At 46.0% G+C, this 288358-nt stretch overlaps 3 protein-coding genes across 9 annotated transcripts in view; all 3 read right to left on the reverse strand.

The window, feature by feature from the left end:
- Positions 1–32605: 32605 nt before the first annotated feature.
- LOC147084956 (Fc receptor-like protein 2) lies at positions 32606–210097 on the reverse strand. Of its 7 annotated transcripts, XM_085979650.1 has the most exons (17): positions 209704–210092; positions 156073–156237; positions 145787–145915; positions 133017–133046; positions 127025–127054; positions 98792–99064; positions 94416–94703; positions 93519–93785; positions 91763–92056; positions 80029–80334; positions 76688–76993; positions 73047–73157; positions 70736–70763; positions 68266–68318; positions 46196–46261; positions 41418–41449; positions 32606–34365 (listed from the first exon to the last, which is right to left on the reverse strand). In XM_085979650.1, the coding sequence occupies exons 3-17, from the start codon at positions 145815–145817 to the stop codon at positions 34219–34221; spliced, it is 2262 nt and encodes a 753-aa protein (XP_085835776.1). In that variant the 5' UTR covers positions 145818–145915; positions 156073–156237; positions 209704–210092; the 3' UTR covers positions 32606–34218. The 7 variants fall into 7 exon arrangements, with proteins under 7 accessions (XP_085835776.1, XP_085835782.1, XP_085835779.1 ...); XM_085979656.1 differs by lacking the exon at positions 76688–76993 and having other exon boundaries at positions 209704–210093; XM_085979653.1 differs by lacking the exon at positions 127025–127054.
- A 50990-nt stretch (positions 210098–261087) lies between these two features.
- On the reverse strand, positions 261088–263553 carry LOC147084957 (uncharacterized; the record flags this gene model as incomplete). The annotated part of the gene is made up of 1 exon (XM_085979388.1): positions 261088–263553. A coding segment is annotated over one exon (621 nt), but the record flags the coding sequence as incomplete, so codon positions are not given.
- A 14193-nt stretch (positions 263554–277746) lies between these two features.
- Positions 277747–288358, reverse strand: part of LOC147084958 (uncharacterized) — a gene marked incomplete at its 5' end in the record, with an annotated part of 112215 nt that continues 101603 nt past the window's right edge. Inside the window, one exon of the mRNA XM_085979389.1 lies at positions 277747–277774. Within this exon, the coding sequence (XP_085835515.1) occupies positions 277747–277774 (28 nt within the window). The remainder of the gene's footprint in view (positions 277775–288358) is intronic.

Raw genomic sequence — 288358 nt, forward strand, 5'->3', positions numbered from 1 at the left:
CCCTCAGGAATGGACAATGCTGAACAAAAAGTTAATGCAGTAAAAGAGGACAAACGGATGATGCCACTGCAGGTAAATGGAGCATTAGTTACATTGAAACTAGACACTGGGGCAAAAGCAAACTTAATCAGTATGAGTGACATTAAAAATATGAAAGAAAAGCCCAAAATACAGAAAAAGTCAGTACTACTGAAGAAATATAATGGGCAGAAAATAGATAGCTTAGGTGTATGCAGACTTAAAGTGACAGTCAAAGACAAAGTGCATCATTTCATGTTTTCTGTTGTGACTGAAGGACTTGATTCACTACTAGGCGACAAAGCTCGTGAGGACTTAGAACTGGTCAAGATGGATGCCTGCATACAGAAGTCCACATGGCATGAATAAAGTGACGAGCTCAAGCTAGCTGTTCATAATGAAAACGACTAGTTATTAATGAACATAACAGGGATCAAGGGATATGGGGAGAAAGCAGGGACAGGGTACTTAATTTGGATGATCAGCCATGATCTCATTAAATGGCAGAACAGGTTCGAGGGGCCAAATGGCCTACTCCTGCTCCTATCATCTATGTTTCTATAGAGTTAAAGATAGAGGCCTCGAAATTCATCTCGTGCCTCGACCCTCCCTATCACTGTAATCTCCTCTGTCCTCACAATCCCCCGTGATATCTGCACACCTCTAATTCTGGCATCATTAGCATCACCGATTTTAAGCGCTGAACAATTGGTGGCCGTGCCTTCTGTTGCCTAGGCTCTAAACTCTGGAATTCCATCCCTTAGCCTCTCCGCCTCTCTTTCCTCCTTTAAGACGCTACTTAAAACCTACCTCATTGACCAAAAGTTTGGTCACCTTTCCTAATATCTCATGTGGCTCGGTGTCAAATTTTGTTTGATAATGCTCCTGTGAAGCATCTTGTGATGTTTTAACTCGTTAGATGCGCTATATAAATACAAGTTGTTGTTGTTGTAAGACGTGCGGCCGGTTCTCTATTGGCCGTTTTCCCCTCCGCTGTAAAAGTGGAATCCCCCTATTCTGATCTAGATGGAAGTGGGATTTCGATACTACAAATCAATGACAGCAACAACTTGAGTTATGTAGCACTTTGAGCATACTAAAACGTCCCAAGATGCCACGTGGGTTTAACTATTTTCGGCACCCACCCACTTAAACAGGCACGTAACGAGATAAGACATGTGAGAAAAAGCTCAGTCCAAGTTGAAGGTTTTAAGGAGCATATTAAAGGAGGTGAGAGACGTAGAGAGGCGGAGAGGTTTAGGTAGGGAATGTTGCAGCTTAGTGATTGGGCAGCGGAAGGGGTAATAGAAATCGGGGATTCGAGGCCAGAATTAGAGGAGCGCAGAATTTTCAGAGGGTTGTAGGGGCTGGAGGAGGCTACAGAAATAAAGAGGCAATGTAGCGATTTGAACAAGAGGATGTGAATTTTAAATTCAAGGTGCTTCCGGATCGAGAGCCAATGAAAGAGAGTGAGCACAGGATTGATGATTGAACTGGCATGCTGAGAGTTAGAATACGGGCGGCAGAGTTTTGGATGAGCTGACATTCAGAAATGGTGTGAGGTAGGTGGTTGCCCAGGAGAGCATTTGAATAGCCGAGTCTGGATGCAACAAAGGCATGGATGAGAGTTTCAGCAGCCTAGGCAGGGCTGGAGATGGGCAGTGTTAGAGTACTGGAGCACAGTGTGCAGCTTTGGTCTCCTTATTGAAGGAGGGATATACTTGCATTGCAGGCAGCTCAGAGAAGGTTCACGAGGTTGATTCCTGAGATGAAGGGGTTGTCTTATGAAGAAAGATTGAGCAGGCTGGGCCTATACGCATTGGAGTTTAGAAGAATGAGAGGCCATCTTATCGAAACATATAAGATTCTGAGGGAGCTTGACAGAGTAGATGCTGAGTGGATGTTTCCCCTCGTGGGGGAATCTACAACTAGCGGGCATAATTTCAGAATAAGTGCTCGCCCTTTTAAAATGGAGATGAGGAGGAATTTCTTCTCTGAGGGTCGTGAATCTTGGAATTCATTACTCCAGAGAGATGTGGAGTCATTGAATATATTCAAGGCTGAGATAGATAGATTTTTGGACGCTAGGGGAATCAGGGATATGGAGATTGGGCAGGAGAGTGGAGTTGAGGTCGATGATCAGCCATGATCTTATTGAATGGTGGAGCAGGCTGGAGGGCCAGTATGGCCCACTCCCGCTCCTATTTCTTATGTTCTTATGTGCTTGGAGGTCAAAGGAGGCAGTTTTAGTGAAGGAGAAAATATTGAGTTTGAAATTCATAAGTGTCGTTAAATGGAAAGAAAAATTAGCTTGAGGCTTTGGGTAGCAGTTTTCCAAAAATACTGGGTGCAGAGGAAATGGGGAAAGTGGGGGAAATATTGGTCCAGAAATTCGGGTCCCATAGCATGAGTACACACGGGGTACCCACGCGTAGGCCCAATGAATGTGCCGGATTCATGCATGCACTGCGCATGCGCCGGAAACCAGCACTTCCATTCCCCTGAAAGAAGGGGTTCACAGGTGGAACGCGTGCGCCGGAGAGGCAGCGCCTGCGCATCGAACTTACATTTTTTTTTACAGGTTTCTCCGGGAGGGTAAGTCTCCAGGAGTTACACTTGTAAAAAGCAGGTGCAGGGCCTGCTTTTAAAAAGGTAAGTGGTGAATTAATTAAAATTAAAACATTTTTACACAGGTTTATTATTTTTAAATACTTTAAAAAAAGGTAAGTTTATTTTTAGCCCCATTAGAAGATGTAATTAATTTTTTCAAAACTTAAAATTTTTGTTTAAAATAGTTAATTTATGTAATTTAAAGTTATTTTCAAAATGTGATTTAAAATAAAAAAATTATTTGAAGTTTTACTTAGGTTTGGGCCCGATCTCTATTCATAGATTTGACAGGCCTTCCTTTCAAATCTATGAATGGAGATTGCCTGCTCCGATTGGCTCCCAATGGCCCACGTGATCCCAGTGACGCTGCGAACTAGTTGCACACCGGCAGCTGGAGCAGGCCCAGGATTGGAATTCCACGCTGGCCCACAGCACAACGGCAGGCACGTTATGTAAGTTCTTGCGCCCGTGCGAAGCCTCCGACCCGAATTTCTGGGCCAATATTATCTGGTCAATAACTCATCTGCTGTTTATGGGAGCTTGCTGAGCGCAAATTCGCTGCCGCGTTTCCCACATTAGAACAGTTACTCCACTTCAAAAAAAAAAGTACTTAATTAGCTGTAAAGTGCTTTGAGATGTCCGGTGGCCGTGAAAGTCGCTATATAAATGCAACTATTTCTTTCTTTCTCTGCTTAGCCGATGCGCCCACACTTGCAGCACTGGTACGTTGTTAATTCCTTTCTACTGTAGGGTGTAAAAGGTGGATTTTACTAGTTTAATTGCAGAACCATGAGAGCCAGAACCATGAACACAATTTGGTTACTTTACCCATTTCCATTTTAAAAGGCCACTGAGTAGATTTTTGACTAATAATTTATGAGGGGGCTGAGGATTGTGTATACAGGTGTGTTTTTACAACGAATCTAAGAAAAAACCAAAGCATCCAAGTTTCAAATTAAGGACCACTCAATCAAATCGATAGTTCAGGCAGCTATTTTTGCAGGTAAAAGGTTGAAACTCACGTGGAAAGGTGGCCAGCAAAGGGGAAGCGACTGTGTCCACAGAGAGAGCAAAGATTCACTGGCAGCAAATAGGGTTCAAGTTTATCTGATTTACAAACATGTCAAGACAAACGTGTTGGGATTATTTTGAGTTAGCTCATTGTTACTACGTGAATGTTACTCATGTAATGTAATGAAAAATTGGCTTGTACACAATGGCCCTGAATTTCCGATCGGAGGCTTTCTGCGGGCGGATGCCGCTGAATGGGAAAAAAAAATCTACGAACTTACCAGTTGGATCTGTAGATACCGAAGCTTGTGATCCTGGATCTCTGCTCTTCAAAATGCATGTGCAGAGGTCCAGGTATACGAGGGCTGGATGCGATCCGCAAGCACCCCTGGGACCACGTGGGCCTGGTGAACCAATGGAAGAAGGAAATCCCTCTTCATACATGTGAGATTTCCCTACGCAAAGAACTGTCAAAAAGTATGAATGGGGATGACTGCAAAATGCACCAACATGTTGAAATAAATAAAGCAAAACCATTGCATATAAAAAATTAATAAAAATATCATTTAATTAAATATTTTAAACAAAAATTTAATGTTTGAAAATTAAATTTAAAGGCTTTAAAGGGACTAAAATTTACCTTACCTTATTGCACAGGTTTTTTAATGTTTACATAGAAACATAGAAGATAGGAGCAGGAGTAGGCCATTCGGCCCCTCGAGCCTGCTCCACCATTCAATGAGATCATGGTTGATCATCCAAACTCAGTACCCTGTCCCTGCTTTCTCCCCATATCCCTTGATCCCTTTAGGCTTAAGAAATATATCCAACTCCTTCTTGAATATATTTAATGAATTGGCCTCTACTGCCATCTTGTGGTAGAGAATTCCACATGTTCACCACTCTCTGGGTGAAGAAATTCCTCCTCATCTCTGTCCTAAATAGCTTACCCCTTATCCTTAGACTGTGACCCCTGGTTCTGGACTCCACGGCCATCGGGAACATCCTTCCAGCATCTAGTCTGTCCAGTCCTGTTAGAATTTTATAAGTTTCAATGAGATCCCCTCTCATTCTTCTAAACTCCAGCGAGTACAAGCCCAATCGACCCAATCTCTCCTCATACGTCTTTCCTGCCTTCCCAGGTATCAGTCTGATTGAAAAACAATATTTTTATGTTATATTAAACTCTTATGCAGGCCTTACAACTGTTTTTATCAGGCGGAAAAATTCTATGGCCTTTCAGCGGGTGGAAGTTCTGCAAAAAGCCCAACTCTCCACCCGCAGGGGCACTTCTCCTGGAAATGCGTGCGATCACTCAAGAAGACTCTTGACAGATCGCAAGTGCCGGGTTTTAGCGCATGCACTTTGCACGCTTAAAACTGGGACTTGCGCAGCCATTGTGGGTGCGTGTGCACCTCCAAGACACCCATCGGTGTTGCAAAATTAGGCCCAATGTCCTAGAATGTTTCAGTTCCCTGTGATTTTATATAATGGCCCAGAAATTCGGCTTGGAGGCTTCCCACATGTGCAAGACCCCGACCTGCACTTACCTAGCGTGCCAGCCGTTGAGCTGTGGGACGGTGTGGGATTCCGATCTTGGGCTCCTGCAACTGCCGGCGCGCAGTGCTTGCGTATCCCAGGGGCGCAGTTAGTTTAAAGCATCCCCGGGATCATGTGGGCCAATGGTAGCAGGGAATGCCCATTCATAGTAAAAATTCTGAGGAGGAGGAATTCCTGGAATGTTTTCGGGACGGTTATCTGGACCAATATGTCGAGGAGCCGACTCGAGATCAGGCCATTTTAGACTGGGTATTGTGCAATGAGAAGGGACTTATCAGCAATCTTCTTGTACGAGGCCCCTTGGGTCAGAGCGATCATAATATGATCGAGCTCTCAGTCGAGATGGAGAGTGAGGAAATTGAATCAGAGACTAAGGTCCAGAACTTAAATAAAGGGAATTACGAGGGTATGAGACGGGAATTGGGTAAGATTGATTGGGTGGTGTTTCTGGGGGGATTGACAGTGGATAGACAATGGCAAGCATTCAAAGATAGAATGGAAGAATTCCAGAACATGTTTATACCGGTTTGGCATAAAAATAAACCTAAAAAGGTGACTCAACCGTGGATAACGAGGGAAATTAGGGACAGCATAAAATCAAAAAAAAGGGCATATCAACTGGCAAAAAAAAGCACCAGACCGGAAGATTGGGGGCAGTACAGGATACAGCAAAAGAGGACAAAGGGATTAATCAGGAAGGGGAAAATAGAATACGAAAGTAAACTTGCAGCAAACATAAAGACAGACTGCAAAAGCTTTTATCGGTATATCAGGAGGAAAAGACTGGTAAAATCCCAAGTCGGTCCCTTGCAGTCCGATTCGGGAGAATATATAATGGAGAATAAGGAAATGGCAGACCAATTAAACTCATACTTTGGTTCTGTATTCACAAAGGAGGACACAAATAACCTCCCAGGAATATCGGCAAACATAGGGACTAATGAGAGGGAGGAGCTGACAGAAATTAGTATCTCTAGGGATATGGTGTTGGGTAAGTTGAGGGGACTGAAGGCCGACAAATCCCCGGGGCCTGATAAACTACATCCTAGGGTACTTAAGGAGGTGGCCCTGGAGATAGCAGATGCTCTAAGGATCATCTTCCGGAACTCCATTGACTCGGGAACAGTACCCGTGGATTGGAGGGTAGCTAATGTTACCCCAATATTTAAAAAGGGGGGTAGAGAGAAAGCAGGGAATTATAGACCAGTAAGCCTTACATCGGTTGTGGGCAAAATGCTAGAGTCCATTATTAAGGATAAAATAGCGGAGCACTTGACAAATGGGGAAAGGATCGGACAGAGTCAACATGGATTTACAAAGGGTAAATCGTGTTTGACTAATCTGCTGGAATTTTTTGAGGAAGTAACTGGTAAAATAGATGGGGGAGAGCCAGTGGATGTGGTGGACCTTGACTTCCAGAAAGCCTTCGATAAGGTTCCACACAAAAGATTATCATGCAAAATTAAGGCTCATGGGATTGGGGGCAAAGTATTAACGTGGATAGAGAACTGGCTGGCGGATAGAAAACAGAGAGTTGGAATAAACGGCTCGTTTTCGGAGTGGCAGGCAGTGACCAGCGGGGTGCCGCAAGGATCTGTCCTGGGACCCCAGCTGTTCACAATATATATAAATGATCTGGATCAGGGAATTGGATGCAATATTTCCAAATTCGCTGACGACACTAAACTAGGAGGAGGGGTGGGCTCTGATGAGGATGTCAGGAGGCTACAGTGCGATTTGGACAGGTTGGGGGAATGGGCGGATACGTGGCAGATGCACTATAATGTGGATAAATGCGAGGTTATCCACTTTGGGGGTAAAAACAGGAGGGTAGATTATTATCTAAATGGCAATAGATTGGGAGATGGGGAAGTGCAGAGGGACCTGGGTGTTCTTGTGCACCAGTCACTGAAGGAGAGCATGCAGGTGCAACAGGCGATTAAGAAGGCAAATGGTATGTTGGCCTTCATATCAAGGGGGTTCGAGTATAGGAATAGGGATACCTTACTACAGCTGTACAAGGTGCTGGTGAGACCGCATCTGGAGTATTGTGTACAGTTTTGGTCGCCCCATCTGCGGAAGGATGTTCTTGCCATGGAAAGAGTGCAACGGCGATTCACCAGGCTGATACCTGGATGGCGGGAATGACTTACGAAGAGAGATTAAATAGTTTGGGCTTGTACTCACTGGAGTTTAGAAGATTGAGAGGGGATCTCATCGAAACATATAAAATTATGGCAGGCCTGGACAGGCTGAATTCAGAGAGAATGTTTCCAATGGCCGGGGAGCACAGAACCAGGGGCCACAGTCTAAAAATAGCGGGCAAATCATTTAAAACAGAGATGAGGAAGAATTTCTTCACTCAAAGAGTGGTGAGCCTGTGGAATTCCCTGCCACAGAGGGCTGTGAAGGCTAATTCAATAAATATTTTCAAGAGAGAATTGGATATATTTCTGAAGGCTAAGGGGATTAAGGGTTACGGAGAAAAGGCGGGGACGGGGTACTGAACTGGTAAGATCAGCTATGATCTCAGACGAAGATCAGCCATGATCTCATTGAATGGCGGAGCAGGCTCGAAGGGCCGAATGGCCTACTCCTGTTCCTATCTCTATGTTTCTATGTTTCTAAGTGTTTCAACAGGAACTAGGAACCCTGAAAGGCGCCACCGCCTCAATAAAAGTGGAAGATGCGGCAATTACCAAGTTTTTTAAGGCAAGGCCGGTGCCATACGCAATTCGTCCAGCCGCTGATGCAGAGCTGGGGAATTTGGAAAAAGCAGGCGTGTTATCCAAGGTAGATTGGAGCGAGTGGGCAACACCCATCATCCCGGTCATGAAGAAAACGTTGAATAATGATAAATCTGAAGAACAGAGAAAAGTTTGCATCTGTGGTGAGTTCAAGGTGATTGTAAACCTGGTTCTTCACACGGTACAGTATCCTCTTCTGAGGATAGAAGATATTTTCGCCTCACTATCCGGAGGGAAACGTTTCACAAAAATTGACTTAGCACCGGCAAAGCTACAGATGGAGGTTGAGGAGGCCTCTAAAATGTATCTCACGATAAACACACACAAAGGCCTGTACCAGTACTTTTGGAGTGGCATCAGCTCCGGCTATCTGGCAAAGAGCTATGGAGCAAGTCCTGCAAGGGATTCCGGGGACTCAATGCTACCTAGACGACATCCTTGTAACAGGAGAAAATGACAACGAGCACCTTGCCAACTTGGAGCAGGTGCCCACGAGCAAATCGCCCCAAGTGCGAATTGTTCCAGAAACAAATATCATATTGTGGTAATGTCATTAACGAAGAAGGGTTGCATAAGTCACCTGAAAAAATTGAAGCGGTCGTAAAGGCCCCAGCGCCTGAAAATGTCTCACAATTAAGGTCGTTCCTGGGATTAGTAAATTACTGTCATAAATTTTTACCAAACTTGTCGACGGTTCTGCACCCTCTTAACGCACTGCTACAAATGGGAGTAGTTCGGAAATGGAGCGAAGACTGTAAACGTGCCTTCCATAAATGCAAAGGCTTGATCTCGTCCAGGGAAGTGTTGGCTCATTACAACCCATCACTGTCAATCAGACTGGTGTGCGATGCATCCCCTTACGGCGTGGGAGCGTTATCACATAGATTCCCTGATGGCTCAGAGCGGCCGATAGCTTTTGCGTCACGCTCATTGAACTCAGCTGAGCGTAACTATGCCCACATCGACAGGGAGGCACTCAGCCTGGTGTGGGGGGTGAAGAAATTCAACCATTACCTACACGGACAAAAACTTACCTTGTTGACTGACCATCAACCCCTCGTCTCCATATTCAACCCTAAAAAGGGCGTTCCCATTATGACAGCACAAAGGCTACAGAGGTGGTCCCTTTTCCTAGGGGCACACCACTATGACATAGAATACAAAGGAACAAAACAGCATGGGAATGCTGACGGGTTACCGCGCCTACTGTTGCCAACGGTGGAAGAGGCGCCTACAGTGGACCCAGTGGAGATGTTCCACTCGACCATAGTGGAATGTCTACCGGTGACAAATTCTACCATTGAAAAGGAAACGCGAAATGACCCATCTCTCTCGAGTCTGCGATTTAACGGTGAAGGGATGGCCAGCACATGGCGAACCACTGTTGCCAGCATTCTCGCAAAGAAGAGAACAGCTGTCAGTGTGCCGAGGAACCTTGATGTGTGGGTCCAAAGTGGTGATTCCACCCAAACTCAAGGATAGAGTGCTAAAGGAGCTTCACGAGGGGCATCTGGGTGGAGTGAAAATGAAGAACTTAGCCAGAGCGTTTGTGTGGTGGCCAGGTATCGATGGAGACATTGAAGAAATGACCAAGAGCTGTCTAGGATGCCAGAAGGTCCAAAACGCCCCACCACAAGCCGCTCTACATCCATGGGAGTGGCCCTCATCTCCATGGCAAAGGGTACATATCGACTTTGCTGTTCCATTTATGGACTCAATGTTCTTAATCGCGGTGGATGCACACTCCAAGTGGCCGGAGGTAATAAAGATGTCCTCCACCACCACGGAAAAAACCATCACCGTATTAAGAACCATATTCGCCAGGAATGGGCTGCCTGAACAGATCTGTTCTGATAATGGACCGCAATTTGTATCCAAAGAATTCAGGAAGTTCTTAAAAAAACAATGGAATTAAGCACTACACGTCCGCCCCATACCATCCCGCCACCAATGGATTGGCTGAAAGGTTTGTCCAGACCTTCAAGAAGGCCATAAAGGCCATGGGTAATGAAGACATAAATCTACAACATAAGGTAGATAACTTCTTGTTTGCGTACAGGAATGCAACACATGTGGTTACAAACCAAACCCCCGCCATGATGTTTTTCAATAGAAGCCTAAGATGCCGGCTGGATTTGATCAAGCCAAATGTCAGAAGGGACGTAGAGAACCGGCAATTTCAAAGCATGAATGAAAGGCCAACTAGAACCTTCCAGGTAGGTCAACCAGTTTTGGCCCGGGACTACTGTACCGAGAAATGGCAGCCTGGAACTATTTGCACACGACTAGGACCACTGATGTATACCGTGGACATTGGAGAAAGCATAATAAGGCGCCATGCTGACCAGATCACAGAGTCACCCGAAATAGGACAACCTACACCACAACTCGAAACGCCTAGTGATGAAGCAGAGATACCCATAGTATCTACCTCCGATCCGGTGATACTGGAACCAGATGAATCTGACACTGGCATTGAAGCCGAATCGACCTTGCCAAAAGAACCTACTACACCACCGAGGCGTTATCCGGACCGAGTCAGGAAGCCTCCAGAGAGACTGAATTTGTAATTGATTAACTTCAGCAAATGTGTATATTATTGTTCTTGTAAAAATGTTATTTAATGATTACTTAAAATGTTATGTACTATTTATCTAAAAGGGGAGGAATTGTAGTGTATGTACCTTTAAGAGGAACTATGTTTTTGAAGCCCCTGTATACTGTAGTACCAGTAGTGACCACTCGGGTATATAAGCCTGTATAGCGTCTTGTGTAGTTAGTTCACCTCCAGACTTTGTTCAGTAAACACTTGTTAAATCAACTTCTGCATTCCGTGTCTCCATTAACACACGGATCTAACACATTCTATTGCACCTATTTAGCCCATTGTGTTACTTGATCGATAAATGATCCCAAGGAAATAATTATCAGAATGAATATAAGGAGTAACAGGGAGATTTATAAGGAGAGTAAAATACATTTAATTTTTGGTTAATCGAGTGGTGGACAAGCACTAAAATCTTCTTTGCACTTAAGAGGGTCATTGTAAAGTAAATGCAAAATTTGCATAATTGAACTTTCTGCTTCCTATATGCAATGTATTCTCTGTACAGACCCTTTGTACTTATGTAAGCCTTACAGAGATTGGAAGGAGATACCAGTGCACAAGGGTACTGCTCTAATCTAAGAAAGATAGGACCCACATAAGAGATTGGGGGTAAGGTACTGACTTGGATAGAGAACTGGTTGGCAGACAGTAGGCAAAGAGTTGGAATAAACAGGTCTTTTTCCAAGTGGCAGGCAGTGACTAGTGGGGTACTGCAGGGATTGGTGCTAGAACGACAACTATTGACAATATATATGAATGATCTAGACGAGAGAACTCGATGTACTTTCTACAAGTTTGCAGACGACATTAAGTTGGGTGGGCGTGTGTGCTGTGAGGAGGATTCAGAGAAACTCCAGTATGATTTGGACAGGTTGAGTGATCGGGCAGATGCATGGCAAATACAGTATAATGTGGATAAATGTGAGGTTATCCACTTTGGTGGCAAAAACAGGAAGGCAGATTATTATCTGAATGGCAACAGATTGGGAAAAGGGGAAGTGCAACGAGAACTGGGTGTCCTTGTGCACTGGTCGCTGAAGGAAAGCATGCAGGTGCAGCAGGTGATTAAGAAGGCACATGGTATGTTGGCCTTCATAGCGAGAGGATTCGAGTACAGGAGCAAGGATGTCTTGCTGCAGTTGTACAGGGCCTTGGTGAGACCACACCTTGAGTATTGTGTGCAGTTTTGTTCTCCATATCTGAGGAAAGATGTTCCTGCCATGGAGGGAGTGCAGCGAAGATTCCCCAGCCTGATACCTGGGATGGCAGGAATGACATATGAGGAGAGATTGGGTCGATTCGGCTTGTATTTACTGGAGTTTAGAAGAATGAGAGGGGATCTCATTGAAACTTATAAAATTCTAACAGGACTAGATGCAGGAAGGATGTTCCTGATGGTCGGGGAGTCCAGAACCAAGTGTCACAGGCTAAAGATAAGGGGTAAACCATTTAGGACTGAGTTGAGGAGTAATTTCTTCACCCAGAGAGTGGTGAAGCTGTGCAATTCTCTTCCGCAGAAGGCAGTTGAGGCCAATTCATTAAATATATTCAAGAAGCAGTCAGATATATTTCTTAATGCTAAAGGGATTGTAATGATCAGTAACATGTCATTCTAGGATGGTACACTAGGTGGAGCTCTATGTATGTAAGAGTGGGACTACCCACGATTCACTAGTACCCACAAGGCAGTAGTCAAGATGAATGCTGTACAAGTCCAAATGACTGAATAAATGACTTGCTCCAAGCTAGCTGTTCATAATGATAATGTCAATTTATTTATGAACATAACATGGTACCAGGATGGGTAAGATCTGTTGAACATTGTGAAACGTGGCATGGGGACTTTGAAGCCACCGGAGGGTTTGAAACTCACGGGGAATGTCGACTGCAATTGGCGGACTTTCAAACAACGATTCGAACCCTACATTGTTGCCATCGGGTTCGGAACGAAGCCAGACACATGGAAAATAGCATTGCTGCTCACGGTTGCAGGCCCACAGGCGATAGAGGTATTTAATATATTTGTATTTAATCAAGAGGAGAACAGAGAAAAACTGGATGATGTGCTAAAAATATTTGATACACATTGTTCTCCCAATAAGAATGAGACCTATGAGAGATATGTGTTCCATTCACAGACACAGCAGCAAAATGAGACTTTTGATAGCTTTATGACCGATCTAAAACTGAAAGCACAGACATGTAATTTCTCTGAACTGAAATCATCCATGATTCGTGCCGAGATTGTGTTTGGTATTCATGATAAAAAGGTCAGGGAACGTCTGTTGAGAGAAACCGAACTAACATTGGAAAATGCTGTGAAAATATGCCAAGCCAGTGAGCTAGATCAAAAGCACGCAAAGACTTTGTGAAATTAATAATAATGCGATTGTAGTAAGTGATAATGCTGCTGTCGGTGCTGTGTCCTACAAAGGGAAGAAACGTGGGCTGAACAGAAATGAAAAGCAATCGGAGGAAGGATTGTTTAATTGTAAACGTTGTGGTTACAAACACCAGTCACGACAATGCCCAGCGTTTGGGAAAATGTGCACAAAATGTCATGGAAAGAATCACTTTGCCAAAAAATGCTTTTCAAAAGTAAAAACAAAGAAAGGGCAATAAGTCCAAGTCAATGTGATTGAGGAGACTGATTTAAGTGAGACATTTTCTGTAGGAATGGTGTCATGTGACAATATCAAAAAGGATACAGAAAATGTGCAGCCCTCAGGAATGGACAATGCTGAACAAAAAGTTAATGAAGTAAAAGAGGACAAATGGATGATGCCACTGCAGGTAAATGGAGCATTAGTTACATTGAAACTAAACACTGGGGCAAAAGCAAACTTAATCAGTATGAGTGACATTAAAAATATGAAAGAAAAGCCCAAAATACAGAAAAAGTCAGTACTACTGAAGAACTATTATGGACAGAAAATAGATAGCTTAGGTGTATGCAGACTTAAAGTGACAGTCAAAGACAAAGTGCATCATTTCATGTTTTCTGTTGTGACTGAAGGACTTGATTCACTACTAGGCGACAAAGCTCGTGAGGACTTAGAACTGGTCAAGATGGATGCCTGCATACAGAAGTCCACATGGCATGAATAAAGTGATGAGCTCAAGCTAGCTGTTCATAATGAAAACGACTAGTTATTAATGAACATAACAGGGATCAAGGGATATGGGGAGAAAGCAGGGACAGGGTACTTAATTTGGATGATCAGCCATGATCTCATTAAATGGCAGAACAGGTTCGAGGGGCCAAATGGCCTACTCCTGCTCCTATCATCTATGTTTCTATAGAGTTAAAGATAGAGGCCTCGAAATTCATCTCGTGCCTCGACCCTCCCTATCACTGTAATCTCCTCTGTCCTCACAATCCCCCGTGATATCTGCACACCTCTAATTCTGGCATCATTAGCATCACCGATTTTAAGCGCTGAACAATTGGTGGCCGTGCCTTCTGTTGCCTAGGCTCTAAACTCTGGAATTCCATCCCTTAGCCTCTCCGCCTCTCTTTCCTCCTTTAAGACGCTACTTAAAACCTACCTCATTGACCAAAAGTTTGGTCACCTTTCCTAATATCTCATGTGGCTCGGTGTCAAATTTTGTTTGATAATGCTCCTGTGAAGCATCTTGTGATGTTTTAACTCGTTAGATGCGCTATATAAATACAAGTTGTTGTTGTTGTAAGACGTGCGGCCGGTTCTCTATTGGCCGTTTTCCCCTCCGCTGTAAAAGTGGAATCCCCCTATTCTGATCTAGATGGAAGTGGGATTTCGATACTACAAATCAATGACAGCAACAACTTGAGTTATGTAGCACTTTGAGCATACTAAAACATCCCAAGATGCCACGTGGGTTTAACTATTTTCGGCACCCACCCGCTTAAACAGGCACGTAACGAGATAAGACATGTGAGAAAAAGCTCAGTCCAAGTTGAAGGTTTTAAGGAGCATATTAAAGGAGGTGAGAGACGTAGAGAGGCGGAGCGGTTTAGGTAGGGAATGTTGCAGCTTAGTGATTGGGCAGCGGAAGGGGTAATAGAAATCGGGGATTCGAGGCCAGAATTAGAGGAGTGCAGAATTTTCAGAGGGTTGTAGGGGCTGGAGGAGGCTACAGAAATAAAGAGGCAATGTAGCGATTTGAACAAGAGGATGTGAATTTTAAATTCAAGGTGCTTCCGGATCGAGAGCCAAGGAAAGAGAGTGAGCACAGGATTGATGATTGAACTGGCATGCTGAGAGTTAGAATACGGGCGGCAGAGTTTTGGATGAGCTGACATTCAGAAATGGTGTGAGGTAGGTGGTTGCCCAGGAGAGCATTTGAATAGCCGAGTCTGGATGCAACAAAGGCATGGATGAGAGTTTCAGCAGCCTAGGCAGGGCTGGAGATGGGCAGTTTTAGAGTACTGGAGCACAGTGTGCAATTTTGGTCTCCTTATTGAAGGAGGGATATACTTGCATTGCAGGCAGCTCAGAGAAGGTTCACGAGGTTGATTCCTGAGATGAAGGGGTTGTCTTATGAAGAAAGATTGAGCAGGCTGGGCCTATACGCATTGGAGTTTAGAAGAATGAGAGGCCATCTTATCGAAACATATAAGATTCTGAGGGAGCTTGACAGAGTAGATGCTGAGTGGATGTTTCCCCTCGTGGGGGAATCTACAATTAGCGGGCATAATTTCAGAATAAGTGCTCGCCCTTTTAAAATGGAGATGAGGAGGAATTTCTTCACTGAGGGTCGTGAATCTTGGAATTCATTACTCCAGAGAGATGTGGAGTCATTGAATATATTCAAGGCTGAGATAGATAGATTTTTGGACGCTAGGGGAATCAGGGATATGGAGATTGGGCAGGAGAGTGGAGTTGAGGTCGATGATCAGCCATGATCTTATTGAATGGTGGAGCAGGCTGGAGGGCCAGTATGGCCCACTCCTGCTCCTATTTCTTATGTTCTTATGTGCTTGGAGGTCAAAGGAGGCAGTTTTAGTGAAGGAGAAAATATTGAGTTTGAAATTCATAAGTGTCGTTAAATGGAAAGAAAAATTAGCTTGAGGCTTTGGGTAGCAGCTTTCCAAAAATACTGGGTGCAGAGGAAATGGGGAAAGTGGGGGAAATATTGGTCCAGAAATTCGGGTCCCATAGCATGAGTGCACACGGGGTACCCACGCGTAGGCCCAATGAATGTGCCGGATTCATGCATGCACTGCGCATGCGCCGGAAACCAGCACTTCCATTCCCCTGAAAGAAGGGGTTCACAGGTGGAACGCGTGTGCCGGAGAGGCAGCGCCTGCGCATCGAACTTACATTTTTTTTTACAGGTTTCTCCGGGAGGGTAAGTCTCCAGGAGTTACACTTTTAAAAAGCAGGTGCAGGGCCTGCTTTTAAAAAGGTAAGTGGTGAATTAATTAAAATTAAAACATTTTTACACAGGTTTATTATTTTTAAATACTTTAAAAAAGGTAAGTTTATTTTTAGCCCCATTAGAAGATGTAATTAATTTTTTCAAAACTTAAAATTTTTGTTTAAAATAGTTAATTTATGTAATTTAAAGTTATTTTCAAAATGTGATTTAAAATAAAAAAATTATTTGAAGTTTTACTTAGGTTTGGGCCCGATCTCTATTCATAGATTTGACAGGCCTTCCTTTCAAATCTATGAATGGAGATTGCCTGCTCCGATTGGCTCCCAATGGCCGACGTGATCCCAGTGACGCTGCGAACTAGTTGCACACCGGCAGCTGGAGCAGGCCCAGGATTGGAATTCCACGCTGGCCCACAGCACAACGGCAGGCACGTTATGTAAGTTCTTGCGCCCGTGCGAAGCCTCCGACCCGAATTTCTGGGCCAATATTATCTGGTCAATAACTCATCTGCTGTTTATGGGAGCTTGCTGAGCGCAAATTCGCTGCCGCGTTTCCCACATTAGAACAGTTACTCCACTTCAAAAAAAAACGTACTTAATTAGCTGTAAAGTGCTTTGAGATGTCCGGTGGCCGTGAAAGTCGCTATATAAATGCAACTATTTCTTTCTTTCTCTGCTTAGCCGATGCACCCACACTTGCAGCACTGGTACGTTGTTAATTCCTTTCTACTGTAGGGTGTAAAAGGTGGATTTTACTAGTTTAATTGCAGAACCATGAGAGCCAGAACCATGAACACAATTTGGTTACTTTACCCATTTCCATTTTAAAAGGCCACTGAGTAGATTTTTGACTAATAATTTATGAGGGGGCTGAGGATTGTGTATACAGGTGTGTTTTTACAACGAATCTAAGAAAAAACCAAAGCATCCAAGTTTCAAATTAAGGACCACTCAATCAAATCGATAGTTCAGGCAGCTATTTTTGCAGGTAAAAGGTTGAAACTCACGTGGAAAGGTGGCCAGCAAAGGGGAAGCGACTGTGTCCACAGAGAGAGCAAAGATTCACTGGCAGCAAATAGGGTTCAAGTTTATCTGATTTACAAACATGTCAAGACAAACGTGTTGGGATTATTTTGAGTTAGCTCATTGTTACTACGTGAATGTTACTCATGTAATGTAACGAAAAATTGGCTTGTACACAATGGCCCTGAATTTCCGATCGGAGGCTTTCTGCGGGCGGATGCCGCTGAATGGGGAAAAAAAAATCTACGAACTTACCAGTTGGATCTGTAGATACCGAAGCTTGTGATCCTGGATCTCTGCTCTTCAAAATGCATGTGCAGAGGTCCAGGTATACGAGGGCTGGATGCGGTCCGCAAGCACCCCTGGGACCACGTGGGCCTGGTGAACCAATGGAAGAAGGAAATCCCTCTTCATACATGTGAGATTTCCCTACGCAAAGAACTGTCAAAAAGTATGAATGGGGATGACTGCAAAATGCACCAACATGTTGAAATAAATAAAGCAAAACCATTGCATATAAAAAATTAATAAAAATATCATTTAATTAAATATTTTAAACAAAAATTTAATGTTTGAAAATTAAATTTAAAGGCTTTAAAGTGACTAAAAATTTACCTTACCTTATTGCACAGGTTTTTTAATGTTTACATAGAAACATAGAAGATAGGAGCAGGAGTAGGCCATTCGGCCCCTCGAGCCTGCTCCACCATTCAATGAGATCATGGTTGATCATCCAAACTCAGTACCCTGTCCCTGCTTTCTCCCCATATTACTTGATCCCTTTAGGCTTAAGAAATATATCCAACTCCTTCTTGAATATATTTAATGAATTGGCCTCTACTGCCATCTTGTGGTAGAGAATTCCACATGTTCACCACTCTCTGGGTGAAGAAATTCCTCCTCATCTCTGTCCTAAATAGCTTACCCCTTATCCTTAGACTGTGACCCCTGGTTCTGGACTCCCCGGCCATCGGGAACATCCTTCCTGCATCTAGTCTGTCCAGTCCTGTTAGAATTTTACAAGTTTCAATGAGATCCCCTCTCATTCTTCTAAACTCCAGCGAGTATAAGCCCAATCGACCCAATCTCTCCTCATACGTCTTTCCTGCCTTCCCAGGTATCAGTCTGATTGGAAAAACAATATTTTTATGTTATATTAAACTCTTATGCAGGCCTTACAACTGTTTTTATCAGGCGGAAAAATTCTATGGCCTTTCAGCGGGTGGAAGTTCTGCAAAAAGCCCAACTCTCCACCCGCAGGGGCACTTCTCCTGGAAATGCGTGCGATCACTCAAGATGACTCTTGCCAGATCGCAAGTGCCGGGTTTTAGCGCATGCACTTTGCACGCCTAAAACCGGCACTTGCGCAGCCAATGTGGGTGCGTGCGCACCTCCAAGGCACCCATCGGAGTTGCAAAATTAGGCCCAATGTCCTAGAATGTTTCAGTTCCCTGTGATTTTATATAATGGCCCAGAAATTCGGCTTGGAGGCTTCCCGCATTTGCAAGACCCTGACCTGCACTTACCTAGCGTGCCAGCCGTTGAGCTGTGGGACGGTGTGGGATTCCGATCTTGGGCTCCTGCAACTGCCGGCGCGCAGTGCTTGCGTATCCCAGGGGCGCAGTTAGTTTAAAGCATCCCCGGGATCATGTGGGCCAATGGTAGCAGGGAATGCCCATTCATAAATGTGACAGGAAGACCTGTCAAATCTATGAAGAGAGTTCAGCCCCAAAACATAACTAAAACTTCAAATAAATTTTTTTTTAAATCAAATTTTTAAAATAACGATAAATTACATAAATTTAAAATATTGTTTAATATAGTTATTTTTTGAAAAAATTAATTAATTTCTAACGGGGCTAAAAATAAACTTACCTTTCTTTAAAGCATTTAAAAATAATAAACCTGTGGAAAAAATGTTTTAATTTTAATTAATTTACCAATTACCTTGTTAAAAGCAGGCCTTGCGACTGCTTTTTGAAAGCGTACATAAGTTCGATGCGTACGCGCTGCCTCTCCGGCGCATGCATTCGACCTCTGAACCCCTTCCTTTAAGGGAGCGGAAGTGTCAGTTTCCCGCGCATGCGCAGTGCATGCACAACACCGGCACTTCTGTTGGGCCTACGGGTGAGTACTCAGCCGCGGGGACCCGAATTTCTTAAAAAAGGTGTGATTGAAGTGGTTGGGGTATGCATTAGTAGGTAATGCAAATCAGGGGTTAACCTGCAACAGCTTTTACACTCTGCCCAATATGCATTTACAAGTCACGGGAGGCGAATATTGGGTGGTGTGCAGAACGGGCTGCCGGTTTGTCGTCATCCATTTTGCTCGGCCGCGCATGTCAAATTGCAGCTCCTTTTTGAGATCAAGTCCAGTTACAACTGACATGCATTAGAAAAGTATAACTTTCATCAGCTGTCGTGTGTAAACCATGTCAGTTGTAACTACAACAAGGGCCTACAGTCACAGGGGAAGATTGCCGCCAGGACGTAAATCTGGCGTTGCAGACCCGACGGCCTGTGTAGAAAGTGAATGATATTCAATTCCATTGAAATCTGAGGAAATAGAATTCAGACTGTTTCTATAAACATGGGCCTTATTTTGCGAACCCTACAGGTGCGTACGTGGTGCGCGCACACCCGTAGGGGCCGTGCATGTTCCCGGTTTAGGCACGCGAAGCGCATGCGCTAAAACCCGGCACTTGCGATCTGTCAAGAATCTCGCTACCACAGGGTGTGGTTGACGCGAATATTTTAGGCGCAGGAAGCCTACAAGATATCATAGAAACATAGAGATAGGAACAGGAGTAGGCCATTCGGCCCTTCGAGCCTGCTCCGCCATTCAATGAGATCATGGCTGATCTTCGTCTGAGATCATAGCTGATCTTACCAGTTCAGTACCCCGTCCCCGCCTTTTCTCCGTAACCCTTAATCCCCTTAGCCTTCAGAAATATATCCAATTCTCTCTTGAAAATATTTATTGAATTAGCCTTCACAGCCCTCTGTGGCAGGGAATTCCACAGGCTCACCACTCTTTGAGTGAAGAAATTCTTCCTCATCTCTGTTTTAAATGATTTGCCCGCTATTTTTAGACTGTGGCCCCTGGTTCTGTGCTCCCCGGCCATTGGAAACATTCTCTCTGAATTCAGCCTGTCCAGGCCTGCCATAATTTTATATGTTTCGATGAGATCCCCTCTCAATCTTCTAAACTCCAGTGAGTACAAGCCCAAACTATTTAATCTCTCTTCGTAGGTCATTCCCGCCATTCCAGGTATCAGCCTGGTGAATCGCCGTTGCACTCTTTCCATGGCAAGAACATCCTTCCGCAGATGGGGCGACCAAAACTGTACACAATACTCCAGATGCGGTCTCACCAGCACCTTGTACAGCTGTAGTAAGGTATCCCTATTCCTATACTCGAACCCCCTTGATATGAAGGCCAACATACCATTTGCCTTCTTGATCGCCTGTTGCACCTGCATGCTCTCCTTCAGTGACTGGTGCACAAGAACACCCAGGTCCCTCTGCACTTCCCCATCTCCCAATCTATTGCCATTTAGATAATAATCTACCCTCCTGTTTTTACCCCCAAAGTGGATAACCTCGCATTTATCCACATTATAGTGCATCTGCCACGTATCTGCCCATTCCCCCAACCTGTCCAAATCGCACTGTAGCCTCCTGACATCCTCATCAGAGCCCACCCCTCCTCCTAGTTTAGTGTCGTCAGCGAATTTGGAAATATTGCATCCAATTCCCTGATCCAGATCATTTATATATATTGTGAACAGCTGGGGTCCCAGGACAGATCCTTGCGGCACCCCGCTGGTCACTGCCTGCCACTCCGAAAACGAGCCGTTTATTCCAACTCTCTGTTTTCTATCCGCCAGCCAGTTCTCTATCCACGTTAATACTTTGCCCCCAATCCCATGAGCCTTAATTTTGCATGATAATCTTTTGTGTGGAACCTTATCGAAGGCTTTCTGGAAGTCAAGGTACACCACATCCACTGGCTCTCCCCCATCTATTTTACCAGTTACTTCCTCAAAAAATTCCAGCAGATTAGTCAAACACGATTTACCCTTTGTAAATCCATGTTGACTCTGTCCGATCCTTTCCCCATTTGTCAAGTGCTCCGCTATTTTATCCTTAATAATGGACTCTAGCATTTTGCCCACAACCGATGTAAGGCTTACTGGTCTATAATTCCCTGCTTTCTCTCTACCCCCCTTTTTAAATATTGGGGTAACATTAGCTACCCTCCAATCCACGGGTACTGTTCCCGAGTCAATGGAGTTCCGGAAGATGATCCTTAGAGCATCTGCTATCTCCAGGGCCACCTCCTTAAGTACCCTAGGATGTAGTTTATCAGGCCCCGGGGATTTGTCGGCCTTCAGTCCCCTCAACTTACCCAACACCATATCCCTAGAGATACTAATTTCTGTCAGCTCCTCCCTCTCATTAGTCCCTATGTTTGCCGATATTCCTGGGAGGTTATTTGTGTCCTCCTTTGTGAATACAGAACCAAAGTATGAGTTTAATTGGTCTGCCATTTCCTTATTCTCCATTATATATTCTCCCGAATCGGACTGCAAGGGACCGACTTGGGATTTTACCAGTCTTTTCCTCTTGATATACCGATAAAAGCTTTTGCAGTCTGTCTTTATGTTTGCTGCAAGTTTACTTTCGTATTCTATTTCCCCTTCCTGATTAATCCCTTTGTCCTCTTTTGCTGTATCTTGTACTGCCCCCAATCTTCCGGTCTGGTGCTTTTTTTTGCCAGTTGATATGCCCTTTTTTTGATTTTATGCTGTCCCTAATTTCCCTCGTTATCCACGGTTGAGTCACCTTTTTAGGTTTATTTTTATGCCAAACCGGTATAAACATGTTCTGGAATTCTTCCATTCTATCTTTGAATGCTTGCCATTGTCTCTCCACTGTCAATCCCCCCAGAAACACCACCCAATCAATCTTACCCAATTCCCGTCTCATACCCTCGTAATTCCCTTTATTTAAGTTCTGGACCTTAGTCTCTGATTCAATTTCCTCACTCTCCATCTCGACTGAGAGCTCGATCATATTATGATCGCTCTGACCCAAGGGGCCTCGTACAAGAAGATTGCTGATAAGTCCCTTCTCATTGCACAATACCCAGTCTAAAATGGCCTGATCTCGAGTCGGCTCCTCGACATATTGGTCCAGATAACCGTCCCGAAAACATTCCAGGAATTCCTCCTCCTCAGAATTTTTACTAATTTTGGTAGTCCAATCAATATGTAAATTAAAGTCACCCATGATGACAGCTGTGCTCTTATCGCACGCTTCTCTAATTTCCCTTTTTATGCCTTCCCTCACCTCCATATTACTATTTGGAGGCCTATATATCACACCCACTAACGTTTTCCTCCCCTTGCTATTTCTCATTTCTACCCATACAGATTCCATTTCATCCGAGTTAATATCCTTCCTTTCCATTGCATTAATCCCCTCCTTTACCAGCAATGCTACCCCACCTCCCCTACCTTTTTGCCGATCCTTCCTAAATATTGTATATCCCTGGATGTTAAGTTCCCAGCCTTGCCCACCCTGCAGCCACGTTTCTGTAATCCCAATCAAATCATACTTGTTTACCTCTATTTCCACAACTAATTCATCCACCTTGTTCCTAATGCTTCTAGCATTAAGATACAAAGCCTTCAGGCTTGCTTTTTTCACACTCTCATTATGAATTAGTTTGGCCCTTTGTGTTTCTTTCCTTTGCTTATTGCTTCTCACCTTTCTACCTGTTATACTGGAAACTTTGGCCTCGATATCTGACTTGGATATTGGCCCAGAAATTCGGGTCCCCATGGGTGAGTACTCACCTGTAAGCCCAATGGAAGTGCCAGTTTCGTCCATGCACTGCGCATGCACGGGAAACTGGCACTTCCGTTCCCCTGAAAGAAGGGATTCAGAGTTTGAACCCGTACGCGGGAGAGGCAGCGCGTGCGCATCGAACTTATGGGTTTTTTGCAGGGAGCGTAAGTCTGCAGAAGTTAGACATGTAAAAAGCAGTCGCAAGGCCTGCTTTTAACAAGGTAAGTGGTGAATTAATTAAAATTAAAACATTTTTTCCACAGGTTTATTATTTTTAATTTCTTGAAAGCAAGGTAAGTATTATTAGCCCCGTTAGAAAATGAAATTATTTTTTTCAAAAGTTTAAATTATTGTTTAAAATAGTTATTTCATGTAATTTATAATTTATTAAAAATTTGATTTAAAAAATAAAATTATTTGAAGATTTAGTGATTTTTTGGGGCTTATAGTATTTATAAGTTTGACAGGCCTCCCTGTCAAACTTATGAATGAAGCATTCCCTGCTACCATTGGCTCTCCATGGCCCACGTGATCCCAGGGGATGCATCGAACTAACTGCGCCCCTGGGATATGCAAGCACTGCACGCCGGCAGTTGGAGGAGGCCCAGGATCGGAATCCCATGCGGTCCCACAGCTCAACGGCCGGCATGGGTGGGTTCGCACTGTGTCATAAGGCCTGCTTTTATCAGGATAAGAGTTGAAAAAAGTTGTTTTTTTTTTTTAATTTCCACTGATTTATCATTTAAAAATACTTTTAAAAAGGTAAGTTTATTTTTAGTCCCGTAAAAAACTTTAATAACTTCTTTGAAAAATTTAAAGTTTTGTTTAAAATACTTAATTGATTGTACTTTCTAGACATTTTCAAAATGTGATTCTTTTAAAAATGTATTTAACGTTTTACTATGTTTTGGGGGTGATCGCCATTCATACATTTGACAGGTATTCCTGTCAAATGTATGAAGGGAGATTCCCTTCTGTGATTGGCTCCCCATGGCCAGGTGATCCCAGGGATGCTGCAAACTACCTGCACCTCTGGGATACGTGGGCCCTGCACACCAGCAGTTTGGAGAGGCCCAGCGCCAGAATTGTGCGCGTCCCGGGAGTCCTCGGGTAAGGGCGCAGATTTTTCCAGATCGCAACTCTCCGTCCGTGGGAGGCCTGCGATCGGAATATCTGGGCCAATATATATCAAAAAGAGTGGTGGTCCTAACACCGACCCTTGGGGAACACCACGGTAGAGCCCCCTTCAGTCTGAAAACAACCGTTCACTATGCTCGCTGCTTTCTGTCCCTTAGCCAGTATTATAGCCAAGCTGCCACCATCCCTCTAATGCCGTGGGCTTTAATTTTGTTAACAAGTCTATTATGTAGTACTTTGTCAAACGTTTTTGAAAGTTTGTATAGATAATAAACCAAACTATCCCTCATCAAACCTCGCCATTACCTCTAAGGCGATCAACCGCAGTTTCTTTATCTCACTTTGTCTATCTTTATCTGTTCTCTGTCTATCTATTGCTATATCTCTTTGATTCTGCCTATCCCTGTGTCTAACTTCCTCTTTCGTTCTGACTATTTGACACTCTCTCTTTCTCTATCATTCACTCTCTTTGTCACTTTCTCTCTCTGTCTATTGCTCTGTCTCTCGCTCTGTTCCTATCTCTCTCTCAGACACTATATGTCCCTCGCTCTATGTGTATTTCTGCCTGTCTCTCTCAGTAGAATAACGCAGATGTTCAACAAGAAGCGTACCTGTGCCACCCAATATGATAAAGCAGTGCTAAAGTCTAAGATTAACATCCAGCTACATGGGGCAGGGGGATTCAGGAAAGAGTAAATTTAAAAGCAGTGAGAGAAATGTCAAGGCTCTCGAGCAGAGTAGAGTTTTGGGTAAAAATAGAGCAGAGTGCGTCAGGATGGGAGAGAGAGACTAACAAAGGTAATAAGGCATCAGTGACTAAGGTGACATCAGGGAAAATAGAAATGTGTCAAAGGAAGTGTGCTCCCTCCTAGTCCTGGGAGCCGGAGCCAAAATCCCATTCCCTCTGCGAAAACACGTGCCTCCGATCAGCTGATTTGTACTCCGCTTCCCTGAAAATTAGAATCATTCGGCGCAGATGGAGGCCATTCTTCACACAGTGCCGCTGTGCCATTTAGTCCCACTCCCCTGTCCTTTACACATTTTTTTTATTCATTCACAGCATGTGTGTGTTGCTCGCAAGGTGAGCATTTATTGCCCATCCTTAAGTGCCCTTGAGAAGTTGGTGGTGAGCCACCTTCTTGAACCGCTGCTGTCCGTGTGGTAAAGGTCCTCCCGCAGTGCTGAAGGTCCTCCCACAGTGCTGTTCGGGAGGGAGTTCCACATTGGTGTTAGATAGGAAGTTGTACAGTGTCAGCGGCTGAATGTGGGCAGGTATGTTTGTTGGGAGCTGGAATGGGAAATGGTCCCGTGTGACTGGGAACAGTTCGCTCTGTGTTTAACTGAACCGATTTGTTCTGGCGCTCAGTGGAAATGTTCAGTCTGATTGATCTAACTCGAATTCACATTGAAACAAAGAAAGCAAAAATTCCTTTTACATCCAAGACAAAGCAGCCCGCTTGATTGGCACCCCATCGACCGTAGTTGCAGTGTGTACCGTCTACAAGATGCACTGCAGCAACTCGCCAAGGCTTCTTCGACAGCACCTCCCAAACCCACGACCACTTCCACCTAGAAGGACAAGGGCAGCAGGCGCCTGGGAACACCACCCCCTCCAAGTCACACACCATCCTGACTTGGAAATATATCGGCCGTTCCTTCATCGTCACTGGGTCAAAATCCTGAAACTCCCTCCCTAACAGCACTGTGGGAGTACCTTCACCACACGGACTGCAGCGGTTCAAGAAGGCAGATCACCACCACCTTCTCAAGGGCAATTAGGAATGGGCATTAAACGCTGGCCTTGCCAGTGACGCCCACATCCCCTGAATGAATAAAAAACAATATTGGAACTGGTACACGTCAGCTTTGAGTGTGTACACCATTTAGATTCAAGCATCTGAAGTTATCACAACATTGTATTATTTATTTCAAACTGCAAACAAAAGTTGAATAAAGATAATCTTTCGTAAACATTTCAGTCGGGCCAGAAATACAACTGACATATGATGACTAAAGTCTTGTACCTTTGTATAACATCAAGAAATGTACTCAGAATAATTGTTCAATTGCAGTGCTTTAAATAATTCTATGACGGTAATCGATACAGTGGCTACTGCATAATGAAAAATAACAAGCATAACTCTGCATTTTATCCAATGTGCGTCAGAACTTTCTTACAGAACAGTGCATAGAATATTACAACGCAGAATGGGGCCACCTGGCCCATGGAGTCTGTGTCAGTGAAGGAGATAAGTCTACGTAACAGTTTCAAAGGGAATATGGTAAGCTACACATTCATTAATTACAGACACTCCTCCCACACCAGACTGCCAGTGATCAATAATAACTCTCCCCTGATTACAGCCACAAAAATAGACTTCCCCGAACGTGTGTGGTTCTAAAGTGATGCCTGTCTGCCAGGAATAAGACATCTGTCAAACACCAATAAAAGTACTGCTTTGCATAGAAGCAAAGCCCTGGGGCAGCATGGCCTAGAAATCTCCAGGGGTTTACGTTTATTGTATAAGTTTGTATTCGTTCATGGGATGTGGGCATCGCTGGCAAAGCCAGCACATATTACCCATCCCTAATTGCCCTTTGAGAAGGTGGTGGGGACCCGCCTTCTTGAACCGCTACAGTCCATGGTGAATGTACTCCAACAGTGTTGTTAGGGAGGGAGTTCCAGGATTTTGACCCAGCGACGATGAGGGAACGGTCAATCTGTAAGCCAGCAGCATACTACCCCCTCTAATTATCTGCAAGTGACGAGTTGTGGTTTATTTTTTAAATTTCATAATCAAAGTTGCACGCACTCTCACTTCCCCATAGCTTCGCCCGTATCAACTGGCAGAGGTTCAGAAGACATCGGGCCCTCAAAATGAAAATCTCCTGCCCACATAGTCTATGAATAAAGCAAGCTTTACAGCGCAATGTACACCGGTGCTCTCCCCTCCTGTTGTGTGCGTGCAAATCAGCACGGCAACTCTCAATGTAGTTAGCAACAGCCCCGTTCTTGGGTCCAAAAATAACCATTACTGCATCGCTTTCCGACAGTTTGTCAATGAGAAATGTCAGCAAACTACAGCCTGTAGATGGGATGGAGATCTTTAAGTACAGTGATCGGTTACCATATGTTGGATATTCGGTTCAACATTCTACTATCAATAAATAAATATTACATACACAATATGGGGGGGGGCACAGTGGCATAGTGGTTAGCACTGTTGCGTCACAGCGGCAGGGACCCGGGTTCAAATCTGGCCTCGGGCGACTGTCTGTGTGGAGTTTGCACATTCTCCCTGTGTCTGCGTGGGTTTTCTCCGGGTGCTCCGGTTTCCTCCCACAGTCCAAAGATGTGCGGGTTAGGTTGATTTGGCTATGATAAATTGACCCTTAGTGTTAGGGGGATTAAATACGTGGAGGTTACAGGGATCGGGTGGGATATGTGTCGGTGCAGGCCCGATGGGCCAAAATGGCCTCTATCTGCACTGTGGGGATTCTGTGATTCTGTGAATAGCAAAATACTGTACTGCAGATGCTGGGAATCTGAATCATACAATAATAGAAAGTTACAGCCACTGGAAGGAGGCCACTTTGGCCCATCGTGTCCGCGCCGGCCAACAAAGAACTATCCAGCCGAATCCCACTTCCCAGCTCTTGGTCCGTAGCCCTGCAGGTTAGCGCATCCCAAGAGCACATCCAAGTGCTTTTTAAATGTGGTTGGGGTTCCTGCTTCTAGCACCCGTTCAGGCAGTGAGTTCCAGAGCCCCACAGCCCTCTGGGTGAAGACATTTCCCCTCAAAACCCCTCTAAACCTTCCATCATCAATTACTTTAAATCTGTGCCCCCTGGGTTTTGACCCCTCTGCTATGGGAAATGGGCCCTTTCTTTCCACTTTATCTATGCCCCTCATAATCCTATGCACCTCAATAAGGTCTCCCCTCAGCCTCCTCTGTTCCAAGGGAAACAGACCCAGCCTATCCAGTCTTTCCTCATAGCTAAGATTCTCTACTCTCGGCAACATCCTTGTAAATCTCCTCTGTAGACTTTCTAGTGCAATCACATCTCACAGAAACCACACAGTGCAGATAGAGGCCATTTCGGCCCATCGAGCCTGCACCGACACATATCCCACCCGATCCCCGTAACCCCTACACCAACACATATCCCACCCTATCCCCGTAACCCCACGTATTTAATCCCCCTAACACTAAGGGTCAATTTATCATAGCCAATCAACCTAACCCGCACATCTTTGGACTGTGGGAGGAAACCGGAGCACCCGGAGTAAACCCACGCAAACACGGGGAGAATGTGCAAACTCCACACAGACAGTCGCCCGAGGCCGGATTCGAACCCGGGTCCCTGGCGCTGTGAGGCAACAGTGCTAACCACTATGCCACCGTGCTGCCCAGCTGTAATGTGGTGACCAGAACTAGCTGAGGCCTAACTAGAGATGTAATGGATTTTAATCAGGTGTAGAGGCAGGGAAAGGGGGAGGGGAGGAAAATTGAAGGCACAATCTGTGTTAAGCTAGGAGGCAGGAGAGATTAAATGTTGCAAATGGGACTGGCAGAATCATCAATAGCCACCTGAAAATTGGGGGCAGGGATTATAGTCTGAAATTGTTCAACTCAATCTTGAGTCCAGAAGGCTGTAAAGTGCCTAATTGAAAGATTACATCTCCAACCTTTTCCATAACTGATGAAGGGTCATCGACCTGAAACGTTAACTCTGTTTCTCTCTCCATGGATGCTGCCTGGCCTGCTGAGTGCTTCCAGCATTTTCTGTTGTTATTATACTAACTACTACCTCCTTGGTTTGGCCGTCAGGTGCATTAACTTTCCCAGAATCTTTAGTTAATCAATACAAGTATCCATTTGTCCTTGCATTGCGATTTTGTTCATTACAAATCTGCTCTCAATCCAGTGCCAATCGACAATCAGTGACACTCTCTCCAACAATCTATAGATTGACTTTCCCTGCAAAGCGTTGTTTCATAGGTTTGTCAAATCATTTTTTACCAAATTGATAAGAGCTTTGTCTCAAAGTATCAACAATCCCCAATGGCACTCAGCCCCACTTTAGCTTATGCATCTTAAAAAGTGACCTTCACCCCTTCTCCTGATCTTACGACAGGCACAGCCAATCTTCTTGCAGTCACAAGATGTCGCTCTAGGTCTGGCTAAAGTGCCAATATTGTCCCTCTCTGCTGTCTCTCAATAGTTATTTAGTTACTTCCTGCTATCATTCTGGCATCAACCCTGTACATTGCTAGTTCTCAAATTATCATGTATCCGAGTCTTTGCAAGCTGGTACTAATTTTCATCACCAAACTGCCTGTAAGTCATTCACTTTATCAGCTTTTGTTATGTTGATGTCATGTCCCTGAGCAGGCTGGCTGTGAATCAATAATTCCACTGCTGTCCTAAGCATCAACAGAATATCAGTGAACTAGCAACAATCTGAATAGTAATGATTACTAGGTTTACCCAGTTTCATGATTTGTATAAAAATTTAATTTTTACCATTTATTTTAAATCACTGAAAGTGTGCCCATGTCCCTTTGTCTCGCTTTAAATGCTATGGATTGTGCAGCGAATCATCAGTTCTCCCCTTCATCAAATTATGAAACACTGCCCTCCCCAATCTCTCTTCAAAGCACTAAAAATTCTGACATAAGAAACCTCACTAAGCACTTGGTTGAGTATAAAACAGGGCTTTAATCAACTGTTTCACAACCATGAGATTCTAGTTACATCACTAGTTCCTGGTTACAAAAACGTCCTGGGCAAGCTGGGCCCACGCCCGTTTATTAATACTCCTTGGACGGCGCCACCAGCTGGCGGCCCAGTGTTATGTCATGAGTCATTTCTTCATGAATGATAAGATTCACGACAAATTCCATGTGTCAAGCTCCAAGACTGCCTGCCTGCCTCAGTCTGTGGGGGAACTATTATGATGTGAATTATTAACACATCATCAATCTGTGAGTAGCTATTAAAGATGCTTCAATATCATTCTCTTCACTACTCGATAGCGCTGCATGTACTTATGCTGTCATCCGTCTGAAATTGTGCTTGGACCCAAATATCATTAAATCACCTGTCGCGCTCTTAACTTCCTGTAAGTCAGTTCCTGTGCCTGGACTGACGACGGCTGTATTCTCATGGACTGCAGCATCAAGCATGACAGATTCCCTTCCCATCACTTTAAGTGAGTCAAGTTGCTAAACAAGTACATCACACGTAGCGTTCTTGTTCAAAATCTCCAATGCGTCATCGCCACATTATGCTTTACTTCAAAACTTCGTGCTTCATCACCCATTCAACCATTGATACTTACCCATTCCCAGTCTGTCCAACAATAACCAACTCCGTTCATTCATGTTAATTCTTTCTAATAGGAAATCATTCATAAGACAATAAGAATTAGGTGCAGGAGTTGGCCATACGGCCCCTCGAGCCTTCTCCGCCATTCAATAAGACCATGGCTGATCATCGACCTCAACTCCACTTCCCTGACTGATCATATCCCTCGATTCCCCTAGAATCCAAAAGTCAGTCTATCTCAGCCTTGAATATACTCAACAACTCAGCATTCACAGCCCTCTGGGGCAGAGAATTCCAAAGATTCAAAACCTGCTGAGTGAAGACATTCCTCCACGTCTCAGTCTTAAAAGGCTGGCCACTTATCCTGAGACTGTGCCCCCTAGTTCTAGATACTCCAGCCAGGGGTAACAATCTCAGCATCTACCCTGTCAATCCCCCGCAGAATCTTATATGTTTCAATGAGATCACCTCTCATTCATCTAAACTACAGGGAGTATAAGCCCAGTCTACACAATCTCTCATCATAGGACAACCCTCTCATCCCAGGAATCAATCTAGCAAGCCTTCGTTGGACCGCCTCTAAGGCAAGTATGCCCTTTCTCAGATAAGGAGACCAAAACAGTGCACAGTACTCCAGGTGTGGTCTCACCAAAGACTGGTACAATTGTATTAAGACTTCCTCACTCTTGTACTCCAAACCGCTTGCAACAAAGGCCAACATGCCATTTGTCTTTCTAATTGCTTGCTTACCCGGCTGCTAACTTTCTGTGTTTGTTGTTTGAGGACACCCAAATCTCTCTGAACACCAACATTTGAAAGTTTCTCACCATTTAATTTCTTGTTTGTTTTTCTATTCTTCCCACCAAAGTGAATAACCTCACATTTCTTCACATTATATTTCATCTGCCACCTTATTGCCCAGTCTATTAACCTGTTTATATCCCTTTGCAGGCGTTTAGTGTCATCCTCACAGCTTACTTTCCCACCGCGACAAAGCGACATCTTCTCAGTTCCCTTCTAGGTAATAATATTCATGTTACAGATCAGAAAGAATATTCCCTCGCTTCGAAGTTGGTTGATCCTGTCAGTCAGCCAATCAGTGTTCTCCGACTTCCAAGCGGAATATTCAGACAACCCAACATTGAAAAGATGTGTACAGCAGTTATACAAGTAGACAAAATGTTGCAGCTCTCGAAAGACAGGGCCCACCTTAGAATAAGCACCTCAGCTCATTCGTGAAACTATCCAGGCCCCAGCCAAATTGGTCAGGAGCCGAAATTCTGCATTCAAATTATAACAAGCCAATTAGTAACAATATGGACATATATAGGCGAAATCAGTCAATTCTCTGTCGTTTCCACAGAAAACTGGCATGGATTTGTTGGGCCGAATGGCCTGTTTCTGTGCTGTGTATTCTATGTAATCAGCAGATAAGAACATAAGATATAGCAGCTGGAGTAGGCTATTTGGCATCTCGAGCCTGCTCCGCCATTCAATAAGATCATGGCGGATCTTCTACCTAATCTCCACGTTCTTGCACTATCACCATATCTCCTGATTCCCATAATATTCAAAAATCCATCAATCTCTGTCTTGAATATATTCTACGACTGAGCCTCCACAATCCTCTGGGGTAGAGAATTCCAAAGATTCACCACAATCTGAGTGAAGAAATCTCCCCTCTTCTCAGTCCTAAATAGCCAACCCCTTGTTCTGAGACTGTGACCCCTGGTTCTAGACTTCCCAGCGAGGGGAAACATCCTCCCTCCATCTACCCTGTCAAGCCCTGAAAAAAAAAATTGTATGTTTCAATGAGATCACCTCTCATTCTTCTAAACTCTAGAAGCTTAGTCTACTCAATCTCTCCTCATAGGACAATCCTCCCCATCCCAGGAATCAATCTGGTGAACCTTAGTTGCAATCCCTCTACGGCAAGTATATCCTTCCTTAGGTAAGGAGACCAAAACTGTACACAATACTCCAGGTGTGGTCTCACCAGGCCCTATATAATTGCAGTAAGACATCTTTGCTCTTCTACTAAAATCCACTTGCAATAAAGGCCAACACACCATTTGTTTTCCAAATTGCTTGCTCTACCTGCATGTTAACTTTCAATGATTTGTGTACAAGGACACCCAGGTCCCTCTGAACACCAACATTTCCCAATCTCTCACCTTTTTAAAAAATACCCTGCTTTCCTGTTTTTCCTACCAAAGTCGATAACTTCACATTTCTCCACATTATATTCCATTTGGCATGTTCTTGCCCACTCACTTATATTGTCTATAACCCCTTGAAAACTCTTTGCATCCTCCTTCTTATGTTCATTAATAAATAGACATTCTTATTATGAACACAGCTAGCTTTTGCTAGCTACTTTATTGAGCACATGTGGACTAGGTACAGTATCTGTAGAGGCATCCATCTTGACTGCTGCCTTGTGGGTAGCCTAGTGCCTCATGGGTAATGTAGTCTTAATATACATACAGCTGGGTAGTGTAGTCTTATATATATATATACAGCTCTACAGCTCCACCTAGTGTCCACTATAGAATGACATGTTATTGATCATTACACTCCTCACAACTTACATTCCAGCCCAGCTTTATTTTCTTTCTTAACCAATCCTCAATCCACGCTAGTATATTACCTCCAATCCCAAGAGCCCTAATTTTGTTTAAAACCTCTTGTATGGCACCTTATCGAATGCCTTCTGAAAAACCAATTACACCACATCCACTGGTTCCCCCTCATCAATTATTCTAGTTACAACCTCAAAAAACTCTAACAGATTCGTCAAGCACGATTTCCCTTTCATAAATCCGTGTTGACTCTGCCCAATCCTATTATTATTTTCTAAGTGTCCTGTTACCACATCCTTAATAATAGACTCTAGCATTTCCCCTACTACTGATGTCAGCCCATTTTCTCTCCCCTCCTTTTGTAAATAGTATGGTTAAATTTGCTACCTTCCAATCTGTGGGAACAGTTCTAGAATCTATGTAATTTTGGAAAATGACGACCACTGCATCCACTATCACTATAGCCAGCTTTTAAAAACCCTAGGTTGCAGGCCATCAGGCCCAGGGAATTTATCTGCTTTCAGTCCCATTAATTTCTCCAGTACTATTTTTGACTAATACTAATTTCTTTCAGTTCCTCATTCTCGCTAGACCCTTGGTTCTCCACTATTTCCATGAAGTTTTTTACATCTTCCTCCTTGAAGACAGACACAAAGTATTTGTTTAATTTCTCTGCCATTTCATTATTCCCCATTATAATTCCTTCTGTCTCAGCCTGTAAGGGACACACATTTACTTTCCTTTGCCTTTTTACATACCTATCGAAGCTTTTACAGTCTGTTTTTATGCCTCTCGCTAGTTTACTATCATATTCTATTTTTCCCTGCTTTATCAATTTCTTGGTCCTCCTTTGCTAAATTCTAAAATCCTCCCAATCCTCATGCTGACTACTCCTTGTGGCAACATTATAAGCCTCTTCCGTGGGTCCAATACTCTCTTTAACTTCTCTTGTTGGCAAGATGGCTCAAAACATCTGGGAGTTAAGCAGTTAATAATATGTCGTATACAATTGCAATGTCCAGGCAATAGAAAGTTATTTAGGCACAGGTGAAAATATTCAGATCATACTTCGGAAGCTGGTGTACCAAGGATTTCAATAGATCATTGGCCATCCAGCATCTGCATCCAGAAACAGTTGCTGAAATCAAGCGAGGTGGCTGTTTTACTCTCTGTGAAGATGAACCAAGAAGTGTATACAACATAGAGAAGGTACCGGGTTCGGTACACAGAGGGTCGTGAGAAGAAATACCCAAATTGTGGTTCAAATGTGAAGTTTTTGCACTTTTTTGTTTCGATTGAACATCGGGAAATGGAACACGCCCCTGGCAATAACCTTCATTACAGAGAGGCAGGAATAGCAATCTTTCTTCCACTATGCCCTCCGGATGTTTTCGTAGATTTCTGTACGCTCCGGATGCCTGTCTGCTTCTTCTCCGAGCCCCTGCTCTTGATTCCTTTCCATCTGTAGGTGGTCAAGCGTCGCATAAGTGACGTAGCAGTCAGGAGATTCAGGGTTTCTCTGAAAGGAAATCGAAATTCTCTCAATGCAAAGTTCTCCATTCCATGGCACTTTTTCAACCCATTCCTGCCATTCGTTTGATACATGATAACAAGGAAGATCGGGGGGCTCAATTTGAGGTCGGAGGCGTACCTCCAGAGCACACCTTCAACCAGATTTTATAAAATCCGCACCTACCTGCTGGCTCCCGGGCTTCGGAGACTTCGGGTCCTGGGCCTCCAGGCATACGTCTGTGCAAAGGCCCACAGATCCCAGGGATGCAGGTGATTCGGAAGTGCCCCTGGGATCCCGTGGGCCAGGGCCTCCAATCAGAAACGGGGATTCCTCATAGGGATTCCATTTGCGAACGGAATCACCATAAACAAGAAGCCAATCCCCAAATATTTCAATCATTTTCACAACTGCAATAAAAATAAATGTTCCCACTTCCAAATTTAATTCAATGAAGGATTCCCACCAAAAATTAAGTTTTTCAAAAAATAATTTTAACCATTTTAATCCAGGCCAAAACTTACATAAACTAATTTTAAATGTTTGTGTGTGATTTTTTGATTTTTAAATTTTTATTTAACAGGCCGTGCGCCTGCTCTTACCAGGCATAAGGGTCTCGTGGGCATTTGCTGAGCAGTAGTTGGACAAATAGACTCCCCAGACAGGGGAAACATCCTCCTTGCCTCTACCTTGTCAAGCCCTGTAAGAATTTTGTATGTTTCAATGAGATCACCTCTCCTTCTTCTGAACTCTAGAGAATATAGGCCTATTCTACTCAATCTCTCCTCATAGGACAATGCCCCCATCCCAGGAACCAGCCCGGTGAACCTTCGTTGCACTCCCTCTATGGCAAGTATATCCTTCCTTAGGTAAGGAGAATAAATCTGAACTAAATTCCATATACCAAAATGTACCCACTCTTTATGTCCTCGTATCGATCCCTCCCATAATACTGACGCTTGCTCCAAGTTACAAAGTGGCATTTACGTGTTTCGTGCAACACTACTTGCTCAGATGCTCTCTTCAAATTAAGAGCAGAGTTTCAGAAACAGCAGGAAAAAATGGGACTGAACTTGCAGTCAGAGACATAGAGGGCCATAGACGATAGGAGCAGGAATAGGCCATTCAGCCCCTCGAACCTGCTCCACCATTCAATGAGATCATGGCTGATCATCCAAATTTATTACCCTGTCTCTGCTTTCTCCCCATATCCCTTGATCCCTTTAGTCTTAAGAAATATATCCAACTCCTTCTTGAATATATTTAATGAATTGGCCTCTACTGCCTTCTGTGGTAGAGAATTCCACAGATTCACCACTCTCTGGGTGAAGAAATTCCTCCTCATCTCTGTCCTAATTTGCTTACACCTTATCTTTAGACTGTGACCCCTGGTTCTGGACTCCCCCTCCATCGGGAACATCCTTCCTGCATCTAGTCTGTCTAGTCCTGTTAGAATTTTATAAGTTTCAATGATATCCCCTCCCATTTTCTAAACTCCAGCGAGTATAGGGCAGCACGGTGGCATAGTGGTTAGCACTGTTGCCTCACAGCTCCAGGGACCCGGGTTCGAATCCGGCCTCGGGTGACTGTCTGTGTGGAGTTTGCACATTCTCCCCGTGTTTGCGTGGGTTTCCTCCGGGTGCTCCGGTTTCCTCCCACAGTCCAAAGATGTGCAGGTTAGGTTGATTGGCTATGATAAAATTGACCCTTAGTGTTAGGGGGATTAAATACGTGGGGTTACGGGGATAGGGTGGGATATGTGTTGGTGTAGGGGTTACGGGGATCGGGGGTGGGATATGTGTCGGTGCAGGCTCGATGGGCCGAAATGGCCTCTATCTGCACTGTGAGGTTTCTGTGATTCTGTGATTCTGTGATAAGCACAATCGACCCAGTCTCTCCTCATACATCATTCCTGCCACCCCGGGTATCAGTCTGGTGAATCTTCGCTGCACTCCCTCCATGGCAAGAACATCCTTCCTCAATTAAGGCGACCAAAACTGTACACAAAACTCAAGGTGTGGTCTCACCAAGGCCCTGCACAACTGCAGCAAGACATCCTTGTTCCTGTACTCGAACCCTCTCGCTACGAAGGCCAACATACCATTTGCCTTCTTAACCGCCTGCTGCACCTGCATGCTTACCTTCAGCGACTGGTGCACAAGGACACCCAGGTCTCGTTTCACGTCCCCTTCTCCCATTCTGTTGCCGTTCAGATAATAATCTGCCTTCCTGTTTTTGCCACCAAAGTAGATAACCTCACAGTTATCCACATTATACTGCATCTGCCATACATCTGCCCAATCACCCAACCTATCCAAATCATACTGGAGTTTCTCGGCATCCTCACAGCACACACGCCCACCCAGCTTTGTGTCATCTGCAAACTTGGAGATATTACATCTAGTTCCCTCGTCTAGATCATTAATATATATTGTGAATAACTGGGGTCCTAGGACTGATCCCTGCGGTACCCCACTAGTCACTGCCTGCCACTCGGAAAAAGATCTGTTTATTCCAACTCTTTGCTTCCTGTCGGCCAGCCAGTTCCCTATCCAAGTCAGTACCTTGCCCCCAATCCCATGTGCTTTAACTTTACACGCTAATATCTTATGCAGAACCTTATCGATAGTGTCCCTGGTATCACGTGGGCTGGCTCAACCAATCACAAAGGGAGCTTCCTATTACGCTCATGGTCAATCCATTTACGTTTGCAATCCCCATAAGCTTAATAGGAATCACCCAAAAAACGTTATTATAGCACTGGAATAAAGAAAATCATTACATGTTTAAAACTAATTAAAATACAAATTAATTAAACATTTAAAGCAGCAAACATTAGATTTTTTGAAAAATAAAACTAAACATTTTTCAAAGGGCCAAAAATATCAAACTTATTTTACAGGTTTTGAATGTTAATATGATTTTTTAAATGTATTTTAATATTTATTTGCACCCTTATTCTGGTAAAAGAAGGTGTTACGCCTGCATTTACCAGGCATAAGAGTTTCATGAGCTTTTGCTGGGCAGGCGTATGTGCATTTCCCGGGGATGCGGAGGATCTGTCAAGAAGTCTAAACACCGCCCCTTGACATTCAATGGCATTACCATCGCCGAATCCCCCACCATCAACATCCTGGCGGTCACCATTGACCAGAAACGTAACTGGACCAGCCACATAAATACTGTGGCAACAGGATCAGGTCAGAGGCTAGGTATTCAGTGGCGAGTGTCTCACCTCCTGACTCCCCAAAGCATTTCCACCATCTACAAGGCACAAGTCAGGAGTGTGATGGAATACTCTCCACTTGCCTGGATGAGTGCAGCTCCAACAACACTCAAGAAGCTCAACAACATCCAGGACAAAGCAGCCCAGTTGATTGGCACCCCATCCATCACCTTAAACATGCACTCCCTCCACCACCGGTGCACCATGGCTGCAGTGTGTACCATCTACAAGATGCACTGCAGCAACTCGCCTAGGCTTCTTCAGTAGCACCTCCCAAACCTGCGACCTCTTCCGCCTAGAAGGACAAGGGCAGCAGGCACATGGGAACACCACCACCTCTAGGTTCCCCTCCAAGTCACACACTATCCTGACTGGGAAGTATATCGGCCGTTCCTTCATGGTCACTGCATCAAATTCCTGGAACTCACTCCCTAACAGCACTGTGGGAGTACCTTCACCACACAGACTGGAGCAGTTCAAAGCGGCGGCTCACCACCACCTTCTCAAGGGCAACTAGGAATGGGCAATAAATGCTGGCTTTGCCAGCGACGCCCACATCCCATAAAAATGAATTTTTAAAAAGATTGGAAGTTCTGGGGTTTCCACGCAAGCACAGTCCATGTGTAAAAATGGTGCTTGCGGAGCACGTACGGGTGCATAAGCATTGCATACCCAGTCATCAGCCCGTGAAACATCCAAGCTTATCATTTTTACAAAAGCAAAATACAGCGGATGCTTGCAGGCTGAAATGAAACCCAAAAAAAAATCTGTAACAACTCAGCAGGCCAGACAGCATCTGGTGCGTGATAAGCAGAGTTGTGGGGGGTGGCTTTTGGTGGTGGGACTGTTGGCAAAATGGCAAAAACTGAGAGTGGTTTCGGAACCCGCCTCCAACCCACCTCTGCTGAGAAAATCGTGCCCAACATGTCAGCTCGACGACCTCGCATCAGAACTGGGAAATGTTAAAAATGCAACAGGTTGGACACAAGTCGAGTGACAGGGAAGAGGGGGGAGGGGAGGAAAGAACAAAAGGGAAGGTCTGTGATAGGGTGGAAGGCAGGAGAGATTAAATGACAAAAGGGGTGATGGTACAAGGCAAAAGGGAGATGGTAATGGGACAGGTTTAGGAACAAAAGGTGGGTCTAGAGGAGCTGAACAATACTTTCAAACTCAGCAGGCCAGGCAGCATCCGTGGAGAGAGAAACAGAGTTAAAGGCCCAGAAATTAGGGTCGGGGGCTTCCCGTGGGTGCAAACACCCGACCTGCACTTAACCTGTGCGCCGGCCGTTGAGCTGTGGGCCCGCGTGAGATTCTGATCCTGGGCCTGCACAAACTGCCGGCGCGCAGTGCTTGCATATCCCAGGGGCAGTTAGTTCAATACGTCCCCTGGGATCATGTGGGCCATGGAGAGCCAATGGTAGCAGGGAAACTCTATTCATAGATTTGAATGGAAGACCTGTCAAATCTATGAATAGAGATCGGCCCCAAAACCTAACTAAAGCTTCAAATAATTTTTTTCTCAATCACATTTTTAAAATAGCTATAAATTACATAAAATTACTATTTCAAACAATAATTTACATTTTTGAAAAGATTAATTACAGTTTTTAACGGGGCTAAAAATAAAGTTAACTTTCTTTAAAGTATTTAAAAATAATAAACCTGTGGAAAAAATGTTTGAATTTTACTTAATTCACCACTTACCTTGTTGAAAGCAGGCCCTGTGACTGCTTTTTAAAAGCGTAGCTCTTGGAGACTTACCCTCCCGGAGAAACCTGTTAACAAATGGATGTTCCAGGCGAACGCGCTGCCTCTCCGGCGCATGCGTTCGACCTGTGAAACCCTTCCATCAGGGGAACGGATGTTCCGCTTTCCCATGCATGCACAGTGCATGCACGAAAACGGCACTTTCGTTGGCCCTACACATGAGTACCCCATGCGTACTCACCCGTGGGGACCCGAATTTCTGGCCCAACGTTTCAGGCCGAAGACCTTTCGTCAGAACTGGGAAAAAAAGCAGGAAAAGGAACAGGTTTTAATGCAAGTTTGGGGGCTGGAAATTGGGGGAGGGGATGAAAGAACAAAAGGGAAGGTCTCTGATAGGATGGAAGGCAGGAGAAGTAAAGAGGCATTAAGAGATATTCAAGGCGAGCGGAGATGGGAATGGGACAGGTTAAGAAACAAAGGATGGCTCTAGATGGAGTGTGAATTGCGCTGGCAGAATGAAAGACAGCTGGCATGTGGGAGGGAAAAAGAAAACAAATCTGTTCCTTTTCCTGCTTTTTTCCAGTTCTGAGGAAAGGTCTTCAACCTGAAACATTAACTCTGTTTCTCTCTCCACGGATGCTGCCTGGCCTGCTGAGTTTTTCCAGCGTTTTCTGTTTGCTATTTCAGATTTCCAGCATCCGCAATATTTTGCAATTGTACGATCCTTTTGTTCTTTTAAAAAAAAATCCTCATTGAGAACTGTTCCGTATTTTCTGCTTCTTTGAATGCATTTTATGGTATCGGTATAGGTCCACATTTACAATTGCAAAGCTTTCCAGATTAGAAACATAGAAGATAGGAGCACGAGTAGACCATTCGGCCCCTCGAGCCTGCTCCGCCATTTAATGAGATCATGGCTGATCATCCAAATTCAGTACCCTGTCCCTGCTTCCTCCCCATATCCCTTGATCCCTTTAGCCTTAAGAAATGTATCTAACTCCTTCTTGAAAATATTTAATGAATTGGCCTCCACCGCCCTCTGTGGCAGAGAATTCCAAAGGTTCACCACTCTCTGGGTGAAGGAATTCCTCCACATCTCTGTCCTAAATGTCTTACCCCTTATCTTTAGACTGTGACCCCTGGTTCTGGACTCCCCCGCCATCAGGAACATCCTTCCTGCATCTAGTCTGTCTAGTGCTGTTCGAATTTTATAAGTTTCAATGAGATCCCCTCTCATTCTTCTAAACTCCAGCGAATATAAGCCCAATCGACACAATCTCTCCTCATACGTCATTCCTGACATCCCAGGTATCAGTCTGATGAATCTTCGCTGCACTCCCTCCATAACAAGAACATCCTTCCTCAGATAAGGCGACCAAAACTGCACACAATACACAAGGTGTGGTCTCACCAAGGCACTGTACAACTGCAGCAAGACATCCTTGCTCCTGTACTCGAATCCTCTCGCTATGAAGGCCAACATACCATTTGCCTTCTTAACCGCCTGCTGCACCTGCATGCTTACCTTGAGCGACTGGTGCACAAGGACACCCAGGTCTCGTTGCACTTCCCCTTCTCCCAATCTGTTGCCATTCAGATAATAATCTGCCTTCCTGTTTTTGCCACCAAAGTAGATAACCTCGCATTTATCCACGTTATACTGCATCTGCCATGCAGCTGCCCAATCACCCAACCTGTCCAAATCATACTGGAGTTTCTCTGCATCCTCCTCACAGCACACACACACACCCAGCTTTGTGTTGTCTGCAAACTTGGAGATATTACATCTGGTTCCCTTGTCATTTATGAATTATCCAAAGCGCATGAATGGTGGTTACATGAGTTCATGCTTCAGTTTCCTATTGAAGGAGTACATTCTGGCATGAGCTTGGCCATTTCCTTGGTCCCTGAATTTTAATGGGCTGATTTACACACAATTTATGTTCAGCATATTCTAATTCAAGGTAAATTTGAGCGTAAATTGAGATTGGTAGCATGACCGCATTTTGCGGTAAAACCTCCGGCTTCCACCCTGGAAGCAAATCCCTGGCGAATTTTAATTTGATCAATCCAGTGTAAATCCACCAACCTTTGAAGCCCCGATTATCAGTAAACAAAAGAGACTTACTGGGTTTCGCCTTGCGCCATTGCCATTGCGACCTGCAACCAACAAAAAAATACATTGCGAGTGTCCATGTGGATTATATTCTATGACCCGTCATCCCTTCCCATTATTTTCCATAGTGCCTCAGTTAAGTAAAACAATTTATCAGTAATTAGCAATTGTATATGCCGCTGGTCAAATAGATATCAAATTGAAAATAAGAGATTTAGCACAGGCAGCAGTAAGTCCATTTTTAACACTAAGGGTTGTGAGGCTGTTGAATGCACTACCCGAGTTAGTGATTGAGCAGAGGCGGTGTCAACATTTAAGATCAAGCTAGTTGAGGGAAAGCGAAATAAAGGGATATGGGAACAATATGGGCACATGGGTAACGACGACTGGTCCTGTGGCAGATAAACACCAAAACAATTTACTCAAAATTGCCCTTTTTCAACTTTTCTACTGGCCCTCTACCTTCTGAGAGCCAGTGGAGATTGATAACAAACGTGGCCATGCTCACATCGTTCACAGACAACAACAACTTGTATTTAAATAGCAACTTTAACATAGCAAAACGTTCCAAGGCGCTTCACAGAAGTATTATAAGACAAAAAATTTGACACCGAGCCACATAAGGAGAAATTAGGGCAGCTACCAAAAGCTTGGTAAAAGAAATAGGTTATAAGGAGTGTCTTATAGGAGGAGAGAGAGGTAGAGAGGCGGAGAGGTTTAGGGAGGGAATTCCAGAGCTTAGGACCTAGGCAGCAGAAGGCACGGCCACCAATGGTGGAGCGATTATAATCAGGGATGCTGAAGAGGGCAGAATTTAGAGGGGTGCAGATATCTCGGGGGGTTGTGCGGCTGGAGGAGATTACTGAGATAGGGAGGGGGCGAGGGCCATGGAGGGATTTGAAAACAAGGATGAGAATTTTGAAATCGAGGCGCTACTTAACCGGGAGCCGTAGTAGGTCAGCGAGCACAGGGGTGATGGGCGAACGGGACTTGGTGCGAGTTAGTACACGGGCAGCTGACTTTTGGATGACCTCAAGTTTACGTAGGGTAGAATGCGGGAGGTCAGCCAGGAATGGGTTAAAATAGTCATGTCTAGATGTAGCAAAGGCACGGATGGGGGTTTCAGCAGCAGATGAGCTGAGGCAAGTGCGGAGCCGGGCGATGTTACGGAGGTGGAAATAGGTGGTTTTAGTCATGCCATGGATATATGATCGGAAGCTCATTTCAGGGTCAAATATGGCACTACAATTGCGAAAAGTGTGGTCCAGCCTCAGACATACCACAACACAGTAAATCAAAAGCATAGCACCTGCTCCTGGTGTAAAAGGTAATAAGACAAAATCGTTCATTCCCAGCAATTTTATCATATTCACAAAGAATGGGTGGCATTAGAACCAATTTCTTGCTATATTGATACGACCGCGTGGGCAGGAGGCATTATCAATTGGTAATATTCTCTCCTTGTCAAAATCGAACGGCTTACTGATGGAAATTAAAGAATCAGAGCAACTTAGAGCACAAAAGGTGCCTGTGCCAGCTCTTTGAAAGTGTTATCCAATTAATCCCATTAACCCTCACCCTCCTCTTTCCCCATAGCCCAGCAAATATTCCTTTCCATCTATTTATCCAATTCCTTTCTAAATATTACGATTAAACCTGCTATCAGGCAGTGAATTCCAGATCGTAACAACTTGCTGCGTAAAACAAACTTCTCCTCATCTCCCCCTTTGGTTCCTTTGCCAATTATCTTAAACCCGTGTCCTCTGCTTATGGACTCTCCCGTTTTTCCGAATTTATTCTATAATACCCCTCCTAATTTCGAAACACTGCTATTAAACCTCCCCCTAACCTTCTCTGCTCTGAGGAGAACAATCCCAATTTATCAATTCCCGCCACGTAAGGGACACACGGTCACGACGGCAGAGCTAGCCCATTCATTAAATATATAGGTGTTGTTTAAATAAATAGCTGTCGATAAATGGAACCAAGTTTCCACTGCCGTGCCACTGGCAATCCGGGCATGGATTGCGCCCAAATTCCGCTGGTTTTCCAAAGGGTTTCCTCTCAAGTTTCATCTCAAACTCGTTTGCATATCGCCAAAAGTAAAATATGCCATGCACCAGTGCAATCGGGCAGCGTCTTAAAACGTAAGTTGAAATTATGGTTTAAAAATATTCCTTGTTGTAGTGGTAATTTGGTGCCGTTTGATTAATATAACTATAAATGGGTTTAACAAAAATAAGCATTTTTAAATCCGAGTGTCTAGTAAGCCGAATTTAAGTACCTGAAAATAATTTTTTAAAAGCTATACAGAAGAAACATTTGCTGGTGACATTGATGAACAGTAATCAGTTTCAGGTTGGGTGATTGGGCAGATGCATGGCAGATGCAGTTTAATGTGGATAAATGCGAGGTTATCCACTTTGGCGGCAAAAACAGGAAGGCCGATTATTATCTGAACGGCAATAGATTGGGAGAAGGGGAAGTGCAACGAGACCTGTGTGTCCTTGTGCACCAGTCGCTGAAGGTAAGCATGCAGGTGCAGCAGGCGGTTAAGAAGGCAAATGGTATGTTGGCCTTCATAGTGAGAGGATTCGAGTACAGGAGCAAGGATGTCTTGCTGCAGTTGTACAGGGCCTTGATGAGGCCACATCTTGAGTATTGTGTGCAGTTTTGGTCGCCTTATCTGAGGAAGGATGTTCTTGCAATGGAGGGAGTGCAGAGAAGATTCACCAGACTGATACCTGGGATGGCAGAAATGACGTATGAGGAGAGATTGGGTTGATTGGACTTATACTCGCTGGAGTTTAGAAGAATGAGAGGGGATCTCATTGAAACTTAAAAAATGTTAACAGGACTAGATGCAGGAAGGATGTTCCCGGTGGCCGGGGAGTCCAGAACCAGGGGTCACAGTCTAAGGATAAGGGGTAAGTCATTTAGGACAGAGATGAGGAGGAATTTATTCACCCAGAGAGTGGGGAACCTGTGGAATTCTCTACCACAGAAGGCAGTTGAGGCCAATTCATTTATTATATTCAAGAAGGAGTTGGATATATTTCTTAAGGCTAAAGGAATCAAGGGATATGGGGAGAAGGCAGGGACAGCGTACTGATTTTGGATGATCAACCATGATCTCATTAAATGGCGGAGCAGGCTCGAGGGGCTGAATGGCCTACTCCTGCTCCAATCTTCTATGTATCTATGTTTCTCAGTAAATTAAAGGAGTGATAGTCATAAGCTTTTAAAACATCCTTGGGCCAAAAAAGCAGTTTAATTTTAAGAGTCTCTGTGAAGGCCTGCAAATGGGCGCCATTAGCGGATACTCACAATGGTGAGTGATTCGATCAGGGGAGATGGCCCATTTGGTGGGCGGGGCCGGAATCCAGCGCGATGAATTTTAGACTGGCGCAAATGATCGCGGACGTCATTTGCACTTGAATTTATCTGCGCTGGTTTGTTCGATTTCGGCGATTAGGAAACTCCAGGCTGAATGTTTTGAAGAATATAAGAACATAAGAAATAGGAGCAGGAGTCGGCCATTTGGCCCTTCAAGCCTGCTCCACCACTCAATAAGATCATGGCTGATCTTCTACCTCATCTCCACTTTCCTGAACTATCCCCATATCCCTTGATTCCCTTAATATTCAAAAATCTATCGATCTCAGCCTTGAACATGCTCAACAACTGAGCCTCCACAGCCCTCTGGGGTAGAGAATTCCAAAGATTCACCACCCACTGAGTGAAGAAATGTCTCCTCATCTCTGCCCTAAATGGCCGATTCCTTATTCTAAGACTGTGATCCCTGGTTCTAGACTCCCCAGCCAGGGGAAACAACCTACCTTCATTTACCCTGTCACGCCCTGTAAGAATTTGCTATGTAATCAATGAGATCACCTCTCATTCTTCTAAACTTTAGAGAATATAGGCCTAGTCTACTCAATCTCTCCTCATAGGAAAATCCCCCCATCCCAGGGACCAGTCTGGTGAACCTTCGCTGCACTCCCTCTATGGCAATTATATCCTTCCTTAGGTAAGGAGACCAAAATTGTCCACAGTACTCCAGGTGTGGTCTCACCAGGACCCTATATAATTGTAGAAAGATGTCTTTACTCTTATACTCAAATCCACTTGTAATAAAGGCCAACAAACCATTTGCTTTCCTAATTGCTTGCTGTATCTGCATGTTAACTTTCAGTGATGTGTGTACAAGGACACCCAGGTTGCTCTGAGCACCAACATTTCCCAATCTCTCACCATTTATAAAACACTCTCCTCTTCTATTTTTCCAACCAAAGTGGATAACTTCACATTTCTCCACATTATGTCCAATTTGTCATGTTCTTGCCCATTTTCTTAGCCTGAAGCGTCCTTACTGGCTCCTCACAACACCCAGCTTTGTATCATCAGCAAACTTGGATATATTACATTTGGTTCCCTCTTCCAAATCATTGATGTAGATTGTGATTAGCGGAGGCCCAAGCACTGATCCTTAATAGTTACAGCCTGCCAACTCGAAAATGACCCGTTTATTCCTACTCTCTGTTTTCTGTAAATTTGTTAAAATTGATTCATATAGGATGCAATTATTCATGATGGGTGTTTGGCAACAGACTTATATAAAACACTGTCTCGTTTTACTTAACTGTAACCTCACACCTACTGAATGAAGCCTCCAATATAAGTTATTGTATTAATTAACTCACAGCTTACAGCCCCTTTCCCAGAAGAGAAATTCACATATATGTGTTTCCCAGTGACAGAAATAGGCAAAGTTTTTGCTCATTGATTACCATCTGCATTCCTCTTCATTTGGACCACAGCGTAAACTATGTCACCACCAGGAGAGGCTCTATTTCCTAAATAAAGAAAGAATAAATTGCAAATTATATATTACGAGCATTTCGTGAATTAAGGAATCAGCTACATTGTACAGATACCTAACCCAACTACTGGATTGTGAGATTCTATTCCCTGTGCAAATGCAGGTCTGACGACTGAGTCTAGTCTTGCAAAAATCTGATTATCTGCTTGTAATAGGAGGCAAGCCACTGACTAAAACTGAAAAGAACACACCGAGCTCATTTAATACTTGTTCATCATACTTTTCAAATACATACATACACACATAGAAATATACACTGATACACAGGTTGGTAAATGAAACAAAGAGATAATTGAGAGATAAATAGATAGATAGAGACAGATAGTCAGACCGACAGATATTAGATGGATCGACAGATATTAGACAGATTGACAGATATTAGACAGATTGACAGATATTAGACTGATAGAGAGGTAAACGGCGAGACAGAGAGAGAAAGAGATCAAGAGAGAGATCTTTAAGCGAGAGATTGATAGTGCGGGAGCAAGAGAGAAAGAGCGAGCAAGAGAGAAAGAGAGATCGATAGAGCAAGAGAGAACGAGAGCAAGAGAGAAAGAGAGCAAGAGAGAAAGAGAGCAGGAGAGAAAGAGAGCAGGAGAGAAAGAGAGCAGGAGAGAGAGAGAGAGATCGATAGAGAAAGAGAGCAGGGGAGCGAGAGAGAGAGAGCGCAAGAGAGAAAGAGAGAGCAAGAGAGATAGAGAGCAAGAGAGCAAGAGAGCAAGAGAGCAAGAGAGAAAGAGAGCAGGAGAGAAAGAGAGCAAGAGAGAAAGAGAGATCGATAGAGCAAGAGAGAAAGAGAGCAAGAGAGAAAGAGAGCAAGAGAGAAAGAGAGAAGAAAGAGAGAAAGAGAGAAAGAGAGAAAGAGAGCAGGAGAGAAAGAGAGCAGGAGAGAAAGAGAGCAGGAGAGAAAGAGAGATCGAGAGAGAGAGAGAGCAGGAGAGCAAGAGAGAGCGAGAGAGCAAGAGAGAAAGAGAGCAAGAGAGAAAGAGAGCAGGAGAGAAAGAGAGAAAGAGAGCAGGAGAGAAAGAGAGAAAGAGAGATCGATAGAGCAAGAGAGAAAGACAGCAAGAGAGCAAGAGAGAGCGAGAGAGAAAGAGAGCATGAGAGCAAGAGAGCAAGAGAGAAAGAGATCGATAGAGAAAGACAGCAAGAGAGCAAGAGAGAGTGAGAGAGAAAGAGAGCATGAGAGCAAGAGAGCAAGAGAGAAAGAGATCGATAGAGAAAGACAGCAAGAGAGCAAGAGAGAGCGAGAGAGAAAGAGAGCATGAGAGCAAGAGAGAAAGAGAGCAAGAGAGAAAGAGAGATCGATAGAGAAAGAGAGCAAGAGAGAGCGAGAGAGAAAGAGAGCTTGAGAGCAAGAGAGAAAGAGATCGATAGAGAAAGACAGCAAGAGAGCAAGAGAGAGAAAGAGAGCGAGAGAGAAAGAGAGCAAGAGAGAAAGAGATCGATAGAGAAAGAGAGCAAGAGAGAGCGAGAGAGAAAGAGAGAAAGAGAGATCGATAGAGAAAGAGAGAAAGAGAGCAGGAGAGAAAAAGAGATCGATAGAGCAAGAGGGCAAGAGAGAAAGAGAGCAGGAGAGAAAGAGAGCAGGAGAGAAAGAGAGCAGGAGAGCCGGAGAGAAAGAGAGATCGATAGAGCAAGAGGGCAAGAGAGAAAGAGAGCAGGAGAGAAAGAGAGCAGGAGAGAAAGAGAGCAGGAGAGAGAGAGAGAGATCGATAGAGAAAGAGAGAAAGAGAGCAAGAGAGAGTGAGAGAGAAAGAGAGAAAGAGAGCAAGAGAGCAAGAGAGAAAGAGAGAAAGAGAGCAAGAGAGATCGATAGAGAAAGAGAGAAAGAGAGAAAGGGAGAAAGAGAGCAGGAGAGAAAAAGAGATCGATAGAGCAAGAGAGAAAGAGAGAAAGAGAGCAGGAGAGAAAGAGAGATCGATAGAGCAAGAGAGAAAGAGAGAAAGAGAGCAGGAGAGAAAGAGAGATCGATAGAGCAAGAGAGAAAGAGAGAAAGAGAGCAGGAGAGAAAGAGAGATCGATAGAGAAAGAGGGAAAGAGAGAAAGAGAGAAGGAGAGAAAAAGAGATCGATAGAGCAAGAGAGAAAGAGAGCAAGAGAAAAAGAGAGAAAGAGAGCCGGAGAGAAAGAGAGATCGATAGAGCAAGAGGGCAAGAGAGAAAGAGAGCAGGAGAGAAAGAGAGCAGGAGAGAAAGAGAGCAGGAGAGAGAGAGAGAGATCGATAGAGAAAGAGAGAAAGAGAGCAAGAGAGAGTGAGAGAGAAAGAGAGAAAGAGAGCAAGAGAGCAAGAGAGAAAGAGAGAAAGAGAGAAAGAGAGCAAGAGAGATCGATAGAGAAAGAGAGAAAGAGAGAAAGGGAGAAAGAGAGCAGGAGAGAAAAAGAGATCGATAGAGCAAGAGAGAAAGAGAGAAAGAGAGCAGGAGAGAAAGAGAGATCGATAGAGCAAGAGAGAAAGAGAGAAAGAGAGCAGGAGAGAAAGAGAGATCGATAGAGAAAGAGGGAAAGAGAGAAAGAGAGAAGGAGAGAAAGAGAGCAGGAGAGAAAGAGAGATCGATAGAGAAAGAGGGAAAGAGAGAAAGAGAGAAGGAGAGAAAGAGAGAAGGAGAGAAAGAGAGAAAGAGAGCAGTGAGAGCAAGAGAGAAAGAGAGCAAGAGAGAAAGAGAGAAAGAGAAAGAGAGCAGGAGAGAAAGAGAGATCGATAGAGAAAGAGAGCAGGAGAAAGAGAGCAGGAGAAAGAGAGCAGGAGAAAGAGAGCAGGAGAAAGAGAGCAGGAGAAAGAGAGAGGTCGATAGAGCAAGAGAGAAAGAGAGCAAGAGAGAAAGAGAGAAAAGAGAAAGAGAGAAGGAGAGCAGGAGAGAAAGAGAGCAGGAGAGAAAGAGAGATCGATAGAGAAAGAGTAGAAAATAGTGTTTCCACACTCATCCCACAAAATAGGTCCATATTATTTCGTTTTATTGAACTATATAAATGCGTTCTTTCCACATAAGCTGCTGGAGTATCCAGGGCCTCCGCTCCTCAACTTTTGGGATGAAGAGTACAGACCCTGAATTCCTAAAAGCTATAAAAGACATTGATATAATTGTGTTAACAGAAACATGGTGCCAAAAGGACGTGCCGACCCACTGTCCTCCAATGTACCATGAAATCATTGTGCCCTCAGTAAAGAACACTAAAACACGCAAGGGCAGAACCTCCGGGGGAATATTGGTGTGGTATAAGGGAGAACTGGACAAACACATCTCACCGGTAAAACAGGGGAAATCACACGTATGGCTAAAACTAGATAAAAATATAGGAATAGCAAAAAAAGATGTTTATTTATGTGCGATCTACATACCTCCAATAGATTCGCCATATTTCGAAGAGGAGTTATTTGATACTCTCCACATGGAAATCAGCCATTTCCAGGCCCAAGGAAAGGTGATAATATGTGGGGACCTAAATGCAAGGACCGGTTGTGAACCTGACTTCATAGACCCACAGGGAAACAACCATGTGTTTGGCCAGACCCCTTTAGATGTCACACCAGCCATCGCAAATCGGAACAACCTTGATCGTGAAATAAATAAAAGCGGTAGGGAGGTAGTACAACTCTGCCGAGCCTTAGGCCTGTACATAGTTAATGGTAGGTTCAGAGGGGACTCCCTAGGGAGACTCACATACTCCTCAACTCTTGGGTCTAGTGTGGTGGACTATACAATCACTGACCTGGACCCCTGCGATATCAACGCATTCACTGTCAGGCAGCAATCCCCCCTCTCAGACCATAACCAAATAAATGTGTACCTTAAACTTTCTGCCCAAACTACAGACACAAAAAAGGAACCCAGTAAGCTACATAAAATAAACCAGACATACAGATGGGCCCCAGACAGTGGAGATAAATTCATCACAGCACTAAATTCACCTGATCTCACAAGTAAAATTTCAAAATTTAAAGAAAATCTATATGAGATCACCAGAGATGGTGTAAACACGGCCATAGAGGATATAAATATGATCTTCCATGAGGCAGCTGTAAAAGCCGACCTCGTGAAACAGAAGAGGAAGCGTCACAAAAGACAAAATAAAAATATGAAATGGTTTGACCACGAATGCAAAAATGCCAGAAAAGACCTGAGAAAAATATCAAACCAAAAGCATCGGCAACCAAACAATCCGGACCTACGTACTAGATACAATGAAACCCTCAAAAGATATAAACACACCATTAGGAACAAAACACAAAACTATACCCACAAAATACTCGAAGAAATTGAAAACTCCACCAATCCAAAACAATTCTGGGAAATGTGGAATAACCTGAGTACAACACAATTGCAAGCATTACCAATCCAAGATGGCAACATCTGGAGAACACATTTTGAAAACCTCTACAAAGACATCCCAATAAACGAAACAAACCCAAGTCAACATCAGGTCACAGAAAAACTCCACACATTAGAAGCAACAATTAAAGACAACCAAAACCCTCTAGACTCCCCAATCACATGGAAAGAACTGGCCACAAAAACAAAATCTCTCCACCTAAAGAAAGCCTGTGGCCCAGACAACATCAAAAATGAAATGCTCAAGTTCAGCAATATGGAGATGCAGGGTGCGATACTCAAACTATTCAACATCATATTACGCTCAGGCTGTTTTCCCGATATCTGGTGCCAAGGACTAATCTCCCCCATATATAAAAGTGGAAACAAATCAGACCCAAATAACTACCGCGGCATCTGTGTCAACAGTTGTCTAGGGAAGTTATTCTGCAGTATTCTAAATAGTAGATTACTTGATTTTCTTAACAAACATAATATCCTCAGAAAAAACCAAATAGGCTTTCTTCCAAAACACCGCACCGCCGACCATATCTATACCCTTCACACCCTCATTGAAAAACATATACACCAAACAAAAAATGGGAAAATATTCGCCTGTTTCATCGACTTCAAGAAAGCCTTTGACTCTATATGGCACGAAGGGCTCTATTATAAACTTCTTCAGTGTGGAATAGGGGGCAAAGTCTATGACCTTATTAAATCAATGTATCTGAAAAACAAATGCGGGGTCAAAATTGGAGACAAATGCACCAATTTCTTCACCCAGAGAAGAGGCGTCCGGCAGGGCTGCAATTTGAGCCCGACCCTGTTCAACATATACATAAATGAATTAGCAGACATGCTGGAGCAAAGCGAGTCACCAGGTCTCCGTCTCCTGGATGGAGAAGTGAAGTCCCTGTTCTATGCGGACGACCTGGTTCTGCTGTCTCCCACAGAACAGGGATTACAGCAACAACTAGACCTACTCGACAAATACTGCCAAAATTGGGCTCCAACAGTAAATCTAAAGAAAACCAACATCATGATTTTTCAAAAAAGACCCAGATGTCAGGAAAACAAATACCAGTTTACCCTCAGTGATACCACTATAGGACACACTATGAGCTACACCTACCTTGGTCTAACTATTACAGCATCAGGGAGCTTCAGCATAGCAGTGAATGCACTAAAAGAAAAAGCCCGAAGAGCCCTATATGCAATAAAAAGAAAATTCCCAATCAAAATCTGGCTCAAAATATTTGACAGCATAATCCTGCCCATTGCACTGTACGGTAGTGAAGTATGGGGCCTGCTAAATCACCAAAGCTACACTAAATGGGAAAAACACACAATAGAAGCCCTACATGCAGAATTCTGCCGAAGCATCCTTCGCACCCAAAGAAAAATGCCAACAAATGCATGCAGAGCCGAACTAGGCAGATACCCACTGATAATAAACATCCAAAAACGAGCACTAAACTTCCTAAATCACCTCAAATCTAGCTCCCCAGACACCCTTCATTTCAAAGCCTTTCAGACCCAAGAGCTAAACCCAGAAAAGAGTCCCCTGAGTCAGCTGCTACTGAAACTAAGTACTCAGCCGGACCCTGACCAGCCCCAGACTAACACAGCCGTCCAAACACCAATCCGAGTGAACCAAATCATTAAAAAATGCAAAGAAACCTACCTGGAACATTGGAACAAAATAACCGAAAGCCAAAGCAGATTAGAATGTTACCGGGCCCTAAAAAGAGAATATAAACTGGCAGACTACCTCACGACCATCAGAGACACAAAACAGAGACAGACCCTCACCAGGTACAGACTAAGCGACCACCAACTGGAAATTGAAAAAGGCAGATACAAGAAATCCTGGCAGCCTAGAGAGAATAGAATATGCGATCAATGTCTGGCTGGCGAGGTTGAAACAGAAATGCATTTCCTCCTAAAATGCGAAAAATTCAACACATCAAGAAACATATTATTCAACAAGCTAAGCCAAACAACCCCAGATTTCAAGGAATTGGATGATCTGTCAAAATTGAGATTAGTCCTAGGAGAAGGAGACAGACCATACCTTGGGGCCAAATATGTAACAACATGTCACAACCTGAGGACTGTTTAAAAGTAAGACTGTTTAAAATTAATATTGAACGTACCAAATGAAGTGGAAAGACTGTTTAAAATTAATATTGTTTAAAAGTAATATTGTATGTACCCAACAAATGTCAAATCGATTGACACCTACAGAATGTTGGAAAACTGTACCTTTTTGCTATGTAAGCTTTGGCAATATGGTTCTCTGTAAACTTTCATGCCAATAAAGCATTTGAATTGAATTGAATTGAATTGAGTGAGAGAGATAGAGAGAGAGAGTGAGACAGATACAGAGTAGAGTGAGTGAGAGAGATACAGAGATAGAGAGAGTGAGAGAGATAGAGATAGAGTGAGAGAGATATATAGAGATAGAGTGAGAGAGACTTAGAGATAGAGCGAGTGAGAGTGATATAGAGATAGAGTGAGAGAGATACAGAGAGATATCGAGAGAGTGAGAGAGATATAGAGATATCGAGAGAGTGAGAGAGATATAGAGATAGTGAGAGAGATACAGAGAGATATCGAGAGAGTGAGAGAGATATAGAGATATCGAGAGAGTGAGAGAGATATAGAGATAGTGAGAGAGATACAGAGAGAATGTGGGAGAGATAGAGTGAGAGTGAGAGAGAGAGATAGAGTGAGAGAGAGATACAAAGGTAGAATGAGAGTGAGAGAGATAGAGAGAGTGAGAGAGATACAGAGATAGAGAGAGTGAGAGAGATATAAAGATAGAGAGTGAGAGAGATACAGAGATACAGAGATAGAGTGATACAGAGATAGAGAGAGAGTGAGAGAGATACAGAAGAGAGTGTGAGAGAGAGATAGAGATAGAGAGTGACACCTACAGAATGTTGGAAAACTGTACCTTTTTGCTATGTAAGCTTTGGCAATATGGTTCTCTGTAAACTTTCATGCCAATAAAGCATTTTAATTGGAATTGGAATTGGAGTGAGAGAGATACAGAGATAGAGAGAGAGTGAGAGAGATAGAGTGAGAGAGATATATAGAGATAGAGTGAGAGAGACTTAGAGATAGAGAGAGTGAGAGTGATATAGAGATAGAGAGAGTGAGAGAGATACAGAGAGATAGAGAGTGAGAGAGATATAGAGATAGCGAGAGAGTGAGAGAGATACAGAATGTGGGAGAGATAGAGATAGAGTGAGATGGAGTGAGAGAGATAGAGATAGAGTGAGTGTGAGAGAGAGAGATAGAGTGAGAGAGAGATACAAAGATAGAATGAGAGTGAGAGAGATAGAGTGAGTGTGAGAGAGAGAGATAGAGAGAGTGAGAGAGATACAGAGATAGAGAGAGTGAGAGAGATATAGAGATAGAGAGTGAGAGAGATACAGAGCTAGAGAGCTAGATTAGTCCTAGGAGAAGGAGACAGACCATACCTTGGGGCCAAATATGTAACAACATGTCACAACCTGAGGACTGTTTAAAATTAAGACTTTTTAAAATTAATATTGAACGTACCAAATGAAGTAGAAAGACTGTTTAAAATTAATATTGTTTAAAAGTAATATTGTATGTACCCAACAAATGTCAAATCGATTGACACCTACAGAATGTTGGAAAACTGTACCTTTTTGCTATGTAAGCTTTGGCAATATGGTTCTCTGTAAACTTTCATGCCAATAAAGCATTTGAATTGAATTGAATTGAGAGCAGGAGAGAAAGAGAGATTGATAGAGCAAGAGAGAAAGGGAGCAAGAGAGAAAGAGAGAAAGAGAGCAAGAGAGAAAGAGAGCAGGAGAGAACGAGAGATCGATAGAGAAAGAGAGCAGGAGAGAAAGAGAGCGAGAGAGAAAGAGAGATCGATAGAGAAAGAGAGCAGGAGAGAAAGAGAGCGAGAGAGAAAGAGAGATCGATAGAGAAAGAGAGCAGGAGAGAAAGAGAGCGAGAGAGAAAGAGAGATCGATAGAGAAAGAGAGCAGGAGAGAAAGAGAGCAGGAGAGAAAGAGAGCAGGAGAGAAAGAGAGATCGATAGAGAAAGAGAGATCGATAGAGAAAGAGAGCAGGAGAGAAAGAGAGATCGACAGAGAAAGAGGGAAGGAGAGAATGAGAGAATGAGAGAAAGAGAGAAATAGAGAAAGAGAGTGAGAGAGAGTGAAAGAGGGAGAGAGAGCGAAAGTTAGAAAGAGAGAAAGAGGGGAAGGGAGCAAGAGAGAAAGAGGGAAGGTGAGCAAGAGAGAAAGAAGGAAGGAGAGAATGAGAGAAAGAGAGAAAGAGGGAAAAAGAGAGAAAGTGTGAATGAGAGAATAAAAGAAAGAGAGAATGAAAGAGAGAGAGGAAGGGAGCAAGATAGAAAGAGAGAAAGAGCAAGAGCGAGAGTGAGAGAGTGAGAGAGAAAGGGCGAAAGAGTGAGAGAGAGAGAAAGAGCAAAAGAGAGAGAGTGAGATAGTGAGAGAGAAAGAGAGAGCAAGAGAGAAAAAGAGAAAGAGCTAGGTAGAGAAAGAGAGAAAGAATGAACGTGAGAAAGAGAGACAGACAGACAAATAGACAGATAGTGAGATAGATAGATAGATAGAAAGACAGGGAGGGAGTGATAGACAGACAGACAGCGAGAGAGAGGAGAGAGTGAGAGTGAGAGTGAGAGAGAAAGAGACAGATAGAGAGAAAGAGAGAGTGAAAGAGAGAATGAAAGAAAGGGAGAATGAGAGAGTGAGAGAGAGTGAGAAAGAGAGAGAAAGAGAGAGAGAGAAAAAGAGAGAGAAAGAGAGAGAAAGAGGGAATCAAATAATGAGCGAAAGAGAGAAAGAAATAATGAAAGAATGAGAGAATGAGATAAAGAGAGAGAAGGAGAGAATGAGCGAGAGAGAAAGAGTGAAAGAGAGAATGAGCAAATGAGAGAGAGAGAGAGAGAGAGAGAGGGAGAGAGAGAATGAGAGAGAGAGAAAGAGAGCAAGAAAGAAGAGAGTGAGAGAAATAGCGAGTGAGGGAGAGATTGAGAGAGGGAATGAGAGAAAGAGACAGAGAGAGAATGAGTGAAACTGAGAAAGGAGGAGTGTGAGAGAGAAAGAGAGAGAGTGAGCGAGGGAGAAAAAGAGAGAGAATGAGTGAAAGAGAGAATGAGAGAAAGAAAGACAGAATGAGAGAATGAGAGAATGAGATAAAGAGAGAATGAGAGAAAGAGAAAATGAGAAAGAGTGTGAGAGAGAGAAAGTTAGAAAAAGAGAATGAGACAAAGAGAGAAAGACAGAGAGAGAGAAAGAGAGCAAGAGAGAATGAGAGAAAGAGAGAAAGAGTGTGTGAGAGAGCGTGAAAGAGATAAAGAGAGAAAAAGAGCGAGAGAATGAGTGCAAGAGAGAGAGAGAAAGACAGAGAGATAGAAAGAGAGCAAGAGCGAATGAGTGAAACAGAGGGAGGGAGGGAGAGACAGAGAGAATGAGAGAGTGAGAGAGATCCTGAGTGAAAGAGAGAAAGAGAGAGAGAGAAAGAGAGAAAGAGAAAATGAGAGAGAGAAAGAAAGAATGAGAGAAAGAGAGACAGAGAGAAAGAGAAAGAGCAAATGGGAAAATGAGAGAAAGAGAAAGAGAAAGAGCATGAGAGTGAGAGAGAGTGAGAGAGAGAGAGAGAATGAGAGAAAGAGAAAGGGCAAAAGAGAGAGAGTGAGAGAGTGAGAGAGAGAAAAAGAGAAAGAGAGAGAGAGTGTGAGAGAGAGAGAGAAAGAGAGAATGGGCATGAGAAAGAAGGAGAGAATAAAAGAATGAGAGAAAGAGAGCAGGAGAGAAAGGGAGCAAGAGCGAAAGAGAAAATGAGAGAAAGAAAGAAAGAGATAAAGAGCGAAGGAGAGAAAGAGCGAGTGAGAGAGAAAGAGAGAATGAGTGAAAAAGATGGAGAGAGAAAGAAAGAAAGAGAGAGTGAGAGAAAGAAAGAAAGAGTGAGGGTGAGAAAGTGAGAAAGAGAAAATGAGAGAAATAGAAAGTGAAGGAGAGATTGAGAGAGGGAACGAGAGAGAGAGAGAGAGAGAGAATGAGTGAAACTGAGAAAGAGAGTGAGTGAGAGAAAAAGAGAGAGAGAGAAAGAGAGAATGAGAGAATGAGAGAGAAAGAGAGTGCAAGAGAAAGCGAGAGAATGAGTGAAAGAGAGGAAGAGAGAGAGCGAGAAAGAGTGAATGAGAGTGAGAGACAGAGAGAGAGGGAGAGAGGGAGTGAGAAAGAGAGAATGAGAGAAAAAGAGAAAAAGAGAATGAGAGCAAGAGAGAAAGAGAGAGAGTGAGAGAAAGAAAGAAAGAGTGAATGAGAGAAATAGAGAGTGAGGGAGAGATTGAGAGAGAGAAAGAGAGAAAGTGAGAGAGAGAATGAGTGAAACTGAGAAAGAGAGAGTGTGAGAGAGAAAGAGATAGAGAAAGAGAGAGAGTGAGTTAGGGAGAACAAGAGAGAGAGAGAATGAGAGAAAGAAAGACAGAATGAGAGAATGAGATAAAGAGAGAATGAGAAAATGAGAGAAAGAGCATGAGAGAGAGAAAGTTAGAAAAAGAGAATGAGACAAAGAGAGAGAGACAGAGAGAGAGAAAGAGAGCAAGAGAGAATGAGAGAAACAGAGGAAGAGAGAGAGAAATAGAGTGAAAGAGAAAGATATAGAGAGAGTGAAAGAGAGAAAGAGAGAGAGAGAGAAAGAGAGAGAGAGAGAAAGAGAGAAAGGGAGAGCGAGAGAGTGAGTGAGAGAAAATTAGAGAATGAGGGAATGAGAAATAGAAAGAAAGTGAGAAAGAGAGAATGAGAGAAAGCGAGAAAGAGAGAGAGAGCGTGAAAGAGATAAAGAGAGAACGAGAGTGAGAGAATGAGAGAAAGAGAGAGAGAGAGAGAGAGAGAGAAAGAGATCAAGAGTGAATGAGTGAAATAGAGGGAGGGAGAGAGAGACAGAGAGAATGAGAGAGTGAGAGACAGAGTGAAAGAGAGAAAGAGAGAGAGAGAATTAAAGAAAGAGAGAGAGAGAGAAGTAATGAGAGAAAGAGCAAAAGAGTGAAGGAGAGAGAGTGAGAGTGAGAGAGAAAAAGAGAGAGAGTGTGAGAAAGAGAAAGAGAGAATGCGCATGAGAGAGAGAAAGAGAGAATAAAAGAATGAGAGAAAGACTGAGTGAGAGAGAAAGAGAGCAAGAGTAAAAGAGAGAATGAGTGAAAATGATGGAGAGAGAGAGAAAGAAAGAGATAGTGAGAGAAAGAAAGAAAGAAAGAGTGAGGGAGAGAAAGTGAGAAAGAGAAAATGAGAGAAATAGAAAGTGAAGGAGAGATTGAGAGTGGGAATGAGAGAAAGAGACAGAGAGAGAGAGAGAGAATGAGTGAAACTGAGAAAGAGAGTGAGTGATAGAAAAAGAGAGAAAGAGAGAACGAGAGAATGAGAGAGAAAGAGAGCGAGAGTGTAAGAAAAGAGAGAGAATGAGTGAAAGAGAGGAAGAGAGAGAGAGAGAGAGAGAGAGAGAGTGAGCGAGAAAAAGAGAGAGAGAATGAGTGAGAGAGAATGAGATAAAGAGAGAACGAGATAAAGAGAGAATGAGAAAATGAGAGAAAGAGCGTGAGAGAGAGAAATATAGAATGAGAGAATGAGACAAAGAGAGCGAGAAAAAGAGAGAAAAAGTAAGAGAGAGAGCGAGGAAGAGAAAGAGAGAAAGAGAGAGAAAGAGAGAAAGAGAGAAAGGGTGAAAGGGTGAAAGGGAGAAAGAACATGAGAAAGAGAGAAAGAGCAAAAGATAGAGTGAGAAAGTGAGTGAGAGTGAGAGAGCGAAAATGAGAGAATGAGGGAATGAAAAATAGAGAGAAAGTGAGAAACAGAGAATGAGAGAAAGAGTAAGAATGAGAGAGTGAGAGAGAGCAAGAAAGAGCGAGAAATAGAGAAAGAGAGATAGAGTGTGAGAGAGCATGAATGAGATAAAGAAAGAGAGCGAGAGAATGAGAGAAAGAGAGAGAGAGAGAGAGAGAGAAAGAGAGAGAGAGAGAAAGAGAGAAAGAAAGAATGGGAGAATGAGAGAGTGAGAGAGGGAAAGAGAGAAAGAGAGAAAGAGAGAAAGAGTGAAAGAGAGAATGAAAAAATGGAAGAATGAGAGAATGAGAGGGTGAGAGAGGGAAAGAGAGAAAGAGCAAAAGACAATATGAGAGAATGAGCGAGAGAGGATGAGAGAAAGAGATAGAGTGAGTGAGAGAGCGAAAGAGAAAATGAGAGAGAGCAAGACAGCAAGTGAGAAAGACAGAATTAGAGAAAGAGGGAAAGAGAGAGAGAGAGCGAAAGAGGGGGCGAGAGAAAGTTAGAAAGAGAGAAAGAGGGGAACAAAGAAAGAGAAAAAAGAGTGAAAAAAAAGAATGAGGGAATGAGAGAAAGAGCGAAAGACCAAAAGAGAGAGGGTGAGAGAGTGAAAGAGAGAGGGATTGAGGGAAAGAGAGCAAGTGAGAATGAGAGAAAGAGAGAGTGGGAAAGTGTGATAGCGAGACAAACAGAAAGAGAGAATGAGAGAAGGAGAGAGTGGGAAAGTGTGATAGCGAGACAAACAGAAAGAGAGAATGAGAGAAAGAGAGAGTGGGAAAGTGTGATAGCGAGACAAACAGAAAGAGAGAATGAGAGAAAGAGAGAGTGGGAAAGTGTGATAGCGAGACAAACAGAAAGAGAGAATGAGAGAAAGAGAGAGCCTTAGGCCTGTACATAGTTAACGGTAGGTTCAGAGGGGACTCCTTAGGGAGACTCACATATTCCTCAACTCTTGGGTCTAGTGTGGTGGATTATACAATCACTGACCTGGACCCCTGCGATATCAACGCATTCACTGTCAGGCAGCAATCCCCCCTCTCAGACCATAACCAAATAAATGTGTACCTTAAACTTTCTGCCCAAACTACAGACACAAAAAAGGAACCCAGTAAGCTACATAAAATAAACCAGACATACAGATGGGCCCCAGACAGTGGAGATAAATTCATCACAGCACTAAATTCACCTGATCTCACAAGTAAAATTTCAAAATTTAAAGAAAATCTATATGAGATCACCAGAGATGGGGTAAACATGGCCATAGAGGATATAAATATGATCTTTCATGAGGCAGCTGTAAAAGCCGACCTCGTGAAACAGAAGAGGAAGAGTCACAAAAGACAAAATAAAAATAAGAAATGGTTTGACCACGAATGCAAAAATGCCAGAAAAGACCTGAGAAAAATATCAAACCAAAAGCATCGCCAACCAAACAATCCGGACCTACGTACTAGATACAATGAAACCCTCAAAAGATATAAACACACCATTAGGAACAAAACACAAAACTATACCCACAAAATACTAGAAGAAATTGAAAACTCCACCAACCCAAAACAATTCTGGGAAATGTGGAATAACCTGAGTACAACACAATTGCAAGCATTACCAATCCAAGATGGCGACATCTGGAGAACACATTTTGAAAACCTCTACAAAGACATCCCAATAAACGAAACAAACCCAAGTCAACATCAGGTCACAGAAAACCTCCACACATTAGAAGCAACAATCAAAGACAACCAAAACCCTCTAGACTCCCCAATCACATGGAAAGAAATGGCCACAAAAACAAAATCTCTCCACCTAAAGAAAGCCTGTGGCCCAGACAACATCAAAAATGAAATGCTCAAGTTCAGCAATATGGAGATGCAGGGTGCGGTACTCAAATTATTCAACATCATATTACGTTCAGGCTGTTTTCCCGATATCTGGTGCCAAGGACTAATCTCCCCCATATATAAAAGCGGAAACAAATCAGACCCAAATAACTACCGCGGCATCTGTGTCAACAGTTGTCTAGGGAAGTTATTCTGCAGTATTCTAAATAGTAGATTACTTGATTTTCTTAACAAACATAATATCCTCAGAAAAAACCAAATAGGCTTTCTTCCAAAACACCGCACCGCCGACCATATCTATACCCTTCACACCCTCATTGAAAAACATATACACCAAACAAAAAATGGGAAAATATTCGCCTGTTTCATCGACTTCAAGAAAGCCTTTGACTCTATATGGCACGAAGGGCTCTATTATAAACTTCTTCAATGTGGAATAGGGGGCAAAGTCTATGACCTTATTAAATCAATGTATCTGAAAAACAAATGCGGGGTCAAAATTGGAGACAAACGCACCGATTTCTTCACCCAGAGAAGAGGCGTCCGGCAGGGCTGCAATTTGAGCCCGACCCTGTTCAACATATACATAAATGAATTAGCAGACATGCTGGAGCAAAGCGAGTCACCAGGTCTCCGTCTCCTAGATGGAGAAGTGAAATCCCTGTTCTATGCGGACGACCTGGTTCTGCTGTCTCCCACAGAACAGGGATTACAGCAACAACTAGACCTACTCGACAAATACTGCCAAAATTGGGCTCTAACAGTAAATCTAAAGAAAACCAACATCATGATTTTTCAAAAAAGGCCCAGATGTCAGGAAAACAAATACCAGTTTACCCTCAGTGATACCACTATAGGACACACTATGAGCTACACCTACCTTGGTCTAACTATTACAGCATCAGGGAGCTTCAGCATAGCAGTGAATGCACTAAAAGAAAAAGCCCGAAGAGCCCTATATGCAATAAAAAGAAAATTCTACAACATCCAAATCCCAATCAAAATCTGGCTCAAAATATTTGACAGCATAATCCTGCCCATTGCACTGTACGGTAGTGAAGTATGGGGCCCGCTAAATCACCAAAGCTACACTAAATGGGAAAAACATACAATAGAAGCCCTACATGCAGAATTCTGCCGAAGCATCCTTCGCACCCAAAGGAAAACGCCAACAAATGCATGCAGAGCCGAACTAGGCAGATACCCACTGATAATAAACATCCAAAAACGAGCACTAAACTTCCTAAATCACCTCAAATCTAGCTCCCCAGACACCCTTCATTTCAAAGCCTTTCAGACCCAAGAGCTAAACCCAGAAAAGAGTCCCCTGAGTCAGCTGCTACGGAAACTAAGTACTCAGCCGGACCCTGACCAGCCCCAGACCAACACAGCCGCCCAAACACCAATCCGAGTGAACCAAATCATTAAAAAATGCAAAGAAACCTACCTGGAACATTGGAACAAAATAACCGAAAGCCAAAGCAGATTAGAATGTTACCGGGCCCTAAAAAGAGAATATAAACTGGCAGACTACCTCACGACCATCAGAGACACAAAACAGAGACAGACCCTCACCAGGTACAGACTAAGCGACCACCAACTGGAAATTGAAAAAGGCAGATACAAGAAATCCTGGCAGCCTAGAGAGAATAGAATATGCGATCAATGTCTGGCTGGCGAGGTTGAAACAGAAATGCATTTCCTCCTAAAATGCGAAAAATTCAACACATCAAGAAACATATTATTCAACAAGCTAAGCCAAACAACCCCAGATTTCAAGGAATTGGATGATCTGTCAAAATTGAGATTAGTCCTAGGAGAAGGAGACAGACCATACCTTGGGGCCAAATATGTAACAACATGTCACAACCTGAGGACTGTTTAAAATTAATATTGAACGTACCAAATGAAGTACAAAGACTGTTTAAAATTAATATTGTTTAAAAGTAATATTGTATGGACCCAACAAATGTCAAATCGATTGACACCTACAGAATGTTGGAAAACTGTACCTTTTTGCTATGTAAGCTTTGGCAATATGGTTCTCTGTAAACTTTCATGCCAATAAAGCATTTTAATTGGAATTGGAATTGGAATTGGAGTGGGAAAGTGTGATAGCGAGACAAACAGAAAGAGAGAATGAGAGAAAGAGAGAGTGGGAAAGTGTGATAGCGAGACAAACAGAAAGAGAGAATGAGAGAAAGAGAGAGTGGGAAAGTGTGATAGCGAGACAAACAGAAAGAGAGAATGAGAGAAAGAGAGAGTGGGAAAGTGTGATAGCGAGACAAACAAAGAGAGAATGAGAGAAAGAGAGAGTGGGAAAGTGTGATAGTGAGACAAACAGAAAGAGAGAATGAGAGAAAGAGAGAGTGGGAAAGTGTGATAGCGAGACAAACAGAAAGAGAGAATGAGAGAAAGAGAGAGTGGGAAAGTGTGATAGCGAGACAAACAGAAAGAGAGAATGAGAGAAAGAGAGAGTGGGAAAGTGTGATAGCGAGACAAACAGAAAGAGAGAATGAGAGAAGGAGAGAGTGGGAAAGTGTGATAGCGAGACAAACAGAAAGAGAGAATGAGAGAAAGAGAGAGTGGGAAAGTGTGATAGCGAGACAAACAGAAAGAGAGAATGAGAGAAAGAGAGAGTGGGAAAGTGTGATAGCGAGACAAACAGAAAGAGAGAATGAGAGAAAGAGAGAGTGGGAAAGTGTGATAGCGAGACAAACAGAAAGAGAGAATGAGAGAAGGAGAGAGTGGGAAAGTGTGATAGCGAGACAAACAGAAAGAGAGAATGAGAGAAAGAGAGAGTGGAAAAGTGTGATAGCGAGACAAACAGAAAGAGAGAATGAGAGAAAGAGAGAGTGGGAAAGTGTGAGAGAGAAAAACAGAAAGAGAGAATGAGAGAATGAGAGAAATAGAGATTGAGAAAGGGAACGAGAGAAAGAGACAGAGAGAGGTAGAATGAGTGAAAGAGAGAAAGAGAGAGAGTAAGAGAGAAAGAGAGAGAGAAAGAGAGCATGAGAGAATGAGAGGAGGAGAGAGAGAGAGAAAGAAAGAATGAGTCAGAGAGAAAGAGAGAGCAAAAGTGAGTGAGAGAGCGAGAAAGAGAGAAATATAATGAGAGAAAGAGAGAGGGAGAGAGAGAAAGAGAGCAAGAGTGACAGACAGAGAGAAAAATAAAGAGAGAATGAGAGAAAGAGAGAAAGTGTGAGTGAGCAAGCAGGAGCTAAAGAGAGAAAGAGAGTGAGAGAATGAGAGAGCAAGAATGAAAAAGAGAATGAGTGACAGAGATGGAGAGAGAAAGAAAGAGAGAGTGAGAGACAGAGACAAATAGAGAGAGAAAGAGAGGATGAGAGAAAGAGAGAGAGAGAGAGAGAGAGGAAAGAGAGGAAGAGAAAGAGCGAAAGATAGAGTGAGAGAGAGAGAAAGATATATATATCGAGAGAGAGAAAGAGGGAATGAGAGAATGAGAGAGCGTAAGAGAGAAAGAGAGAGTGAGAGTAAGAGAGAAAGGGAGAAAGGGAGAAGCAGAGAAAGAGAGAGTGAGCGAGATAGAGAGAAAGAGAGTAAGGGAGGGAGAGCAAGGTATAATGAGAGAGAGAAAGAGAGCGGGAGAGAGTAACAGAGAGAATGAGTGAAAGAGAGAAAGAAAAAATAAGAAAATGTGAGAAAGAGCGTGAGAGAGAGAGAATGAGAGAATGAGATTAAGAGTGAAAGAGTGAAAGAGAGAGTGAGAGAGTGAGAGAGTGAGAGAGAGAGAGAGAGAGAGAGTGAGAGAGTGAGAGAAAAAAGCAAAAGAGAGAGAGAGTGTGAGAAAGAGAGAATGGGCTTGAGAGAAAGAGCGAATGAGAGAAAGAGAGCGAGAGAGAAAGTGAGCAAGAGCAAAAGAGAAAATGAGGGAAAGAGAGTGAGAGAGTGAGAGAAGGGCGAAAGAGAGAGGTTGAGTGTGAGAGAGAGAGTGACAGACAGAGAGAGAAATAAAGTGAGAGAGAGAGAAAGAGAGAATGAGAGAATGAAGGAAAGAGAGAAAGAGAGCAAGAGAGAGAGAAAGAGAGCAAGAGTGAAAGAGAGCAAGAGTGAAAGAGAGAATGAGAGAGTGAGAGAGAGAGAAAGTGAGAAAGAGAGAATAAGAGAAAGAAAGAAAGATAGTGAGAGAAAGAGAGAGTGAGAGAGAGATTGAGTGAGGTAATGAGCGAAAGAGAGAAAGAGAGAGAGTGAGAGAGAAAGAGAGAATGAGAGAGAGAGAGATAGAGAGAATGAGAGATAGATAGAAAGGAAGAGAGAATGCGAAAATGAGAGAGAGAGAATGAGAGAAAGAGAAAGAGCAAAAGATAGAAAGAGAGGGACTGAGAAAGAGAGAGATAGGAGAGAAAGAGAGAGAGAAAGAGGGAAAGTGAGAGAGAACGAGAGAATGAGAGAAGCAGAGAGCGAGAGAAGGAGAGAGCGAGAGAGCGAGAGCGCGAGAGCGCGAGAGCGCAAAAGAGAGATAGAGAGATAGAGAGCAAGGGAGCAAGGGAGCAAGGGAGAAAGAGAGAAAGAGAGAAAGAAAGAGAGAATGAGAGAAAGAGAGAGAGAATGAGAGAAGGAGCGTGAGAGAGCGAGATAGAGAAAGTGAGAGAGTGAGAAAGAGAGAAAGAGAAAGAGAGAGAGAGAAATAGTGAATGAGAGAATTAGAGGAGAGAAAGAGAGAGTGAGAGAGCGCGAGAGAGAGTGAGGGAGAATGAGAGAAAGAGAGAAAGACCATGAGAGAGAGAGAAAGAGAGAGAGAGAGAGAGAGAGAGAATGAGAGAAAGTGAGCAAGACAGAATGATAGAAAGAGAGAAAGAGAGAAAGAGAGAAAGAGGGAATGAGAGAAAGAGGGAATGAGAGAGGGAGAAAGAGAGAATGAGAAAATGAGAGAAAGAGAGAATGAGAAAATGGGAGAAAGAGAGAATGAGAAAATGGGAGGAGAGTGAGAAAGAAAGAAATAGAGAATGTGTGGAAGAGAAAGGACGAAAGAGAGAAAGAAAGAGAGAGAATGAGCGAGACAGAGAGAGAGAAACAGAGAATGAGAGAATGAGAGAGAGAAAGGGAGAATGAGAGAATGAGAGAGAGAGAAAGAGAGCAATAGAGAAAGAGAGAATGAGAGAAAGAGTGAAAGAGAATGAGAAAAAGAGAAATAGAGAATGTGTGGAAAAGAGAGCGTGAAAGAGAGAGTGAATGAGTGTGAGAGAGAGAGAAAGAGAGCATGAGAGAATGAGCGAATGACAAAGAAAGAGAGAATGAGAGAGAGAGGATGAGAGAAAGAAAATGAGTGAAAGAGAGAATGAGAGTGAGAGAAAGAGAGATAGGAGAGAAAGAGAGAATGAGTGTGATAGAGAGAGTGAGAGAGAGAGAAGGAAAGAGAGAAAGTGAGAGAGAAAGTGAGAATGAGAGAAACCGAGAATGAGAGAAAGAGAGAGAGTGAGAGAGTGAGAGAGTGAGAGAGAAAAAGAGATCAAGAGAAAATGAATGTGAGAATGAGCTTGAGAGAAAGAGAGAGAAAGAGAGTACGAGAGTACGAGAGTACGAGAGAAAGAGTGAACGAGTGAACGAGAGAAAGAGAATATAAACTGGCAGACTACCTCACGACCATCAGAGACACAAAACAGAGACAGACCCTCACCAGGTACAGACTAAGCGACCACCAACTGGAAATTGAAAAAGGCAGATACAAGAAATCCTGGCAGCCTAGAGAGAATAGAATATGCGATCAATGTCTGGCTGGCGAGGTTGAAACAGAAATGCATTTCCTCCTAAAATGCGAAAAATTCAACACATCAAGAAACATATTATTCAACAAGCTAAGCCAAACAACCCCAGATTTCAAGGAATTGGATGATCTGTCAAAATTGAGATTAGTCCTAGGAGAAGGAGACAGACCATACCTTGGGGCCAAATATGTAACAACATGTCACAACCTGAGGACTGTTTAAAAGTAAGACTGTTTAAAATTAATATTGAACGTACCAAATGAAGTAGAAAGACTGTTTAAAATTAATATTGTTTAAAAGTAATATTGTATGTACCCAACAAATGTCAAATCGATTGACACCTACAGAATGTTGGAAAACTGTACCTTTTTGCTATGTAAGCTTTGGCAATATGGTTCTCTGTAAACTTTCATGCCAATAAAGCATTTGAACTGAACTGAACTGAACTGAGAGAGAGAGAGAAAGAGGGAATGAGAGAACGAGAGAAAGAGAGAACAAGAGGATGTGAGAACGAGAGAAAGAGAGAAAGAGAGAACGAGCGTGAGTGAGAAAGAGAGCATGAGAGAACGAGAGAGAAAGAGAGAACGGGAGAAAGAGAGAATGGGAGAAAGAGAGAAAGAGAGAATGAGAGAAAGAGAGAAAGAGAGAATGAGCGAAAGAGAGAGAAAGAGAGAATGAGAGAGAATTAGATAGATAGACAGACAAACAGACATATAGATAGGTAGAGAGAATGAGAGAGAATTATAGATAGAGAGAATGAGAGAGAGTGATAGATAGATACTGCCAAAATTGGGCCGTAAATCTAAAGAAAACCAACATCATGATTTTTCAAAAAAGGCCCAGATGTCAGGAAAACAAATACCAGTTTACTCTCAGTGATACCATCATAGGACACACTATGAGCTACACTTACCTTGGTCTAACCATCACAGCATCACGGAGCTTCAGCATAGCAGTGAATGCACTAAAAGAAAAAGCCCGAAGAGCCCTATATGCAATAAAAAGAAAATTCTACAACATCCAAATTCCAATCAAAATCTGGCTCAAAATATTTGACAGCATAATCCTGCCCATTGCGCTGTACGGTAGTGAAGTATGGGGCCCACTCAATCACCATAGCTATACTAAATCGGAAAAACACACAATAGAAGCCCTACATGCAGAATTTTGCCGAAGCATTCTTCGCACCCAAAGGAAAACACCAACAAATGCATGTAGAGCCGAATTAGGCAGATACCCACTGATAATAAACATCCAAAAACGAGCACTAAACTTTCTAAATCACCTCAAATCTAGTTCCCCAGGCACCCTTCATTTTAAAGCCCTCCAGACCCAAGAGCTGAACCCAGAAATGAGTCCCCTGAGTCAGCTGCTACTGAAACTAAGTACTCCTACTCAGCCGGACCCTGACCAGTCCCAGACCAACACTGCCCTCCAAACACCAATCCGAGTGAACCAAATCATTAAACAATGCAAAGAAACCTACCTGGAACATTGGAACAAAATAACCAAAAGCCAAAGCAGATTAGAATGTTACCGGGCCCTAAAAAGAGAATATAAACTGGCAGACTATCTCTCGACCATCAGAGACACAAAACAGAGACAGACCCTCACCAGGTACAGACTAAGCGACCACCAACTGGCAATTGAAAAAGGAAGATACAAGAAATCCTGGCAGCCTAGAGAGTATAGAATATGTGATCAATGTCTGGCCGGCGAGGTTGCGACAGAGATGCACTTCCTCCTAAAATGCGAAAAATTCAACAAAACAAGAAACATATATTTTGACAAGCTCAGCCAAACAACCCCAGATTTCAGAGAATTGGATGACCTGCCAAAATTAAGATTAGCCCTGGGAGAAGGAGACAGACCATACCTTGGTGCCCAATATGTAACAACATGTCACAACCTGAGGAACAGTGAGGGACTAACGAGCACACCCATAGCATATATAAACATTAAGAATGTTTAAATCAATACTGAATGTACCCAACGACTGTTTAAAAATTTATACTGAATGTACCCAACGAGGGTCAACGACTGTTTAAATTAATATTGTCTGTACCCAACGAAGGTCAAAATTGTTTGACACCTACAGAATGTTGGAAAACTGTACTTTTTGTTATGTAAGCTTTGGCAATATGGTTCCCTGTAAACTTTCATGCCAATAAAGCATTTGAATTGAATTGAATTGAATTGAATTGAAAGAGTGAGATAGATAGACAGACAGACAGACAGACAGACAGATAGATAATACAGCTTACCTTCTGGTGTGCCTCTGTTGTAATGGACTGAACTCCTTCCAGTTCTGTTATTTCTAAAATATTTGTTTCAAAGGGAATACATTTAACAACATGTCAAATGAAAACTGAGATGAAAGTGCACAACAGCTCCACTACATAAATCTACAGCTCAGGTTGTATCAAGAGTGGAGGTATGACCAGCTTTCCCTTGGGAGAACACGGACCAGCCTTGAGGGCCATAGTCTTCTGTTTGGTTTCAGACCAAGGCTGTTGGACGGGGCTGAGCGCCCAGATGGCAGTTGAACCTGCCAGTGGTTATGGGGGAAATGTCAGAGGTCAAAATAATGACTTGGGATACCAGGAGGTCAGTAATCATCAAAGGTCATTGTATCACTGGGCAGATCCGCATTTCAACTGACACGTCAATGGACCCATTATAAATACATGGAGATAATATTGAGCAATAATGTGAAAAGGGTAATATCGGATCAGTTGTACATCTTTCCTAATTTTCGTGTACGTTAACCAGGAAAATGATATCATCGGTGTTACATTTTCAGAGTTAAATTTGCCGCCATAATGAGTGCATTCCATAGATTTGAGCACATGATCTAGGCTGGCTCTCCAAAGCAGGACTGAGGGACTGCTGTACTGTCGGAGGTGTTGTCTTTCGGATGAGATGTTAAACCGAGGCCCCATCTGCCCTCTCATGTGGACGTAAAAGATCGCATGGCACTATTTCGAAGAAGGGCAAGGGAGGTCTCCCTGGTGTCCTGGGACATCTCTCACACAAAGCTGGGTGGGAATGTAAGTTGTGAAGAGGATGCAAGGAGGCTTCAAGGGGATATAGAGAGGCTATTTGAGTGGGGAAGAACATGGCAAATGGAATGTAATGTGGAGAAATGTGAAGTTATCCACTTCGGTAGGATAAATAGAAAAGTAGAGTATTTTGTAAATGGTGAGAGATTGGGAAATGTTGGTGCTCAGATTGACCTGGGTGTCCTTGTACACAAATCACTGAAAGTTAATATGCTGGTACAGCAAGCAATTAGGAAAACAAATCGTATGTTGTCCTTTATTACAAGAGGATTTGAGTATAAGAGTAAAGTCATCTTACTGCAATTATATAGGGCCCTGGTGAGACCACACCTGGAGAATTGTGTACAGTTTTGGTCTCCTTGCCTAAGGAAGGATATACTTGCCATAGAAGGAGTGCAACAAAGGTTCACTAGACTGGTTCCTGGGATGGGGGGATTGTCCTACGAGGACAGATTGCACAGACTTAGTCTATATTCTCTAGAGTTTAGAAGAGTGAAAGGTGATCTCATTGAAACATACAAAATTCTTACAGGGCTTGACAGGGTAGATGCAGGGAGGATGTTTCCCCTGGCTGGGGAGTCTAGAACCAGGGGTCACAGTCTCAGAATAAGGGGTCAGCCATTTAGGACTGAGATGAGGAGGAATTTCTTCACTCAGAGGGTGGTGAATCTTTGGAATTCTCTGCCCCAGAGGGCAGTGGAGGCTCAGTCGCTGAGTTTATTAAAGACAGAGATCGGTAGATTTTTGAATATTAAGGGAATCAAGGGATATGGAAATTGTTCAGGAAAGTGGGGGTGAGGTAGAGGATCAGCTATAATCTTATTGAATGGCGGAGCAGGCTCGAGGGGCCAAATGGTCTACTCCTGCTCCAATATCTTATGTTCTTATATTCTGGACAATATGTAGCTCTCAACCAACATTAAAACTAAATAAAAGATGATGTGGTCAATATCACATTGGCAGAACTTGCTATGCGCAAATTCGCTGTGCATTGCATACATTACAACAGTTAATACACTTCAAATGTACATCATTAGCAGTAATGTGCTTCGGGACGTCCTGAGGACATAAATAGCGCTCTATAAATGCAAGTTAATTCTTTCATAGAATCATCCAACCATGGAAATTTACAGCACAGAAGGAGGCCATTTGGCTCATCTTGCCCGTGCTGGCTGAGAAAGAGCTATCCCTCCTTAATCCCACTTTCCGGCACTTGGTCCGTAGCCCTGTAGGTAACGGCAGTTCCAGTGCATAGCCAAGTGCTTTCTAAATGTGATGAGGGTTTCTGCCTCTACCCCCCTTTCAGGCAGTGAGTTCCAGGCCCCTACACCCTCTGGGCGAAAAAATTTCTCCTCAAATCCCCTCTAATCCTTCTACCAATTACTTTAAATCTATGCCCCCTTGATATTGACCCTTCTGCTAAGGGAAATAGGTCCTTCCTATCCACTCTCTCTAGGCCCCTCATCATTTTATACACCTCAATAAGGTCACCCCTCAGTCTCCTCTGTTCCAAGGAAAACAACCCCAGCCTATCCCATCTTTCCTCATAGCTAAAATTCCCCAGCCCAGGCAACATCCTTGTAAATCTCCTCTGCACCCCCTCCAGTGCAATCTTTATTTAACTGTTTAAAAGATTTATAGTATGCATGAAATATACCGAGCGAGGCCTTACCCAGTCTGGTTGGAATTGTCGGTGTTCCCTGAATAAAAGGAGACAGATACAACGGTGAGAAGAAATTCCAGCCATGCTAATTAACAGAAAATTATCCAAACTACACAACGTCTGACTGCGGGCTCCTGGATGACATCAACTGTCTTCTTTTATAGATATCCACAATTGTAAATACAAATGAACTGTGAAGCTATTTTTGCTTGACCAATGTCTTGGTACCTTAAACATTCACTCCCTCCACCACTGGCGCACCGTGGCTGCAGTGTGTACCATCTACAAGATGCACTGCAGCAACTCACCAAGGCTTCTTCGGCAGCACCTCCCAAACCCGCGACCTCTTCCACCTAGAAGGACAAGGGCAGCAGGTGCATGGGAACACCACCACCTCCAAGTCACACACCATCCTGATGCAATTCAATTCAATTCAATTTTATTTGACACATATGCAGCAGATGTGTGTACTGCACACTGAAATGTTGATTTTTACGAGTCCTCCCAACATTTGAATAAATATGGCATAACAATGATAAAAATACTAATAGAAATACTAATAGAAAGACAGTAATAATAAATAAATAATAATAAATTAATCGTTCATGAGTCTTATGGCCTGGGTGTAGAAGATTGGAAATATATCGGCCATTCCATTATCGTCGCTGGGTCAAAATCCTGGAACTCCCGACCTAATAGCGCTGTGGGAGCACTTTCACCACAGGGACTGCAGCAGTTCATGAAGGTGGCTCACCACCACCTTCTCAAGGGCAATTAGAAATGGGCAATAAATGTTGGCCTTGCTGGCGACATCCACATCACAGGAAAGAATATTAAAAAAACTGCAGAGTACCATAAGACAGAATATCAGATAGGTGCACTTTCTTCGAGGTTCTGTCACTCCTAGGGAGAAATTCAAATTAATTAATTAATGATAATTAATTCGGATGGGTCACCCTTTACGCAATGTTGATTTCAAAGAAACGGGATATCGAGAAGGCGGTTTAACAGGCAGCTGATCTGACATCATTCATCTTTCAAAACTAAAGTTAAAATTACCTCACTAAGCCCTAACTTTCATGGTGTTTCCGCCGAATGTCCACCTCCGTAAGGGTGGCAGAATGTGAGAAGCACTAAGGAAATTACCAAAGCAGATGTAGTGATTGTTAGGCTGAAGATTATCTTGGATTGCCTTTGATGGGTTCATGCCTGGTTCATAACACATAACGGCGTCAAGCTTACAGGTTCTGTTTGGAGGGGAGGGCATGATACATCAAATGTTTTAAAAAATCCTTTCATGGGTTGTGGGCGTCGCTGGCAAGGCCAGCATTTATTGCCCATCCCTAGTTGCCCCTTGAGAAGGTGGTGGAGGGTCGCCTTCTTGAACCGCTGCAGTCCGTGTGGTGAAGGTACTCCCACAGTGCTGTTAGGGAGGGAGTTCCAGGATTTTGACCCAGCGACGATGAAAGATCGGCCGATATATTTCCAAGTCGGGGATGGTGTGTGACTTGGAGCTGGAACTTGGAGGTGGTGGTGTTCCCATGCGCCTGCTGCCCTTGTCCTTCTAGGTGGAAGAGCTCGCGGGTTTGGGAGGTGCTGCCGAAGAAGCCTTGGCGAGTTGCTGCAGTGCATCATGTAGATGGTACACACTGCAGCCACGGTGCGCCGGTGGAGGAGGGAGTGAATGTTTAAGGTGGCGGATGGGGTGACAATCAGGCGGGCTGCTTTGTCCTGGATGGTGTCGAGCTTCTTGAGTGTTGCTGGAGCTGCACTCATCCAGGCAAGAATGACAGTCTTATTTCCTACCATTTATGTAGAATCGCTCGGTTAGAATATATTTCTATATTGGATATATTTCTTAAGGCTAAAGGGATCAAGGGATATGGGGAGAAAGCAGGGACAGGGTACTGAATTTGGATGATCAGCCATGATCGCATTGAATGGCGGAGCAGGCTCGAGGGGCCGAATGGCCTACTCCTGCTCCTATCTTCGATGTTTCTATGTTTCTAGAAGAGGCCAGTAATTATTGTGCCAGTGGGAAAACAATTCATCTTGGGCAGTCATGCAAAACGGGCATATTGCATTGACACCCCACTCAATATTCGGGAGGGGGGCGTATAGAAAGCGGTCAATTTGATACCGCCCATTTTCTGCTAGAGCCGAATTTCTACCCCATCCGTTGCTGCACTAATGTTTTAATCAACATTTACAATGTGCGACCCTTCCCGGTTCTGAGCAACCTACGCTGAGTATTTCAGATGGACCCTAAACGCCCCTTCAGAAAATGGCCTGTCCTGAGCTGAGGAGGCGTTGGTCCTACCTTTCATTTTACATCGAGTTTTATAGACAGCGATCAGAATCAGCAGACCAAGAATGAAGACGGAAGCCACGCTTGATGCACAGACCAGCACCAAGGAATCGGAAGCAGTAACTGAAAAATAAAATCAGGGAAAGGATTGCTAATTGAAACTGTCAGTATAAAGCATCCGATCCTCAAAATCATCCTATTGCTATATTTAATAGTTAGTTTGGGTTGACTAAAGTTGTCGGTTCAAGTCCCTCTCCAGAGATTAAGCACAAACATCTGGGCTGACACTCCAGTGCAGTACTGAGGGAGTGCTGCACTGTCGGAGGGGCAGTACTGAGAGAGTGCTGCACTGTTGGAGGGGCAGTACTGAGGGTGCACTGCACTGTCGGACGGGCAGCACTGAGGGTGCACTGCACTGTCGGGGGGCAGTACAGAGGGAGCGCTGCACTGTCGGAGGTGCAGTACTAAAGGAGTGCTGCACTGTCGGAGGGGCAGTACTGAGGGAGTGCCGCACTGTTGGAGGTGCTTTACTGAGGGATTGCTGCACTGTCAGGGAGGCAGTGCTGAGGGAGCGCTGCACTCTCAAAGGGCAGTACAGAGAAAGTGCTGCACTGTCAGATGGGCAGTACTGAGGGAGCGCCGCACTGCTGGAGTTGCAGTACTGAAGGAGTGCTGCACTGTCAGAGGGGCAGATAATGAGGGAGTGCCATACTGTAAGAGGGGCAGTATTCAGAGAGCGCTGCACTGTTGGATGGGCAGTATTGAGGTAGCACCGCACTGTCGGAGGTGCATTACTGAGCGAGTGCCGCACTGTCGGAGGGGCAGTACTGAGGGAGTGCCGCACTGTCGGAGGGGCAGTACAGAGGGAGCCCCGCACTGTCGGAGGGGCACAGTTCTGAGAGAGCGCCGCACTGTCGGAGGTGCATTACTCAGGGAGTGCCGCACTGTCAGAGGGGCAGTACTGAGGGAGCGCTGCACTGTCGGATGGGCAGTACTGAGGGAGCGCTGCACTGTCGGAGGTGCAGTACTGAGGGAGCACTCATTGTCGTAGGGGCAGTACTGAGGGAGTGCTGCACTGTCGGAGGGGCAGTACTGAGGGTGCACTGCACTGTCGGACGGGCAGTACTGAGGGTGCACTGCACTGTCAGGGGGCAGTACAGAGGGAGCGCTGCACTGTCGGAGGGGCAGTACTGAAGGAGTGCTGCACTGTCGGAGGGGCAGTACTGAGGGAGTGCCGCACTGTTGGAGTTGCTTTGCTGAGGGACTGCTGCACTGTCAGGGAGGCAGTACTGAGGGAGCGCTGCACTCTCAAAGGGCAGTACAGAGAAAGTGCTGCACTGTCAGATGGGCAGTACTGAGGGAGCGCCGCACTGCTGGAGTTGCAGTACTGAAGGAGTGCTGCACTGTCAGAGGGGCAGATAATGAGGGAGTGCCACACTGTCAGAGGGGCAGTATTGAGAGAGCGCTGCACTGTCAGAGGGGCAGTACTGAGGGAGTGCCGCACTGCTGGAGGGGCAGTACTGAGGGAGTGCTGCACTGCCGGAGGGGCAGTACTGAGGGAGTGCCGCACTGCCGGAGGGGAAGTACTGAGGGTGCGCTGCACTATCGGAGTGGCAGTACTGAGGGAGAGCTGCACTGTCGGAGGGGCAGTACTGAGGGTGCACTGCACCGTTGGTGGGGTAGTACTGAGGGAGCGCTGCACTGTCGGATGGGCAGTACTGAGGGAGCACTCACTGTCGTAGGGGCAGTACTGAGGGAGTGCTCACTGTCGTAGGGGCAGTACTGAGGGAGTGCTGCACTGTCGGAGGGGCAGTACTGAGGGTGCACTGCACTGTCGGGGGGCAGTACAGAGGGAGCGCTGCACTGTCGGAGGTGCATTACTAAAGGAGTGCTGCACTGTCGGAGGGGCAGTACTGAGGGAGTGCCGCACTGTTGGAGGTGCTTTACTGAGGGAATGCTGCACTGTCAGGGAGGCAGTGCTGAGGGAGCGCTGCACTCTCAAAGGGCAGTACAGAGAAAGTGCTGCACTGTCAGATGGGCAGTACTGAGGGAGCGCCGCACTGCTGGAGTTGCAGTACTGAAGGAGTGCTGCACTGTCAGAGGGGCAGATAATGAGGGAGTGCCATACTGTAAGAGGGGCAGTATTCAGAGAGCGCTGCACTGTTGGATGGGCAGTATTGAGGTTGCACCGCACTGTCGGAGGTGCATTACTGAGCGAGTGCCGCACTGTCGGAGGGGCAGTACTGAGGGAGTGCCGCACTGTCGGAGGGGCAGTACAGAGGGAGCCCCGCACTGTCGGAGGGGCACAGTTCTGAGAGAGCGCCGCACTGTCGGAGGTGCATTACTCAGGGAGTGCCGCACTGTCAGAGGGGCAGTACTGAGGGAGCGCTGCACTGTCGGATGGGCAGTACTGAGGGAGCGCTGCACTGTTGGAGGTGCAGTACTGAGGGAGCACCACACTGTCAGAGGGGCAGTACTGAGGGAGCACTGCACTGTCGGAGGGGCAGTACTGAGGGAGTGCTGCACTGACGGAGGGGCAGTACTGAGGGAGCACTGCAATGTCGGAGTGGCAGTACTGATGGAGCACTGCACTATCGGAGGGTCAGTACTGAGGGAGCGCTGCACTGTCAGAGGGGCAGTACTGAGGGAGCGTTGCACTGTCGGAGGGGCAGTACTGAGGGAGCCTTGCACTTCGGAGGGGCAGTACTGAGGGAGCGCCGCACTGTCGGAGGGGCAGTACTGAGGGAGCGCCGCACTGTCGGAGGGGCAGTACTGAGGGAGCGCCGCACTGTTGGAGGGTCAGCACTGAGGGAGCTCTGCACTGTCGGAGGGGCAGTACTGAGGGAGTGCTGCACTATCGGAGGGTCAGTACTGAGGGAATGCTGCACTGTCGGAGGGGCAATACTGAGGGAGCGCTGCACTGTCGGAGGGGCAGTACTGAGGGAGCGCTGCACTATCGGAGGGTCACTACTGAGGGAATACTGCACTGTCGGAGGGGCAATACTGAGGGAGCGCTGCACTGTCGGAAGAGCAGTAATGAGAAAATGTTGCACTGTTGGAGGTGACGTCAGTTCGGATGGGGCGCAACCTCTCCCATTAAACCAAGGCCCCATCTGCTCTCGCAGGTGGATATCAAAGATCCCACGGCACTATTGGAAGAAGAGCAGGGGAGTCCTCCCCGGTGTCCTGGGGAAATATTTATCACTCAATCAACATCACAAAAATGGATTATCTGGTCATTATCACATTGCTGTTTGTGGGAGCTTGCTGTGCACAAACTGGAGGCCACGTTTCCCACATTACAACAGTGACTGCACTTCAAAAAGTACTTCATTGGCTGTAAAGCACTTTGAGAGGTCCTGAGTTATTGAACGGCCCTAGTCTTTCTGTTTTTATGCTAACTTCAAAAGAAAATTATCTCTCAATCAAACGAGGCAGGCAGCATTTCCGGGAATCTGTTTCCAAACTCAGACTCATCAAATTCACATCACGTGTGCTGGGTAATTGCCCCATTACTTTGTCCATTGCAGTCATTGAAGTTGAATATCGATCATGGCTGACCTGATCTTATCTCAACTCCACTTCCCTGCCCGCTCCCCATGAGCACTGACTCCCTTACCATTCAAAATAAACTCATTGGCTTCGAGTAATACCTGCTGGATCCGCCACACCTGACACAGTGAGTGTCATTGTGTCACTGCAGTTGGCAACACGGTCGATCCCATTAGCAGCGCCGCAGGAATAGACACCGCCTTCCCCCTCTGACCGCACGGTAATGGTGAAAGTCCCTGTTCCAGAGTCAAAGACTGTCGTGTTGGCGAGGAGACGCTGGTCATGGTAGAACAAGTAAGTTATGGGCGGCGAGCCTCTTTGGGACCAGCAGCTCAATGTCACCCTGTCTCCAATAGCAACCGTAGAACTATTCAAAGGGGAGATGAGAGATGGGCAGCTCACTGGGACTGGGAAAAATGAATTCCATGAATAAATACATTTCAAGCGCTAAAACAAATAACAACACCTTGCACTTAAACGTATTAAAACAGCCCAAGTGGTGAACATGAAGATTACACCTTGTGTGTTAGAAAGTCCTCCTGGGCGGTATAAGACATGTATTGGAACAGAAAACGACTTATTTGAAAACAGGCATGACAGGAATACCTCAACGAGCTTTATTTTCACCTTGGACCAGTCTGTATGTTTACATAGGATTACATAGGATATACAGCAAAGAAACCGGCCATTTGGCCCAATCAGTCCATGCTCCACTCGAGCCGCCTCCCGTCTTTCCTCATCTAACTCTATCAGCGTAAACCCTCTATTCCCTTCTCCCTCATATGCTTGTCCAGCCTCCCCTTAAATGTATCTATACTATTCACTTCAACCACTCCCTGTGGTAGCGAGTTCCACATTCTCACCACTCTCTGGGTAAAGACGTTTCTTCTGAATTCCCTATTGGATATCTTGGTGACTATCTTATATTGATGGCCTTTAGTTATGCTCTTCCCCACAAGTGAATTCACTCTATCAAAACCTTTCATAATTTTAAAGACCTTTATTCGGTTACCCCTCCGCCTTCTTTATTCAAGATAAAAGAGACCCAGCCTGTTCATCCTTTCCCGATACGTATACCCTCGCATTTCTAATGTCATCCTTGTAAATCTTCTCTGCACTCTCTCCAGTACCTCTACACCCTTTTTATAATATGGTGACCAGAACTGCACGCAGTACTCCAAGTGTGGTCTAACCAAGGTTCGATACAGGTTTAGCTTAACTTCACTACTTTTCAAATCTATCCCTTTAGAAATAAACCCTAGTGCTTGGTTTGCTTTTTTATGGCCTTGCTAACCTGTGTTGCAACTTTTAGTGATTTGTGTATTTGTACTCCGAGATCCCTGTGTTCCTCTACCCCACCTAGACTCGCACCCTCCAAGTAATAAGTGACCTCCCTATTCTTCCTACCAAAATGTATTACCTCACATTTATCTGTATTGAACTCCATTTGACAATTATATGGCCATTCTGCAAGTTTATTAATGTCCTCATGTAATTTGTTGCAGTCCCCCTCAGTATTGTCTATCCCCCCCAATTTAGTATCATCCATAAATTTAGAAATTTGCTTTTGATTCCAAAATCTAAATCATTGATGTAAATTGTGAACAGCAGTTGTCCTAGCAGTGATCCTTGTGGAACACCACTACCCACCTTCTGCCACTGTGAATAGCTACCCTTTACTCCTAATCTCTGCTTTCTGTCCTGAAGCCAGCCAGCAATCCAATCTGCTACTTGTCCCCTGACTCCGCATTCTCTGACCTTGTTCATCAGTCCATTACGTGGTACCTTACCGAAGGCCTTTTGAAAATACAGATAAATTACATCTGCCGCAGTACCACTGTTTACTCTCTCTGTTACCTCTTCAAAAAATTCAATAAGGTTGGTCAAGCTAGACTTTCCCTTTTGAAATCCATGTTGACTAGTCATTACTATGTTTTTGTTTTCTAGTGATTCTTCTATTTTCTCCTTTAGTAGGGATTCCATTGTTTTTCCTACCACCGATGTTAAGCTGACTGGTCTATAATTCCCTGGACATGTTCTATCCCCCTTGTTAAATACTGTTATTATGTTAGCTATCCGGCAGTCCTCTGGCACTGCACCTTTTTCTAATGAATTATTAAATATGTGTAGTAATGCCTCTGCTATCTCTTCCCTAGATTCTTTTAAAATGCATGGATGCAATCCATCCGGACCAGGGGTTTTATCCTCTTGGAATTTGATTGGTTTATTTAAGATAGCTACTCTTTTTATTTTAAATGCACTAAGCTCATTACTAATCTCATCGTGCAATGTCATGTCCGCCTGTTCTATATTATGTACAGAATATAACATTAATCCCTTGCTTTAGGGGTCTCCTAGTTTACGAGCCGATTATTTTTTATCTTCTCGACCTTCTATTAATAATGTTCACCAGTATCGCACACGTTTCTCCATTTGGGTGGTGCATTAACTTTGCACGATAAGGTAAAACGGGCGATATCAAATTCATCAGCCATTATCTACTATGTCTCATTTTACTTTCCACTAAAAGCAATGGAAGAGAAAATTGTGCGGGGCGTATAATAGGCAGTCAAGTCATTTTCGCCCATTTTACCCTTACCCAAAGTTAAACTGGCCCCGACTGTTTACAACACGTCTTTGTCTTTCACTCCACCATTGGCTCTCTCCCTGTTGCTACTCTCCCTGTTTCTCTATCTTACTCCCTCTGTATCTCTCTGCAGTGCCAGCTCTGGCTCAGTTGGTAGCACACTCGCCTGTAAGTCGAAAAGGTGTTGTGGGCTCAAGTCCAACTTCATGTGGCTTCAGCACATAAAGCTAGGCTGACACTGCTGTGCAGTACTGTGGGAGTGCTGCACTGTCGGAGGTGCCGTCTTTTGGAAGAGACGTTAAACCGATGCCCCTTCTGCTCTCTCAGGTGGATGTAAAAGATCCCATGGCACTATTTTGAAGAAGAGTAGGGGAGTTACCCCGGTGTCCTGGCCAATATTTATCCCTCACCCAACATAACAAAAACAGATTATCCGGTCATTATCACATTGCTGTTTGTGGGAGCTTGCTGTGCGCAAATTGACTGCCACGTTTCCCACATTACAACAGTGACTGCACTCCATTGGCTGTAAAGCGCTCTGAGAGGTGCTGAGGTATTGAAAGGCGCTATAGAAATGCAAGTCTTTCTGTTTTTATGCTAATTTCAAAAGAAAATAATCTCCCAATCAAACGAGACAGGCAGCAGCACTGGGAATCTATTTCCAAACTCAGACTCATCATTTCCCATCATGTGTGTTGGGTAATTGCCCCATTTCTTTGTCCCGTCATGCAGTCATTGAAGTTGAATATCGATCATGGCTGACCTGATCTTATCTCAACTCCACTTCCCTGCCCGCTCCCCATGAGCACTGACTCCCTTACCATTCAACATAAACTCATTGGCTTCGAGTAATACCTGCTGGATCCGCCACACCTGACACAGTGAGTGTCATTGTCTCACTGCAGTTGGCAACACGGTCGATCCCATTAGCAGCACCGCAGGAATAGACACCGCCTTCCCCCTCCGACCGCACGGTAATGGTGAAATTCCCTGTTCCAGAGTCAAAGACTGTCGTGTTGGCGTGGAGATGGTGGTCATGGTAGAACAGGTAAGTTATGGGCGGTGAGCCTCTTTGGGACCAGCAACTCAATGTCACCCTGTCTCCAATAGCAACCGCAGAGTTATTCAAATCTGACATGAGAGATGGGCAGCTCACTGGGACTGGGAAAAATGAATTCCATGAATAAATACATTTCAAGCGCTAAAACAAATAGCAACACCTTGCACTTTAGCATAATAAAATATCCCAAGCAGTGAACATGAAGATTACACCTTGTGTGTTAGAAAGTCCTCCTGGGCGGTATAAGACACGTATTGGAACAGAAAACGACTTATTTGAAAACAGGCATGACAGGAATACCTCAACGAGTTTTATTTTCTCCTTGGACCAGTCTGTATGTTTACATAGGATTACATAGGATATACAGCAAAGAAACAGACCATTCGGCCCAATCAGTCGATGCTCCACTCGAGCCTCCTCCCGTCTTTCCTCATCTAACTCTATCAGCGTAACCCTCTACTCCCTTCTCCCTCATTTGCTTGTCCAGCCTCCCCTTAAATGCATCCGTACTATTCGCTTCAACCACTCCCTGTGGCAGCGAGTTCCACATTCTCACCACTCTTTGGGTAAAGAAGTTTGTTCTGAATTCCCTATTGGATTTCTTGGTGACTATCTTATATTGATGGCCTCTAGTTATGCTCTTCCCCACAAGTGGAATCATTCTCTCTGTATCCACTCTATCAAAACCTTTCATAATTATAAAGACCTCTCTTAGGTCACGCCTGGGCCTTATTTTTTCAAAGATAAAAGAGACCCAGCCTGTTCATTCTTTCCTGATATGTAAACCCTCGCATTTCTAATATCATCCTTGTAAATCTTCTCTGCACCCTCTCCAGTGCCTCTATAACCTTTTTATAATATGGCGACCAGAACTGTACGCAGTACTCTAAGTGTGGTCTAACCAAGGTTCGATACAGGTTTAGCATAACTTCCCTACTTTTCAATTCTATCCCTCTAGAAATAAACCCTAGCGCTTGGTTTGATTTTTTATGGCCTTGCTAATCTGTGTTGCAACTTTTAGTGAATTGTGTATTTGTACTCCGAGATCCCTTTGTTCCTCTACCCCACCCAGACTCGCACCTTCAAAGTAATAAGTACATAAGAACATAAGAAATAGGAACAGGAGTAGGCCATTCGGCCCTTCGAGCCTGCTCCACCATTCAATGAGATCATGGCTGATCTTCTGCCTCAACTCCATTCACCGGCCCTTTCGCCATAGCCCTTGATGCCCTTACTAGTCAGAAATCTATCGACTTCTGTTTTGAATATACCCAATGACTGAGCCTCCACAGCCCTCTAGGGTAGAGAATTCCAAAGATTTCTCTGTGTGAAGGCATTTCTTCTCATCTCAGTCCTGAATGTCCTACCCTTTATCCTAAGGCTGTGGCCCCTGGTTCTAGACTCCCTAGTCAAGGGAAACATTCTCCCAGCATCCACCCTATCAAGCCCTGTAATAATTTTGTATGCTTCAATGAGATCCCCTCTCATTCTTCTGAATTCAAGAGAATACAGGCCTAGTTTACTCAATCTCTTCTCATACGACAGTCCCGCCATCCCAGGAATCAATCTCGTGAACCTTTGTTGCACTCCCGCTATGGCAAGTATATCCTTACTTAGGTAAGGAGACCAAAATTGTACACAGTACTCCAGGTCTGGCCTCACCAAGGCCCTATATAATTGGAGTAAGACTTATTTACTCCTGTACTCAAATCCTCTTGTAATGAAGGCCAGCATACCATTTGCCTTCCTAATGGCTTGCTGCACCTGCACATTCACTTTCAGTGACTCATGTACAAGGACACCCAGGTCCCTTTGAGCATCTGCATTCCCCAATCTTTCACCATTTAGGAAATATTCTGCCTTTCTGTTTTTTCTACCGAAGTGGATAACTTCACATTTATCCACATTATATTCCATCTGCCATGTTCTCGCCCACTCACTGAGACTGAGGAGATCCTCTTGAAGCCTCTTCGCATCCTCTTCACAACTGACACTGCCACTTAGCTTTGTATCATCAGCAAATTTGGAAATGTTACATTTAGTCCCCTCATCCAAATCATTGATACAGATTGTGAATAGCTAGGGCCCAAGCACCGATCCTTGCGGTACCCCACTAGTCACAGCCTGCCATCCTGAAAAAGACCCGTTTATCCCTACTCTTTGTTTTCTGTCTGTTAACCAATTCTCAATCCATGCTAGTAATACCTCCAATTCCATGGGCCCTAATTTTGTTAACCAACCTCTTGCGTGGGACCTTATCGAAGGCCTTCTGGAAATCCAGATACACCACATCTACCGGTTACCCTTTGTCTATGCCACTAGTTACATCCTCAAATAATTCCAATAGGTTTGTCAAACAGGATTTCCCTTTCATAAATCCATGTTGATTCTGCCCAATCTTACTCATAGGGCTAGATTTTCAGTATAGACAGTTTTGGGGCGCTAACCTTAGCGCCCGCCCCAAAGTAGCGCCCCGTTGCCGGAAATTCAGTGGCTTCGCCCTAAGAGGTTGGTGGAGTGCTAAAAGAGGCGTTCCACTACTATCTTTAGGCGCTAAGCCGGCGGTGCAGAGCGCAGCGCCCGAGCTTGGGCGCAGCGCACGGCAGACACTCTGGTGCCAGTGAGCTCTTAAAGGGGAAGGGTGCATGTGTTTTTTTTAGGAGGAGGAGGAGGAGGAGGAGAAGATAAATACACCATTCACAACAACACACTGGATCCTTCCACACAGCACATGCAGACTGCCGTTTAAAGTGCAGGAGGAGTGCCCTTTAATTTGCGCTCCCCAGGGTGTGTTGCGTTCCATTTTACAAACGCCCTGGACGCCAGCCGCAGAATGGGGTGGTCCGACTGAAGTTTGGATTCGGGGCGGCCAAAGGGCGTTGCACGAGGATGTGACGTCATTTTCTGCGCGCGCATCCGGGCGGCTGCTAAACTTTGCGCCGGCGCTAACGGGCAACTTAATTTGGGGCGGGGCGCAAACTGCGCTGCGCCCGGGCGCTACACGAATAGCGCCCGAAAATCACTTCTCTTAAGGCGCTAACTGCTGGCGCAAGCAACTGAAAATCTAGCCCTTAGTTTCTAAGTGTCCAGTTATTTTATCCTTTATAATAGAATCCAGCATTTTCCCAACTACTGATGTGAGGCTAAGTCAGAATGGTGTGTGACTACATGCATTTAGTAAAGTGCCTTCAACTTTGCCTGTTTAATATTTTTCTCCACGTTGACCCTCTTTACTGTTTGCCTTTGTTTCTGCTCCCTACTAGTTGGCAGACCACTTTTCTAACTTGCACTTCCAGCTTTGTTTCTCTGCATTCTGGGCCCACACTTAGGTTCCCAGCCCCCTGACAAACTACTTTATATCCTTCCCAAAAGCACTAGCAAACTCCCCTGCGAGGATATTTGTCCCGGTTCTGCCGAGGTGTAACCCGTCCAGCTTGTACAGGTCCCACCTTCCCCAGAATCGTTCAAAATGCCTCAGGAATTTAAATCATTCCCTCCTACGCCATCTCTCCAGCCACGTATTCATCTGGTCTATTCTCCTGTTTCTGCCCTTGTTAGTACGTGGCACTGGGATTAATGCTGAGATTACTACCTTTGAGGACCTGCTTTTTAAATAATTTCCTAGCTCCCTATATTCTGCTTGCAGGACCTCGTCCCTCTTTCTACTTATGTCATTTGTGCCGATATGGACCACGACCTCTGGCTGTTCACCCTCCCCCCTTCAGAATGTCCTGCAGCCGCTCAGTGATATCCTTGACCCTGGCACCAGGGAGGCAACATACCATCCTGGAGTCACGTCTGTGGCCACAGAAACGTCTATCTGTTCCCCTTATGATAGAATCCCCCATCACTATTGCTCTCCCACTCATTTTCTCCCCCCCCCCCCCCGCCCCGTGCAGCTGAGCCACTCGTAGTACCACGGACTTGGCTCTTGCTGCATTCCCCTGAGAAACCATCTCCCCCAGCAGTATCCAAAATGGAAAATCTGTGACCTTCCTATACTTCCTACAAAAATGTAATACTTCCCATTTATCTGTGTTGAACTCCATTTGCCAATTATATGCCCATTCTGCAAGTTTATTAATGTCCTCCTGTAATTTGTTGCAATCCTCCGGTATTGACTATCCCCCCCAATTTGGTATCATCCAATAAATTTAGAAATTGTGTTTTTGATTCCAAAATCTAAATCATTAATGTAAACTGTGAACTGCAGTGGTCCCAGCACTGATCCTTGTGGAGCACCACTACCCAGCTTCTGTCACTGTGAATAGCTACCCTTTACTCCTACTCTCTGCTTTCTGTCCTGAAGACAGCCAGCAATCTATTCTGCTACTTGTCCCCTGACTCCGCATTCTCTGACCTTGTCCATCAGTCTATTATGGGGTACCTTCTTGAAGGCCTTTTGAAAAATCCAGATTATTGACATCTACAGCATTACCCTTGTCTACTCTCTCTGTTACCTCTTCAAAGAATTCAATGAATTTGGTCAAGCAAGACTTTCCCTTTTGAAATCCATGCTGACTATTCATTAATATGTTTTTGGTGTCTAGATGTTCTTCTATTTTCTCCTTTATTAGGTATATCATTACTTTTCCTACCACCAATGTTCCCTGGACATGTTCTATCCCCATTCTTAATATCGGTATTACATTAGCTATCTGGCAGTCCTCTTGCACTGCACTTTTTTCTAACAAATTATTGGCCTAGACATTTGGGTCCCAACGCATGAGTACACACTGGGTACTCACCCGCAGGCCCAATGGAAGTGCCGATTTCGTACATGCGCGGGAAACCGGCACTTCCGTTCTCCTGAAAGAAGGGGTTGACTGGTGGAACGCGTGCGCCGGAGAGGCACCCCGTGCGCATTGAACTTACGTTTTTTTTGCAGGTTTCTCTGGGAGGGTAAGTCTCCAGGAGTTACACTTTTAAAAAGCAGACACAAGGCCTGCTTTTAACAAGGTAAGTGGTGAATTAGTTAAAATTAAAACATTTATTCCACAGGTTTATTATTTTTAAATACTTTAAAGAAAGGTAAGTTTATTTTAAGCCCTGTTAGAAAATGTAATTAATTATTTCAAAAATTTAAATTATTGTTTATAATAGTTATTTCATGTAATTTATAGTTATTGAGGATTTAGTGATGTTTTGGGGCTTATAGTATTTATAGGTTTGACAGCTCTTCCTGTCAAACTTATGAATGGAGCATTCCCTGCTACCATTGGCTCTCCATGGCCCACGTGATCCCAGGGGACGCATTGAACTAACTGCGCCCCTGGGATACGCAAGCACTGCGCGCCGGCAGTTGGAGGAGGCCCAGGATCGGAATCCCACGAGGGCCCACAGCTCAACGGCCGGCGCGCTGGGTAAGTGCAGGTCGGGGGCTTGCACCCGCGGGAAGCCCCCGACCCGAATTTCTGGGCCAATAAGTATGTGTAGTGATGCCTCTGCTATCTCTTCCCTAGATTCTTTTAAAATGGATGGATGCAATCCATCCGGACCGGGGGTTTTATCCTCTTGGAATTTGATTTGTTTATTTAATATATTCCCTCTTTTTATTTTAAATGTACTTATCTTATTAGTCATCTCATCATCCAATGTCATGTCCACATGTTCCATGTTATGTACAGAATATAACATTAATCCCTCGCTTTAGGAGCCTCCTAGTTTACGAGCCGATTATTTTTTATCTTTTTTACTTCTCGAGTTTGTATTAATAATGTTCACCAGTTTCGCAAATTTTTCTCCATTTGGGTGGTGTGCTAACTTTGCGCAATAAGGTAAAACTGGTGATATCGAATTCATCGGCCATTATCTACCACAACTCATTTTACTTTCCACTAAAACCAATGGAAGATTCATCTTGGCCGGAAGCATAAAATGGTCTGGCAGTTGAACTACCCCACAAATGAATTTCTATCCCTATTTGTATAGCCTCTACGTATGCCTCAAATTTTACAAGTCAATATGTATTTCCCTAATCATACCACTATAAGAACATAAGAATTCGGAGCAGGAGTAGGCCATACGGCCCCTCGAGCCTGCTCCGCCATTCAATAAGATCATGGCTGATCTTCAACCTCAACTCCACTTTCCCGCCTGATCTCCATATCCCTCGATTCCCCTAGAGTCTGAAAATCTGTCTATCTCAGCCTTGAATATAAATGATTCAGCATCGACTGACCTTTTGAGTGGAGATTTCCAAAGATTCTCAACCCTCTGAGTGAAGAAATTCCTCCTCATCTCACTATTAAGTGGCCGACCCATTATCCTGAGACTATGCCCCCTAGTGCTAGACTCACCAGCCAGTGGAAACAACCTCCCAGCATGTACCCTGTCAATCCCCCTCAGAATCTTATGGCCTAGAAATTCAGTTGGTTGCGCCAGCCGGTAGCGCCTCAGGAGGAGTAGATGTCAGGCGCTAGGCGGCTAGCGGCCGGGCGCAGCGCGATCTGCGCCTCTCCCCAACTTCACTCACGATTTAGCGGCGGCGCAAAGTCTTTGCGCGCGCTCAGCTGCGCGCGCAGATCCTGACGTCATTTCCTCGTGCAACGCCCTTTGTGCGCCCCAAACCGGAAATTCAGTCGCGACGCCCCATTGTGCGCCTGGCGCCCCTAGCGACTGGTAGAGTGGAACGGTGCTGAGTCGATGCGGGGCGCGGGGGGCGCAAATTAAAGAGCACACCTCCTGCACTATAAAAGGCTGCCATTTCGCAGCACTCCTTCATGAGATACGGATCTTTGCAGAGAGACCAAGGTAGAGAGCTTTCTGCTTTGGCTCAACACTAGGACAGGTACTTGTGGCTTCAGGCCACAGCTTTCCACTTGTCTTTGCCTTCATTGACATATCATTGTTTGCTAACATATTATGGGGGCTGCAATGGGTGCAAACGCTGGCTTTCTCCATTGCATCCAAAGGGCTCACAGACGCCGTGAGAGAGTGGCAGCCCTGGCTAGACGGAGAAGGGGCAACAGGCGTCGGGAAAGGAGGCCTTACCCACCCAGGGTATACCGCCAGCAGTTCTCCTATCTCAACATGTCTCATGAGCAGTGGGTTCGGAGGCTGTGATTCCGAAGGGAGGTGGTCACAGAGATCTGCCACCTGCTTGGCGGTGATCTGCAGCCACAGCTGAGGAGCAGGACGTCTCTGTCGGTGGCAGTGAAGGTGACGGTGGCTCTCAACTTCAATGCCACCGGCTCCTTTCAATCCGCTACTGGGGACATTTCCAACATCTCCCAGTTCACCGTGCATTGCTGCATCCGTCAGGTGACCAATGCCCTTTTCAAAAGGAGACGTCAGTTCATCTCCTTCTCCATGGCCCTTGCCAAGCAGCAACAGCGTGCAATGGGCTTTGCAGCATTCGCGGGCTTCCCCATGGTGCAGGGCGCCAGTGACTGCATGCATGTGGCTTTGCGGGCACCTCTGGAGAATTCCGAGGATTACCGCAACCGGAAGGGCTACCATTCGCTCCACGTCCAGCTGGTGTGTGACCACAGGCAGCTCATCCTAGCTGTCAATGCCCGCTTTCCAGGCAGCAGCCACGATGCCTTCATCCTGCGCCAGACTTCTGTGGCAGACATGTTCCAGGCCCAGCCTCACCCACGAGGATGGCTTATCGGGGACAAAGGCTATCCTTTGTGTACCTGGCTGATGACCCTGCTCCGTGCGCCCAGCACCCCTGCTGAAGAGGGATACAACGATAGCCATCAAGCGACCAGGAACATCATAGAGCAAACAATCAGTGTCCTGAAGCAATGGTTCCGCTGTCTGGATCGTTCCGGTGGAGCCCTACAATATTCGCCGAAGCGAGTCTCCCATTTCATGGTCGTTTGCTGCATGCTGCACAACCTGGCTATCCGCAGGACTCAGCCACTGCCACCAGAGATTGGAGGACCACCTGAGGAGGAGGAGGAGGAGGAGGACCAGCACAGGAGGGAGGCAGAAAGTGCAAGGGCCGTCCGTCGCCGGCTTATTGAACGTTGGTTCTAGGCCCCCTCTCAGGGAATGGCTTGTGCCAAAGTCAGCAGATGAATGTAGCTGCTCCACAAGCCCTCAGCCGAGCAGGGCAACCAGGACTTGACAAAAAAACCATGCACAGTGCAATTTAAGAACATTAATTTATTGCAAACCTCTGCCCTTCCCACATTACAACCTCATATGGAGAAGCCCCCTCCAAAAACACAGAACTAACAGTCTCGGCCTTACAAAAACTAAAAAAGACACCAGTCTCGGCCTTACAAAAACAAAGAAAGACACCAGTCTCAGCCTTACAAAAACCACAAACCATTTGTGCAGACCTTCTACTTTTTGCCCTGCGAGGGCGATGCTTTTCGCATCCTTGCCTGGCCCCTGCCCGCCCTGCAGCTCCTCCTCAATGGGAGCCCAGTGGCTGCAGCAAGGCTGGGGGAAGGCTGCTGAGGGGCAGATGGCGAGACGGCAGATGCCCTTGGGGGTCGGCCTGCACCAGCTCTGGCCCTCGAGGGTCCGGCTGCTGACTGCTGCAACTCTGCTTGGGCGGCAGCAGTCTGTCCAGCGGCTCGTGGCAGCTGCAATGGCGGAGTGGCAGTGTCGGCTGCAGGAATGGTGCCAACCTGACAGATCGCAGGTGCTCGCTGGTCGCCTGATACAGTGGCACTCGCACGGGCCAGCACTGCAGCATGCGCAGCAAACTGCTGAAGAACAGACTGCTGGGCTGCTGCTGCGCGGCGAGTGCCCTGGCGATGCCTGGCTGATCCAGCAAGGGTGGCAGCAGTTAGTGCCCGTGTGGCCCTGGTCTGTGTCCGCATGACAACAGCCAGTGAATGGATGGCACGACTGAGCACTTGGCTCGAAGCCGCCTGTGCTGCTGCGAAGTCCTGTAGACTCCTGGCCTGTGCTGCACTGAATTGATCCAGACTCCTGGCCTGTGCTGCTCCAAATTGCTGCACACTCCTTGACAAAGACTCAATGGAGTCAGGCATCCTTGCCACTGCAGCCATGAGCTCATTGTGCCTGCGCTCAGCCTGGACGGCCATTCCCTCCAGGAGCCGCACCTCCTCTGCGCTGACCGTCGCAGGACTGGAGGCCGCACTCACCCTCTGGGGAGAAGTCCGCCGAGCTTCCCCACCCCTCCCGCATTGCTGCAGGCCGCTGTGCCCCGGAGCTTCACTCTCCTCCGACCCTTCCCCCCAGCTCCCCTCCAGGGAAGACATGTCCCCTTCATCGCCATGGGCTGGCGCGGCTGAGGGTGGCACTGATGGGCCGGCTTCCTCTTCCTCCTCCTCTAATTCAGAAGCACTGACAGTGGCAGCTTGAGGGCCCGCCTCCTCACCTGGCGATTCACCATCTGAAAGCAGGAAGGCACAAGAGTAGCTTTAGAGTGAGGACAGGGCGGCAGCGAGGGAGGCATGAGTGCTGCCATTCACTGCATTGGTCGGACAGTGGCAAAGGATGCTGATCTGAGGCACAAGTGGAATGAGAGAGGTCAAAAAGGTGATGCCCTTACCATTGGTGCCCAGAACAGGGTCGGCATCTCCACTGGCGACGGGGCCAATCAGCCGGCCTGCCATAATGCGCTCCACACGCTGGTCGAGGTCGGAGAGCTCTTTGACGTCAGGACGGCCTCCCCCGGTCTCAGTTCGTTTCCGCTGGTTGTGCGCCACCTTGGCCTGCAAGAGAAAGGACGGCCTCTAAGTACAGTGTGAAGCCCTGATCTTGTCTGCACTGCCTCCCATGATCGAATAGCTTGTACAGTGTGAAGCCCTGATCTTGTCTGCAATGCCTCCCATGGTGGACTGGCCCTGACAGTGTGAAGCCCTGATCTTGTCTGCACTGCCTCCCATGGTCGAATAGCTTGGACAGTGTGTAAAGTGCTGAATGTGCAAGTGATTTTCATGACAGTCCCATAGCTGCTGGATGAGGGCTGGCCATTAGGGCTTTCAGGTCCCTTTGCCCATAAAGTGAGGTGCACATGCAGGGATGAGGAGGACACTGGAAAGGGTACTCACCCTGACAACCCGAGTGAGGTCGTTGAACTTTTTCCGGCATTGCACAGGAGTCCTGGCAACCGCGCCGTTGGAAGACACCCTGTTTGAGACCTCCCTCCAGGCTTTCCGGTAGGCGCTGGGCAGTGGCCTCTTGCCACCTTCTGGGAACAGAACATGGCGCCTGTGCTCCAATCCGCCGACCAGCACCCTCAGGTCACCGTCGCTGAAGTGCTGCGCTCTCTCCCTGGCCTTCTCCATAGCCCTGGACGTTGTGCAGATGAAGCTGAAGTGGTCAGGCCTAGGTTGAGGGCTGCAGTGTGCAGGGCATGGCAGGCAAACAAATCCACCCTCCCCCTTTAAGAGCTGACCGGCGCCAGAGTGTCTGCCGTCAATCAACAACTCGCCGCACCTGCGCTGCGCCCGGCCTCGGGGGTATCGCTCAGCACCGCCGGCTTAGCGCCTAAAGATAGTCGTGCATCGCCTGTTTTAGCGCAGCAGCAACCTCTTGGGGTGATGCGACTGAATATCGGCGAAGGTGGCGCGACTTTGCGCCGGGCGCAAACTTTAGCGGCCGCCCGACTTTAGCGCCCCAAAAGTGGCTATACTGAATTTCTAGGCCTATATGTTTCAATGAGAGCCCATCTCATTCTTCTAAACTCCAGAGAGTATCGGCCCATTCTACACAAAAATGTCATCATGGGGCAGCCCTCCAATCCCAGGAATCAATCTAGTGAACCTTCGTTGAACCGCCTCCAAGCAAGTATATCCTTTCTCAGATAAGGAGACCAAAACTGTGCACAGTGCTCCAGGTGTGGTCTCACCAAGGTCCTCCACAATTGTAGCAAGATTTCCTTACTCCTATGCTCCAAGCCCCTTGCAATAAAGGTCAACATGCCATTTGCCTTCCTAATTGCTTCCTGTACCTGCATGCTAACTCTCTGTGTTTCCTGTACGTGGACACCTTAATCCCTCTGAACACCAACATTTAGTAGTTTCTCACCATTTAAAAAATATTCTGTTCTTCTATTCTTCCTACCAAAGTGAATAACCTCACATTTTGCCACATTATACTCCACCTGCCACCTTATTGCCCACTCACTTAGTCTATCTATATCCTTTTGCAGGTGTGTCCTCCTCACAGCTTACTGTCCCACCTAGCTTTGTATCGTCAGCAAACTTGCATACTTTACATCAGGAGGCATTATGGGGAGGAGAGCCGGGCTGGGCGATCGCGGCTGGTACCTCGCATGAGGAAGCAAAAGTGGACAGGAGCTAGCAGGCGGCCCAGAAAGCAATGGCCGCCCGGCCCCTGCTCTTTAATTACCACCACCATAGCCGCAAGAATGCCCTGCTGACCTGGTCGGACATAGCGTCCGGCGGTAGGTCAGGAGAGGCTAACTTCCTGCTGAATTTCACGGGAGGTGTTAGCAGCGCCGTGCCTGGGCACTCGGGGCACTAACGGGATGTGCAAAGCTCCTCACTTTTCCCCCCTAAGACTGTCAACAGTACTATCATAATTATTATTTGTTTTATTATCGCAACGATTCTCATTGATGCTGATCCTCACCTTGAACCTTTGCTTCAATGGCTCGGCTGCGAAGGGTGATTTCCTTTCCTTCCACTTCATTGGACACGCTGCAGCTGTATATGCCCACGAGGCTCTCATTGAAACGATCGATTTTGTAACTGACCTCTCTGCTGGATGAGCTTTCTTTGTGGATGCACATCCCTCCTCTGTACCAGGCATATACCATCGGTGTAGAACCTTCACTCACTGAGCAATTCAGCGTCAGATTGCTTCCTTCCCTCACGGTGCCATGGCTCGGACTGATATGTAACTGTACATTAGAGACTGGAATTCCTGGAGGGGCATAAAATTGGCAGGTTCGTGTGGGAATAAATTACATTCAACAAATTACACATGTCTGCGAGTATGTGTGCACACGTCTTTCACCCATAGGTTGCGACAATCAGTCGCTCGTAACCTGATTGACAGGGCAGGAGTCCAGTGAGTACCAGCGACAGATCATGAACTATATACTGACCGAAAGGGGATACCCGCTGCGACTGAATCCCCATCATTAGCAGCCCGCTTGATTGGCACCCCATCCACCACCTTAAACATTCACTCCCTCCACCACCGGCGCACCGTGGCTGCAGCGTGCACCATCTACAAGATGTACTGCAGCAACTCGCCAAGGCTTCTTCGGCAGCACTTGCCAAACAACGTGACCTCTTCCACCTAGAAGGACAGGGGTCTTCTTGAACCGCTACAGTCCATGTGGTGAAAGTGCTCCCACAGTGCTGTTAGGGAAGGAGGTCTAGCATTTTGACCCAGTGACAATGAAGGAATGGCCAATATACTTCTAAGTCAGGATGGTGTGTGACTTGGAGGAGAACTTGGAAGCTGTGGTGTTCCCACCCACATGCTGCATTGTATGCCTTTGTTTTCAATTTGATACTGCCCTTTACTTCCTTAGTTTCCCCTTATTATTTTTTATCTCCATCCAAATTGATTCTACATCTTGATCTTCTGAGCCAATATTACTTCTCACCACTGCACTGATCCCACCCTTTACCAACAAAGCCACCCCACCTTCCTTAAAATCTTTCTTTCTTACTGGAATATATTTTTGGTGAGAGTTATGAAATATCTTCTTAAACGTCTGCCACTGCATTTCACCTGTCTTAACTTTTAATTTATTTTTCCAGTCCACTTTAGCCAGTTCTGCCCTCATGCCAATGTAATTGACTTTGTTTCAGATCAGGACACTGGTTTGAGATACAACTTTCTCACCCTCCAACTGAATTTGAAATTCAACCATGCTATTATCACTCATTCCTAGAGGACCCTTTACTATGAGATCATTTATTAATTCTATCTCATTACACAGTACTAGATCCAAGCTAGCCAGCTCCCAGTTAGTTCCATTACATCCTGTTCTAGGAAACCATCCCGGATACACTCTATGAACTTCTCACCACTGCACTGATCCCATCCTTTCCCAACAAAGCCATCTTGGTGGAAGAGGTCGCGTTGTTTGAGAGCTGCTGCCAAAGATGCCTTGGCGAGTTGCTGCAGTGCATCTTGTAGATGATGCGCACTGCAGCCACGGTGCGCCAGTGGTGGAGGGAGTGAATGTTTAAGGTGCTGGATCAGGTGCCAATCAAGCGGGCTGCTTTGTCTTGGATGGTGTCGAGCCTCTTGTGTAGATGCAGACATGAGGTGAGGAAAACCCACACCTGGTGGAGAGCTTTGGGAACCATAGGTCTAAAGTCACCTGTTCCTCCCGAGCAAGCACACACTTACATTGTCTACTCACTTTTAACAGTGACTGGCACGGGCCTGGATGGGTACTTTTCACCATCGCTGCGAATTGTACAATGATACCATCCAGAATCCATCACGGTAGCTCGTTGGATTTTGTATATATCGGGATTCCCAGAATCATAATTCACAAGCGAGTTGTTTCTGTAGAAGTCATACTCTTTGCTCCTACACTTATAGGAATCCTTGCACACACAGCGCAGTACAATAGTATCACCGTCCCTTGGTGTTTCAGGCTTCACATCTAGTCTCACTGGTCTTTCTGAAGAGGAAAATCAAATCACTGTTAATGATCACTCATTATGCCGAAGTATCGCGCTGAAACAGGTAAAAGTTTGTTAGAACTGAAGGCAAGTAAGTGGGTAGAAATTCGTCTTCGCAAAAGTGCATAATGGGCAATATTACATTGGCCATTAAGGCGCCGCCCGATATTCAGTTCTTTGATGTCATTGGAATATATGGGCTAGAAATTCCAATCCCTATGGGTGTGTACGGGCTGTGTACACACCTGTAGGGACATCGGAAATGCCGGTTTCAGGCATGCACAGCGCGTGCGCTGAAAACCGGCATTCCCAATCTGTCAAGAAAGCTGTAAAGCGCTTTGAGACGTCTGGTGATCGTGAACGGCGCTATATAAATGCAAGTCTTTCTTACTAATATCCAACCAAACTGCTTGGTAAAGACAATGAGGTGTAGTTTCATCAAAGCGGGTAGCACAAACACCATCCTCTTTTGCACTTCCCCGATTTTCTTTTCTAATGACTTCAATGAAAATTAAAATCAAGCCGAGTGTAAAAGCAGCTGCCATTTTGAACTTCCGCCCAAGGTGAATTTCAGCCCCAATGAACGGTGATGTGGCCTGGGTTTGTTCATAATGTATAGTAACACTGACCTTGAACGTGCACAGTCTTGTATCCAGACGAGTGTACAGGTCCATCGGGATACTTAACAAAGTACACTTGGCATCGATACCGTCCATCATGCTCCAAAGTAACATGCTCCACTTCAAATGAGACATTTTTATTTGAGGAGCGAATCTCAGTCAATGCAGAACCTTCTCGGTAAAATGTGTAACTTAAATTGTTTTTTAAAAGGTAGTCGAATTTGCACCTCAACACCAAACTTTGGTCCACCCACAGGATTTCTGGCTCAACCTCAATCGTCATTAACGGATTGGGATCTGTCGAAAGGAAATGACATAATTAGAAGCTTGGCAGACAATCGGTCTTTATTTAACACACACTCCTGATTTGTAATCTAACCGTGTCGGCACAGGGGGCGGGGTGGAGAGTCCAGCTCTTCCTGCCAATACGAGCCCTAATTAAAATGTCTGATGGGATGTTGAACTTTATCCGACGAGGGCTGGAGTACAAAGTGGTGGAAGTTAGGTTACAGTTATATAAATCTCTGGTTAGACCCCATCAGGCGTAACTGTGCTCTGTTCTGAGCACCACACATCAGAAAGGATATTCGAACATAAGAAATAAGAGCAGGACTCGGCCATTTGGCCCCTCGAGCCTGCTCCGCCATTCAATAAGATCATGGCTGATCATCGACCTCAACTCCACTTTCCTGCCCAATCTCTATATCCCTTGATTCCCTTAATATTCAAAAATCTATCGATCTCTGTCTTGAATATACTCAACGACTGAGCCTCCACAACCCTCTGGGGTAGAGAATTCCAAAGATTCACCACCCTCTGGGTGAAGAAATGTCTCCTCATCTCAGTCCTAAATGGACAACCCCTTATTCTGAGACTGTGACCCCTGGTTCTAGACTCCCCAGCCAGGGCAAACATCCTCCCTGCATCTACCCTGTTAAGCCCTGTAAGAATTGTGTATGTTTCAATGAGATCACCTCTCATTCTTCTAAACTCCAGAATATAGGCCTAGTCGACTCAATCTCTCCTCATAGGACAATCCCCCCATCCCAGGAACCAGTCTGGTGAACCTTTGTTGCACTCCCTCTATGGCAAGTATATCCTTCCTTGGGTAAGGAGACCAAAACTGTCCACAATATTCCAGGTGTGGTCTCACCAGGGCCCTATATAATTGCAGTAAGATGTATTTACTCTTATACTCAAATTCGAATTGGATATAATGGTCTTGGAGGGAGTGCAGCGCAGATTCACCAGAATGATACCGGGGCTAAAAGGATTACATTTTGAGTAGGCTTGTATACATAGGAACATAGGAATAGGAAAATAAGTCCCTCGAGTCAATGAGATCATGGCTGATCTCTAGTCCAAATGGCCTCTTTCTGTGCTGTGCTTTTAATTCTAACTCACCCGTCCCCACTATCCAGGAGGAACAGCTTGAGTCTCCAGACTCCTCAGAGGAAGCTGCAACCTCTGAGGGCGCAGCGTCAGCAGAACTCAGCCAACCTAGCACCAGCGCAGACACTCACACCTTGGTGGGACCATCGCGAGATTGAGCAGTGTTGTCGCCTGGTGTATCACAGCTCACAAGTGAGCATCAGCAGATTGTGGAGACAGGGACAGCAGTGGAGAGCCCTAGTCGGAGGGTTCAGGACTCTCCCAGCTCGGCTCAGCTGCATGTCGACCCTCTGCCTTTGGGTCCACCCAGAAGGTCAGAGGTGCTGGAACTCCGGGAACAGGTGCAGGATTCTCTGGCAGGTTTTGTCTCCAGGGTCGCTGCGAGTGTGGAGCGAATGGAGTAGTCCATCGTGAACATGAGCAGAGCCTTTGCCCCGTACCCCTTAATAGCTTTGGTTAACAAAAATCTTAGCACTCTCAGATTTGAAATTAACAATTGACCTAGCATCAATTGCAGTTTACGGAAGAGAGTTGCAAACATCTACCATCCTTTGCGTGTAGTTGGGTCTTGTGGTATCACCCATTTAGCACTGATACCCCACAATTTACTGCTCGCAGCAACAGTTGGGGCAGAAGGTTGACTTCAGCCACAGCGAATACTAGAAGAGTTGCATCGCCTGCCAATTGCACGCCCCAGACATCATTCAATTGATTTGAAGTCGATGTTATACTGCCCATTTAGCACGACCGGCCAAGATGAAATTCCACCCCTTGAAGTTGAGCCTTCAGTATTTCTGAAGATGATCATCGTTAACATTTGAAATGGAAACCAGTAATTTGGTAATTTTAACAAGCTGCATTTATACAGGAAACTTTCGATTTACCGGCACCGAAATAACTGGAAATCTCAATTAACCGGCAAAATTCAGGAGTAGGTTTTACTTTAAATTATATTTGCCTTCTTCCATCTGTGCTGTGCAAGGGTGTGGCTGCAGCTGTTGCTAAGCTACAGAGACGATTGAAACTTGAGGCCATTGTTCTACAGTTGTTGCTAAGCAACAGGGTTTGTTGCTTTATACGGAGCTGTCAGCTCTCCCTATCTTTTACTATAGCGTTCGGTTACCTGGAATTTTTCATGAACCGGCACCACGTCGGTCCCGTCCGTGCCGGATAAAAAAAAGTTTCCTGTACAATGTAATATGCTCTGGTTGTGACATTCATGCATTGTAATTTGGGGCATAGACACGGCCATGGGTAAAGTTTGTAGTAACACATCTGCATGAATCAAGAATTTAGAGTCAAAGGGGGAAACATTCAGTTGGTAGCCTTAAGAGGGAGCTAACTGGGGCGCAAACCAACTAGCGCCCGGGTGCGGCGATATCTGCGCCTCTCGCGAAATTGACCGAACATTTTGCGGCTGCACTAATCTCTACCGCCATGGCCTCCTGCGCCAGCAGATCATGACGTCAGGCGAGTGCGCAACGCCCCGTTAGCACCCCGGACCGGATATTGAGTGGCGCCCCCTGCCTTAACGCCTGCCGTTAGCAACGACAGGTTGAGGGGAGCATTTTGCAGTCGGGAAGGGACTGGGGGAGCGCTATTTAAAGGCGACCGCTTCCTGCCTTTTTTTGTTGGTGACATTTTTGCACCACGCATTCTGAGAGAGAGAGAGAGAGACTTCTGGAGAGATTCAACGCTGTGTGAAGGAGTTTTGCAAACTGAGCAGCACTTTGCAGGTTGATTTTGATTTGACCTTCCTTGTATCTATTTAGAAGAGACTGTGGGGGCTGCAGTCTGAGCTCTTTCCCTGGGTCCCTCCATTGTTCATCCAGCAGATTTGACGTACAGGGCTCTCCAGGCTGAGACTCAAGGCTGCAATGAGCAGGATGTGGATGGAGACCAAGATAAACCCTCCCCTTTAAGATAAAAACAGAAAATGCTGGAGAAACTCAGCAGGTCGAGCAGCATGTGTGAAGGGAGAAACAGAGTTAACGTTTCAGGTCGATGACCATTTGTCAGAACTCCCCTTTAAAAATTGGCCAGCACCAGTGTGTCTGTGTTCCATTGTTGACTGACATCACATGAGCTTCGCCAGCGCTCTGAGTTAGCGCCTCGCTCCTCGGCCTTTGCGCCTTAAGACAGAGGTGAAGCACCTGATTTAGCGCTCCAATCACCTCCAGGGGCGATAAAAGCCAAGTTTGCAGTCGGAAGCGATAATTAGCACCAGGCGCTAATCTTTGTGCCCGGCCGATAATTGCGCCCCAAATGGGGCGATAACGAATTTCTCCCCCATAGACTCATAACGGCACAGAAGGAGGCCATTCGGCCCATCGAGTCCCTGCCGGCTCTCTGTAGAGCAATCTAGTCAGTCCCATTCCCCCGCTCTATCCCCGTAAACCTGCAAGTTTATTTCCCTCAAGTGCCTATCCAGTCTCCCCTTGAAAACATCGAGTGTCTCCGCTTCCACCACGTCCATCAGCAGCGAGTTCCAGGTCATCACCACTCGCTGCGTAAAAAAGTTTTTTCCTCACATCCCCCCTGTATCTCTTGCCCAAAACCTTAAATCTGAGTCCCCTAGTCCTTGTACCATCAACTCGTGGGAACAGCTTTTCCCCGCGTAGCCTATTCAAACCCAAAATAATCTTGAACACCTCTATCAAATCACCGCTCAACCTCCTTTGCTCTAATGAAAACAAATCCAGCTTCTCCAACCTGTCCTTGTAGCTAAGATCCCCCATCCCCGGAACCATTCTAGTAAATCTCCTCTGCACCCTCTCAAGGGCCTTCACATCCTTCCTAAAGTGTGGTGACCAGAACTGGATGCAATACTCCAGTTGTGCCCTAACCAGTGCTTTATAAAGGCCCAGCATAAATTTCTTATGGCATATTTTCCACTTTCTAAAATGTATTTCTGTAGAAAAGTTCCTTCAGTCTAATGGTTAATTTAGGAAAGATTAGCACATTGAAGAATTTCTTAGTCTAGCATTACTTACCAGTTATGTTCACGAGAATGGTGTTGCTGTAAGAAACATCCTGCCCAGATGACAATGAGTTGACTTTACATTTGTATCCTCCACTATTGTTCTTTGTAGCTGTACCAATGATATAAGTGCTGTCCCCGGAGAAATCACCGTGACCATTTATATTCCACTCATAATTTACGGAGCGAGTCTCTCTTCCGACGTTGCAGTGGAGAGTGATCCGGCCTCCAGTCAGGAATGTCACCCAGGGAGGGTCTATTGTCAGTAATGGTGCCGCAGTCTCTGCTGTGAAATTCAATAGAGAAGAAGGTAGGAATGGAAATTATATTGGGCAGGAAATTGCGCACGGAGGCTTCCCACGGGGGGGGGGGGGGGGGTGCCTCCGAACTGCAAGTAAACTCCGCACCGACCTGGTGCCTCCATCCCTTCGGAGACTCGCGCTCCTCGGCCAGCAGGCGTAAAGCCCCACATATCACCGGGGCACATACGGTGAACAAGCTTGTATCGGCCCAACCGATGACAAAGGGAGATTCCCAATGGCCCAGAAATTCGGGTCTCCACGGGTGAGTACGCACGGGGTACTCACCCGTAAGCCCAATGGAAGTGCCGCTTTCGTGCATGCACTGCGCATGCGCGGGAAACCGGCACTTCCATTCCCCTGAAAGAAGGGGTTCAGAAGAGGAACGCGTGCACCGGAGAGGCAGCGTGTGCGCATCGAACTTACGTTTTTCTTTGCAGGTTTTCCTGGGAGGGTAAGTCTCCAGGAGTTAGACATAAAAAGCAGTCGCAAGGCCTGCTTTTAACAAGGTAAGTGGTGAATTAATTAAAATTAAAACATTTTTTCCACAGGTTTATTATTTTTAAATATTTAAAGAAAGGTAAGTTTCGTTTTAGCCCCGTTGGAAAACGTACGTAATGTTTTCAAAAATTTAAATTATTGTTTAAAATAGTTATTTCATGTAATTTATAGTTAATTTTAAAAATGTGATTATTTTTTTAATTTATTTGAAGATTTAGTGATGTTTTGGGGCTGATAGTATTTATAGGTTTGACAGCCCTTCCTGTCAAACTTATGAATGAAGCATTCCCTGCTACCATTGGCTCTCCACGGCCCATGTGATCCCAGGGGACGCATCGAACTAACTGCGCCCCTGGGATCTGCGAGCACTGCGCCGGCAGTTGGAGGAGGCCCAGCATCGGAATCCCACGCGGGCCCACAGCTCAACATCCGGCGCGCTAGGTAAGTGTAGGTCAGGGGCTTGCACCCGCGGGAAGCCCCCGACCCGAATTTCTGGGCCATTATGTTCATGGGGATAACATTTACATACGGAATCCTCATAAGCATAGTAAGAATGACATAAAAAAACACACTTTCACAACACTCAAATAAAAATAAAGCATCACATGGTCAAAATTAATTAAAATGCAATTTAATTAAACATAGAAAACAAAAATTATATTTTTTGAAAAATAAATTTAAACATTTTAAAGGGGCCAAAAATGACCTAAATTAATTTGTAGGTTTTGGCATGGTTACAGCCTTTAAAAAATATGTAGTTTAATATATATTTAAACCCTCACACTGGTAAAAGAAGGCCTTACACCTGCTTTTACCAGTGGTAAGGGTTTGGTGGGTATTCAATTTCAATTCAATTCAAATGCTTTATTGGCATGAAAGTTTACAGGGAACCATATTGCCAAAGCTTACATAACAAAAAGTACAGTTTTCCAACATTCTGTAGGTGTCAAACAATTCTGACCTTCGTTGGGTACATACAATATTACTTTAAACAACATTAATTTAAACAGTCTTTGTACATCAGTGGGTACATTCAGTATTAATTTTAAACAGTCCTCAGGTTGTGACATGTTGTTACATATTTGGCACCAAGGTATGGTCTGTCTCCTTCTCCCAGGACAAATCTTAATTTTGACAGGTCATCCAATTCCTTGAAATCTGGGGTTGTTTGGCTGAGCTTGTCAAATAATATGTTTCTTGATGTGTTGAATTTTTCGCATTTTAGGAGGAAATGCATCTCTGTCTCAACCTCGCCGGCCAGACATTGATCACATATTTTATTCTCTCTAGGCTGCCAGGATTTCTTGAATCTTCCTTTTTCAATTGCCAGTTGGTGGTCGCTTAGTCTGTACCTGGTGAGGGTCTGTCTCTGTTTTGTGTCTCTGATGGTCAAGAGATAGTCTGCCAGTTTATATTCTCTTTTTAGGGCCCGGTAACATTCTAATCTGCTTTGGCTTTTGGTTATTTTGTTCCAATGTTCCAGGTAGGTTTCTTTGCTTTGTTTAATGATTTGGTTCACTCGGATTGGTGTTTGGATGGCAGTGTTGGTCTGGGACTGGTCAGGGTCCGGCTGAGTAGGAGTACTTAGTTTCAGTAGCAGCTGACTCAGGGGACTCTTTTCTGGGTTTAGCTCTTGGGTCTGGAAGGCTTTAAAATGAAGGGTGTCTGGGGAGCTAGATTTGAGGTGATTTAGGATGTTTAGTGCTCGTTTTTGGATATTTATTATCAGTGGGTATCTGCCTAGTTCGGCTCTGCATGCATTTGTTGGTGTTTTCCTTTGGGTGCGAAGGATGCTTCGGCAAAATTCCGCATGTAGGGCTTCTATTGTGTGTTTTTCCCATTTAGTGTAGCTATGGTGATTGAGCGGGCCCCATACTTCACTACCGTACAGCGCAATCGGCAGGATTATGCTGTCAAATATTTTTAGCCAGATTTTGATTGGGATTTGGATGTTGTAGAATTTTCTTTTTATTGCATATAGGGCTCTTCGGGCTTTTTCTTTTAGTGCATTCACTGCTATGCTGAAGCTCCCTGATGCTGTAATGGTTAGACCAAGGTAAGTGTAGCTCATAGTGTGTCCTATGATGGTATCAATGAGAGTAAACTGGTATTTGTTTTCCTGACACTTGGGCCTGTTAGGGCCCAATTTTGGCAGTATTTGTCGAGTAGGTCTAGTTGTCGCTGTAATCCCTGTTCTGTGGGAGACAGCTCTGGTCACTTACTCTGGTCACTTACTCACCAATAACCTGCTCACTGATGGCCAGTTTGGGTTCCACCAGGGCCACTCGGCTCACGACCTCATTACAGCCTTGGTCCAAACATGGACAAAGGAGCTGAAGTCCAGAGGTGAGGTGAGAGTGACTGCCCTTGACATCAAGGCAGCATTTGACCGAGTCTGACATCAAGGAGCCCTAGTAAAACTGCAGTCAATGGGAATCGGGGGAAAACGCTCCACTGGCTGGAGTCATACCTAGCATAAAGGAAGAAGGTTGTGGTGGTTGAAGGTCAGTCATCACAGCCCCAGGACATCACTGCAGGAGTTCCTCAGGACAGTGTCCTAGGCCCAACCATCTTCAGCTGCTTCATCAATGACCTTCCCTCCAACATAAGGTCAGAAACAGGGATGTTCGCTGATGACTGCACAGTGTTCAGCGTCATTCACAACACCTCAGATAATGAAGCCGTCCATGCCAACATGCAACAAGACCTGGACAACGTTCAGGCTTGGGCTGATAAGGGGCAGGTAACATTCGTGCCACAGAAGTGCCAGGAAATGACTATCTCCAACAAGCGAGAGTCTAACAACCTCCCCTTGACATTCAACGGCATTACCATCGACGAGTCGCCCACCATCAACAACCTGGAGGTCACCATTGATGCGCTATCAATTACTCATAAAAGACTGAGAGTTAGAAGAGTAACTGAAGGCTTTTATTAACAAAAGAATGGAGGTCTGCCTCGAGTGGTCGACCGGTCCAGAAATACAAAGGGCTGGGGAGCAGCCACATTTATACTAGGACTTGTGGGAGGAGTCAGCCGAGGCATGTCCAGGCATGTACACAATGGAATGCAAACAGTATACAAACAGTGGTTTACCACATTCACCCCTTGTTTAAAATTGAGTCCGGCGGGGTGAAGTGTATTAAAAGTTAGTGTATTGGAGTCTCTCCGGAGGTCTTGTCTGCCGCTGTGATCGGCGTGGCGACGGCGGGGGTAGTGAAGCTTCCGGCATCAAGTCCCGCGTAGGCTGTGGCGCTGGCGTGTCGTCCTCGTAGATGTTGAGCGGGTCGCGGGACCCAGGCCTGCCGTCTGCTGGGGCTGGATATCGGATCGTGGGGGGGGGTGGTAGTGGGTAGTGGGTTACTGCAGCCCCCGAGGGTGCAAGGTCTCTTATGGAGACTGTGTCCTCCCGCCCGTCCGGGTACGCAATGTAAGCGTACTGGGGGTTGGCGTGGAGGAGGTCGACCCTCTCGACCAGGGGGTCCGTTTTATGGGTCCTCACGTGTCTTCTCAGTAGGACCGGCCCTGGGGACGTCAGCCATGGCGGTAGCGATGTCCCCGATGTGGACTTCCTTGGGAAGACAAACATTTTCTCATGAGGGCTGGCGTTAGTGGCAGTGCAGAGCAGTGACCGAATAGAGTGGAGCGCATCGGGTAGCACATCCTGCCAGCGGGAGGTTGGAAGGCCCCTAGACTTTAAGGCTAGCAGGGCGGCCTTCCAAACTGTCGCATTTTCTCTTTCCACCTGTCCGTTCCCCCGGGGGTTGTAACTAGTGGTCCTGCTTGTGGCAATACCCCTAGTTAGCAGGTACTGACGGAGTTCGTCGCTCATAAACGATGAGCCCCGGTCGCTATGGATATAGCTGGGGAAACCGAACAGGGTGAAGAGGTCATTTAGGCATTTAATGACCGTGGCACTGGTCATGTCCGGGCAGGGGATGGCGAACGGGAAACGGGAGTACTCATCAATAATATTGAGGAAGTACACGTTGCGGTCGGAGGAGGGGAGAGGCCCTTTAAAATCGACGCTCAGGCGCTCGAAGGGGCGAGTGGCTTTTATCAGGTGGGCCCTGTCTGGTTTATAAAAGTGCGGTTTGCACTCAGCGCAGACTTGGCAGTTCCCGGTCATGGTCCTGACCTCCTCAATGGAGTAAGGTAGGTTGCGGGCCTTGACGAAGTGGAAGAACCTGGTGACCCCCAGGTGGCAGAGGTCATTGTGGAGGGCCCGCAGTCTATCGATCTGCGCGCTGGCGCAGGTGCCACGCGATAGAGCATCCGGGGGTTCGTTGAGCTTCCCGGGCCGGTACAAGATCTCGTAATTGTAGGTGGAAAGTTCGATTCTCCACCTCAAGATCTTGTCATTTTTGATTTTGCCCCTCTGCTTGTTGTTAAACATGAAAGCGACTGAACGCTGGTCAGTGAGCAGGGTAAATCGTTTTCCGGCCAGGTAGTGCCTCCAATGACGCACAGCCTCCACAATAGCCTGGGCCTCCTTCTCAACAGTGGAGTGTCTGGTCTCCGGGCCCTGGAGGGTTCGTGAAAAGAAGGCCACGGGTCTCCCCGCCTGATTGAGGGTAGCGGCCAGGGCAAAGTCGGACGCGTCGCTTTCCACCTGGAAGGGGATGGATTCGTCCACTGCGTGCATGGTGGCTTTGGCGATGTCCTCCTTGATACGGTGGAAGGCTAAGCGGGCCTCTGCCGTCAAGGGAAAAGAGGTGGACTTGATCAGCGGACGGGCCTTGTCCGCATAGTAGGGGACCCACTGGGCATAATAGGAGAAAAACCCTAGGCACCTCTTCAGGGCCTTGAGGCAGTGGGGCAGTGGGAGTTCCATAAGGGGACGCATCCGGTCGGGGTCGGGACCGATGACTCTGTGTTCCACAACACAGCCAAGGATGGCGAGGCGGTTTGTGCGGAATATGCACTTCTCCTTGTTATATGTCAGGTTCAGGAGTTGGGCGGTGCGGAGGAATTTTTCGAGGTTTGCGTCATGGTCCTGCAAGTCACGGCCGCAGATGGTCACATTGTCCAGGTATGGGAAAGTGGCCTGCAACGCATTTTGATCTACCATCCGGTCCATCTCCCTTTGGAAGATGGAGACCCCGTTGGTGACGCCAAAGGGAACCCTAAGGAAGTGATAGAGGCGGCCGTTTGCCTCAAAGGCAGTATACTGGCGGTCCTCAGGGCAGATAGGGAGCTGGTGGTATGCTGATTTCAGGTCAATGGTCGAGAAGACGCGGTACTGCGCGATCTGATTGACCATATCAGCTATGCGGGGGAGTGGGTAAGCGTCCAGTAGGGTGTAGCGATTTATTGTCTGGCTGTAGTCGATGACCAGGCGCTGCTTCTCGCCGGTCTTAACGACCACAACCTGGGCTCGCCAGGGGCTGGTGCTGCCCTCAATAATCCCTTCCTTCAGGAGCCGCTCCACTTCGGTTTTAATGAAAACCCTGTCCCCGGCGCTGTATCGTCTGCTCTTTGTGGCGATGGGCTTACAGTCGGGGGTGAGGTTAGCAAACAGTGGGGGGGGGGGTGACTCGGAGTGTGGAGAGGTTGCACCTGGTGCGCGGCGGGCAATTTGGAAGCTGCTGGCTGCGGACTGTGAGTGGGGGGAGGGGTCCACCGTACGCCATCGTAACACTTTTAAGGTGGCACTGAAAATCTAACCTCAGTAGAACGACAGCGCAGAGGTCGGGCAGGACCAGAAGTTTAAAATTATCGTACACAGTCCCGTCTACTATGAGTGTCACCACGCAGTAGCCGCCAATGTCCGCTGACTGGGACTCGGAGGCCATAGAAATCCGCTGGTGCGCAGGCAGGACTGGGAGAGAGCAACGCCGCACCGTGTCAAGGTGGATGAAGCTCTCCGTGCTCCCAAGTCAAAAAGGCAGATTGTATCGTGACCATTTACCTTAATGTCCATTGTGGAACTGGCCAGTTGGTGCGGTCTCGCTTGGTCCAGTGTAACGGATGCCAGCGTAGGGGTCGGTGTGTCGCTGCGGGTATCAGATGAGGCGGTGTCGGGGGCCTGCTGCGTCCCGGCTGTCGTCCAAGATGGCGGCGTCCATGATCCCCATGTGGCTGGAGGCGTCCAAAATGGCTGCTGTACCGGTGATTCGCACATGGCCGAGGAGGCCCAAGATGGCGGCCCGCATGGCCCACATGCGGCGCTGCTGGGGTTCGGGGTGGCTTTGGCCCTGCAGATGCTAGCGTAGTGTCCCTTCTTCCCGCAGCCCGAGCAGATCGCGTTTTTCGCCGGGCAGCGCGCTCTGGGGTGTTTTGCCTGGCCACAGAAGTAGCATTTCTGGCCTTGGGGCACTGCTGTCTGGCCTTGGGACACTGCTGCAGTAGTTGGGCCGTTGCTGGGGTGTGGCTGGGGTGGCACGGCGCTATGAGGCGGTCCTACCGTGTCCCAGGCTGTCGTTCCCCGCGGCGTCCACGGTGCAGAGGAGTAGGCATCCATGCCCTGGTAGGCTGCATCCAATGATAGTGCGAGTTCAGAGGCCTTGTTGAGGTTGAGGTCACTCTGCTCCAACAGTCGCTGTCGGGTGTAATTGGATCTGTGGCCCGCTACAAAAGCGTCCCGGATAAGTTCCTCTGTGTACATGGCGGCCTTTACATCCTTACACCCACAGGCCCAGCCAAGCACGGACAGTGCCTGAAGATATTCCACGGTCGATTCCCCAGGTTGTTGTTTACGACTCCCCAGAAGGTGCCTGGCGTACACTTTGTTCACTGGGCGCGTGTACTGGTCCTTGAGGAGCTTGATAGCATCCGCGTATGAGGTCGCGTCTTGGATGACCGAGTACACTCGGTGGTTCACTTTGGAGGTCAGGACATCCAGTTTGTCCTCTTCCGATTTGATTGCTTCGGAGGCGGTCAGGAATTTTTCGAAACACTTAAGCCAGTGAGTAAACTTGGTGGATGAGTCCGCCTCCCGATGATTTAAGTCCAGGCATGCTGGTGTGAGGATCTTTTCCATTATAAAAATTTTGTTAATAAAATTGATGCGCTATCAATTACTCATAAAAGACTGAGAGTTAGAAGAGTAACTGAAGGCTTTTATTAACAAAAGAATGGAGGTCTGCCTCGAGTGGTCGACTGGTCCAGAAATACAAAGGGCTGGGGAGCAGTCACCTTTATACTAGGACTTGTGGGAGGAGTCAGCCGAGGCATGTCCAGGCATGTACACAATGGAATGCAAACAGTATACAAACAGTGGTTTACCACAACCATTGACCAGAAACTTAACTGGACCAGCAACATAAATACTGTGGCAACAAGAGCAGGTCAGAGGCTGGGAATTCTGTGGCGAGTGTCTCACCTTCTGACTCCCCAAAGCCTTTCCACCATCTACAAGGCACAAGTCAGGAGTGTGATGGAATACTCTCCACTTGCCTGGATGAGTGCAGCTCCAACAACACTCAAGAAGCTCGACACCATCCAGGACAAAGCAGCCCGTTTGATTGTAACCCCATCCACCACCTTAAACATTCACTCCCTCTACCACCAGCGCACCGTGGCTGCAGTGTGTACCATCTACAAGATGCACTGCAGCAACTCGCCAAGGCTTCTTCGGCAGCACCTCCCAAACCTGCGACCCCTTCCATCTAGAAGGACAAGGGCAGCAGACGCATGGGAACATCATCACCTCCAAGTCCCCCTCCAAGTCATACACCATCCTGACTTGGAAATATATCGGCCGATCCTTCATCGTCACAGGGTCAAAATCCTGGAACTCCCTCCCTAACAGCACTGTGGGAGTACCTTCACCACACGGGACTGCAGCGGTTCAAGAAGGCCGCTCACCACCACCTTCTCAAGGGCAATTAGGGATGGGCAATAAATGCTGGACTTGCCAGCGACGCCCAGAAATGAATTTTTAAAAAGTAGTTGGGCAAATAGCCCAACTCTGCACCAGCAAATATCAATTCGTAGCAGATGTGCACGTTCAGTCAAGCTGAAACTAGATAGATCACAAGTCTGGCGTTTTGCTCACATGCATCGCACATGGAACATGGAACTTGCAGGTCACTTACGATGGTGTGTACGCCATCATTGGCCCCGGGAAATCTGGGCCATTATTGGGGAATGCTGGCTAGTGAGGCAGCACGGTGGCATAGTGGTTAGCACTGTTGCCTCACAGCGCCAGGGACCCGGGTTCGAATCCGGCCTCGGGTGACTGTCTGTGTGGAGTTTGCACATTCTCCCCGTGTTTGCGTGGGTTTCCTCCGGGTGCTCCGGTTTCCTCCCACAGTCCAAAGATGTGCGGGTTAGGTTGATTGGCTATGATAAATTGACCCTTAGTGTTAGGGGGGATTAAATACGTGGGGTTATGGGGATAGGGTGGGATATGTGTTGGTGTAGGGGTTACGGGGATCGGGTGGGATATGTGTCGGTGCAGGCTCGATGGGCCGAAATGGCCTCTATCTGCACTGTGGGGTTTCTGTGATTTCTGTGATTCTGTGAAAACTACTAGGCCCTTGGTCTAAGCGTTTAATAAAGCTTTAATCGACTGTTTTTCCACGTGGTTATCTAGCTGTGTCCTTCACTAGTTCCTGTAGAGGTATGTCCTGAGCAAGCTGGGTCTATGCCCGAGTATTTATACTCTCCCTGGACAGCGCCACCAGCAGGCTGCCCCAGTATCATTTCATAAGTCATTTCCACATGAATGGCAAGATTCATGTCAGCTAGTTTATCATTCATTTATGTAGAACCCGTGTATCTCAAAGACTTCCCCAACGGCTTTGATTCTGACAGACAGCCAGCCAACAGTCATGCAACATAAAGTAAGACACGTGAGTTCTTGCACGTAGACTGCAACAAAGAGCTATTATTCAGCACCTGGACATTGCCGATAGACTGAAGTGATGGAGTCAAGATTCTGTTTGGGTCCGATTGCATTGACCGCTTGTCGTACCCACTAGCCAATATTCAGCACCATTCACGGCTGATGCGATAGCCCCCCATCTCGCGTTACCGAATTTCTACACAAGCCAGTCAAACAAGATATTTTCTTAACAAATGTGAGCTCCATTCTGTAACCAACGCCATCTAAAACAGGTAATCCAAGACACGGAAAGCCAATTGATTAGCACCACCAAGAACACAGTGGCCCAGAATTTACAGGGGACATGACTGCGAATGTACATAGAAATATAGAAGATAGGAGCAGGAGTAGGCCCTGCGTGCGCTGTGCATGCGCGAAATCCCAGAGCTCGCGATCTGTCAACATTCTCCTCGAGAGACTCGCACCAACTCCCGTTCGCCCATCACCCCCTCTGCTCTCTGTACTACATTGGCTCCCGGTTAAGCAGCGCCTCGATTTCAAAATTCTCATTCTGGTTTTCAAATCCCTCCATGGCCCTCGCCCCTCACTATCTCTGTAATCACCTTCAACCCCCCCGAGATATCTGCGCTCCTCTAATTCTGCCCTCTTTAGCATCCCTGATTATAATCGCTCAAACCATTGATGGCTGTAGCTTTTGTTGCCTAGGCCCGAAGCCCTGGAATTCCCTGCCTAAACATCTCTGCCTCTCTACCTCTCTTTCCTCCTTTAAGACACTCCTTAAGTGGCAGTTGTGGCTCAGTGGGCAGCACACTCACCTCTGAGTCAGATGGTTGTGGGTTCAAGTCTCACTTCAGGGACTTGAGCACATAAAGCTAGGCTAACACACCAGTGCAGTGCTGAGGGAGTGCTGCACTGTTGGAGGTGCCGTCTTTCAGATGAGACTTTAAACTGAGGCCCCGACTGCCCTCTCAGGTGGGCATAAAAGATCCCATGGCCACTATGTCGATGAAGAGCAGGGAGTTCTCCCCGGTGTCCTGGCCAATATTTATCCCTCAACCAACACAACAAAAACAGATTATCTGGCCATTATCACATTGCTGTTTGTGGGAGCTTGCTGTGCGCAAATTGGCTGCCGCATTTCCCACATTCCAACAGTAACTACACTTCAAAAAGTGCTTCATTGGCTGTAAAGCGCTTTGAGATGTCCAGTGGTCGTGAAAGGCGCTATAGAAATGCAAGTCTTTCTTTCTTAAAACCTACCTCGTTGACTAAGCTTCTGTTCAACTGTCCTAATTCTCCTTATGTGGATCGGTGTCAAAATGTTTTTGTCGTAACACACTCCTGTGCAGCGCCTTGGGACGTTTTACTACGTTCAAGGCACTATATAAACACAAGTTGTTGTTGCAAATGGGACTATTTGCTGAACTGCCGCCCAGCGAATAACCACCGAATCCCTTCAACCTGGTAAAATGTATTTATTGTCACCCTTACGCTGGCATGAGAAGGCCTGATGCCTGCTTTTACCGGGCATAAGGGTGAAATAAAATTTTTAAATTTTAATCATTTGAACATTCACTTACATTTAAAATGAGTTTATGTTACATATGTCCCGTTTAAAAATGTTTACATTTATTCCTCAAAGAATTACATTTTTATTTTTATTGTTTAAGTAAACTGTATTTTAATTCGTTTTGAATCTGTGATGATTTACTTTTATTTCCGTGCTGTGAAAGTCTACATAAGAACATAAGATGTAGGAGCAGGAGTCGGCCATTCGGCCCCTCGAGCCTGCTCCGCTATTCAATGAGATCATGGCTGATCTGATCTTGGCCTCAACTCCAGTTCCCTGCCCGCTCCCCATAACCCTCGACCCCCTTATCATTCAAAAATCGGTCGATCTCAGCCTTAAATATATTCAATGACCCAGCTCCCACAGCTCTCTGGGGCAGAGGATTCCAAAGACTCACGGCCCTCTGAGAGAAGAAATTCCTCCTCATTTCCGATTTAAAATGGTGCCCCATTATTCGCAAATTTTCCCCCCTAGTTCTAGATTCCCCCAGGAGGGGAAACATCCTCTCTGCATCTACCCTGTCAAGCCCCTTCAGAATCTTATATGTTTCAATAAGATCCCCTCTCATTCTTCTAAACTCCAATGAGTATAGGCCCAGACTGCTCAACCTTTCTCCATAAGACGTACCCTTCAGCTCCGGAATCAACCTTGTCAATCATTTTGTTTTTCGGGTGATTCCCACTACGCTTAAGGGGACTCCGTATGTAAATGGATTCCCCATCAGCGTAATGGCAATCCCCCTTTGTGATTGGGTGGGCTGGCCCATGCGATCCCAGGGAACGCTTGGTGAACTGCGTGGGCCCCTGGGATCCGTGGGCAGTCACACGGGCCTGCAGCCCCGGGACCGCAGGAGTCCGAAGATACGGAGACAGAAGGTAAGTGCACAGTTTTCTTGCGGTTGCGGGGGGGGTGGGGGCATACGCAGGCATCGAGCCTCTGACCACAATTTCCGGGCCAAGGTCACCTGAAGTGGGCAACCAATAGCAACTGATATTCTGATTGAGTCGCTCTAAGTTTTTACTGATAAATACTGTGTAATCGAGGGTGTTAAATTGGTCTTGTGTGTCAGCACAAACAAGCGATAGGGAACTAACAGCTCATTTTAACCCCACATCCGATTATCTTTTCCATTTACTTCAACTTTATCCCCAATACATAGAATCATAGAACGGTTACAGCACAGCAGGAGGCCATTCAGCCCGTCGAGCCTGTGCCGGCTCTCTACAAGAGCACTTCAGCTAGTCCCACTCCCCCGCCCTTCTCCGTAGCCCTGCTATTTGTTTTCCTTCAGGTACTTGTGATGAAATATATTCCATTCATCACTGCCTGCTTTCTGTGTCTTTTCCCTTCCCCCAGTCCTCATGTATTATGTATTGGAATGTGCTGGAATTGGTTGTGTGCAGGGCTCCGCCCATACCTGGCTCCTTTGTAATCTAAGTCAGTCGGGCATCAGCCTCCTGAAGGAAGACATCTCTCTAGTTTACGTGTTATGTTCTAAGTTAATAAAAGCCTTACTTTTGTTCTGCTAACTTCGAGTCTCGGAATAATTGAGGCACATCAGTACTTATCCAATTCCCTTTTCAAAGCCATGATTGAGTCTGCCTCCACCACCCTTTCAGGCAGTGCATTCCAGATACTAACCACTCGCTGCGTAATAATGTTTTTTCCTCATGTCGCCTTTGGTTCTTCTGTCAATCACCTTAAATCTGTGTCCTCTGGTTCTCGACCCTTCCGCCAATGGGAACAGTTTCTCTCTATCTACTCTGCCCAGACCCCTCATGATTTTGAACACCTCTATCAAATCTCCTCCCAAACTTCTCTGCTCTAAGGAGAACAACCCCAGCTTCTCCAGTCTATCCACGTAACTGTAATTCCTCATCTCCGGAACCATTGTTGTAAATCTTTTCTGCACCCTCTCTAAGGCCTTTAGAGTCATAGAGTTATACAGCACGGATAGAGGCCCTTCGGCCCATCGTGTCCGCGCCGGCCATCACGCCTGGCCCACGCCTTTGTGGGTTCAAATCCCACGCCAGGGACTTGAGCACATAAATCTAGGCCAACACACCAGTGCAGTGCTGAGGGAATGCTACACTGTCGGAGGTGCCGTCTTTCAGATGAGATGTTAAACCGAGGCCCCGACTGCCCTCTCAGGTGGACGTAAAAGATCCCATGGCCACTATGTCGATGAAGAGCAGGGAGTTCTCCCCGGTGTCCTTGCCAATATTTATCCCTCAATCAACACAACAAAAACAGATTATCTGGTTATTATCACATTGCTGTTTGTGGGAGCTTGCTGTGGGCAAATTGGCTGCCGCGTTTCCCACATTACAACAGTGACTACACTCCAAAAAGTACTTAATTGGCTGTAAATCATTTCTACACCCTCTCTAAGGCCTTCAAATCCTTCCTAAAGTGCGGTGCCCAGAATTGGATACAATACTCCAATTGAGGCCGAACCAGTGTTTTATTCAGGTTCGTCATAACTTCTTTGCTTCTGTACTCTATGCTTCTATTTATAAAGCCCAGGATGTGCTTTTTTTTAACCATGTTCTCAACCTGCCCTGCCACCTTCAACGATTTTTGCACACATGCCCCCAGGTCTCTCTATTAATGCACCCCCTTTAGAATTGTACCCTTTAGTTTATATGGCCTCTCCTCGTTCTTCCTACCAAAACGTCCGCCCATTCTACCAACCTGTCTATGTCATCTTGAAGTCTATCCCTAGCCTTTAACCTGCAGGGATAAGGACCAAGAGCTGGGAAGTGGGATTAGGCTGGGATAGTTCTTTGCTGTCCGGCGCGGACACGATGGGCCGAAATGGCTTCCTTCCGTGCTGTAACTGCCTACGATTCTATGATCCACCTCACTGTTCACGATACTTCCAGGATGCTTCTTCTCACAGGTGAACATTTGCCCCATGGCACTGTGATTCTGCCCATTCCAAATTTAGCATCCCCATCTACATCATTCCGACTAAGAGCTGTGCACACTGCAAGCGAATTTAGATCGTCAAAGGTTTCCTACACTGCTAATAGCTAAGTCATTCCCCAAGCGATGTGATCGCCCATTTCTAATGTGATTTGGACAGGTTGGCTGATTGGGCAGAAGCATGGCAGATGCAGTATAACGTGGATAAATGCGAGGTTATCCACTTTGGTATCAAGAACAGGAAGACAGCTTATTATCTGAACGGTAATACATTGGGAGAAGGGGAAGTGCAACGAGACCTGGGTGTCCTTGTGCACCAGTCGCTGAAGGTAAGCATGCAGGTGCAGCAGGCGGTTAAGAAGGCAAATGGTATGTTGGCCTTCATAGCGAGAGGGTTTGAGTACAGGAGCAAGCATGTCTTGCTGCAGTTGTACAGGGCCTTGGTGAGACCACACCTTGAGTATTGTGTGCAGTTTTGGTCACCTTATCTGAGGAAGGATGTTCTTGCCATGGAAGGAGTGCAGCGAAGATTCACCAGTCTGATACCTAGGATGGCAAGAATGACATATGAGGAGAGATTGGGTCGATTGGGCTTGTATTCGCTGGAGTTTAGAAGAATGAGAGGGGATCTCATTGAAACTTATAAAATTCTAACAGGACTAGACCGGCTAGATGCAGGAAGGATGTTCCCGATGGTCGGGGAGTCCAGAACCAGGGGGTCACAGTCTAAGGATAAGGGGTAAGCCATTTAGGACAGAGATGAGGAGGAATTTCTTCATCCAGAGAGTGGTGAACCTGTGGAATTCTCTACCACAGAAGGTAGTAGAGGCCAATTCATTAAATATATTCAAGAAGGAGTTGGATATATTTCTTAAGGCTAAAGGGACCAAGGGATATGGGGAGAAAGCAGGGACAGGGTACTGAATTTGGATGATCAGCCATGATCTCATTAAATGGCAGAGCAGGCTCGAGGGGCTGAATGACCGACTCTTGCTCCTATCTTCTATGTTTCTATGTAATCCTCTGTCTCACTCTTTCTCTGCACCTATGAGGCGACAGCTTCTTATATTATGTATGCTTGAAATCTTTTCTCTTCCGGCCTAGTGTGAAGTGATTCCAATAGTTCATCAAGATCTATCCGGGACAACTTCAACCTAACCCGGCCGGCGGGAATGGGCAAGTTAGAGTTGAAGGCCTGTTATCTATCCTGTTCAATTTTATGCTCAATGGACTTCCAAATTCCGCCCCCACACAATCAGCATAGCCATAGTGGACATAAGGTTAAACCTGCGTTAAATAAATTGCATGTGGATGGTTTTCACCTTACCTGTCCTGCGGGTTTGTTCCGGACTCCCCTTTTGAACTCTGCCCGACTGTTGAAATTACCCCTGTTTGAAAATTGCCTGTTGTGTTAAGGTATGGCTTGCAGGTTCCGTGTGCAGAATTATGTTTGTAACTTGAGCGTCTCTGCAATGCTTCGAAAATCATAAGAAATAGCAGCAGGAGTAGGCCTCATCTGAGCCCTAAATGGCCAATCCCTTATCCTGAGACTGTAACCCATGGTTCTAGACTCTCAGCCACAGGAAACAACCTCTCAGCATCTACCCTGTCAAGACCTCTAAGAATTGCATACATTTTAATGAGATCACCTCTCATTCTTCTAAACTCCAAAGGGTATCGGTCCATTCTACTCACTCTTTCCTCATAGTACAGCCCTCTCATCCCAGGAATCAATCTAGTGAACCTTCGTTGCACCGCCTCCAAGACACAGTTGGAATAGTGTGTGCAGTTCTGGTCGCCACACTATGGGAAGTATGTAATTGCATTGGAGAGGGTGCAGAGGAGATTCACCAGGATGTTACCTGGGCTGGAGCGCTTCAGCTATGGGGTTGTTTTCCTTAGAGCAAAGAAGGCTGAGGGGGGCACTCGCGCATGGTGCCAACGAAAGTGCTGGTTTCGTGCATGCACTGCGCATGCGCGGGAAACCGGCACTTCCGTTCCCCTGAAAGAAGGGGTTGACAGGTGGAACGCATGCGCCAGAGAGAGGCCGCACGTGTGCTTCGAACTTACATTTTTTTGCAGGTTTTCCCGGGAGGGTAAGTCTCCAGAAGTTACACTTTTAAAAAGCAGTCACAAGGCCGGCTTTAAAAAAGTTTAAGAGGTGAATTCATTAAAATTAAAAAAAATTTACTACAGGTTTATTATTTTTAAATACTTTAAAGAAAGGTAAGTTGATTTTTAGCCCCGTTAGAAAATGCAATTAACTATTTCAAAAATTTAAATTATTGTTTTAAAATAGTTATTTCATGTAATTTATAGCTATTTTAAAAATGTGACTTTTTAAAAATTTATTTGAAGTTTTAGTGATGTTTTGGGGCTTATAGTATTCCTGTCAAACTTATGAATGAAGCATTCCCTGCTACCATTGGCTCTCCATGGCCCATGTGATCCCAGGGGACGCTTCGAACTGACTGCGCCCCTGGGATACGCAAGCACTGCGCGCCGGCAGTGGGAGGAGGCCCAGGATCGGAATCCCACGCGGGCCCACAGCTCAACGGCCGGCGCGCTAGGTAAGTGCAGGTCGGGGGGCTTGCACCCGCGGGAAGCCCCCCGACCCGAATTTCTCGGCCATTGAATATCACAGCAGAGAAACAGTCACATCAGCAAACCAACCTGTTCTTCTTCCTCTTTAAAGCCACCTGTGTTAATTCCTCTTTCTTCTTCCCAAAGCCGACTAACCTTCCTCTTTATCAACCAACAAACCCTTTAATAATAATTTGTGTATCCTGTTTCAACAACCGTTTGTGCCACAGAAGCCCACTTCTAGCCTCTCGGTAAAGATTTGTTTAAACTTTCTGTCAAATTTGCGAGTCTATACTATCTTTCAGCTGTTGCGCAATGGAGACAAATCCTCACTGTTCCCCCTCATGATTACCCTTTATCCTCTTCTTAGGCAGTCCCTCGGAACTGAGGATGACTCGCTTCCACATTACAAATGAGTTCTCAGGCGACTGATCAGTCCCAATGCGGGACCTACAGTCTCTGTCACAGGTGGGGCAGACGGTGGGTGAAGGGGCGGGTGGGTGGGGTGCTTGGGTTGACGTGCACTCCTTCCGCTGTTTGCGCTTGGCTTCCGGTGAAGAAACTTGAGGTGTTCGGCGCGTTCCCGGATGCTTCTCCTCCACTTTGTGCTCTGGTCTTGGGCCAGGGATTCCCAGGTGTCAGTGGGGATGTTGCACTGTTTCAAGGAGGCTTTGAGGGTGTCCTTGAAGTGTTTCCTCTGCCCACCTGGGGCTCTCTTACCGTGTCGGAGCTCCGAGTAGAGCGTTTGTTTTGGGAGTCTCGTATCGGGCATGCAGACAATGTGACCCGTCCATCGGAGCTGATCGAGCGTGGTCAAAGCTTCGATGCTGGGGATGTTGGCCTGAGTGAGAACACTGACGTTGGTGCACCTATCCTGCCAATGGATTTGCAGGATCTTGCGGAGGCAGTGCTGGTGAATTACGCTTCATAATCTTAAAAACGCACCATCAGGTCATCCGTAATTTTCTCGCCCTGAGTGAAAACCTTTCACCTTTATCATAAGTGTAATAACACATCATCCGTACGACTCCAGTCTCCAAATATGGTGCACATTTTTTGCTGCTTGTGAATATTATTCATACGAAAACAGTACATACCCCATTGTAGTGTCAGCTGTGGCTCAGTGGGCAGCACACTCACCTCTGAGACAGAAGGTTGTGGGTTCAAGTCCCACTCCAGGGACTTGAGCACATAAATCTAGGGTGACACTCCAGCGCAGTGCTGAGGGAGCGCTGCACTGTCGGAGGTAGATGTATATACTCTCGGACTCGAGCTCCATAATCCAGGCCCACACTCCCCGGAGCCAGTGCTGAGGGAGCGCTGCACTGTCGGAGGTAGATGTATATACTCTCGGACTCGAGCTCCATAATCCAGGCCCACACTCCCCGGTGCCAGTACTGAGGGAGCGCTGTACTGTCGGAGGTAGATGTATATACTCTAGGACTCGAGCTCCATAATCCAGGCCCATACTCCCCGGTGCCAGTACTGAGGGAGCGCTGTACTGTCGGAGGTAGATGTATATACTCTAGGACTCGAGCTCCATAATCCAGGCCCACACTCCCCGGTGCCAGTACTGAGGGAGTGCTGCACTGTCGGAGGTAGATGTATATACTCTAGGACTCGAGCAACATAATCCAGGCCCACACTCCCTGGTGCCAGTGCTGAGGGAGCACTGCACTGTCGGAGGTAGATGTATATACTCTAGGACTCGAGCCCCATAATCCAGGCCCACACTCCCCAGTGCCAGTACTGAGGGAGCGCTGCACTGTCGGAGGTAGATGTATATACTCTAGGACTCGAGCCCCATAATCCAGGCCCACACTCCCGGTGCCAGTACTGAGGGAGCGCTGAACTGTCGGAGGTAGATGTATATACTCTTGGGCTCAAGTCCCATAATCCAGGCCCACTCTCGCCGGTGCCAGTACTGAGGGAGCGCTGCACTGTCGGAGGTAGATGTATATACTCTAGGACTCGAGCCCCATAATCCAGGCCCACTCTCGCCGGTGCCAGTACTGAGGGAGCACTGCACTGTCGGAGGTAGATGTATATACTCCAGGACTCGAGCCCCATAATCCAGGCCTAAACTCCCTGGTGCCAGTACTGAGGGAGCGTTGCACTGTCGGAGGTAGATGTATATACTCTAGGACTCGAGCTCCATAATCCAGGCCCAATCTCCCCGGTGCCAGCACTGAGGGAGGACTGCACTGTTGGAGGTAGATGTATATACGTTAGGACTCGAGCTCCATAATCCAGACCCACACTCCCCAGTGCCAGTACTGAGGAAGCACTGCACTGTCGGAGGTAGATGTATATACTCTACGACTCGAGCTCCATAATCCAGGCCCACTCTCCCCGGTGCCAGTACTGAGGGAGCGCTGCACTGTCGGAGGTAAATGTATATACGCTGGGACTCGAGCCCCATAATCCAGGCTTACACTCCCGGGTGCCAGTACTGAGGGAGTGCTGCAATGTCGGAGGTAGATGTATATACTCTAGGACATGAGCCCCATAATCCAGGCCCACACTCCCCGGTGCCAGTACTGAGGGAGCGCTGCACTGTCGGAGGTAGATGTATATATTCTAGGACTCAAGCTCCATAATCCAGGCCCACACTCCCCGGTGCCAGTACTGAGGGAGCACTGCACTGTCGGAGGTAGATGTATATACTCTAGGACTCGAGCCCCATAATCCAGGCCCACACTCCCCGGTGCCAGTACTGAGGGAGCGCTGCACTGTCGGAGGTAGATGTATATATTCTAGGACTCAAGCTCCATAATCCAGGCCCACACTCCCTGGTGCCAGTACTGAGGGAGCGCTGCACTGTCGGAGGTAGATGTATATACTCTAGGACTCGAGCCCCATAATCCAGGCCCACACTCCCTGGTGCCAGTACTGAGGGAGCGCTGCACTGTCGGAGGTAGATGTATATACTCTAGGACCCGAGCTCCATAATCCAGGCCCACACTTCCCGGTGCCAGTACTGAGGGAGCGCTGCACTGTCGGAGGTAGATGTATATACTCTAGGACCCGAGCTCCATAATCCAGGCCCACACTCCCCGGTGCCAGTACTGAGGGAGCGCTGCACTGTCGGAGGTAGATGTATATACTCTAGGACCCGAGCTCCATAATCCAGGCCCACACTCCCTGGTGCCAGTACTGAGGGAGCGCTGCACTGCCGGAGGTAGATGTATATACTCTAGGACTCGAGCCCCATAATCCAGGCCCACACTCCCTGGTGCCAGTACTGAGGGAGCACTGCACTGTCGGAGGTAGATGTATATACTCTAGGACCCGAGCTCCATAATCCAGGCCCACACTCCCTGGTGCCAGTACTGAGGGAGCGCTGCACTGCCGGAGGTAGATGTATATACTCTAGGACTCGAGCCCCATAATCCAGGCCCACACTCCCTGGTGCCAGTACTGAGGGAGCACTGCACTGTCGGAGGTAGATGTATATACTCTAGGACTCGAGCCCCATAATCCAGGCCCACACTCCCCGGTGCTAGTACTGAGGGAGCGCTGCACTGCCGGAGGTAGATGTATATACTCTAGGACTCGAGCCCCATAATCCAGGCCCACACTCCCTGGTGCCAGTACTGAGGGAGTGCTGCACTGTCGGAGGTAGATGTATACACTCCAGGACTTGAGCTCCATAATCCAGGCCCACACTCCCCGGTGCCAGTACTGAGGGAGCGCTGCACTGCCGGAGGTAGATGTATATACTCTAGGACTCGAGCCCCATAATGCAGGCCCACACTCCCTGGTGCCAGTACTGAGGGAGCACTGCACTGCCGGAGGTAGATGTATATACTCTAGGACTCGAGCCCCATAATCCAGGCCCACACTCCCTGGTGCCAGTACTGAGGGAGCGCTGCACTGCCGGAGGTAGATGTATATACTCTAGGACTCGAGCCCCATAATCCAGGCCCACACTCCCTGGTGCCAGTACTGAGGGAGCGCTGCACTGCCGGAGGTAGATGTATATACTCTAGGACTCGAGCCCCATAATCCAGGCCCACACTCCCTGGTGCCAGTACTGAGGGAGCACTGCACTGCCGGAGGTAGATGTATATACTCTAGGACTCGAGCCCCATAATCCAGGCCCACACTCCCTGGTGCCAGTACTGAGGGAGCACTGCACTGCCGGAGGTAGATGTATATACTCTAGGACTCGAGCCCCATAATCCAGGCCCACACTCCCTGGTGCCAGTACTGAGGGAGCGCTGCACTGTCGGAGGTAGATGTATATACTCTAGGACTCGAGCCCCATAATCCAGGCCCACACTCCCCGGTGCCAGTACTGAGGGAGCGCTGCACTGTCGGAGGTAGATGTATATACTCTAGGACTCGAGCCCCATAATCCAGGCCCACACTCCCTGGTGCCAGTACTGAGGGAGCACTGCACTGCCGGAGGTAGATGTATATACTCTAGGACTCGAGCCCCATAATCCAGGCCCACACTCCCCGGTGCCAGTACTGAGGGAGCACTGCACTGCCGGAGGTAGATGTATATACTCTAGGACCCGAGCTCCATAATCCAGGCCCACACTCCCCGGTGCCAGTAATGAGGGAGTGCTGCACTGTCGGAGGTGCCGTCTTCCGGATGCGACATTAAACCGAGGCCCCGTCTGCTCTCTCAGGTGGACATAAAAGATCCCACAGCCACTATTTCGAAGAAGAGCAGGGGGAGTTGTCCCTGATGTCCTGGGGCCAATATTTATTCCTCAACCAACATAACAAAAACAGATTATCTTGTCATTATCACATTGCTGTTTGTGGGATCTTGCTGTGTGCAAATTGGCTGCCGCGTTTCCCACAGTACAACAGTGACCACACTTCAAAAAGTACTTCATTAGCTGTAAAATGCTTTGAGTCATCCGGTGGTCGTGAAAGGCGCTGTATAAATGCAAGTCTTTCTTTTACTTATCAGGTAATGCACTGGATTAAAGTCAAAAAGTCATTTAAATGAGCCTAAATCAATGATAAGGTTTGGTCTGAAAGGAAAAAAAAGAAAAGACTTGTATTTATATAGTGCCTCTCACGACCTGAGGATGTCCCAAAGCGCATTAAAACCAATAAAGTACTTTTTGAAGTGGAGTCACTGTTGTAATGCAAGAGGATATGAGTACAGGACCAAGGATGTCTTACTTCAGTTGTACAGGGCCTTGGTGAGACCACACCTGGAGTACTGTGTGCAGCTTTAGTCTCCTTAGCTAAGACAGGATATACTTGCCATAGAGGGAGTGCAGCGAAGGTTCACCAGACTGATTCCTGTGATGGCAGGACTGTCGTATGAGGAGAGATTGGGTCGACTAGGCCTGTGTTCACTAGAGTTTAGAAGAATGAGAGGGGGATCTCATTGAAACTTATACAATTCTGACAGGGCTAGTCACACTGGATGCAGGGAGGATGTTTCCCCTGGCTGGGGGGTCGAGAACGAGGGGTCACAGTCTCAGGATACGGGGTAGGACATATAGGATTGAGATGAGGAAAAATTTCTTCACTCAAAGGGTGTTGAACCTGTGGAATTCTCTACCACAGAAGACTGTGGAGGCCAAGCCACTGAATATCTTTAAGAAGGAGATAGATTTCTAGATACAAAAGGCATCAAAGGATATGGGGACAGGATGTTCTTGCCATGGTGGGAGTGCAGCGAAGATTCACCAGACTGATACCTGGGATGGCAGGAATGACGTATGAAGAGAGATTGGGTGGATTGGGTTATATTCACTAGAGTTTAGAAGCATGAGAGGGGATCTCATTGAAACTTATAAAATTCTAACAGGACTAGACAGACTAGATGCAGGAAGGATGTTCCCGATGGCGGGAAAGTCCAGAACCAGGTGTCACAGTCTAAGGATAAGGGGTAAGCCATTTAGGACAGAGATGAGGAGGAATTTCTTCACCCAGAGAGTGGTGAACCTGCGGAATTCTCTACCACAGAAGGCAGTGGAGGCCAATTCATTAAATATATTCAAGAAGGAGTTAAATATATTTCTTAAGGCTAAAGGGATCAAGGGATATGTGGAGAAAGCAGGGACAGGGTACTGAATTTGAATGATCAGCCATGATCTCATTAAATGCTGGAACAGGCTCGAGGGGCCGAATGGCCTATGCCCGCTCCTATCTTCTATGTTCCTATGTAGGAAACACGAGAGCCAATTTGCGCACAGCAAGCTCCCACAAACAACAATGTGACAATGACCAGCTAATCTGCTTTTAGCGATGCTGGTTTAGGGATAAGTATTGGCCAGGAGCCCGGGAAGAACTCCCCTGCTCATCTTCTTCGAGTTTAGCATAGAGTTCGAGTCAGTATGGGGCTGAAATTGCACACTTGTGATGTGTTGGTTCGGGCAAATAGTGAGCACAGAGGGAGCGGAAAGGAAGATGAGAACCAATGCACCTAGGTTGCACTTAGGCTAGATTGTCCAACGGGTGTGAACAGAGTGTACAGGAGGTTTGGATTACTAAGAACATAAGAACATAAGAAATAGGAGCAGGAGTAGGCCAATCGGCCACTCGAGCCTGCTCCACCATTCAATAAGATCATGGCTGATCTGATCCTAACCTCAAATCTTCTATCACTCTCCATCCACCCAAACCCATGTGATCTCCCGGGAGAGGCGAAAAACCAGCTAAAAAACCCAATGACCAATTTGGCAGGAAAAATCTGGGAAATTCCTGTCCGACCCATCTAGGCGATTGAAACTCGTCCAGGAGATCACTCTGTCCCTATATTTTCTACAGTACTTACCTTCTGTAAAGGCGATCTCCACCCCAGCCAGGAACAGGAATAAAACCATCTCCTGAAATCTAACACAGAATTAGAACACAAGAAGTAGGAGCAGAACAAGGCTACACGGCCCCTGGGCCCACTCCACTACCCACAGGGCCATGACCATTCCGAACCTAGACTCATGTCCAATTTCCTGCCCACTCCCCGTAACCCTTAATTCCCTTTACTTCTAGGAAACTATCTATTTCTGTTTTAAATTTATTTAATGATGTAGCTTCCACAGCTTTCTGGGGCAGCAAATTCCACAAACTTACCACCCTCTGAGTGAAGAAGTTTCTCCTCATCTCAGTTTTGAAAGAGCAGCCCATTATTCTAAGATCATGCCCCCTAGTTCTAGTTTCACCCATCATTGGGAACATCCTTACCGCATCCACCCGATCAAGCCCCTTCACAATCTTATATGTTTCAATAAGATCGCCTCTCATTCTTCTGAACTCCAATGAGTAGGGTCCCAATCTACTCAACCTCTCCTCATATGACCACCCCCTCATCCCCGGGATTAACCGAGTGAACCTTCTTTGTACTGACTCGAGAGCAAGTATGTCTTTTCTTAAGTATGGACACCAAAACTGTATGCAGTATTCCAGGTGCAGTCTCACCAATACCTTGTACAACTGAAGCAATACCTCCCTGTTTTTATATTCTATCCCCCTAGCAATAAAAGCCAACATTCCATTGGCCTTCTTGATCACCTGCTGCACCTGCATACTGACTTTTTGAATTTCGTGCACCAGGACCCCCAGATCCCTTTGTACTACAGTACTTGCCAGTTTCTTGCCATCATCTTGCTCTATGATTTTTCCTGCCAAAGTGCATAACCTCACACTTTCCCATATTGTATTCCATCTGCCAAATCTCTGCCCACTTACTTAGCCTGTCTATGTCCCCTTGCAGGTTTTTTATGTCCTCCTCTCTCACTACTTTCCCTCCCATCTTAGTATCATCTGCAAACTTTGATATGTTACACTCGGTCCCCTCCTCCAAATCGTTAATATAGATTGTAAAGAGTTGGGGACCCAGCACTGACCCCTGCAGAACACCACTAGTTACTGATTGCCAGTCTGAGAACGAACCATTTATCCCAACTCTCTGCTTTCTGTTAGAGAGCCAATACTCCACCCACGCCAGAATATTACCCCCAATCCCGTGATTTTTTATCTTGAGCAATAATCTTTTGCGTGGCACCTTGTCAAATGCCTTTTGGAAGTCTAAATACACTACGTCCACTGGTTCCCCTTTATCCACCCTGTATGTTACTACCTCAAAGAACTCAAGCAAATTTGTCAAACATGACTTCCCCTTCATGAAACCATGCTGAGTTTGTCCTATTAAATTATGTTTATCCAAATGTCCCGTTACTGTCTCCTTAATAATGGACTCTAACATTTTACCAATCACAGATGTTAGCTAGCATCTATAGTTTCCAGCCTTCTGCCTACTACCCTTTTTAAATAAGGGCGTTACATTAGCAGTTTTCCAATCTGCCGGGACCTTTGCTGAGTCCAGGGAGTTTTGGAAAATTATTACCAATGCATCCACAATCCCTACCGCTACTTCCCTCAAGACCCTGGGATGTAAGCCATCAGGTCCAGGGGATTTTTCCGCCTTGAGTCCCATTATTTTACCAAGTACCACTTCCTTAGTGATTTTAATCATATTTAGCTCCTCCCCCCCCAGAGCCCCCTGTTTGTCCAGTGTTGGGATATTCTTAGTGTCCTCTACTGTAAAGACTGATACAAAATATTTGTTCAGTGTTTTTGCCATCTCCATGTTTCCCACCATTAATTTCCCGGTCTCATCCTCTAAGGGACCAACGTTTACTTTAGCCACCCTTTTTCTTTTTATATAACTATAGAAACTTTTGCTATCTGTTTTTATATTTTTTGCTAATTTACTTTCAAAGCTTTGCCCCTGAAGAGGTTGCAGCAAAGCACACTCCCGAGGCCCCCAGCAACCTGAGCTACTTCTAAACCGTGAGAACTGACGACAGTGTCAGCTGTGTCTCAGTGGGGTAGCACTCTCGCCTCTGGGTCAGAAGGTTTGTGGACTTGAGGCCCCTTCCAGAGACTTGTGCACAAAAATCCAAGCTGACACTCCAGTGCAGTGCTGAGGGAGTGCCGCACTGCCGGAGGTGCCGCATTCTTTCGGGTGAGATGTTAAACCGAGGCCCCGTCTGGCCTCTCAGGTGGGCGTAAAAGATCCCATGGCACTATTTGCCCGAATCAACACATCACACACGTGTGCAATTTCAGCCCCATATTGACTCGAACTGTATGCTAAACTCGAAGAAGATGAGCAGGGGAGTTCTCCCCGGGCTCCTGGCCAATACTTATCCATAAACCAGCATCATTAAAAACAGATTAGCTGGTCAATGTCACATTGCTGTTTGTGGGAGCTTGCTGTGCGCAAATTGGCTCTCGTGTTTCCTACATAGAACACACACTATTTGTTGAGATTTTTCTGAGCTAAATAAATTATTATTTCTAAGGAAGTTAATTCCTAACACCAAGTTGGGATGTGGCTTTAGGACTATTGTGTCCTCCCGGTTTCCTTGCTAAAATTTAATCCCCCAATCAACATATCAATAAAACAGATTAACTGGTCATTTATCACGTTGCTGTTTGTGGGAGCTTGCTGTACGCAAATTGGCTGCGCGTTATCCGACATTACAACACTTCAAAAAGTACTTCATTGGCTGTGAAGCGCTTTGGGGCTATTGTGTCCTCCTGGTGTCCTTGCTAAAATGTAATCTGGTGGTTGGGAAAGGCGCTCTAGAAATGCGAGGCTTTCTTGCTGGAATGATGCTAATGGTGATTTTATTTTAGTTCCTGAACTAATTCCTGTTTCTGTGTTTCCTTGTTCCTTCTTTCTGTGGATTCATGCTGACTGTTGGTCTGCACTCTTCTAAGAATTCTGGCTGACACAGGCCGTTCTGCCCAACTCCCGAGATCAGCAGCCTCGTGACTTATCTCAGCACAAAAAACACAGCGCAAAGTCCAGCCTCGACTGGTTTCTGCCAACGGGAAAATGTGAACCAGCACATGACTTGGTCGGCCCAGGGGGCCTCTTGACTTGCGCAAACAAAACGTGACCACCCAGCCACAGAAAGAGATATTAGGACAGGTGACCAAAGGCTTGGTGGATGAGGTAGGTTTTACTCGATGCTTACAAAGGGGTAAGTTCAACTCGAAAAGCTGCATGGGAGTAATTCCAGTGAAGATGGCAGTTTTGGTCGCCTTATCTGAGGAAGGATGTTCTTGCCATGGAGAGAATGCAGCGACGATTCACCAGGCTGATACCTGGGATGGCAGGAATTACGTATGAGGAGAGAGTGGGTCGATTGTGCTTATACTCGCTGGAGTTTAGAAGAATGAGAGGGGATCTCATTGAAACTTATAAAATTCTAACAGGACCAGACAGACTAGGTCTATAAATGCGAGGTTATCCATTTCGGTGGCAAAAACAGGAAGGCAGATTATTATCTGAACAGCAATAGATTGGGAAAAGGGGAAGTGCAACGAGACCTGGGTGTCCTTGTGCATCAGTCGCTGAAGGTAAGCATGCAGGTGCAGCAGGCAAATGGTATGTTGGCCTTCATAGCGAGAGGGTTCGAGTACAGGAGCAAGGATGTCTTGCTGCAGTTGTACAGGGCCTTGGTGAGACCACACCTTGAGTATTGTGTGCTGTTTTGGTTACCTTATCTGAGGAAGGAGGTTCTTGCCATGGAGAGAGTGCAGCGAAGCTTCATAAAATTGCAGTAAGATTTCTTTACTCCAATCCCTTTGTAATAAAGGCTAACATATCATTTGTTTTCCTAATTGCTACCGATGTCAGACTTTCCGGTCTATAATTCCCCATTTTCTCCTTGGTGAATGTGTGGGGAAAACTACCTAGAGAAGTGAAGAGGTCAATAATAACAGTATTTTTAAGAGGTAGGCAAGCACATATTTTGTGACAATAGAAAACAACTGAGGAAAGATGGTAAAGAACTGCTTGCTGTTCTTGAAATCTGGGACTAGCAGGATTGACCACATTGGAGATTTTTCTGCTTATGTGTATTTCTAAGTTCCCTAAATATATCTGTGTGCTACATGGGTGCCTTCACTTCTAAAAGCGACTTTCAGTGTCAAAATGGAAACAATATTTTCATTGCTAGAAGCTTTTATATCCGTATCAAGCAGCATAAATAGCTTATTCATCAAATAATACAGAAATAAGAAACATTCGCTCCCTCCACCACCGGCGCACCGTGGCTGCAGTGTGTACCATCTACAAGATGCACTGCAGCAACTCGCCAAGGCTTCTTCGGCAGCACCTCCCAAACAGCGCGACCTCTTCCACCTAGAAGGACAAGGGCAGCAGGCACATGGGAACACCACCACCTCCAAGGTCCACCTCCAAATCACACACCATCCTGACTTGGAAGTATATCGGCCGTTCCTTCATCGTCACTGGGTCAATATCCTGGAACTCCCTCCCTAACAGCACTGTGGGAGCACCTTCACCACACGGACTGCAGCGGTTCAAGAAGGTGGCTCACCTCCACCACCTTCTCAAGGGCAATTAGGGATGGGCAATAAATGCCGGCCTTGTCAGCGACACCCACACCCCATGCATGAATTTTTAATAATTGCACCTTAACAGAGGCTGCGCCTGTCCCTTATTTTAAGGTAGAGTGCATTTGCTGGCAGATAGCTTGCTGCTATCACACAGTTGCATAACAGATTGTTAAAGGACTCACAGCATGCTTACATCAGAAAGTTTTCAACTCAACCTACCTGGTGCTGTCACCTGAAGCGTCATTCCCACTGGAGAGAGAAACAGAGAAGTAATGTATAAGTTTCCTGTGATTTATAGTAATCTTAGGCTGACAAAGGCGAGCAAGCGATGAACTAAACCATACTTGTTAATTGACCTTGTTTGACTCCACGCGCTAAAGAATGATCCTTCGACCAAAAGCTCTGTTTAAATTATCCCTAATCCCGATTGGTAATTATGAGAATCAAGGTTACTTCGGCACAGAACATGGTGAGAGCTGGGTGAGTCTGATAAACGGAATTCATTAAAAGCATAGTAAAGGCTTTAAAACAGGAATAAAAACAGAAAAGGCTGGAAATACTCAGCAGGTCAGGCAGTATCTGTGGAGAGAGAAACCGGGTTCACGTTTCAGGACCATGATCCTTCGTCCGAACTGGAAAAAGTTGGAGATGGAACAGGTTTTTAAGCAAGTGTAGGAGCAGGGAAAGGGGGGAGAGGAGGAAGGAACAAAAGGGAAGGTCTGTGATAGGATGGAAGGCAGGAGAGATTAAGAGACATTAAGAGATGGTGCGAAGCAAAAGGAGATGGTAATGGGACAAGTTAAGGAACACAAGATGGCTCTAGATGAAGTGTAAATGGCACTGGCAGAATGAAAGACAGCTGCCATGTGGGAGAGAGAAAAAAAATTGAAATAAATGGAAAAAAAAAGAATACGGGCAGAGGATATGGTCTGAAATTGTTGAACTCAATGTTGAGTCCAGAAGGCTGTAAAGTGCCTAATCGAAAGATGAGCTGCTGTTCCTCAAGCTTACGTTGAGCTTCATTCGAACAGTGATGGTGGCTGAGGACGGTGAGGTCTGAGTGGGAATGGAGCAGTGAATTAAAATGACAGGCGACCGGAAGCTCGGGGTCATAAGAACATAAGAAGTAGGAGCAGGATTAGGCCAATCGGCCCCTCGAGCCTGCTCCACCATTCAATAAGATCATGGCTGATCTGATCCTAACCTCAAATCTTCTATCACTCTGCATCCACCCGAACCCATGTGATCTCCCGGGAGAGGCGAAAAACCAGATAAAGACCCAATGGCCAATTTGGGAGAAAAAAATCTGGGAAATTCCTCTCCGACCCATCTAGGCGATCGAAATTCTTCCAGGAGATCACTCTGTCCCTATATTTTCTACAGTACTTACCTTCTGTAAAGGCGATCTCCACCCCAGCCAGGAACAGGAATAAAACCATCTCCTGAAATCTAACACAGAATTAGAACACAAGAAGTAGGAGCAGAACCAGGCTACACGGCCCCTGGGCCCACTCCACTACCCACAGGGCCATGACCATTCCGAACCTAGACTCATATCCAATTTCCTGCCCACTCCCCGTAACCCTTAATTCCCTTTACTTCTAGGAAACTATCTATTTCTGTTTTAAATTTATTTAATGATGTAGCTTCCACAGCTTTCTGGGGCAGCAAATTCCACAAACCTACCACCCTCTGAGTGAAGAAGATTCTCCTCATCTCAGTTTTGAAAGAGCAGCCCATTATTCTAAGATCATGCCCCCTAGTTCTAGTTTCACCCATCATTGGGAACATCCTCACTGCATCCACCCGATCAAGCCCCTTCACAATCTTATATGTTTCAATAAGATCGCCTCTCATTCTTCTGAACTCCAATGAGTAGAGTCCCAATCTACTCAACCTCTCCTCATATGAGCACCCCCTCATCCCCGGGATTAACCGAGTGAACCTTCTTTGTACTGACTCGAGAGCAAGTATGTCTTTTCTTAAGTATGGACACCAAAACTGTATGCAGTATTCCAGGTGCAGTCTCACCAATACCTTGTACAACTGAAGCAATACCTCCCTGTTTTTATATTCTATCCCCCTAGCAATAAAAGCCAACATTCCATTGGCCTTCTTGATCACCTGCTGCACCTGCATACTGACTTTTTGAATTTCGTGCACCAGGACCCCCAGATCCCTTTGTACTACAGTACTTGCCAGTTTCTTGCCATTAAGATAATAACTTGCTCTATGATTTTTCCTGCCAAAGTGCATAACCTCACACTTTCCCATATTGTATTCCATCTGCCAAATCTCTGCCCACTTACTTAGCCTGTCTATGTCCCCTTGCAGGCTTTTTATGTCCTCCTCACTCTTAACTTTCTCTCCCATCTTTGTATCATCTGCAAACTTTGATATGTTACACTCGGTCCCCTCCTCCAAATCGTTAATATAGATTGTAAAGAGTTGGGGACCCAGCACTGACCCCTGCGGAACACCACTAGTTACTGATTGCCAGTCTGAGAACGAATCATTTATCCCAACTCTCTGCTTTCTGTTAGAGAGCCAATACTCCACCCACGCCAGAATATTACCCCCAATCCCGTGATTTTTTATCTTGAGCAATAATCTTTTGTGTGGCACCTTGTCAAATGCCTTTTGGAAGTCTAAATACACTACATCCACTGGTTCCCCTTTATCCACCCTGTATGTTACTACCTCAAAGAACTCAAGCAAATTTGTCAAACATGACTTCCCCTTCATGAAACCATGCTGAGTTTGTCCTATTAAATTATGTTTATCCAAATGTCCCGTTACTGTCTCCTTAATAATGGACTCTAACATTTTACCAATCACAGATGTTAGCTAGCATCTATAGTTTCCAGCCTTCTGCCTACTACCCTTTTTAAATAAGGGCGTTACATTAGCAGTTTTCCAATCTGCCGGGACCTTTGCTGAGTCCAGGGAGTTTTGGAAAATTATTACCAATGCATCCACAATCCCTAACGCCACTTCCCTCAAGACCCTAGGATGTAAGCCATCAGGTCCAGGGGATTTTTCCGCCTTGAGTCCCATTATTTTACCAAGTACCACTTCCTTAGTGATTTTAATCATATTTAGCTCCTCCCCCCCAGAGCCCCCTGTTTGTCCAGTGTTGGGATATTCTTAGTGTCTTCTACTGTAAAGACTGATACAAAATATTTGTTCAGTGTTTTTGCCATCTCCATGTTTCCCACCATTAATTTCCCGGTCTCACCCTCTAAGGGACCAACGTTTACTTTAGCCACCCTTTTTCTTTTTATATAACTATAGAAACTTTTGCTATCTGTTTTTATATTTTTTGCTAATTTACTTTCAAAGCTTTGCCCCTGAAGAGGTTGCAGCAAAGCACACTCCTGAGGCCCCCAGCAACCCGAGCTACTTCTAAACCGTGAGAACTGACGACAGTGTCACCTGTGTCTCAGTGGGGTAGCACTCTCGCCTCTGGGTCAGAAGGTTTGTGGACTTGAGGCCCCTTCCAGAGACTTGTGCACAAAAATCCAAGCTGACACTCCAGTGCAGTGCTGAGGGAGTGCCGCACTGCCGGAGGTGCCGTCTTTCGGGTGAGATGTTAAACCGAGGCCCCGTCTGCCCCCTCAGGTGGGCGTAAAAGATCCCATGGCACTATTTGCCCGAATCAACACATCACAAGTGTGCAATTTCAGCCCCATATTGACTCGAACTGTATGCTAAACTCGAAGAAGATGAGCAGGGGAGTTCTCCCCGGGCTCCTGGCCAATACTTATCCATAAACCAGCATCATTAAAAACAGATTAGCTGGTCAATGTCACATTGCTGTTTGTGGGAGCTTGCTGTGCGCAAATTGGCTCTCGTGTTTCCTACATAGAACACACACTATTTGATGAGATTTTTCTGAACTAATAAATTATTATTTCTAAGGAAGTTAATTCCGAACACCAAGTTGGGATGTGGCTTTAGGACTATTGTGTCCTCCCGGTTTCCTTGCTAAAATTTAATCCCCCAATCAACATATCAATAAAACAGATTAACTGGTCATTTATCACGTTGCTGTTTGTGGGAGCTTGCTGTACGCAAATTGGCTGCGCGTTATCCGACATTACAACACTTCAAAAAGTACTTCATTGGCTGTGAAGCGCTTTGGGGCTATTGTGTCCTCCTGGTGTCCTTGCTAAAATGTAATCTGGTGGTTGGGAAAGGCGCTCTAGAAATGCGAGGCTTTCTTGCTGGAATGATGCTAATGGTGATTTTATTTTAGTTCCTGAACTAATTCCTGTTTCTGTGTTTCCTTGTTCCTTCTTTCTGTGGATTCATGCTGACTGTTGGTCTGCACTCTTCTAAGAATTCTGGCTGACACAGGCCGTTCTGCCCAACTCCGGAGATCAGCAGCCTCGTGACTTATCTCAGCACAAAAAACACAGCGCAAAGTCCAGCCTCGACTGGTTTCTGCCAACGGGAAAATGTGAACCAGCACATGACTTGGTCGGCCCAGGGGGCCTCTTGACTTGCGCAAACAAAACGTGACCACCCGGCCACAGAAAGAGATATTAGGACAGGTGACCAAAGGCTTGGTGGATGAGGTAGGTTATACTCGATGCTTACAAAGGGGTAAGTTCAACTCGAAAAGCTGCATGGGAGTAATTCCAGTGAAGATGGCAGTTTTGGTCGCCTTATCTGAGGAAGGATGTTCTTGCCATGGAGAGAATGCAGCGACGATTCACCAGACTGATACCTGGGATGGCAGGAATGATGTATGAGGAGAGATTGGGTCGATTGGGCTTATACTCGCTGGAGTTTAGAAGAATGAGAGGGGATCTCATTGAAACTTATAAAATTCTAACAGGACTAGACAGACTAGGTCTATAAATGCGAGGTTATCCATTTCGGTGGCAAAAACAGGAAGACAGATTATTATCTGAACAGCAATATATTGGGAGAAGGGGAAGTGCAACGAGACCTGGGTGTCCTTGTGCATCAGTCGCTGAAGGTAAGCATGCAGGTGCAGCAGGCAAATGGTATGTTGGCCTTCATAGCGAGAGGGTCCGAGTACAGGAGCAAGGATGTCTTGCTGCAGTTGTACAGGGCCTTGGTGAGACCACACCTTGAGTATTGTGTGCAGTTTTGGTCGCCTTATCTGAGGAAGGAGGTTCTTGCCATGGAGAGAGTGCAGCGAAGATTCATAAAATTGCAGTAAGATTTCTTTACTCCAATCCCTTTGTAATAAAGGCTAACATATCATTTGTTTTCCTAAGTGCTACCGATGTCAGACTTTCCGGTCTATAATTCCCCATTTTCTCCTTGGTGAATGTGTGGGGAAAACTACCTAGAGAAGTGAAGAGGTCAATAATAACAGTATTTTTAAGAGGTAGGCAAGCACATATTTTGTGACAATAGAAAACAACTGAGGAAAGATGGTAAAGAACTGCTTGCTGTTCTTGAAATCTGGGACTAGCAGGATTGACCACATTGGAGATTTTTCTGCTTATGTGTATTTCTAAGTTCCCTAAATATATCTGTGCGCTACATGGGTGCCTTCACTTCTAAAAGCGACTTTCAGTGTCAAAATGGAAACAATATTTTCATTGCTAGAAGGTTTTTTATCCGTATCAAGCAGCATAAATAGCTTATTCATCAAATAATACAGAAATAAGAAACATTCACTCCCTCCACCACCGGCGCACCGTGGCTGCAGTGTGTACCATCTACAAGATGCACTGCAGCAACTCGCCAAGGCTTCTTTGGCAGCACCTCCCAAACAGCGCGACCTCTTCCACCTAGAAGGACAAGGGCAGCAGGCACATGGGAACACCACCATCTCCAAGGTCCACCTCCAAATCACACACCATCCTGACTTGGAAGTATATCGGCCGTTCCTTCATCGTCACTGGGTCAATATCCTGGAACTCCCTCCCTAACAGCACTGTTGGAGCACCTTCACCACACGGACTGCAGCGGTTCAAGAAGGTGGCTCACCTCCACCACCTTCTCAAGGGCAATTAGGGATGGGCAATAAATGCCGGCCTTGTCAGCGACACCCACACCCCATGCATGAATTTTTAATAATTGCACCTTAACAGAGGCTGCGCCTGTCCCTTATTTTAAGGTAGAGTGCGTTTGCTGGCAGATAGCTTGCTGCTATCACACAGTTGCATAACAGATTGTTAAAGGACTCACAGCATGCTTACATCAGAAAGTTTTCAACTCAACCTACCTGGTGCTGTCACCTGAAGCGTCATTCCCACTGGAGAGAGAAACAGAAAAGTAATGTATAAGTTTCCTGTGTCCTGTGATTTATAGTAATCTTAGGCTGACAAAGGCGAGCAAGCGATGAACTAAACCATACTTGTTAATTGACCTTGTTTGACTCCACGCGCTAAAGAATGATCCTTCGACCAAAAGCTCTGTTTAAATTATCCCTAACCCCGATTGGTAATTATGAGAATCAAGGTTACTTCGGCACAGAACATGGTGAGAGCTGGGTGAATCTGATAAACGGAATACATTAAAAGCATAGTAAAGGCTTTAAAACAGGAATAAAAACAGAAAAGGCTGGAAATACTCAGCAGGTCAGGCAGTATCTGTGGAGAGAGAAACCGGGTTCACGTTTCAGGACCATGATCCTTCGTCCGAACTGGGAAAAGTTGGAGATGGAACAGGTTTTTAAGCAAGTGTAGGAGCAGGGAAAGGGGGGAGAGGAGGAAGGAACAAAAGGGACGGTCTGTGATAGGATGGAAGGCAGGAGAGATTGAGAGACATTAAGAGATGGTGCAAGGTAAAAGGAGATGGTAATGGGACAAGTTAAGGAACACAAGATGGCTCTAGATGAAGTGTAAATGGCAATGGCAGAATGAAAGACAGCTGCCATGTGGGAGAGAGAAAAAAAAATTGAAATAAATGGAAAAAAAAGAATAGGGGCCGAGGTTATGATCTGAAATTGTTGAACTCAATGTTGAGTCCGGAAGGCTGTAAAGTGCCTAATCGAAAGATGAGGTGCTGTTCCTCGAGCTTACGTTGAGCTTCATTCGAACAGTGTAAGTGGCCGAGGATGGGGAGGTCGGAGTGGGAATGGAGTGGTGAATTAAAATGACAGGCGACCGGAAGCTCGGGGTCCCCCTTACGGTCTGAACGGAAGTGTTCCACAAAGCGGTCACCCAATCTGCATTTGGTCTCCCCAATGTAAAGGAGACCACATCGTGAGCAGCGAATACAGTATACTAGATTGCAAGAAGTACAAGTGAATCGCTGTTTCACCTGGAAGGAGTGTTTGGGGCCCTGGATAGTGGGAATGGAGGAAATAAAAAGGCAGGTGTTGCATCTCTTTAAAATGGGAATTTGGTAAGTAGTGGGTGATCAGTACAGTGTTTTTCATCAAACTGAATTTTAACTTTGTTTTCCAACTTTAAAAAACTGCAAGTCTGTGGCAGATAACAGTCAATCAGCTGTAAGTCGGTCCATGACTAGGTGTTTGTTTTCTTGGCTAGAAGTTGACTGCTCAGTTGTAACGAGCATGTTTTTGAAATGTATATATTAGAGAGGTGTCTGCAAAAGTCGAGAGCTTGGGCACAGAGCTTGATGCGTATGCTAAACGGAGTGATCTGCAAACAGAGTGAAGACATTAAATTTGGTGAGAGTGGGAATTCAGTGCAGAGGGGGAACCAAAGAGCAACACTAAATAATTAAATACATAAATAAATAAATAAATAAATAATCGATAATTAGGTGGATCTAAGAGGATAATATTAAAATGACCGAAGTAAAGGGATCCGAATTTCATTAAATAAAAATCTACTTAAATAATAAATAGTGGTTAGGAAGATATTAAACAAAAACATATAAATAAAACATGTACATATAGAGTCTAACCCCCGCCCCTTGACATTCAACAGCATTACCATTCCCGAATCTCTCACCATCAACATCCTGGGGGTCACCCTTGACCAGAAACTTAAACTGGACCAGCCACATACATGCCGTGGGAACAAGAGCAGTTGAGGCTGGGTATTCTGCGGCGAGTGTCTCACCTCCTGACTCCCCAAAGCCTTACCACCATCTACAAGGCACAAGTCAGGAGTCTGATGGAATGCTGTCCACTTGCCTGGATGAGTGCAGCTCCAACAACACTCAAGAAGCTCGACACCATCCAGGACAAAGCAGCCCGCTTGATTGGCACCCCATCCACCACTTTAAACATCCACTCCTTCCACCACCGGCGCACCGTAGCTGCAGTGTGCACCATCTACAAGATGCACTGCAGCAACTCGCCAAGGCTTCTTCGACAGCACCTCCCAATCCGAGGACCTCTACCACCTAGAAGGACAAGGGCAGCAAACGCATGGGTCTAACACCACCCCCAAGTTCCCATCCAAGTTACACACCATCCTGACTTGGAAATATATCGTCGCTGGGTCAAAATCCTGGGACTCCCTCCCTAACAGCACTGTGGGAGTACTTTCACCACACGGACTGCTGTGCTTCAAGAAGGTGGTTCACCACTACCTTCTCAGGGGCAGTTAGGGATGGGCAATAAATGCTGGCCTTGCCAGCGACGCCCACATCCCATGAACGAATAAAAATATATAATGTAAGTAAATAGGTATTAAGTAAAATGCTAAGCTAAGACCTGTTGCCTGCAATTCCTGTGCCATATGGGAACTCCAGGGCTCATCACATCTCTGGATAACCACGTGTTCAGGAACTGTCTTCACCTGCTCACATTCACACATAGGGCTCGATTTTCCAAGCCCCGAGGAGGCGGGTTTGGAGGCGGGAGTGGTGGGAAAATTGCAGAATCGGGGGGGGGGGCAGGAACCCATCCCGCCCCCCAACCTGCCTCCGTGCCAATGCCCCAGGAGGTGGGTATCTGACCTGTGCTGGGAGTTGCCTCCCTGAGGCGGGAAGGCGATTAGTGCCAATTAACTGGCTGTTAACAAGTAGTTAACAGGCAGTTTTTTGGCCTAATCCCTATTTTTAGCCCCGAAGTGTTGGCTTCCCGACGGCTCCGAACCACGCCAAGTTAGCGAGGCCGACCGTCGGTCTGCAGGGTTTGGAGGGGTCGAGATGTCTGTTGTGCAGGTGAGTGATGGGTGCATGTGTGCAGAGGTAAGTGTGTGAGGTAAGTGTAAAGTGTTTTAATAAGTCGTACTTACCTTTACTTCTTCCTGCAGGCTTCCTTCCTTCAGGTCTCGGGAGTCCCTCAGCTCACCGGCACAGAAAGCAGAATGCCCGCTGAATTGTCAAAAGCTGCAGCCTCTGCTTTCTGGTCTGGCGAGATATCTAACTGAGTCTGAGTAGAAGGACTCAAGTTAGAAGACAGATTGTCAGTGTTTGGCAGCTTCACAGAGCTGTCAAAGGCTGATTTTTCATCTGTCAAAAGCTCTTGACAGATGAAATGTCAATCACTGACGTCACCAGTAACCAGGTGTCCCTTAATCGGCCTGCTGAGCCCGCTGGGCGGGCTTAATAAGGTCAATCAGGGGAAAGTAGCATGGGTGGGCCACAACTCGATGGAGGCGGGACTACAACCCAAAAAGTGGTGTAATGATCAGTAACCTGTCATTCTGGAATGGTACACTAGGTGGTGCTGCATGTATATAAGAGTGGGCTACCCAGGATGCACTAGGCTACCCACAAGGCAGCAGTCAAGATGGAGGCCTCTACAGATACTGTACCTAGTCCACATGTGCTCAATAAAGTGTCTAGCAAAAGCTAGCTGTCCTTAATAAAAATGACTAGTTATTAATAAACATAACAAGTAGGAGTCCCGCCTCCATCACGTCCCCATTGACAAAATCGAGCCCATTGAGTTTCCGACCATGTGGAAGTGGCATCAGGCACTGCGGGGCAAACAGGAGGTTGAGAATGTCGTGGAGCTAAGCCTAACCCAAACCCTAAACATAGAAAAATAGAAACATAGAAGATAGGAGCAGGAGTAGGCCGTTCGGCCCTTCGAGCCTGCTCCGCCATTCAATGCGATCATGGCTGATCATCCAAACTCAGTACACCGTCCCTGCCTTTTCTCCATATCCCTTGATCCCTTTAGCCTCAAGAAATATATCCAACTCTTTCTTGAATATATTTAATGGACTAGCCTCCACCGCCCTCTGTGGCAGAGAATTCCACAGGTTCACCACTCTCTGGGTGAAGAAATTCCTCCTCATTTCAGTCCTAAATGGGTTACCCCATATCCTTAGACTGTGACCCCTGGTTCTGGACTCCCCGGCCATCAGAAACATCCTTCCTGCATCTAGTCTGTCCAGACCTGACAGAATTTTATAGGTTCCGATGAGATCCCCTCTCAATCTTCTAAACTCCAGTGAGTATAAGCGCAATCGACACAATCTCTCCTCATACGTCATTCCTGCCATCCCAGGTGTCAGCCTGGTGAATCTTCACTGCACTCCCTCCATGGCAAGAACGTCCTTCCTCAGGTAAGGTGACCAAAACTGCACACAATACTCAAGGTGCGGTCTCACCAAGGCCCTGTACAACTGTAGCAAGACATCCTTGTTCCTGTACTCGAACCCTCTTGCTACGAAGGCCAACATACCATTTGCCTTCTTAACCGCCTGCTGCACCTGCATGCTTACCTTCAGCGACTGGTGCACAAGGACACCCAGGTCTCTTTGCACTTCCCCTTCTCCCAATCTATTGCCATTCAAATAATAATCTGCCTTCCTGTTTTTGCACCAAAGTGGATAACCTCACATTTATCCACATTATAGTGCATTTGCCATGTTTCTGCCCAATCACCCAACCTGTCCAAATCATACTGGAGTTTCCCGACATCCTCCTCGCAGCTTACCCTCCCGCCCAGCTTTGTGTCGTCTGCAAATTTGGAGATATTACATCCAATTCCCTCGTCCAGATCATTAATATATATTGTGAACAGCTGGGGTACTAGGACCGCTCCTTGCGGTACCCCACTAGTCACTGCCTGCCACTCGGAAAACGACCCATTTATTCCAACTCTTTGCTTTCTGTCCGCCAACCAGTTCTCTATCCAAGTCAATACCTTGCCCCCAATCCCATGTGCCTTAATTTTGCATGCTAATCTCTTATGTGGGACCTTATCGAAAGCCTTCTGAAAGTCCAAATACACCACATCCACTGGTTCTCCCTTATCTATTTTACAAGTTACATCCTCAAAAAATTCCAGTAGATTAGTCAAGCATGGTTTACCTTTTGTAAATCCATGTTGACTTTGTCCGATCCTGTCACTGCTTTCCAAGTGCTCTGCTATTACATCTTTTATAATGGACTCTAGCATTGTCCACACTACCGATGTCAGGCTTACCAGTCTATAATTCCCCGCTTTTTCTCTACCACCATGAGCTGGTCACCCCGAACCCAAAGAGACATCAGGAACATTAGAAATGCGTGTCCACCCAGCAGGGTAGGAAGAACCAGTCAGCGCATGAATCTTCCAGGAGTGTGGCAGTCTCGAACCGGCTTTCACTTTTCAGTGAGAGTGGTGAAACCTACAGGGTAGTGCCGTCTAGAGCACATCCACGACACCGTGTGGCAAATGACTACAAAGTGGGGGGGGGGGCAGAGCGAAGTGTAGAAATGCAGTGGTCATAGGGGACTCGATAGTCAGGTGGATAGACAGATGTTTCTGCACCCGCGGATGTGAGTCTCACATGGTGTGTTACCTCCCTGGCACCAGGACAAATAACGTCACTGAACGGTTGCTGAACATTATGCAAGCGGGAGGGTAAAAGCCAGAATTTGTGGTCCATGTTACATAGAAACATAGAAGATAGGAGCAGGAGTAGGCCATCCGGCCCCTCGAGCCTGCTCTGCCATTCAATGAGATCATGGCTGATCATCTAAATTCAGTACCCTGTCCCTGCTTTCTCCCCATATCCCTTGATCCCTTTAGCCTCAAGAAATATATCCAACTCCTTCTTGAATACATCCACTGGTTCTCCCTTATCTATTTTACAAGTTACATCCTCAAAAAATTCCAGTAGATTAGTCAAGCATGGTTTACCTTTTGTAAATCCATGTTGACTTTGTCCGATCCTGTCACTGCTTTCCAAGTGCTCTGCTATTACATCTTTTATAATGGACTCTAGCATTGTCCACACTACCGATGTCAGGCTTACCAGTCTATAATTCCCCGCTTTTTCTCTACCACCATGAGCTGGTCACCCCGAACCCTGAGAGTGGTGAAACCTACAGGGTAGTGCCGTCTAGAGCACATCCACGACACCGTGTGGCAAATGACTACAAAGTGGGGGGGGGGCAGAGCGAAGTGTAGAAATGCAGTGGTCATAGGGGACTCGATAGTCAGGTGGATAGACAGATGTTTCTGCACCCGCGGATGTGAGTCTCACATGGTGTGTTACCTCCCTGGCACCAGGACAAATAACGTCACTGAACGGTTGCTGAACATTATGCAAGCGGGAGGGTAAAAGCCAGAATTTGTGGTCCATGTTACATAGAAACATAGAAGATAGGAGCAGGAGTAGGCCATCCGGCCCCTCGAGCCTGCTCTGCCATTCAATGAGATCATGGCTGATCATCTAAATTCAGTACCCTGTCCCTGCTTTCTCCCCATATCCCTTGATCCCTTTAGCCTCAAGAAATATATCCAACTCCTTCTTGAATACATCCACTGGTTCTCCCTTATCTATTTTACAAGTTACATCCTCAAAAAATTCCAGTAGATTAGTCAAGCATGATTTACCTTTTGTAAATCCATGTTGACTTTGTCCGATCCTGTCACTGCTTTCCAAGTGCTCTGCTATTACATCTTTTATAATGGACTCTAGCATTGTCCACACTACCGATGTCAGGCTTACCAGTCTATAATTCCCCGCTTTTTCTCTACCACCATGAGCTGGTCACCCCGAACCCAAAGAGACATCAGGAACATTAGAAATGCGTGTCCACCCAGCAGGGTAGGAAGAACCAGTCAGCGCATGAATCTTCCAGGAGTGTGGCAGTCTCGAACCGGCTTTCACTTTTCAGTGAGAGTGGTGAAACCTACAGGGTAGTGCCGTCTAGAGCACATCCACGACACCGTGTGGCAAATGACTACAAAGTGGGGGGGGGGCAGAGCGAAGTGTAGAAATGCAGTGGTCATAGGGGACTCGATAGTCAGGTGGATAGACAGATGTTTCTGCACCCGCGGATGTGAGTCTCACATGGTGTGTTACCTCCCTGGCACCAGGACAAATAACGTCACTGAACGGTTGCTGAACATTATGCAAGCGGGAGGGTAAAAGCCAGAATTTGTGGTCCATGTTACATAGAAACATAGAAGATAGGAGCAGGAGTAGGCCATCCGGCCCCTCGAGCCTGCTCTGCCATTCAATGAGATCATGGCTGATCATCTAAATTCAGTACCCTGTCCCTGCTTTCTCCCCATATCCCTTGATCCCTTTAGCCTCAAGAAATATATCCAACTCCTTCTTGAATATATTTAATGAATTGGCCTCAACTGCCTTCTGTGGTAGAGAATTCCACAGGTTCACCACTCTCTGGGTGAAGAAATTCCTCCTCATCTCAGTCCTAAATGGCTTACCCCTTATCCTTAGACTGTGACCCCTGCCTGCGAAACCCTTATGCCTGGGAAAAGCTGGTGTATGGCCTTTTTGACAAGCGTAAGGTTTTAAATAAATATTGATTATTTTTAAATGATGTAATCATAAAAAAAACCTTTAAAATTAGTTTAGAAACTTAAACATAGAAAAATAGGAGCAGGAGTTGGCCATTTGGTCCTTTGAGCCTGCGCCACCATTCAGCATGATCATGGCTGATCCTGTTTCTCAATACCATATTCCCGCTCTCTCCCCATACCCCTTGATGACTTTTGTGACTAGAAATCGATCTGTCTCCTTCTTAAATATATTCAGTGACTTGGCCTCCACAGCCTTCTGTGGTAGAGAATTCCACAGGCTCAGCACCTGCTGAGTGAAGAAATTTCTCCTCATCTCAGTCCTAAATGTCCTACCCTGTATCCTGAGACTGTGACCCCTCGTTCTAGACCCCCCAGCCAGGGGAAACATCCTCCCTGCATCCAGTCTGGCTAACCCTGTCAGAATTTTAGGTGTTTCAATGAGAACCCCTCTCATTATTCTAAACTCTAGTGAATACAGGCCTAGTCGCCCCAATCTCTCCTCATACGACACTCCTGCCATCCCAGGAACCAGTCTGATGAACCTTCGCTGCACTCCCTCTATGGCAAGTATATCCTTTCTGAGGTAAGGAGACCAAAACTGCACAAAGTACTCTAGGGGTGGTCTTATCAAGGCCCTGTATAACTGTAGTAAGATATCCTTGCTCCTGTACTCAAATCCTCTTTCAATGAAGGCCAGCATACCATTTGCCTTCCTAACTGCTTGCTGCACCTGCATGTTTGCTTTCAGTGACTGGTGTACAAGGACACCCAGGTCCCTTTGTACATCAACATTTCCCAATCGAGCACTATTTAATTAATATTCTACCTTTCTGTTTTTCCTACCGAAGTGGATAACTTCACATTTATCCACGTTATACTGCATCTGCCATGTATTTGCCCACTTGCTCAACTTGTCTAAATCGCCTTGAAGCCTCTTTGCATCCTCCTCGCAACTCACAATCCCACCTAGTTTCGTGTCATCAACAAACTTGAAAATATTACATTTGGTTCCCTCATCCAAATCATTGATATATATTGTGAATAGCTGGGGCCCAAGCATTGATCCCTGCGGTACCCCACTAGTCACCGTCTGCCACCCTGAAAAAGACTCATTTATTCTTACTCTCTGTTTCCTGTCTGTTAGCCAATTTTGAATCCATGCCAGTATATTACCTCCAATCCCATGTGCTTTAATTTCGCACACTAACCTCTTATGTGGGACTTTATCAAAGACCTTCTGAAAATCCAAATACACCACATCCACTGGTTCACTATTCTACCAGTTACACCCTCAAAAATCTCCAGTAGGTTTGTCAAACACGATTGCCCTTTCATGAATCCATGTTGACTTTGTCTAATCCCGTTGATATTTTCTAAAGTGTAATGATATTACATCCTTTATAATAGACCTTGCATGGAGATACAAAATAGTAAGGGTAAGACGTCACTGGTGGGAGTAGTATATAGGCCCCCTAACAGTAGCTATGCTGTAGGACAGTGTATCATTCAAGAAATAATGGGGGCTTGTAAGAAAGGTACTGCAATAATCATGGCCGATTTGAATCATCATATAGGTTGTACAAATCAAATTGGCAAGGGTAGCCTTGAGGATGAGTTCATTGAGTGTATTCGGGATGGTTTCTTGAGGAACCAACCAGCGAGAAGGCTATTTTAGGTCTGGTAATATGTAATGAGACTGGATTAATTCATGATCTCATAGTAAAGGATCCCCTTGGAAAGAGTGATCATACCATGATAGAATTTCAAATTCAATTTGAGGGTGAGAAAGTTGGGTCTGAAACTAGCGTCCTAAACTTAAATAAAGGCAATTGCAAGGTTATGAGCACAGAGTTGGCTAAAGTGGACTGAGAAAGTAGATTAAAGGGTAAGACGGTAGATGAGCAGTGACAGACGTTTAAGGAGATATTTCATAAATCTCAGCCAAGATGTATTCCAGTGAGAAGGAAAGACTCTACGAGAAAGATGCATCATCCGTGGCTAGCTAAGGAAGTTAAGGCTGGTATGAAATTGAAAGAAAAGGCTTACAATGTTGCGAAGATTAGTGGTAGGCCAGAGGATTGGGAAATTTTGAGAAGCCAGCAAAGGATGACTAAAAAAATTATAAAGAGGGAGAAGATAGAGTATGAGAGTAAACAAGCAAATAATATAAAAACGGACAGTAAGAGCTTCTTCAGGTACATAAGAAGGAAGAGAATAGCTAAAGTAGACGTTGGTCCCTTAGAGGATGGGACTGGGGAATTAATAATGGGAAATAGAGAAATGGCAAAGACTCTAAACAATTATTTTGGATCGGTCTTCACGGTAGAAGACACTAAAAACATCCCAATAATAATAGATAATCAAGGGGCTATAGGGAGGGAGGAACTTAAAACAATCTCTATCACTAGAGAAAAAGTGCTAGGCAAACTAATGGGACTAAAGGCCGACAAGTCCCCTGGACCTGATGGCCTGCATCTTAGGGTCTTAAAAGAAGTGGCTGCAGAGATAGTGGATGCATTAGTTGCAATGTACCAAAATTCCCTGGATTCTGGAGAGGTCCCAGCGGATTCGAAATCCACAAATGTAACGCCACTATTCAAGAAAGGATGAAGACAGAAAGCAGGAAACTATAGGCCAGTTAGCCTAACATCTGTCACTGGAAAAATACTGGAATCCATTATTAAAGGGGTAATAGCAGGACATTTAGTAAATCATAATACAATCAAAGAGAGTCAATATGGTTTTATGAAAGGGAAATCGTGCTTGACAAATTTACTACACTTCTTTGAGGATGTAACTAACAGTGTGGATAAAGGGGAACCAGTAGATGTAGTGTATTTGGATTTCCAGAAGGCATTCGATAAGATGCCACATAAAAGGTTACTGCACAAGATAAGAACTCATTGGGTTGGGGGTAATGTATTAGCATGGATAGTGGGTTGGCTAACTAACAGAAAACAGAGAGTCGGGATAAATGGGTCATTTTCTGGTTGGCAATCATTAACTAGTGGGGTGCCAAAGGGATCAGTGCTGGGGCCTCAACTATTTACAATCTATATTAATGACTTGAATGAAGGGACCGAGTGTACTGTAGCCAAATTTGCTGATGATACAAAGATAGGTGGGTTAGCAAGTTGTGAGGAGGACACAAAGGGTCTTCAAAGGGATAAAGAAAGTCATATGGGATACTTGCCTTCATTAGCCGAGGCATAGAATATAAGAGCAGGGAGGATATGATGGAGCTGTACAAAACGCTAGTTAGGCCATAGCTGGAATACGGTGTGCAGTTCTGGTCACCACACTATAGGAAGGATGTGATTGCATTGGAGAGGGTGCAGAGGAGATTCACCAGGATGTTACCTGGGCTGGAGCGCTTCAGCTATGAGGAGAGACTGGACAGGCTCGGGTTGTTTTCCTTAGAGTATAGAAGGCTGAGGGGGGACCTGATTGAGGTGTACAAAATTATGAGGGGCATAGATAGGGTAGATAGAAAGGAACCTTTCCCCTTAGTAGAGGGGTCAATAACCAGGGGGCATAGTTTCAAGGTAAGGGGCAGGAGGTTTCGAGGAAATTTAAGGAAAAACCTTTTCACCCAGAGGGTGGTTGGAATCTGGAACTCACTGCCTGAAAGGGTGGTAGAGGCAGGAACCCTCACAACATTCAAGAAGCATTTAGATGAGCACTTGAAACGCCATAGCATACAAGGCTACGGACCAAGTGCTGGAAAATGGGATTAGAATAGACAGGGCTTGATGGTCGGCGCAGACATGATTGGCCAAAGGGCCTCTTTCTGTGCTGTATGACTCTGTGACTCTATATAGATAGTTTAAGTGAGTGGGCAAAAATTTGGCAAATGGAGTAGGATAATATGAGGTTATCCACTTTGGAAGGAAGAATGAAGAAGCAAAAATGGAGCGAGACTACAGGATGCTGCGGTACAAAGGGATCTGGGAATCCTCGTACATGAAACACAAAAAGTTAGCATGCAGGTACAGCAAGTAATTAAGAAGGCAAATGGAAATTTGGCATTTATTGCAGTGGGGATGGACTATAAAAGTAGCGGGGTTTTGATGCAACTTTCCAGGGCGCTGGTGAAACCGCACCTGGAGTACTGCGTACAGTTTTGGTCTCCATATTTAAGGAAGGATATACTTGCATTGGAGGCAGTTCAGGGAAGGTTCACGAGGTTGATTCCTGGGATGGAATTGTTGACGTATGAGGAAAGGTTGAGCAGGTTGGGTCTATGCTCATTGGAGTTTAGAAGAATGAGAGGGGATCTTATTGAAACATGTAAGATTCTGAGGGGATTGACAGGGTACATACTGAGAGGATGTTTCCCCGAGTGGGGGAATCTGGAACTAGGGGGCACGGTCTCGGAATAAGGTGTCACCCATTTAAGATGGAGATGAGGAGGAATTTCTTCACTCAGAGGGTCGAGAATCTTTGGAATTCTCTACCCCGGAGAGCTGTGGAGGCGGAGTCAGTGAATATATTCAAGGCCGAGATTGACAGACATTTGAACTACAAGGAAGTCGAGGGGTATGGGGAGAGAGCGGGAAAGTGGTGTTGAGGCCAAGATTGGGCCAGCCATGATCTCATTGAATGGCGGAGCAGGCTCGAGGGGCCGATTGGCCTCTCCTGCTCCTATTTCTTATGTTATGTTCACCCCCACACTCACAGTCACACTCACACAGCCACATACACACCGACACTCACACACCTATACACACTGACACACCCACACTCACACTCACACTCACACACACTCACACACACACTCACACAACCACACACCCACACACACACACACACACTCTCACACACACACACACCCACACTCACACACTCACACAACCACACACCCACACTCACACACACACTCAGTCACACACACACACTCGCTCACCCACATACACACACACCCACACTCACACACAGACAAATGCACTCACTCTCTCTCTCACACACTCACACACTTTCACACATCCGCAGACACAACACACACAAATCCCATTTCCCTCGGTATACATGTGGCGCTCCATCACACCAACTTTGCTTTCAAATCTCACCGATTAGAGCAATGGTGAATCAAGGCATTTTCCCAAACCCTTACCGATTCTGTTCGGTATGGACACTCTTACTGCCTTCATAACTTGCCCACTGCGCCCTGGGCTGTTTCAGCCAGCTGCAAGTTACTGTCTCGCTGATTTCTAAACCATTACGGTCCACTGAGCACTTTCGTAAGGAAACCAGGCTGGTCTTGTCACATTCTACGCTTGATGTGAGGCGAAATAAGCCTCAAAGAGACACAATTATGACTTACAGTAAATGTCACAATAAATCGAGATACTTACAGAGTAGCACAAAAGCCCACAGATGATACATCTTGCTCCCTCTCTGTAACAGAAATCCCGTCACCAACTCAAAGCCGCTGAAAGCTGACGTCCTCTGCTCGGTTCTAGAGGCACGGAAGAGCAATGTGTCTGAAAGAGATATGAGAGATATTCAACAGCACCTAGTGCTCTAGAGGAACACGCTCACCTAGTAACACACACACAGATGCCAGATCAGCGACAGACTATGAAGTCAGAGAAGATGGCACCGGAGCGGGTCTACCAGCATACATTCTTGGAGTCAAGTATAATCCCCAGGGATAGACAACGGCACAGCACCCATGAGCTTTGCAAGTCGGCTTCGCAGCCGTCCCAGTAAAGACGGGACAGGACTCTTTCACCGTCTCTTTAAAACCAGCACAGGGGCCAACACATTGCCACTTACCTACTGTTACACAAGCTTGCTGCTGTAACTCCGGAGAATGACTGGTCTCTGAACAGATGGACTGTGATCGTTAGCTGAGAGGAGGCTGTCCTCAGTATGTATCTGGGCCTAGCAGCTTTCGACCGCAAAGAAAGAGAGTTTCAGTTCCCAGACACCAGTCAGAAAACAGACTCGTATAGTGTTAACACAAACCCTGTAAGGAAATGGTTTCATACATGGACAGTTAGTTGAGAAATCACAGGCCGAGACAATTGCAAGTTGTAATTTTCAGTTGGAGAAGTGTGACTGAAACGGAGTTGGTCGGCGAAACAAGAAAAGTTCCTGAACTTGAGTCGGCAAGTGTTCAACTCTTAAGTGAAAAAAAAATCAACCTTCAGAAAGTTCAATGGTGACGTGGAGATCTTTGTTTTACTTGTATTACTTTATTTTGTGCACTTGAAATATACATAGCTCTGAAACAAAGTTATCTTGGATATACTTCATTAATTTGAGACATGCCATTACCTTGTTGACGTCGCGTAGAGATCTTGATGCATCAGGAAATCTCAAAGCCCAGCGGGAAACCGTGTTCCTTTCTGATAAGAACTGGCTTCAAACCACACGTTTTTCAAAAAAAGAGGATTTCCTTTCTCACAGTTCCAAAACAAAAACGATTCGGCCCCTCGAGTCTGCTCCGCCATTCAATGAGATCATGGCTGATCTTCTACCTCAACGCCAGGTGCAGCAGGTGGTTAAGAAAGCAAATGGTATATTGGTCTTCGTAGTGAGAGGATTCGAGTACAGGAACAAGGATGTCTTGCTGCAGTTCTACATGGCCTTGGTCAGACCACACCTTGAGTATTGTGTGCAGTTTTGGTCGCCTTATCTGAGGAAGGATGTTCTTGCCATGGAGGGAGTGCAGCGAAGATTCACCAGACTGATACCTGGGATGGCAGAAATGATGTATGAGGAGAGATTGGGTCGATTGGGCTTATACTCGCTGGAGTTTAGAAGAATGAGAGGGGATCTCATTGAAACTTATAAAATTTTAATAGGACTGGACAGACTAGATGCAGGAAGGATGTTCCTGATGGCGGGGGAGTCCAGAACCAGGGGTCACAGTCTAACGATAAAGGGAAAGCCATTTAGGACAGAGATGAGGAGGAATTTCTTCACCCAGAGAGTGGAGAACCTGTGGAATTCTCTACCACAGAAGGCAGTGGAGGCCAATTCATTAAATATATTCAAGAAGGAGTTAGATATATTTCTTAAGGCTAAAGGGATCAATAGATATGGGGGGAAGGCAGGGACAGGGTACTGAATTTGGATGATCAGCCAGGATTTCATTGAATGGCGGAGCAGGCTCGAGGGGCCGAATGGCCTACTCCTGCTCCTATCTTCTATGTTTCTATGTTCACACTCTTCCCATATCCCTTGATTCCCTTAACATCCAAAAATCTATCGATCTCAGCCTTGAATATACTCAACGACTGAGCCTCCACAGCCCTCTGGGGCAGAGAATTCCAAATATTCACCTCCCTCTGAGTGAGGAAATTTCTCCTCATCTCAGTCCTAAATGGCCGACCCCCTTATTCTGAGACTGTGACCCCTGGTTCTAGACTCCCCAGCCAGGGGGAAACATCCTCCCTGCATCTACCCTGTCAAGCCCTGTAAGAATTTTATATGTTTCACTGAGATCACCTCTCATTCTTCTAAACTCTAGAGAATGTAGGCCTAGTCTACTCAATCTCTCCTCATTGGACAATCTCCCCATCCCCTTAAGAATGTTGTTCATTTCAAACAGACACCGAGCATGGTTGGTTTTTAAACTTTGTTTTATGGGATATGGCACAGTACTGGTAAACGTACATCCCTAGTCACTCTAGAGCGCTAAGAGTCAACAACCTAGCGTGGGACTGGAATCACATGATGGCCGGGCTGAGTGGGAGTTTCAGTTTCACTTCCTTTGAGGACATCACTGAACCAATTAGGTTTTTACAACAAATTCGGCCTTGCTGTGAATTGGAATAAACGGGTCTTTTTCCGAGTGGCAGGCAGTGACTAGTGGGGTTGAGTGAGAGCTTGGCCTGCAAGAAAAAGGATGGCGTCTGAGTAAAGATGCAGCCATGTACTTGCCAGATGTGCCTCCTGTAGTTGAATAGCCCTTAATGTAAGAAGCCTTGTGCTTGCCAGATGTGCCTCCTGTAGTTAAATAGCCCTTAATGTATGCAGCCATGTGCTTACCTGATATGCCTCCCGCAGTGGAATAGCCCTTAATTGTTGCAGCCATGTGCTTGCCTGATGTGCCTCTCCTAGTTGAATAGCCCTTAATGTGTGCAGCCATGTGCTTGCCTGATGTGCCTCCCGTAGTTGAATAGCCCTTAATGTATGTAACCATGTCCTTGCCTCATATGCCTCCCGTAGTTGAATAGCCCTTAATGTATGCAGCCATGTGCTTGCCTGAGGTGCCTCCTGTAGGTGAATAGCCCTTAATGTATGCAGCCGTGTGCTTGCCTGATGTGCCCCCCCGTAGTTGAATAGCCCTAAATATATGCAGCCATGTGCTTGCCTGATGTGCCTCCCGTATTTCAATAGCCTTTAATGTATGCAGCCATGTGCTTGCTTGAAGTGCCTCCCATAGTTGAATAGCCCTTAATGTATGCAGCAATGTGCTTGCCTGAAGTGCCTCCTGTAGTTCAATAGCCCTTAATGTATGCAGCCATGTTCTTGCTTGATGTGCCTCCCATAGTTGAATAGCCCTTAATGTATGCAGCCATGTTCTTGCTTGAAGTGCCTCCCGTATTTCAATAGCCTTTAATGTATGCAGCCATGTGCTTGCCTGATGTGCCCCCCTGTAGTAGAATAGCCCTTAATGTATGCAGCCATGTGCTTGCCTGAAGTGCCTCCCGTAGTTGAATAGCCCTTAATGTATGCAGCAATGTGCTTGCCTGAAGTGCCTCCCATAGTTGAATAGCCCTAAATGTATGCAGCCATGTGCTTGCCTGAAGTGCCTCCCATTGTTGAATAGCCTTTAATGTATGCAAGGTGTGGAATGTGTGTGTGTTTTAAGAGATGGCCACAGGTCTTGGATGAGTGTTGTGCATTTGTGTTTTCAAACCCGCTGGGCACAGAGTGAAGTTGAGATGGAGGGATGTAGAGGTATTGAAAAGCAGACACTCACCTTGACCACCCAAGTGAGGTGGCTGAACTTCCTATGCCATTGGGTCTGGGTCCTCGGCACCAGGCTCCTGGAGGAGACATGCTGAGCCACCTCCCTCCAGACTCTTCTGTATTCACGGGACAATGGCCTCCTGCCACTCTGTGGGTAGAGCACTGCCCATTGCCGCTCCACAGCGCCAACCAGAGCCACCAAGGCCTGCTAGTTGAAGCACTGAGCTCTTTCCCTGGGCCAATCCATTAGTGGTTCCGCCATAATTGCTTTAGAGGTCTCTCCAGGCCGAGATTCAAGGCTGCAATGAGATTCTTCTTCTTAGGCAGTCCCTCGGGAACCGAGGATGACTTGCTTCCACATTAACAATGAGTTCGCAGGTGACTGATGAGTTCAATGCGGGACCTACAGTCTCTGTCACAGGTGGGGCAGACGGTGGTTGAAGGGGCGGGTGGGTGGGGTGCTTGGGTTGATGTGCGCTCCTTGCGCTGCCTGCGCTTGGCTTCCGCTTGCTCCCGGTGAAGAGACTCGAGGTGTTTGGCGCCTTCCTGGATGCTTCTCCTCCACTTTGTGCTCTGGTCTTGGGCCAGCGATTCCCAGGTTGTCGGTGGGGATGTTACACTTTTTCAAGGAAGCTTTGAGGGTGTCCTTGAAGCGTTTCCTCTGCCCACCTGGGGCTATCTTGCCGTGCCATAGCTCCGAGTAGAGCGTTTGTTTTGAGAGTCTCGTATCGGGCATGCGGACGATGTGACCCATCCAGTGGAACTGATCGAGCGTGGTCAAAGCTTCGATGCTGGGGGTGTTGGCCTGAGCGAGAACACTGACGTTGGTGCGCCTATCCTGCCAATGGATTTGCAGGATCTTTCGGAGCAGCATTGGTGGTACCTCACCAGTGCTTTGAGGTGCCTGCTGAACATGCGGTACAATGAGCAGGCTGTGGCTTGCCAGCAACATGGACACTCCCCTTTAAGAACTGGCCGAAGCCAGTCTGTCTGTGTGTGGTAAACCACTGTATTGTATATTGCCACCTATGGGTGGCGCTGTGTATGGAGGCATGCCTCAGCTGACTCCACCCACCACTGTGTGGGTTTCGTTCAGACTTGTTCAGTCACTCACGAAGAAGCATGGTCTCTTCTTAGCTAATAAAAGCCTTATTCATCTCTTCTTTCGACTCATCATCTCTTCTTCGACTCATCACCTTTTATGAAGTAATTGATAAGCGTATCAATTTTATTAGCTAAGAAGTTAAATGGTGACACCTGAGGAGCAACAACAGCAACGGATACAGCAGACATTGCTGAGAGCCCTCAGACCACCACGCCTGGACCTCGACCCTCAAGATGTGGGTGCATCAGCCAAGTTTGAACACTGGCTGAGCTGCTTTGAATCCTTCCTCGCAATCTCACAGGTTACAGAGGAGGATCACAAACTGAAAATTTTGACCGCCCAGGTGAGCCATCAAGTATATATGCTAATCCGGGACTCTAATACGTACGTGGCGGCCCTCGAGCTACTAAAAGGGCAATATACGCGCCCAGTGAACACAATTTACGCCCGACACCTCTTGGGATCCCGCAGGCAGCAACCGGGAGAATCGGTAGGGGCATTTGCACGGGCGCTACTGGCACTCTGCAGAGACTGCGATTGTAAAGCGGTAACGGCTGTGGAGCACGCGCAGGGACTCGCCTGTGATGCCTTCGTCAGGGGCCTCCAGTCAGACCACACCCGGCAGAGACTGCTAGAAAGCAAGGAACCCGACCTGAAGACGGCCATTGCCCTTGCGCTCTCGTTAGAGGAGGCCCACCGAAACCTCGAGGCATACCCCCGTAACGGCGCCGAGACATGGCAATCGAAACCGTGGGACACGGGACCGCCGCCCCCGGCACCAACCGCTGCAGCGACCCAACCGAGACAGCAGCCTCCGGTAAGAACTGCTTCGATGCCCAGTAACCAGGCCCAAAAATGCTATTTCTGTGGCCAGTTAAAACATCCCAGAGCGCACTGCCCAGCTAAGACAGCTACCTGCTCGGGCTGCGGGAAGAAAGGCCATTACGCTAACGCCTGCAAGGGGAAGCCAGCCAGCAGCGCAGCGTGCGGGCCGTGGGAGCAGCCATCTTATCCGCCATTTTCTGTACCCCCGGCCGCATGGCATCCGCCGCCATCGTATCCAACGCACTCAACCGCCATTTCGTCACCGGAACCGACCACCGTCTCGGCGGATGACTATAGTGACTCACTAAGCCACATACTGGCCTCCGTGACGCTGGATCAAGGCCACCCTCACCATCTATCCAGCTCCATGATGGATATCGCGGTAAACGGCCGCGCCACCAGTTGCCTGATCGACAGCGGGAGCACAGAGAGTTTCGTCCACCCCGACACGGTACGTAGCCACTCCCTCACGATTCTGCCAACGCACCATCGCATTTCTATGGCGTCCAAGTCCCAGTCAGTGGACATCAGCGGCTACTGTGTGGTGACCCTGTCAGTAGGGGGCACTGAATATCAAAAATTTAAACTGCTAGTCCTGCCCCGTCTTTGCGCTGCCGTCCTGCTAGGGTTGGATTTTCAGTGCCACCTTAAGAGTGTCACACTAGCATACGGTGGACCCCTCCCCCCACTCACAGTCTGCAACCAACAACTTTTAAATCGCCCGCTGCAAACCACCTGCAGCCTTTCCACATTAAAAGTCCCCCCCCCTCCCCTGTTCACTAACCTCACCCGCGACTGTAAACCCATCGCTACCAAAAGCAGGCGGTACAGTGCCGGGGACAGAGCTTTTATCAGCTCTGAGGTGGAGCGGCTCTTGAAGGAGGGCATTATCGAAGGTAGCACTAGCCCCTGGCGAGCCCAGGTTGTAGTCGTTAAAACCACTGCAAAACGCCGCATGGTAATCGACTACAGCCAAACCATAAACCGGTACACCCAGCTGGACGCGTACCCCCTCCCTCGCATATCTGATATGGTCAATCAGATTGCGCAATACAAAGTATTCTCCACCATCGACCTTAAGTCAGCGTACCACCAGCTGCCCATCCGCCATGAGGACCGCCAGTATACTGCCTTCGAGGCAAACGGCCGCCTCTACCACTTCCTTAGGGTCCCCTTCGGCGTCACCAACGGGGTTTCGGTCTTCCAAAGGGAGATGGACCGAATGGTTGACCAGAACGCGCTGCGGGCAACCTTCCCCTATTTGGATAACGTCACCATCTGCGGCCACGACCAGCAGGACCACGACGTTAATCTAGCAAATTTCCTCCGTACGGCCCAACGGCTGAACCTAACGTACAATAAGGAAAAATGTATGTTTCACACCAAGCGCCTGGCCATCCTCGGCTGCGTGGTGGAGAACGGAGTCATCGGGCCCGACCCCGACAGAATGCGCCCCCTAATGGAGCTACCCCTTCCCCACTGCCAAAAAGCACTGAAGAGATGCCTGGGGTTTTTCTCCTACTACGCCCAGTGGGTGCCCCTCTATGCAGACAAAGCCAGGCCCCTCATCAAAGCCACCTCCTTCCCCCTGACACCAGAGGCGTGTGCAGCCTTCACTCTTATCAAGAACGATATCGCGAAGGCCGCAATGCACGCGGTGGATGAGTCCATCCCCTTCCAAGTGGAGAGCGATGCCTCCGACTTCGCCCTAGCCGCGACCCTTAACCAGGCGGGCAGACCCGTGGCCTTTTTCTCAAGGACCCTCCAGGGCCCCGAGACGAGACACTCCTCCGTCGAAAAGGAGGCCCAGGCTATTGTAGAAGCGGTGCGTCACTGGAGGCATTACCTGGCCGGGAAACGATTTACCCTGCTCACTGACCAGCGTTCAGTAGCTTTTATGTTTAATAATAAGCAGAGGGGTAAAATCAAGAACGACAAGATCTTGAGGTGGAGAATCGAACTCTCCACCTACAATTATGATATCTTGTATCGGCCAGGGAAACTCAATGAGCCCCCAGATGCCCTATCACGTGGTACATGCGCCAACGCGCAGAGTGATAGGCTGCAGTCCCTCCACAATGACCTCTGCCACCCGGGGGTCACCAGGTTTTTCCATTTTATCAAATCCCGTAACCTGCCCTACTCCATCGAGGAGGTCAGGACCATGACCAAGAGCTGCCAAATCTGCGCCGAGTGCAAACCGCACTTCTATAGGCCGGACAGAGCAAGCCTGATCAAGGCCACCCGCCCCTTCGAACGCCTGAGCGTCGATTTTAAAGGGCCCCTCCCCTCCGCTGACCGCAATGTGTACTTCCTCAACATAGTTGATGAGTACTCCCGTTTCCCCTTTGCCATCCCTTGCCCAGACATGACCAGTACCACGGTCATCAAGTGTCTGAATGACATCTTCGCTCTGTTCGGGTTCCCCAGCTATATACATAGCGACAGGGGCTCATCGTTCATGAGCGACGAACTTCGGCAGTACCTGCTAACAAGAGGTATCGCCACGAGCAGGACCACCAGTTACAACCCCCGGGGGAACGGCCAGGTGGAAAGGGAGAACGCGACGGTTTGGAAGGCAGTCCTCTTAGCACTAAAATCTAAGGGCCTTCCGACCTCCCGCTGGCAGGAGGTCCTCCCTGCAGCGCTTCACTCCATTCGGTCACTGCTTTGTACTGCCACTAATGCGACCCCTCATGAGAAAATGTTTGTTTTCCCCCGGAAGTCTACATCGGGAACCTCGCTACCGGCATGGTTGACTTCTCCTGGGCCCGTCCTACTGCGGAGGCACGTGAGGACGCATAAAACGGACCCCCTGGTCGAGCGGGTGCACCTCCTACACGCCAACCCCCAGTATGCCTGGGTGACATACCCAGACGGGCGGGAGGACACGGTCTCCATACGAGATCTCACACCCTCGGGTACCCCTGAATTACCACCGTTATCCCCCTTACCACCGTTATCCCCCTTACCACTGTTATCCCCCACCACCCCTCCCAACCCAACCCCTGCAGACGGCATGCCAAAGCCCCAGGAATCTTCGCCAACCACCCAGACACCAGACCCGACGTCGGATGCTGCAACACCACCGCCGCCACCACGACGATCAGGACGTCAGACAAGGCCTCCTGATAGACTTAACTTGTAGTACCCTTCACCCCGCCGGACTTCACATTAAACAAGGGGTGAATGTGGTAAACCACTGTATTGTATATTGCCACCTCTGGGTGGCGCTGTGTATGGAGGCATGCCTCAGCTGACTCCACCCACCACTGTGTGGGTTTCGTTCAGACTTGTTCAGTCACTCACGAAGAAGCATGGTCTCTTCTTAGCTAATAAAAGCCTTATTCATCTCTTCTTTCGACTCATCATCTCTTCTTCGACTCATCACCTTTTATGAAGTAATTGATAAGCGTATCACTGTGTCCCATTGCTAACTGACATCACCCGAGCTTCGCCAGCGCTCGGAGGTAGCGCCTCGCTCCTCGACGTTAGCGCCTTAAGACAGGTGTGTAGTGCCTGATTTAGCGCTCAAATCACCTCCAAGGCGATAGAGGCCAAGGTTGCAGTTGGAGGCGATAATTAGTGCCCCAAAATGGGGCGATACCGAATTTCTCCCCCATTATATGTTTTAACAGGGCTAAAAATAAACTTACTTTAGTTGACATGGTTTTTAATGTATAAATGAGTGATAACATTTTATTTTTTAAAACTCTTATGCTTGCTAAAAGCTGGCCTCACGCCGGGTTTTAACCGGCCTAAGAATTTCACGGGCATACTCCAGTACGATTTGGACAGGTTGGGTGATTGGGCCGATGCATGGTAGATGCAGTATAATGTGGATAATGCGAGGTTATCCACTTTGGTGGCAAAAAGAGGAAGACAGCTTATTATCTGAACAGGAATAGATTGGGAGAAGGGGAAGTGCGACGAGACCTGGGTGTCCTTCTGCACCAGTCACTGAAGGTAAGCCTGCAGGTGCAGCAGGCGGTTAAGAAGGCAAATGGTATGTTGGCCTTTGTAGTGAGAGGGTTCGAGTACAGGAGCAAGGATGTCTTGCTGCAGTTGTACAGGGCCTTGGTGAGACCACACCTTGAGTATTGTGTGCAGTTTTGGTCGCCTTATCTGAGGAAGGATGTTCTTGCCATGGAAGGAGTTCAGCGAAGATTCACCAGACTGATACCTGGGATGGCAGGAATGACGTATGAAGAGAGATTGGGTCGATTGGGCTTATACTCGCTGGAGTTTAGAAGGATGAGAGGGGATCAAATTGAAACATAAAATTCTAACAGGACTGGACAGACTAGATGCAGGAAGGATGTTCCTGATGGTCGGGGAGTCCAGAACCAGGGGTCACAGTTTAAAGATAAGGGGTAAGCCATTTAGGACAGAGATGAGGAGGAATTTCTTCACCCAGAGAGTGGTGAACCTGTGGAATTCTCTACCACAGAAGGCAGTTGAGGCAAATTCATTAAATATATTCAAGCAGGAGTTGGATATATTTCTTAAGGCTAAAGGGATCAAGGGATATGGGGAGAAAGCAGGGACAGGGTACTGAATTTGGATGATCAGCCATGATCTCATTGAATGGCGGAGCAGGCTCGAGGGGCCGAATGGCCTACTCCTGCCCCTATCTTCTATGTTTCTATGTTTCGCATCAGGCCAGGGGGGCAGTAAGGGAGCAAGGACTGGAGACAGTTAGTAAGATAGGTTGAAAGTGTAAAAGGCTGGTGTTGTGAGGGTAAAGTGGAATGAGGGAGGAGAAAAAGCCGATGAACATACCATTGCTGTCCCCAAGGGGGGGTCGACCTCTCCAGCGGCCACGGCACCTATGACCTGGCTGACAATGATCCTGTGCACGCTTGCCTCCAAATCAGTGAGGGTGTGTAGGTCAGCCAGTCCTCCTCCTGTGCATTGCTGCTCCCGCCTGTTGAGAGAGAGCTTGGCCTGCAAGAAAAAGGATGGCGTCTGAGTAAAGATGCAGCCATGTACTTGCCAGATGTGCCTCCTGTAGTTGAATAGCCCTTAATGTATGCAGCCATGTGCTTGCCTGATGTGCCTCCCATAGTTGAATAGCCCTTAATGTAAGAAGCCTTGTGCTTGCCAGATGTGCCTCCTGTAGTTAAATAGCCCTTAATGTATGCAGCCATGTGCTTACCTGATATGCCTCCCGCAGTGGAATAGCCCTTAATTGTTGCAGCCATGTGCTTGCCTGATGTGCCTCTCCTAGTTGAATAGCCCTTAATGTGTGCAGCCATGTGCTTGCCTGATGTGCCTCCCGTAGTTGAATAGCCCTTAATGTATGTAACCATGTCCTTGCCTCATATGCCTCCCGTAGTTGAATAGCCCTTAATGTATGCAGCCATGTGCTTGCCTGAGGTGCCTCCTGTAGGTGAATAGCCCTTAATGTATGCAGCCGTGTGCTTGCCTGATGTGCCCCCCCGTAGTTGAATAGCCCTAAATATATGCAGCCATGTGCTTGCCTGATGTGCCTCCCGTATTTCAATAGCCTTTAATGTATGCAGCCATGTGCTTGCTTGAAGTGCCTCCCGTAGTTGAATAGCCCTTAATGTATGCAGCAATGTGCTTGCCTGAAGTGCCTCCTGTAGTTCAATAGCCCTTAATGTATGCAGCCATGTTCTTGCTTGATGTGCCTCCCATAGTTGAATAGCCCTTAATGTATGCAGCCATGTTCTTGCTTGAAGTGCCTCCCGTATTTCAATAGCCTTTAATGTATGCAGCCATGTGCTTGCTTGATGTGCCTCCCATAGTTGAATAGCCCTTAATGTATGCAGCCATGTGCTTGCTTGAAGTGCCTCCCGTAGTTGAATAGCCCTTAATGTATGCAGCAATGTGCTTGCCTGAAGTGCCTCCTGTAGTTCAATAGCCCTTAATGTATGCAGCCATGTGCTTGCTTGCTGTGCCTCCCATAGTTGAATAGCCTTTAATGTATGCAAAGTGTGGAATGTGTGTGTGTTTTAAGAGATGGCCACAGGTCTTGGATGAGTGTTGTGCATTTGTGTTTTCAAACTCTCTGGGCACAGAGTGAAGTTGAGATGGAGGGATGTAGAGGTATTGAAAAGCAGACACTCACCCTGACCACCCGAGTGAGGTGGTTGAACTTCCTATGCCATTGGGTGTGGGTCCTCGGCACCAGGCTCCTGGAGGAGACATGCTGAGCCACCTCTCTCCAGACTCTTCTGTATTCACGGGACAATGGCCTCCTGCCACTCTATGGGCAGAGCACTGCCCGTGGCCGCTCCACAGCGCCAACCAGAGCCACCAAGGTCCGCTCGCTGAAGCACTGAGCTCTTTCCCTGGGCCAATCCATTAGTGGTTCCGCCATAATTGCTTTAGAGGTCTCTCCAGGCCGAGATTCAAGGCTGCAATGAGATTCTTCTTCTTAGGCAGTCCCTCGGGAACCGAGGATGACTTGCTTCCACGTTAACAATGAGTTCTCAGGTGACTGATGAGTTCAATGCGGGACCTACAGTCTCTGTCACAGGTGGGGCAGACGGTGGTTGAAGGGGTGGGCGGGTGGAGTACTTCGGTTGACGTGCGCTCCTTGCGCTGTTTGAGCTTGGCTTCCGCTTGCTCCTGGCAAAGAGACTCGAGGTGTTCGGCGCCTTCCCGGATGCTTCTCCTTCACTTTGTGCGGTCTTGGGCCAGCGATTCCCAGGTGTCGGTGGGGATGTTCCACTTTTTCAAGGAGGCTTTGAGGGTGTCGTTGAAGCGTTTCCTCTGCCCACCTGGGGCTCTCTTGCCGTGCCGGAGCTCCGAGTAGAGCGCTTGTTTTGGGAGTCTCGTATCGGGCATGCGGACGATGTGACCCGTCCATCGGAGCTGATCGAGCGTGGTCAAAGCTTCGATGCTGGGGATGTTGGCCTGAGCGAGAACACCGACGTTGGTGCGCCTATCCTGCCAATGGATTTGCAGGATCTTGCGAAGGCAGCGTTGGTGGTACCTCACCAGTGCTTTGAGGTGCCTGCTGTACATGCGGTACAATGAGCAGGCTGTGGCTTGCCAGCAACATGGACACTCCCCTTTAAGAACTGGCCGAAGCCAGTCTGTCTGTGTCCCATTGCTAACTGACATCACCTGAGCTTCACCAGCGCTCTAAGGAAGCGCCTCGCTCCTCGATGTTAGCGCCTTAAGACAGGTGTGTAGCGCCTGATTTAGCGCTCAAATCACCTCCAGGGCGATAGAGGCCAAGGTTGCAGTTGGAGGCGATAATTAGTGCCCCAAAATGGGGCGATACCGAATTTCTCCCCCATTATATGTTTTAACAGGGCTAAAAATAAACTTACTTTATTTGACAGGGTTTTTAATGTATAAATGAGTGATAACATTTTATTTTTTTAAACTCTTATGCTTGCTAAAAGCTGGCCTCACGCCGGGTTTTATCCGGCCTAAGAATTTCACGGGCATACTCCAGTACGATTTGGACAGGTTGGGTGATTGGGCCGATGCATGGTAGATGCAGTATAATGTGGTAAAATGCGAGGTTATCCACTTTGGTGGCAAAAAGAGGAAGACAGATTATTATCTGAACAGGAATAGATTGGGAGAAGGGGAAGTGCGACGAGACCTGGGTGTCCTTCTGCACCAGTCACTGAAGGTAAGCCTGCAGGTGCAGCAGGCGGTTAAGAAGGCAAATGGTATGTTGGCCTTTGTAGTGAGAGGGTTCGAGTACAGGAACAAGGATGTCTTGCTGCAGTTGTACAGGGCCTTGGTGAGACCACACCTTGAGTATTGTGTGCAGCTTTGGTCGCCTTATCTGAGGAAGGATGTTCTTGCCATGGAGGGAGTGCAGCGAAGATTCACCAGACTGATACCTGGGATGGCAGGAATGACGTATGAAGAGAGATTGGGTCGATTGGGCTTACACTCACTGGAGTTTAGAAGAATGAGAGGGGATCTCATTGAAACATAAAATTCTAACAGGACTAGACAGACTGGATGCAGGAAGGATGTTCCTGATGGTCGGGGAGTCCAGAACCAGGGGTCACAGTTTAAAGATAAGGGGTATTTAGGACTGAGATGAGGAGGAATTTCTTCACCCAGAGAGTGGTGAACCTGTGGAATTCTCTACCACAGAAGGCAGTAGAGGCCAATTCATTAAATATATTCAAGAAGGAGTTAGATATATTTCTTAAGGCTAAAGGGTTCATGGGATATGAGGAGAAGGCAGGGACAGGGTACTGAATTTGGATGATCAGCCATGATCTCATTGAATGGCGGAACAGGATCGAGGGGCCGAATGGCCTACTCCTGCTCCTATCTTCTATGTTTCTATGACTTAAGTCAGAAGACAGATTTTTAGTGTTTGACAGCTTCACAGAGCGTTCAAACGATGACAATTCAGCTGTCAAAAGCTCTTGACAGATGAAACAGCACTCGCTGACGTCACCAGTAAATGGCTTCCCCTTAATTGGCCTGCTAAGCCCGCTGGGCGGGCTTAACAAGGTCAATCAAGGGGAAATAGCGTGGGTTGGCTGGACGTCGATGGAGGCGGGACTAAAACCCGACAAGCAGCAGCCCCGCCTCCATCACATCCCCATTGGGAAATTCACCCCACCCCCAGGTTTTACAGAAGTCATTCAAGCAAAGAGCCACAAGAGTCAGTTTTAAGTCAACATTTCTTTTATTAATTAAAATTTACAAGCAACACTGACATGAATCAACTGAGCGGCCTGCGGGTGGCGCTGTCCAGGGAGAGTATAAATACTCGGGCACAGGCCCAGCTTGCACAGGACATACTTAACAGGAACTAGTGAAGGACATAACTAGACCTCCATGTTTTTAAAACAGTTGATTAAAGCTTTGTTTAACGCTTAGACCAAGTGCCTAGTACTGAAGTTTTCGTACATCAAACACTACCAGTTGAAAAGGTAGAATCACACATCACACAGTCTCAGGGGGTGACAGAATGCAAATGGGTATGAATTAACCGGGGACAAACATGCAATAAAAGATAACCCTTGTGACAGGAGAGCGAGGGGCCGCCACCATCAATCATACCAAACAGTGAGAAGAAGCCAACCTTTATGTTGCTAATATTTATCGTCGTTGTAGGTCTGATCATAGATGGCGACGAGCCAGGCTAAAGGGAAGAGGTACGAGCCCTAGCAGAATGTTGCAAGTACAACAACCTCTCCCTCAACATCAGCAAAACAAAGGAGATGATCGTGGACTACAGGAAGCGGCAGGGGGAGGGACACACCCCAATCTACATCGAAGGGGCTGAGTTGGAGAGGGTCAGCAGCTTCAAATTCCTGGGTGTATTCATTACGGAGGACTTAACGTGGTCCCATCACATCGACGCCGTAACCAAGAAGGCATGCCAATGCCTGTTCTTCCTCAGGAGACTGAAGAAATTTGGAATGGCCCCCCCAGATTGTCACCAACTTCTACCGGTGCACCATCGAGAGTTTCCTGTCCGGCTGCATCACTACCTGGTATGGCAACTGCACCGCCACAGACCGCAAGGCTCTACAGATGGTGGTGAAAGCTGCACAACATACTAGAGGAATTAAACTACCTGCTGTGCAGGATATCTACCCCGAGAGGTGCCAGGGGAAGGCCCTGAGCATCATTAAAGACGCGAGCCACCCCAGCCACAAACTCTTCACCCTGCTCCCGTCCGGTAAGAGATACTGAAGCATACGGTCTCGTACCAGCAGGTTTCGAAACAGCTTCTACCCCCAGGCCATAAGACTCATGAACGAATAATTTATTATTATTTATTACTGTTGTTTATTATTACTGTAATTCTATTAGTATTTTTATCATTGCTATGCCATATTTATTCCATGTTGGGAGGACTCGTAAAAATCAACATTTCATTGTGCAGTACACACGTCTGCTGCATATATGACAAATAAAAATTGAATTGAATTGAATTTTTCATAAAATCCCATGAACATCAAAGCCTTCCGCCTAGTGGTTGAGGCAAAAACCAAGTTAACATTAGATTGGATAGGTGCATGAAGAGAAAGGGGTAGATGGATATGGGAACTGGCTGGCGACCCGCGATTAGAGCTATTTGCTCCCGTGGATGGTAAATATCAATTGGACTTATTTGGCCCAATGGTCTTTTTTCCATCTTGTACCTTCTATGTATTACTCGAGAATTAAGCGGCAAGTTTACAGGGTGTACACACTGCAGTATGAATCCTTCCAATTCAAGGATTTTATTTGCCAGAAAATGATGTGCAGTTATACTGAACAGGCTGCAAGGCATCACTGTCATCTGACGGTACATGTAATCCAGGCTCTGATATAGAGCTAGGTGAGACAGTGAGCTGTGAGGAGAACACAGAGTCTGCAAAGGGATATAGATAGACTGAGTGAGTGGGCAGTGAGGTGGCAGATGGAGTATAATGTAGGGAAATATGAAGTTACTCACTTTGGTAGGAAGAACAGAAAAACAGAATTTTTTTAAATGGTGTGAAAATTTCAAATGTTGGTGTTCAGAGAGATTTGTGCAAGAAACACAGAAAGCGAGCATGCAGGTACAGCGAGCAATAAGGTAGGCAAATTGTGTGTCGGCCTTTATTGCAAGGGGGTTGGAGTATAGGAGTAAGGAAGTCTTGCTAGAATTGTACAGGGCCTTGGTGAGACCACACCTGGAGTACTGTGCACAGTTTTGATCTCCTTATCTAAGGAAGGATATACTTGCCTTGGAGGTGGTGCAACGAAGGTTCACTAGATTGATTCCTGGGATGAGAGGGCTGTCCTATGATGGGAGATTGTGTAGAATGGGCCGATACTCTCCGGAGTTTAGAAGAATGAGAGGTGATCTCATTGAAACATAGAAGATTCTGAAGGTGATTGACAGGGTAGATGCTTAGAGGCTGTTTTCCTGGCTGGAGAGTCTAGAACTAGGGGGCATAGTCTCAGGATAAGGGGTAGGCCATTTAAGTCCAAGATGAGGACTTATAGTCTGAAATTGTTGAACTCAATGTTGAGTCCCGAAGGCTGTAAAGTGCCTAATCGAAAGATGAGGTGCTGTTCCTCGAGCTTATGTTGAGCTTCATCTGAACAATATAAGAGGTCGGGGACGGAGAGGTCAGAGTGGGAGTGGAGCGGAGAATTAAAGTGACAGGCGACCAGAAGCTCGGCGTCATGCCTGCGGACGGAACGGAGGTGTTCCGCAAAGCGATCGCCCAATCTCTGTTGCTCTCTCCAGGATGCTGCCTGACCTGCTGAGTGTTTCCAGCATTTTTTTGTTATTGTTGTTTCAATTACATAGGATTTTCATAACAGCATGCCCTTAAGAAAACGTAGCAGACTTGGACGCACCACTTCTGACTGGCGATCTCCATTAACAAAAAACAAAGTTAAAGAACCACCTCCTGGGTGCTTAGGAAGAGTTCTTCAATCCCAACAGTCTCATAAACAGTTTTATAAACATGGCACAGGGTTCTTGAGTTCCCTCGGCACCGCCGGGCACTCCAGCTAGTAGAATATAAAGTAGAGAAAGAGGCCATTCGGCCCGACCAGTCCATGCTGACGTTTATGCTCCACTCCAGCCTGCTCCAGTCTTTCCTCTTCTAACTCTATCAGTGTAACCCTCTACTCCCTTCTCCCTCATATGTTTGCCCAGCGTCCCCTTAAATGTATCTATACTATTCACTTCAACCACTCCCTGTGGTAGCGAGTTCCACATTCTCACCACTCTCTGGGTAAAGAGGTTTCTTCTGAATTCCCTATTGGATTTCTTGGTGACTATCTTATATTGATGGTCTCTAGTTATGCTCTTCCCCACAAGTGGAAACACGCTCTCTGTATCTACTCTATCAAAACCTCTCATAATTTTAAAGACCTCTATTACTTCACCCCTCAGCCTTTTTTCAAGAGAAAATAGACCCAGCCTGTTCATCCTTTCCTGATATGTATACCCTTGCATTTCTGGTATCATCCTTGTAAATCTTCTCTGCACCCTCTCCAATATGTCTATATCCTTTTTATAATATGGCAACCAGAACTGTACGCAGTACTCCAAGTGTGGCCTAACCGAGGTTCAATACAGGTTTAGCATAACTTCCCTAGTTTTCAATTCTATCCCTCTAGAAATAAACCCTAGTGCTTGGTTTGCTTTTTTATAATGGCCTTGCTAACCTGTGTCACAACTTTTAGTGATTTGTGTATTTGTACTCCGAGATCCCTATGTTCCTCTACCCCACCCAGACTCGCACCCTCCAACTGATAAGTGACCTCCCTATTGTTCCTACCAAATTTGTCTGTGTTGAACTTCATCTGCCAATTATTTGTGACTGAATATCGGGCAGGGCGTATAACCGGCGGCCGATGGGATACCGCCCATATTACGCCACCATTCAAGATTAATTTTATCCCCATGCAACGTAGCTGCATGAAAATGGCAGCTCCTCACTCACAGCATTCAATAAACAAATAACTGTAACTTTAGTGCAATACATCCAGTGAACAGGAAGAAGAAAGAAACAAGATAAGAACATATATTTACTCAGGTGGAAAGACAGAAATAAGTTGTAACGAATGCTCGGAAACCCTTCGCACGCTTCCATTCAATAGGGTAGAAGTTCGACATGGCTGAAAGCACATAACAGGCGGTATCGCATTGGCCGCCTGTCAATTGAAGTCATTGAAAGTGGTACGATGTTCTGATTATCTGACAGTTTCTCGAGTTCAGACCCGTGGAACAAACAACACAAACCCCAATAAATCTGTGACACTTTTTTAACATAAAAATCAACAAGAGGTTATAAGTAATTACCAGAAACTGTACTCAATTCATGTACTTATTCCAAGCAAGCATCTAAAATCATTTACTTTACCCTCAGGTGATGATAAGCAAAACCACATATTTACTAACACCAGATGAAAGGTCAATTCAACAATGACTAGATGTGTCAATTCAACAATGACTAGATGTGTCAATTCAACAATGACTAGATGTGTCAATTCAACAATGACTAGATGTGTCATTTCCACAATTACTAGATGTGTCAATTCAACAATGACTAGATGTGTCAATTCAACAATGACTAGATGTGTCAATTCAACAATGACTAGATGTGTCAATTCAACAATGACTAGATGTGTCAATTCAACAATGACTAGATGTGTCAATTCAACAATGACTAGATGTGTCAATTCAACAATGACTAGATGTGTCAATTCAACAATGACTAGATGTGTCAATTCAACAATGACTAGATGTGTCAATTCAACAATGACTAGATGTGTCAATTCAACAATGACTAGATGTGTCAATTCAACAATGACTAGATGTGTCAATTCAACAATGACTAGATGTGTCAATTCAACAATGACTAGATGTGTCATTTCCACAATGACTAGATGTGTCAATTCAACAATGACTAGATGTGTCAATTCAACAATGACTAGATGTGTCAATTCAACAATGACTAGATGTGTCAATTCAACAATGACTAGATGTGTCATTTCCACAATTACTAGATGTGTCAATTCAACAATTACTAGATGTCTCAATTCAACAATGACTAGATGTCTCAATTCAACAATGACTAGATGTGTCAATTCAACAATGACTAGATGTGTCAATTCAACAATGACTAGATGTGTCAATTCAACAATGACTAGATGTGTCATTTCCACAATGACTAGATGTGTCAATTCAACATTGACTAGATGTCTCAATTCAACAATGACTAGATGTGTCAATTCAACAATGACTAGATGTGTCAATTCAACAATTACTAGATGTGTCATCTCAACAATGACTAGATGTGTCAATTCAACAATGACTAGATGTGTCAATTCAACAATGACTAGATGTGTCATTTCAACAATGACTAGATGTGTCAATTCAACAATTACTAGATGTGTCAATTCCACAATGACTAGATGTGTCAATTCAACAATGACTAGATGTGTCAATTCAACAATGACTAGATGTGTCAATTCCACAATGACTAGATGTGTCATTTCAACAATGACTAGATGTGTCAATTCAACAATTACTAGATGTGTCAATTCCACAATGACTAGATGTGTCAATTCAACAATGACTAGATGTGTCAATTCAACAATGACTAGATGTGTCAATTCAACAATGACTAGATGTGTCAATTCAACAATGACTAGATGTGTCAATTCAACAATGACTAGATGTGTCAATTCAACAATGACTAGACGTATTACTTTAATTGGAAACCGACCAGCTCGCCATCGACTGCAGCCACGAGTACCAGTACACAACATCCCTTATACCCCAAAACTTGGCCACTCGCCCACAGCACTCGTGTCCCAAACTGTGCGGTAAATGTTGTTTATCTCTCTCTTCTCTGCTTCTATCTATTTTGATGCTTATTTAACCAAGGCCAGACATCCAAGTGTTGGAGAGAGTCGTTGTTTTTACATCTGCAGTGTTGTGGGCACGTGGTTCTCACAGAATTTTCAAGCTCTTATCTCTTGCCCTCAAAGCTTGTCGGTACATTTGGTCATTTATTAGATTCAGTCAAGTTTATCACGGACATTATTACAGAGTGAATATCGGGCGGGGCTTATAACGGGTGGCCACAGAGGAGTTTCTAGCCCCATGTGACGTGGTTTCCTGAAAGTTGCAACTAATCACAACGTGGTAGAAACAAGCATTTATTAAATAAATAAGCGAAACATCAAACGTTGTTAAAGAAAGAAAGACTTGTATTTATATACTTCTTCTTAGGCAGTCCCTCGGAACCGAAGATGACTTGCTTCCACATTTAAAATGAGTTCTCAGGTGGCTGATGAGTCCAATGCGGGACCTACAGACTCTGCCACAGGTGGGGCAGACGGTGGTTGAAGGGGCGGGTGGGTGGGCTGCTTGGGTTGATGTGCGCTCCTTCCACTGTTTGCGATTGGCTTCTGCTTGCTCCTGGTGAAGAGACTCGAGGTGTTCGGTGCCTTCCCGGATGCTTCTCCTCCACTTTGTGCTGCGGTCTTGGGCCAGGGATTCCCAGGTGTCGTTGGGGATGTTACACTTTTTCCAAGGAGTCTTTGAGGGTGTCCTTGAAGTGTTTCCTCTGCCCACCTGGGGCTCTCTTGCCGTGCTGGAGCTCCGAGTAGAGCGCCTGTTTTGGGAGTCTCGTATCGGGCATGCGGACGATGTGACCCATCCATCGGAGCTGATCGAGCGTGGTCAAAGCTTCGATGCTGGGGATGTTGGCCTGAGCGAGAACACTGACGTTGGTGCACCTATCCTGCCAATGGATTTGCAGGATCTTGCGGAGGCAGTGTTGGTGGTACCTCTCCAGTGCTTTGAGTTACCTGCTATACATGGTCCATGTCTCTGAGGCATACAGGAGGGCGGGAATCACTGCTGCTCTGTAGACCATGAGCTTGGTGCCGGGTTTGAGATCCTGGTCTTCAAACACTCTCTTCCGCAGGCAACCGAAGGCTGCACTGGCACACTGAAGGCAGTGTTGGACTTTGTCATCGCCATCTGCCCTTGTTGACAGTAGGTTGCCGAGGTATGGAAAGTGATCCACGTTGTCCAAGGCCTTGTATTTACGTATCTATGTATTTATATAGCGTCTTTCAAGACCACCGCTCGCCCCAAAGTGCTTTACAGCCAATGAAGTACTTCTTGGAGTGCAGTCACTGATGCAATGTAGGAAACATGGCAGCCAATTTGTACACAGCAAGCTCCCACAAACAGCAATGTGATAATGACCAGATAATCTGTTTTAGTGATGTTGATTGAGGGATAAATATTGGCCAGGACACCGGGGAAAACTCCCCTACACTTCTTCGAAATAGTGCCATGGGATCTTTTCCGTCCACCTGAGAGGGCAGACTGGGGCGTTGGTTTAATATCTCATCTGAAAGACGGCACCTCTGACAGAGCAGCACTCCCTCATAAGGCCAGATGGCAGATTTCCTTCTCTCGCACTGAGGCGTCACCCTAGATTTTTGCATTCATTCAAGCCCTACAATTGGGCACTCGAACCCACAACCTTCTGGCCCAGAGGCGAGGGTGCCACTGACTGACTGATTGCTCCAAGTACTCAGCAAACAGAAAGAAGAAATGAAACAAGAATGCATTTTTACTCGGGTGGAAACATTTATGATCCATGTAAACTGTAACTAATGCTGGAAAAAATTCTATCAGGCTGCCTCTACTGTTAAGTGGGTTTGACATGGTCTGCAGAGGCAGCACATAACATGTGGTATCGCACTGGCCACCTGTTACAAGCAGGGCTAGATTGGGAGAAGCAGAAGTGCAACTAGACCTGGGTGTCCTTGTGCACCAGTCGCTGAAGGTAAGCATGCAGGTGCAGCAGGCGGTTAAGAAGGCAAATGGTATGTTGGCCTTCATAGCGAGAGGATTTGAGTACAGGAACAAGGATGTCTTGCTGCAGTTGTACAAGGCCTTGGTGAGACCACACCTTGAGTATTGTGTGCAGTTTTGGTCGCCTTATCTGTGTAAGGATGTTCTTGCCATGGAGGGAGTGCAGCGAAGATTCACCAGATTGATACCTGGGATGGCAGGAATGACGTATGAGGAGAGATTGGGTCGATTGGGCTTATATTCGCTGGAGTTTAGAAGAATGAGAGGGGATCTCATTGAAACTTATAAAATTCTAACAGGACTAGACCGGCTAGATGCAGGAAGGATGTTCCCGATGGCGGGGGAGTCCAGAACCAGGGGTCATATTCTAAGGATAAGGGGTAAGCCATATAGGACAGAGATGAGGAGGAAATTCTTCACCCAAAGAGTGGTGAACCTGTGGAATTCTCTTCCACAGAAGACAGTTGAGGCCAATTCATTAAATATATTCAAGAAGGAGTTGGATATATTTCTTATGGCTAAAGGGATCAAGGGATATGGGGAGAAAGCAGGGACAGGGCACTGAATTTGGATGATCAGCCATGATCTCATTAAATGGAGGAGCAGGCTTGAGGGGCCGAATGGCCTACTCCTCCTCCTATCTTCTATGTTTCTATGTTTCTATCAGTTCCTTTGACTTCGTAGTGGGCATACTGGGAATATTGGGCAGTGGCCAATGCCAGCCAGCCCGCCCGCTTCTACCCAATGACATTGCAAGTTGCTCTATACAGTTTCAATGTCTTTCAAAACAAGACTTTGGTACAATAACAAATGAGGCATCGATGTGTCTTTTTTCAATTCAATCACGGGGTGTGGGTGACGCGGGCAAGGCCAGCATTTATTGCCCATCCCTAATTGCCCTTGAGAAGGTGGTGGTGAGCCGCCTTCTTCAATACAACTGAAGAACTCGCTAGGCCATTTCAGAGGGCAGTTAAGAGTCAACCACATTGCTGTGGGTCTGGAGTCACATATCGGCCAGACCGGGTAAGGATGGCAGATTTCCCTCCCTAAAGGGCATTAGTGAACCAGATGGGTTTTTAACAACAACCCGATAGTTTCACATGTCTTTCGGATGAGACGTTAAACCGAGGCCTCGTCTGCTCTCTCAGGTGGACGTAAAAGATCCCACGGCACTATTTCGAAGAAGAGCAGGGGAGTTCTCCCCGGTGTCCTGGCCAATATTTATCCCTCAACCAACATCACTAAAACAGATTATTTTGTCATTATAGCATTGCTGTTTGTGGGAGCTTGCTGTGCGCAAATTGGCTGCTGCGTTTCCCACATTACAACGGCGACTCGACTTCCAAAATTACTTCATTGGCTGTAAAGCACTGTGAGACATCTGGTGGTTGTGAAAGGCGCTACAGAAATGCAAGTCCTTCTTTCATGGTCACCATTACTGACACTAGCTTTTTATTCCAGATTTATTTAATTAACTGCATTTAAATTCCCCAGCTGCCATGGTGGGATTCGAACTCGTGTTTCTGGATCATTAAGTCGAGGCCTCTGGATTACTAGTCCAGGAATATAACCACTACACTGCCGTACCCACAGTAACAACCAGTAGGCAATGGACACATTTCCCGTATATTAGTAAGGTAAGGTCGTAACATTACTTTACAGTCTTCCAGCCAGTAAAACGAAAGGACAACCATTTAGTTAAAAGTAAACTGACCTTCAAAAACTGTGTGTACTACTCAAGCAGCAACAAGCATTCGCAATAATCCACCAAATAATGTTCGACAATTCGAGTTATTATTAAGAGTTTGGGGCCCTGGACAGTGGGAAGGGAGGAGGTAAAAGGGCATGTGTTGCATCTCCTGTGCTTGCATGGGAAGGTGCCAGGTGAAGGAGAAGGGCTGTTGGGGGTGTTTGAGGAGTGGACTAGGGTGTCTCGGAGGGAGCAGTCCCTTCAGAATGCTGAAAGGGGAGGTGAGGGGAAGATGTGTTTGGTGGTGGGATCACGTTGGAGGTGGCGGAAATGGTGGAGGATGATCCGTTGAATGTGGAGGCTGGTGGGGTGAAAGGCGACTTCCTCCCTTTTCACTGTTCAGGGCCCCAAATACCCCTTCCAGGTGAAACAGCGATTTACTTGTACTTCTTGCAATCTAGTATACTGTATTCGCTGCTCACGATGCGGTCTCCTCTACACTGGGGAGATCAAACGCAGATTGGGCAACCACTTTGCGGAACACCTCCGTTCAGTCCGTAAGGGTAACCCTGAGCTTCCGGTCACCTGTCACTTTAATTCTCCACTTCACTCCCACTCTGATCTCTCTGTCCTCGGCCTATTGAATTATTCCAATGAAGCTCAACGCAAGCTCAAGGAACAGCACCTCAGCTTTCGATTGGGCACTTTGCAGCCTGCCGGACTCAACATAGAGTTTAACAATTTCAGATAATTATCTCTGCCCCCATTTTTCATGCAGTATGATTTTTGCCACTCCCATTTGCAACATTTTATCTTTCCTGCCTCTTACAAAAGTACAGGGTGTTCTTTCAATTCCTTCCTCCCCTCCTAACCCCAAACCTGTCTCTGCACCTGCTTAATATCTCTTACATCTCCAGCTTTTTCCAGTTCTGATGAAGGGTCCCAGACCTGAAACGTTAATCCTGTTTCTCTCTCCACGGATGCTGCCTGGCCTGCTGAGTATTTCCAGCATTTTCTGTTGTTATTTCAGATTTCCAGCATCTGCAGTATTTTGCTAATATAAGATAGATATAGAGCTTGAGATAGACAGATAGGTGTAGTGATCTAAATAGTGATATCTATAATTTGATATAGATCAGGATAGGGCTATAGAGACAGAAATAGAGCTAATGATAGAAAGGTATAAATATTGGTAGAGATTTATAGAAAAATAAATATTAAAATAAATATAGATAGATAGAGATGGGGACAGAGATAGAGAAAGAGATATAGATAGAGATGAGATAGCGATGATGATAGAGGTCTAGATAGAGAAAGAGGAAAAAATAGTGATAGACAGAGATAGAAGAATAAATACAGAGAGAGATAGTCATACGGAGAGAAATAGAGAAAGAGATGGCGATGGAGATAGCGATAGCGGTAGAGATAATCATAGAGATATATATATATACTAATATACTAGCTGGGGAGCCCCGCGTTGCGAGGGCAATTTTGGGGCGCTTGGTCTCCCTGCCCCTGTGTGTTCCCCCTCTCCCTGTCATGTCCTCTCCCTGTCCTATCCCTCCCTCCCCTCCCCTCCTCTCCCTCCCTCCCCTCTCTCCCTCACTCCCTCCCCCCCGCTCCCCTCTGTCCCTCTCTCCGGCCCCTCCCCCTGCCTAGCGCCTGAGGTCCGGTGCCGTTCTGATAGCGGGAATGCTGAGCGGCGGCCGGTGCCGGGAGCAGGCCCTCGCGGGCGGCGCATGCGCGGTCAGTGCGGGCGGCGCATGCGCGGTCAGTGCGGGCGGCGCGAGCCCCCCGCGATTTCCCGAGGCTCTCCCCCCCCCCCCCGCGATTTCCCGAGGCTCTCCCCCCCCGCGATTTCCCGAGGCTCTCCCCCCCCGCGATTTCCCGAGGCTCGCCCCCCCCACGATTTCCCGAGGCTCTCCCCCCCCGCGATTTCCCGAGGCTCTCCCCCACACGATTTCCAGAGGCTCTCCCCACCCCGTGATTTCCCGAGGCTCTCCCTCCCCCCCCCGCGATTTCCCGAGGCTCTCCCCCCCCCTATTAAATTGTTATTTAATTCCCTAACACATCATTAAAATATTTACCTTAGTTCCCTAACACACAGAAAGTGTGGGGGAAAAAATTGTGAAAAATCAAGATGGCGGCCACTCACCTCGGTTCAGAAGGATAAGGCCCGCCCACACACGCACTGATTGGTCGACCGGTCAGGTCACCGAAGCGTAGGATTGGTCAATCGTCGAGTCACTCGACACTCAACTGTAGGAAGGAACCCGTCGTCCAATTGGTGGACCTCGACATCACACGGTCGCTAATGAGATGCTAATGAGTGGAACGCTGAATGTTTTTGGGATACCGCGGGCGGGGTTTTTGTCCGGCCGAAACGTAAATACACCTATGACCGGTCCGGAATCGCAAGCTTTCTTTTGAGGTGATGCGCGCGTCAGTACGTTCTGTAACTTTCAAACGTATAGAGAACGGACAGACATCGGGACAGATAGAAGAGCCGCTTTATATATATAGACTAGCTGGGGAGCCCCGCGTTGCGAGGGCAATTTTGGGGCGCTTGGTCTCCCTGCCCCTGTGTGTCCCCCCTCTCCCTGTCATGTCCGCTCCCTGTCCTATCCCTCCCTCCCCTCCCCTCCTCTGTCTCCCTCGCCCACCCCTACCCCTCCCTCACTCCCCCGCTCCCTTCTGTCCCTCTCTCCGGCCCCTCCCCCTGCCTAGCGCCTGAGGTACGGTGCCGTTCCGATAGCGGGAATGCTGAGCGGCGGCCGGCGCCGGGAGCGGGCTCTCGCGGGCGGCGCATGCGCGGTCTGTGCGGGCGGCGTCAGTGCGGGCGGCGCGAGCCCCCCGCGATTTCCCGAGGCTCTCCCCCGCGCGATTTCCCGAGGCTCTCCCCCCCGCCCCCGCGATTTCCCGAGGCTCTCCCCCCCCCCCCGCGATTTCCCGAGGCTCTCCCCCCCCGCGATTTCCCGAGGCTCTCCCCCCCCCGCGATTTCCCGAGGCTCTCCCCCCCCCGCGATTTCCCGAGGCTCTTCCCCCCCCCGCGATTTCCTGAGGCTCTCCCCCCCCCCCGATTTCCCGAGGCTCTCACCCCCCGCGATTTCCCGAGGCTCTCCCCCCCCCCGCGATTTCCCGAGGCTCTCCCCCCCCCCACGATTTCCCGAGGCTCTTCCCCCCCCCCCGCGATTTCCCGAGGCTCTCCCCCCCCGCGATTTCCCGAGGCTCTCCCCCCCCCCTATTAAATTGTTATTTAATTCCCTAACACATCATTAAAATATTTACCTTAGTTCCCTAACACGCAGAAAGTGTGGGGGAAAAAATTGTGAAAAATCAAGATGGCGGCCACTCACCTCGGTTCAGAAGGATAAGGCCCGCCCACACACGCACCGATTGGTCGACCGGTCAGGTCACCGAAGCGTAGGATTGGTCAATCGTCGAGTCACTCGACACTCAACTGTAGGAAGGAACCCGCCGTCAAATTGGTGGACCTCGACATCACACGGTCGCTAATGAGCGGAACGCTGAATGTTTTTGGGATACCGCGGGTGGGGCTTTTGTCCGGCCGAAACGTAAATACACCTATGACCGGTCCGGAATCGCAAGCTTTCTTTTGAGGTGATGCGCGCGTCGGTACATTCTGTAACTTTCAAACGTATAGAGAACGGACAGACATCGGGACAGACAGAAGAGCCGCTTTATATATATATAGACTAGCTGGGGAGCCCCGCGTTGCGAGGGCAATTTTGGGGCGCTTGGTCTCCCTGCCCCTGTGTGTCCCCCCTCTCCCTGTCATGTCCGCTCCCTGTCCTATCCCTCCCTCCCCTCCCCTCCTCTGTCTCCCTCGCCCACCCCTACCCCTCCCTCACTCCCCCGCTCCCTTCTGTCCCTCTCTCCGGCCCCTCCCCCTGCCTAGCGCCTGAGGTACGGTGCCGTTCCGATAGCGGGAATGCTGAGCGGCGGCCGGCGCCGGGAGCGGGCTCTCGCGGGCGGCGCATGCGCGGTCTGTGCGGGCGGCGTCAGTGCGGGCGGCGCGAGCCCCCCGCGATTTCCCGAGGCTCTCCCCCGCGCGATTTCCCGAGGCTCTCCCCCCCGCCCCCGCGATTTCCCGAGGCTCTCCCCCCCCCGCGATTTCCCGAGGCTCTCCCCCCCCGCGATTTCCCGAGGCTCTCCCCCCCCCGCGATTTCCCGAGGCTCTTCCCCCCCCCCGCGATTTCCTGAGGCTCTCCCCCCCCCGCGATTTCCTGAGGCTCTCCCCCCCCCGCGATTTCCCGAGGCTCTCCCCCCCCGCGATTTCCCGAGGCTCTCCCCCCCCCGCGATTTCCCGAGGCTCTCCCCCCCCGCGATTTCCCGAGGCTCTCCCCCCCCCGCGATTTCCCGAGGCTCTCCCCCCCCCACGATTTCCCGAGGCTCTCCCCCCCCGCGATTTCCCGAGGCTCTCCACCCCCCCCGTGATTTCCCGAGGCTCTCCCCCCACCTATTAAATTGTTATTTAATTCCCTAACACATCATTAAAATATTTACCTTAGTTCCCTAACACACAGAAAGTGTGGGGGGAAAAATTGTGAAAAATCAAGATGGCAGCCACTCACCTCGGTTCAGAAGGATAAGGCCCGCCCACACATGCACCAATTGGTCGACCGGTCAGGTCACCGAAGCATAGGATTGGTCAATCGTCGAGTCACTCGACACTCAACTGTAGGAAGGAACCCGCCGTCCGATTGGTGGACCTCGACGTCACACGGTCGCTAGTGAGATGCCAATGAGCGGAACGCTGAACGTTTTTGGGATACCGCGGGTGGGAATTTTGTCCGGCCGAAACATAAATATGCCTATGACCGGTCCGGAATCGTAAGCTTTCTTTTGAGGCGACGCGCGCGTCGGTACGCTCTGTAACTTTCAAACGTATAGAGAACGGACAGACAGACAGAAGAGCTGCTTATATATATATATTAGGTAGGGATAGCTAGGCTTGGGGATAGTGATAGTGGTAGATATCTAGATAGTGATATAGATAGCCAGAGCTAGTTATATAGAGATATAAATAGAGATAGAGACAGATATTTAGATATGGAGGAAATAGACATAGAGATGGGGAGAGAAATATAGAGGTAGACATCCTGGTAGAGATAGAAAAAGAGATCACAAAATCAATATATCTAGCTAGATATAGACAGAGACAGAGACAGAGATTAGTCCTAGGAGAAGGAGACAGACCATACCTTGGGGCCAAATATGTAACAACATGTCACAACCTGAGGACTGTTTAAAATTAAGACTGTTTAAAATTAATATTGAACGTAACAAATGAAGTACAAAGACTGTTTAAAATTAATATTGTTTAAAAGTAATATTGTATGTACCCAACAAATGTCAAATCGATTGACACCTACAGAATGTTGGAAAACTGTACCTTTTTGCTATGTAAGCTTTGGCAATATGGTTCTCTGTAAACTTTCATGCCAATAAAGCATTTGAATTGAATTAATAGAGACAGAGATAGAGAGAAGGACAGATATAGCAATAGAGAATGAGATCTAAATAGAGATAAATATTAAGGTATAGATAGATAGTGATATGGTAGAGATCGAGATAGCAATTGATATAGATAGATGGAGATACAGATAGAGATAGGGGTATACAGATAGAAATGGAGCTAGTGATATAAAGTTAGAAATACTGGTAGAGATAGATAGAAAAAGGGAACGAAATAAATAGATAGAGGTAGGGACAGAGATAGAGGTAGAGCCAGAGTTAGCGATAGAGATACAGATACAGGTAGAGACAGAGATAGAGGTACAGATACAGGTACAGACAGAGATAGAGGTAGAGCCAGAGTTAGTGATAGAGGTACAGATACAGGTAGAGACAGAGATAGAGGTAGAGACAGAGATAGTGATAGAGGTAGAGACAGAGATAGAGGTCCAGATACAGGTACAGACAGAGATAGAGGTAGAGACAGAGATAGTGATTAAGACAGAGATATAGGTAGAGATAGAGATAAAGACAAAGATAGATACAGATGCAGATAGAGATTCAGTTGGATTTACATATAGAGCTAGATATAAAAGATGATGATAGCAAAGAAGATACAGATCTAGAGTTAGAAATACTGGTCGAGATAGGTAGCCAAAGCAACAGGAAAGTAAATAGTGATAGAGATACAGGTAGAGATATAAATAAACACAGATATAAACATTGAGACAGAGATAGGGACAGATATAGAGCTACAGATAGAGAGATAGAGGTAGTGATAGATATTGATAGGTATAGGGATAGTGTTAGATGTAGAGATCTAGATAGTGGCAGATGTGAATGGAGGTATGGATCTAGAAATGGAGATAAAGATAGAGGTACAAGTATTATTAGAGATAGATAGAAATAGTAATAGGAAACTAAATAGATGCAGGTAGATTGAGATAGAAATAGTCCCAGATGAAGATACAGATTCAGATAGGGATGGTGATAGAGTTAGAGATCTAGACAGTGATAGAGACATATCTAGATAAAGCTAGTTAGATAGAGATAGAGATAGAGGTACTTATAGAGAAACAGAGTAAACAGATACAGATAGAGGTAGAGATGGAGATAGAGATAGAGATGTGGAGGTAGGAATAGAGAAAGGAAAATCAATAGCTATAGAATGGGGAAATAGATAAAGATAGATATATAAAGTGAGAGAAACAGGTACATATTTATATATGGGTAGAAATAGAGTTAGTGATAGAGAGAGAGATGTAGAGGTAGATATATAGACTTAGAGATGGGGTAGAGATAAATGTAGAGAGATATAGAAACAGCGATAGAGATACAGATATAGATAGATATTTAGATAGGGATAGAAGTAGAGATATAGCAGTAGAAATAGAGATAGAGAAAGAGATAGGAATATTATTAGATAGAGATAGAGGTGGAGAAATAGATAAGGATAGAGACAGATAGATGTAGAGATACAGATAGAGAGATAGATATAGCTATAGCGATCGAGAAAGAAATAGAGATAGAGTCAGAGAATATCAAATAGACCTAGAGGTAGGGGTACAAATAAATAGTGGTAGAGATAGAAATTGGGATGGGGTAAGAGAGCTATGGAGATAGAGATACTGAAATAAAGCTACAGAGAGATATCGAGATAGTTATAACGGTAGCAATTGATAGGTCTAGCTAGGGCTAATAGAGACCTAAATAGCGATAGAAATACAGGTAGATTGCAATCGCTATATAGAGATTTAGAGAGCGATATAGGTAGATATTTAGATATGGAGGAAATAGAGATTATGGTGTTGATAGAAATGGTGATAGAGATATTGAGGTAGAAATATTGGTAGAGATAAATATAAAAAGAGAGGAAAATATAGAGATAGAGACAGTCAGAGATAGAGGTCAAGATAGAGGTAGAGACAGAGATAGAGACAGAGTCAGAGAAAGAGGTAGAGGTAAAGAGAGATAGAGGTAGAGATAGGGAGACAGAGACAGAGTTAGATATAGAGATAGAGGTTGAGACACAGAGAAAGGCAGAGACAGACTAGCGGCACACTATGTTACAGCTTGCCATAAACAGAGGGGCAACCATTAAATCTAAGAATAGAGTATATAAAAACTATACGAATGTATATTTATACACTCAGGGATATATCTGTTTATACACTGTATGGATAGATCTGCGTTTATGTGTTCAACCATAAATGTTTTTTCGATGCTTTGGCAACATAAGATGTACCTTGTCATGCCAATAAAGCGATTTGAATTGAATTGAATTGAATTGATAGAGGTAGAGACAGAGATAGAGGTAGAGACAGAATTAGAGTTAGAGACAGAGATAGAGGTAGAGATAGAGAGGGAGAGTCAGAGACAGAGATAGAGATAGGGATAGGCATAAATATAGGGGTAGAGTTAAATAGGGAGAGTGATAGAGGCTGATATCTAGATGTAGATACAGATAAAAATATAGACTGAGGTAGATATAAAAGCAGAGATTCAGATAGAGATATAGGCACTGACTATTTCCAGTATTTTCTTTTTAATCACAAAAGTTATTCTACGGTGAGTGTCTCACCTCCTGACTCCCCAAAGCCTTTCCACCATCTACGAGGCACAAGTCAGGAGTGTGATGGAATACTCTCCACTTGCCTGGATGAGTGCAGCTCCAACAACACTCAAGAAGTGCAACACCATCCAATACAAAGCAGCCCGCTTGATTGGCACCCCATCCGCCACATTAAACATTCACGCCCTCCACCACCGGCGCACCGTGGCTGCAGTGTGTACCATCTACAAGATGCACTGCAGCAACTCGCCAAGGCTTCTTTGGCAGCACCTCCCAAACCCGCGACCTCTTCCACCTAGAAGGACAAGGGCAGCAGACGCATGGAAACACCACCACCTCCAAGTTCCCCTTCAAGTCACACATATCGCCGTTCCTTCATCGCCGCTGGGTCAATATCCTGGAACTCCCTCCCTATCAGCACTGTGGGAGTACCTTCACCACACGGAGTGCAGCGGTTCAAGAAGGTGGCTCACCACCACCTTCTCAAGGGCCACTAGGGATAGGCAATAAAAGCTGGCCTTGCCAGCGATTCCCAGATCCCATAAGCGAATAAAAAATTAGAGAAATATAGAGATAGAGACAGAGGTACAGATAGGGATAGGGACAGGGAGATAAATAGAGATACATCTAAAGCTAGGTAGAGGTTGTGATCAAGATATAGATAGAGATAGAAACACAGAGGCAGAGATAGAGATAACTTTATAGATAAAGACAGAGGCAGACAGAGATATAGAAAGGGGCAGATAGAGAGATAAAGACAGCGATAGAGATATAGACCTGGACAGAGATCGGGATACAGATAGATATAGATAGGGATTGTGAAAAAGCTATAGTTAGAGATAGATAATTAGATATGATGGAAATACAGATAGAGGTGGTGATAGAAGTGGAGATGGTGATATAGTGCAAGAAATATGGGTAGAAAGAGAGGCAGGACAATAAATAGATCGAAACGCAAAACTTGTCCCATCGACTTGTCCCCTAACCATTCCTGTTTGCCTCGCACCATCATCCCTTTTGTCATGTAATCTCTCCTGCCTTCCATCCTACCACAGACCTTTCCTTTTATTCTCACCTCCCATCTTCCTGCCTCTGTATTTGCCTAAAACGTGTTACATCTCTAACTTGCTTCTAGTTCAAATGAAAGGTCATCGAGCTGAAACGTTGGCCCAGAAATTTGGGTCGGGGTCTTCCCGCGGGTGCAAGCCCCTGACCTGCACTTACCTAGCGCACCGGTTGTTGAGCTGTGGGCCCACATGGGATTCCGATTCTGGGCCTCCTCCAACTGCTGTCGCGCAGTGCTTGCGTATCCCAGGGGTGCAGTTAGTTCGATGCGTCCCCTGGGATCACGTGGGTCACGTAGCAGGGAATGCTTCATTCATAAGTTTGACAGGAAGACCTGTCAAACCTATAAATACTATAAGCCCCAAAACATCACTAAATCTTCAAATAATGTTTTTTTTTATCACATTTTTAAAATAACTATAAATTACATGAAATAACTATTTTAATCGATAATTTAAATTATTGAAAAATTAATTACATTCTCTAACGGGGCTAAAAATAAACTTACCTTTCTTTACAGTATTTAAAAATAATAAACCTGTGGAAATTTTTTTTAAATTTTAATTAATTCACCACTTACCTTGTTAAAAGCAGGCCTTGCGCCTGCTTTTTATATGTGTAACTGCTGGAGACTTACCCTCCTGGAGAAACCTGGAAAAAAAATGTACGTTCGATGCGCACGCACTGCCTCTCCAGCGCACGCGTTCCACCTCTCAACCTCTTCTTTCAGGGGAACGGAAGTTCCGGTTTCCCACGCATGCGCAGTGCATGCACGAAACCGTCACTTCCCTTGGGCTTGCGGGTGAGTACCCCATGCATACTCACCCGTGGAGTCCCGAATTTCTGGGCCTACTTAACTTTCTTTCTCTCTCCAAAGATGCTGCCTGACCTGCTGAGTGTTTCCAGCATTTTCTGTTTTTCATAATAAATAGATAGTTAGATAGAGAGAAATAGAGGCAGCAATACAGAAAAAGATAGTGATCGGGACGGAGATGGATAGGGATACAGTTAAAGATAGATGGAGATTGTGATGAAGATATAGATGGAAAGAAAGATAGCAATAGAGAACAAGATGGGTTAGAGATAGAGTAAGCGATGTAGATGTGAAGATAGAGGTGTAGCTAGAGATAGAGATAGTTATAGAAGTAGAAATAGATGGGGACAGTGAAAGTGGTAGTAATAGAGTGATGGAGATATAGATATATAGAGCTGGTTAGATGGAGAAAGAGATAGAGATACAGCTTGAAATAGATCTAGATATTTATATATGGGGGACTAGAGATAGAGAAACTAATGGAAATGGAGGTCAAGATATAGAGGTGCAACATTTGTAGACTTAAATAGAAAAGGTGTCAGCTAAATAATTAGGTAGGTATAGAGAAAGGTAGCAATAGAAACAGGGATAGAGGCAGAGATATAGAGGTAGACACAGAGAGAGAGGTAAAGACAGAGATAGACGTGGAGACAGAGCTAAAGATACAGTCAAAGATAGAGGTAGAGACAGAGATAGAGGTGGAGACAGAGATAGAGATAGACAGATAGAGAGAGAGAGAGACAGTGATAGAGTTAGAGACAGAGATAGAGTTAGAGACAGAGAAAGAAGTAGAGACAGAGAAAGAAGTAGAGACAGAGAAAGAAGTAGAGACAGAGAAAGAAGCAGAGTCAGATATATATATAGACAATGAGAGAGCTAGAAACATATATACAGGTAGAGGCAGAGATTGAAACAAAGACAGAAATAGAGGTAGAGACAGAGATAGAAGTAGAGGCGGAGTTAGATGTAGAGAAAGAACTAGAGGAAGAGACAGAGCTAGAGGTAGAAGCAGGAAAAGAGGCAGAGGTAGAGATTGAGACAGAGGTAGATAAAAAAGATAGAGATAGAGACAGAGCTAGAGGTAATGATAGTGAAAGAGGTAGACACAGAGATAGAGGTAGAGACAGGGATAGAGGTAGAGAATGAGATAGCGATAGAGACGGGGTAGAGGTATTGACAGTGAAAGAGGTAGAGGCAGAGATAGAGGTAGAGACAGAGACAGCGATATAGGTAGAGACAGATATATAGGTTGAGACAGAGATAGAGGTAGAGACAGATATATAGGTTGAGACACAGATAGAGGTAGAGACAGAAATAAAGCTATTTCTACCAAAAATTCTCCCAAATATGCCCTGAATTCAGAAATCTGAATGACAACCAAAAACTCCCATTCCTACTGGGGGAGGAGAGAAGCTGTGTAACACTGGCGGCACACTATGTTACAGCTTGCCATGAACAGAGGGACAACCAGTAAACTAAGACAAGAATATATACAAACAAGGCGAATGTATATTTATAAACTGTATGAATAGAACCGCGTTTATGTGTTCAACCATAAATGTATTTTGATGCTTTGGCAACATAAGATGTACCTTATCATGCCAATAAAGCGATTTGAATTGTGAATTGTGAAAATAGAGATAGAGACAGAGCTAGAGGTAGTGACAGTCAAAGAGGTAGTGACGGAGATAGAGGTAGATACAGAGATAGAGGTAGAGACAGTGAAAGAGGTAGAGATGGAGATAGAGGTAGATACAGAGATAGAGGTAGAGACAGAGATAGAGGAAGAGACTGAGATAGAAGTAGAGACAGAGACAGAGATAGAGACAGAGACAGAGACAGAGATTGAGGTGGGGACAGAGATACAAGTTGAGACAGAGATTAATGTGGAGACAAAATAGAGGTAGGAACATAGGAAGAAGTAGAGACCGAGATACAGATAGAGGCAGAGATAGCGGTGGGGACAGAGATAGAGACACAGATAGAGCAAGAGAAAGAGGTAGAGATATAGAAAGAAGTAGAGGTAAAGACAGTGATAGAGGTAGAGACAAAGATAGAGGTAGAGACAGAGGTAGCAACAGAGATAGAGATAGAGACACAGATAGAGATAGAGACATAGATAGAGTTAGAGACAGAAACAGATTAGAGACCGAGATAGAGGCAGAGACAGAGGTAGCAACAGAGATAGAGATAGAGATAGAGACACAGATAGAGATATAGACATAGAGTTAGAGACAGAAACAGATTAGAGACCAAGATAGAGGCAGAGACAGAGATAAAAGTAGTGAGAGAGATAGAGGTAGAGGCAGAGATAGAGGTAGAGACAGAGATAGAGGTAAAGGTAGTGACAGCGGTAGAGACAAAATTGTGACAGAGAGAGATGGAGGTAGAGACAGATCTAGATACAGACAGTGGTAGAGATAGAGACAGAGAGATAGGTAGAGACAGAGTTAGAGGTAGAGTTGAAGATAGAGGTGGAGACAGAGGTAGAGACAGAGGTAGAGACAGAGACTGAGGTAGAGACAGAGACTGAGGTAGAGATAGAGGTAGAGAGAGAGATAGAGGTAGAGACAGAGGTAGAAATAGAGGCAGAGATTGAGGTAGAGATACATGTAGACCAAGAGATAGAGCAAGTGACAGAGATAGAGGTATAGGGAGATAGAGGTAGACTTAAAGACAGAGATAGAGGTAGATATAGATAAAATGGTAGAGACAGAGAGAGAGATAATGGTGGAGACAGAGGTATTGATAACGATAGAGGTAGATATAGAAAGAAAGGTGGCGGGATAGATAGAGGTAGAGACAGAAACAGAGGTAGAGACCGAGATTGAGGCAGAGACAAAGCTAGCGAGAGAGAGAGGGAGAGACAGTGATTGAGATAGAGGGAGAGATAGAGTTAGAGACATAGTTAGAAGTAGAGACAGGGATGGAGGTAGAGACAGAACTAGTGGTAGAGACAGAACTAGAGGTAGAGACAGAGGTTGAGGTAGAGACAGAGATAGAGGTAGAGAAAGAGATAGAGGTAGAGGTAGAGGTAGAGGTAGAGACAGAGATAGAGGTAGAGACAGAGATAGAGGTAGAGACAGAGATAGAGGTAGAGACAGATGTTTATCTAGAGACAAAGGAAGAGAAAGAGAGAGAGAGAGGTACAGACAGCGACAGAGGTAGAGAGAGAGAGAGAGTTAGAGACAGATATAGATGTAGCAACATAGACAGAGACCGAGATAGAGAAAGAGACAGAGACAGAGGATGAGGAAGAGAAAAAAAGGAGACAGAGATAAAGGTAGAGACAGAGATGGAGGTAGAACAGAGATATAGAATGATATAAAGGTAGAAACAGAGATAGAGGGAGAGACAGAGATAGAGTTAGAGAAAACAAAAGAGGTAGAGGTAGAGATAGTTAGAGACAGAGATAGAGGTGGTGACAGAGATATAGATAGCGATAGAGAACGAGGTAGATATAGAGATAGAGTTAGAGACATAGATAGAGGTAGTGACAGAGCTAGAGACAGAGATAGAGGTAGATGCAGAGACAAAAAAGTTACATGTAGAGACAGGAATGGAGGTAGCGACAGAACTAGATAGAGACAGAGATACAGGTAGAGATAAATATAGAGATACAAGTAGAGGAAGAGATAGACATAGAGAGAGAGATAGAGGTAGAGACAGAGGTAGAGGTAGAGACAGGGAAATAGATAGAGACAGAGATATAGGTAGAGACAGAGAGAAATGTAGAGATAGAGATAGAAATAGAGAGAGACAGAGCGAGACAGAGAGCGAGAGAGAGATGCAGAGACAGAGATAGAGCAAGAGAAAGAGATAGAGATAGAGACCAGCCCCAGACCAACACAGCCGCCCAAACACCAATCCGAGTGAACCAAATCATTAAAAAATGCAAAGAAACCTACCTGGAACATTGGAACAAAATAACCGAAAGCCAAAGCAGATTAGAATGTTACCGGGCCCTAAAAAGAGAATATAAACTGGCAGACTACCTCACGACCATCAGAGACACAAAACAGAGACAGACCCTCACCAGGTACAGACTAAGCGACCACCAACTGGAAATTGAAAAAGGCAGATACAAGAAATCCTGGCAGCCTAGAGAGAATAGAATATGCGATCAATGTCTGGCTGGCGAGGTTGAAACAGAAATGCATTTCCTCCTAAAATGCGAAAAATTCAACACATCAAGAAACATATTATTCAACAAGCTAAGCCAAACAACCCCAGATTTCAAGGAATTGGATGATCTGTCAAAATTGAGATTAGTCCTAGGAGAAGGAGACAGACCATACCTTGGGGCCAAATATGTAACAACATGTCACAACCTGAGGACTGTTTAAAATTAAGACTGTTTAAAATTAATATTGAACGTACCAAATGAAGTACAAAGACTGTTTAAAATTAATATTGTTTAAAAGTAATATTGTATGTACCCAACAAATGTCAAATCGATTGACACCTACAGAATGTTGGAAAACTGTACCTTTTTGCTATGTAAGCTTTGGCAATATGGTTCTCTGTAAACTTTCATGCCAATAAAGCATTTTAATTGGAATTGGAATTGGAATTGGTATAGAGAGAGATATAGATAGCGATAAAGATAGAGGTAGAGACATAGATAGCGGTAGAGACTGAAACAGAGGTAGAGAGAGAGATAGAGAAAGAGCTAGAGGTAGACGTAGAGACAGAGATAGAGGTAGAGACAGAGATAGAGGTAGAGACAGAGAGAGAGGTAGAGACAGAGCGAGAGGTAGAGGTAGAGACAGAGATAGAGGTAGAAACAGAGATAGAGGTAGAGACAGAGATAGAGGTAGAGACAGAGATAGAGGTAGAGACAGAGATAGAGGTAGAGACAGAGGTAGAGACAGAGATAGAGGTAGAGACAGAGAGAGAGAGAGAGAAAGAGCTAGAGGTAGATGTAGAGACAGAGATTGGGGTAGAAGCAGTGACAGAGGTAGAGGTAGATACAGAGATAGAGGTAGAGAGAGAGATAGAGACAGAGAAAGAGATAGAGGTAGAGGCAGAGATAGAGATAGTGACAGAGATGGGGTAGAGAGAGAGATAAATGTAGAGACAGAGACAGAGGTAGAGATAGAGATACAGGTAAAGACAGAGATAGAGTTGGACACAGATATATGTAGAGACAGAGGTAGAGACAGAGAATGAGATAGAGGTAGAGACAGAGATAGAGCATGAGAAAGAATTTGAATTATAGAGAAAGATAGAGGTAGAGGTACAGACAGCGCTAGATGCAGAGTCAGAGATAGAGGTAGAGACAGAGATGCAGATAGTATTAGAGTTGGAGGTAGAGATATAGATAGAGGTAGAGATATAGATAGAGGTAGAGACAGAAACAGAGGTAGAGACCGAGATACAGACAGAGACAGAGACAGAGTTAGAGGTTTAGACAGAGCTAGAGATAAATTAAAGAGAGAGATAGAGGAAAGAGATAGCTAGAGGTAGAGAGACAGATAGAGGTAGTGACAGAAATAGATATAGAGGCACAGCTATAGAGGTAGGGAAAGAGATAGAGGTAGAGACAGAGATAGAGATAGAGACATAGAGAGAGATAGAGGTAAAGGTACAGAAAGCGATAGGTATAGAGACAGAGATAGAGGTTGAGACATAGATACAGATAGCGCTAAAGATAGAGGTAGAAACATAGGTACAGGTAGAGACAGAAACAGAGGTAGGGACCAAGATAGAAGCGGAGACAGAGATAGTGGTAGAGACAGAGAGAGAGTGATAGAGAGCTAGAGGTAGAGACAGAAAGAGAGGTAGAGAGAGAGAGGTAGGTTGAGAGAGAGCTAGAGGTAGACGTAGAGACAGAGACAGAAGTAGAGAGAGAGAGAGGTAGAGACAGAAAGAGAGAGAGATTAAAATAGAGGTTTAGACAGAGCTAGAGATACAGGTAGAGAGAGAGATAGAGGTAAAAGATAGCTAGAGGTAGAGAGACAGATAGAGGTAGTGGCAGAGATAGATATAGAGGCACAGATATAGAGGTAGGGCAAGAGATAGAGGTAGAGACAGAGATAGAGATAGTGACAGAGATAAAAGTAGAGACAAAGAGAGAGGTCGAGATACAGGTAGAGACAGAGAGAAGGTTAGAGACATAGATAGAGGTAGAGACAGAGATAGAGGTAGAGAGAGATAGAGTTATGGTCAGAGACAGAGTTTGAGTTAGTGATGGAGACAGAGATAGTGGTAGAGAAAGAGACAGCGGTAGAGACAGAGATAGAGATAAATGTAGAGATAGAGACAGATGTAGAGACAGAGATAGAGCTGGAAACAGAGATATAGATAGCGATAGAGGTAGAGGCATAGAGAGAAGTAGAGATTGAAATAGAGGTAGAGACAGAGAGAGAGGTAATGGCCGAGATAGATGTAGAGATGGAGATAGAGGTAGACATAGAGACAGAGATAGAGTTAGAGGTAGTGAAAGAGTTAGAGACAGAAATTCAGACAGGGAGAGAGATAGAGTTAGATACAAAGTTAGAAGTAGAGACAGGGATGGAGCTAGAGACAGAACTAGAGGTGGAGACATAACAAGAGATAGTGACAGAGATAGAGGTAGAGGCAGAGATAGAGGCAGAGACAGAGTGAGAGATAGTGACAAGAGTTAAAGGTTGACACACAGATAGAGGTTTACAGAGAGCTAGAGATACAGGTAGAGAGAGAGAGAGAGGTAGAGACAGAGATAACGTTGGAGACAGAGGTAGAGGCAGAGATACAGGTGGAGAAAAACATAGAGGTAGAGATAGAGGTAGAGAGATAGATAGAGGTAGAGACAGAGATAAAGGTAGGGATATAGATAGAGGTAGAGACAGTAACAGATGTAGAGACCGAGAGAGAGGCAGAGACAGAGATAGAGTTAGAGGTAAATTAGAGAGAGAGATAGAGGTAAGAGAAAGCTAGAGGTAGAGAGACAGATAGAGGTAGTGACAGAGATAGATATAGAGGCACAGTTATAGAGGTAGGGAACGAGATAGCGGTAGAGACAGATATAAAGATAAAGATAGTTACTGAGATAAAGGTAGAGACAGAGAGAGGTCGAGATAGAGGTAGAGACAGAGATATAGGTAGAGACAGAGAGAAGGATAGAGACAGAGGTAGAGTTAGAGACATAGATAGAGGTAGAGACAGAGATAGAGGTAGAGACAGAGATAAGGGTAGAGAAATAGATAGAGGTAGAGACAGAGATAGAGATAGAGAAATAGAAAGAGGTCAAGATAGAGATAGAGATATAGACAGAGATATAGGTAGAGGCAGAGAGAAGGGTAGAGCCAGAGCTAGAGGTAGTGACAGAGATAGAGGCATAGAGAGAGATAGAGGTAAAGATACATAACGCGATAGGTATATAGACAGAGATAGAGGTTGAGACAAAGATAAAGTTAGAGATAGAGACAGAGCTAGAGGTAGTGACAGTGAAAGAGGTAGAGATGGAGATAGAGGTAGAGATAGAGACAGAGCTAGATGTAGTGACAGTGAAAGAGGTAGAGACAGAGATAGAGGTAGAGGCTGAGATAGAAGTAGAGACAGAGACAGAAATAGAGATAGAGGTGGGGACAGAGATACAAGTTGAGACAGAGATTAATGTGGAGACAAAATAGAGGTAGAAACATTGGAAGAAATAGAGACCGAGATACAGACAGAGGCAGAGATAGCGGTGGGGACAGAGATAGAGACACAGATCAAGCAAGAGAAAGAGATAGATGTATAGAAAGAAGTAGAGGTAAAGACAGTGATAGAGGTAGAGACAAAGATAGAGGTAGAGGCAGAGATAGAGATAGAGACACTGGTAGATATAGAGATAGAGACAGAGCTAGATGTAGTGACAGTGAAAGAGGTAGAGACGGAGATAGAGGTAAAGACAGAGAAAGGTACAGAGATAGAGATAGAGGTGGGGACAGAGATACAAGTTGAGACAAAGATTAATGTGGAGACAAAATAGGAGGTAGAAACATTGGAAGAGATAGAGACCGAGATACAGATAGAGGCAGAGATAGCGGTGGGGAGAGAGATAGAGACACAGATCAAGCAAGAGAAAGAGATAGATGTATAGAAAGAAGTAGAGGTAAAGACAGTGATAGAGGTAGAGACAAAGATAAAGGTAGAGACAGAGGTAGCAACAGAGATAGAGATAGAGATAGAGACACAGGTAGATACAGAGATAGAGATAGAGACAGCGATAGAGGTAGAGAAACAATAGAGGTAGAGACAGAGATAGAGATAGCGACAGAGATGGAGGAAGAGACAGAGATAGAGGCAGAGGTAGAGGTAGAGGTAGAGGTAGAGGCAGAGATAGAGGTAGAGGCAGAGATAGAGGGAGAGACTGAGATAGAGGTGGTAGAGACAGAGCTGGTGGTCCCCTCCAATAAATTGCCAGGAGTAACCCAGGGCAGAGAATCTGGAGGCATACTGATTTGGTTTAAAACAGAGCTTAAGAATTACATCAAATTTATAAAAAAAGGGCGAACACCACATATGGTTAAAAATTAAGAGGGGCATCATCTCTAACACTCAAGATGTTTTCATTTGCACACTCTATATCCCCCCGATGGAATCCCCGTACTTTAAAGAGGACAGCTTCTCCAACATTGAGAGGGAGATTATCCAATTCCAGACCGAGGGGAACACGTTGATCTGTGGTGACCTCAACTCAAGAACTGGTGAAGAACCAGACTTCACCAATAATCAGGGGAACAATTACATATTCGGGAATAACCACTTCGATATCCCTTCCCATCCATTCAGGCATAACGGCGACAAACAGATAAATGCTAACGGAAAACAGCTCCTGCAGGTTTGTCGAAGCCTGGGTCTGTACATTGTCAATGGTAGATTCATGGGAGACTTCCTAGGAAGAACGACATATTGCTCACCTCTTGGCTGCAGCACTGTAGACTATATTATTACGGATTTGGACCCATCCTCTTTCAGAGCATTCACAGTCAAACCACAAACAACACCGTCAGACCACAGTCAAATTACTGTGTATCTTAAAAGGACAGAAACAACCAACACAGAAACACAACCCAGTAAGCTGTACAACATCAAAAAATCCTACAGCTGGGCCAAAAACAGCACGGAAAAATACCAGAAAGCAATTAGCAATCAATCAACTCAAGCTCTCTTGGACACCTTTCTGGAAAACATATACACTCACAATAAAGAAGGCGTAAACCGGGCAGTGAATAACCTAAATAATATTTTTGATAATTTGGCAACAATGTCAAACTTGAAATTTCGCAAGAATAAACCCAAAACAAAAAACTAAGAAAAATGGTTTGACCCAGATTGCCATAGCATGAGGAAAAAGCTCAGAAAAATATCAAACCAAAAACACAGACAGCCAGAAAACGAGGAATTACGCCTTACTTATTGTCAGACACTAACACAATTCAAAAATACACACAGAACCAAAAAAGAGCAGTATATTAAGAATACACTCAGCTCCATTGAGGAATCCATTGATTCCAATTGTTTCTGGGACAACTGGAATAAATTACACAAAAAACAACACGACGAATTGGCCATTCAAAACGGAGACACATGGGAAAACCATTTTGAAAAATTATACCAGAAAAACACACTACGCCCAGAGCAATACCAAATATGCAAAAAACTGGAAAAGCTCAAACTGGCCATAAAAGATAACCAAAACTCGCTAGACCCCATAATAACTGAAAAAGAGCTATTTGAAAAACTCAAGGACCTGCGACCAGGGAAAGCTTGCGATGCAGATGGCATCCTAAGCGAGATGATTAAACACACGGATGATAAAATGAAATTGGCTATCCTAAAACTCTTCAAATTGGTTCTGAGTGTCGGTTACTTCCCTGATATCTGGATCAAAGGACTCATAACGCCCATATACAAAAGTGGAGACAAAGTTGACCCAAATAACTATCGAGGCATCTGTGTAAACAGTAACCTGGGGAAGGTATTCTGTAGTATCATAAACAAAAGACTTATAGACTTCCTTGAGGAGCACAATGTCTTGAGTAAAAGCCAAATTGGGTTCCTACCAAACTATAGAACATCAGATCATATCTTCACCCTACAGACCCTAATTGACAAACATGTTCATCAAAATAAAAGCAACATTTTTGCCTGCTTTATAGATTTCCAGAAGGCTTTCGATTCCACCTGGCACAACTGTCTATTCTTGAAACTTATTGAAAGTGGTGTAGGGGGAAAAACATAGGATGTAATTAAATCAATGTATACAAACAATAAATGTGCAGTTAAAATTGGAGACAAACAAAAAAAATACTTCCCACAGGGGCGTGGTGTGACGCAGGGCTCGCCCATCTCACCGACACTCTTTACTATTTATATAAATGAATTGGCAAAACTACTTGAACAATCTACAGCACCCGGCCTCACGCTATATGAATCCAAGGTTAAATTCCTCCTCTATGCAGATGACCTGGTTCTGCTGTCACCAACTAAGGAGGGTCTACAGCAGAACCTGGATCTGCTAGATTCGTTCTGTCAGACCTGGGCCCTGACAATAAACCCCCCAAAAAACAAAGTCCTTGTGTTCCAGCAAAGATCCAGACATCAGGGACCCAGAATAAATTTCACACTAGTACAACTGAAATTGAACAAACCACTAACTACACATACTTGGGCTTAAAAATCAGTTCTACGGGAAATTTTCATCTGGCTGTGAATGAACTGAAAGTGAAAGCAAGAAGGGCTTTCTATGCCATTAAAAAATCAATCCAAATAGAAATCCCAATTAGCATTTGGCTCAAAATTTTTAAATCAGTAATTGAACCAATTGCACTCTATGGCAGTGAGGTGTGGGGACCGCTAACACAACAAGAATTTGCTAAATGGGACAAACACCCAATTGAGATCCTACATGCAGAATTCTGTAAAAGTATCCTCCGGACTCAAAGGAAAATTGTAAACAATGCATGCAGGGCGGAACTAGGCCAATATCCATTAATAATTACTATCCAAAAAAGAGCCACCAAATTTTGAAAACACCTAAAAATGAGCAACCCCCACAGCTATCATTACGAAGCCCTGAAATGCCAAGAGATGACCATAAAGAAGAATACCCTCAGTCAACTAGTCCTGGGACTCAGTGAAGTAACTACTAACACTACTAACAATAACCAGCCCCAGGACTTTGACATCGTAGCACAGAGAATTCGACCCAACACAATTGTCACTAAGCAAAAGGAAAAATATCTGTCATATTGGGCAGAAACAACAAAAACCCAAAACAAACTCAATTGCTACTTGGCCCTAAACAGACAATACAACATGGCTGAATACCTGACCATGGTAAAAGATAGCAAACTGAGAAAAACCTTGACAATGTACAGACTTAGTGAACATAGCCTGGCCATCGAAAAAGGCAGGCACAGGCAGACCCGGCTGCCAAGAGAGGACAGGATATGCTCTCACTGCAGTCGGAGTGGTGGAGATGGAGATGCACTTCCTCACAGCTTGTGGAAAATATCAGGACATCAGGGAGAATTTCTACCCAAAATTCACAAAAATATGCCCTGAATTCAGAAATTTGAATGACGACCAAAAACTCCCATACCTACTAGGGGAACAGCGAAATTGTGTAACCTTAGCGGCACACTAAGTTACAGCTTGCCATAAACAGAGGGACAACCATTAAATCTAAGAAAAGAGTATATACAAATTATATGAATGTATGTTTATAAACTCAGGGATATATCTGTTTATACACTGTATGGATAGATCTGCGTTTATGTGTTAAACCATGAATGTTTTTCGATGCTTTGGCAACATAAGATGGACCTTGTCATGCCAATAAAGCGATTTGAATTGAGTTGAATTGAATTGATTTGAATTACAGACAGAGGTAGAGATAGAGACAGAGAGATAGGTAGAGACAGAGTTAGTGGTAGAGTCGGAGATAGAGGTAGAGACAGATATAGAGGTAGAGACAGTGATAGAGGTAGAGACAGAGATTGAGGTAGAGACAGAGATGGAGGTAGAGACAGAGATAGAGGTAGAGACAGAGATAGAGGTAGAGACGGAGATGGAGGTAGAGACAGAGATAGAGGTAGAGACAGAGATAGAGGTAGAGACAGAGATTGAGGTAGAGATAGATGTGGACCAAGAGATAGAGCAAGAGACAGAGATAGAGGTATAGAGAGATAGAGGTAGACTTAAAGACAGAGATAGAGTTAGATATAGATAAAATGGTAGAGACAGAGATAGAGATAATGGTGGAGACAGAGGTATTGATAACGATAGAGATAGATATAGAGAGAGAGGTAGAGAGATAGATAGAGGTACAGACAGAAACAGAGGTAGAGACCGAGATTGAGGCAGAGACAGAGCTAGAGAGGGAGAGACAGAGATTGAGATAGAGAGAGAGATAGAGTTAGAGACATAGTTAGAAGTAGAGACAGGGATGGAGGTAGAGACAGAACTAGTGGTAGAGACAGAACTAGAGGTAGAGACAGACGTAGAGGTAGAGATAGAGGTAGAGACAGAGGTAGAGGTAGAAAAAGAGAGACGTAGTGAAAGCGATAGAGACAGAGATAGAGTGATAGAGCTAGAAACAGAGATAGAGTTAGAGATAGAGGTTGAGATTGAGACAGAGGTAGAGATAGAGATTGAGGTTGAGATAGAGTTAGAGACAGAGACAGAGATGGAGGTAGAGACAGAGATAGAGGTAGAGACAGAGATAGAGGTAGTGAGAGAGAGAGTTAGAGACAGATATAGATGTAGCAACATAGACAGAGACTGAGAGAGAAAGAGACAGAGACGGAGGTTGAGAGAGAGAAAAAAATGAGACAGCGATAAAGGTAGAGACAGAGCTAGAGGGAGAGACAGAGGTAGAGTTAGAGAAAACAAAAGAGGTTGAGGTAGAGATAGTTAGAGACAGAGATAGAGGTGGTGACAGATATATAGATAGCGATAGAGAAAGAGGTAGATATAGAGAAAGAGGTAGATATAGAGATAGAGTTAGAGACATAGACAGAGGTAGAGACAGAGCTAGAGACAGAGATAGAGGTAGATGCAGTGACAAAAATGTTAGTAGAGACAGGGATGGAGGTAGCGACAGAACTAGATAGAGACAGAGATACAGGTAGAGAAAAAGATAGACATAGAGATAGAGATAGAGGTAGAGACAGAGGTAGAGGTAGAGACAGGGAAATAGATAGAGACAGAGATATAGGTAGAGACAGAGAGAGATGTAGAGATAGAGGTAGAGAGAGACAGAGACAGAGACAGAGACAGAGACAGAGACAGAGACAGAGAGAGAGAGAGAGAGATGCAGAGACAGATAGAGCAAGAGAAAGAGATAGAGGTATAGGGAGAGAGATAGATAGCGATAAAGATAGAGGTAGAGACATAGATAGAGGTAGAGACTGAAACAGAGGTAGAGACAGAGAGAGAGTTTAAAATTAATATTGAACGTACCAAATGAAGTACAAAGACTGTTTAAAATTAATATTGTTTAAAAGTAATATTGTATGTACCCAACAAATGTCAAATCGATTGACACCTACAAAATGTTTGAAAATGTACCTTTTTGCTATGTAAGCTTTGGCAATATGGTTCTCTGTAAACTTTCATGCCAATAAAGCATTTGAATTTGAATTTGAATTTGATAGAGAAAGAGCTAGAGGTAGACGTAGAGACAGAGATAGAGGTAGAGACAGAGAGAGATTGGGAGTGGGAGTGGGATCGAGAATCTCACCAGGAAAAAGTTTGGAGAAAAGTTTGGAGAGGCCGATTTTAGGAATCCGAAGAAGAAAAGTGAAGGTAAGAGGACCCGGCCCACAGAGACCGAGCGACCCGGCACCAGGACACCGAGAGCCCGGAGACACCCGGGACACAGCCCGGCTCACCGAGACCGAGAGACCGGCCCAGAGACACAGTAAGGCCCGGGGACAGAGAGAGAGCCAGCTAGAGAGAGAGAGAGAGAGACACAGAGACACCACCGCTTTAAACAGAGACCCAGACCGGGAGGAGCGGCCCGAGCCAGTCAAAGAGACGAGTGGAGAGGTAGGGGTGCCGGATCGGGTCGGGACTGTCGGACCTGGAGAGCGAGCAAGCCCGGGGCCTGAAACCCGAGAAACTCCGAGGTCGGAGAAACTCGGACAAACACCGGGCCGGGCCAGGACTGCACAGCCGAGCCGAGGGGCTGGGACCAGGGCAGAAGCCCGGAGAGAGCGTTGGGAGTTGAGAGCTAAGAGCGCGAAATTTGAATGAAGGGAAACGGCTGAAAGGAGAAAAGGAGCAAAGAGAGGTAACTGCACCTAGAGAGAGAGAGACGGAGCGAGAGAGCGTGAGAGAGAGAGAGGAGAGGAAACACCAGCTGGAGAGAAAAAGCTGGAGAGAGAGAGAAACAGAGGCCTGAACCAGGACAGTAAATAAGAGGCCTGGGGAAGGTGAACCCGAGACCGCGAGGCCCAGCGACCGCGGGAACGGAGACCGGGAGACCAGGGCAGAAAACAGCCTGGTGAGTCAAAAAACCCGGGGGCCTGAGACCGACACGACGACGCGAGGAGATCCGCCCAGGGCGCGGAGGGCGAATGAGTCCGGGGCACGGAGAGTGGACGAGTTTGGAGCACGGAGAGAGAGAGCGGGTCCGAGACCCGGAGAGCGAGTGAAAGAGTCGGAAGAGGAAAAAAAAAAAAGCCGGAGAAATAAGTTTTGCCTAATTCTACCTAAGTTTCATTTTAGTTAAAGTTAGTTCGGAAAAAGTTTAATTTTATTTAAATTTAGTTCGAAAAAAAAAAAAAACCTGAAAAAAAAAGAACAACAAACCCGCGAGGAAAAGGAATAGAAACCCGAGAGAAACGATAAACTACCCGAACCAAGAGCCTGTGAGAAAAAGAGAAAGATAAACCTTTAAGAGCAGCTATATCAAAGATGAACCCCTGAAAACCTCCCAATTTTGGACCTAAAAGTGGGCTAAGGTGGAACACGACACAAAAAAGAGAAAAAAAAAGTTATCTATCTGAGACAAAAAACAAACGACTACAATGAGCAGGGAAATGATATATCCTGAGCAATGCACAAAAAATAAAGCAAAGGAAAAATACAAGTACACAACACTAAAAAATAACCCAGAAATCCTCTACGTTGACTATACCACACACAAAGGGACTAAGCTGAAGAACAACCTCATATTCTACACCGAATACGTCACCTCCTGGAAGGAGACTTTACAAAAACACTACGCATACGTCTCCAGTGAAGGTATTGGCAGTGGAGGCAGACTGAAAATATGTAAAGATGGAAACCTAGATAAAGATGACCCCCTGCTAACCATAAGCTACTACAACAAAAATAGAAAGATCATGATACAGGGGAATGTGGAAAATCTGGACTCCTTCGAAAAGGAATTCCCCCAGTTGAAAACTAAGGCAGACACAAAGAGGACCAATGGACAGGAAGCAAAAGAGAGTCGAACAGAGGATGATGAGAGCCAAGTGGAGGAAGAAGAAGAGAGACCAGCAGAGGAAAACACCTCCCTGTCCATCTCCACCCCCCCCCCACACCTCTCAACGAAAACAAAATGATGAAAGAGAATCTGGCCAAACTAGAACTTGATTTCAACGAATATAGAGAAACACTGGCCAAGAATTTGAAGGAGGAATTCAAACAGCTAAAAACGGAACACGAGTCCACCATCCACAAGCTGAGAAAGACCATAGAGGAGCAAAGAAATGAGATCAAAGAACTCCGTACTCAACAAAACAAAACGAAGGAGACCGTAGAAATGCTCAGCAGGCAACACAAACCTCTTAAGGTCCAAAAACCTGAGGACACAAAAACAACACACACAAGGACACAGAACCCGCCGGATGCCACCCCACACGAAGACACACCGAAAGCCACAAACCCCGCTCCAACCAGCCCTCAGTCGAGTCATGCCCAGACTACTGCTACCCAGTCCTCACACACAGGAACACAAAAACCGACAGATACCCCCCCAAACGATGACACACCGAAAGCCCCAAACCCCGCTCCTGCCACACAACATATCCCAGAAACCCAGCCAACAACCAGCCACCAGGCGAGTCCTACCCAGACTACTGTTACCCAGTCTGAAAAACCAGCCCCTCAGGCGGTCCTGCTGACCGACTCCAACGGAAAGTTTCTGGACCCCCAGAGGCTGTTCCCAGACCATCAAGTCCTGAAAAAATGGTGCAGCAACACAGACCAAGCAATGAAGATCATGAACAAAGAATCCCTTGGAAGCCCCAAGTGGATTGTGATCCACACAGGCACGAACGACCTACGCACCCTACAGGAAGGCACGGCTAGGGCGGTGAGCAGGATGGCAGAAAAGGCCAGCAGGGAATTCCCCAAGGCGCGGATCGTGATCTCCACACTACTGCCCAGAAAGGACACCCCAGCCTATATAATCCACAACACCAACAGGGAGATCGACACGAGATGTTCTGTCCTCCCCAACGTCTCCCTGGCCCATCATCCAAACATCAACACAGGGGACCTCTATGACGAAATACATCTACTCAAACAGCGGATGTGGGTCTTCGCAAGAAACCTCATAAACACTGCCAAAAGACGCAGCCCTCCCACCCGCTCTACGATTGGGAGCACAAACAGGACCACCAATGTCCCCCACCCCCCTTTACAAAACCAACAACAGAACCGTGCTTTTATACCTGACCCAAGACCCCCCTCTAGACCACAGACTGTAGACCAAGAACTGAGAAAGATCATGACGATGCTGAACAGCCTGATAGAAAGCCGGAGAAATTATTAATATTGTTATTTATCATTATCTTTATTGTTATCTTATCAGTATTATTACTATTATTAGATAGATATATGTGCATGCCTCATGAAATTTATACTAAATCATCATTTAGCATTACAGAAAATAGTGTTCCCACACTCATCCCACAAAATAGGTCCATTTTATTTCGTTTTATTGAACTATATAAATGCGTTCTTTCCACATAAGCTGCTGGAATATCCAGGGCCTCCGCTCCTCAACTTTTGGGATGAAGAGTACAGACCCTGAATTCCTAAAAGCTATAAAAGACATTGATATAATTGTGTTAACAGAAACATGGTGCCAAAAGGACGTGCCGACCCACTGTCCTCCAATGTACCATGAAATCATTGTGCCCTCAGTAAAGAACACTAAAACACGCAAGGGCAGAACCTCCGGGGGAATATTGGTGTGGTATAAGGGAGAACTGGACAAACACATCTCACCGGTAAAACAGGGGAAATCACACGTATGGCTAAAACTAGATAAAAATATAGGAATAGCAAAAAAAGATGTTTACTTATGTGCGATCTACATACCTCCAATAGAATCGCCATATTTCGAAGAGGAGTTATTTGATACTCTCCACATGGAAATCAGCCATTTCCAGGCCCAAGGAAAGGTGATAATATGTGGGGACCTAAATGCAAGGACCGGTTGTGAACCTGACTTCATAGACCCACAGGGAAACAACCATGTGTTTGGCCAGACCCCTTTAGATGTCACACCAGCCATCGCAAATCGGAACAACCTTGATCGTGAAATAAATAAAAGCGGTAGGGAGGTAGTGCAACTCTGCCGAGCCTTAGGCCTGTACATAGTTAACGGTAGGTTCAGAGGGGACTCCCTAGGGAGACTCACATACTCCTCAACTCTTGGGTCTAGTGTGGTGGATTATACAATCACTGACCTGGACCCCTGCGATATCAACTCATTCACTGTCAGGCAGCAATCCCCCCTCTCAGACCATAACCAAATAAATATGTACCTTAAACTTTCTGCCCAAACTACAGACACAAAAAAGGAACCCAGTAAGCTCCATAAAATAAAACAGACATACAGATGGGCCCCAGACAGTGGAGAAAAATTCATCACAGCACTAAAGTCACCTGATCTCACAAGTAAAATATCAAAATTTAAAGAAAACCCATACGAGATCACCAGAGATGGTGTAAACATGGCCATAGAGGATATAAATATGATCTTCCATGAGGCAGCTGTAAAAGCCGACCTTGTGAAACAGAAGAGGAAGCGTCACAAAAGACAAAATAAAAATAAGAAATGGTTTGACCACGAATGCAAAAATACCAGAAAAGACCTGAGAAAAATATCAAACCAAAAGCATCGCCAACCAAACAATCCGGACCTACGTACTAGATACAATGAAACCCTCAAAAGATATAAACACACCATTAGGAACAAAACACAAAACTATACCCACAAAATACTCGAAGAAATTGAAAACTCCACCAATCCAAAACAATTCTGGGAAATGTGGAATAACCTGAGTACAACACAATTGCAAGCATTACCAATCCAAGATGGCGACATCTGGAGAACACATTTTGAAAACCTCTACAAAGACATCCCAATAAACGAAACAAACCCAAGTCAACATCAGGTCACAGAAAAACTCCACACATTAGAAGCAACAATTAAAGACAACCAAAACCCTCTAGACTCCCCAATCACATGGAAAGAACTGGCCACAAAAACAAAATCTCTCCACCTAAAGAAAGCCTGTGGCCCAGACAACATCAAAAATGAAATGCTCAAGTTCAGCAATATGGAGATGCAGGGTGCGATACTCAAACTATTCAACATCATATTACGCTCAGGCTGTTTTCCCGATATCTGGTGCCAAGGACTAATCTCCCCCATATATAAAAGTGGAAACAAATCAGACCCAAATAACTACCGCGGCATCTGTGTCAACAGTTGTCTAGGGAAGTTATTCTGCAGTATTCTAAATAGTAGATTACTTGATTTTCTTAACAAACATAATATCCTCAGAAAAAACCAAATAGGCTTTCTTCCAAAACACCGCACCGCCGACCATATCTATACCCTTCACACCCTCATTGAAAAACATATACACCAAACAAAAAATGGGAAAATATTCGCCTGTTTCATCGACTTCAAGAAAGCCTTTGACTCTATATGGCACGAAGGGCTCTATTATAAACTTCTTCAGAGTGGAATAGGGGGCAAAGTCTATGACCTTATTAAATCAATGTATCTGAAAAACAAATGCGGGGTCAAAATTGGAGACAAACGCACCGATTTCTTCACCCAAAGAAGAGGCGTCCGGCAGGGCTGCAATTTGAGCCCGACCCTGTTCAACATATACATAAATGAATTAGCAGACATGCTGGAGCAAAGCGAGTCACCAGGTCTCCGTCTCCTGGATGGAGAAGTGAAATCCCTGTTCTATGCGGACGACCTGGTTCTGCTGTCTCCCACAGAACAGGGATTACAGCAACAACTGGACCTACTCGACAAATACTGCCAAAATTGGGCTCTAACAGTAAATCTAAAGAAAACCAACATCATGATTTTTCAAAAAAGACCCAGATGTCAGGAAAACAAATACCAGTTTACCCTCAGTGATACCACTATAGGACACACTATGAGCTACACCTACCTTGGTCTAACTATTACAGCATCAGGGAGCTTCAGCATAGCAGTGAATGCACTAAAAGAAAAAGCCCGAAGAGCCCTATATGCAATAAAAAGAAAATTCTACAACATCCAAATCCCAATCAAAATCTGGCTCAAAATATTTGACAGCATAATCCTGCCCATTGCACTGTACGGTAGTGAAGTATGGGGCCCGCTAAATCACCAAAGCTACACTAAATGGGAAAAACACACAATAGAAGCCCTACATGCAGAATTCTGCCAAAGCATCCTTCGCACCCAAAGAAAAACGCCAACAAATGCATGCAGAGCCGAACTAGGCAGATACCCACTGATAATAAACATCCAAAAACGAGCACTAAACTTCCTAAATCACCTCAAATCTAGCTCCCCAGACACCCTTCATTTCAAAGCCTTTCAGACCCAAGAGCTAAACCCAGAAAAGAGTCCCCTGAGTCAGCTGCTACTGAAACTAAGTACTCAGCCGGACCCTGACCAGCCCCAGACCAACACAGCCGTCCAAACACCAATCCGAGTGAACCAAATCATTAAACAATGCAAAGAAACCTACCTGGAACATTGGAACAAAATAACCGAAAGCCAAAGCAGATTAGAATGTTACCGGGCCCTAAAAAGAGAATATAAACTGGCAGACTACCTCACGACCATCAGAGACACAAAACAGAGACAGACCCTCACCAGGTACAGACTAAGCAACCACCAACTGGAAATTGAAAAAGGCAGATACAAGAAATCCTGGCAGCCTAGAGGGAATAGAATATGCGATCAATGTCTGGCTGGCGAGGTTGAAACAGAAATGCATTTCCTCCTAAAATGCGAAAAATTCAACACATCAAGAAACATATTATTCAACAAGCTAAGCCAAACAACCCCAGATTTCAAGGAATTGGATGACCTGTCAAAATTGAGATTAGTCCTAGGAGAAGGAGACAGACCATACCTTGGGGCCAAATATGTAACAACATGTCACAACCTGAGGACTGTTTAAAATTAAGACTGTTTAAAATTAATATTGAATGTACCAAATGAAGTACAAAGACTGTTTAAAATTAATATTGTTTCAAAGTAATATTGTATGTACCCAACAAATGTCAAATCGATTGACACCTACAGAATGTTGGAAAACTGTACCTTTTTGCTATGTAAGCTTTGGCAATATGGTTCTCTGTAAACTTTCATGCCAATAAAGCATTTGAATTGGAATTGGAAATTGGATAGAGGTAGAGAGAGAGAGAGAAATAGCTAGAGGTAGATGTAGAGACAGATTGAGGTAGAGACAGTGACAGAGTTAGAGACAGAAATTGTGAGAGGGAGAGAGAGAGAATGGGTCAGAGACAAAGTTAAATTTAGAGAAAGGGATGGAGGTAAAGCAGAGATATAGATACCGATAAAGATGGAGACAGCGATACAGGTAGAGAAAAAGTTAGATACACAAGTAGAGAATGAGATAGAGATAGAGATAGAGCGAGAGACAGGGGTAGAGATAGAGGTAGAGACAGAGATAGAGACAGAAACAGAGGTAGAGACAGAGATAGAGATAGACACAGAGAAAGAGATAGAGCTAGAGGCACAGATATAGATAGTGACAGAGATGGGGTAGAGAGAGAGAGATAAATGTAGAGACAGAGACAGAGGTAGAGATAAAGATACAGGTAAAGACAGAGATAGAGGTCGACACAGATATATGTAGAGACAGAGATAGAGATAGAGGTATAGACAGAGATAGAATCAGAAATATATACAGAAGGCAGAGGTAGAGACAGAGATAGAGACGTAGAGCTAGAGATATAGACAGAGACAGAGGTAGAGGTAGAGACTGAGATACAGGTAGAGGAAGAGACAGAGTTAGATGTACCAATAGTCGATAGGGGTAGAGTCAGAGATAGAGGTAGAGACAGAGATAGTGCATGCAGAGCCGAACTAGGCAGATACCCACTGATAATAAACATCCAAAAACGAGCACTAAACTTCCTAAATCACCTCAAATCTAGCTCCCCAGACACCCTTCATTTCAAAGCCTTTCAGACCCAAGAGCTAAACCCAGAAAAGAGTCCCCTGAGTCAGCTGCTACTGAAACTAAGTACTCAGCTGGACCCTGACCAGCCCCAGACCAACACAGCCGTCCAAACACCAATCCGAGTGAACCAAATCATTAAACAATGCAAAGAAACCTACCTGGAACATTGGAACAAAATAACCGAAAGCCAAAGCAGCTTACAATGTTACCGGGCCCTAAAAAGAGAATATAAACTGGCAGACTACCTCACGACCATCAGAGACACAAAACAGAGACAGACCCTCACCAGGTACAGACTAAGCGACCACCAACTGGAAATTGAAAAAGGCAGATACAAGAAATCCTGGCAGCCTAGAGAGAATAGAGTATGCGATCAATGTCTGGTCGGCGAGGTTGAAACAGAAATGCATTTCCTCCTAAAATGCGAAAAATTCAACACATCAAGAAACATATTATTCAACAAGCTAAGCCAAACAACCCCAGATTTCAAGGAATTGAATGACCTGTCAAAATTGAGATTAGTCCTGGGAGAAGGAGACAGACCATACCTTGGGGCCAAATATGTAACAACATGTCACAACCTGAGGACTGTTTAAAAGTAAGACTGTTTAAAATTAATATTGAACGTACCAAATGAAGTAGAAAGACTGTTTAAAATTAATATTGTTTAAAAGTAATATTGTATGTACCCAACAAATGTCAAATCGATTGACACCTACAGAATGTTGGAAAACTGTACCTTTTTGCTATGTAAGCTTTGGCAATATGGTTCTCTGTAAACTTTCATGCCAATAAAGCATTTGAATTGGAATTGGAATTGGATAGTGGTTGAGACAGTGATAGAGGCAGAGACAAAAAAAGTAGAGATAGAGGTAGAGACAGAGATTGAGGTAGAGACAGAAATAGAGACAGAGAAAGAGGTAGAGACAGAAAAAGGACAGAGTTAGAGATAGAGGTAGAGACCGAGAGAGAGAGGAATAGCGATCGACTTAGTGAGCATAGCCTGGCTATCGAAAAAGGCAGACACAGACAGACCCGGCTGACAAGAGAGGACAGGATATGCTCTCACTGCAGTCAGGGAGTGGTGGAGACAGGGATGCACTTTCTCACAGCTTGTGGAAAATATCAGGGCATAAGGGAGAATTTCTACCCAAAATTCACAAAAATATGCCCTGAATTCAGAAATTTGAATGACGACCAAAAACTCCCATACCTACTAGGGGAACAGAGAAATTGTGTAACCTTAGCGGGACACTATGTTACAATGTGCCATAAACAGAGGGACAATCATTAAATCTAAGAAAAAAGTATATACAAATTATATGAATGTATATTTATACACTCAGGGATATATCTGTTTATACACTGTATGCATAGATCAGCGTTTATGTGTTAAACCATGAATGTTTTTCGATGCTTTGGCAACATAAGATGTACCTTTTCATGCCAATAAAACGATTTGAATTGAATTGAATTCAATAGATACAAAGACAGAGGTAGAGACAGAGACAGAGATAGAGTTAGAGACAGAGACAGAGGTAGAGGTAGAGAAAGAGGCAGAGAAAGAGACAGAGATAGTGACAGAGATAGAGACAGATATAGAGGTAGAGACAGAAATATAGATAAAGATAAAGGTAGCAGTAGAGGCAAAGATGGAGACAGACAGTGATAGAGCCAGAGTCATGGATAGCAGTAGAGACAGAGATAAAGTTAGAGACAGAGATAGAGGTAGAGACAGAGATAGAGGTAGAGACAGAGATAGATGTAGAGACAGAGATAGAGGTAGAGGTAGAGAAAGAGGCAGAGAAAGAGGTACAGACAGAGATAGAGGTGGAGACAGAGATAGAGGTGGAGACAGAGATAGAGGTAGAGACAGAGATAGAGGTGGAGACAGAGATAGAGGTAGAGATAGATGTAGAGACAGAGATAGATGTAGAGACAGAGATAGAGGTAGAGACAGAGATAGAGGTAGAGACAGAGATAGAGGTAGAGACAGAGATAGAGGTAGAGGTAGAGACAGAGATAGAGGTAGAGACAGAGACAGAGATAGAGTTAGAGACAGAGACAGAGGTAGAGAAAGAGGCAGAGAAAGAGACAGAGATAGTGACAGAGATAGAGACAGATATAGAGGTAGAGACAGAAATATAGATAAAGATAAAGGTAGCAGTAGAGGCAAAGATGGAGACAGACAGTGATAGAGCCAGAGTCATGGATAGCAGTAGAGACAGAGATAAAGTTAGAGACAGAGACAGCGGTAGGGAGGTAGTGCAACTCTGCCGAGCCTTAGGCCTGTACATAGTTAACGGTAGGTTCAGAGGGGACTCCTTAGGGAGACTCACATATTCCTCAACTCTTGGGTCTAGTGTGGTGGATTATACAATCACTGACCTGGACCCCTGCGATATCAACGCATTCACTGTCAGGCAGCAATCCCCCCTCTCAGACCATAACCAAATAAATGTGTACCTTAAACTTTCTGCCCAAACTACAGACACAAAAAAGGAACCCAGTAAGCTACATAAAATAAACCAGACATACAGATGGGCCCCAGACAGTGGAGATAAATTCATCACAGCACTAAATTCACCTGATCTCACAAGTAAAATTTCAAAATTTAAAGAAAATCTATATGAGATCACCAGAGATGGGGTAAACATGGCCATAGAGGATATAAATATGATCTTTCATGAGGCAGCTGTAAAAGCCGACCTCGTGAAACAGAAGAGGAAGAGTCACAAAAGACAAAATAAAAATAAGAAATGGTTTGACCACGAATGCAAAAATGCCAGAAAAGACCTGAGAAAAATATCAAACCAAAAGCATCGCCAACCAAACAATCCGGACCTACGTACTAGATACAATGAAACCCTCAAAAGATATAAACACACCATTAGGAACAAAACACAAAACTATACCCACAAAATACTAGAAGAAATTGAAAACTCCACCAACCCAAAACAATTCTGGGAAATGTGGAATAACCTGAGTACAACACAATTGCAAGCATTACCAATCCAAGATGGCGACATCTGGAGAACACATTTTGAAAACCTCTACAAAGACATCCCAATAAACGAAACAAACCCAAGTCAACATCAGGTCACAGAAAAACTCCACACATTAGAAGCAACAATCAAAGACAACCAAAACCCTCTAGACTCCCCAATCACATGGAAAGAAATGGCCACAAAAACAAAATCTCTCCACCTAAAGAAAGCCTGTGGCCCAGACAACATCAAAAATGAAATGCTCAAGTTCAGCAATATGGAGATGCAGGGTGCGGTACTCAAATTATTCAACATCATATTACGTTCAGGCTGTTTTCCCGATATCTGGTGCCAAGGACTAATCTCCCCCATATATAAAAGCGGAAACAAATCAGACCCAAATAACTACCGCGGCATCTGTGTCAACAGTTGTCTAGGGAAGTTATTCTGCAGTATTCTAAATAGTAGATTACTTGATTTTCTTAACAAACATAATATCCTCAGAAAAAACCAAATAGGCTTTCTTCCAAAACACCGCACCGCCGACCATATCTATACCCTTCACACCCTCATTGAAAAACATATACACCAAACAAAAAATGGGAAAATATTCGCCTGTTTCATCGACTTCAAGAAAGCCTTTGACTCTATATGGCACGAAGGGCTCTATTATAAACTTCTTCAATGTGGAATAGGGGGCAAAGTCTATGACCTTATTAAATCAATGTATCTGAAAAACAAATGCGGGGTCAAAATTGGAGACAAACGCACCGATTTCTTCACCCAGAGAAGAGGCGTCCGGCAGGGCTGCAATTTGAGCCCGACCCTGTTCAACATATACATAAATGAATTAGCAGACATGCTGGAGCAAAGCGAGTCACCAGGTCTCCGTCTCCTAGATGGAGAAGTGAAATCCCTGTTCTATGCGGACGACCTGGTTCTGCTGTCTCCCACAGAACAGGGATTACAGCAACAACTAGACCTACTCGACAAATACTGCCAAAATTGGGCTCTAACAATAAATCTAAAGAAAACCAACATCATGATTTTTCAAAAAAGGCCCAGATGTCAGGAAAACAAATACCAGTTTACCCTCAGTGATATCACTATAGGACACACTATGAGCTACACCTACCTTGGTCTAACTATTACAGCATCAGGGAGCTTCAGCATAGCAGTGAATGCACTAAAAGAAAAAGCCCGAAGAGCCCTATATGCAATAAAAAGAAAATTCTACAACATCCAAATCCCAATCAAAATCTGGCTCAAAATATTTGACAGCATAATCCTGCCCATTGCACTGTACGGTAGTGAAGTATGGGGCCCGCTAAATCACCAAAGCTACACTAAATGGGAAAAACATACAATAGAAGCCCTACATGCAGAATTCTGCCGAAGCATCCTTCGCACCCAAAGGAAAACGCCAACAAATGCATGCAGAGCCGAACTAGGCAGATACCCACTGATAATAAACATCCAAAAACGAGCACTAAACTTCCTAAATCACCTCAAATCTAGCTCCCCAGACACCCTTCATTTCAAAGCCTTTCAGACCCAAGAGCTAAACCCAGAAAAGAGTCCCCTGAGTCAGCTGCTACGGAAACTAAGTACTCAGCCGGACCCTGACCAGCCCCAGACCAACACAGCCGCCCAAACACCAATCCGAGTGAACCAAATCATTAAAAAATGCAAAGAAACCTACCTGGAACATTGGAACAAAATAACCGAAAGCCAAAGCAGATTAGAATGTTACCGGGCCCTAAAAAGAGAATATAAACTGGCAGACTACCTCACGACCATCAGAGACACAAAACAGAGACAGACCCTCACCAGGTACAGACTAAGCGACCACCAACTGGAAATTGAAAAAGGCAGATACAAGAAATCCTGGCAGCCTAGAGAGAATAGAATATGCGATCAATGTCTGGCTGGCGAGGTTGAAACAGAAATGCATTTCCTCCTAAAATGCGAAAAATTCAACACATCAAGAAACATATTATTCAACAAGCTAAGCCAAACAACCCCAGATTTCAAGGAATTGGATGATCTGTCAAAATTGAGATTAGTCCTAGGAGAAGGAGACAGACCATACCTTGGGGCCAAATATGTAACAACATGTCACAACCTGAGGACTGTTTAAAATTAAGACTGTTTAAAATTAATATTGAACGTACCAAATGAAGTACAAAGACTGTTTAAAATTAATATTGTTTAAAAGTAATATTGTATGTACCCAACAAATGTCAAATCGATTGACACCTACAGAATGTTGGAAAACTGTACCTTTTTGCTATGTAAGCTTTGGCAATATGGTTCTCTGTAAACTTTCATGCCAATAAAGCATTTTAATTGGAAATTGGAAATTGGATAGAGGTAGAGACAGAGATAGAGGTAGAGACAGAGATAGATGTAGAGACAGAGATAGAGGTAGAGACAGAGATAGAGGTAGAGGTAGAGAAAGAGGCAGAGAAAGAGGTACAGACAGAGATAGAGGTGGAGACAGAGATAGAGGTGGAGACAGAGATAGAGGTAGAGACAGAGATAGAGGTGGAGACAGAGATAGAGGTAGAGATAGATGTAGAGACAGAGATAGATGTAGAGACAGAGATAGAGGTAGAGACAGAGATAGAGACAGAGATAGAGGTAGAGACAGAGATAGAGGTAGAGACAGAGATAGAGGTAGAGACAGAGATAGAGGTAGAGACAGAGATAGAGGTAGAGGTAGAGAAAGAGGCAGAGAAAGAGGTACAGACAGAGATAGAGGTGGAGACAGAGATAGAGGTGGAGACAGAGATAGAGGTAGAGACAGAGATAGAGGTGGAGACAGAGGTAGAGGTAGAGATAGAGGTAGAGGTAGAGGCAGAGAAAGAGGTACAGACAGAGATAGAGGTGGAGACAGAGATAGAGGTGGAGACAGAGATAGAGGTAGAGACAGAGATAGAGGTAGAGAAAGAGGCAGAGAAAGAGGTACAGACAGAGATAGAGACAGAGATAGAGGTGGAGACAGAGATAGAGGTGGAGACAGAGATGGAGGTGGAGACAGAGATGGAGGTGGAGACAGAGATAGAGGTGGAGACAGAGATAGAGGTAGAGACAGAGGTAGAGGTAGAGGTAGAGAAAGAGGCAGAGAAAGAGGTACAGACAGAGATAGAGGTGGAGACAGAGATAGAGGTAGAGACAGAGACAGAGGTAGAGACAGAGATAGAGGTGGAGACAGAGATAGATGTAGAGACAGAGATAGATGTAGAGACAGAGATAGAGGTAGAGACAGAGATAAAGGTAGAGATAGAGGTAGAGACAGAGATAAAGGTAGAGACAGAGATAGAGGTAGAGACAGCGATAAAGGTAGAGACAGAGATAGATGTAGAGAGAGAGATAAAGGTAGAGACAGAGATAAAGGTAGAGACAGAGATAGAGGTAGAGACACAGATAGAGGTAGAGACAGAGAGAGAGGTAGAGACAGAGACAGAGGTAGAGACAGAGATAAAGGTAGAGACAGAGACAGAGGTAGAGACAGAGGTAGAGACAGAGAGAGAGTTAGAGACAGATATAGAGGTAGAGGGAGAGATAGAGGTAGAGACAGAGGTAGAGACAGATGTAGAGGTAGAGGCAGAGATAGAGGTAGAGACAGAGACAGAGGCAGAGTGAGAGGTAGTGACAGAGTTAGACACAGAGATAGAGGTTTACAGAGAGCTAGAGATACAGGTAGAGAGAGAGAGAAAGAGGTAGAGACAGAGATAAAGTTGGAGACAGAGGTAGAGACAGAGCTACAGGTGGAGAAAAACGTAGAGATAGAGATAGAGACAGAGATAAAGGTAGAGTTAGTGATGGAGACAGAGATAGTGGTAGAGAAAGAGATAGCGGTAGAGACAGAGACAAAGAAAGATATAAAGGTACATACAGAGATAGAGGTAGAGACAGAGATAGAGATAAAGGTAGAGATAGAGACAGATGTAAAGACAGAAATAGAGTTACAGACAGAGATAGCAGTAGACACGGATATAGTGATAGCGACAGTGATAGAGGTAGAAATGGTGATAGAGGTTGTGGCTGAGACAGAGGTATAGACAGAGATACAGAGGTAGAAGCAGACATAGACACAGATATAGTGGTACATACAGAGGTAGAAGTAGAGACAGAGACAGAGGTAGAGGCAGAGATAGAGGTAGAAAGAGATACAGAAATAGAGACAGAGACAAAGGTAGAGATAGATGAAGAGACTGAAAAAGAGATCGAGGGAGAGGTAGTGATAGAGATAGAGAGAGAGCTAGAGACAAAGGTAGAGCCAGAGATAGAGGTCGAGTTAAAGGTGGAGACAGAGTTAGAGATAGAGATAGAGACAGAGACAGAGGTAGAGGCAGAGGCAGAGCTAGAGCTAGAGGCAGAGCTAGAGGTAGAGGCAGAGTTAGAGATAGAGGTAGAGAGACAGATAGAGGTAGAGGCAGAGATAGAGGTAGAGACAGAGATAGAGGTACAGACAGAGGTAGAGGTAGAGACAGAGATAGAGGTAGAGACAGAGATAGAGACAGAGAGAGAGATAGAGATAGAGGTAGAGACAGAGATAGAGGTAGAGACAGAGATAGAGGTAGAGGCAGAGATAGAGGTAGAGACAGAGATAGAGGTAGAGACAGAGATAGAGGTAGAGAGAGAGAGAGAGAGAGGTAGAGGCAGAGATAGAGGTGGAGACAGAGATAGGGGTAGAGGCAGAGATAGAGGTAGAGGCATAAATAGAGGTAGAGGCATAAATAGAGGTAGAGACAGAGATAGAGGTAGAGGTAGAGATAGAGGTAGAGAGAGGGAGGTAGAGACAGAGCTAGAGGTAGAGACAGAGCTAGAGGTAGAGAGAGCGATAGAGGTAGAGACAGAGATAGAGGTAGAGAGAGTGATAGAGGTAGAGACAGACACAGAGGTAGAGATAGAGATAGAGACGTAGATCTAGAGGTATAGACAGAGAAAGAGACAGAAGTAGAGACTGAGATACAGGTAGAGGAAGAGACCGAGTTAGATGTACCGATAGTCGATAGGGGTAGAGTCAGAGATAGAGGTAGAGACAGAGGTAGTGGTTGAGACAGTGATGGAGGCAGAGACAAAAATAGAAGTAGAGATAGAGGTAGAGACAGAAATAGGGACAGAGTTAGAGACAGAGATAAAGGTAGCGACCGAGAGAGAGAAGAATAGTGATCGAGATAGATGCAACAATAGAGGTAGATACAGAGACAGAGATAGAGTTAGACAGAGATAGAGGTAGAGGTAGCGAGAGAGGCAGAGAAAGAGACAGAGATAGTGACAGAGATAGTGACAGAGATAGTGACAGAGATAGTGACAGAGATAGTGACAGAGATAGAGGTAGAGAAAGTGATAGAGATAGAGACAGAGATAGATATAGAGACAGAGATAGATATAGAGACAGAGATAGATATAGAGACAGAGATAGATATAGATATAGAGACAGAGATAGATATAGAGGTGGAGAAAGTGATATAGATAGAGACAGAGATTGTGGTAGAGCCAGAGATAGAGACAGCGATTGAGGTAGAGACAGAGGTAGAGTTAGAGGAAGAAACAGACTGAGATGAAGAGGCAGAGATTGAGGTGCAGAATGAGATTGAGGCAGATTCAGAGAGTGAGGTAGGGACAGAAATAGAGGTAGAGGTAAAGACATAGATAGAGGTACAGAAAGAGTCAGAGTTAGAGACAGAGATAGATTTACAGACAGAGATAGTGGTAGAAATAGAGACAGTTATAGAGGTAAAGATAGAAATAGAGATACAGACTGAGATTGTGGTAGAGACATGGATATATATATATATATATATATACTAGCTGCGGGAGGCCGGCTTTGCCAGGGCTGTTTTGGGGCGGGCGGTTTAAATCGAGTGCCAGGCTTTGGGGCCCTGTCTGTGTCCCTTTGTGAATCTGGTGCTGGGCAACATTTTAAATCAAGTCCCAGGCTTTAGGTCCCTGTCTGTCTACCTTTTAAAAGCTTGAAAAATGAAAGTACTTATAAAACGTTTTTGGTAAATCTTATGTTATTTTTAAAAGAGATACTAACTTTCAAAGTAGTTTTAGCTGGAAGCTGAAGTCAGAGCTGGTCGTGAAACAATAGCTGCCACATCCCCAAGATGAAAACGAATAGTCCCGCCCACACACACACCGATTGGCCAACCATCAGGGGACCGTACTGTAGGATTGGTCAATCGTGACGGAACAGGATTGGTCGAACCTTGACGTCAGTCAATCAATGCTAGCAGATAATGAGTTTAATTTTGAAGGTTTTTTGCATAAGGCGCGAACAATTTTCGTCCGACCGAAAAGTAAATACACTTACGACCGTCCCGGAAGCATAAGCTTTCTTTCGAGGTAACGCGCGCGTAGGTTGCAGGGTAACCGTGACGCTGACCAAGCCCCGCCCCCCGGCTGAGCCAGAGAGAGAGACGCCGCGTCTCAGCTGCTCCTGCTGCGCGCGCGGCCCCCCCCCCGAGGTTCGCGGCCCCCCCCCGAGGGTCGCGGCCCCCGCAGAGGGTCGCGGCCCCACCCCGAGGGTCGCGCCCCCCCGCCGAGGTGAAGACCGCCGATTGCGGCTGTGCGAGACGGCCGGGGGGCCGGTTGCCAGGGTGACGCTTGACGCTCAGCAAGCCCCGCCCCCCGGCCGAGCCAGAGAGAGACGCCGCGTCTCAGCTCCTGCTGCGCGCACACCCTAGCGGCGCTGGGCTGAGGCTCGGCCCTCCAGCCTTCGAGTGGGGCCGGGAGGTGCCTAGCTCGGGCGTGGGTGCGAAGGAGAAGCCGAGGCTTCGAGGCCTACCTGGAAAACCGGGAAAGGTAGGAAAATTAATGAGATTAGATAAGTTAATTACTTTATAAATCATTTTTTAAGAAACAATATGTGTTTTAAAAGAAACGTTTTTTTTTAAGACGCAGAAAGCGGGAAAAAGAAAGGAAAAGTTTTGAATCAAGATTGGCGGCGACTCACCTCGGTTCAGAACGATAAGGCCCGGCCACACACACACTGATTGGGCCCGGCGGCACACGCCAGCAACCCGGCGTACGATTGGTCGAGCTCGAGGACACTCTGTCCCGCTAATGAGCGGATAATGAGATGCTAATGAGCGGAACGTTGAAGGTTTTTGGGATACCGCGGGGCACATTTTAGCCCGGCTGAAACGTAAATACGCTTAAACCGGCTCGGTAGCGTAAGCTTTCTTTGGAGGTAACGCGCGCGTAGGTACGCCCTGTAACTTTCGAGCGCATAGCCCGACAGACGCACAGGCAATGACAGACAGAACGACAGACAGACAGACAGAATGACAGACAGACAGACAGGACACAGACAGATGTACCGATTATATATATAGATAGACTAGCTGGAGTGCCCGGTGGTGCCGAGCCTTTTTCGAGGGCATGTTGTTGTTGGAAGAGAGAGAGAGAGCGACTGGGGGGAAGAGAGAGAGCGACTGGGGGGAACAGAGAGAGCGACTGGAGGGAAGAGAGAGAGCGACTGGGGGGAAGAGAGGGAGGGGGCGGGGGAAGAGAGGGAGGGGGCGGGGGGAAGAGAGGGAGGGGGGCGGGGGGAAGAGAGGGAGGGGAAGGGAGAGGGAGGGGGGGAGCGGGGGGGGGAAGGGAAGGAGGGGGAGGGGGGAAGGGAAGGAGGGGGAGGGGGGAAGGGAAGGAGGGGGAGGGGAAGGGAAGGAGGGGGGAGGGGGAAGGGAGGGAAGGGAAAGGAGGGGGAGGGGAAGGGAGGGGAAGGGAGGGGTGAGGAAGGGAGGGGTGAGGAAGGGAGGGGTGAGGAAGGGAGGGGTGAGGAAGGGAGGGGAGGGGAGGGGGAAGGAGGAGAGGAGAGGGGAGGGGGAGAGGAGAGGGGAGGGGGGAAGGGGGAGAGGGGAAGGGGGGGAGGGGAGAGGGGAAGGGGGAGAGGGGAAGGGGGGAGGGGAGAGGGGAAGGGGGGGGAGGGGAGAGGGGAAGGGGGGGAGGGGAGGGGGGAAGGGGGGGAGGGGAGGGGGGAAGGGGGGGAGGGGAGGGGGGAAGTGGGAGGGGAAGGGAGGGGGGGAAGTGGGAGGGGAAGGGAGGGGGGGAAGGGAGTGGGGAAGGGAGGGGGGAAGGGAGTGGGGAAGGGAGGGGGGGAAGGGAGTGGGGAAGGGAGGGGGGGAAGGGAGTGGGGAAAGGGAGGGGGGGAAGGGAGTGGGGAAGGGAGGGGGGGAAAGGGAGTGGGGAAGGGAGGGGGGGAAGGGAGGGGGAGGGGTGAAGGGAGGGGGGGAGGGGGGGAAGGGAGGGGGAGAGGGGGGTGAAGGGAGGGGGAGGGGGAGGGGAGGGGGAAAGTGGGAGGGAAGGGAGGGGGGAAGGGAGTGGGGAAGGGAGGGGGAGGGGAAGGGAGGGGGAGGGGAAGGGAGGGGGGGAAGGGAGTGGGGAAGGGAGGGGGAGGGGGGGAAGGGAGGGGGAAGGGAGGGGGAGGGGGGGAAGGGAGGGGGAGGGGGGTGAAGGGAGGGGGGAGGGCGGTGGGGGGACGGGAGGGGAGGGGAGGCAGGGGAGGGGAGGGCAGGGGGAGTGGAGGGGGAGTGGGGAGGGGGAGGGGGGAGGGGACGGCGGGGGAGGGGAGGGAGGGGTGGGGGGAGGGAGGGGAGGAGGGGGTGTGGTGGAGGGAGGAGGAGAGGGGAGGGGGAGAGGAGGAGGAGAGAGGAGGGTGGAAAGGGGGGATGGAGGGGAGGGGGGGATGGAGGGGAGGGGCGGGCGGGTGAGGAAGGGGAGGGCGGGGGAGGGTGGGGGGAGGGGGGGCAGGGTGGGGGGGACGGGGGGAAGGCGGGGGGAGTGGAGGGGATGGCGGGGGAGGGGAGGGGGGGAGGGGAGTGGAGGGGGGGAGGGGATGGCGGGAGGGAGTGGGGGGGAGGGAAAGGGGGAGGGGAGGGGGAGGGCGGGGGAGGGGTGGCGGGGGGAGGGAGGGGAGGAGGGGGTGGGTGGAGGGAGGAGGAGAGAGGAGGGGGAGGGAGGAGGAGAGAGGAGGAGGAGAGAGGAGGGGGGAGGGGGGAGGGAGGGAGGGGAGGGTGGTGGGGAGGGGAGGGGCAGGCGGGTGGGGGGGAGGGCGGAGGGGGGAGGGGAGGGAGGGTGAGGGGAGGGCAGGGGAGGGAGGGGGGGATCGGGGGAGGAGGGAGGAGGAGGAGAGAGGAGGGGGGAGGGGGGAGGGAGGGAGGGGAGGGGTGGTGGGGAGGGGAGGGGCAGGCGGGTGGGGGGGAGGGCGGAGGGGGGGGAGGGGAGGGAGGGTGAGGGGAGGGCAGGGAGGGAGGGGGGGGATCGGGGGAGGAGGGAGGAGGAGAGAGGAGGGGAGGAGGGGGGGAGGAGAGAGGGGGAGAGGAGGAGGGGGGGAGGAGAGAGGGGGAGAGGAGGGAGGGGGGGAGGGGAAGGGGGAGAGTCCCCCGAGCCCCCTGACCCCCTTCACCCCAAACTCCCGCGCCCCTGATCCCCACCCCCCAAACTCCCGAGGTTGGCCCCCCCGAGACTCGCCCCCCCCCACCAACCAAGCACCGAACTCCGGAGGCGCGATCTTTCCGAGCACCGGCCTCCCAAGCTGGCTTCAAGATTGCGGGCTGTGCGAGACGGCCGCGGGCCCGGTTGCCAGGGTATCCCTTGACGCTCACCAAGGCCCCGCCCCCCGGCTGAGCCAGAGAGAGAGACGCCACGTCTCAGCTTCTCCTGCTGCGCGCGCACCCTTAGTAAGGTAGCGGCGCTGGGCTGAGGCCCGCCACCCCAGCCTTCGAGTGGGGCCGGGAGGTGCCTAAGCTCGGGCGCGGGTGCGGAGGAGAGGCCGAGGCTTCGAGGCCTACCTGGAAAAACGTGGAAAGGTAGGAAAATTAATGAGATTAGATAAGTTAATGGACTTTCTAAATCATTTTTTTGAAAACAATATGGCCCTAGAAATTCAGTCTAGCCACTTTTTGGGGCGGTAAAGTCGGGCGGGTGGTGAAGTTAGCGCCCGCCGGAAAGTGGAGGCCACGTCGCCGAAATTCAGTAGCTTTGGCCAAGGAGTTTGGGCGAGCGCTGAAACTGGCGTTGCACTCCTATCTTTAGGCGCTAAGCCGGCGGTGCGGACTGATAACGCCGAGGCCGGGCGCAGCGCAGGTGCGGTCATGTTTTGATTGACAGCAGACACCCTGACGCCGGCCAGCTCTTAAAGGGGAAGGGTCGACTTGTCTGCTGCCACGCCCTGGATAGTGGAGCCTGCAACTAGGCCTGAACACTGCTGGTGGACCCAAATAGTGCCTGAAGCCTTGCAGAAGGCCCGTGAACGAGCGCAGCGCTTCTCAGAGCATGCTTTGAGGGTGCTGCTTAGGGGGTTGGAAAAGAACAGAGAGATCTTGTGCCCGGACAGTGGCAAGAAGGCTCCCAGGAGGCAGTCCAGGAGAGCCTGGAGGAAATCGCCCTGAGTGTGTCAGCCAACAGCGATGTCCCCAGGACTGGTGACCAATGCCGCAAGAAGTTCAACGGACCTCACTCGGTTGGTCAGGGTGAGTAACCCTTTCCAGTGTCCTCCTCATCCTTGCATGTGCACCTCACATTATGGCAAAGGGACCTCAAGGCCTAATGGCCAGGCCTCCTCCCGCAGCTATGGCACTGGCATGATCATCAATAGCACTTTCTGCACTTAACACACTGGCCAAGCTATTCGACCATGGGAGGCAGTGCACACAACAACAGGGCACCACACTGGCCAAGCTATTCCACCATGGGAGGCAGTGCACACAACAACAGGGCACCACACTGGCCAAGCTATTCGACCATGGGAGGCAGTGCACACAACAACAGGGCACCACACTGTACTTAGAGGCCATCCTTTCTCTTGCAGGCCAAGCTGGCGCAGAATCTGAGGAGCTGGACTGTCACCGGGGGAGGCCGTGCCCAGTTCCAGGAGCTCAGTGACCTGGAGGAGCGTGTGGCTCGACTCATGCGTGCCCGGGTGGTTGGCCCCGTTGCTATTGGAGATGCCGACCCTGTGCTGGGCCCCAATGGTAAGGACATGACCGTTTGCACCTCTCTCATTCCCCTTGCGCTTCAGATCTACATCCTTTTCCACTGTCCGACCAATGCGCATAATGCCACCAATCATGCCTCCCTCGCTGCCGCCCTGTCCTCACTCCAAAAACTACTCTTGTTGCCTTACTGCTTTCAGCTGGTGAGGAGGAGGTCCCTGAAGCTGAGAGTGCCAGTCCCTCGGAAGAGGAGGACGACGAGGACCAAGAGGAAGGCGGCACATCGGGGGAACCTCATCCGCGCCAGGGGATGGCAATGGAGGGGACACGTCTTGCGTGGAGGAGAGCCAGGGGGAAGTGTTGCAGGGGGGTGTAGCTCCTGGGCCCAGTGGCGTCCAGGCACGTGGGAAGGGTCGGGCAGCACGGCTGCCTTCTCCCAGAGGGGGGGAAGTGTTGCAGGGGGGTGTAGTTGCTGGGGCCCAGTGGCGTCCAGGCACGCGGGAAGGGTCAGGGCAGCTCGGCGGCCTTCTCCCCAGAGGGAGAGTCCGGCCTCCAGTCCGGAGACGGTCCTCGCCCAGGAGGTGCGCCTCCTTGATGAAATGTCCACGGCCTCGGAGGCGGCGCCACAACGATTTCATGGGGGTTGTGGGACAGTTGCCTCAGGCCATTGAGTCCCTGGCTCATAGTGTGGCCGATTTCGGGGACTCACAGGCCAGGGGTGTCGACCAACTTCGCGGCAGCACAGGACGCGAGTCGAGGAGTTCATGAGTGGGTGCCATGCAGACACTGGCTGATCTGATGCGGGCACAGACCAGGGCAGTTCGGGCACTCACTTCTGCCACACTCGCTGTGTCACGGAAGCATCGCCAGGGCACCCGCCGCCCTGCTGCAGCACAGCGGTCTGGCCTTCCACCAGATTGCTGCGCTTGCTGCAGTGCCAGCCCGGCCGACTGCCAGTGTCTCTGGTGACCAGCGAGTGCCTGGCATCAGCCAGCTTGCCCCCATCGATGCAGCCGCCACTGCCACTCCCCCAGCCAAGCTGCGACGAGCTGCTGGAGAGACTGATGCTGCCCAGCCACAGCTGCAAGCAGTCAGCAGCTGGCCCCCTCCGGGGCTGGACCTCGTCTAGGCCGACCCCCAAGGGCATCTGCTGTCACGCATTGTGCCCTCAGGAGCCTTCCCCCAGCCTTGCAACACCCACAGGGGCCCAGGTTTGAGGCGGAGCAGCAGGTCGGGCAGGGGCCGGAGAAGCCTGCACAAGACTCGCCCTGTCGGCACACCAAGTAGAGTGTGTTGCCAACTGTTTTTTTTTATGGGGGTGTTTGTGTTCTGTATCGGGGGGGGGGGCTTATTTTGCTAACGCCGAAGATGAAGGCAACTGTTTTTTTTATATGGGGGTGTTTGTGTTCTGTATGGGGGGGTTTGTCTTGGTTAGGCCGAGGATGAAGGCCAATTGGATGGACAAGTTTTGTTTATTCCTCCCCAGGTTGTGGGGAGTGAGATATGTTTTTGACTGTTTTTTGGGGGTGTTGTCTGTTTTTCTGTTTCATGTGGGAAGGGGCCCTGAGTTTGTTAAATAAAGCTTTTTATTTATTCAGCTTGTCCAGGTGTCATGTTTCAAGTGGTTGTTGCGTTAACGGCTGAGGGCTTGCGGAGCGGCTGCATTCAGGTGCGTTCATTGCCACAAGGCCATTCCCTGACAGGGGGCCTAGAAGTGTCGTTCAATAAGCCGCCGGCAGACGGCCCTTGGACCTTGTGGCTCCCTCCTGGGCATGGTACTCCTCCTCCTCCTCCTCCCTCATGGTCCTCCTGCTCATCCTCCTGAGGTGGTGGTCCAACGTGAGGTGGCAGTGCGGAGTCCTGCGGATAGCCAGGTTGTGCAGCATGCAGCAAACGACGACGAAACTGGGAGACTCTATCCGGCGAATACTGTAGAGATCCGCCGGATCGATCCAGGCAGCGGAACCATTGCTTGAGGACGCCAATCGTTTGCTCTATGATGTTCCTTGTGGCTTGATGGCTTTCGTTGTATGCCTCCTCCGCAGGGGTCCTGGGCGCGCGGAGCGGGGTCATGAGCCATGTACACAAAGGGTAGCCCTTGTCCCCAATAAGCCATCCCCTTGGTGGAGGCTGTGCCTCAAACATGTCAGCCACAGTAGTCTGGCGCAGGATAAATGCATCGTGGCTGCTTCCTGGAAAGCGGGCATTGACAGCTAGGATGCGCTGCCTGTGGTCACACACCAGCTGTACATTGAGGGAATGGTAGCCCTTCCGGTTGCGGTAATCCTCGGCATTGTCGATAGGTGCCCGCATAGCCACATGCGTGCAGTCAATGGCGCCCTGCACCATGGGGAAGTCGGCGATCCTGGCAAATCCGACTGCACGCTGCTCCTGCCTCTCTAGGGTCATGGGAAGGAGATGAATTGGTGTCTCTCATGAAAAGGGCATCGGTGACCTGCCGGATGCAGCAATGCACAGCGAACTGGGAAATGATCGCTATGTCCCCAGCAGCAGCTTGGAATAAGCCGCTTGCATAAAAGTTCAGAGCCACCGTGACCTTCACTTCCACCGCCAGAGACGTCCTGCACATCAGCTGTGGACGCAGATCTCTGTGAAGCAGCTGGCAGATCTCTGCAACCACCTCCCTTCTGAAGCGCAGCCTCTTAACACAATGCGCGGCAGTCATGGTGAGATAGGACACCTGCTGCTGGTATTCCCTGAGTGGGTAAGGCCTACGTTGCCAACGCCTGATGGCCCCTCTGTGTCTAGGCATGGCTGGCCCTCTCACACAGCGTCTGCGAGCCCTTCGCACATAATGCTGGAACTGAGGGTTCGAACCCCATGCAGCCCCCATAATAAACTTGCAAACAGTGAAATCACAATGAGTGAAATTTCCAAGCTCTGGCCAGAAGCCAAAAATACCTCTCCAATGTTGTCCCAAATCAGGAAGGTCTGTTCTTTGGTCTCTGTCCAGAAATCCAAAGCACTAAAGTCATTGCAGCAAAATGGCTGGCCTTTATAGTTCAGTCTAAGCGCGGGCGCCACTGAATTTCTGGTTTGGGGCGCACAAACAGCGTTGCACGACGAAATGACGTCATAAGCTGCGCGCGCAGCTGAGCGGGTGCAAACACTTTGCGCCGGCGCTAAATGTCAACTGAAGTTGGGCGTAGGCGCAGATCGGCCTGCGCCCGGGCGCTAAGTGCCTAACGCTGGAAATGTACCCCTCTTATGGTGCTAACGGCTGGCGGACGCAACTGAATTTCTCAGCCCATGTGTTTTAAAAGCAACGTCTTTTTTAAAGACGCAGAAAGCGGGAAAAAGAAAGGAAAAGTTTGGAATCAAGATGGTGGCGACTCACTTCGGTTCAGAACGACTGAACGAGAGGAGGGGAGGGGAAGGGGGGAGGGGAGGGGAAGGGGGGAGACCCCGAGCCCCCTGATCCCCATCCCCCCAAACTCCCGAGCCCCCTGATCCCCACCCACCGAACTCCCGATGTTGGCCCACCCGAGACTGGCACACCCCCGAGACTCGCCCACCCCCCACCAACCTAGCACCTAACTACGGAGGCGTGATCTTCCGAGCACCGGCCTCCCGAGCTGGCTTCAAGATTGCGGCTGTGCCAGACGGCCGGCGGGCCCGGTTGCCAGGTTAACCCTTGACGCTCACCAAGCCCCGCCCCCCGGCCGAGCCAGAGAGAGAGACGCCACGTCTCAGCTGCTCCTGCTGCGCGCGCACCCTTTGGTAAAGTAGCGGCGCTAGGCAGAGGCCCGCCCCTCCAGCCTTCGAGTGGGGCCGGGAGGTGCCTAGCTCGGGCGTGGGTGTGGAGGAGAGGCCGAGGCTTCGAGCCCTTCCTGGAAAAACGGGGAAAGGTAGGAAAATTAATGAGATTAGGTAAGTTAATGACTTTCTAAATCATTTTTTTTTTAAAACAATATGTGTTTTAAAAGCAACGTTTTTTTTAAAAGACGCAGAAAGCGGGAAAAAGAAAGGAAAAGTTTGGAATCAAGATGGCGGCGACTCAACTCGGTTCAGAACGATAAGGCCCGCCCACACACGCACCGATTGGCCCAGCGGCACACGCCAGCAACCCGGCGTACGATTGGTCGAGCTCGAGGTCACTCTGTCACTAATGAGCGGATAATGAGATGCTAATGAGCGGAATGTTAAGGTTTTTCGGATACCGCGGGCGCGATTTTAGCCCGGCCGAAACGTAAATATGCTTAAAACCGTTTCGGAAAGGTAAGCTTTCTTTTGACGTAACGCACGCGTAGGTACGCCCTGTAACTTTCGAGCGCATAGCCGCCCAGACGCACACATGCAGACAGACAGAATGACAGACAGAAGGACCGATTTATATAAATATATATATATATATAGATATAGATATAGATAAATAGATAGACTTGCTGAAGTGCCCGGCGGTGCTGAGGCTATTTCGAGGGCCTGTTTTTATTGGAAGAGAGAGAGAGAGAGAGAGAGAGAGCGGTGGGGGGGATGAGAGAGGGCGGGGGGGGAAGAGAGAGGGCGGGGGGGAAGAGAGAGGGCGGGGGGGAAGAGAGTGGGAGGAGGGAAGAGAGAGGGAGGGGGGGAAGAGAGAGGGCGGGGGGGAAGAGAGAGGGCGGGGGGGAAGAGAGAGGGTGGGGGGGAAGAGAGAGGGCGGGGGGGAAGAGAGAGGGCGGGGGGGAAGAGAGAGGGCGGGGGGGAAGAGAGAGGGCGCGGGGGGAAGAGAGAGGGCGGGGGGAAGAGAGAGGGCGGGGGGGAAGAGAGAGGGCGGGGGGGAAGAGAGAGGGCGGGGGGGGAAGAGAGAGGGCGGGGGGGTGAAGAGAGAGGGTGGGGGGAAGAGAGAGGGCGGGGGGGTGAAGAGAGAGGGCGGGGGAAGAGAGAGGGCAGGGCGGGAAGAGAGAGGGCGGGGGGTGAAGAGAGAGGGTGGGGAGGGGGGAAGAGAGAGGGCGGGGCGGAAGAGAGAGGGCGAGGGGGACGAGAGAAGGCGGGGGGGGAAGACAGGGCGGGGGGGAAGAGAGAGGGCGGGGGGAGGAAGAGAGAGGGTGGGGAGGGGGGGAAGGGAGAGGGCGGGGAGGGGGGGAAGGGAGAGGGCGGGGAGGGGGGGAAGGAAGAGGGCGGGGAGGGGTGGAAGGGAGAGGGCAGGGAGGGGGGGAAGAGAGAGGGCGGGGGGGAAGAGAGAGGGCGGGGGGGAAGAGAGAGGGCGGGTGGAAGAGAGAGGGCGGGGGGGGAAGAGAGAGGGCGGGGGGGAAGAGAGAGGGCGGGGGGGAAGAGAGAGGGCGGGGGGGAAGAGAGAGGGCGGGGGGGAAGAGAGAGAGCGGGGGGGAAGAGAGAGGGCGGGGGGGAAGAGAGAGGGCGGGGGGGCGGAAGAGAGAGGGTGCAGGGGAAAGAGAGAGGGCGGGGGTGGGAAGAGAGAGGGCGGGGGGAAGAGAGAGGGCGGGGGGGAAGAGAGAGGGCGGGGGGGAAGAGAGAGGGCGGGGGGGAAGAGAGAGGGCGGGGGGCAACAGAGAGAGGGCGGGGGGGAAGAGAGAGGGCCGGGGGGGAGGAGAGAGGGTGGGGGGGGGAAGTGAGAGGGCGGGGGGGGAAGAGAAAGGGCGGGGGGGAAGAGAGAGGGCGGGGGGGAAGAGAGAGGGCGGGGGGGAAGAGAGAGGGCGGGGGGGAAGAGAGAGGGCGGGGGGGAAGAGAGGGGGCAGGGGGGAAGAGAGGGGGCAGGGGGGAAGAGAGGGGGCGGGGGGGAAGAGAGAGGGTGGGGGGAAGAGAGAAGGCGGGGGGGGAGAGAGAGGGCGTGGGGGTGAAGAGAGAGGGCGGGGGGGATGAGAGAGGGCGGGGGGCAACAGAGAGGGTGGGGGGGGGAAGAGAGAGGGCGGGGGGGAAGAGAGAGGGCCGGGGGGGAGAGAGGGTGGGGGGGGGAAGTGAGAGGGCGGGGGGGGGGAAGAGAAAGGGCGGGGGGGAAGAGAGAGGGTGGGGGGGAAGAGAGAGGGCGGGGGGGAAGAGAGAGGGCGGGGGGGAAGAGAGGGGGCGGGGGGAAGAGAGGGGGGGAAGAGAGAAGGCGGGGGGGGAGAGAGAGGGCGTGGGGGTGAAGAGAGAGGGCGGGGGGGATGAGAGAGGGCGGGGGGGATGAGAGAGGGCGGGGGGGATGAGAGAGGGCGGGGGGGAAGAGAGAGAGCGGGGGTGGAAGAGAGAGGGCGGGGGTGGAAGAGAGAGGGCGGGGGGGAAGAGAGAGGGCGGGGGGGAAGAGAGAGGGCGGGGGGGAAGAGAGAGGGCGGGGGGAAGAGAGTGTGGCCAATAGCCATTAATAATCACTATCCAAAAAAGAGCCACCAAATTTTGGAAACACCTAGAAATGAGCAACCCCCAATGCTATTACTACGACGCCCTGAAATGCCAAGAGATGACCATAAAGAAGAATACCCTCAGTCAACTAGTCCTGGGACTCAGTGAAGTCACTGCTAACAATAACCAGCCCCAGGACAGTGACAGCGTAACACAAAGAATTCGACCCAACACAATCGTCGCTAAGCAAAAGGAAAAATATCTGACATATTGGGCAGAAACAACAAAACCCCAAAGCAATCTCAATTGCTACTTGGCCCTAAACAGACAATACAACATAGCTGATTACCTGACCACAGTAAAGGACAGCAAACTGAGAAAAATCTTCACGATGTACAGACTTAGTGAACATAGCCTGGCGATCGATAAAGGTAGACACAGGCAGACCCGGCTACCAAGAGAGGACAGGATATGCTCTCACTGCAGCCAGGTAACGGTGGAGACAGAGATGCACTTCCTCACAGCTTGTAGAAAATATCAGGGCATAAGGGAGAATTTCTACCCAAAATTCACAAAAATATGCCCGGAATTCAGAAATTTGAATGACGAACAAAAACTCCCATACCTACTAGGGGAAGAGAGAAGTTGCATAACACTAGCAGCACACTATGTTACAGCTTGCCATAAACAGAGGGACAACCACTAAATATAAGAAAAGAGTATATATAAATTATATGAAAGCATATTTATATACTCAGGGATATATCTGTTTATACACCGTATGGATAGATCTGTATTTTTGTGAACAAACATGAATGTTTTCCGATGCTTTGGCAACATAAGATGTAACTTGTCATGCCAATAAAGTGATTTGAATTGAATTGAGAGAGGGCGGGGGGGGAAGAGAGAGGGGGGAAGAGAGAGGGCGGGGGGAAGAGAGAGGGCGGGGTGGGAAGAGAGGGGGTGGGGGAAAAGAGAGAGGGCGAGGGGGGGAAGAGAGAGGGCGGGGCGAAGAGAGAGGGCCGGGGGGAAGAGAGAGGGCGGGGGGAAGAGAGAGGGCGGGGGGAAGAGAGAGGGCGGGGGGGTGGAAGAGAGCGGGCGGGGGGGGTGGAAGAGAGAGGGCGGGGGGGTGGAAGAGAGAGGGCGGGGGGGAAGGGAGAGGGCGGGGGGGAAGAGAGAGGGCGGGGGGGAAGAGAGCTGGTGGGGTGATGGAAGAGAGAGGGCAGGGGGGGAAGAGAGAGGGCGGGGGGGAAGAGAGAGGGTGGGTGGGCAAGAGAGGGGGGGAAGAGCGAGGGCGGGGGGGAAGAGAGAGGGCGGGGGGGAAGAGAGAGGGCGGGGGGGAAGAGAGAGGGCGGGGGGAAGAGAGTGTGGCCAATAGCCATTAATAATCACTATCCAAAAAAGAGCCACCAAATTTTGGAAACACCTAGAAATGAGCAACCCCCAATGCTATTACTACGACGCCCTGAAATGCCAAGAGATGACCATAAAGAAGAATACCCTCAGTCAACTAGTCCTGGGACTCAGTGAAGTCACTGCTAACAATAACCAGCCCCAGGACAGTGACAGCGTAACACAAAGAATTCGACCCAACACAATCGTCGCTAAGCAAAAGGAAAAATATCTGACATATTGGGCAGAAACAACAAAACCCCAAAGCAATCTCAATTGCTACTTGGCCCTAAACAGACAATACAACATAGCTGATTACCTGACCACAGTAAAGGACAGCAAACTGAGAAAAATCTTCACGATGTACAGACTTAGTGAACATAGCCTGGCGATCGATAAAGGTAGACACAGGCAGACCCGGCTACCAAGAGAGGACAGGATATGCTCTCACTGCAGCCAGGTAACGGTGGAGACAGAGATGCACTTCCTCACAGCTTGTAGAAAATATCAGGGCATAAGGGAGAATTTCTACCCAAAATTCACAAAAATATGCCCGGAATTCAGAAATTTGAATGACGAACAAAAACTCCCATACCTACTAGGGGAAGAGAGAAGTTGCATAACACTAGCAGCACACTATGTTACAGCTTGCCATAAACAGAGGGACAACCACTAAATATAAGAAAAGAGTATATATAAATTATATGAAAGCATATTTATATACTCAGGGATATATCTGTTTATACACCGTATGGATAGATCTGTATTTTTGTGAACAAACATGAATGTTTTCCGATGCTTTGGCAACATAAGATGTAACTTGTCATGCCAATAAAGTGATTTGAATTGAATTGAGAGAGGGCGGGGGGGGAAGAGAGAGGGGGGAAGAGAGAGGGCGGGGGGAAGAGAGAGGGCGGGGTGGGAAGAGAGGGGGCGGGGGAAAAGAGAGAGGGCGAGGGGGGGAAGAGAGAGGGCGGGGCGAAGAGAGAGGGGCGGGGGGAAGAGAGAGGGCGGGGGGAAGAGAGAGGGCGGGGGGAAGAGAGAGGGCGGGGGGAAGAGAGAGGGCGGGGGGGTGGAAGAGAGCGGGCGGGGGGGTGGAAGAGAGAGGGCGGGGGGGAAGGGAGAGGGCGGGGGGGAAGAGAGAGGGCGGGGGGGAAGAGAGCTGGTGGGGTGATGGAAGAGAGAGGGCAGGGGGGGAAGAGAGAGGGCGGGGGGGAAGAGAGAGGGTGGGTGGGCAAGAGAGGGGGGGAAGAGCGAGGGCGGGGGGGAAGAGAGAGGGCGGGGGGGAAGAGAGAGGGCAGGGGGAAGAGAGAGGGCGGGGGGGGAAGAGAGAGGGCGGGGGGGGAAGAGAGAGGGCGGGGGGGGAAGAGAGAGGGCGGGTGGGAAGAGAGAGGGCGGGGGGGAAGAGAGAGGGCGGGGGGGAAGAGAGAGGGTGGGGGGGAAGAGAGAGGGCGGGGGGAAGAGAGAGGGCAGGGGGGTGGAAGAGAGAGGGTAGGGGGGGGAAGAGAGAGGGCGGGGGGGAAGAGAGAGGGCGGGGGGGAAGAGAGAGGGCGGGGGGGGAAGAGAGAGGGCGGGGGGGAAGAGAGAGGGCGGGGGGGGAAGAGAGAGGGCGGGAGGGAAGAGAGAGGGCGGGGGGGAAGAGAGAGTACCGGGGGGGAAGAGAGAGGGCGGGGGGGAAGAGAGAGGGCGGGGGAAGAGAGAGGGCGGGGGGGAAGAGAGAGTGCGGGGGGGAAGAGAGAGGGCGGGGGGGAAGAGGGAGGGCGGGGGGGATGAGGGAGGGCGGGGCGGAAGAGAGAGGGCGGGGGGAAGAGAGAGGGAGGGGGGGAAGAGAGAGGGCGGGGGGGAAGAGAGCGGGCGGGGGGGTGGAAGAGAGAGGGTGGGGGGGAAGGGAGAGGGCGGGGGGGAAGAGAGAGGGCGGGGGGAAGGGAGAGGGCGGGGGGGAAGAGAGAGGGCGGGGGGGAAGAGAGAGGGCGGGGGGAAGAGAGCTGGCGGGGGGATGGAAGAGAGAGGGCGGGGGGGGAAGAGAGAGGGCGGGGGGGGAAGAGAGAGGGCGGGGGGGAAGAGAGAGGGCGGGGGGGGAAGAGAGAGGGCGGGGGGGAAGAGAGAGGGCGGGTGGGCAAGAGAGGGGGGGAAGAGCGAGGGCGGGGGGGAAGAGAGAGGGCAGGGGGAAGAGAGAGGGCAGGGGGAAGAGAGAGGGCGGGGGGGAAGAGAGAGGGCGAGGGGGAAGAGAGAGGGCGGGGGGAAGAGAGTGGGCGGGGGGGAAGAGAGAGGGCAGGGGGGTGGAAGAGAGAGGGCGGGGGGTGGAAGAGAGAGGGCAGGGGGGAAGAGAGAGGGCAGGGGGGAAGAGAGAGGGCGGAGGGGAAGAGAGAGGGCAGAGGGGAAGAGAGAGGGCGGGGGGGAAGAGAGAGGGCGGGGGGGAAGAGAGAGGGCGGGGGGGAAGAGAGAGGGCGGGGGGGAAGAGAGAGGGCGGGGGGGAAGAGAGAGGGCGGGGGGGGAAGAGAGAGGGTGGGGGGGAAGAGAGAGGGCGGGGAAGAGAGAGGGCGGGGGGGAAGAGAGAGTGCGGGGGGGAAGAGAGAGTGCGGGGGGGAAGAGAGAGTGCGGGGGGAAGAGAGAGGGCGGGGGGGAAGAGGGAGGGCGGGGGGGATGAGAGATGGCGGGGGGAAGAGAGAGGGTGGGGGGGAAGAGAGAGGGCAGGGGGGAAGAGAGAGGGCGGCGGGGGGAAGAGGGAGGGCGGCAGGGGGAAGAGAGAGGGCGGGGGGAGGAAGAGAGAGGGCAGGGGGGGAAGAGAGCAGGCGGGGGGGAAGAGAGAGGGCAGGGGGAAGAGAGAGGGCGGGGGGGAAGAGAGAGGGTGGGGTGGGAAGAGAGAGGGCGGGGGGTGAAGAGAGGGGGGGAAGAGAGAGGGCGGGGGGAAGAAGAGAGAGGGCAGGGGGGGAAGAGAGAGGGCGGCGGGGGGAAGAGAGAGGGCAGGGGGGGAAGAGAGAGGGCAGGGGGGGAAGAGAGCGGGCGGGGGGGGAAGAGAGAGGGCGGGGCGAAGAGAGGGCGGGGGGGAAGAGAGAGGGCGGGGGGAAGAGAGAGGGCGGGGGAAGAGAGAGGGCGGGGGTGGGGAAGAGAGAGGGTGGGGGGAAGAGAGAAGGCAGGGGGGAAGAGAGAGGGCGGGCGGGAAGAGAGACGGCGGGGGGGAAAGAGAGAGGGCGGGAGGGGGGAAAAGAGAGGGCGGGAGGGGGGAAGAGCAAAGGCGGGAGGGGGGAAGAGAGGAGGGGAGCGGGGGAAGAGAGAGGGCGGGTGGGGGAAGAGAGAGGGCGGGGGGGAAGAGAGAGGGCGGGGGGAAGAGAGAGGGCGGCGGGGGGAAGAGAGAGGGCGGGGGAGGAAGAGACAGGGCGGGGGGGAAGAGAGTGGGCGGGGGGGGAAGAGAGAGGCGGGGGGAAGAGAGGGCGGGGGGAAGAGAGGGCGGGGGGGAAGAGAGAGGGCGGGGGGGAAGAGAGAGGGCGGGGGGAAGAGAGAGGGCGGGGGTGGGGAAGAGAGAGGGTGGGGGGGAAGAGAGAGGGCGGGGGGGAAGAGAGAGGGCGGGGGGGAAGAGAGAGGGCGGGCGGGAAGAGAGACGGCGGGGGGGAAAGAGAGAGGGTGGGAGGGGGGAAAGAGAGAGGGTGGGAGGGGGGAAGAGAGAGGGCGGGAGGGGGGAAGAGCAAGGGCGGGAGGGGGGAAGAGAGGGGGGAGCGGGGGAAGAGAGAGGGCGGGTGGGGGAAGAGAGAGGGCGGGGTGGGAAGAGACAGGGCGGGGGGAAGAGAGAGGGCGGGGGGGAAGAGAGAGGGCGGAGGGGGAAGAGAGAGGGCGGGGGGCGGGAAGATAGAGGGCGGGGGGGAAGAGAGAGGGCGGGGGGGGAGAGAGAGGGCGGGGGGGAGAGAGAGGGCGGGGGGAAGAGAGAGGGCGGGGGGGAAGAGAGAGGGCGGGGGGGAAGAGAGAGGGCGGGGGGAAGAGAGAGGGCGGGGGGGAAGAGAGAGGGCGGGGGGGAAGAGAGAGGGCGGGGGGGAAGAGAGAGTGCGGGGGGGAAGAGAGAGTGCGGGGGGGGTAAGAGAGGGCGGGGGGTGTAAGAGAGGGCGGGGGGGAAGAGAGGGCGGGGGGGTGAGAGGGTGGGGGGAAGAGAGGGCAGGGGGGAAAGAGAGGGCAGGTGGGAAGAGAGGGCGGGGGGGAAGAGATGGCGGGTGGGAGGGCGGGCGGGGGGGAAGAGACGGCAGGGGGAGGGCGGGGGGGAGGGCGGTGGAAGGGGGGGCGGGGGTGAAAGGGGGGCGGGGGGGGAATGGAGGGTGGGGTGGGTGAGGGAGTCCGGGGGGGGAAGGGGGGAAGGGAGGGCGGGGGGTGAAGGGGGGGCGGGGCGGATGGGAGGGGGGGAGGAAGGGGAAGGGAGCGGGGGGGCGGGGAAGGGAGGAGGAAGGGAGGGCTTGAGGCTGAGAGACGGCCACGGCCACGGCCACGCCCGGTTGCCGCGGTAACACTGCCGCGCCGCCCCGCCCTGCACTCCCGAGAGCCCCGCTCTCCGAGCCCGTCCCGCACTCCCGAGAGCCCCGCACTCCAAGCCCCAGCCACCCCGCACTCCCGTTGCCGGGGTAACCCTTCCCGCTCACCAAGGCCGAGATCCGCACTCTCGAGAGCCCCGCCCGAGCTGAGCGCGGAACAGAGAGAGATGACGAGTCTCACCTGCTCCTGCTGCGCACGCACCCTGACCCTCGTGGCCGATGCCGTTGCCCCGGGTAACGTGACACGGGGGTGGGTGTGAGGAGCTTAGCAGAAGCCCAATTACCTAGCTCGGGCCTGGCTGGGCAAGAAGGGCCCAGGCTTTCAGGCCTAAGAAAAAAACGGGGAAAGGTAGGAAAAAGAATCTTCAGGTTAGAGAAAATATTTACAAATGAGTGATTTTTTTTAAAACAATTTAATAAATTCAATTTTATTTTGCTGGAAATGTATATTTGAAAAGAATGACGCAGAAAGCAGGAAAAAGAATGGAAGCAAGATGGCGGCTACTCACCTCGGTTCAGAACGATAAGGCCCGCCCACACACGCACCGATTGGTCGACCGTCAGGTGAAAAAACATTGGATTGGTCAATCGTCCCATCACTCGACCGTAGGAGGGCCCGGCCGCACGCAGCAGCAACCCGGCGTACGATTGGTCGAGCTCGAGGTCACTCTGTCGCTAATGAGCGGATAATGAGATGCTAATGAGCGGAATGTTAAGGTTTTTTGGATACCGTGGGCGCGATTTTAGCCCGGCCAAAACGTAAATACACTTAAAACCGTTTTGGGAAGGTAAGCTTTCTTTCGACTTAACGCACGCGTAGGTACGCCCTGTAACTTTCGAGCGCATAGCCGCCCAGACGCACACCTGCAGACAGACAGACAGAAGGACAGACAGAAGGACAGACAGAAGGACAGACAGAAGGACAGACAGAACAACCGATTTATATATATAGATAGAGAGAGAGAGAGAGAGAGAGAGAGACTAAGATAGAGGTAGAGACAGCGATAGAGTTCGGGACAGAGGTATCGTTAGAGACAGAAATAGATGTAGAGATAGAGATGGGGTAGAGACAGGTAAATGCAACAACAGAGGTCGAGTTACAGATAGAGGTAGATATATAGGTAGAGACAGTGATAGACACAGAGCTAGAGATAAAGACAGAGATAGAGTTAGAGGTAGTGACAGCAACAGAGTCAGAGACAGAGAGATAGCAAGAGATAGAATCTGCGGTAGAGACAGAGATAGAGTTGGAGACAGAGATATTGAGAGGTAGAGAAAGAGGTAGCGAAGAGATAAAGGGTGAGACAGAGATAGGTGTGGAGGCAGTGATAGTGGTAGAGGTAGAGCAAGATATAGGGCCAGAAATTCGTGACCAAATGCGTGAGTACGGTCGGGGTACTCACGCATCTGGCCGTTGGAAATGCCGGCGTTCAGCATGCACAGCACATGCGGGGAACGCCGGCATTTCCAGTCCTCGGAACGAAGGGGTTCATAGGCACAGTGCGTGTGACTGCACAGGCAGCGCTTGTGCAGTGAACTTCATAGATTTCATTCATGGATTCAGTGAGGGTAAGTCCTTACAAGTTACACTTGAAAAAAGCAGGTGTAAAGTTGTTCCAAGGCTGCGGAGGAAGATATATTTTATCGTGGAGCTTCTAAAAGGCAATATTTTTGTTTGGGAAAGGGAGAGAAGTTATTTTAAGAAATTTTAAGTAAGTTTTAAAGTTTAAATTTTTTTTTTTAAACTGGTTTTCAGAACGGTAGGTAGAAGGAGCAATTGTGGCTGTGTGAATGGAATGTGAAAATGAGTGTTCTAAAATGAGTAATGTAACATTCCCAGCACTTTTAAGAAAGAAACTTTTCATCAGTAATAAGTAATTATGTATGTATGTCCGCATGTATTCCTTTACGTATATGTATGTATGTTTTATATTCCTTTACTTATGTGTATGAATGTATGTTTTTAATTATGATTTTCCAATAAGTTACTTTCTCTGAAAGACATAATTAAATAATACATTCATACACATAAGTAAAGGAATATATACATAACACGCAAAGGAATATATACAGGCATACATACTTTCAGAAGCTCCACGATAAGAAATATCTTCCTCCGCAGCCTCTGGAGCAACTGTACCCATGCTTTTTTCATGTGTAAGTTGTAAGGACTTGACCTCACTGAAAGCATGAATGAAAGCGGCGAATTTTACTACGCAAGCGTTCTGCCTCTGAACCCCTTTGTTCAGAGGACAGGAAATGCCGGTTTTCCCCGCATGCGCTGTGCATGCTGAAAACCGGCATTTCCTCCGGCCAGATGCGTATGTACCCCAACCGTACTCGCGCATTTGGAAGGGAATTACTGGGCCAACATTTTACATGTGAATAAAATGAAAAATTTAACAATTGCACAATTTGCCCCCTCGCATCTGCGACTGAGGGTCCAAGGAGGTGCATTGCGCAAGAGGTCATCGTCGTACATATCCTCACACTGTTCCCTTTCGGGAACTGTATGAAGTGGTGGAAGGATTTATGGCCGTGATTAACGCTCATTCCGTGACCGTAACCATCTTTGAACCAGCCATTAGGGTGGTTAGTCCTATGGCGTGAGGGTTTTACGGGCTCCCACAACCCATCTGAGGGGGGGCCACCCACACCCACGGACGCAAGTATCCCGCTGGATGTCCACCCAGAATTTATAGTTGGAGCTCCGACTCCACTTGCCGGGACTGTCTGGAGTGGGGTTCGAAACCCTACTCCTTCTGGCCCAGCGGCGGGGATGCTTACTGCTACGCAAAAGGCCCACTCCGCACAAAAGGTGACACCCATACGTTTCCTGCGCCTTTTCCCTCCCCGTGACTGGAGCCCTATGCTGCCACTTGAAAGACCAAGCTATCATCTGCCCTTTTTGCGGCGCCTTTGACTTCTCATTGCCAATGATGAGCAGGCGCTGTGCCTCCACCTCCTTGAGGAGATTGCTGAGGTCATCATCAGTTCAATTGTGAGTTCTTTTAATGCCGTGAATTGTGCTCATTCCAGCCATTTCACATTGCTAATCGGATTGGGCCTTTGGCATAGCGGTCGGATCCCCGCCGCTGGGCCAGATCAGGGTAGGGTTTCGAACCCCGCTCCAGACAGTCCCGGCAAGTGGAGTTGGAGCTCCGGCTCTAAATTCTGGGTTGACATCCAGTGGGATATTTGCGTCCGTGGGTGTGGGTGGCCCCCCCTCCTTGTATAGCTTGTGGGAGCCCGTAAAACCCTCCCGCCATAGGACTAACCGTCCTAATGGCTGGCTCAAAGATGGTTACGGTCACGGAATGAGCGTTAATCATGGCCATAAATCCTTCCACCACTTCATACAGTTCCCCAAAGGGAACAGTGTGAAGACACGTATGATGACGACATTGCTAAATAAATAAATGGAATTAAAAAAATTCTTTTAGGGCTTTTAAAAGTCTTTAAATTGCTTTAATTCTGTTTAAAACTACTTCAGATTCTTCAAAATAATGTAAACATTTTTAAAAGTTTATAAAAGTTACCAAAATCTTCAAAAAACTTCCAAAAACCTATTTAAACTGCTGCTTTGCATGTAAAAATGCTTAGCAGCTTGGCAGAAACATTGGGGGCGTGTCCTGTGAAACTGAGACCTCAAGGGGCGTGTCTCAGTTGCACAGCGCGCTACAGGCTTCGCGCTGGCTGCACTCCTGGGCGGCGTGATGTCATACGCTGCCCGGGATTCTTCTTTTTGTTACACGAATTCCAGGCGTCCCTGGAGGTGATCGGCAGGCGCGTCGGGTAAGTGCAAATCGGGACCATGCACGCGCGGCAAGCACCGTTCACGAATTTCTGGCCCATAGAGTTAGAGACAGAGATTGAGGTAGAGGTAGAGACAGAGGTAGCGATAGAGAACCATGGTAAAGGATAGCAAACTGAGAAAAACTTTGACAATGTACAGACTTAGTGAACATAACCTGGCGATCGAAAAAGGTAGACACAGACAGACCCGGCTACCAAGAGAGGACAGGATATGCTCTCACTGCAGTCAGGGAGTGGTGGAGACAGAGATGCACTTCCTCACAGATTGTAGAAAATATCAGGGCATAAGGGAGAATTTCTACCCAAAATTCACAAAAATATGCCCGGAATTCAGAAATTTGAATGACGACCAAAAACTCCCATACCTACTAGGGGAAGAGAGAAATTGCATAACACTAGCGGCACACTATGTTACAGCTTGCCATAAACAGAGGGACAACCAGTAAATATAAGAAAAGAGTATATATAAATTATATGAAATATATATTTATACACTCAGGAATATATCTGTTTATACACTGTATGGATAGATCTGTATTTTTGTGAACAAACATGAATGTTTTCTGATGCTTTGGCAACATAAGATGTAACTTGTCATGCCAATAAAGCGATTTGAATTGAATTGAATTGAATTGAATAGTGGTAGAAACAGAGATGGAGTTAGAGAAAGAGATAGAGACAGAGACAGAGGCGGAGACAGTGATAGAGACAGAGATAGAGGTAGAGACAGAGCGAGACTTAGAGTCAGAAATGGAGATAGAGATAGTGTCAGAGGTAGAGAGAGAGATAGAGACAGAGATAGTGGTAGAGGTAGAGAAAGAGGTAGAGACAGAGATAGTGTTGGATTCCGAGATAGAAGTAGAGACAGAGATAGAGGTAGAGACAGAGATAGCGGTAGGGTAAGAGATCGAGCTAGAGAAAGAGATAGAGTTGGAGAAAGAGATAGAGGTAGAGGAATTGACAGAGTTAGATATAGCGACAGTGATAGGGGTAGATTAAGAGATAGAGGTAGAGATTGAAATAGAGGTAGAGAAATAGAGAGAGAGACAGCTAGAAGAAGAGACAGAGATAGAGGTACAAACAGAGAATGAGGTATAGAACGAAATAGAGGTAAAGGAAGAGACAGTTAGATGTACTGACAGAGATAGAGATAGTGCCTTACTTATTGTCAGGCACTAACACAAGACAAAAACACACTCAGAACGAAGTAAGAACAGTATATTAAGAATACACTCAGCTCCATTGAGGAATCTATTGATTCTAATTGTTTCTGGGACAACTGGAATACATTACACAAAAAGCAACACGGCGAATTGCCCATTCAAAACAGAGACACATGGGACAACCATTTTGAAAAATTGTACCAGAAAAGCACACTAAGCCCAGAGCAAGATCAAATATGTAAAAAACTGGAAAAGCTCGAACTGGCCATAAAAGATTACCAAAACCCGTTAGACTACCTAACAACTGAAAAAGAGCTATTTGAAAAACTCTAGGACCTGCGACCAGGAAAAGCTTGCAGTGCAGATGGCATCCTAAGCGAGATGATTAAACACACGGACGATAAAATGAAATTGGCTATCCTAAAACTCTTCAACTTGGTTCTGAGTGTCGGTTACTTCCCTGATATCTGGAACAAAGGACTCATAACGCCCATATACAAAAGTGGAGACAAAGTTGACCCAAATAACTATCGAGGCATCTGTGTAAACAGTAACCTGGGGAAGGTATTCTGTAGTATCATAAACAAAAGACTTATAAACTTCCTTGAGGAGCACAATGTCTTGAGTAAAAGCCAAATTGGATTCTTACCAAATTATAGAACATTGGATCATATCTTCACCCTACACACCCTAATTGACAAACATGTTCACCAAAACAAAAGCAAAATTTTTGCCTGCTTTATAGATTTCCAGAAGGCTTTCGATTCCATTTGGCACGATGGTCTATTCTTGAAATTTATTGAAAGTGGTGTAGGGGGAGAAACTTATGATGTAATTAAATCAATGTATACAAACAATAAATCTGCAGTTAAAATTGGAGACAAACAAACAAAATACTTCTCACAGGGGCGTGGTGTGGCACAGGGCTCGCCCATCTCACTGACGCTCTTTAATATTTACATAAATGAATTGGCAAAACTACCTGAGCAATCTACAGCACCCAGCCTCTCCCTATATGAATCCAAAGTTAAATTCCTCCTCTATGCAAATGACCTGATTCTGCTCTCACCAACTGAGGAGGGTCGAGAGCAGAACCTGGATCTGCTAGAGTCGTTCTGTCAGACCTGGGCTCTGACAAAAAAAAAACAAAAAACCAAAGTTCTTGTGATCCAGCAAAGATCAGGGACCCAGAATAAATTTCACACTAGGAACAACTAAAATTGAACAAATCACAAACTACACATACTTAGGCTTAAAAATCAGTTCTACGGGAAATTTTCATCTGGCTGTGAATGAACTGAAAGAGAAAGCAAGAAGGGCTTTCTATGCCATTAAAAAATCAATCCAAATAGAAATCCCAATTGGCATTTGCCTCAACATTTTTAAAATCAGTAATTAAACCAATTGCACTCTATGGCAGTGAGGTATGGGGACTGCTAACACAACAAGAATTTGCAAAATGGGACAAACACCCAATTGAGATCCAACATGCAGAATTCTGTAGAAGTATCCTCCGGACTCAGAGGAAAACTGCAAACAATGCATGCAGGGCAGCACTAAGCCAATATCCATTACTAATTACTATCCAAGAAAGAGCCATCAAATTTTGGAAACACCTAAAAATGAGCAACCCCCTCTGCTATCATTATGAAGCCCTGAAATGCCAAGAGAGGATCATAAAGAAGAGTCCCCTCAGTCAACTAGTTCTGGGACTCAGTTAAGTAACTACTAACACTAATAATAACCAGCCCCAGGACAGTGGCATCGTAGCACAGAGAATTCGACCCAACACAATTGGCACTAAACAAAAGGAAAAATATCTGACATATTGGACAGAAACAACAAAAACCAAAACAAACTCGATTGCTACTTGCCCCTAAACAGACAATACAACATGGCTAAATAACTGACCATGGTAAAAGATAGCAAATTGAGAAAAACCTTGACTATGTACAGACTTAGTGAGCATAGCCTGGCCATCGAAAAAGGCAGATGCAGACAGACCTGGCTGCCAAGAGAGGGAGTGGTGGAGAGAGAGATGCACTTCCTCACAGCTTGTGGAAAATATCAGGGCATAAGGGGGAATTTCTACCCAAAATTCATAAAAATATGCCCTGAATTCAAAAATTTGAATGAGGACCAAAAACTCCCATACCTACTAGGGGAACAGAGAAATTGTGTAACCTTAGTGGGACACTATGTTACAGCTTGCCATAAGCAGAGGGACAACCATTAAAACTAAGAAAAGATTATACACATATTATATGAGTGTATATTTATACACACAGGGATATATCTGTATGGATAGATCTGCGTTTATGTGTTCAACCATAAATGTTTTTTTTCGGTGCTTTGGCAACACAAGATGTACCTTGTCATGCCAATAAAGCAATTTGAATTGAATTGAATTGAATTGATAGAGATAGAGATACAAGCAGAGACAGATACCTCGGTAGAGACAGAGATAGAGATCGAGACAGACGTAGAGGTAAAGACAGAGATGTGGACAGATACAGGTGTAGAGACAGAAATAGAGTTCAGAACAGAGAATGAGGTAGAGACAGAGTTAGAGGCAGAGACAGATATCAAGGTAGAGACAAAGATAGATTTCGAGACAGCAATAGAGGTAGAGACACAGATAGAGGTAGCGACAGAGTTAGAGGTAGAGACAGAGTTAGAGGTAGAGACAGAGAAAGAGGTAGAGCCAGAGAAAGAGGTAGAGACAGAGATAAAGGTAGAGACAGAGATAAAGGTAGAGACAGAGGTTGAGACAGAGATAGAGACAGATAGAAGTAGAGACAGACATACAGGTAGAAAAAGCGATAGCGAGAGAGAGGTAGAGGTATAGAGAGAGACAGTTAAAGATACAGGTAGAGACAGAGATAGAGGAAGATACAGAAATAGATGTAGAGATGAACTAGAGACAGCGATAGAGGTAGGCAGAGCTAGAGGTAGAGACAGAGATTGATGTAGAGACAGAGAGAGAGTTAGTGATAGAGATAGAGGTAGAGACAGATAAATTCAGAGATAGAGGTAGTAACAGAGATAGTTGTAGAGACAGATATAAACCCAGAGATGGGGTAGAGACACAAATAGAGGTAGAGATAGAGACAGGGGTAGAGGAATTGACAGAGTTAGATGTAGTGACAGTGATAGGCGTAGATTCAGAGATGGAGGTAGAGATTGAAATAGAGGTCAAGAAGTAGAGAGAGAGACAGAGTTAGAAGTACAGATAGAGATAGAGATAGAGACAGAGAATGGGGGATAGACAGAGATAGAGGTAGAGACAGAGATAGAGGTAGAGACACAGCTGGAGATAGAGATAGAGACAGAGGTAGAGACACAGTTAGAGGCAGAGACAGATATCGAGTTAGAGACAGAGATAGAGGTTGAGACAGAAATAGAGGTAAAGGCAGAGATAGAGACAGAAACAGATATAGGTGCAGAGACAACAATAGTGTTTGCAGCAGAGAATGAGGCAGACACAGATATCAAGGTAGAGACAGAGATAGAGGTAGAGACAGAGATAGAAGTAGAGGCAGAGATAGAGATAGAGGTGGAGGAAGAGAGAGAGTTAGATGTATAGACAGCAATACTGTTAGAGACAGAGATAGATGTAGAGACAGAACTACAGGTAGCAAAAGAGATATATAGAGAGAAAGAGGTATAGAAAGAGATAGAAATAGAGATAGAGACAGAGATAGTTAGAGACAGTGATGGAGGCAGGGTCAGAGATAGAGGTAAAGACAGAGATAGAGATAGAAACAGAAATATAGTTCGAGGTAGAGACACGGACGGAAACAGAGGCAGTGACAGAGATCGAGGTAGATACAGAGGTAGAGATAGCGATAGAGGTAGAGACAGCGATTGAGGTAGAGATAGAGAAAGAGGTAAAGACAGAAGTAAAGGTAGAGTAAGAGATCGAGGCACAGACAGAGATAGAGCGAGAGACATGGATAGAGGTAGGGCAAAGATAGAGGTAGTGTCAGCAATATACATAGAGAAAGAGATAGTGAGAGAGACAAATATAGAGGCAGAGAGAGAGACAGAGATAGAGGCAGAGACAGAGATGGAGCTGGAGACAGAGCTAGAGGTAGAGACAGAGATAGAGGTAGAGACAGAGATAGAGGTAGAGTCAGAGATAGAGGTAGAGACAGAGATAGAGAAAGAGGCTGAGCTAGAGGTAGAGGCAAATACATTGTTAGATGCAGCGACAGAGATAAATGTACAGGTAAAGATAGAGACAGAGATAGAGGGAGAGACAGGGACAGAGGTACAAACACCACTAGGGGAGACATGGAGGCAGAGATACAGGGAGATATAGAGATAGATTTAGGTTCAGAGATAGTGGTAGAGCCAGATATAGACCCAGAGATTGAGGTAGAGACAGAGAAGAGGTAGGGACAGAGATAAAGTAGTGACAGAGATAGGATAGAGACAGTGAAAGAGACAGAGATAGAGGTAGAGATAGAGATAGAGACAGAGATAGAAAAATAAATAGAGGTAGAAACAGCAATAGAGGTAGAGGTGGAGGAAGAGACAGACTTAGATATTGTGTCAGAGATAGAGCTAGTGTCAGCAATATAGGTAGAGAAAGAGACAGAGAGAGAGTGACAGAGATTGCGGTAGAGACAGAGATAGAGGTAGGGACAGATATAAAGGTAGAAACAGAGATAGAGGCAGAGACACAGTTAGAGGTGGAGACAGAGCTAGAGGTAGAGACAAAGATAGAGGTAGAGACAGAGATAGAGGTAGAGACAGAGTTAGAGAAAGAGGCAGAGATAGAGGTAGAGGAAAAGACAGAGTTAGATGTAGCGACAGAGATAAATGTAGAGGTAAAGATAGAGACAGAGATAGAGAGAGAGACAGGGACAGAGGTACAAACACAGCTAGGGGAAGATATCGAGACCTAGATAGAGGGAGATATAGATTTGGAGATAGATTTAGGTTCAGAGATAGTGGTAGAGCCAGATATAGACCCAAAGATTGAGGTAGAGACAGAATAGATGTAGGGACAGAGATAAAGTAGTGACAGAGATAGGATAGAGACAGAGAAAGAGACAGACATAGAGGTAGAGATAGAAACAGAGACAGAGATAGAATAAATAGAGGTAGAAACAGCAATAGAGGTAGAGGTGGAGGAAGAGACAGAGTAAGATATTGCGTCAGAGATAGGGCTAGTTTCAGCAATATTGGTAGAGAAAGAGACAGAGAGAGAGTGACAGAGATTGCGGTAGAGACAGAGATAGAGGTAGGGACAGATATAAAGGTAGAAACAGAGATAGAGGCAGAGACACAGTTAGAGGTGGAGCTAGAGGTAGAGACAGAGTAAGATATTGCGTCAGAGATAGGGCTAGTTTCAGCAATATAGGTAGAGAAAGAGACAGAGAGAGAGTGACAGAGATTGCGGTAGAGACAGAGATAGAGGTAGGGACAGATATAAAGGTAGAAACAGAGATAGAGGCAGAGACACAGTTAGAGGTGGAGACAGAGCTAGAGGTAGAGACAAAGATAGAGGTAGAGACAAAGATAGAGGTAGAGACAGAGATAGAGGTAGAGACAGAGTTAGAGAAAGAGGCAGAGATAGAGGTAGAGGAAAAGACAGAGTTAGATGTAGCGACAGAGATAAATGTAGAGGTAAAGATAGAGACAGAGATAGAGAGAGAGACAGGGACAGAGGTACAAACACAGCTAGGGGAAGATATCGAGACCTAGATAGAGGGAGATATAGATTTGGAGATAGATTTAGGTTCAGAGATAGTGGTAGAGCCAGATATAGACCCAAAGATTGAGGTAGAGACAGAATAGATGTAGGGACAGAGATAAAGTAGTGACAGAGATAGGATAGAGACAGAGAAAGAGACAGACATAGAGGTAGAGATAGAAACAGAGACAGAGATAGAACAATAAATAGAGGTAGAAACAGCAATAGAGGTAGAGGTGGAGGAAGAGACAGAGTAAGATATTGCGTCAGAGATAGGGCTAGTTTCAGCAATATAGGTAGAGAAAGAGACAGAGAGAGAGTGACAGAGATTCCGGTAGAGACAGAGATAGAGGTAGGGACAGATATAAAGGTAGAAACAGAGATAGAGGCAGAGACACAGTTCGAGACAGAGATAGAGATAGAGATACAGGTAGAGACAGAGATAGAGGTATAGTCAGAGATAGAGACAGAAATTGAGGGAGAGAGAGAGAGAGAGGAAGAGAGAGCGATAGAGGTGGACACAGATAGAGGTAGCGATAGAGAAAACGTAGAGACAAAGATAGAGGTAGAGTAAGAGATCAAGGTAGAGACAGATTCAGAGTTACAGGACGTGACAGTGTTAGATGTAGAGACATAAATAAAGGTAGAGATGGATATATAGACAACGAGAGAGACAGAGGTCGAGACAGAGATATGTCACAACCTGAGGACTGTTTAAAAGTAAGACTGTTTAAAATTAATATTGAACGTACCAAATGAAGTAGAAAGACTGTTTAAAATTAATATTGTTTAAAAGTAATATTGTATGTACCCAACAAATGTCAAATCGATTGACACCTACAGAATGTTGGAAAACTGTACCTTTTTGCTATGTAAGCTTTGGCAATATGGTTCTCTGTAAACTTTCATGCCAATAAAGCATTTGAATTGGAATTGGAATTGGATAGAGATAGAGTTTGAGAATGAGGTGGAGACAGGGCTAGAGAAAGAGACAGAGATAAAGGTAGAGAATGAGATAGAGATCGAGGTAGAGACAGTGATCGAGGTAGAGACAGAGATAGAGGTAGAGACAGAGATACAGATAGAGGCAGAGATAGAGATAGAGACAGAGAAAGAGGTAGAGACAAAGCTAGAGAAAGATACAGAGTGAGAGGTAGAGACAGAGAAGGAGGTAGAGAGAGATCTGGACTCAGAGATTGAGGTGGAGACAAAAATAGGGTAAGAGACAGAGATAGAGGCAGAGAAAGAGATAGAGAGCGACAGAGGTAGAGGTAGAGACAGAGATAGAGGTAGGGATAGATATAGCGATAATGACAGAGATAGAGGTAGAGACAGAGATAGAGGTAGAGACAGAGATAGAGATAATGACAGAGATAGAGGTAGAGACAGATAGAGGTAGTGTAAGAGATCCAGGTAGACTCAGAGATAGAGGTAGAGGAAATGTCAGAGTTAGATTTAGAGACAGAGATAAAGGTAGAGAGAGTGATGTAGAAATAGAGACAGAAGTAGAGACTGAGATATAGGTAGAGGAAAAGACAGAGTTAGATGAAGCGACAGTGATAGGGGTAGAGTCAGAGATAGAGGTAGAATCAGCATTGTAGGTAGAGAAATAGATAGAGAGAGAGAGATAGAGGTAGAGGCAGAGATAGAGGCAGAGACAGAGCTAGAGGTAGAGACAGAGAGAGAGGTAGAGACAGAGATAGAGGTAGAGTCAGAGATAGAGGTAGTGACAGAGTTAGAGAAAGAGCAGAGAGAGGTAGAGGAAGTGATTGAGTTAGATGTAGCGACAGAGATAAATGTAGAGGTAGAGATAGAGACAGAGATAGAGGGAGAAACAGAGATAGAGGTACAAACACCACTAGGGGGAGACATCGAGACAGAGATAGAGGGAGATATAGAGATGGAGATAGAGTTAGATTCAGAGATATTAGTACAGACAGATATAAACACCCAGAGTGAGGTAGAGACAGAGATAGAGGTAGAGACATAGTTAGAGGTAGAGACAGAGATAGAAATAGAGATAGAGGTAGAGACAGCAACAGAGGTAGAGATTGAGGAAGTGAGAGAGTTGGATGTAGCGACAGCGATAGAAGTAGCATCAGCAATATAGGTAGAGAAAGAGATAGTGAGAGAGAGACAGAGATAGAGGCAGAGAGAGAGACAGAGAGAGATACAGGTAGAGACAGAGATAGAGATAATGACAGAGATAGGGGTAGAGTCAGAGATAGAGGTAGATTCAGCATTATAGGTAGAGAAATAGATAGAGAGAGAGAGAGAGAGATAGAGATAGAGGCAGAGACAGAGCTAGAGGTAGAGTCAGAGAGAGAGGTAGAGACAGAGATAGAGGTAGAGTCAGAGATAGAGGAAGAGACAGAGTTAGATACAGAGAGAGATAGAGGTAACAATAGAGAAAATGTAGAGACAAAGATAGAGATCGTGTAAGAAATCGAGGTAGAGACAGAGTCAGAGTTATAGGTAGTGACAGAGTTAGATGTAGAGACAAAAATAAGGTAGAGATGGATATATAGACAATGAGAGTGACAGAGGTAGACACTGAGATAGAGGTAGAGGAAGAGGTAGAGGTAGAAACACAACTAGAGGTAGAGACAGAGAATGAGTTAGAGACAGAGCTAGAGAAAGAGACAGAGATAGACAAAAGACAAAATAAAAATAAGAAATGGTTTGACCACGAATGCAAAAATGCCAGAAAAGACCTGAGAAAAATATCAAACCAAAAGCATCGCCAACCAAACAATCCGGACCTACGTTCTAGATACAATGAAACCCTCAAAAGATATAAACACACCATTAGGAACAAAACACAAAACTATACCCACAAAATACTCGAAGAAATTGAAAACTCCACCAATCCAAAACAATTCTGGGAAATGTGGAATAACCTGAGTACAACACAATTGCAAGCATTACCAATCCAAGATGGCGACATCTGGAGAACACATTTTGAAAACCTCTACAAAGACATCCCAATAAACGAAACAAACCCAGTTCAACATCAGGTCACAGAAAAACTCCACACATTAGAAGCAACAATTAAAGACAACCAAAACCCTCTAGACTCCCCAATCACATGGAAAGAACTGGCCACAAAAACAAAATCTCTCCACCTAAAGAAAGCCTGTGGCCCAGACAACATCAAAAATGAAATGCTCAAGTTCAGCAATATGGAGATGCAGGGTGCGGTACTCAAATTATTCAACATCATATTACGTTCAGGCTGTTTTCCCGATATCTGGTGCCAAGGACTAATCTCCCCCATATATAAAAGTGGAAACAAATCAGACCCAAAGAACTACCGCGGCATCTGTGTCAACAGTTGTCTAGGGAAGTTATTCTGCAGTATTCTAAATAGTAGATTACTTGATTTTCTTAACAAACATAATATCCTCAGAAAAAACCAAATAGGCTTTCTTCCAAAACACCGCACCACCGACCATATCTATACCCTTCACACCCTCATTGAAAAACATATACACCAAACAAAAAATGGGAAAATATTCGCCTGTTTCATCGACTTCAAGAAAGCCTTTGACTCTATATGGCACGAAGGGCTCTATTATAAACTTCTTCAGTGTGGAATAGGGGGCAAAGTCTATGACCTTATTAAATCAATGTATCTGAAAAACAAATGCGGGGTCAAAATTGGAGACAAACGCACCGATTTCTTCACCCAGAGAAGAGGCGTCCGGCAGGGCTGCAATTTGAGCCCGACCCTGTTCAACATATACATAAATGAATTAGCAGACATGCTGGAGCAAAGCGAGTCACCAGGTCTCCGTCTCCTGGATGGAGAAGTGAAATCCCTGTTCTATGCGGACGACCTGGTTCTGCTGTCTCCCACAGAACAGGGATTACAGCAACAACTAGACCTACTCGACAAATACTGCCAAAATTGGGCTCTAACAGTAAATCTAAAGAAAACCAACATCATGATTTTTCAAAAAAGGCCCAGATGTCAGGAAAACAAATACCAGTTTACCCTCAGTGATACCACTATAGGACACACTATGAGCTACACCTACCTTGGTCTAACTATTACAGCATCAGGGAGCTTCAGCATAGCAGTGAATGCACTAAAAGAAAAAGCACGAAGAGCCCTATATGCAATAAAAAGAAAATTCTACAACATCCAAATCCCAATCAAAATCCGGCTCAAAATATTTGACAGCATAATCCTGCCCATTGCACTGTACGGTAGTGAAGTATGGGGCCCGCTAAATCACCAAAGCTACACTAAATGGGAAAAACACACAATAGAAGCCCTACATGCAGAATTCTGCCGAAGCATCCTTCGCACCCAAAGAAAAACGCCAACAAATGCATGCAGAGCCGAACTAGGCAGATACCCACTGATAATAAACATCCAAAAACGAGCACTAAACTTCCTAAATCACCTCAAATCTAGCTCCCCAGACACCCTTCATTTCAAAGCCTTTCAGACCCAAGAGCTAAACCCAGAAAAGAGTCCCCTGAGTCAGCTGCTACTGAAACTAAGTACCCAGCCGGACCCTGACCAGCCCCAGACCAACACAGCCGTCCAAACACCAATCCGAGTGAACCAAATCATTAAAAAATGCAAAGAAACCTACCTGGAACATTGGAACAAAATAACCGAAAGCCAAAGCAGATTAGAATGTTACCGGGCCCTAAAAAGAGAATATAAACTGGCAGACTACCTCACGACCATCAGAGACACAAAACAGAGACAGACCCTCACCAGGTACAGACTAAGCGACCACCAACTGGAAATTGAAAAAGGCAGATACAAGAAATCCTGGCAGCCTAGAGAGAATAGAATATGCGATCAATGTCTGGCCGGCGAGGTTGAAACAGAGATGCATTTCCTCCTAAAATGCGAAAAATTCAACACATCAAGAAACATATTATTCAACAAGCTAAGCCAAACAACCCCAGATTTCAAGGAATTGGATGACCTGTCAAAATTGAGATTAGTCCTAGGAGAAGGAGACAGACCATACCTTGGGGCCAAATATGTAACAACATGTCACAACCTGAGGACTGTTTAAAATTAAGACTGTTTAAAATTAATATTGAACGTACCAAATGAAGTACAAAGACTGTTTAAAATTAATATTGTTTAAAAGTAATATTGTATGTACCCAACAAATGTCAAATCGATTGACACCTACAGAATGTTGGAAAACTGTACCTTTTTGCTATGTAAGCTTTGGCAATATGGTTCTCTGTAAACTTTCATGCCAATAAAGCATTTGAATTGGAATTGGAATTGGATAGAGGTAGAGATAGAGACAGAGATTGAGGTAGAGACAGAGATCGAGATAGAGACAGAGATAGAGGTAGAGACACAGAATGAAGTAGAGACAGAGCTAGGGAAAGATACAGAGTGAGAGGTAGAGACAGAGAAAGAGATAGAGATAGATATAGCCTCAGAGATTGAGGTATTGATAGAAATCGAGTGAGAGACAGAGATAGAGGTAGAGAAAGAGTTATAGAGCAAGTGACAGAGGTAGAGGTAGAGACAGAGATAGAGGTAGGGTCATTGATACATGTAGAGTCAAAGATCGAGGTGGAGACAAAGATAAAGGTAGAGAGAAAGATAGAGGTAGAGATAGAGTAAGAGGTAGAGACAGAGATAGAGGTAGTGTAAGAGATCCAGGTAGATTCGGAGATAGAGGTAGAGGAAGTGACAGAGTTAGGTGCAGCGACAGTGATAGGGGTAGAGTCAGAGACCGAGGTAGATTCAGCAATCTAGGTAGAGAGATAGAGAGATAAATGTAGAGGTAGAGAAAGAGACAGAGATAGAGGGAGAGACAGAGATAGAGGTTAAGACACCGCTAGGGGGAGACATTGAGACAGAGATAAAGAGAGATAGAGGTAGAGACAGATAGACGTAGAGGCAGAAATAAAGGCATGGACAAAGGTAGAGATAGAATTAGAGAAAGAAAATTAAACCGAGAGAGAGGTAGTGACAGAGGTAGAGGAAAAGACACAGATAGAGTTAGTGAAAGAAATAGATGTAGAGATAAAGGTGGAGACAGAACTAGAGATAGAGACAGAGATAGCAGTAGAGACAGATATATCGGCAGAGACAGAGATAGAGGTAGAAATAGAGATAGAGGGAGCAATAGAGATAGAAGTTTTGGCTGAATAAGAGGTATGGACAGAGATACAGTCAGAGATAGAGGTAGACATAGAGACAGATATAGTGGTACATACAGAGGTAGAGGTAGAGGCAGAGACAGAGGTAGAGACAGAGATAGAGGTAGAGACAGAGATAGAGGTAGACACAGAAATAGAGACAGATCAAAGGAAGAGACAGAAAAAGAGACTGAGGGAGAGGTAGTGGTAGAGATAGAGAGAGCGTTAGAGAGAAAGTTGGAGACGAAGGTAAAGCTGGAGATAGAAGTAAAGATAAAGGTGGAGACAGAGTTAGAGGTAGAGACAGAGATAGCGGTAGAGAAAGTGATAGAGGTATAAACAAAGAGAGAGCTAGAAACAGAGATAGATTTAAAGACAGACACAGAGGTATGGAGAGAGATAGAATCAGAAATATTGACAGAAAACAGAGGTAGAGATAGAGACATAGAGCTAGAGTTATAGACAGAAACAGAGGTAGAAGTAGAGACTGAGATACAGGTAGAGGAAGAGACAGAGATGTAGCGACAGTGATAGAGGTAGAGACAGTAATAAAGGTAGAGACTGTGATAGAGGCAGAGACAAAGATAGTAGTAGAGACAGAGATAGAGGTAGAGACAGATATAGTGGTAGAGACAGAGACAGAGGTAAAGACAGATATAGAGGTAGAGATGAGATAGAGGCAGTGATAGAGGCAGAGACATAGATACAAGTAGAGATAGAGGTAGAGACAGAGATTGAGGTAGAGACCAAGATAGAGAGTTAGAGTTCGAAATACATGCAGAGACAGAGGTAGAGACAGAGACAGAGATAGATAAAGAGACAGAGGTAGAGGTAGAGAAAGAGGCAGCGAAAGAGATAGATGTAGAGACAGAGACAGATATAGTGGTAGTGACAGAGAAAGAGTCAGAGGCAGATATAGAGGTAGACACAGAGATAGAGGTAGAGACAGAGATAGCGGTAGAGACAGAGATAGATGTGGCAGTGATAGAGGTTGAGACAGAGATAGAGGTAGAGAGAGTGATAGAGGTCGAGATAGAGACAGAGATAGAGTCATAGAAAGAGATAGAGAGAGAGCAACAGAGATAGAAGTAGAGACAGAGTGAGAGGTAGAGAGAGATGCAGGTAGAGACAGCAACAGAGGTAGATTCAGAGATAGAGGTAGAGAGAGTGATAGACGTGGAGAGAGAGAGAGACAGAGATAGAGACAGAGAGAGAGCGACAGAGATAGAAGTAGAGACAGAGATAGAGGTTGGGGCAGAGATAGAGGTAGAGACAGAGATAGAGGTAGAGAGAAAGATAGAGGTAGAGATAGAGAATAAAGTAGAGACAGAGATATAGGTAGTGTAAGGGATCCAGATAAAATCAGAGCTAGAGGTAGAGACAGAGATAGAGGTAGAGAAAGAATTAGACAAAGAGGCAGAGATAAAGGGAGACAAAGAGATGTAGACACAGAGACAGAAGTAGAGACTGAGATAAAGGTAGAGGGAGAGAGAGAGTTAGATGCAGCGACAGGGATAGGGGTAGAGTCAGAGACAGATATAGATTCAGCATTATAGGTAGAGAAAGAGATAGAGAGAGAAAGATAAAGGTAGAGAGAGAGAGATAGCAATAGGGGTAGAGACAGAGATAGAGGCAGAGACAGAGATAGAGATGGAGACAGAGCTCGAGGTAGGGACAGATATAGATATAGAGATAGAGGCAGAGATTGAGGTAGAGGAAAAGACAGAGTTAGATGTAGCGACAGAGATAAATGTAGAGGTAAAGATAGAGACAGAGATAGAGAGAGAGACAGGGACAGAGGTACAAACACCGCTAGGGGAAGACATCGAGACATAGATAGAGGGAGATATAGAGATGGAGATAGATTTAGGTTCAGAGATAGTGGTAGAGCCAGATATAGACCCAGAGATTGAGGTAGAGACAGAGTAGAGGTCGGGACAGAGACAAAGTAGTGACAGAGATAGGATAGAGATAGAGAAAGAGACAGAGATAGAGGTAGAGATAGAGACAGAGACAGAGATAGAAAAATAAATAGAGGTAGAAACAGCAATAGAGGTAGAGGTGGAGGAAGAGACAGACTTAGATATTGCATCAGAGATAGAGCTAGTGTCAGCAATATAGGTAGAGAAAGAGACAGAGAGAGAGTGACAGAGATTGCGGTAGAGACAGAGATAGAGGTAGGGACAGATATAAAGGTAGAAACAGAGATAGAGGCAGAGACACAGTTCGAGGTAGAGACAGACATAGAGACAGAGATAGAGATAGAGATACAGGTAGAGACAGAGATAGAGGTATAGTCAGAGATAGAGACAGAGATTGAGGTAGAGAGAGAGAGAGAGAGAGGAAGAGAGAGCGATAGAGGTAGACACAGATAGAGGTAGCGATAGAGAAAACGTGGAGACAAAGATAGAGGTAGAGTAAGAGATCGAGGTAGAGACAGATTCAGAGTTACAGGAAGTGACAGTGTTAGATGTAGAGACATAAATAAAGGTAGAGATGGATATATAGACAGCGAGAGAGACAGAGGTCGAGACAAAGATAGAGATAGAGTTTGAGAATGAGGTGGAGACAGGGCTAGAGAAAGAGACAGTGATCGAGGTAGAGAATGAGATAGAGATCGAGGTAGAGACAGTGATCGAGGTAGAGACAGAGATAGAGGCAGAGAATGAGATAGAGATCGAGGTAGAGACAGAGATAGAGGTAGGGACAGATATAACGGTAGAAACAGAGATAGAGGCAGAGACACAGTTCGAGGTAGAGACAGAGATAGAGATAGAGATAGAGATACAGGTAGAGACAGAAATAGAGGTATAGTCAGAGATAGAGACAGAGATTGAGGTAGAGAGAGAGGGAGGGAGGGAGAGAGAGTGAGCCAGACGGAGTGAATACACACGCTGAAGATGGGCTGCTGAATTTTTAGTGTTTTTAGTGTCTAAAGTGGGGAAAAAAGTTTCATTTCAAGTTTTAAAAGGTTTTAAAATTAAATTTATTTCTAGTTAATTTAGTTAGTTTAGTTTAGTTTAAGTTTAGATTAGTCCAGATAAAGTAAGGAAGGAAAAGACCGCCAAAAAGACTACCAAAGAAAAAAGAACCAGAGGAAAATAGAGAAAAAATAAAGTAAAAAGCCAAAGCAAAAAGAAATAAGAGAAGAATTACACAAACCATAGAAGAACCCGAACAGCAGCCACACGGGGCCTCAGCAGCAGCAGTTGAATCGGCAGCATCGGGACCGAGGCAAAGCGATTCGAGGAGGCGAGGTGACTCAGCAACCGGCACAGCCGAGGGGACTCGGGCCGCAGCCCAGCAATCCAGCAACCGGCACAGCCGAGGGGACTCGGGCCGCAGCCCAGCAATCGGCACAGCCGAGGGGACTCAGGCCACAGCCCAGCAATCGGCACAGCCGAGGGGACTCGGACTGCAGCCCAGCAATCGGCACAGCCGAGGGGACTCGGGCCGCAGCCCAGCAATCGGCACAGCCGAGGGGACTCGGGCCGCAGCCCAGCAATCCAGCAACCGGCACAGCCGAGGGGACTCGGGCCGCAGCCCAGCAATCCAGCACCCGATCGAGAACGGGGCACAGCCGAGGGGACTCGAGCCGCAATCCAGCAATCCAGCACCCAAACGGGAACGAGGCACAGCCGAGGTGAGAAAGAAAGCACGGGAAAGGCCAGAGGAGCCAGGCCATCAGGCACAGAGACCTCTGAGGAGAAGGGGAGCAACCAGAAGGCTCCCAACCAAGACTGTGAGTGCAGGGCCCTGGGAGGGAGACTGAAGCCAGGGAAAGGTCCGAGGAGCCAGGCCGAGACAGAGGCCCAGAGACCTCTGAGGGGGAGGGGAGCAGCCCGGAGGCACCGGGAAACAGCAGCTCACAGACTCAGACCTGGGAAGGGTGAACCCAGGAGTCGAGGCCCAGGGACCACGGGTTCGGAGAGGGGGACCGGGAAAGGTTGCGAACAGGGAGAGGGAAACACCAAACCCGGGGCCCCAGAAAAGCTCATTCTAAGATCAACAATACTTTCTCTACACTACCAATAATGAGCGAATCAGAAGAGCCACAACAGCCCCCGAGGGACACTGAGAGCAACTGCTTCCAGATTCCCCCCAACACCACAAAAAATGCTATAAAATCGATCAAGCATGAGCAGATGAGAGAAAAACCAGAAACTCTTTTTGCTGACTGGTACAACACTGGGACAAAATGTAACCTCATTTTCTACTCAGATCAGCCAGCGGTGTGGATCACAGCAATAAAATCACACTATACCAGTGTTAAGCTAGAAAAAACCGCTAATGGGTCCAAAATAAAAATTAACACACCAGGAGACAGGGCAACCACGACTGTCAACGTGTACAATACCGGAACAATATTAGTGCAAGGCAACCTCGACAACTTTGCAACGGCCTTCAAGACACTGAAAGGAATAACTGAGAGGGGAAGGAACAGCCCCAGAGTGGCTAACAGGGGAAAAGCGACCCGCACTCCCCCCAACATTGACAACTTACCAGGAGGAAATCAGCCTGGCCAGGAGGTGAACGAGCCACACAGTTCAAACCAGACACTAACCCCGGGGACCCACAGCCACATGATACAACTGACAAACCCCAGCATAACTACCAGGGAGGAAGCCACACATAGTCCCCCTACCAATTCCAGCTCACCAAGAGAAGAGCAGCATAGCCAGGAAGTGAGTGAGCCTTCCAGGGTCGACCAGACACATGCCCCAGGATCACACAACCAGATACAACTAAAAGATAAATTTAATCAATTAGAGATAGAGATGGTTAAACTTAGAGAGGAGTTCCTTAAAATGAATCACGAACAAAAGCAAGAGAGGGAGAGACACAGGAGAGAGCTGAATCTACTTGAGAACCAGGTGAATCTACTTGGGAATCGGGTGAAAGAGCTGCAGGAAAACGAAGAGAGCCATAGAGGAGAGATAACACCATTAGGCCAGCAACCAGAGGCTAGAGATAAGACAAGACAGAGCCGGACGGAACAGCTGCACTCCCACACGGAACAACAGCAGCAGACACACAATACAAGGGGTGCCACACAGACCGACCAGCATACTGAATCTCAAACTTCCCCCACCACCGTGGAACCACAAGCGAGCCGCTCACAAGAGGAATGCACACACCAGACACCCCAGCCAAACACACACACTATGAGTCCAGGCGAAAGCCACCAGACAGTAAACACAAACAAGGCTGACATCGTAATACTCATAGACTCAAATGGGAAATTTCTATGGGAGAAAAAGCTCTTCCCCAGAAGTAAAGTAGAAAAGATCTGGTGCCCAACAACAGACAGAGCCATGGGATGGCTGACCAAAACCCAATTAGGCTCCCCCCAACACATAATAATAGACACGGGCACAAATGACCTAAAGGCCCAACAGAAAGAGGTAGCAACATCGCTCAGAGCAGTGATTAGGAAGGCAAGCAGTACATTTCCAAACACTAGAATCACTGTTTCCACAATATTGCCGAGAACAGACTTCAACAACAACACAATTCATGAGATAAATGCCAGCATAGCAAGAGACTGCGAATCAAAACACAACGTGCACCTGGCACAACACCCCACCCTCGATGAGGAATGTCTTTACGACCACGTCCACATCCAAAGGAAAAGAATATCGATCTTTGCTAAAGCCCTGAAGGACGTCGCTTTTAACCGGGTCCATACCCAGACTCCAAGAGGACCCCCCCCGACCACCAGAGATCAGCGGGGTACATATCAGGACCACTACAAAGACCACCACCACACCAACTGAGGCCAGAGAGGATCCCCATGCACAACAACAATATCAGACCTGCACCACTCCTGTCCCACAGGGGAACAGGACCGCTCCCAGACAGACAGGGAGAGATGCACAGGACGTACGCAATACCTCAGACAGAAACAATCCGTTAAGAGACAATAAGCAGATGTGCAGCAGCATCTACTTCCGCCTTATGGATCAAGGACTAATTAATAGAAAGAACTGTAACCAAATAGTATTAACTTTTATAGACAACTGAGATGATCTTTTTTTCCCACACTTAGACATGACAAACGCGTACCACTCTTTAACCTATCATAGTAAAAGATCAAACTTAACATGAAATCCTTATATATTTCGACCTGGAATATCCAAGGTCTACGCTCTTCGGTGCTCGATGTGAAGAGTAGGACCCCAGAGTTCATAGATGAAACTATAGATCTAGATATTATCATTTTACAGGAAACTTGGTATAAAGGAAAAGGTCACACTGGTTGTCCCCAAGGGTACACTGAGCTGGTGGTCCCCTCCAATAAATTACCAAGAGTAACCCAAGGCAGAGACTCCGGAGGCATACTGATCTGGTTTAAAACAGAACTTAAGAATTACATCAAATTTATAAAAAAGGGCGAAAACCACATGTGGTTCAAAATTGAGAGGGAGATTATCTCTAACACCCAAGATGTTTACATTTGCGCACTTTATATCCCCCCAATGGATTCCCCATACTTTAAAGAGGACACCTTCTCCAACATAAAGGGGGAAATTATCCAATACCAGGCCCAGGGGAACGTGTTGATCTGTGGGGACCTGAATTCAAGAACGGGCGAAGAACCAGACTTCACCAATAATCAGGGAAACAATTACGTATTCGGGAATAACCACTTTGATATCCCTTCCCTTCCATACAGGCATAACTGCGACAAACAGACAAATACCAACGGAAAACAGCTCCTACAGCTATGTCGAAGCCTGGGTCTGTACATTGTCAATGGTAGGTTCATAGGAGACCTCCTAGGAAGATCGACCTATTGCTCACCTCTTGGCTGCAGCACAGTAGACTATATGATTACAGATTTGGACCCATCCTCTTTTAGAGCATTCACAGTCAAACCACAAACAACACTGTCAGACCACAGTCAAATTACTATGTATCTCAAAAAGACAGAAACAAACAACATAGAAACACAACCCAGTAAACTGTACAACACCAAAAAATCGTACAGATGTGCCAAAAATGACACGAAAAAATACCAGAAAACAATTAGCAATGCATCAACTCAAGCTCTCTTGGACACCTTTCTGGATAACATATACACTCACAATAAAGAAGGCGTAAACCAGGCAGTAAATAACCTAAACAATATTTTTGATAATTTGGCAACAAGTGCAAACTTGAAAGCTCGCAAGAACAAACCCAAAGCAAAAAACTATGAAAAATGGTTTGACACAGATTGCCATAACATGAGGAAAAAACTTAGAGAAATATCAAACCAAAAACACAGACATCCAGAAAACGAGGAATTACGCCTTACTTATTGTCAGACACTAACACAATACAGAAACATACTCAGAACCAAAAAAGAGCAATATATTAAGAATACACTCAGCTCCATGGAGGAATCCATTGATTCCAATTGTTTCTGGGACAACTTGAATACACTACACAAAAAACAACACGACGACTTGGCCATTCAAAATGGGGACACATGGGAAAAGCACTTTGAAAAATTATACCAGAAAAACACACTAAGGCCAGAGCAACACCAAATATGCAAAAAACTGGAAAAGCTAGAAATGGCCATAAAAGATAACCAAAACCCGCTGGACGCCATAATAACAGAAAAAGAACTTTTTGAAAAACTCAAGGACCTGCGACCAGGAAAAGCTTGCGGGACAGACGGCATACTAAACGAGATGATTAAACACACAGACGACAAAATGAAACTGGCTATCCTAAAACTCTTCAACTTGGTTGTGAGTGTCGGTTACTTCCCTGATATCTGGAACAAAGGACTCATAACGCCCATATACAAAAGTGGGGACAAAGCCAACCCAAATAACTATCGAGGCATCTGTGTAAACAGTAACCTGGGGAAGGTATTCTGTAGCATCATAAACAAAAGACTTATAAACTTCCTTGAGGAGCACAATGTCTTGAGTAAAAGCCAAATTGGATTCCTGCCAAACTATAGAACATCAGATCATATCTTCACCCTACAGACCCTAATTGACAAACACGTTCACCATAACAAAGGCAAAATCTACGCATGCTTTATAGATTTCCAGAAGGCTTTCGACTCCATCTGGCATGACGGTTTATTCCTGAAACTTATCGAAAGCGGGGCAGGGGGAAAAACATATGATGTAATTAAATCAATGTATACAAACAACAAATGAGCAATTAAAATTGGAGACAAACAAACAAAATACTTCCCACAGGGGCGGGGGGTGACGCAGGGCTCGCCAATCTCACCGACACTCGTTAATATTTACATAAATGAATTGGCAAAACTACTTGAACAATCTACAGCACCTGGCCTCACCCTATATGAATCCAAGGTTAAATTCCTCCTCTATGCAGACGACCTGGTTCTGCTGTCACCAACTAAGGAGGGTCTACAGCAGAACCTGGATCTGCTGGAGTCGTACTGCCAGACTTGTGCCCTGACAATAAATCCCCAAAAAACCAATGTCCTTGTGTTCCAGCAAAGATCCAGACATCAGGGACCCAAAATAAATTTCACACTAGGAACAACCAAAATTGAACAAACCACTAACTACACATACTTGGGTTTAAAAATCAGTTCCACGGGAAACTTCAAACTGGCTGTGAATGAACTGAAAGAGAAAGCAAGAAGGGCTTTCTATGCCATTAAAAAATCAATCCAAATAGAAATCCCAATTAGCATTTGGCTAAAAATTTTCAAATCAGTAATTGAACCAATTGCACTCTATGGCAGTGAGGTATGGGGATCACTAACACAACAAGAATTTGCAAAATGCGACAAACACCCAATTGAGATCCTACATGCAGAATTCTGTACAAGAATCCTCCGGACTCAAAGGAAAACAGTAAACAATGCATGCAGGGCGGAACTAGGCCAATATCCATTAATAATCACTGTCCAAAAAAGAGCCACCAAATTTTGGAATCACCTAAAAATGGGCAACCCCCAATGCTATCACTACGACGCCCTGAATTGCCAAGAGCTGACCATAAAGAAGAATACCCTCAGTCAACTAGTCCTGGGACTCAGTGAAGTAACTACTAACACTACTAACAATAACCAGCCACAGGACAGTGACAGCGTAACACAAAGAATTCGACCCAACACAATCGTCGCTAAGCAAAAGGAAAAATATCGGACATATTGGGCAGAAACAACAAAAACCCAAAGCAAACTCAACTGCTACTTGGCCCTAAACAGACAATACAACATAGCTGACTACCTGACCATGGTAAAGGACAGCAAACTGAGAAAAATCCTGACAATGTACAGACTTAGTGAACATAGCCTGGCGATTGAAAAAGGTAGACACAGGCAGACCCGGCTACCAAGAGAGGACAGGATATGCTTTAACTGCAGTCAGGGAATGGTGGAGACAGAGATGCACTTCCTCACAGCTTGTAGAAAATATCAGGGCATAAGGGAGAATTTCTACCCAAAATTTAAAAAATATGCCCGGAATTCAGAAAATTGAATGATGACCAAAAACTCCCATACCAACTAGGGGAAGAGAGAAGTTGCATAACACTAGCGGCACACTATGTTACAGCTTGCCATAAACAGAGGGACAACCACTAAAGACAAGATAAGAGTATATATAAATTATATGGAAGTATATTTGTACACTCAGGGATATATCTGTATATACACTGTATGGATAGATCTGTATTTTTGTGAACAAACATGAATGTTTACCGATGCTTTGGCAACATAAGATGTAACTTGTCATGCCAATAAAGTGATTTGAATTTGAATTTGAGAGAGAGAGAGGAAGAGAGAGCGATAGAGGTAGACACAGATAGAGGTAGCGATAGAGAAAACATAGAGACAAAGATAGAGGTAGAGTAAGAGATCGAGGTAGAGACAGATTCAGAGTTACGGGAAGTGACAGTGTTAGATGTAGAGACATAAATAAAGGTAGAGATGGATATATAGACAGCGAGAGAGACAGAGGTCGAGACAGAGATAGAGTTTGAGAATGAGGTGGAGACAGGGCTAGAGAAAGAGACAGTGATAGAGATAGAGAATGAGATAGAGATCGAGGTAGAGGCAGTGATCGAGGTAGAGACAGAGATAGAGGTAGAGAATGAGATAGAGATCGAGGTAGAGACAATGATCGAGGTAGAGACAGAGATAGAGGTAGAGACAGATACAGATAGAGGCAGAGATAGAGATAGAGACAAAGAAAGAGGTAGAGACAGAGAATGAAGTAGAGACAAAGCTAGAGAAAGATACAGAGTGAGAGATAGAGACAGAGAAGGAGGTAGAGAGAGATCTGGACTCAGGGATTGAGGTGGAGACAAAAATAGCATAAGAGACAGAGATAGAGGCAGAGAAAGAGATAGAGAGCGACAGAGGTAGATGTAGAGACAGAGATAGAGGTAGGGATAGAGATAGAGATAATGACAGAGATAGAGGTAGAGACAGAGATAGAGGTAGGGATAGAGATAGAGATAATGACAGGGATAGAGGTAGAGACAGAGATAGAGGTAGTGTAAGAGATCCAGGTAGACTCAGAGATACAGGTAGAGGAAATGTCAGAGTTAGATGTAGAGACAGAGATAAAGGTAGAGAGAGCGATGTAGACATAGAGACAGAAGTAGAGACTGAGATATAGGTAGAGGAAGAGACAGAGTTAGATGAAGCGACAGTGATAGGGGTAGAGTCAGAGATAGAGGTAGATTCAGCATTATAGGTAGAGAAATAGATAGAGAGAGAGAGATAGAGGTAGAGGCAGAGTTAGAGGCAGAGACAGAGCTAGAGGTAGAGACAGAGAGAGAGGTAGAGACAGGGATAGAGGTAGAGTCAGAGATAGAGGTAGTGACAGAGTTAGAGAAAGAGGCAGAGAGAGGTAGAGGAAGTGACTGAGTTAGATGTAGCGACAGAGATAAATGTAGAGGTAGAGATAGAGACAGAGATAGAGGGAGAGACAGAGATAGAGGTAAAAACACCACTAGGGGGCGACATCGAGACAGAGATAGAGGGAGATATAGAGATGGAGATAGAGTTAGATTCAGAGATAGTAGTACAGACAGATATAAACACCCAGAGTGAGGTAGAGACAGAGATAGAGGTAGAGACATAGTTAGAGGTAGAGACAGAGATAGAAATAGAGATAAAGGTAGAGACAACAATAGAGGTAGAGATTGAGGAAGTGACAGAGTTGGATGTAGCGACAGCGATAGAGGTAGCATCAGCAATATAGGTAGAGAAAGAGATAGTGAGAGAGAGACAGAGATAGAGGCAGAGACAGAGACAGAGATAGAGACAGAGATACAGGTAGAGACAGAGATAGAGATAATGACAGAGATAGAGGTAGAGACAGAGATAGAGGTAGTGTAAGAGATCCAGGTAGATTCAGAGATAGAGGTAGAGGAAGTTTCAGAGTTAGATGTAGAGAGCCAAAGCAGATTAGAATGTTACCGGGCCCTAAAAAGAGAATATAAACTGGCAGACTACCTCACGACCATCAGAGACACAAAACAGAGACAGACCCTCACCAGGTACAGACTAAGCGACCACCAACTGGAAATTGAAAAAGGCAGATACAAGAAATCCTGGCAGCCTAGAGAGAATAGAATATGCGATCAATGTCTGGCCGGCGAGGTTGAAACAGAAATGCATTTCCTCCTAAAATGCGAAAAATTCAACACATCAAGAAACATATTATTCAACAAGCTAAGCCAAACAACCCCAGATTTCAAGGAATTGGATGACCTGTCAAAATTGAGATTAGTCCTGGGAGAAGGAGACAGACCATACCTTGGGGCCAAATATGTAACAACATGTCACAACCTGAGGACTGTTTAAAATTAAGACTGTTTAAAATTAATATTGAACGTACCAAATGAAGTACAAAGACTGTTTAAAATTAATATTGTTTAAAAGTAATATTGTATGTACCCAACAAATGTCAAATCGATTGACACCTACAGAATGTTTGAAAATGTACCTTTTTGCTATGTAAGCTTTGGCAATATGGTTCTCTGTAAACTTTCATGCCAATAAAGCATTTGAATTTGAATTTGAATTTGATAAAGGTAGAGAGAGAGATGTAGACATAGAGACAGAAGTAGAGACTGAGATATAGGTAGAGGAAGAGAGAGAGTTAGATGCAGCGACAGTGATAGGGGTAGAGTCAGATATAGAGGTAGATTCAGCATTATAGGTAGAGAAATATATATATATAGAGAGATAGAGATAGGGGTAGAGCCAGAGATAGAGGCAGAGACAGAGCTAGAGGTAGAGACAGAGCTAGAGAAAGAGACAGAGATAGAGGTAGAGATAGAGACAGACATTGAGGCAGAGACAGAGATCGAGATAGAGACAGAGATAGAGGTAGAGACAGAGAATGAAGTAGAGACAGAGCTAGGGAAAGATACAGAGTGAGAGGTAGAGACAGAGAAAGAGACAGAGGTAGATATAGCCTCCGAGATTGAGGTATTGATAAAAATCGAGCGAGAGACAGAGATAGAGGTAGAGTAAGAGATATAGAGAAAGTGACAGAGGTAGAGGTAGAGACAGAGATAGAGGTAGGGACATTCATACAGGTAGAGTCAAAGATAGAGGTGGAGACAGAGATAAAGGTAGAGAGAAAGATAGAGGTAGAGATAGAGGACGAGGTAGAGACAGAGATAGAGGTAGTGTAAGAGATCCAGGTAGATTCGGAGATAGAGGTCGAGGCAGTGACAGAGTTAGGTGCAGCGACAGTGCTAGGGGTAGAGTCAGAGACCGAGGTAGATTCAGCAATCTAGGTAGCGAGATAGAGAGATAAATGTAGAGGTAGAGGGAGAGACAGAGATAGAGGTTAAGACACCGCTAGGGGGAGACATTGAGACAGAGATAAAGAGAGATAGAGGTAGAGACAGAGATAGAGGTAGAGACAGAAATAGAGACATGGACAAAGGTAGAGATAGATGTAGAGAAAGAAAATTAAACCGAGAGAGAGGTAGTGACAGAGGTAGAGGAAAAGACAGAGATAGAGGTAGTGAAAGAGATTGAGGTAGAGATAATGGTGTGGACAGAAATATAGATAGAGACAGAGATAGCAGTAGAGACAGATATAGCGGTAGAGACAGAGATAGAGGTAGAAATAGAGATAGAGGGAGGAATAGAGATAGAGGTTTTGGTTGAAAAAGAGGTATAGACAGAGATACAGTCAGAGATAGAGGTAGACATAGAGACAGATATAGTGGTACATACAGAGGTAGAGGTAGAGGCAGAGACAGAGGTAGAGACAGAGATAGATGTAGAGACAGAGCTAGAGGTAGAGACATTGATAGAGCTTGAGACAGAGATAGAGGTAGAGACAGAGATAGAGGTAGAGACAGAGATAGAGGTAGAGACAGAGATAGAGGTAGAGACAGAGGTAGAGACAGAGATAGTAGTACAGCCAGATATAAACACACGGAGTGAGGTAGAGACAGAGATAGAGGTAGAGACAGAGATAGAGGTAGAGACAGAGATAGAGGTAGAGACAGAGGTAGAGACAGAGATAGTAGTACAGCCAGATATAAACACACGGAGTGAGGTAGAGACAGAGATAGAGGGAGAGACATAGTTAGAAGTAGAGACAGAGATAGAAATAGAGAGAGATGTAGAGACAGCAATAGAGGTAGAGATTGAGGAAGTGACAGAGTTGGATGCAGCGACAGCGATAGAGGTAGCATCAGCAATATAGGTAGAGAAAGAGATAGTGAGAGAGAGACAGAGATAGAGGCAGAGAGAGAGACAGAGATAGAGATAGAGATACAGGTAGAGACAGAGATAGAGATAATGACAGAGATAGAGGTAGAGACAGAGATAGAGGTAGTGTAAGAGAGCCAGGTAGATTCAGAGATAGAGGTAGAGGAAGTTTCAGAGTTAGATGTAGAGACAGAGATAAAGGTAGAGAGAGAGATGTAGACATAGAGACAGAAGTAGAGACTGAGATATAGGTAGAGGAAGAGACAGAGTTAGATGCAGCGACAGTGATAGGGGTAGAGTCAGAGATAGAGGTAGATTCAGCATTATAGGTAGAGAAATAGATAGAGAGAGAGAGATAGAGATAGAGGTAGAGCCAGAGCTAGAAGCAGATACAGAGCTAGAGGTAGAGTCAGAGTGAGAGGTAGAGGCAGAGATAGAGGTAGAGTCAGTGATAGAGGAAGAGACAGAGTTAGATATAGAGAGAGATAGAGGTACCAATAGAGAAAATGTAGAGTCAAAAATAGAGATCGTGTAAGAGATCGAGGTAGAGACAGAGTCACAGTTATAGGTACTGACAGAGTTAGATGTAGAGACAAAAATAAGGTAGAGATGGATATATAGACAATGAGAGTGACAGAGGTAGACACTGAGATAGAGGTAGAGGATGAGGTAGAAATAGAGACACAACTAGAGGTAGAGACAGAGATAGAGACATAGAATGAGGTAGAGACAGAGCTAGAGAAAGAGACAGAGATAGAGGTAGAGATAGAGACAGAGATAGAGGTAGAGACAGAGAATTAAGTAGAGACAGCTGCTACTGAAACTAAGTACTCAGCCGGACCCTGACCAGCCCCAGACCAACACAGCCGTCCAAACACCAATCCGAGTGAACCAAATCATTAAAAAATGCAAAGAAACCTACCTGGAACATTGGAACAAAATAACCGAAAGCCAAAGCAGATTAGAATGTTACCGGGCCCTAAAAAGAGAATATAAACTGGCAGACTACCTCACGACCATCAGAGACACAAAACAGAGACAGACCCTCACCAGGTACAGACTAAGCGACCACCAACTGGAAATTGAAAAAGGCAGATACAAGAAATCCTGGCAGCCTAGAGAGAATAGAATATGCGATCAATGTCTGGCTGGCGAGGTTGAAACAGAAATGCATTTCCTCCTAAAATGCGAAAAATTCAACACATCAAGAAACATATTATTCAACAAGCTAAGCCAAACAACCCCAGATTTCAAGGAATTGGATGATCTGTCAAAATTGAGATTAGTCCTAGGAGAAGGAGACAGACCATACCTTGGGGCTAAATATGTAACAACATGTCACAACCTGAGGACTGTTTAAAAGTAAGACTGTTTAAAATTAATATTGAACGTACCAAATGAAGTAGAAAGACTGTTTAAAATTAATATTGTTTAAAAGTAATATTGTATATACCCAACAAATGTCAAATCGATTGACACCTACAGAATGTTGGAAAACTGTACCTTTTTGCTATGTAAGCTTTGGCAATATGGTTCTCTGTAAACTTTCATGCCAATAAAGCATTTGAACTGAACTGAACTGAACTGACAGAGCTAGGGAAAGATACAGAGTGAGAGGTAGAGACAGAGAAAGAGATAGAAATAGATATAGCCTCAGAGATTGAGGTATTGATAAAAATCATGTGAGAGACAGAGATAGAGGTAGAGAAAGAGATATAGAGCAAGTGACAGAGGTAGAGGTAGAGACAGAGATAGAGGTAGGGTCATTGATACAGGTAGACTCAAAGATAGAGGTGGGGACAGAGATAAAGGTAGAGAGAAAGATAGAGGTAGAGATAGAGTACGAGGTAGAGACAGAGATAGAGGTAGTGTAAGAGATCCACCCGAGGACTGTTTAAAAGTAAGACTGTTTAAAATTAATATTGAACGTACCAAATGAAGTAGAAAGACTGTTTAAAATTAATATTGTTTAAAAGTAATATTGTATATACCCAACAAATGTCAAATCGATTGACACCTACAGAATGTTGGAAAACTGTACCTTTTTGCTATGTAAGCTTTGGCAATATGGTTCTCTGTAAACTTTCATGCCAATAAAGCATTTGAACTGAACTGAACTGAACTGACAGAGCTAGGGAAAGATACAGAGTGAGAGGTAGAGACAGAGAAAGAGATAGAAATAGATATAGCCTCAGAGATTGAGGTATTGATAAAAATCGTGTGAGAGACAGAGATAGAGGTAGAGAAAGAGATATAGAGCAAGTGACAGAGGTAGAGGTAGAGACAGAGATAGAGGTAGGGTCATTGATACAGGTAGACTCAAAGATAGAGGTGGGGACAGAGATAAAGGTAGAGAGAAAGATAGAGGTAGAGATAGAGTACGAGGTAGAGACAGAGATAGAGGTAGTGTAAGAGATCCAGGTAGATTCGGAGATAGAGGTAGAGGAAGTGACAGAGTTAGGTGCAGCGACAGTGATAGGGGTAGAGTCAGAGACCGAGGTAGATTCAGCAATCTAGGTAGAGAGATAGAGAGATAAATGTAGAGGTAGAGAAAGAGACAGAGATAGAGGGAGAGACAGAGATAGAGACACAACTATGTCTCTGTCTCTACCTCTCACTCTGTATCTTTCCCTAGCTCTGTCTCTACTTAATTCTCTGTCTCTACCTCTATCTCTGTCTCTATCTCTACCTCTATCTCTGTCTCTTTCTCTAGCTCTGTCTCTACCTCATTCTATGTCTCTATCTCTGTCTCTACCTCTAGTTGTGTCTCTATGCGGACGACCTGGTTCTGCTGTCTCCCACAGAACAGGGATTACAGCAACAACTAGACCTACTCGACAAATACTGCCAAAATTGGGCTCTAACAGTAAATCTAAAGAAAACCAACATCATGATTTTTCAAAAAAGGCCCAGATGTCAGGAAAACAAATACCAGTTTACCCTCAGTGATACCACTATAGGACACACTATGAGCTACACCTACCTTGGTCTAACTATTACAGCATCAGGGAGCTTCAGCATAGCAGTGAATGCACTAAAAGAAAAAGCCCGAAGAGCCCTATATGCAATAAAAAGAAAATTCTACAACATCCAAATCCCAATCAAAATCCGGCTCAAAATATTTGACAGCATAATCCTGCCCATTGCACTGTACGGTAGTGAAGTATGGGGCCCGCTAAATCACCAAAGCTACACTAAATGGGAAAAACACACAATAGAAGCCCTACATGCAGAATTCTGCCGAAGCATCCTTCGCACCCAAAGAAAAACGCCAACAAATGCATGCAGAGCCGAACTAGGCAGATACCCACTGATAATAAACATCCAAAAACGAGCACTAAACTTCCTAAATCACCTCAAATCTAGCTCCCCAGACACCCTTCATTTCAAAGCCTTTCAGACCCAAGAGCTAAACCCAGAAAAGAGTCCCCTGAGTCAGCTGCTACTGAAACTAAGTACTCAGCCGGACCCTGACCAGCCCCAGACCAACACAGCCGTCCAAACACCAATCCGAGTGAACCAAATCATTAAAAAATGCAAAGAAACCTACCTGGAACATTGGAACAAAATAACCAAAAGCCAAAGCAGATTAGAATGTTACCGGGCCCTAAAAAGAGAATATAAACTGGCAGACTACCTCACGACCATCAGAGACACAAAACAGAGACAGACCCTCACCAGGTACAGACTAAGCGACCACCAACTGGAAATTGAAAAAGGCAGATACAAGAAATCCTGGCAGCCTAGAGAGAATAGAATATACGATCAATGTCTGGCTGGCGAGGTTGAAACAGAAATGCATTTCCTCCTAAAATGCGAAAAATTCAACACATCAAGAAACATATTATTCAACAAGCTAAGCCAAACAACCCCAGATTTCAAGGAATTGGATGATCTGTCAAAATTGAGATTAGTCCTAGGAGAAGGAGACAGACCATACCTTGGGGCCAAATATGTAACAACATGTCACAACCTGAGGACTGTTTAAAAGTAAGACTGTTTAAAATTAATATTGAACGTACCAAATGAAGTAGAAAGACTGTTTAAAATTAATATTGTTTAAAAATAATATTGTATGTACCCAACAAATGTCAAATCGATTGACACCTACAGAATGTTGGAAAACTGTACCTTTTTGCTATGTAAGCTTTGGCAATATGGTTCTCTGTAAACTTTCATGCCAATAAAGCATTTGAATTGAATTGAATTGAATTGATAGAAGTAAAGACACCGCTAGGGGGAGACATTGAGACAGAGATAAAGAGAGATAGAGGTAGAGACAGAGATAGAGGTAGAGGCAGAAATAGAGACATGGACAAAGGTAGAGATAGATGTTAAGAAAGAAAATTAAACCGAGAGAGAGGTAGTGACAGAGGTAGAGAAAAAGACAGAGATAGAGTTAGTGAAAGAGATAGAGGAAGAGATAAAGGTGGAGACAGAACTAGAGATCGAGACAGAGATAGCAGTAGAGACAGATATATCAGTAGAGACAGAGATAGAGGTAGAAATAGAGATAGAGGGAGCAATAGAGATAGAGGTTTTGGCTGAAAAAGATGTATAGACAGAGATACAGTCAGAGATAGAGGTAGACATAGAGACAGATATAGTGGTACATACAGAGGTAGAGGTAGAGGCAGAGACAGAGGTAGAGACAGAGATAGAGGTAGAGACAGAGATAGAGGTAGAGACAGAGATAGAGGTAGAGACAGAGATAGTGGTAGAGACAGAGACAGAGGTAAAGACAGATATAGAGGTAGAGATGAGATAGAGGCAGTGGTAGAGGCAGAGACATAGATACAAGTAGAGATAGAGGTAGAGACAGAGATTGAGGTGGAGACCGAGATAGAGAGTTAGAGTTCGAAATACATGCAGAGACAGAGGTAGAGACAGAGACAGAGATAGATATAGAGACAGAGGATGAGGTAGAGAAAGAGGCAGCGAAAGAGATAGAGGTAGAGACAGAGACAGATATAGAGGTAGTGACAGAGAAAGAGTCAGAGGCAGAGATAGAGGTAGACACAGAGATAGAGGTAGAGACAGAGATAGCGGTAGAGACAGAGATAGATGTGGCAGTGATAGAGGTTGAGACAGAGATAGAGGTAGAGAGAGTGATAGAGGTCGAGAAAGAGACAGAGATAGAGACAGAGAAAGAGATAGAGAGAGAGCAACAGAGATAGAAGTAGAGACAGAGTGAGAGGTAGAGAGAGATGCAGGTAGAGACAGCAACAGAGGTAGATTCAGAGATAGAGGTAGAGAGAGTGATAGACGTGGAGAGAGAGAGACAGAGACAGAGACAGAGAAAGAGATAGAGAGAGAGCGACAGAGATAGAAGTAGATACAGAGATAGAGGTTGGGGCAGAGATAGAGGTAGAGACAGAGATAGAGGTAGAGAGAAAGATAGAGGTAGAGATAGAGAATAAGGTAGAGACAGAGTTATAGGTAGTGTAAGAGATCCAGATAAAATCAGAGCTAGAGGTAGAGATAGAGGTAGAGAAAGAATTAGAGGAGGAGGCAGAGATAAAGGGAGACAAAGAGATGTAGACATAGAGACAGAAGTAGAGACTGAGATATAGGTAGAGGAAGAGAGAGAGTTAGATGCAGCGACAGGGATAGGGGTAGAGTCAGAGATAGATATAGATTCAGCATTATAGTTAGAGAAAGAGATAGAGAGAGAGAGATAAAGGTAGAGAAAGAGAGAGAGAGAGAGAGAGAGATAGAGGTAGAGACAGAGATAGAGGCAGAGTCAGAGATAGAGATGGAGACAGAGCTCGTGGTAGGGACAGATATAGATATAGAGATAGAGGTAGGGACAGAGATAGAGATAGAGATAGAGGGAGAGAAAGCGACAGAGTTAGATGTAGCAACAGAGATAAATGCAGAGATAGAGACAGAGATAGAGGGAGAGACAGAGATAGGGGGATATATAGAGATGGAGATAGAGTTAGATTCAGAGATAGTGGTAGAGCCAGATATAGAACCAGAGATTGAGGTAGAGACAGAGATAAAGGTAGAGGCAGAGATTGAGGTAGGGACAGAGATAGAGGTAGGGACAGAGATAGAGATAGAGATAGAGGTAGCGAAAGTGACAGAATTAGATGTAGCAACAGAGATAAATGTAGAGATAGAGACAGAGATAGAGGGAGAGACAGAGATAGAGCTAGAGACAGCGATAGAGGTTGTAAGGCTTGCAAAATTCTACAGACTCCCCCAAACCAAGAAAAGAAGAGATATTGGACTGTTTGAAAGAATAATGGGCAAAAAGGGGCTGAAAGTCAAAACCCCAGGATTTCTGCTATTTTTAAAAGGCATGTCCAGGCCTATTGAAACGCTGCAACAAAGGAACTGGGTAGGGCACTGTGGGACAGACACTTTGAGTATTGGAAAAGGCCAGATTGTCTGAGAATGTTCTGGACTGTCCCAGTCATTCTACATAAAGACAATAGGCCCACGGAAGGACAGTTCCCACCGAAACCTACAGGGCCATCAAGAACATGAATAATACAATACATGCCACTAACCAACAAAAGAGACCCTGGCCCCAGCAGGGAGAAGACAATCGAACATCAGTTTAAACCCACTCAGAGGGACATCCAAAACCACTTCGCACACTTAAACTGATTTCAATGCAATTCTGAAACTTGTTAAAAGTCAATTAAAAATAGATAGGACCAGCCCCGAAACTCGATAAGAATTAAAATTAATGAGCCCACCAAAATTAACAATGGGCCAGAGGAGTTTTGGTGGTCAGATAAGCCATGCCTCAATACAGCATGCTTTGACACAGAAAGTTAGTTCACAGAAGTTCAGAGTGTGGAGTGGAGGAATTGAGAATTTCAGAGCAGGAGAGCGGTTCACAAGTACGGTTCAGAAGGAGTACTACTCATCATCATCATCACCGCACACAGTCGGAGGATCAGAGAATTGAGGAAAGAAGAACGAAACAAAAGGAAAAAGGAATCACGGCAACCAAAGGCCTCAGGAAACCAACAACTAACAATATTACCACTAACTAGGTAATATTGGGCCACCGCGACCAACAAGAAACCAACCAACAAGAAACCGAAGATTCACAAATTTGTTTTCACTCTACAAGCTAGCCTGACTTATCCCTGGGTAAGATTTAACACAAAAGACTCTAAAAACTATACCTAACCAAAGGAAATTGGGTACTTACCCGATAATTCCAACTATGCACCCGACCGCATCAGCGGACAGGCGAAGACTGAAAACCCAACGCAGGTGCAGTCTTCCACCACGTCTGGGGTATGGCTGGCCCCAACCAGCACAACTAAAGAGAACTCCAAAATCACGAACCTCTACAATCTGTCAAGAAAGTCGCTTGGTGAGCATTTCCTGGACCTCTGGAATCCAACCTATTTAGTGTAGTGGGATTGGGAGGGGTAAGGTATTTTGTCTATTGTCATTCTCCCTCACATATTCCGAAGTGTCCCCCCTTTTAGAGTATAAGATTTATTGTATTGTATAGTTTCCTGTCTCAAAATAAAATCTAAATTCTTTTGACCAACTCAGTTGTCTGTTGCAATCTCATTAAAAACCACAAATAAGTCCAAAGTCTAGAACCAAGGGAGTGGGAGCGATTCGAACCACTCAGGGAGTCAGAGGCAAAGCTGACTACACACACCACCCCTTACAAGGTAGAGGTGGAAGAAGAGACAGAGTTTGATGCAGCGACAGAGATAGAGGTAGTGTCAGCAATGTAGGTAGAGAAAGAGACAGAGAGAGAGAGGTAGAGACAGAGATAGAGGTAGGGACAGACATAAATGTAGAGACAGAAATAGAGGCAGAGACAGAGATAGAGGTAGAGACACAGTTAGAGGCACAGACAGAGATAGAGGTAGAGACAGAGATAGAGATAGAGATACAGGTAGAGAAAGAGTTACAGGTAGAGACAGAGATTGAGGTAGAGAGAGATAGAGGTAGAGGAAGAGACAGAGTTAGATATAGAGAGAGATAGAGGTAGAGAGAGCGATAGAGGTAGACACAGAGATAGAGGTAATGATAGAGAAAAGTAGAGACGAAGAAAGAGGTAGAGAAAGAGATCCAGGTAGAGACAGAGTCAGAGTTACGGGAAGTGACAGAGTTAGATATAGAGACAAAAATAAAGGTAGAGATGGATATATAGACAGCGACAGAGACAGAGGTAGAGATGGAGATAGAGGTAGATACAGAGATAGAGGTAGAGACAAAGGTAGAGACAGAGATAGAGGTAGAGATAAAGCTGGAGACAGAGTTAGAGATAGAGACAGAGATAGTGTTGGAGTCAGAGGTAGAGGTAGAGACAGAGAATGAGGTGGAGACAGAGATAGCGGTAGAGTAAGAGATCGAGGTAGAGACAGAGATAGAGGTAGAAGAATTGACAGAGTTAGATGTAGCGACAGTGATGGTGCAGATACAGAGATAGAGGTAGAGATTGAAATAGAGGTATAGAAATACAGATAGAGACAGAGCTAGACATAGAGACAGAGATAGAGGTAGAGACAGAGAATGAAGTAGAGACAGAGATAGAGACAGAGATAGAGGCAAAGACAGAGATCTGGACAGAAAGAGATATAGGTGTAGAGACAGAAATAGAGTTTGCAAAAGAGAATGAGGTAGAGACAGAGTTAGAGGCAGAGACAGATATCGATGTAGAGACAGAGACAAGGTAGAGACAGAGATAGAAGTAGAGACAGAGTTAGAGACAGATATCGAGGTAGAGACAGAGATAGAGACAGAGGTAGAGGTAGAGACAGCATTAGAGGTAGAGACAGCGTTAGAGGTAGAGACAGAGTTAGAGGTAGAGACAGAGTTAGAGGTAGAGTTAAGGATACATGTAGAGACTGAGATATATGTGGAGAAAGAGAAAGATGAGACAGAGATAGAGATAGAGACAGAAATAGATATCGAGATAGAGATAGAGACAGAGATAGATATAGAGACAGAGATAGAGATCAAGACAAAGATAGATATAGAGACAGAGATAGAGGCAGAGACAGAAAGAAAATTAGAGACAGAAATAAAGTACAGACAGAGAAAAATTCAGAGATAGAGGTAGGAAGAGAGATAGTTGTAGAGACAGATATATACCCAGAGATTGAGGTAGAGACACAGATAAAGTTAAAGTAAAGGATACAGGTAGAGGAATTGACAGAGTTAGATTTAGCGACAGTGATGGTGCAGATACAGAGATAGAGGTAGAAATTGAAATAGAGGTATAGAAATACAGATAGAGACAGAGATAGACATAGAGACAGAGATAGAGGTAGAGACAGAGAATGAAGTAGAGACAGAGATAGAGACAGAGATAGAGGCAAAAACAGAGATCTGGACAGAAAGAGATATAGGTGTAGAGACAGAAATAGAATTTGCAAAAGAGAATGAGGTAGAGACAGAGTTAGAGGCAGAGACAGATATCGATGTAGAGACAGAGACAAGGTAGAGACAGAGATAGAAGTAGAGACAGAGTTAGAGACAGATATCGAGGTAGAGACAGAGGTAGAGGTAGAGACAGCATTAGAGGTAGAGACAGCGTTAGAGGTAGAGACAGAGTTAGAGGTAGAGACAGAATTTGAGGTACAGTTAAGGATACATGTAGAGACTGAGATATATGTAGAGAAAGAGAAAGACGAGACAGGATAGAGATAGAGACAGGGATAGATATCGAGATAGGGATAGAGACAGAGATAGATATAGAGACAGAGATAGAGATCAAGACAGAGATAGATATAGAGACAGATATAGAGGTAGAGACAGAAAGAAAATTAGAGGCAGAAATAAAGTACAGACAGAGAAAAGTTCAGAGATAGAGGTAGGAAGAGAGATAGTTGTAGAGACAGATATAAACCCAGAGATTGAGGTAGAGACACAGATAAAGGTAAAGTAAAGGATCAGGTAGAGGAATTGACAGAGTTAGATTTAGCGACAGTGATAGGGGTAGATTAGCAGATGGAGGTAGAGGAATTGACAGAGTTAGATTTAGCGACAGTGATTGTGCAGATACAGAGGTCGAGGTAGAGATTGAAATAGAGGTATAGAAATACAGATAGAGACAGAGCTAGACATAGAGACAGAGATATCTGGTGCCAAGGACTAATCTCCCCCATATATAAAAGTGGAAACAAATCAGACCCAAATAACTACCGCGGCATCTGTGTCAACAGTTGTCTAGGGAAGTTATTCTGCAGTATTCTAAATAGTAGATTACTTGATTTTCTTAACAAACAAAATATCCTCAGAAAAAACCAAATAGGCTTTCTTCCAAAACACCGCACAGCCGACCATATCTATACCCTTCACACCCTCATTGGAAAACATATACACCAAACAAAAAATGGGAAAATATTCGCCTGTTTCATCGACTTCAAGAAAGCCTTTGACTCTATATGGCACGAAGGGCTCTATTATAAACTTCTTCAGTGTGGAATAGGGGGCAAAGTCTATGACCTTATTAAATCAATGTATCTGAAAAACAAATGCGGGGTCAAAATTGGAGACAAATGCACCGATTTCTTCACCCAGAGAAGAGGCGTCCGGCAGGGCTGCAATTTGAGCCCGACCCTGTTCAACATATACATAAATGAATTAGCAGACATGCTGGAGCAAAGCGAGTCACCAGGTCTCCGTCTCCTGGATGGAGAAGTGAAATCCCTGTTCTATGCGGACGACCTGGTTCTGCTGTCTCCCACAGAACAGGGATTACAGCAACAACTAGACCTACTCGACAAATACTGCCAAAATTGGGCTCTAACAGTAAATCTAAAGAAAACCAACATCATGATTTTTCAAAAAAGGCCCAGATGTCAGGAAAACAAATACCAGTTTACCCTCAGTGATACCACTATAGGACACACTATGAGCTACACCTACCTTGGTCTAATTATTACAGCATCAGGGAGCTTCAGCATAGCAGTGAATGCACTAAAAGAAAAAGCCCGAAGAGCCCTATATGCAATAAAAAGAAAATTCTACAACATCCAAATCCCAATCAAAATCTGGCTCAAAATATTTGACAGCATAATCCTGCCCATTGCACTGTACGGTAGTGAAGTATGGGGCCCGCTAAATCACCAAAGCTACATTAATGGGAAAAACACACAATAGAAGCCCTACATGCAGAATTCTGCCGAAGCATCCTTCGCATCCAAAGAAAAACGCCAACAAATGCATGCAGAGCCGAACTAGGCAGATACCCACTGATAATAAACATCCAAAAACGAGCACTAAACTTCCTAAATCACCTCAAATCTAGCTCCCCAGACACCCTTCATTTCAAAGCCTTTCAGACCCAAGAGCTAAACCCAGAAAAGAGTCCCCTGAGTCAGCTGCTACTGAAACTAAGTACTCAGCCGGACCCTGACCAGCCCCAGACCCACACAGCCGTCCAAACACCAATCCGAGTGAACCAAATCATTAAACAATGCAAAGAAACCTACCTGGAACATTGGAACAAAATAACCGAAAGCCAAAGCAGATTAGAATGTTACCGGGCCCTAAAAAGAGAATATAAACTGGCAGACTACCTCACGACCATCAGAGGCACAAAACAGAGACAGACCCTCACCAGGTTCAGACTAAGCGACCACCAACTGGAAATTGAAAAAGGCAGATACAAGAAATCCTGGCAGCCTAGAGAGAATAGAATATGCGATCAATGTCTGGCCGGTGAGGTTGAAACAGAAATGCATTTCCTCCTAAAATGCGAAAAATTCAACACATCAAGAAACATATTATTCAACAAGCTAAGCCAAACAACCCCAGATTTCAAGGAATTGGATGACCTGTCAAAATTGAGATTAGTCCTGGGAGAAGGAGACAGACCATACCTTGGGGCCAAATATGTAACAACATGTCACAACCTGAGGACTGTTTAAAATTAAGACTGTTTAAAATTAATATTGAACATACCAAATGAAGTACAAAGACTGTTTAAAATTAATATTGTTTAAAAGTAATATTGTATGTACCCAACAAATGTCAAATCGATTGACACCTACAGAATGTTGGAAAACTGTACCTTTTTGCTATGTAAGCTTTGGCAATATGGTTCTCTGTAAACTTTCATGCCAATAAAGCATTTGAATTGAATTGAATTGAATTGATAGAGGTAGAGACAGAGAATGAAGTAGAAACAGAGATAGAGACAGAGATAGAGGCAAAGACAGAGATCTGGACAGAAAGAGATATAGGTGTAGAGACAGAAATAGAGTTTGCAAAAGAGAATGAGGTAGAGACAGAGTTAGAGGCAGAGACAGATATCGATGTAGAGACAGAGACAAGGTAGAGACAGAGATAGAAGAAGAGACAGAGTTAGAGACAGATATCGAGGTAGAGACAGAGATAGAGACAGAGGTAGAGGTAGAGACAGCATTAGAGGTAGAGACAGCATTAGAGGTAGAGACAGAGTTAGAGGTAGAGACAGAGTTTGAGGTAGAGTTAAGGATACATGTAGAGACTGAGATATATGTAGAGAAAGAGAAAGACGAGACAGGATAGAGATAGAGACAGAGATAGATATCGAGATAGAGATAGAGACAGAGATAGATATAGAGACAGAGATAGAGATCAAGACAGAGATAGATATAGAGACAGAGATAGAGGTAGAGACAGAAAGAAAATTAGAGACAGAAATAAAGTACAGACAGGGAAAAATTCAGAGATAGAGGTAGGAAGAGAGATAGTTGTAGAGACAGATATAAACCCAGAGATTGAGGTAGAGACACAGATAAAGGTAAAGTAAAGGATACAGGTAGAGGAATTGACAGAGTTAGATTTAGCGACAGTGATAGGGGTAGATTAGCAGATGGAGGTAGATAAATTGACAGAGTTAGATTTAGCGACAGTGATGGGGTAGATTAAGAGATAGAGGTAGAGATTGAAATAGAGGTAGTGAAGTAGAGAGAGAGAGAGACAGAGCTAGAAGTAGGGACAAAGATAGAGGTAGAGACAGAGAAATAACTTGAGACACAGCTGGAGATAGAGACAGAAGTAGAGACGTGATTAGAAGAAGAGACAGATATCGAGTTAGAGACAGAGATAGAGGTTGAGTCAGAAATAAAGGTAAAGACAGAGGCAGAGATAGAAACATATATAGGTGTAGAGACAGAAATAGAGTTTGCAACAGAGAATCAGGTAGCAACAGAGTTAGAGGTAGAGACAGAAATCACAGAATCCCCACATTGCAGATAGAGGCCATTTCGGCCCATCGAGCCTGCACCGACACATATCCCACCCTATCCCCGTAACCCCACATATTTAATCCCCTAACACTAAGGGTCAATTTATCATAGCCAAATCAACCTAACCCACATATCTTTGGACTGTGGGAGGAAACCGGAGCACCCCGAGGAAACCCACGCAGACACAGGGAGAATGTGCAAAATCCACACAGACAGTTGCCCGAGGCAGGATTTGAACCCGGGTCCCTGGCGCTGTGAGGCAACAGTGCTAACCACTATGCCACCATATCCAGGTAGAATCAGAGCTCGAGGTAGACTCAGAGATAGAGGAAGAGACAGAGTTAGAGGTAGAGACAGAGATAGACGTAGAGACAGGGATAGAGGTAGATGCAGAGATAGAGGTTGAGACAGAGATAGAGGTAGAGACAGAGATAGATGTGGCAGAGATAGAGGTTGAGACAGAGATAGAGGTAGAGAGAGTGATAGATGTGGAGAAAGAGACAGAGATAGAGACAGAGAAAGAGGCAGAGAGAGAGGAACAGAGATAGAAGTAGAGACAGAGAGAGAGGTAGAGAGAGATGCAGGTAGAGACAGAAATAGATACAGAGTCAGAGATAGAGGTAGAGAGAGTGATAGAGGTGGAGAGAGAGACAGAGATAGAGACAGAGAAAGAGAAAGAGATAGCGAGAGAGCGCCAGAGATAGAAGTAGAGACAGAGATAGTGGTTGGGGCAGAGATAGAGGTAGAGAGAAAGATAGAAGTAGAGATAGAGAATAAGGTAGAGACAGATATACAGCTAGTGTAAGAGATCCAGGTAGAATCAGAGCTACAGGTAGAGTCAGAGATAGCGGTAGAGACAGATTTAGAGAAAGAGGCAGAGATAAAGGTAGACAAAGAGATGTAGCCATAGACACAGAGGTAGAGACTGAGATATAGGTAGAGGAAGAGAGAGAGTTAGATGCAGCGACAGTGATAGGGGTAGAGTCAGAGATAGAGGTAGATTCAGCATTATAGGTACAGAAAGAGATAGAGAGAGAGAGAGAGAGAGAGAAAGAGATAGTGAGAGAGAGATAGAGGTAGGGGCAGAGACAGAGATAGAGGCAGAGACAGAGATAGAGATGGAGACACAGCTCGAGGTAGGAACAGAGATAGAGATAGAGGTACAGGAAGCGACACAGTTAGATGTAGCAACAGAGATAAATGTAGAGATAGAGACAGAGATAGAAGGAGAGACAGAGATAGAGGTACAAACACCGCTAGGGGAAGACATTGAGATAGAGATAGAGGAAGATATAGAGACGGAGAGAGTTAGATTCAGAGATAGTGGTAGAGCCAGATATAGACCCAGAGATAGAGGTAGAGGCAGAGATTGAGGTAGGGACAGAGATAAAGGTAGAGACAGAGATAGAGACAGAGATAGAGGTAGAGACAGAGATAGGTATAGAGGTAGAGGTAGAGACAGCGATAGAGGTTGTAAGGCTTGCAAAATTCTACAGACTCCCCCAAACCAAGAAAAGAGATATTGGACTGTTTGAAAGAATAGTGGGCCAAAAGGGGCTCAAAGTCAAAACCCCAGGATTTCTGCTATTTTTACAAGGCATGTCCAGGCCTGTGGAAAAGCTGCAACAAAGGAACTGGGTTGGGCACTGTGGGACAGACACTTTGAGTGTTGGAAAAGGCCAGATTGTCTGAGAATGTTCTGGACTGTCCCAGTCATTCTACATAAAGACAATAGGCCCACGGAAGGACAGTTCCCGCCGAAACCTAGAGGGCCATCAAGAACATGAATAATACAATACATGCCACTAACCAACAAATGAAACCCTGGCCACAGCAGAGAGAAGACAATCGAACATCTGTTTAAACCCACTCAGAGGGACATCCAAAACCACTTCGCACACTTAAACTGATTTCAAAGCAATTCCAAAGCTAGTTAAAAGTCAATTAAAAATAGATGGGACCAGCCCCGAAACTCGATAAGAATTAAAATTAACAAACCTGCCAAAATTAACAATGGGCCAGAGGAGATTTGGCAGTCAGATAAGCCAGGCCTCAATACAGTATAATTAAGGCATGCTTTGACACAGAAAGTTAGTTCACAGAAGTTCAGAGTGTGGAGTGGAGGAATTGAGAATTTCAGAGCAGGGGAGCAGTTCAAAAGTACAGTTCCGAAGGAGTACTACTCATCATCATCATCACCGCACACAGTTGGAGGATCAGAGAATTGAGGAAAGAAGAACGAAACAAAAGGAAAAAGGAGTCGCGGCAATAAAAGGCCTCAAGAAACCAACAACTAACAATATTACCACCAACTAGGTAATATTGGGCCACCACGACCAACAAGAAACCAACCAACAAGAAATCGAAGATTCACAAATTTGTTTCCACTCTACAAGCTAGCCTGACTTACCCCTGGGTAAGATTTGACACAAAAGACTCTAAAAACTATACCTAACCAAAGGAAATTGGTTACTTACCCGATAAATCCAACTACGCACCCGACCGCATCAACGGACAGGTGAAGATAGAATACCCAACGCAGGTGCAGTCTTCCACCACGTCCGGGGTACGGCAGGCCCCAACCACCACAACTAAAGAGAACCCCGAAATCGTGAACCTCTGCAATCTATCAAGAAAGTCGTTTGGTGACCTTTTCCTGGTCCTCTGGAATCCAACCTAGTTAGTGTAGTGGGATTGGGAGGGATAAGGTATTTTGTCTATTGTCATTCTCACTCGCATATTCTGAAGTATTCCTCCATTTAGAGTATAGTGGGTGGGCAGAGATTTGGCAGATGCAATATAATGTTGGAAAGTGTGAGGTTATGCACTTTGGCAGAAAAAATCAAAGAGCAAGTTATTAGATAAATGGAGAGAAACTGCAAAGTGCTACAGTACAAAGGGAACTGGGGGTCCTGGTGCATGAAACACAAAAAGTTAGTATGCAGGTGCAGCAGATGATCAGGAAGGCCAATGGAATCTTGGCTTTTATTGCAAGGGGGATGGAGTATAAAAACAGTGAAGTCTTGCTGCAGTTATACAGGGTATTGGTGAGGCCACACCGGGAATACTGCATGCAGTTTGGTTTCCATATTTAAGAAAATATATACTTGTACTCAAGGCGGTTCAGAGAAGGTTCACTCGGTTGATTCCAGAGATGAGGGGGTTGACGTATGAGGAAAGGTTGAGTCAGTTGGGACTCTACTCATTGGAGTTCAGAAGAATGAGAGGCGATCTTATCGAAACATATAAGATTGTGAGGGGGCTTGATTGGGTGGCTGCAGGGAGGATGTTTCCACTGATGGGTGAGACTAGAACTAGGGGGCATAATTTAAGAATAAGGGGCTGCGCTTTCAAAACTGAGATGAGGAGAAACTTCTTCACTCAGAGGGTAGTAAATCTATGGAATTTGCTACCCCAGAGAGCTGTGGAAGCTGCAACATTAAATATATTTAAAATGGAGGTAGACAGTTTCCTAGCAGATAAGGGAATTAGGGATTACGGGGAGAGGGCAGGGAAGTGGACGTGAGTCTAGATTCGGATCAGCCATGATCCTATTGAATGGCGGAGCAGGCCTGAGGGGCCGTATGGCCTACTCCTGCTCCTACTTCTTATGTTCTAACATTAGCTACCCTCCAATCCATGGGTACTGTTCCAGAGTCTATCGAGTTCTGGAAGATGACCAGCAATGCATCTACTATCTCTAGGGCCACTTCCTTAAGTACCCTGGGATGTAGACCATCAGGCCCTGGGGATTTCTCGGCCTTCAGTCCCATCAATTTTCCTAACACCATTTCCCTGCAAATACTGATTTCTTTCAGTTCCTCCCTCTCATTAGACCCTATGTTCCCCGGCATCTCTGGGGGGTGATTTGTGTCCTCCTTTGTGAAGACAGAACCAAAGTATTTATTTAGTTTGTCTGCCATTTCCTTGTTTCCCATTATAAATTCCCCTGATTCTGACTGTAAGGGACCTACGCTTGACTTCACCAATCTTTTTCTCTTCACATATGTATAAAAGATTTGAGAGTCAGTTTTTATGTTCCCTGCTAGCTTCGATTTTCCCTTTCTTAATTAATCCCTTTGTCCTCCTTTGTTGACTCCTAAACTGCTCCCAATCCTCAGGATTATTGCTTTTTCTAGCCAATTTATATGTCCTCTCCTTGGATCTTATGCTATCCCTAATTTCCCTTGTTAGCCACGGTTGAGCCACATTTCTTGTTTTATTGTTATGCCAAACTGGGATGAACAATTTCTGCAGCTCATCCATTCGGTCTTTGAATGTTTGCCATTGCCTATCCACTGTCAACCCTTTGAGTGCCATTCCCCAATCAATCCTACCCAACTCGCTCCTCAGACCATCGTAGTTTCCTTTATTTAAATTGAGGACCCTTGTCTCTGAGTCAACTACTTCATTCTCCATCTTAATGAAGAATTCGATCATATTATGATCGCTCTGACACAAGGGGCTAGATATAGAGAGAGATAGAGGTAGAGAGAGCGATAGAGATAGATACAGAGATAGAGGTAGCGATAGAGAAAAGGTATAGAAAAAGAAAGAGGTCGAGAAAGAGATCGAGGTAGAGACAGAGTCAGAGTTACAAAAAGTGACAGAGTTAGATGTAGAGACAAAAATAAAGGTAGAGATGGATATATAGACAGTGACAGAGACAGAGGTAGAGATGGAGATAGAGGTAGATACAGAGATAGAGGTAGAGACAAAGATAGAGACTGAGATAGAGGTAGAGATAAAGCTGGAGACAGAGTTAGAGATAGAGACAGAGGTAGTTTTGGAGTCAGAGGTGGAGGTAGAGACAGAGAATGAGGTGGAGACAGAGATAGCGGTAGAGTAAGAGATCGAGGTAGAGAAAGAGATGGAGGTAGAGGAATTGACAGAGTTAGATGTAGTGACAGTGATGGTGTAGATTCAGAGATAGAGGTAGAGAGTGAAATAGAGGTATAGAAATACGAATAGAGACCGAGCTAGAAATAGAGACAGAGATAGAGGTAGAGACAGAATGAGGTAGAGACAGAGATAGAGATAGAGACAGAGATAGAGGTAAAGACAGAGATCTGGACAGAAAGAGATATAGGTGTAGAGACAGAAATAGAGTTCGCAAAAGAGAATGAGGTAGAGACAGATTTAGAGGCAGAGACAGATATCGAGGTAAACAGAGACAGAGGTAGAGACAGAGATAGAATTAGAGACAGAGGTAGAGTCTGAGAAAGAGGTTGAGACACAGACAGAGGTAAAGACAGATATCGAGGTAGAGACACAGACAGAGGTAGAGGTAGAGACAGAGGTAGAGGTAGAGAGAGCATTAGAGGTAGAGACAGTGTTAGACGTAGAAACAAAGTTAGAGGTAGAGACAGAGATAGAGGTAGAGTTAAATATACATGTAGAGACTGATATATAGGTAGAGACAGAGAAAGACGAGACAGAGATAGAGATAGAGACAGAGATAGATATAGAAACAGAGATAGAGGTAGAGGCAGAAAGAAAATTAGAGACAGAAATAAAAGTACGGACCTAGAAAAATTCAGAGACAGTGGTAGGAACAGAGATAGTTGTAGAGACAGATAAAAAACCAGAGATTGAGGTAGAGACAGAGATAGAGGTAGAGTAAAAGATACAGGCAGAGGATTTGACAGAGTTAGATTTAGCGACAGTGATGGGGTAGATTAAGAGATAGAGGTAGACATTGAAATAGAGGTAGAGAAGTAGAGAGAGAGAGACATAGCTAAAAGTAGAGACAGAGATAGATGTCGAGACAGAGAAATAAGTTGAGACACAGCTTGAGATAGAGACAGAAGTAGAGATGCAGTTAGAGGCAGAGACAGATATCGAGTTAGAGACAGAGATAGAGGTCGAGACAGAAATAGAGGTAAAGACAGAGATAGAGATAGAAATATATATAGGTGTAGAGACAGAAATAGAGTTTGTGACAGAGAATGAGGTAGCGACAGAGTTAGAGGCAGAGATAGAGGTAGAGGCAGAGATAGAAGTAGAGACAGAGATAGAGGTAGAGACAGAGATGGAGGTAGAGACAGAGTTAGAGGGAGAGACAGATTTAGAGGGAGAGACCGAGATAAAGGTAGAGACAGAGATAGATTTAGAGGCAGAGATAGAGGTATAGACAGAGTTAGAGGTAGAGACAGAGATAGAGGTAAAGACCGAGATAGAGGTAGAGACAGATAGAAGTAGAGACAGAGATAGAGGTAGAGGCAGAGATAGAGGTAGAGACAGATATAGAGGTAGAGACAGAGTTAGATGCAGCGACAGATAAAAATATAGAGACAGAGATAGATGTAGAGGCAGAAACACAGGTAGAAAAAGAGATAGAGAGAGGTAGAGGTATAAACAGAGATAGAGATAGAGACAGAGATAGAGGTAGAGACAGAGATAGAAATAGAGACTGAGGTAGAGACAGCGATAGAGGTAGAGGTGGAGGAAGAGACAAGGTTAGATGTAGTGACAGAGATAGAGGTAGTGGCAGCAATATAGGCAGAGAAAGAGGTATATAGAGAGAGACTGAGATAGAGGTAGAGACAGAGATAGAGATAGAGTTACAGGTATAGACAGAGATAGAGGTAGAGACAGGGAAAGAGATAGAGATTGAGGTAGAGAATGATAGGGGTAGAGGTAGAGCCAGAGATAGAGATTGAGTTACAGTTATAGACAGAGATAGAGGTAGAGACAGAGATAGAGACAGAGATTGAGGTAGAGACTATGATAGAGGTAAATTAAGAGATCGAGGTGAAGACAGAGTCAGAGTTACAGGTAGTGACAGAGTTAGATGTAGAGACATAAATAAAAGTAGAGATGGATATATAGACAGCGAGGGAGACAGAGGTAGAGACTGAGATAGAGCTAGAGGAAAAGACAGAGTTAGATTTAGCTACAGTGTTAAGGGAAGAGGCAGAGATCGAAGTAGAGATAGAGACAGAGATCGAGGTAGAGGCAGATCGAGTTAGAGACAGAGAGAGGTAGAGACAGAGGTATAGATAGAGACAGAGATAGAGGTAGAGATTGTAGGGGTTCGCAAAAATCCCCTAATTCCCTGAAGATCGGAAAATATTCGTCCACATCTTGGACGAAGAATTGTGTGATTTGAATTGTCTCTGGTTTGGACAATGTTTTAAAAGCATAGCCAGAATTCTTGGGCAACATCAGGACTTTAAGATTAAAATGGTACCTTTGAGTTTCGAATTGTATAAATTGCAAAGGGGCATAAAAATGGCTGAACAGGAACAGAACTTTCAGCAGGAATAGAGACAGACAGGCCATTTGCATTCAAAGAAAGCCCGAGCTGTCAATCACCCTGTAGTACAAGATGTTTGTTTATAGAAACTGCAGAGACAATCGATTGATCCTGCTGCCTTATTCACATAAAGTATTAGCTGCGGTTTAGAGAACAAAGGGCTCTGTTTACTCAGCAATCCAAACCATTGAAAACCCCTTACACACACAATGAGACACATCAAAACTATGGAAAAGACTTTGATAGGGAACAGATCAGTATGGATGAGTTTTTGAATCACCCATTACTCCCTTTTGTTCAGCCCATGAAACTCCGGATGTGGGCAGGAACATTTCAGCCGCAGAACATAGACATATTTAAACCACTCTGAATCAACCAATCATAGCCTTTCTCTTGTGTATTCGAACTTTGGGCACGAATTTTGCACACGGACCCTTTCGGCGCCAAACAGCAGGAGCTGGCAGGATATAAAGATAGTTCCTGAGAAGCTATCTCTCTCTTATTTCCTTGGACCACAGGTGAGCAGGTTTCTGACTCCACAGCAAGGCAATCTAGTTAGAGGGTGGTAATTTAGGGGAAATTGCTAAGATTGTTTAATTAACATTGTAACCATTTATCCCTCGTTTTTGCCATCTGCCTTCCCCTGTTTAAGTAATTTAATGTAATTACTGTGTTCGTGTGGTATAGTTTAAAATTTGATTATAGTTTCTTTAGTTTAATAAAATTTGACTTTCTCACATCCAGATCAGTTGTCCGTTTTTTAATATATCATTAATTATAAGTTCCTCCAGTCAGAACTGGAAGGTGGGGTTAGCGATTCGAAACCGCTGTTTAAATTGGTCAGAGTGCAGGCAAAGGCTGCTGACCAGGTAAATTACCGTAAACCAGGTAAAGGATGCCCCCCTACAAGATAGAGACAGAGAAAGAGGTAGAGACAGAGATAGAGGTAGAGACAGTGAATGAAGTAGACAGAGATAGTGAAAGATACAGAGTGAGAGGTAGCGACAGAGAAAGAGGTAGAGAAAGATAGAAACTCCGAGATATAGGTAGAGACATAAATATGGTAAGAGACAGAGATAGAAGTAGAGAAAGAGATAGAGATACTGGTAGAGACAGAGATAAAGGTAGCGACAGAGATATAGGTTGAGTCAAAGATAGAGATAGAGGTGGAGACTGGGATAGAGTTCAAGAAAAAGATAGAGGAACAGGTAGAGAACGAGGTAAATACAGAGATGACAGTTGTATAAGAAATCTAGGTAGATTCAGAGGTAGAGGTAGAGGAAATGACAGAGATAGATGTAGAGACAGAGATAACGGTAGAAAAAGAGATGTAGACAGAGATAGAGGTAGAGGCTGAGATATAGGTAGAGGCAGAGTGAGAGTTAGATGCAGTGACAGTGATAGGGGTAGAGTCAGAGATAGAGGTTAAGTCAGCAATATAGGTAGAGAAAGAGATAGAGAGAGATAGATAAAGATAGAGGTAGAAACAGAGATAGAGGCAGAGACAGAGATAGAGATAGAGGTGGAGACAGAGATGGAGGTAGAGACAGAGATAGAGGTAGCAACAGAGATAGATGTAGAGATAGAGAAAGAGACAGAGATAGAGTGAGAGACAGAGATAGAGGTACAGACACCGCTAGAGGTAGAGAGAGAGATAGAGGGATATATAGAGTCGGAGACAGAGTTAGATTCAGAGATATTGGTACAGCCAGATATAGACATAGACCTTTAGGTAGAGCCAGGTATTGTGGTAGACACAGAGAAAGAGGTAGAGACAGAGATAGAGGTAGAGACACAGTTAGAGGTAGAGACAGAGCTAGAGATGGAAATACAAGTAGAGACAGAGATAAGGGTAGAGACATAGCTACAAATAGAGATAGAGGTAGAGACAGAGATAGAGGTAGGGACATACATAAAGGTAGAGGCAGAGATAGAGGTAGAGACACAGTTAGAGGTAGAGACAGAGATAGAGGTAGAGACAGAGATAGAGGTAGAGACAGAGATAGAGATAGAGACAGAGATAGAGGTAGAGGTAGAGGTAGAGGTAGAAAATGTGATAGAGGTATAGACAGCGATTGAGACTGCGTTGATGTGTTCAACCATAAATGTTTTTCGATGCTTTGGCAACATAAGATGTACCTTATCATGCCTATAAAGCGATTTGAATTGAATTGAATTGAGAGAGCGATTGAGTTAGAGAGAGAGAGAGAGAGGTAGATGATGAGACAGAATTAGAAGTAGAGACAGATAGTGGTAGAGACATAGATTGAAATAGAGACGTAAACAGTTTTAGGGTCAGTGATAGAGACAGAGATAGAGGTCGAGATAAAGGCATAGACAGAGATAGAGGTAGAGACAGAGATAACGGTAGTGACAGAGACAGAGGTAGAGGTAGAGACAGAGACAGCGGTAGAGACAGAGACAGAGATAGAGATAGAGACAGAGATAGAGAGAGAGATAAAGGTAGAGACGAGATAGACACAGAGCTGGAGGTAGACAGAGAAAGATTCAGAGATAGAGGAAGAAACAGAGATAGAGTTAGAGAGAGAAATATTGGTAGAGGTAGAAAAAGAGGTAGAGAAAGAGATAGAGGTAGAGACAAAGATAGAGGTAGAAAAAAGAGATTGAGCTAGAGACAGAGATACAGGTAAAGACAGAGATAGCAGTAGAGACAGAGATAGAGATAAAGATAAAAGTAGAGGCAGAGATAGAGGTAGAGACAGAGATAGAGGTAGAGAAGTGATAGAGGTAGAGACAGAGATAGAGGTAGAGACAGAGATAGAGGTAGAGCTGGAGTTAGAGACATAGATAGGTTCAGAGGTAGAGGTAGAAACAGAGATTGAGTTAGAGACAGTGATAAAGGTAAAGATAGAGATTGAGGTAAAGAGAGAGATAGAAACAGAGACAGCTATAGAGGTAGAGACTGAGAAAGAGGAGGAGGCTGAAATAGATAGGGACAGAGATAGTGGTAGTGGTAGAGAAAGAGATTGAGATAGAGATAGAGGTGGAAACAGAGAGAGAGTTAGAGCCAGAGAGAGAGAGTTAGAGACAGTGATAATGATAGAGGTAGTGAAAGTGGTATAGAAGGGATAGTGGGAGAGACAGAAATAGATGTAGAGACAGAGCTAGAGTTGGAGACAGAGATAGAGATAGAGTTAGAGACCGAGATACAGGTGGAGACAGAGATGGAGTTAGAAACAGAGATAGAGGTAGAGGTTGAGAATGAGGTAGAGAAAGAGATAAAGAAAAAGATAAAGGTAGAGACAGAGATCGAGATAGAGACAGAGATGTAGTGACAGAAAGATTTGTGGCTGTATTGACAGATAGAGAAAGTGGTAGGTGAAGTCACAGAGACAGAGGTAAAGACAGAGATAAACATAGACATAGTGATATAGACAGAGGTAGAAACATTCATAGAGATAGCGACAGAGATAGACGTAGAGGCAGAGATAAAGTTAGAGACAGAGATATAGTTAGAGACAGAGAAAAAGATAGAGTAAGAGATAGAGGTAGAGACAGAGACAGTGGTAGAGACAGAAATAGAGATAGAGAAAGAGAATGAGGTAGAGACAGAGCTAGAAAACCATATAGAGTGAGATGTAGAGACAGCGATAGTTGTAGGGACAGATCTAAAACCAGAGATTGAGGTAGAGACAGAGATAGATGTAGTGACAGAGATAGAGACAGAGATTGAGGTAGAGACAGATTGAGGTAAAGGTAGAGAAAGAGATAGTAGAGACAAAGATAGAGATCAGAGTTATAGATGGAGGTAGAGAAAGAGATAGAGGTAGAGACAGATCTAGAAGAGCAGACAGAGATAGAGATAGAGGCAGAGATAAAGGTGGAGACAGAGATAGATGTAGAGACAGAGATAGAAGTAGAGACAGAGATAGAGGTACAGACAGAGATAGAGGTACAGGCAGATATAGAGGTAGAGACAGATATAGAGTTAGAGACATATATAGAGGTAGAGACAGAGATAGATGTAGAGAGAGAGATAAAGCTAGAGACAGAGATAGAGGTACAGACAGAGATAGAGGTACAGACAGATATAGAGGTAGAGGCAGATATAGAGTTAGAGACAGATATAGAGGTAGAGACAGAGATAGAGGTAGAGACAGAGATAGAGGTAGAGACAGATATAGAGTTGAGAGACAGATATAGAGGTAGAGACACAGACAGAGGTAGAGAGAGAGATAAAGCTAGAGACAGAGATAGAGGTAGAGACAGAGATAGAGGTAGAGACAGATATAGAGGTAGAGACAGATATAGAGTTAGAGACAGATGTAGAGGTAGAGACAGAGATAGAGGTAGAGAGAGAGATAAAGCTAGAGACAGAGATAGAGGCAGAGACAGAGATAGAGGTAGAGACACAGTTAGAGGTACAGACAGAGATAGAGGTACAGACAGAGAGAGATAGAGATACAGGTAGAGAAAGAGTTACAGGTCGAGACAGAGGTAGAGACAGAGATTGAGGTAGAGAGATGGAGGTAGAGGAAGAGACAGAGTTAGATATAGAGAGAGATAGAGGTAGAGTGAGCGATAGATGTAGGCACAGAGATAGAGGTAACGATAGAGAAAAGGTAGAGACAAAGAAAGAGGTAGAGAAAGAGATCGAGTTAGAGACAGTGTCAGAGTTACAGGAAGTGACAGAGTTGGATATAGAGACAAAATTAAAGGTAGAGATGGATATATAGACATCGACAGAGACAGAGGTAGAGATGGAGATAGAGGTAGATAAAGAGATATAGGTAGAGACAAAGGTAGAGACAGAGATAGAGATAGAGATAAAGCTGGAGACAGAGTTAGAGATAGAGACAGAGATAGTGTTGGAGTCAGAGGTAGAGGTAGAGACAGAGAATGAGGTGGAGACGGAGATAGCGGTAGAGTAAGAGATCGAGGTAGAGATAGAGATAGAGGTAGAGGAATTGACAGAGTTAGATTTAGCGACAGTGATGGTGTAGATACAGAGATAGAGGTAGAGATTGAAATAGAGGTATAGAAATACAGATAGAGACAGCTAGAAATAGAGACAGAGATAGAGGTAGAGACAGAGAATGAAGTAGAGACAGAGATAGAGATAGAGGCAAAGACAGAGATCTGGACAGAAAGAGATATAGGTGTAGAGACAGAAATAGAGTTCGCAAAAGAGAATGAGGTAGAGACAGAGTTAGAGGCAGAGACAGATATCGAGGTAGAGACAGAGGTAGAGACAGAGATAGAAGTAGAGACAGAGGTAGAGACAGATATCGAGGTAGAGACAGAGATAGAGACAAAGGTAGAGGTAGAGTTAGAGACAGCGTTAGATGTAGAGGCAGCGTTAGAGGTAGACACAGAGTTAGAGGTAGAGTTAAAGATACATGTAGAGACTGAGATATAGGTAGAGACAGAGAAAGACGAGACAGAGATAGAGATAGAGACAGAGATAGAGATAGAGACAGAGATAGAGATAGAGACAGAGATAGATATAGAGAGAGAGATAGATATAGAGACAGAGACAGAGATAGAGATAGAGACAGAGATAGATATAGAGACCGAGATAGAGATCAAGACAGAGATAGATATAAAGATAGAGATAGAGGTAGAGACAGAAAGAAAATTAGAGACAGAAATAAAAGTACAGACAGAGAAAAATTCAGAGATAGAGGTAGGAACAGAGATAGTTGTAGAGACAGATATAAACCCAAAGATTGAGGTAGAGACACAGATAGAGGTAGAGTAAAGGATACAGGTAGAGGAATTGACAGAGTTAGATTTAGCGACAGTGATAGGGGTAGATTAGCTGATAGAGGTAGAGGAATTGACAGAGTTAGACTTAGCGACAGTGATAGGGGTAGATTAAGAGATAGAGGGAGACGTTGAGATAGAGGTAGAGAAGTAGAGAGAGAGAGACAGAGCTAGAAGTAGAGACAGAGATAGAGGTAGAGACAGAGAAATAAGTTGAGACACAGCTAGAGATAGAGACAGAAGTAAAGACGCGGTTAGAGGAAGAGACAGATATCGAGTTAGAGACAGAGATAGAGGTTGAGGAAAAAATAGAGGTAAAGACAGAGATAGAGATAGAAACATATATAGGTGTAGAGACAGAAATAAAGTTTGCAACAGAGAATCAGGTAGCGACAGATTTAGAGGCAGAGACAGATATTGAGGTAGAGACAGAGATAGAGGTAGAGGCAGAGATAGAGGTAGAGACAGAGTTAGAGGTAGAGACAGAGTTAGAGGTAGAGACAGAGATAGAGGTAGAGACAGAGTTAGAGGGAGAGACAGAGAAGGAGGTATAGACAGAGATAGAGATAGATACAGAGATAGCTGTAGAGATAGAGGTAGACAGAGATGGATGTGGCAGAGAAAGAGGTTGAGACAGAGATAGAGATAGAGAGACTGAGAGAGGTGGAGAAAGAGACAGAGCTAGAGACAGAGAAAGAGACAGAGAGAGAGGGACAGAGATAGAAGTAGAGACAGAGGGGGAGGTAGAGAGAGATGCAGTTAGTGACAGAAATAGAGGTAGAGTCAGTGATAGAGGTAGAGAGAGTGATAGAGGTGGAGAGAGAGACAGAGATAGAGACAGAGGAAGAGAAAGAGATAGAGAGAGAGCGACAGAGGTAGAAGTAGAGACAGAGATAGAGGTTGGGGCAGAGATAGAGGTAGAGACAGATATAGAGTTAGAGACAGATATAGAGGTAGAGACAGAGACCTTATTAAATCAATGTATCTGAAAAACAAATGCAGGGTCAAAATTGGAGACAAACGCACCGATTTCTTCACCCAGAGAAGAGGCGTCCGGCAGGGCTGCAATTTGAGCCCGACCCTGTTCAACATATACATAAATGAATTAGCAGACATGCTGGAGCAAAGCGAGTCACCAGGTCTCCGTCTCCTGGATGGAGAAGTGAAGTCCCTGTTCTATGCGGACGACCTGGTTCTGCTGTCTCCCACAGAACAGGGATAACAGCAACAACTAGACCTACTCGACAAATACTGCCAAAATTGGGCTCTAACAGTAAATCTAAAGAAAACCAACATCATGATTTTTCAGAAAAGACCCAGATGTCAGGAAAACAAATACCAGTTTACCCTCAGTGATACCACTATAGGACACACTATGAGCTACACCTACCTTGGTCTAACTATTACAGCATCAGGGAGCTTCAGCATAGCAGTGAATGCACTAAAAGAAAAAGCCCGAAGAGCCCTATATGCAATAAAAAGAAAATTCTACAACATCCAAATCCCAATCAAAATCTGGCTCAAAATTTTTGACAGCATAATCCTGCCCATTGCACTGTACGGTAGTGAAGTATGGGGCCCGCTAAATCACCAAAGCTACACTAAATGGGAAAAACACACAATAGAAGCCCTACATGCAGAATTCTGCCGAAGCATCCTTCGCACCCAAAGAAAAACGCCAACAAATGCATGCAGAGCCGAACTAGGCAGATACCCACTGATAATAAACATCCAAAAACGAGCACTAAACTTCCTAAATCACCTCAAATCTAGCTCCCCAGACACCCTTCATTTCAAAGCCTTTCAGACCCAAGAGCTAAACCCAGAAAAGAGTCCCCTGAGTCAGCTGCTACTGAAACTAAGTACTCAACCGGACCCTGACCAGCCCCAGACCAACACAGCCGTCCAAACACCAATCCGAGTGAACCAAATCATTAAAAAATGCAAAGAAACCTACCTGGAACATTGGAACAAAATAACCGAAAGCCAAAGCAGATTAGAATGTTACCGGGCCCTAAAAAGAGAATATAAACTGGCAGACTACCTCACGACCATCAGAGACACAAAACAGAGACAGACCCTCACCAGGTACAGACTAAGCGACCACCAACTGGAAATTGAAAAAGGCAGATACAAGAAATCCTGGCAGCCTAGAGAGAATAGAATATGCGATCAATGTCTGGCTGGCGAGGTTGAAACAGAAATGCATTTCCTCCTAAAATGCGAAAAATTCAACACATCAAGAAACATATTATTCAACAAGCTAAGCCAAACAACCCCAGATTTCAAGGAATTGGATGATCTGTCAAAATTGAGATTAGTCCTAGGAGAAGGAGACAGACCATACCTTGGGGCTAAATATGTAACAACATGTCACAACCTGAGGACTGTTTAAAAGTAAGACTGTTTAAAATTAATATTGAACGTACCAAATGAAGTAGAAAGACTGTTTAAAATTAATATTGTTTAAAAGTAATATTGTATATACCCAACAAATGTTGGAAAACTGTACCTTTTTGCAATGTAAGCTTTGGCAATATGGTTCTCTGTAAACTTTCATGCCAATAAAGCATTTGAACTGAGAACTGAGAACTGATAGAGGTAGAGAGAGAGATAAAGCCATAGACAGAGATAGAGGCAGAGACAGAGCTAGAGGTAGAGACACAGTTAGAGGTACAGACAGAGATAGAGGTAGAGACAGAGATAGAGATAGAGATACAGGTAGAGAAAGAGTTACAGGTAGAGACAGAGGTAGAGACAGAGATTGAGGTAGAGAGAGATAGAGGTAGAGGAAGAGACAGAGTTAGATATAGAGAGAGATAGAGGTAGAGAGAGCGATAGATGTAGACACAGAGATAGAGGTAACGATAGAGAAAAGGTAGAGACAAAGAAAGAGGTTGAGAAAGAGATCGAGTTAGAGACATTGTCAGAGTTACAGGAAGTGACAGAGTTGGATATAGAGACAAAAATAAAGGTAGAGGTGGATATATAGACATCGACAGAGACAGAGGTAGAGATGGAGACAGAGGTACATACAGAGATAGAGGTAGAGACAAAGGTAGAGACAGAAATAGAGATAGAGATAAAGCTGGAGACAGAGTTAGAGATAGAGACAGAGATAGTGTTTGAGTCAGAGGTAGAGGTAGAGACAAAGAATGAGGTGGAGACAGAGATAGTGGTAGAGTAAGAGATCGAGGTAGAGAAAGAGATAGAGGTAGAGGATTTGACAGAGTTAGATGTAGCGACCATGATGGTGTAGATACAGAGATAGAGGTAGAGTTTGAAATAGAGGTATAGAAATACAGATAGAGACAGCTAGAAATAGAGACAGAGATAGAGGTAGAGACAGAGAATGAAGTAGAGACAGAGATAGAGACAGAGATAGAGGCAAAGACAGAGATCTGGACAGAAAGAGATATAGGTGTAGAGACAGAAATAGAGATCGCAAAAGAGAATGAGGTAGAGACAGAGTTAGAGGCAGACACAGATATCGAGGTAGAGACAGAGACAGAGGTAGAGACAGAGATAGAAGTAGAGACAGAGGTAGAGATAGATATCGAGATAGAGACAGAGGTAGAGGTAGAGACAGAGGTAGAGGTAGAGACAGCGTTAGATGTAGAGGCAGCACTAGAGGTAGACACAGAGTTAGAGGTAGAGTTAAAGATACATGTAGAGACTGAGATATAGGTAGAGACAGAGAAAGACGAGACAGAGATAGAGATAGAGACAGAGATAGATATAGAGACAGAGATAGAGATAGAGACAGAGATAGAGATAGAGACAGAGATAGAGATAGAGACAGAGATAGAGATCAAGACAGAGATAGATATAAAGATAGAGATAGAGGTAGAGACAGAAAGAAAATTAGAGACAGAAATAAAAGTACAGACAGAGAAAAATTCAGAGATAGAGGTAGGAACATAGATAGTTGTAGAGACAGATATAAACCCAGAGATTGAGGTAGAGACACAGATAGAGGTAGAGTAAAGGATACAGGTAGAGGAATTGACAGAGTTAGATTTAGCGACAGTGATGGGGTAGATTAGCAGATAGAGGTAGAGGAATTGACAGAGTTAGACTTAGCGACAGTGATAGGGGTAGATTAAGAGATAGAGGGAGACGTTGAGATAGAGGTAGAGAAGTAGAGAGAGAGAGACAGAGCTAGAAGTAGAGACAGAGATATGGTAGAGACAGAGAAATAAGTTGAGACACAGCTAGAGATAGAGACAGAAGTAGAGACGCAGTTAGAGGAAGAGACAGATATCGAGTTAGAGACAGAGATAGAGGTTGAGGAAATAATAGAGGTATGGAGAGAGATAGAGATAGAAACATATATAGGTGTAGAGACAGAAATAAAGTTTGCAACAGAGAATCAGGTAGCGACAGAGTTAGAGGCAGAGACAGATATTGAGGTAGAGACAGAGATAGAGGTAGAGGCAGAGATAGAGGTAGAGACAGAGTTAGAGGTAGGGACAGAGATAGAGGTAGAGACAGAGTTAGAGGGAGAGACAGAGAAGGAGGTAGAGACAGAGATAGAGGTAGATACAGAGATAGCTATAGAGATAGAGGTAGACAGAGATAGATGTGGCAGAGATAGAGGTTGAGACAGAGATAGAGGTAGAGAGAGTGAGAGAGGTGGAGAAAGAGACAGAGATAGTGACAGAGATAGAGACAGAGAAAGAGACAGAGAGAGAGGGACAGAGATAGAAGTAGAGACAGAGGGAGAGGTAGAGAGAGATGCAGTTAGAGTCAGAAATAGAGGTAGAGTCAGAGATAGAGGTACATTGAGTGATAGAGGTGGAGAGAGAGACAGAGATAGAGGCAGAGGAAGAGAAAGAGATAGAGAGAGAGCGACAGAGGTAGAAGTAGAGACAGAGATAGAGGTTGGGGCAGAGATAGAGGTAGAGACAGAGATAG

This window comes from Somniosus microcephalus, unplaced genomic scaffold (genome assembly GCF_052327205.1).
Source record: "Somniosus microcephalus isolate GS21.2 unplaced genomic scaffold, FLI_Smic_1.0 unresolved_chr9, whole genome shotgun sequence".
Taxonomy (NCBI): Eukaryota; Metazoa; Chordata; class Chondrichthyes; order Squaliformes; family Somniosidae; genus Somniosus; species Somniosus microcephalus.

Bases quoted from the DNA above. Each gene is read 5' to 3' on its own strand.
- LOC147084956 (XM_085979650.1), bottom strand. From the start codon at position 145,817: ATGTATCATCTGTGGGCTTTTGTGCTACTCT. The intron at 76,994-80,028 runs GTATTACTCGAA...CATTTTTCCCAG, and splicing joins AGGTGTGGCGGATCCAGCAG to TCCCAGTGAGCTGCCCATCT. The intron at 68,319-70,735 runs GTAAGGCCTCGC...CAAATATTTTAG, and splicing joins GACAATTCCAACCAGACTGG to AAATAACAGAACTGGAAGGA.